General features: G+C 34.1%; 1 protein-coding gene across 4 annotated transcripts; it reads left to right on the top strand.

Annotated features, from left to right (window-relative positions):
• Positions 1 to 67,585: 67,585 nt before the first annotated feature.
• On the top strand, positions 67,586 to 237,881 carry LOC141501663 (carbonic anhydrase-related protein). Of its 4 annotated transcripts, XR_012472288.1 has the most exons (11): positions 67,586 to 68,067; positions 70,161 to 70,352; positions 86,190 to 86,314; positions 135,125 to 135,220; positions 139,694 to 139,756; positions 141,338 to 141,386; positions 142,607 to 142,719; positions 162,031 to 162,200; positions 211,292 to 221,206; positions 235,760 to 235,847; positions 236,407 to 237,880. XR_012472288.1 is itself a non-coding variant. In XM_074205857.1 (9 exons), exons 1-8 carry the CDS (start codon positions 67,962 to 67,964, stop codon positions 162,163 to 162,165), a joined length of 879 nt encoding a protein of 292 aa, XP_074061958.1. In that variant the 5' UTR covers positions 67,586 to 67,961; the 3' UTR covers positions 162,166 to 162,200; positions 211,292 to 229,108. The 4 variants fall into 4 exon arrangements, 2 of the variants coding, with proteins under 2 accessions (XP_074061958.1, XP_074061959.1); XR_012472287.1 differs by having other exon boundaries at positions 235,760 to 237,881; XM_074205857.1 differs by lacking the exons at positions 235,760 to 235,847; positions 236,407 to 237,880 and having other exon boundaries at positions 211,292 to 229,108.
• The last annotated feature ends 50,477 nt before the right edge of the window (positions 237,882 to 288,358 follow it).

Raw genomic sequence — 288,358 nt, forward strand, 5'->3', positions numbered from 1 at the left:
ACCTTGCTTCCCCACATAATTAAAAAAAATATTTCTTGACTAACGAGATTAACAATGCATCTCCCCTTTGCTATTTCCTTTTAAAGACTCTGATACATCTGGCTACACAAGAGCCATAGAAAGTCTATGGCATGATCTACTGTAAGGAAGTTTCATGTGCCCAAAAGAAGTCTCACAAGGATGGATGAGCCGATGTGCCTCTGAAAATTTACATGGTGCTTACTTTCACATGTGTGTTGTTGAAGCCTGTCCATATAACAAGGAATGGAGGGGGAGGTCTTATTACCAATTCAGCTAAAAATATATTTCTATCTCTATAACTCATAGGAGATGTCTCTCTGGAAAGGGAAGGGACAAATGGGATGTAGCTGGGAATGAAGGAGGTCTAAACACAAGTTATAAATAAGAAAATTTAAAGTTTAAAAAATTAGGGCACAATAGGGCTGGAATACATTGTGAGATAAAGACACTGTGTAGCTTTCTTTGCTTAATTGCTTTTCTGTGTTATGAGATGAGTTTGATGGTAGTTGGGGAGGGTTGCATACCAGGAAATGGCTATAATGTAAAAACAAAAAGGAATCAATAAAACATATTTATTTTTCATTTCTGACTTAGAAATCTTGATTGCATTTCAGATTCATCCAAATAAGAATTTAAATTAATCAATAAACATTTATTAAACTTCTATTATATGTCAGTCACTTAAATATATAATTTTAGTACTTACTAAGCATATAATATAGAAAATACATAAGCTACTTTTCCTATTTGAAATATTCAGTTTGCAACAGCAAAATTGTGAACATTGGTTCTATCACAGCTCTACCAAATAACAATCTGTATGACCTTGGGCAATTTGATTAACCTCTTTTTTAAAGAATTTAGTTTCCTCATTTAAAAATGAAGGCACTGAATATAGCTTTTTCAGATCTAAACATTCTATGATTCTACCACAGCCTCAATTTACAAAGAAATATGTCCTCCAAAGTCAGTTTCTGATAATGTGCTATTTTCCCCCATACGCTGCTGATATAGCATCTATTTTCAGTTTCTAATGAAAAGAACAATGTGACCCATTTAAAAAATGAATCACAAGAGAATATTATCCACTAGTAATCAGTTCTTCTATTTAATTTTCTTGATAAGAACCATATGATAGGACCATTTCTTTGCTCTAAAGTTAATAGCAGTATAGGCTGTATTTGATAACACTCTGCATGTACTCTGCAGTGGTACTGAAAAATGGATTTCATATTTGTTACCAATTCAATTTGGAAAGCAGGGATGGAAGAAAATGTATTTCTGCACTCATTGGTAGTAACAAACTGAACTGTTAAAAAGATATAATGCTACCTTGAATCATTACAAAAACAGCTGTGACTTTCAGTGTGGTTTGACCCAGTAATGACTGATATTCATAGAATAGAGAATGGTGTTTTTAATTTTTAGGAAAAATGCTCCATTTACATTATTGCTTGAGATAAATTTAAAATTATCAATAAAAAAAGATGTTTGGGAGTTAACTAAATAAATAGGAAATGTTGTTTTAATCATTCAAACTGCTTATAAGAATAATTGTCTCATATTGAAGGTTGATCTATCAAAAATAGTTTTGTTTTTACACCATGACTTCATTTCCAGGGTGCTCATGGTGGGGAACTTCTATAACTGCAAATTAGTACCTTCTCTGCAATTTAGAATCTTGGGGAGAGGGTAAATCAGTCCATCAGCTAGTCAAAAAGCATTTATTAAGTTCTTGCTAGATACAGTGTTGGGGATACAAATACAAACAGAAAGATAGTACCTAATTTCAAGGAGCTTATATCCTAATGTAGGAACATAAAACATGAAAGGCAGGTGAAAAGCATTGGTGAAGAGAGTGTAGGGGCAAGTCTGGATAGTCATGAGTGCAACCTGGAGAGGAATAAAAGCATATTGGTCCAAGACTCCTACTTAAAATTGAGATTCTGGGAGGAACTGGTCTCTCAGAGGAAGAAACTGCAGGGGTGGAAGTTATTTCTAATATGTCCAGGTTTCTATGACATGGCATAAAAAGTCCAAAGAATCAAAAGTGCATTCTAGTGAGGTTAAGTAAAAGGAAGACATATCTCTGAGTACCCAGAGCTTCCTTATTCTAAAGACTGTTTTCTATCCACTATGCTAGTATTAGACTGATCTAACCATCATCTGACTAATATCCATAAAAACCAGTCCAGTATTGGTTATGGTTTGTGCTTAAAGTTTTCTTCTAAATCTAATGGTTGATGCCTTATCCAACTTAGAGAGGAAAAGCAGAATGTGATTGAACAAGGTCCCCACCTGTTTCCCTTTCTCAGATTGGTCTTACATTGTTTTTCAAGATCTTAACCTTTCTATATGTTTCAGACCCTATTGCCTTCATCCCATGTTTCTTTTACCTTCTGTAGCACCTAGACCCTGACACATCCATTGTCTAAGATCATTGATGACTTTTCTTGGAAGATGATGTTTCTCTCCTTTTCTCCAGTCTTGACTTCTCCATATGGTCCAAATATTTTATTTAATATCTGCTTATAGTTACATGTCTTCTCTATCTAGAACATATACCTTCCTGCTACCCTGCAAAATACACAAGTCTAATGTGATCTAAGTTATCATTTTTGAATCTACCCTGCACTTCAGCCTATCACTTGCAGATGAGCTTTCCATAAAATAACAACCCTAAATTTTTCCCCTTTCTCTTTTTTTCTTTTTGACAAGGCAATGGGGTTAAGTGACTTGTCCAAGATCACACAGCTAAGTAATTATTAAATGTCTGAAGCCAGATTTACACTCAGGTCTTTCTGACTTCAGGGTCAGTGTTTTATCCACTGCATTACCTAGTTACCCCTTCACCTTTCTCAAGAGCAAAATTATGTTTATCAATAGGTTTGAGTCTGAAGATGAAAACTCTATTATAATCACTGGTATGAACAATATCACCTCTACAGTTTCCAGAAGAAAAACTTGAATGGGATTTAAAATGAAGTGGGATTTGGATTGAATCTTGAAGAAATTCAAGCAAACAAAGAAGTAGTGAGAGCATTTTATTCATGGAGGTCAACTAGTGGAAGTCAGACATAGAGATGGGAGATGGAGTGTAACACTTGTCAAACCCTGAAGATAAATGACCAAATTGCCTCAGAAGTTATGTATTGGCTTTTAGTTCTGAATATACCAAAGAGTTTAGAGATTAACATAATATTCAAAGAATGACCTATTGGAGTGTGTGGAGGGGAGTAAGATATGAGAAGTATGGAAAAGTAGGAAGGGCCCGGGTTATGAAGAGTTTTAAATGCCAAATTGAGAACTTTATGCTACATCTTGGAGGTAATAGGGAGACAATGGAGCTCACTGAGTAGGGGAAGTGACATAGTTAGACTGAAAGAGTGGTCATTAACTGATATTTATCTACTTAGGAGAATATCTATAGTGTAGAGCCTTAAGGCCTTGCACTTGATTCTGTCCTGTTTAACTTCTTTCATTTTTTCTCCCCCCCCCCCCCCCAGATACGGTCAGCTCTGTCTTTGGGATAGATATATAACTATAAATAGGTATCATAAGTCCGTCAGAGAAATTTTTTCAACATTTTTTCCCTACAGTTGTTCTTGCTAGCTGTATTTTCCTCAACCCCATTTCCCCATGTATTCCATTTTCTCTCTCTTTTTACCTGTCCCTCCTCACAAGTGTGTTGCATCTGACTTCCCTCTCCCACATTTTTCCCTCTCTTCCATCATCTACAGCCCCTTCCCTTTCCCTTTTCTCTCATCCCTTTCCTCTCCTATTCCTCTACAGTAAGATAGATTTCTATACCCAACTGAGTGTATGCTATTCACTCTCTGAGTCAGGATGAGAGTAAGGCTCACTCATTCCCCTTCACCTTATCCCTCCTCCACTCCACCACAAAATTTTTTCTTGCCTCTTTTATGTAAAATAAATTATCTCATTATTCCTTTCCTTTCCCTTTCTCCTAGTATATTCCTTTTTTTTTAGGTTTTTGCAAGGTAAATGGGGTTAAGTAGCTTGCCCAAGGCCACACAGCTAGGTAATTATTAAGTGTCTGAGACTGGATTTGAACCCAGGTACTCCTGACTCCAAGGCCGGTGCTTTATCCAATGCGCCACCTAGCCGTTCCTCCTAGTATATTCCTTTCTCCCCCCATTAATTCCATTTAAAAATATATTATACCTTCAAATTCAAATCCCTCCTGTGCTTTGATTATATATCTCCATATCTAATTGCCCTAATAAATGAAAAGGTTCATATGAGTTATCAATATTTCTCATGCGGGAATACAAGCAGTTCAATACCATTAAGTTCTACATGATTTGCTCTTCCCATCCGTTCTCTCTATATTTCCCTTTAGTCTTGCATTTAAAGATCAAACTTTTTATTCAGCTCTGGTCATTTCATCAGGAAAGTTTGAAAGCCCCCTTTTTCATTGAATATCCATCTTTTCCCCTGAAATAGTATGTTTGCTGGGTATTGATTCTTGGTTTTATTCCAAGCTCTTTTGCCTACTGGAATATTATATTCCAAGCTCTTTGAGCCCATAAAGTGGAAGCTATTAAATATTCAATTATCCTGACTGTAGTTCTACGATGTTTGAATTGTTTCTGCCTTCTACCAATATTTTCTTTTTGTCTTGGTATTTCTGAAACTTGGTTAAAATATTACTGAAAGTTTTCATTTTGGGATCTCTTTCAGAAGGTGGATTCTTTCAATTTCTATTTTAACCTCTGCTTCTAGGATATCAGGGCAATTTTCCTGGAGAATTTCTTTAAAAATGAAGTGTGGCCTCTTTCTTTCATCATGACTTTGTTATGTTTTGAATGTGCATTTTGATCCTCCAAAGTAATTGTCTATGGTTGGATTTTTTTCTTTTATTCTTTGCTCATTTCCCAGTCTATGACTTGATTTTAACTCTTTGTTAAGGTGGGGCTCTGCTTTCAGGGTGGAGGACTCATTGTCCCAAGTTTTTGAAGGTTTTTTGCAGCTGTTTTCAGGGAAACTCCACCAGGGACCTTCAAGTTCTCAATTCTTCCAAGGTCTTATGAGAGGTTCTGACTGCTCTCCTGGCTTGTGCTTTGGTCTGTGGATGACCAAAAGCATTTCTTTCTATCCTGCAACTGTGAGGAGAGTCCCTGCTTCTCTGCAGGCCATAAGCTTTGTTATGCTTTTTGTTCCTTCTCCTGAGACTGAGACCACAGACTCGTGACCTGGATCTGAGTATGGGCAAAGCCACAGAATCGTACCTCATAGATAGCAGAGACCTTTTCAATCTCCCCCAACCCCCTTACCATCCATGGGATGAGAGTTCTGGAAGCAGCTACAGGGTGACTCCCCATATCTGCTCCTGGTCCTCAGGGGGCTAGGTCTGTGCTGAGGCCTGTGCTGCACTGGACCCCGTTCTCCTTCTGGCACAGCATAGTTTTCCTGCAACCTTCCCAATTGTCCTTGGCAATCCCTGGGCTGCCACTACTTCTACAATTCCAGGCACCCCCAGGGACCCAAGTGCCCTATGGTTTGTTTCTGGATGTCTGGAGCTAGTTTGCTGCTGAATGACCCAGGCTGTGCTGCAGGCCCTTTCTAACCCAATGCAACAGACCCTTCCTGCGGATTGTCCAAGTTGTCTTGGACTGGAAAATTGTTTCACTCAGACTTTTTTGTGGGTTCTACTACCCTGGAATTTGGTTAGATGACATTATTTAAAGGTATTTTGAGGTGGAGGAGCTTGGACCTTTACTCTGCCATCTTGGCTCTGCCCTCCTGAAATTTTTTTTTTGACTTGGATAAAGACAGATGAAATAATGAACAAATCTGAAAATGATGCAAAGCTGGGAGGGATAGCTAACTGACTGGAAGATTCCAAAAAGAACTTGACAAATTACGTTATCGAATTGAAATTTAATATGGATAAATACAACTTTATCCTTGGATTAAAAAATCAGCTTCACAAATATAAGATACAATTCAAGATTTCAGTTTGTTAGAAGCATCTACAGGTTTTAGATAATTGCATGTTCAATATGAATAACAGTGTATACAATACGGTAGCCAAAAGAGGTCATGTGATTTGGGGTCTCATTAGTTCCCTGAAATGAGATGATTATCTTGCTGAGATTTGTGCTGATTTGACCACATCTAGAGGAAGGAGCTTAATTCTGTACACACTGTAGACAAATCACATTTTAGGCAAAACTTTTGCAAGCTTGGGCAGAGGAGAACAAATATAATGGTGAAGGGTGTAGAGTTCATACCAGTTAAGGACCATTTTGTAAGTGCTAGAAATATTGGGTATGAAGAAATTGATTCAAAGGAGATATGATATGTTTTAAAATGGACTATATTTCTATACCAAGGTGGGGAGGGGAAAATAGAGAGAAAAAAATTGACCAAAAAAAAGAGAATGGGGGGAGGGAAGAGAGGAGGGTGAGAGAGAGAGAGAGAGAGAGAGAGAGAGAGAGAGAGAGAGAGAGAGAGAGAGAGAGAGAGAATGAGCACTTTGGATGATAAATTCATGGATTACTGTAATTCTTTTCTACTGTGTAGTAGATTCATTTGTAACAAACATTAGCTCAGAATGCAATGAAAATCAATTTATCTTTATATGAAGAAAAACCTATTATAAAATTAATATAGCATATAAACAAAGTTTAAAGAGTGAAAGGAAACTGCCAAGGCTAAGCACTATAAGTTTCCCAGAAAACACTCAGGAAAGGGAGGGATAGGAAGTAGAGGACAAATTCACTGTTTCCCAATGCACCAGCAGTCAAGAAAAATGCAAAATTTTGTCCAAGACAGATCATTCCTTAAATAGAGCAGTGAGCCAAACTGGGTTTCAATTGCTCATGATTATGTTAGTTTCGGGGGAATCCACTTTTAATCTGCTGGCTGTGGTATTAATACTTGTCCACACTAGCTTGATCCCTTTGCTTTCTTTAGAATTCAAAATTTCCCTGGGCTTATCCAGCCTTCCAACTGGGGAAAATATACTTCTATTTGTCTTCTTGACAGTAAGAAGTGGTGCTGCTTGGTTTCACAGTGCAGAACCAGGAATAGTGGGTAGGAGACCAATTTGAAACCAATTTCAACTTTAGGTAAAGGAAGACTCCCTAAAAGTGGGAGCTATTCAAAATTGAAAGGTATTGCTTTGATACAGGGTGAATCTCCCTAATTTGGATGTCTTCAAGTCAAGAATGGATGACCGCTTATTGGTTGTATTTTAGAGAAGATTCTTTTTGGCAAAAGTTGAACAAAATGCATAAAAATTCTGAAATTCTGTCATTCTATGAACAAACTGTACTGTACTGTAGAGATTATTATCTCAGTTTTACATATTAGGAAACTGAGGTGTGAAAGGATTTAGTGATTTGCTGTGTTAGCTAGTTAGTAGATTTCAGAGGAAAGATTCAACCTATATTCCTGACTTTATATCCAATACACTATGTACTGCTATACAAATGGTCCTCCTCATAATAAAACTGTTCATACAATGTATCTTGCTTCAGTAGAATTTATTGTATGCACATTAGCAAGACTAGGGTATGATGAACTATCTGAACTCAGAGACAATAGGATTATATACAACTAAAAGGGATGGCAGAGACCATTTAGTTCAATGCTTTCATTTTATAGATAAGGAAACTGAAGCACAAGGAGGTTAATTGATTTATCCAAAGTCACACAGGTAATAAACAACAGAGTTCAAATTTTCACATCACTTTTCTAAATCTAAAGTCAGTATATTTTCCTCTGTATCATGCTGCTATATATTCTCTATCTCTCTCTCTCTCTGGAATTGGGCAAACTTTAAGAAACCATGTAAATGTTAGGTGCTATTATTATTATTAGTATGTGTATGTTTTTGCCTTCTTTCTAGTTATCAGACTTCCAATAATGTAATTTTCAGATAATTGTTTTCAATCAATCAGCAATTTAAAATATAAACCAGATATGAACAAGTTTGAAAAATTCAGATATATTTCTGTATCAATTTATAATACAACAAGCCAGTTCAAAATACAGCATTACAACAGGTCAATCTATAACAGCTGAATCATAAGTGAAGTATTCCTAATAAGGAATTGCACTTAGGTGGGGGAGAATGAATTTTATCTCTCTCTTTTTTACCCCCCCCCCCCCAATCTAGTGATATCTTTGTGAAAAATTAGGAGATCTGAAGTTCTCCTAGTGATTGATAACAATGACTATACCTGAAACTTCTTAGTTTAGGACAGATCACTGAGGACAAACTAGTCCCATTGAGGAAAGACAACTTGATGATTCGGTAAGGTCAGTGATCTTTCAGGCCTGGATGTGAGAAACAGATAAGGGTAACTTCATGAGGACTATATGCAGGAAAAAAAAGAATAGAGAGCTTATATATTAAAAAAGAATATATCCCTACATTTGGAGGGGGTAGTTCCACAACAAGTATTCTTGCTATGTATTTTCTAAAAGCTAGTTAATGGTGGTGGCTGATAATGAGAAATATATAATTGGGGGCTTGTAAGTACAGTACAAGAAAACTTCATCACTAAGGCTTACCCCTAGAATCTTGAGGGCAGTAGAATGTCACTAAATTTCTGGGGCACCAGCTTACCAATTCAAATGAAAGCTGGGAAAGTAGCACTAGAGGGAGTGACACACTGTTGTTATTGAAATTGTTATCTTGAACTAAACAATAAAGGATCCTACTTGCATACAGAAATTAGTGGCTTCTATTAACACCTTATCATGTACTTCCTCATCATACCAGGAGGTAGCAGGATTAATAACAATCAACTCTTTTCTAGTATAGCACTCTGTACATAGTAGGTACTCAATATCTGTTTGCTAATTTTATTTATGAGGTTCATTCTTAAATCTTTTCAGAAGATGATAGACCTGTGAGGTTACAGGATCTAATACAATTCCCTTCTGCTTTAAGTGAGGAAACATATCCAGAAAAGTTAAGTGAACTCCCTAAGAAGCCAGCTTGAACTTGCTTGTGAGAGCTGATTATTACATTATTACATTTTTGGTGTGAGCATTACAACTCAGAAATCTTCAAACACTACTACAAATAAGGGTTTGATTTATTGTTTTATTCATTATCTAGATTTAAAAAATGGAAAAAGTGTTAATAAATACAGGTTAAATTTTAAAGTGTGTCATACATACATTCCCCCCATCTGAAGAGCTAGTTGCTAATTATTTACCAGTATGAGATTTTAAGAGAACAAGTCTTTTTTTTTAATTTTTTTACTAGGCAATGGGGGTTAAGTGGCTTGCTCAAGGCCACACAGCTAGGTAATTATTAAATGTCTGAGGCTGGATTTGAACTCAGGTACTCCTGACTCCAGGGCCGGTGCTCTATTCACTGCGCCACCTAGCTGCCCCCCCTTTTTTATTATTATTTTTTATTTTTTGAGAACAAGTCTTAAAGGTGGGCAGATTGTACAATTTATAGACACATTTCCCTTTGATAATAGCTTGGAACATGACTGCCAGTAGAGTACCTCAAAGGCAAGTGCATGCCCTTTGAGATTGTATGTTTTTTCCAGTGGTTTAGATGAAGACACAGATGGTTTCATTACCTTCTAAAAAGACAAAGACATAGGGAGGGAAGGCTAGAACACAGAAGAAGTATATTACTGAAATTGATACATATGTGAGAATATAGACAGACTAATTCTCAAGGTATATGAAAAAAGGGAGGAATACAAAGGTATGCAAATTACACTGGACTTTATTATTATCAAAGAAAGGCAAATGAGAAAATAAAACTATCCACATGTCTACTTTTCCATATATACAAAACTTTAATGGATCTTATCTATAAAAGCACTGAGAACATTCTAGAGAAGCTTACTAGAAAGGACTTTTGCAAGTTTAGTAATTCCTTCCAAATCACAATTTTCTTCATTATATTTTAATATATTGTGAGTCAGTATAAAAAATTAAATAAGAATTTCTTGAGAGTTTTGCAGAAATCACAGATGATACACAAAGGCCGGTGGACAACATAAAGCCTATGACCAAATACTTAATCCAAAAAATAAAAAATTCAGACATCTTCTCTGGTACAAAGTGAGGGTCCAAAATTTTATGTAGATTTTCTAGGTAGCCAGGATGCCTCTAACCCCCATGATGCAGAAGTAATAACTACAATATTCCATAGTAGATCATATCTTTATTTTCATAAACTGATTCAAAATCTTCCGCTATTTTATGGTTTATTGATTACAGAATGAATTTGATTAGGCAGAGCAAATCACTTATCAGCAAAGTTTCTTTCCTGTACTCAAGGAATTGAGTTACTTATTGAAAGATGTAATAGAAATAACCCTCTACCACTATTAAGATAAGAAGATATACATACACTAGAGAGGTTTTTTTTTTGTCATTGATGCAGAAGAGGTCCAACTCTGAGATGAAAAAGGATTTCCTATAGAAGGTGAGGATTTCTAGATACTTCTGCTTGAGGATGATATCTTATTGATTTCATGAAGCCTAGAATTATTAGAGAACATCCTAAATTAAATCTATTTATTTGGCCTAAGTATTCATACAGAAAAGCCAAATGGATAAGCCATACAGTTAACATGGGAATATATAGAGCTTATCCATCAGTGAATATATAGCTCAGACTGACACTGCAAATGGAGATTAAGCCTGGCCCAGAATTGAAGAGAAGAGCAGGTTCAACTGCCTTTGGGAAATCAGTGTGAAACAAAGCAACTCTGTGAAACAAAGGCCTATCTTTTAATTCCAATATTCTCTTGGTAATGTTATATGGCTACAGGTCATGAAATATTACAATCTTCAAGGATTTTAAATTAAGGATTACCCAAAGGATAATGGAAAGGTTCATGATGAGAATGAACAGACTTTGACACATTATAAATGAAAAATTAATTATAGGAGATCATTTAAAGGAGGTCAATGGAGGAATTTAAAATCAGTAAAAAAGGTGTTGCTGATGTAATGAGAAGGAGGAATAACTAATGGATAACCTTCATGCACCATTGGTATATGAGCAATGTCAAAAGAACTTGATTGTACTCAGAAAGTTGGGAATCAATGTGATGAATTTATGAAGCACATGGATGAGAGTTGAATGATATGGGAAGCCATGAAAGAGTTGCCTTTGTCATTGTTAATGAGACTACATGATACTGTATGTATCTACATGTTAATAAGTCTAATGAAACTACTGGAATATTTGAGTTGAATTTTGTTTTTAAAATATATATTTTCTATTCAATCAGTTTAACCACATGTAAGATTCAATCAGTTGATCATATGTAAGATTCTAGGATGAGTTTAGAACATTTTATAAAAGCATCTTCAAACTTGAGATAAAAAAATCATACTAGACTAAGTTCCAATTAAAAGAAATGTCTCATTGTAGTTCAGCATAATTTCATTTGTAAGTTTATATATATATATATATATATATATATATATATACATATATATATATATTGGAAGTAGTTCATATCATAAGAACACATTTAAAACTTCTTTATGATTTCTTATATAAATATGAAATTTTTTATTAGTATATGAACTTTCTTATAATTTTTTTTGTAATTTAAAAGTATTTCCTGAATACAATCTCTGAGTTTCTTTTCTTTTTGCCAAATAACCCATGGTTCTTTTTTATGTGTTATTCATCTTATTTTCTTTTAAAAGTTTTATTGAGATGCTACGTTTTTCATTCTAGACATTTCTGTATTATTCCTATTTAATGAGAATTCTCTCATAAAAAAGTAAAACAGTAAAAACTAATAATGCAGCAATCTCATGTGAAAGTACATGTAACATTTATTGTATCTCACCTCAATCTTTATATTTTAAATTTATTTTTAAAGTGAGCAGAAATTGATTTTCTCTTTGTTACTTCTCCCATTAAAGAAAAAGAGAAAAGAAAGAAGAGAAAATCAAATTCCATGTAACAAATATGCAAAGTCAAGCAAAACAAATTTTCTCATTGTACACAAAAAAGTCTTTTTCTCTACTGCAAGTATATCAACTCTATTGGGGAGGGGTAGGCAGTATATTTTATCATTGATCTTGTGCAATCTGGGACAATCCTTGTATTGATCATTGATCTTACAGCTTTCATAGATGTTTATTTTATACTGTTATTGTCTAAATTGCTTTTCTGATTGTTCATTTCATTTTTATCAGTTTGCAAAAGTTCTCAAAATTATTGATTTTTAGAATATTAATGCTGTAGTGGAAATTATTTTCTAGTTCTGATCACTTTACTCTGAATTTATTCCTACAATCTTTCCATGTTTCTTTGGAATCATCTATTTCCTAATTTCTCATAGCACAAGTGTTTCATCAATTAAATATTAAAATTTATTCAGTCTATCTGTAATTGATGAGCATCTTTTTAGTTTCTAGTTGCTGCTGTTGTTTTTTTACTATCATATAAAGTTGCTGTAAATATTTTTTTACATATAGGACCTTTTACTATTTTTTAGTGGGGGGGATGACATAGGCCTAGTTATGGTACAGAGACTGTTTTTTAGAGTCAGGATATTTCTCAGTCTGTTTCCTGTGAAATACTCAGCACCACTGCCAGCTCCTACCATCAAGATAGAACCATTTTTCTTGGACTGGTTGACTTCCAAGGTTCCTAAAACTGATCTTAGTGTAACATTGCATGTTACTTCCCTATTGTCTGATGGGGAAGATGGTAAGGACCCAAGTTCATAGTAATACTTGGAAGTATAGTAATGAAACATGCATGGCTTGGAATTATGTTCTCAACTAAAGAATGAAAAGTGTGAGAAATTGGGATCTTGGCCATGTGCTAGGAAAAGTCAATCTCTCCTATGTGATACTCTAAACTCTCCACTGGCCTCATTTTGCTAACAGGGACATAAAGAAATGTGGAGCAGACTGTTTATGCTTAGATTTAAGATTAAGATATTAAGTTAAGATTGAATTATTATGTATTATTTAAATTAGTTTGGGTAGGAGAATTGCCATATTGATGTTAATACCATTGCTGAGTTGTCACATTGGAACTCCATTGGGAAGAGTCACCTCTCTTTTTCCTCTTTGCGTGTTTTCTCTTCTTTATTTTTTTCTTCCAAGTATTCCTTTTAGAGGTAATTCATTCATATTATTTCTTATTGAGAAGGCATTATATCAAACATGAAATATTTGATTGACCTAAATGATTTTTTCTGAGACTGAGGATTTGTAGGAGATTTACATACATGCTAAGGTATGTTGGATCAGTGGAATATCAATACCAGTGAAATAGCTGGCCCAAGGAAACTCTTAGCTATACATTTTTAAAAAGTTTTTGCAAGGCAATGGGGTTAAGTGGCTTGCTCAAGGCCACACAGCTAGGTAATTATTAAGTGTCTGAGGACAGATTTGAACTCAGGTACTCCTGACTCCAGGGCCAGTGCTCTATCCACTGTGCCACCTAGCTGCCCCTTAACTATACATTCTTATATTTGAAGAATGCTTATGCAGTGATGAGATAACTTTTTCTTTCTTTCTTTTCTTTTTTGGCAAGAGAATTAGGGTTAAGGGACTTGCCCCAGAGTCATATGGCTAGGAAGTCTGAAGTGTCTGAAGGTGGATTTGAACTCAAGTCCTCCTGATTCCAGAACCAGTACTCTCTATCCACTTTGCCACCTACCTACTCTACCTTTTGCTTCTTGTTAATATGTAAATATTTTCCCAGTTTCATACTCTGATACCATTTGGGACAGTTTTTATGTGGAAACCATTTCTAAAATCAAAATGCTCTTTTTTAAATATTATAAAGATTTTCCTTAGTAATAAATGTTCTAAATTTTCTCTTAGTTGTGAAGCAAGCTGGCCAAATTGAACTTGGGATCTGGGAGTAAATTAAGGACATATCATTCAAATTCCTTGGAGAAATTCAGAACTCAGCAGAGCATACAGGTCCTGTTTGTAATTCACATGATTGGAACAGAGCTTAAATTAGTTGAGAAAAAGAGAAGCTGTTAATTTTTTTAAGGCTTTTTTTTTTTTTGCAAGGCAAACGGGGTTAAGTGGCTTGCCCAAGGCCACACAGCTAGGTAATTATTAAGTGTCTAAGACAGGATTTGAACCCAGGTACTCCTGACTCCAAGGCCAGTGCTTTATCTACTACGCCACCTAGCTGCCCCAGAGAAGCTGTCAATTTAACAGCTGAGATGCTTGAGTTATCTAGTGAACTATAGAAAATAATAGTTTGTGAAATGAGAAAGGCAAGGGAAGAAGGACACTTAGAGATATCAGATAGGAATGTAACAACTTTCAGTATTCTACATATAGGAAGAGATAGGTATAAGGTAGTCTATTACACAGAGTGCCCACTGAGGATGCAAGAAGTCCATATAAGCTTCAAGGTTATCTCACCCTATATATAGGAAACTCCTTGACAGAAGATAGGAGTTAAATGCAGCCAACTTTCTTCCTGTTTCAGTAACACTGTGAAGTCTCAAGGAGACAGAGACCATCTATGACACCTATAAATCAAGAGACAGTTTGAATAATCCTCAAGTATCTTTGGGCCCAAAATTTAGACTGCTGGCAAATATGACCACAAATTGCCCATAAATAACAGAAAGGGAAAATCCAAAGAGTGAACAAGTCAAAACTATATTTTCTTCTGGTGACTACATTAGCTCCAAAGAGCTTAAGCTAGGCAGATGATTCCCAAAGCTCTATGTCTGATCTCATTTCTCTCCTGAGTAATCCTTCACCAAATAACTTTTGACCTTTTCCACCTGGATATGTTTAGTCATTTCAATCATGTCTGACTTTTTGTGACTCCATTTGGGGGTTTCTTGGCAAAGAAATATTTGCTATTTTCTTCTCCAATTTATTTTACAGATGAAGAAACTGAGGTAAAAAGATTAAGTGACTTGCCCAGGATCATCCAACTAGTATGCATCTGAGGCTGGATTTGAACTCAAGAAGATGAATCTTCCTGTTCTAGGCTTGATTCTCTATGCATCATATCATGTAGGCCCTGCCCCTGAAAGTCCCTTAATCAACTCAAATTCAATCTATCTAAAATGAATTTAATTTTTTCCTCCAAAATCTGTATCCCCTACGAAATTTCCTTATATCTGTTGATGGTCATGATCTTTCAATCAGGTGGAAGTCTATATAAACTTTTTACTCTCTGTCACCACTTATATCCAGCAAGTTGAATAATCACTTCAGATCTCCCTCCTTAACCCCTCTTGCATGATCCTTTCCTCTTACCAAAATGATTCTCTGAATCTAGTTCAAGGACTCATCATCTCTTGTCTGGATGAACACAATAATTTCTTGACTGCATTCTTCTTTTTAATATAGCTCTCTGTCTGACCCTTGCTCTCATCTTCCAGGTAGCTGTTAAATTAATATTCCTAAGACACAAGTTTGACCATGCCACTTCTCTGCTCAAAAAGCTTCAGTGGATTCATTTTTGTCTCTAGGACAGGATACAAATTCTTTTGTTTGGTATTTAGATGCCTTTATAACCTGACTCCAAAGTGCCACACAAGACTAATTGCTCTTTATTTCATCTCATTCCCCCTTTGTTCTAGCCATATTAATCCATTTGACACCTTCATTAATGACTTTCATCCCTCACTTTTGCCTTTAGAATCACCTAGCTCCATTCAAAGATTAGGTTGAGTGCTACCTTCTCTCTATATGGTCTTTCCTGATTGCTTCAGTAGCTGTCAAACCCCAACAGATATTATTTCATACCTAATTATAGAGCATATATGATACAGTATAAATGTGGCGTTTTTCCATGGTACTTTGTAAGTTCCTTGGGACCATGACCATTTCCACATTTTGTCTTTGTATACTCAGCACCCTGCAAAGTGCTTGGCACATGGCAAGTATTTAATGCAGTCTTCTTGAATTGAACTAAAGCATAATTGATTGGATTAGCCAATGACTAGGTTAATAGTGTTAGATATACTGAAGAGTTTGAGTAAAGATGTCATTCAAGTAGTCATAATGGCATGCTGGCATAGGGTAGCAAACTGCATTCTGTTTTTTTTTTTAATTTTATTTAAGGCAATGGGTTTAAGTGACTTGCCCAAGATCATACAGCTAGGTAATTATTATTATTTTTTATTTTTTGGTTTTTGCAAGGCAGTAGGATTAAGTGCTGCCCCATGTACTGCATTCTGGGAGGACAGGAAGCAAATGACAGAGTGTGCAGAGTTTACCAAATTTAATTCAATTCAGTTGAACTCATTTACGCAAAAAAATTATTAAATGTCTACTTTGTGTAAAGCACTAATCTGAGAGAAAATAGTATGAGTGTTCAAAAAAAATTTACATTCTACTAGGTGTGTGTGTGTGTGTGTGTGTGTGTGTGTGTTTATGTAACATATACTATACTGTAATCCAAAGTAAATTGAAGAGAGAAGAGTATTAAAAATAATATTCACAACAACAATAAAAACAGCTAATGGTGTTTTCTATTGGCTAGACACTGTGATAAGTATCTTACAATTACCTCATTGGATCCTCACAACCTGGGAGGTAGGTGCAATGATATTACACCCATTTTTATAGTAGGTGAAACGGAGATAAACAAGGTTAAGTAATGTGCCCAGAGTCACTTCTAGTAATTATCTGAGGTCAGATATGATCTTAGATCTTCCTTACTCAAGGCCCATTGTTCTATCCATTGTGGTGCCCCCAGAGAATCACAGAAACTAGGGAAATCAAAAAAATGTTTCATAGAGGAAATGGGTCCTCAGATGAATCTTGGATATTGATATAAGGTATTGCCTTTTTAAGAAGGGAGAAGTATTCATACATAAAGAAAAAAAATAGAAAAACAGTTTGATAGCTGAAATGTGGAGGTAAAGAATTTTTGATGTTTAATACCACCGAAATCCATGTGAAAAGAAAGTTTCATATATGATATGAGCAGTTTTGTTGCCCAAAAGGGTAGAAAAGGAAATTTTGCATAAATAGGATAGGACTACTCTATGATTTCATTGTATAGGTAGTGAGAAACTTCCACTATCAATTCAGTTTCTAGAGCACTATGAGATTGACCTGTTCAGAAGCAAATAACCATTGTATGTGTTTTTTTTGTTGTTGCTGTTTTTGCAAGGGCAATGGGTTTAAGTAACTTGCCCAAGGTCACACAACTAAGTAATTAGAAAGTATCTGAGGCTGGATTTAACTCAGGTCCTACTGACTCCAGGGCTGGTGCTCTATTCATTGTGCCACCTAGCTGCCGTAAACATTGTCAAAGGTAAGATTTTAAACCCAAGTTCATCTGTCTATCTATGATGCCACACTGCAAAAATAAAAAGACTTAAATCAAGTTTTAAGTAATGAACAGTGATGTCCTTTTCATAGGTGAACAGTGTGAAGACTGTCAGGGGCAACAAAATTAAAAACAAAATTTAAGTATGGAGAAATATAGTTTTCAGAAGCATAATGGTAGAATATTGGTTTAAGTATTTTGGTTTCTCTGTTCATTAAATGTAACTTTTAAGTTTAAAGAGCTTAGAAGTCACAAAAATGATAAGTCACTTAAATATTTGGATACTATGGGTTGATTTAATAAACATCATTTTATAACTTACAGAAAATATAGTTCTTAAATTTTTTTTGGTTTTGTTTTTGCTAGGCAATGGGGTTAAGTGACTTGGCCATACAGCTAGGTAATTATTAAGTGTCTGAGTCAAATTTGAACTCAAGTCCTCCAGGGCTGGTGCTCTATCCACTGCGCCACCTAGCTGCTCAGTTCATAAATATTTTAATTCAAAAAGGAAAGATGAGTCATTTAATACTGACTTGAACCATTGAAAAGGGGTAAAGAAACTGGTTGGAGTATTCAAAAACAGGCAGGAGAAAAATGAGATAGGAAGAATGTGGATTCAGTAGCTTCTGACCAGCTGTGTGAAGGAACCAGAAACTGGACAGCCAAATAATAAGACTTTTGTTAGTTTCTGGTTGACTGGATAAAGTCTAAATACCTATTGAAAGATTGTTGCTGTTGTTTGTCTTCTGTTTTTGAAGAGAACCAATGCTGTTGCAGTGTGATGTCTTTACTTTGCAGTAGAGTTGGTTTTGAATAAGGCACATAGGAGAAGAGTAGTGAAGTTAAGAAGGGGAGGTGCTGGAAGAGAAGTCTAGTGTGGCACAGATGCTATTATGAATGGACCAATGACCTCAAAGTCTATAGTCTAGATCTGTGAGTTACCTCAAACAAATGAATTTTATAGATTCATGTGCTTTTCTGAAGTTAATCTGTATTTTTCACCTATAAACACTTAGTACATTGGGGAGAGTGTTCCATCCATATTTATTATGATGTATTGATTATTCTTGAATTTTTTTTATATTAAATCTCTATTATATATTGATTTTGTTTGCCCTTTGTCTTCATAAATGTATGATTATGTTTAGGATCTGATATCTTTGTGAGTGGTTGTATAAATAGATGCAATTTGGTGAGGACTCAAGAGTTACATTGCTGAGTAGAGTGAAGTATATTCCTCCACAATAGTTACCCCTAGAACTCTGAGATAATTTGAATTATAATCATATAGTAATATTTCTCTGTGAACACTAAAATGTCAATGTGTGGGCTTGTTGAATAAGAGTTGTTTGTATAAGGAGCTAGCTGAGGGGGGGGAGAGGTTGGAATCTCATATTCCATGTGAGGGTTTTACAGTATGATGGCCTAAACTAGATAACCTACTTATCTATCACACTGACAATATTTTTTATTTTATTTTTCCAATTATGTTATGAAAATTTTTCAAAATTCATCCACTTGCATATTTATATTATACGTTTTCCATTTTTCTACTACCCTCCCTTCTAGTCTAGTAAAAATTGTATATATACATTTATGTTTAGCATGTTTATATATTTGTTATTTTGTTTATGAGGAATTATGACTAAGGGAAAAGAAAGAGAACCATGAAATAGGAAGGAAAAACAAGAGAAATTTTAAAAATATTTATTTAAAAATTTTTTCTTTAATCTATTTACACATTACTAAAATAAGAGTAAACATAATACCCCCTCCCACCTCAAAAATATAAAACCTCATGAGAAATAAAGTGAAAGAGAAAAAAAAATGTGTTTCAGTTTGTGTTCTGATACCATCAGCTCTGTCTCAGGTGAATCACATTCTTTATCATAAGCCTATCATAGAAGTTACTTCCATATTCTTCCACAGTTGCTGTTGCTGATTGTAATTCCTTCTATCCATTCTTCCCCACTACCATCTATTATATTTTCTCTCTCCTTTCACTCTGTCCCTCTTCTAAAATGTGCTGTGTGGCAGCTGAGTGGTGCTGTGGACAGAGCACTGGTCCTGTGACCATGAGGCCCCAAGCCTACATCCCATGTCAGAGACTGAGCAACCGCTCAGTGCCACGGTCCCAGACAGGCCACCTAATCCCACCACCTTGCAAAAAGTAAGAAAGAAAATGTTTTATATCTGACTATCCTCCTATGATCTATCTACCCTCTTATTTATCATTCGTATCCCTCCCCTCATCCTCCTTTTCTCCTTTTCCTTCTAGATTTCTATACCCTATTGAGTGTGTATGCTGTTTCCTCTCTGAGCCATTTCTGATGAGAATGAAGGTCTCCCTCATCCCCTCCCCCACACCACTGCAAAAGCTATTTATTGACTCTTTTACATGAAATACCTTAGCCTATTCTAACTCTCCTTTCTCTTACTCCCAGTACATTTCCCTTTCACCCACTGACACCATTTTTACAATATATACCTTCAAATGCTCCTTTTAACTCTTCTAATGAGTGAGACAGTTCATATGAGTATTATCCATATCATCTTCCCATGCAGGAATATATAGTTCATTATCATTAAGTCCCTCATAATTTATCCTTCTCATACACCCTTACTATGCTTCACCTGAGTCCTGTACTTGAAGATCAAACTTTCTGTTCAGCTCTGGTCCTTTCAACAGGAACATTTTGAAATCCCCCTTTTTCATTGAAAGTCCATCTTTTCCCTTGGAAGAGGATGTTCAATTTTGCTGGGTAGTTGATTCTTGGTTGCATTCCAAGGTTTTTTTTCTCTTCTACAGTATTATATTCCAAGACCTACAGGTTCTTAATGTAGTTGTTGCTAAGTCCTGTGTAATCCTGACTGTAGCTCCATAATATTTGAATTGTGTACTTCTGGCTGCTTGTAATATTTTCTTTTTGATTTAGGAGTTCTGGTACTTGGTTATAATATTCCTGGGGGTTATTTATTTATTTTTTGTTGATCTCTTTCAGTAGGAGATCAGCGGATTCTCTAAATTTCTATTTTGCCCTCTGTTTCTAGGATATCAGGGCAATTTCCTGTAGAAATTCTTTAAAAATGAAGTCAAGGCTCTTTTCCTGGTCATGATTTTCAATAATTTTTAAATTATCACTTCTAGATCTGTTTTTCCAGATCAGTTGTTTTTTCAATAAGATATTTCACATTTTCTTTTAGTTTTTCATTCTTTTGGTATTGTTTTATTGTCTCTTGATTCCTTGCAAAGGAATCAGCTTTTCATCAGCTTCCTTTATCTCCATTCTACATTTGAAGGATTTGGTTTCCTCAGAGAACTTTCTTATCTCATTTTCCATCTGGTCAATTCTGCTTTTTTTTTTAGTTTTTTTTTTTTGCAAGGCAATGGGGTTAAATGGCTTGCCCAAGGCCACACAGCTAAGTAATTATTAAATGTCTGAGGCCGGATTCGAACTCAGGTCCTCCTGACTCCAGGGCTGGTGCTCTATCCACTGTACCACCTAACTACCTCAAGTAGTTTTTTTTTTTTAAAGTGAACATAGTATTCATTCAGATTTGGTTGATTTTTTTATTTGTTTTATATTTACCTCTGGATGTTGTCCATAACAGGTCTCCCAGGATGGCTGACAATATTTTTAAGAGGTAGAGATGATTCTAGGTATGAGGATTCAGAATATGGAATAGTCTAATTTGACTAGAACAAAAAAATTTTGAGAGAAACATATAGAAAATAAGAATGGAAGAATAGGAATAAGTCAGATTATGCAGCACTTAATGTGATGACTTGAGATTCTTTTTAAACCTTAAAAGATTAAAAAATTGAAGTTGGGGGCAAAGTGGATATAATACCAGCCCTGGAATTAGGAGGATCTGAGTTCAAATCCAGCTTCTTATACTTACTGACTGTGGGATCCTGGGCAAGTCACTTAAAACCATCTTCCCCATGTAAAAAAAATTGGAGAGCCACTGAAGGTTTTTGATTAGGGAAGCGATATGATTGGACTTTGTATACATGGAATTATTGTGTATAACATTGCATAGTCTTGAATAATTCAGATTTATTTAATGTAAATATTAGTGTCTGGTTTGGCTTGAAGAAATTATGAATTTTTTTTACTGAGAAATGAGCAAGGTTGGGATTTTTTTTTCTTCTCTTAAATTTGAGAAGTTGGGGTGGCTAGGTGGTGCAGAGGATAAAGCACCGGCCCTGGAGTCTGGAGTACCTGGGTTCAAATCCAACCTCAGACACTTAACAATTACCTAGCCGTGTGGCCTTAGGCAAGCCACTTAACCCCATTGTCTGGCAAAAAAGGAAAAAAATCTAAAAAAAATTTGAGAAGTTTTTCTAACCTCAGAACCTATAGTTCTGACCATTTGAGAAATAAGCAAATAGTGTGTTTATTGTAAGGGGTATTAATGGTAAAAGGTAGAACTGATGAGATAAGGATGATAGAGAAAATGAAGGGCAATTGGAGGGAGGAGTAGTAACTTTAAGAGAAGTACACTCTAGAAATGTATTTTCTTTTCATCTTCCATCTAGGAGAGGGCTTTTAAAGACTTAAGGATTCTCTAGAAATTTGCTCTAGCTTGGCCTGAAAAATTGATAAAATCAAGAGGAATAGAAGAAAGAAGTGATAGAGATTGATACACATCATCCATCACTTCTTACCTCTTTCTTTAATTGCCAGGAAGTCATTGGGGAATTGATGGTCAAGAAAGGATCATAGGTAAGGAACTCTTTCACAAGAACCCTAATACTCAGTTCAAAATTTTTGTCTCCTCTCCTTCCCTCTTTTCCTTCCTTCCTTCCTTCCTTCCTTCCTTCCTTCCTTCCTTCCTTCCTTCCTTCCTTCCTTCCTTCCTTCCGTCCGTCTTTTCTTTCTGCAATGGTTTTCCATTTTATTTCCTTGCTTTAAATGAAATATTACTCCATAATAATATGGATTTCATGGTTCCAAGTGGAGAATTGGTCTCAATATGTTATGGATACCATAATACACTGTATAGATTTCCTGGTCAGGATTATGAAACAAGAGAGTGGAAAAACAATGTATATCTGGGTCTTTAAAAAACAATAGAGACAGATTCTGATATACTACACACAAATTCCTCTATCACAGTGTCTTTGAGTATCCCTATTTAGCAACATTTCCTTCTTTGATAATAACTGCTAGTCTGTCACTAACTTCCTGATTTTTCAATATTTTTCTTTCAATAGATTTTTATTGATATCCTTTGTTTTTATATTGCCTAGATTTTTTCTTTTTCTCTCCAATCCCTCCCTTATAGACCTCCTTTATAACAAATAGATTTTTACAAAATAAAAAGTGAGAGAGAAGAGGAAAAAAATTCATTAAACTGACTGATACATTGAAGAAATCTGACATTACAAGCAATGTTCTGTTATTAAGGATCTCTACTCTTCTCCTCTGCAAGGGATTTTAAAAAATGCTTATTTGTTTTCCAATTATATACAAAAGTAGTTTCTACCTTTTTGTAAGATTTTGAATTTTACAATTTCTCCCCACTCTCCCTTCCCTCCCCCCCCCACAGTTTGATAATATTTACATTGTTTCTATGCTATACATTGGTCAAAATTGAATATGTTGAGAGAGAAATCATATCCTTGAAGAATAAATAAAATATTAGAGATAGCAAAATTATGTAGTACATAAGACACTTTTTAAAAAAAAATTGAAGTTAACAGATTTTGGTCTTTGTTTAAACTCCACAGTTCTTTCTCTGGATAGAGGTGGTATATCTCTGTTCCAGGTACTTTAAAATCTTTCCTGATTATTGTATTGATGGAATGAGCAAAGTTGATCATTACCCCCATGTTGCTATTGGGGTGTACAATGTTCTTCTGGTTCTGCTCATCTCGCCAAACATCAATTCATGCAAGTCTTTCTAGACTTCTCTGAAATCCAAATCCTCTTGATTTCTAATAGAACAATAGTGTTCCATAACATACATATACTGTAATTTGTTCAGCCATTCCCCAATTGATGGGCATTCACCCGATTTCCATTTCTTTGCCACCACAAATAGGGCTGCTAGGAATATTTTTGTACAAGTGATGTTTTTACCCTTTTTTTATGATCTCTTCAGGGTATAGACCTAGTAGTGGTATTTCTGGATCAAAGGGTATGCACATTTTTATTGCCCTTTAGGCACAATTCCAGATCTTCAAAGGATTTTGATTAAAGATTTTATTTATTTTGAGTTTACAGTTCCCTCCCATCTTACTTCTCTCCCCCCACCCCCTCAAAGAAAGCAATTTATCAGTCTTTACATTGTTTCCATGGTATGCAAAGTATTTTGAATGGAATATCTTTTTATAATTCTTTCCTTTGGTGACAACCTTATAATTTGTAATTTTGCAATATTTATTTTTGATTGTTTTGAAATTTTTTTTCCATTTCCATTATAGTAGTTAAGAATATTGCTTTCTTAGTTCTGATTATTTCACATTGCCCCAATTTCTTTAAGCCTTTCTATACTTCTCTATAATCATATTTGACATTTCCTACAACACAATAATATACATTATGTTCATGAGCCAGAATTTGTATGGTCATTCGTCAATCAATAGGAATCTACTCTTCCTAATCTCTAAAAACTTCCTACCCTGGGCCTCTGATGGTCTATCTTGTTTTCAATTAACCTGCCAACTGCATTCTTATGCTTAACATAAAGATGTTCAAGGTCATAATAAATGTTTGGCTCCCCTTCAGTTGCTACCATAGCCACTGATAATATTCCTTGGCTAGTGGAAATAGTAGGAATGAATTTAAATCCCAATAATACAGAGTAGACATGAATGATATATAATCTTTTGGCTACAAGATATAACTTTGCTAGAGTCTCAAAGCTGACAGAAGGTTTTTAAAAAATTTAGTCTCCTTTTATTAGAAGTTTTGAAGCTCTTTTAAGAAAATCTGTGAATTTTTGAAATTATTTTTGTTTCATTTTTCTTGTATTTTATTATTATTAACTTGGTTTTCATGCTTAATTTTTCTAGGGATCAGGTACTTCAAAGGAAACTGATTTGTTTTTCTAGTGCATTTTTATCATTATTATTTCATGTCTTCATCATTAACAAACATTTCCTGTACACTTACTGTAGGTTTGGCAATTCTTTACTGAACTAATAGTTACCAAGGGTATGATTCATGCTGAGTATGGCAGATTTAGACTCCTGACACTGCTCAAACCAACATTTTCTGCAAGCTTATTTATTTATTCTAGAAGGATTTTTTGCTATAAGCAAACTTAGCTATGTCACTCTTCACTAACAATGGAATATGAACCCTGCAATTGAGCTCAATGAGGTTAAAACTCCTCTGTGCCCATATTTTATTTAATATCATCCAGGGAGTATGTCTACTGTGCCTTTAGCTATTCTGACCTAATTAGCTGAGACACACAAACATGTCTTTGAATCAAGGCTTCTGAGATGGTGGAAAATTATTACATTCTAGTAAAAACTGAGAAGATATTGTTACATGTGAGCCAGGAGCTAAGTGGTGAAGGGAGGGTCTTCTTTCTGTCTTCTACACCTTTGATTTGTGGGTGGAGACATTAATGTTTGAGTCTCCTAATTCTAACATCAATTAGCAATAAAGCCATGGTAAGATATTTCCTAGGGGAGTAGGTTTGCTTTGTTTTAGTTCTGTGAGTATCGATGAGCCCCAGTGACCTTTTTTTTCTGAAATCTGCCTTTTCTACCAAATATGAAAAAAAATGAAAAGAGAAAAGCAGGAAGAGAAAAAAATAAGAAAAATTAGACCTCCCTTTTTGTAAAGTGAACTATAAGAAATAGCTTTATTTGTATTTGTGGACTGATAGATCAAGATCAAACCAGATGATATATATATATATATATATATATATATATATATATATATATATATATATATATATATATATATGTAAAGTACTTTATAATACTTAAAATGTTTGAATAATATAAGTTTTTTTCTTATTTTCTTATTGAGTTCATGAATGGATTATATTCACTATATAGAGATGTATGCTATGTTACAAGCTCACCCAGTGATTTAAAATATAGTTGATGAGATCATTGGCTTAAGTCTTAGTTCCAGAAGTCAGTCAGCTTGATTCTGATTAATGACTATGGAGATCAGGGAGGCATTTTGTTGAAGGGTAGAAATTTGAATTAACCTATCACTACTTTTGAAGAAATAATTCAAAATTCATGCCCTACTTATATTGAGTTGGTGTTATCACATTCTTATATGGAGGACAATACATACCTTACAGGGGCACCCCTAGAGAGAAGGCAAACTGGGGCAATTGCCTGGGGCCTTGTATTTCTGGTTTCTGGACAGTCTCTTGGATAGAGACCAAAAATTGTAGAGACCAAAAATAGAGACCTGAATCTCACATATATACAATCAGGCTATAATCCCCTTTTCACCAAGACAAAGGAAAACCTGATTCTCCTACATTCCTATTTTCTTCCAGAGTCTTTTTCTCTTTCAAGACCCTTTCTGTTCTTTTAAATTAAAGTGATTCTTTACCTGGGGTACCAGAATTTATTTAAAAATATTTTTGACCCTATTTTTCAGAATAATTGCTTTCCTTTGTAATCCTATACACTTTGGATTACAAATGATTCCATTGGCTGAATTCACATCATTACCAAAGGAGGTGATGATACAGAAAGTTGTGTTTTAAAACTTAATTTTACACCTTAAAAAAGTTAGATTAGGGAATATTTGGGGAAGAAACTATGAGAACAGTACAGTTTGTTTTGCACTTTGCTCCTGACTAGAGAATGTTCATTCAGGAGAGGCTTTTATACTTGTACCTTCAAGAGGGCTTATGTCAGGAGTTTACTGGTAAATGTTTAATAACGAGCTCTCAGTGGGGTGGGGGTAGTGGACATAGCCATGACATATTTTTAGGCTTTATTTGCTTTATTAAAATTTTCTCTATCACATTTTTAGGATAGGGCAATCAAAAAAATAATAATTCAAGATTTAAATCTGTGGGGCTTGTATATTCCCAAGAGATAAATGCTCATACCACTCAATGTTTAACAATGTCTCTATCTGAATAAGTTCCAGCATATTCCTGTCTGAGGTCATGCCATGTCTAATTGTTCTTCAATGTAGGCCTAAGTTTCTGTATAGTTGCTTCTTTCAGAAGACATCTCTATTTTTGAAATAATAATGGTAATAATGAAAAATAATTATCAATTACATATTAGTTTAAGGGATATAGTAATGTCCTTACATATCCTTTACAAAACACTATACATTTGTTACTTTATTTGATTCTCACAATAATCCTATTTTTAATCTCAATTTTTTTCAGATGAGGAATAAGCAAAAATAGGCTAAGTGATTTACTGAGGATCAGAAAGCTAGAAAGTATCTGAGGCAAGATTACAATTTAGGTGTTCTGATTCCAGGTCATCATCCTATCCACTGTCCTACTTGCCTAATTTGAATAATCTGTAATTTGCCTCAATTCAAGAAGTATTTATTATGTACCTCCTATAAACAAAGCTCAGTGCTGTGTGATAAGATACAGAAATAAACATATCATTACTGTCTCTGCCTTCAGAGAGCTCAGAGTTTAATAGTCCAAGAAGATAAGGACTCATATTTGAAATGCTAGTAAGAATATAATTTAGAACCTAGAAGAGGGTCAAACAAGGTTACGAGAGAGTGTGGCTAGAGGGAAGGGATCCTTTCTAGCTGTAACACACCAGGAAGGGTTTCATGGAGGTAGTGGCAAACCGATCTAAGCCTTCAAGGAAAAGAAGGGGAGTCCACAAAAGATAGCATAGTGCAATGGGAAGTACACTGGCCCTGGAGTCAAAAGAAATTACCTGAGTTCAAATCCTACCTCTGAAATTTACTTAAAATAGCTAATATATATATATGTCTTTGAGATTTGAAAAGTGTTTTACATGTGATCTTATTTGATTCTCAAAATAATCTTATGATATTTTATTATCCTATCTTTATTAGATATAGATACTAGGGATAGAGATAAGGATTGGGGCTGTTATTACACAGGTGTTACTGTTTATCCTTCATTTTTGAAGAGGACCAATGATATCACTGTGTGATTTCTTGACTTGCCTGTGAATTGGATTTAAGTGAAGCAGAGTTGTACAGAGTTGTCAACCTCACTTTGTCATCTAGGATCATAGAAGTCCAGTGACAAGACAAAAGTCAAGATCACTGGAAATTGTCTGAGATACAGTGGATAACCTTGGCATTTTTGATGTTTGATCAAACTCTAAGCACTCCACAATTCCTGTTTCAGTCACCTTCATGACTGTTGAAACAAATTATTCTCATCTGCCCATTCCTCTGGGGGAAGTCTTCACATGTTTAGGGTTGACATCCATCTAAGTCTAAATCATCAATGGGTTTGGTTTAGTCCATCTGCTGAGTCATGGAGCCACAGGTGAGAATTGAGTGGCAGCAGGTGGACACCAAAGTTAGATGAAAGTCCCTGAAGAGGGCTTGGCAGCATTTACACTAGAGGTGCTAGTCTCTCCCTGAATACCCCATATACTTTATTTCACAGGCATAGGGAATTTCCAGCTGGAGAAAATCCTTTATCAAAGCAGCTAAGTTCCTTCTCTGTAATGAAAAGTTTAGAGAATTTCCTAGATTTCTAGAATACCAAAAACTTAAATGACTTGCTCAGGGTTAGACAAATAAGTTGGATTTCCCTCAGGTCATCCTGACCCCAAATCTGCCATTTTATCCATTCTCCCACCTATCTTCATACTATTTAGATGATATTGGGCAAGTCAAGGATCTCACTTTCCTCATCTTTAAAAGAAGGGTTAAACTAGGCGATTTCTGAGGGTTTTTGTAGCTCTTAATTTATTATCCAATCTGGATATTCTCTGGAGGTTGGAAATCAGGTTGAAATAGGTCAAAGTGGAGGAAACCTGAATGAACAATTAATCACTTGTCTCCTCCACCTAAGACTTCTTTTCTAGGTATCTACTTCTCTGGTTATTCTCTCTACATGCCTTGGTTTTTCTTGGAAAGAATTTAGAATTGCCTCAGAATTACCAGAATGTGAAACTTTTGTTGCCTGTCATTTAGTGGACTTCATTTTCTTTTTCAAAGGAATAGACCTTATAGCAAACAGTTAGGATTCTGTGTGTATCTATGATGAAACTGAGCAAACAGTTTGGAGAGAATTGAAATTATCATTGTCTTGTTTATACAGTATGGCCCATTAAAGGAGTTCAGTAATCAGACAATCTTTAAATGAGTACTTGCTGTTTGCAGAGGACTGCAGTAAAATTCTTAACTGATTTACCTACTGTACACAAATATTGTCATGAGGAAGGTAAATCTCAGATGTGAGCATATAGAGGTCATCCCAGGAAGCATGTGACCAGAGCTTGCTTTGAAGCTTCGGGGGACCACACTGTCATGCTTAGGGCTTCTGGGGATGATAAAATACCCACCTGACTCTTTCCCAGTACTGAAAGAACTTGATGTTTTGTCATGATACATAAAACTCTGAATTCCTTCCCTGACAATAGGAAGGGGACTTAGTATTGCATTCATTAATAGAAGAAACAGTTTACAGTTTTCAACTGAATCCTCTTTATTTGACCCCCACCCCACCCCAGGCAGTATCATGCAAATCTAAGACTTTTAATGAGGGTGGGGAGTTAGCTTGACCTTTCTACACTCTGTCATTATGGTGACCACCTTTAAGTGTTGGCTAGGGTAAGAAGATTCTAATGGTCAAGCTTGTACATCCCCCTCCCAACTCTGTTTACTTTTTTGCGTTTCCTAATTAGATGACAGAGTATTAACCTTGAAATAGACCTGTCTAGGTTTGAACACTCTTTGTAAGTCCAAGAGGTCCACAGGTCTTGGATTCATTGAACAGATAGGTGGAAAGTGGAGTTTTTCTACTGGAGAAGATAACTGCTTACAGGAGGAAGAACCCAAATAGAATGAATAGTTTTCCCAGGAGCTCAGGGCATAATTGTTCTTATGTAGCAGGAATCTGAGGATAGAGATTAGTCTTTTAATTAGTTCAGTTCCTACATAGCATTGATTTTATCAGGTTCACATTCTAAAACATTGATATTGCCACAGGTTAAATTTGTCATCTGGGCTAGGATCATTCCTGAATATCATTCCAATTCCAGATTCCTTGGGAGATCAATGTTACATGGGCTGTAAACTGGTCTTGGTGTCATCTCTTGAATTCCCAAGACTCATTCTCTTAATCACACAGCTGGTAAGTGTCAAGTGTCTGAGTCTGAATTTGAATTCAGGTCCTCCAGACTCTAGGGCTGATATTCTATCTACTCTGCTGCCTAATTGCCCCAGTACTCCACTTCTAACTCTTAGAAAGAAAAAAAATGAAGTCAGACTTTTTATTTAAAAACACTTATAGGCAGGTTTGTTCCGAGACACATCAATTGCTTTTCATTATATTTCTTCCACCCCTCAATACTCTGGTGGAAATGCCATTGTAACCAATCATCTCTTGTTTCAGTTATCTATGGCAGCTGGATGTGAATGATTTAGTATGGCAATTTCCCATGTAGAGTTCATCCATCCTTGTTTTTATTTTCAGTAGCACTCCATTCTTCTTCTACACCAGGGGTGGGATGCAAAATCATTTGGTCTGGTGCTGCCATGGCAAACACAGGTGAGACTTGAAATTCAATAAATCTAGGAGCTTTTCAGGGGTGAATTAATTAAATGTTTGACCAAATATAGCAGGTGAATGATGCTATAAATATCCAAATGGCCCTTGGCAGAATAATAGTTACCAACCCTTATTGTACAATGACAGCTGGTACAAATAAAGAACTTTGTATCTAACATAGCTAAATCACATTCTACATTGTAGTATGCTCGCTGTTTGTGTATGTGACATTCTCAACTATATCATAAACTCATTAAAGCAGAGATTGTGTTTTGCTCATTTTTTTGTGCAATGACCAATCTGGTTCTCTACCCCTTCAACACCAACTCATGTCTCTGTTTTGATAGGTTCTCTTAGTTCCTATCTGAAACTTGTTTCTAGTCATACCACAAGAAGGTTTAAAAACAGCCTTCTACTAGTTCTCAATGAAGATTAAATGGAATTATAGAATAATTGATGTTGGTAAATCAGGGAGCAGTTGGCTCTCTATAAAGGTTTGTTTTGGAATTAACAATGACAGATATTAATCAAAATAGCCACCTAAGAATGCAACCCCCCCCCCCCCCCCGTTATACATATAATTTCAAACACAAAACTTTGCCTTCATTGTACTATGTTTTCTTAAGTAGGGAAGACTATCTCAGATATCTTGTTTCAATATCAGATATTTATTCTTTTTCCTTGAATTTCATTCTTTGAGCATTTAAACTTCATTCAAACATACATTGCTTGTCACAAGAGTTACATTTGGTTTCTTTCTGCTTTCCTTAAACTCTTTACCTAGTTACCTCCTAGGAAACTTAAATTAGTATGTACCATACATTTCACTAAAAAAAAATTCTCTTTTTAGTTTGGGCTCATGAGAAACAACATTCTCATCCAAAAAAAATTTCATTCAGGATCTTGAAATAGCTATCAGTAAGTACAGAAGCTTCGAGAAACGGAAGTAAGCTAGCTGTGTTCTGGTCCCTATAACAAACAGGCCTGGAGTTCCACACAAATCAAGAGACAAATGGTTTGTGTCAGGGGGCCCAGACTACAGACTAGTCTTTGTTTGCAAGTAGCCAAGAAACAAAAAGTTCTCCTTAGGAAGACTAAGCATAGCCAAGCCTGTGTTCCCACAGTTACTAAAAGAGACAAAAGATTTCCATCAAGTAGTTCTCAAATGGGCTGAGAAGTCACAAACAAAAGGTTCTACTCAGGCACTTATTACAGAAGTAAAGACTTTTAAATGTAGCAATAATCCAAGGAGGAGGAGGAAATTAAGTATTCTTTTTTAATCCTATAAATGAAAAGTTTAGTAATTTAGATTGGATTCATTTTTGCTAACATGACTTTTTGCAATGAGAATGTACAGAGAAAGGCAACCAAGATGACAAACAGATTGGAGTTTATACCACATGAGGACTGGTAGAAGGATTTAGGGGTGGTTAGTCTTAGAGAAGACACAAAACAGATATGAGAACTCAGCATATGAAGGGTTTTTGTGGGGAAGAGGGATTAGATTTTTCTATCTGGTTAAAGGAGACAGTTTGATGTCTGAGAAGGAGCACTGGCTTTGTAGTCAGTGGCACTGGACTAAAATCTTCCCACTTATGAATGCTACTTTTGGGGCTTTCCTAGATGGGAGGGACTTCAGAGGCCATCTATTCATCTATTTTTGCATTTAAGTTAATGGAAACCCAGCGAGGTTGAGTTGTTTACTTCTTTCTAATAACCTTCAAAGAGTATAGAAAACAAGAAAACAGTATGAGTTGGGGGTAGTAAAGGGAATTATTCACCTCACAGTTGAGGAAATGGAACTCCAGGAGTAAAGGGTATTTATGAATAGGGTTTATTTGAGTCAATCAATCAACTCACTCCTTTCAACTTAAAGTAACTAACACTATAACCTGATACCTTTGTTAGATAAGAACTCATTTTAGTTAACTCAAGCAAATAAATATGAATGATTTAGATGAACTAGGCACTTCAACTAGATTTGATAGGAAATCTGTTCAGATTGCTTGAGGAAATTTGAGTATGCACTGTGGGATTTGTGTAAGTAACATCCGTTCCAAATTCAAGGATATGAAGTGATGAGCCAGGAAAGAGCTGTTAAGCCCTTGTGAAGGAGTTATATGGGGAGGAAAAAGAGATTTGTCGTCTTCAACCTTGGTTGGGCTTTCCTCTTCCACTGGTCTGAATAAGATCCTCTAGGTTTTGAAGGGGCCAGAGAATTTATTAACTTCATACTGGTAGCCCAGTCAAAGCTGATGATAGTATCTACAGTGGAAATAAAGGACAGAATAGATGGAAAGAGGAAGGGTAGATTCAAGGTATTCCAAGGTACCTAGCATAAAAACTATATTATATATAAGGGAAACATTTTGAAGGCTTTTGGGAGAATATTTTGTACCAACTATACTATCATAGTAAGTGCCTGATTCTATAAGCTAATTAAGTCTGACTAATTAATTGATACAAACTGATAAGAGAAAGCACCCAGATGGTTGTCCTTAGCTACAGAATTACCTTTAAGGCTACCCTTAGAATTCTAGGGTGGGGAACATAGTAGCTAAGATCTAGGAACCTTGTTTCTAATGCCAGAAGAAACTGGAAAAGTGAAGATACAAATTTTGCTTTGATTTTGGGAAGAACTTTCTAACAATGTAAATTATTCCCAAATGGCATAGCTTTCCTTGAGTGGATGAGTCTTCCATCTTTGGAGGTTTTCAAGCAGTCTCAATAATGGGATATTTTTAGGTATGGGTTAGAATAGAAGGCCACAGAACTCTCTTCCAATTTTATGACTCTTTAAAATAAAGTTCACTCAGATGCTTTATATCTCAAAGCTACTGTCAAATAGTTGGTATTATAACCGTTAACAATATAGTGCATGAGAAAATGTATTTCTATAATTTTCTTATAAGAACTTGGTAAACAGGTCCTAAACTAGGGATTCTAAATTAGGGACTCAAATGGATGATGTTTCCAAACTTTTTTTAAAATAGATTATTTAGAACAATTAAAATAAATCACTACCCAGTGGGAATGAGATATGCTAGATAGTCTAAGAATATCTCATTAAGTGGCAAATAAATGACCTGATTGAATTCCAGTACTGTCCTTTTTATCTCCCCAGCTAACATGCTTTTAAACTGCAGTACTTTTGTGAGTTCAAATTTGGGTTCAGAAACTTAGTAGCTATGTGACCCTGAGCAAATCACCAAACCTATTTGTCTCATGTTTCTCATCTATAAAATGCCCCAGAGAAGGAAATGGCAACCCACACTCATATCTTTGCTGAGAAAATCCCAAGGGGGGAGGGGTCACAGAGAATTGGACAGGACTGAAATGACTGAACAAAAATAATAATAATAATAGTATTTCTAATAATAATAGTAATAATATTTCTAATAATAATAGTATTTCTAGATTTAAAAAACAATAACTTTTCTGTTCATTTCATACCTTCAGCTTTCTCAGTGCCCTTAGTCCCTTAGTCAGTTCTGTACTTGATACCTATAGTGCCTTCCTTTACCCCTACAAGTCATCTCCACCTTTTCAGTGACTTTAGCCACAGTAATAATAAGGATGTATGCATTGTGGGCACATCAGCATTTCCTTCTTTTATATAGAAAAGGATATTTTTTCCCCAATAAAAATGTTAATTATCCATGCATATCCTTAAAAGTCTATTTAACCTTGGCCAAATTGCTTAACCCCATTGCCTTGCAAAAAACTAAAACAAAACAAAACAAAAGTCTAATTATCCAGGATCCTCTATTTTAGGTAACCAAAATACTTTATATTGGCAATGAAAATATAGCAGAAAACAATATTATTGCAGGAGGCACTACAACTACCTTAGGAGCTAAATGAGTAACAGTATACAAGTTATAGAATAGAAAAAAGAATTTTTGTTGGCATTTACATGAATCACTGATGTAAGGAAGGAATTTTGACAGACAGAAATATGGGGGAGGGGGAGAGTTCACTCCATGTGGGAGGGACCATGAAAAATGCAAGAAGATAGGAGTGGAAGGGGAGACTGTGGCATAGTACAATTTGGTTAGAATATAAGATTGTGTAAAGGGTAATGTTCCACTGGAAATTCAATTCAATTCAATGCTTTAATAAGCATTCAATAAATATCTGCTAATAGTAGACACTGCTATATACTAGGAACAAAAGGTAAAATGGTTCTTTACCTCAAGACTCTTTCATTTTTTTATATACATACACAATTAAATATGAAATATATCTAAAGTTATTTCCTAGGGGCCACTAGGTGTCAAAGTGGATAGAACACTGGCCCTGGAATCCAGAAGACCTGAGTTCAAATTCAGCCTCAGACATATAATTGCCTAGCTGTGTGACCTTGGGCAAGTAATTTAACCCCATTGGCTTAAATAAAAAAAAATTTTTAAAATTAAAAATTACTTCTTGGGGGAGGACATTAGTGAATGGGAGATGGACAGGATCAGGATTTGGATTCCTGAGGAGGTGGCATTTAAGATAAACCTTGACAGATACTGGGAATTCTATGAGGCCAAGTTGAGAAGAGAGTGAGGAAAAGTAAGAAAATAAACATTTATAAAGTCCCTACTCTGTGTCAGGTACTCTCCTAAGTCTTTTATAAATATCATTTCTAGTTATCTTTCTAACAGCCTTGAGAAGCTGTTTTATCTCCATTTTACATGTGAGAAAACTTGAGTCTGAAGGAGGTTAAATGACTTGCTCAGGGTCATACAATTTTTCAGTACCTAAGGCCAGATGTGACCTTAGATCTTGCTGACTCCAGTCTCAGCACTAATATCTAGCTACCTATGTCAATCCAAGCATAGGAATACAAACCCAATTCGCTATGTACAAGCTGCTAGGAAGTCCAATGGACAGAAATGTGAAACCATGTGAAAAAAATGCCCCAAATCACAAATAATTACAGAAATGCAAATTTAAGCAACTCTGAGGTTCTATTTCTACCCATCATATTTGTAAAGGTGACAAAAAGGGTAAATAACAAATGTTTGAGTGATTGCTAGAAAACATGCATAGTAATGTGTTATCGGTGGAGTTGTGAATTGTTTCAGTTATTCCAGAAAGCAATTTGTACTATACACCAAAAATTATTTAATTGTACATTCAATTTGACCCTATTTAATAGTAATATCATTGCTTAACCTATACCAGAAATAGATTAAAAAAAAAGGAATAAAGATGTACATGGTAAAAAAAAAATCTAGAGCATCACTTTTTGTAGTGGCAAAGAATTTCAAACTAAGGAGGTTCCCATCAATGCAGGAATAACTGTATCAATAATGGTACATGAATATAATGGGAAACAATTATACTTTTTTTTTAGTTTTTTTTTTGCAAGGCAATGGGGTTAAGTGGCTTGCCCAAGGCCACACAACTAGGTAATTATTAAGTGTCTGAGGCTGGATTTGAGCTCAGGTACTCCTGACTCCAGGGCTTGTGTACTATTCACTGCGCCACCTAGCTGCCCGAAACTATTATACTTTTAGGAAAAATAAAATGACAATTTCAGAGAAACTTTGAAAAGCTTGAACAAACTATAGCAAAGTAAAGTGGGAAGAATCAGTGAACAAGCATTTATTAAAAAATTACTGTGCCAGACACTCTGCTATTGGTAAGTGATCAACCATGGTTCCAGAGTTCTGATGATTAAAGCAAACTACCAGTCTTGGGACCCACAGGTGATACATTCAAGATAAGGAATGATTTATAAATAAGATATTCTTGTTTTGCTTGACTGCACATAGTTATTTTTTCATTTTCTTTTTATTGAGGTAAGTAGGAGAGTAAAAATAAATACTTCCTAATTAAAAAATATCACAAAAGAATTAAATGCTTTATCCATTGGGGAATGGTTGGTATCTTATATATTTGAATTAGTTCCATATATATATATATATATATATATATATATATATATATATACATATATATACACACACATATATATATATATATCTTATATATCAGATACATATCAGAGAAACTTCCTGCATAGGTTTTTTTCATAGTCACTTTTCCTTTCTCTTTTTTCTTTTTCTTTTCTTCTTTTTTTAGGTTTTTGCAAGGCAAACGGGGTTAAGTGGCTTGCCTAAGGCCACACAGCTAGGTAATTATTAAGTGTCTGAGACTGGATTTGAACCCAGGTACTCCTGACTCCAGGGCCGGTGCTTTATCCACTATGCCACCTAGCTGCCCCCACTTTTCCTCTCTTAATACTCTATAGCTGTTTTAACAGATATAATTGGTGTTTGGCATTTTCTTGGACCACTTAAAATGGAATCACCCATGTGGAAGATGCAAGGAGAATGGAGTACTGGAGCATATATGCACTTTCTGATGGAGGCGAGAAGTAGCTTTCTTCCATTGTTTTTATAACTGAGAAACTGTCACAGGTTTAAAATGGTCTAACTCAGCACCTTCAAAGAGACTTTTATTACATTTGCCTTCATTTGTAGCTGGTGAAAGCTATGAAAGAAGAGGGAGGGCCTAAGTGTTGTCTTTACCCTCTACCCCCATCTTGGCTATGTAGCCCTGAGAAACAGTGTCATTTTTTTTTCTATTCTAGAGGTAGAGAATGGAATCTTTTATTTGGCCTGGGAATACAATTTATGGGGATCTGGGAATCTAGGAATCCAAGTGAGATTTTGAGGCAGTTTAACAATAAAGTAAGATAGTAGTGATCTTAAGGCTCTAGCCTGACAGAAGTCTTTGAACATGAGCTTGGTAGGATCAATGATCTACCAGAAGATAGCTCTATCCCTAAGAGCTAAACATGAGCCTAATCTATCCCTCCTCTTAAAAGGAGGTAAGGGTAGGGGCGGCTAGGTGGTGCAGTGGATAGAGCACCAGTCCTGGAGTCAGGAGTACTTGAGTTCAAATCCAGCCTCAGACACTTAATAATTACCCAATGTGTGGCCTTGGGTAAGCCACTTAACCCCATTGCCTTGCAAAAACTAAAAAAAAAAAAAGGAGGCAAGGGTAGAGGGTTATACCCCTGAAGTAGTGGGGAAAATGTTTATATATTTATTCTTGTTTAATCTTTGAAATGAACTGTAAAAGTGAATTCAATAGAAAGTGGTTGAAGAGCATCAAAGTGCTAATCACTGGACTCCTAAAATGGGAAGAACAGTCTATTGACTCTCCAAACCCACCAGAGTACTGGAGAATCCTGTGGTGGATAAAATGTACTTAATGGTCTTGGCCCTGGGGGAGTGGGATCATACAATGCTCATTACACAAAGATGAAGTCAGTGACATAGAATAAATATAATTAACAACAGCGATTTATCACTGAAGCAATCTGTTTCTACTTGTTCCTCTCTTCTCCTCACCCAGACCACACTACGCATTTTTATTTTCCCCCTTCTCTTAATACCCTCTTCATAATCTATTTCTTCATCAAAGTTTGTTTTGCTTGCAACTCTTTACTATTCTCCCCTTTCTTAACAACCTCTCTCCCTATTTCCTTTTCTTTTTCTATGAGTTTCCAATTCTTTGCTTTTGGATCAATATAAGTATGTGCTTAGCTCTCCTTTATTTATTCTAGAAAATAGTGGAATTCATTTGATGTCTGCTCCCACTATTCTTTCTTCCATATTGATATATTTTTCCACTTATGAACCCCAATTATGATAAATAGTAACTTTCACTCCCTTATTCTCTCTTTCTGAACATACTGCTAGTCTCCCTTTTCCCAAAATCCTGAACATCAATTAATATGGAGATCAGAGATTTCTAAACTTTCTCAGTTCATATGTCTTAGTGTCTCAGTAATTTTTCCCAGTGTTCCTAGACCAAAAGAAATATCTAACATCAAATGCCTTTAAAAATTAATTTATTTTTAACCTTTGTATATATATATATATATATGAAATATTATGCATATATATATGTATGTATATATATATATTGATGAGGTAATCAAGGTTAAATGACTTGCTTAGGATCACACAGAAAGTATCAAGCATCAGATAGTAGAATTGAAACTCAGGTCTACCTGACTCCAGGGTCTCTGCTCTAGCCACTTCACCATCACCTAGCTTCCCTCTAACATTCATTAAAAAAAAATTCTAAATTCTTTTCTTTCCACTGCCCTCTCCACTACTCACTTGCCTTTTCAAGGCAAGTACTATGATACCCCTAAAATTTAAATATCCTAAGGCACCTTGCCAGTTCCCTGTGGTGCTCTGGGACCTTCCTCTGGTCCTTGATTTGTCTTGTTTAAGTATTAGAAACTCTTAAGTCATGACACATAGATGGATAATGGATATTTGGTTTTTTTGGTTAACTTGACTGTGGAAGTTTTAACCCCATTGACTACTGGGAAATCATTCAATAGTTTTGACTTCAGCATATATGATCAACAAATATATTGCAGCTTGGGCATAAGAAAAATAAAGGGGGAAAGATAAAGAAAATTGAGGGACTGGGCTAAAATTTTGACTCCATTCTTGCCTGATGATGCAAGAATGCACTCCCTCTACTATGCATTAGGAAGGAGGGACCTTTGTGCATGCCATTGGCTACAAACTAGCTTTCCTTTTATAACTCTTCATTTCTTGCTCCTGTATCCTGCATGCACTGAGACCTGACTCCTTTATGTGACAAGCTTCCCTGACCGTCCTTTCCCATAGTCATTATACTTTCACTCATATATCACTTTGCTCTGTATTGCCTCTTCTAAGTCCTTCCTCTATCAATATCATTTAGGAACTTTGAGGTTCATTCAATCTACATTTGTGACTCACTCAACATTTTGGTGACTGTTAACCACTGACCTCCAGAATAGCTTCCTCAATGAATTCATTCAGTGCCTGGCTCACAGTCTTTCTCTGCTCCCCAATTCCTGCCCTCATCCTAGGGAATATGTCAAAATACCTCCCAAGTCCTCAACTTTTTATTTCCTATGACCTACTCTTCCACCCCCAACTCAGATGGAAAAAGAATTGGTCATGTCCTGGATCTTGCTGTAATGTAACTCACAAATGAACTGCTTCCATTATCATGAACTTTAAAATTACTTTATCTGATCATTATCTATTATAATTCTGTATTTCCTTATTTCTTGCAATCCCAAACCTTGAGCTTCATCTTTACTGTAACCTCTAACCATTCCATCCTTCAATTCTTGCCTAGACCATTAACCCTCTTTTCCTTCCCTCTGTTGCCCTCTTGATGAAACCAATTCAACTTTACATGACTCTCTTAGCCCAAGTCCTTGGTCCTTTATTTTATAATCTATTTTTTACTTCGGCAAGCACTAACCTTGGGTTATTCCCACTATCTATAGCCTCTGTTCTACTCATGTATTGTTAAATGAAATGAGAAAAATAATGAAACCATGTTGACAAGGTGTAGTACAAATTTAAGTTACAACATCTCAGTATCTGAGTGAAGCAAGGTAATTCTTTTTGCCTCTCTAAAATTTTACTTTTTTATCCCTCTGCTAATTTTCCATTACTCTTCTCAGTTGAGAATCATGCTTCATATTTCACTGAAAAAAATTAATCCTATTTGAGCTCCCTCTACCCTCTACATTATCTCACTTGACTCAGATATCTTTCCCTACTATTTCTTCCTTAATTACTATCTTACATATAAAGATGATCCTTCTTGCTAAAACAATCTTTTCTATATGCACAATTGATCCCATTCTAGTCTGTCTTTTCTAACATATTGTCCCCTCTCTCATCCCAATTCTTTCATTTTCAATCCCTTTCTAATTTCTGCTTCCCTCATGCTTTCCCCATCCCCCCAAATCCTCACTTGATTTCTCTATTCCCATTAGTTCTCATCTTTTATTTCAATTCATTTATATGACCAAACCTCTTGAGAAAGATTTCTATAATCAATGCATTCACTTCCTTTCCCCCTGCCTCTCTTCTAAGCTATCTGAAGTCTGTCTTACAATGACATTTTCAACTGAAACTATTCTTTTCATTTACCAATGTTCTCTTAAATTTTACATTTAATGACCTTAATTGTCATTCTTCATGATCTATCTATGGTCTTTGATACTATCAAACATTCTCTTCTTCATATTCTCTTTTTCCTAGGTTTTAGTGACAATGTTGTCTCTTGGTTCTCCTCCCACCTGTATCACCACTGCTCTTCCATCTCCTTTGCTGGATGTTCATCCTGGTTTTGCCCACAAACCAAGGTTTTTCTCTTTATAACCCTACCCCTTTCTATCTTCCAGTCTTCTTACTCAATATTCCCTTCTAAGTACTCTATTATCTAATAATTTTGACCTCTTTGTTGTTCCCTCAATAAGACTATCACCTATTCTGAACATTTTCACCAGCTTTCTCTTAAGCTTAGAATTCTTTAAAAAATCATTTTAATTTTCACTGCTTGACTTCTTTAGTTTCCTTTAAGTCTAAGCCATTATCTTCCCCATTCTGATTATTTTTGCTTTTCTCTACAACCTTAGTGCCTAGCACAGCATCTGACACATACTAGTTACTTAGTAAATGCTTGTTGTTGCATTGTTGACTTTGGAGTTGGCCTTTAAAAGGAGTTGTAGAATTGAAATAGTAGGAGAGAAAGGAGTTTGAAGAAAGAGAAATCAGCTAGACACATACATAGACTTCATCCCTTGGAGTCTCTTGGTGGATCATAGATTGCAAGGAATGATACACACCAGGCTAGTATTGGATGGAAGTGGCATGTGAACAAGTAATTGTTGGGCCAAGCTGAAAGCTAGAAGTATTCAGACTAGGAATAGTTGGGAAACAAGTGGGCCAAGCAGAGAATCATGCATTTTGAGTAGGAAGGAACCTTAGAGATTATTTAATCCAAAAAATTTTGTACATAAAGCCTCAAAGATAGTGAGAAGCTTGTCCAAGGTCATACAAAATGGGAGAGACAAGATTTAAACCTAAATCCAGTGATTCCTAATCTAGTTTTCTCTGCACATATTGTTGAAGCATGTGGGAGAGTTGAGGGATGGTTAGAGACAGAAAGAACCACAACCCTAGGCTTTGCTTGTAATTCATCATTTGGATTGTGTGTAACTGTGTGATATTAGAGGAAGGGGTGGATTCTCTTCTAAAAAGGGAAGTTCTTAATGGGAAAGATCACTACCCCATCTGATTTCAGTATTCTTATCTGCAAAATTTTGTATTATATTTTTTATACTAATGCATGTGTTTGTGCATATATTTGCATCTTGTCTCTCCAAAAAATGTAAACTCCTTGAAGAAAAAGACTGCTTGACTTCTTTGTATGCTTAGCACAATATCTAGCATGTTTATAAGTGCTTAATACATGTTTTTATTAAAATTAATGTTTTAGACTAGATAATTTCAAAGATCATCTCTAATTTTCATGTTCTATGAAATTTTTTTCTCTTACATGAATTTTACTTTGCTTGGTTTTGATCCATGAAATAGACATTTCTTATGCTCAAGAGATATTTCATGAATGACTCCTGTCATTCATTTGACTTCTTGAGAAATGATTGAGAAATTGATTTCTTTCATTTACAACATAAGATATAACTGTGATGACAGTTAATAAAGCATTTTACTTTGATTTTGTGTTTTTTTCTGTTTGTTTTTGTTTGTTTTGTATTTCACTTCTCCCCCTCTTTTCTGATTCTTCTTTCACAGTATGGCTAATATGGAAATATATTCAATATGAAAGTATGTGTACAACCTACATCAGACTGCCAATTGTCATAAGCAGTGGAGGGAAGGAAGTAGGTAGAAAAAAAAATGGAGCTCAAACTCTTACAGAAAATGAATATTGAAAATTATCTTTACATGTAATTGGAAAAAAGAAAATTAACATAAAAAGAAAGCATTTTACACATTGATGCTGAAATCATTTGACAGTACTAATAGAAGCTTGCATTTTTATTAGATTATGAACATCCAGGGAATAGTTCATTATGGGTGAGTTTTTAATTGAACCTTATTATTATTATATGTAAGTATCAAAGAAAACTTTGTGGAGAAGAGGGATTTGCAAACCCTGAGAGTGCAACAGAAGAAAGAAGAAAACAGACCCTTCCCAGAATTTCCAGTTAGGAATTGTTAGCTCCATGATAGATGCTGTTAGACAATATTGTTACTTATCTGAACAAGAACTCAGATTTCTAGGGCTTAAATTATTTTTTGATTTTTTGATTGTACACATGGATGATATAATCTAAGTTAATGGATCAGTGATAAGATCAACCTACTTAAATGAAATTTAAGAAAAATTTTGATTTGATATTTTAAAACTGGTGACTATATCAATACTTTGGGAAAACAATGCCCGATATGCATTTAAACCTGGGAATATCTATGGTGGAAACAAATATTCTTTGTAGGCCTGGGTTAAAATTTGATAGTAAATTAACAAAAAAGCATTTCTTTGTCTATTTTCTTTGATATATATATATATATATATATATTCAGATTTATAAATCCTTTTCTTAAATTTGGTGAATTAAAAGTAGTTTTGCAGTCAAAGGACATAGGTTTAAATTCTGGCCTTGGGCACTTTAATGCTCTGGACTTAACTTCCCTCATTTAATATGAAGTATTTAGTCTAAATGACCTCATAGTTGCTGCTACAAATTGGATTCTGGCTCATAAGTTGAGAAAGGGCTAAGTTATGGCATATGAATATGATAGATTACTATTGTGATATAAGAAATAAATGATCTCAAAAAGACACAGAAAGACATGAACTGAGACAGAGTGAAGTAAACAGCATCAGCAGAAATGATTCTATAACATCTATCTTATAAAAATGAATGATTTTTAGGATTTTTATAAACCAATGAATGAAATGAGCAAATCAACAACATTATAAAAACAACAACTTTTACAGCTATAAGAACTATGGACAGTAAAATAATCTTCCATTATTCCAGAGGACCCCTGCTGAAATTATCCATAACAGAGTGGTGATTGATTTAGGTTGAAGAATGAGTCCTATATAAAACCATCAAGAGAATTTGTTTTGCTTGACTATGTATATTTGTTATAAGAATTTTAATTTCATTTTCCTTTCTTTTTCAATGGGGTGGGTGAGGTAGAGAGAAAACAGATTTCTCTTAATTTAAAAAAATGGAGAGATGGAGGTGCACTTCAGTTATAAAATGTGTGCATTTTAAAGTTAACTATGTTATTACTTTTGCTAGCTGTTTTACTTTGTTACAAGAGAGACTTCTCATGAGATGGGAGTAATCTATGAATGTTTGTAATATAAGAAACAAAACACATCAATAAAACTTAATGAATTGGATTAGGGGGCAGCTAGGTAGTAGGGGTGGCTAGGTGGCACAGTGGATAGAGCACTGGCCCTGGAGTCAGGAGTACCTGAGTTCAAATACGGGTTCAAATCCGACCTCAGACACTTAATAATTACCTAGCTGTGTGGCCTTGGGCAAGCCACTTAACCCCATTGCCTTGAAAAAAAACCTTAAACCCCCCCCCAAAAACAAAAATGAACTGGATTGTTAGAATTAGTAGTTCTTGAAAAAAAGATAACATTTGAAACTGTTAGAACTTTACAGCAAAAAGTCTTGCAAAAACATGTCTGTACCATAGATTTTATTATACTTTGATTTTATAGATACCCACTGTTGCAGATCCCAATTCCTATTCCATATTTTCTTTTTCTTTGCAGTTTTTGCTCATGTTTCATTATAATTTTTCCATCTGACAAAGTTCCTTTTACTTATTCTTTATATATATATATATATATATATATATATATATATATATATATATATATGTATATATGTATGTTCAGAGATGCCAATCTTATACTTGGAGCTTTAATCCATTCATTATTACCCATTCTGATTACATGACTGACCTACCTCCAATTTTTTTAATCTCAAGAAGTTTCTAATGTCCATTCATGGATATAGAAGATGCTTCCTTTTCTGTATTTTCTCTCAGTAATCTCATTAACTCCTATGACCCCACCTATCTTCTATGCAGATGATTCATACATCTCTCTCCTTTTATTTTAGTTCTTCCTTCTTATCTGAACTCCAGATTTACTTCAATTGCCTAAAGTATCTTTCCTTAATGTCTCACTAATATCTGAAAATCTGCAATGCACTGAGGTCCAGCTGTTTTTCCCAGTTTTATCTTAAGTATCTCTGCTATTTCCTCAAATAATTCTTAGGATAAAGCAATAGTACCGTCCCAATGTGACATTTCATAACTGTGGAAAACAATGAAGCATCATTAGACCAAACTGAGAAGACTACACAGAAGATGAAAATCATCCACAAAAAACCATTTTTACCTCAATTATGATTAGGGAGAAGGAAAGGAAATGGGGAGAGGGAAGAAAATGAGTGAGACTAGGACTGCATTAAAACTAATATCAAGGATAACAAATTCATTTAAACGAAGAGGGAGGAATAGAACCATATTTTAAAATTAAAAACTAGAGAAAAATGGAGAAAAATATAAAACTTTCCTAACTTTAAACATGAATGAATTAAACAATTCAATAAACAAGAGAGTGGTAGAATTTATAAGAAAAAGAATAACTCATGATGAATTGCTTATAAGGAATAAATCTAGAAAAACAAAATAATATAAAAGTAGAATTTAAAAGAGAGTAGAATAGAATTTATTAAATGTCATGTGAAGGAAAAGCAAGAGTAAGAATAAAAAATCATAATATCAATAAATTAGGAAATTATATTATGTTTAAAAGAACCCAAACCAATAAATCAATGTTAATATTAAATTTATAGGTTCCAAATGGCAATTCATAAAGGAGAAATTAACTAAATTGCATAAAGACATGGATGGTAATATCTAACATTGATGTAGTACTTTAAAGTTTCCAAAAAATTTTACATATATTATCTTCTTTGATCTTCACCATAACCCTGTGAAGTAGGTACTATTGTTACCTACATTTTATGGACAGGAAAATCAAGACTGAGAAAGATTATGAATTATTAGGCTCACAAATTTAGTAAGCATCTGAGGTAGGATTTAAACTTTGGTCTTTTTAAATATATTCTTTGTGAAATAAAACTCTATTTAGGGTAGGAAAGAGACCCAGACAGACAGAGACAGAGAAACAGGGAGAGAGAGGCAGACATATAGACATACAAAGACAGAGACAGAGGCAGAAAAAAGATACACACAGACATATATACAGAGAGAGAGAGAGAGAGAGAGAGAGAGAGAGAGAGAGAGAGAGAGAGAGAGAGAGAGAGAGAGATAGGGGCAGAGACAGAAAAATAGAGTGAAAGAGACACAGAGTTAGAGACAGGCAGATAGACAAAGGCAGAGAGAGGAAGAGACAGACAAAAGAAACAGAGAGAGACAGAGATAGATATACTCACATACATACTATATACATACATACATATAGACATATATATGTATGGAGAGACAGAGAGACAGGGACCAAGACAGAGGCAAAGAGACAGAAGGACAGACATAGAGACACAGAGACAAAGACAGTCAGACAAAGGCAGAGAAACGGAGAAAGACAAACTGAGAAATAAGAGTCAGGAAACTTTACCATGTCTAACATAAATTTCTAATGATATAATGTAAGCCCTCTGTATATTGGGAAGAATTTCTTGTTTCTATGTAAAGTGCCAAACACAACAATTTACATGTATTCCTGTGCATATGTCTATATGTTTATATATATGTCTTTCATATATATATACACATACACATACATGTATGCACCCAGGGCCATCATAAGCTTTCCCTCTTTATCACTGGTTATAACATTAAAAATAATTTTCAGCAAGGGCTCACCAGTAGAGCTTGAATCATAATATATTTATGCTGTGTATCATTAATAGTAGAATTATTGATGGTGGTGTAAATTTTATTCACTTTTCTTGTTCCTTCTCATTGCACAAAGTCTTGAATAAAATGGAAATATTTTATACAAAATATGCTGGAATTTTTCAATAATTGGGTTGATTATCAAACAAGCATTTTATAGTTCATAATGTTGGTTGCAAATGTGAATGACTGAATATTAGGTAAGTTGAATGGACTCACTTGGATAATAGAATGCTCAATGTCAGAACAGAAGAATCTCTAAATTCTACTCTAGATCACAGACCATGTTTTGATCATTTAGTTAGGTCAGATCCCTGAAACACATAGAATCCTAAGATTTAAAAGAAACCATAAGAGTAATTTAGTCAAATTTCTTCCCTCCAAAGGGTTTTCCCTGCCTATTGCATCTATGTTACTATATTACATTATATGTCTAGGTTCTACTTGAAAACTTCTAGGAACAGATAAGGTGACTAGATGGCTCTAATTTTCTGGAACAATTTTTATTTTAAGAAATGGATGTGTTTGTTTTTAAAAAAAGCAACTTCTGTATGTGTATGTATATTATATCCTTACAAGTCCTTCACATTTGCATATAATATTTCTTTCTCCAATATAAAGGGCAATAAAAAGAAGTTCAATAAAACTAATAATTTTATCAATGCTATCTGGCAGTATAAGTCCTGTTTTGTGTCTATTGTTCCCTACATCTTCATGGAAGGGAGGGAGATATTTTTCTCATTACTTCTTTGAGAACAAACCATCATTTTAATTTCACAATTCATTTTTTCTTTTCATTTGTATTGTTGTAAGCACTGTGTATATTATTTTCTCTATTCTGATTATTTTGCCTCATTTCATATGTCTTCTACAATTTCCCATATTTTTATATTTACCATTTCTTATGAAAGAGTAATATTTTACTATAGTCATGTACCATTATTTGTTTAGTTAGTTCCCAATCATAATGCATTTTGTTTCTAGTTCTTTGTTGCTAAAAAAGTGCTGCTATAAATATTTGGCAGTATGTAGATTTTTTAAAATATTTGGCCTCACTGAAATATATGCCCAGAAGCATTTATTTATTAAATCATTTTTATATTTTTAATTTTGTTAATTTCTTTTCAAATTTTGATGATTTTCTGGTAATTGCTTTTTGTCATTAATTTTAAAACATTTCTATTTTTTACATTTCAAATCTGACCCATTAGCCTTCTATTTCTTTTTTATTCTTTGTTAAACCAACATTTAGGCATATAAATTTGCTTCTAAGAATGTTTTTTAATCTCTATCACATAAATTTTCACTGTTCTATTATTATCTTTAATGAAATTCTATTTATTTATCTAATTTGGACTTTGAGGAAAGCATTATTTAGCAATTTACCTTTGTCTCCATCAACTCTTATAGCTATTCAACAGATTTTTTTTTGTTGTTATTGTTACATAATAATACTTCAAGGATATGTAATTTCATCAGTCTTGGAACTTTAACCACATAGATTGCAACCCATATATAATTGAGATTTTTAGAAAATTATTCAAATCTCACAGAGATAAAATTACTTTCCCCTGCTCATAAAACTAGTATATGTGAAAAGGCAGGATTTGAAACTAGGTACACTTCATTATACTGTCTATCTTTATTATATGCTGCTCAATAAAATTAGCGTTTAACATTTTTTATCTTTTTGATTTTCTTTATGTTACTTGTGCCAGAGAGCATGTTCTTTAGAAAAAAGTGCCATGTGTGCTTGGTTAAAAGGAAAACTTCTTGATCTCATTGTTTAGATATTTCCATAATCTATCAAGTCCAGTTTTTCAACATTCTTTAAAATCCTTATATTTTATTTGTTCTTTTTCATTGGTATGAAGTATCCATGCCTCCTACTATTTTAAAAATTAAATCCTTTGTAACTGTGTTAACTTTTTGGTATATTTTTATTGTCATTGGTAAACCTCTGGCAAAATGTCTAGTTCCTTCCAATCTCTTCAAAATTTCAAGAAATCGACTATAAAAAAGTATTAATGACAATGAAAAAAATAATAAGGGAAAAATCTGAGCAATAAAATAACTACAGAAAGGCTAATAAAGAAATAGAGGATATAATTATATAAATGCAGGGCACATACACCTACCTCACAGTGCAGGTCCGCTATTCAGACAGGTCCCCAGGTTTCAGTTATTTTGTGGGTCTTCACTTCTAAAATTGTGACTCATGAAGTTCCACCATTGCGTTCATTTTTAAAAACCAGTCAGAGCAGGTAAATAATTAAAAAATTAAAGGGGTATCCACCAAATGAGAAATAACTGAGCCAATTTTGGTATATGAATGTGCACAATACTATTGTAATAAATGAAGAGACAGTTTCAAAAAGAAATGGGAAGATTGGTATGAACTGGTACAGAATAAAGTGAGCATAACAAGAACAATTTATACAACATCAATATTGTAAAAATGAATAATTCCAAAAGACTTAAGAACTCTGATAAACTAAATGATCAACCATGTTTATATAATGAAGAATTCTGCCCCCCCCTCACCCCCAGGACTAGAAATAATGTACTAATATGCAGAATAAGAAATGAAATTTTGTTTTGTTTTTGTTTTTTAGGGTTTTTTTGCAAGGCAAATGGGGTTAAGTGGCTTGCCCAAGGCCACACAGCTAGGTAATTATTAAGTGTCTGAGGTGGGATTTGAACTCAGGCATTCCTGACTCCGGGGCCGGTGCTTTATCCACTGCACCACCTAGCTGCCCCAGGAAATGAAATTTTGGATGTGGCCAATATGGATTTTTTTAGAAGATTATCAATGGTTTTCCTTTCTCTGCCTTCCCTTTCCATCACCTGTTTTTAATCATTCAGTTGACTGTTACTGGTAAGAATTTAACTGATTAATTTATAATTTTTTTATGGGGGGACTACTGGATGACAGTTCATGAACAATTATAGTAAAATTTCAAATTTTTAGTGTTAGCCTTATAACTGTAAGGGGACGGGTATTCAGCTACTTCTGGAGACTTAGCCTGTCCTTTCAAGAGGAGTTTGGGAGAGTGTGCCTAGAGAAGGTGTTATATATATGGAGCACAAGTGGTCAAGAGATGCCCATGTTGGAACAACTTATGCTTACTACTAAATAGGTCACTGATATGTACCTCACTATAGGACCACTGTAGGGTCATCATGTTACTACTGCTGACACTGGTCTCATTACTGTGGGAAGGGTGGGGTAGGAGGCTCCAATCTATTGAGACGTTGTACATGATAGACATAATAGAAGCAATGAAAGTATAAAATAAAAGGTGTTACTTAGCTTATAAGGATACATCAATGTGAGATGAGATTTAATGAGTTGTGTCCAGCTGATGGACTCCCATGCCTCCCTCTACTCCCCCACAGTGAGTCTCATCTTAGGTCCCAATCATAGGAGACAGATAACTATTGTTTTTAAAGTCAAATGCCAGATTGTTTAGGAAATTTTCAGATGAGAATACATATTTGAAGCAGTTCTATTTTACACTTTACAACCTTATTTGTTATTTCTTCTTTTTTCCTTTCAGTCTTATTTACTTGCTCCCACCTAGTCTAATTCTTACTATGCCCCCCACCCTTAGAGTACTTAAAAGTTTTAGTTTGGGTGGTAGCAGGCCTGGTCAAGATCTACCATAATGAAGCTATTCCCTAGTAAGCCTAGTCTCTAGCAGTTGTTATACTAAGATTGTCTCCGTTAAAAGCTTCTTTGTTGGACTCATAGTTCCTGTTGGGTTCATGATCTTGAATAGATGCTGAAATAGATGGACTATGGGTAGTCACTATCTCCTCCAATTTCTGACTCAACTGAAATCCTTGGCTTAACCATTAAGCTTTCTTAACTTAAATTCTAGAGAAAGTCTCTTTTAGAAAAGGCAGAAAGAAACCCTTTGAACAGCAGAAAACACCCACCTTTTTTTATTCACAAAAACCTGAGGCATCCTGTTTTCTAAGCAGGAAAATCTTAGTTGCCAGCACCAAGTTCTTCAGGAAAGGGGATCAATTCGATGTAATAGATGTCTTTAGGTTTAGTCCTTTATATGGAGTCTTCTTCCTTAGACTTTCTTTGAACCCTTCATTCAGAGATTTCAATAGCTTATGGTAAATAATCAATAAATATACTTCCCAAATTTTAATCTCTTATATGTGTATATAGAAAGTATATCAGGAAATGGTTTAATAATTTATTTAATAATTGCCAAACAGCTTTGGAGTTTAGAGGTCTATTTTTCCATACTCCAGTTCCTTGTATAGGAGATATAGAGGTTTAGAAAAGATATAGAACCAGCATAAGCCCAGCAATCCTGGTCATTATTTCTGCTCCCTGTTTATGATCCTGATACCTTTATATTCAGATACAGATGATCTAAGAATAGAAGAGGCTTTGTCTCACATTTTACATTTATTCCTATGCACATACAAACATTTACTTTCTAATGTGAAGAAAAAAATAGTACTGGATTAAAAAAAACTCATGATAAATTTCAACAAGAATAGAATAATTCTGCAATAACCCAACTAGAATCTCATAAAGGAGAATGCATAGACACAAAAATATCAGGAATAATTTGAAAGCATTAAAATAAATTGTTGTGAAATCATAGTTCATATTAAAAAGTCAAAATTATATTTGATAGTTTAGAATATGGAAAATTAACACACGTATGAATTCCCTAAAATTAACTGGAGAACAAAAATAAAAAGAAATGAATCCCTGATACAAGAAACACTAGAACAGTGTCTAGAGATAAATTGAAAGAGTATTCAAGAGGCAGTTAGGTGGCACAGTGGATGAAGCACCGGCCCTGGAGTCAGGAGTACCTGGGTTCAAATCCGGTTTGACACTTAATAATTACCTAGCTGTGTGGCCTTGGGCAAGCTACTTAACACCATTTGCCTTGCAAAAACCTAAAAAAAAAGAAAGAAAGACTATTCAAGAAATCTACAAAGTAAACCAACTCACTTGGAAGATGGAGTTTAAAAAGATAGTCTAAATTAAATGAATTATTATCTAATTAAGGAATTATCCTTTCAGAAAATACAATAAAATTGTAAATATCATCAGTCATGAAAACATAAAACTTTTTTTTACAAGTTGTATTAGGGGAAAAGTACAGATGGATTAAATAATAGGACACCACCAGAAAAGAATGCTATCTTTTGCTTACCCAGAAACTAAAGTACTGAGCTCTAGACAAGTGAATGGCAAATTTTTTCAGTAGAGTCTAATGGTATTTTAGTCTTTGTGGGCCATAATACTGAGGATACACAACAAGAGGAAAAACAACTTTCCATGAATACTTTATTGATGACATTAAAATTTGAAAAATAACAATGGTGATAGTAGCAATAACAATAACAAAATACTGTTCTTAAAAGGTTCTACTAATGAGAAAAGTGAAATAATTTTTTTTTGCCATGGATATCATTTTGCCTAATTGGGGTTTAAAGTTGGTATTCTTAATTATCAAAATTGATTGCAAATGCGCATCTGTTAATGATGATCTGTAATGAGATTTTACATATCTTAGCTTTAAAAATAGCTTCCACATAATTAGATACTGTCAAATACTGATACCAATTCATGAGCATATTGTTTTGACTGAATATATTTATTGCTTAGAAGACACTGATAGTATTCATTAGACTCTTCTCTTGATGTTTACATTTTAGCATGATTGCAGATTTATCACTTCCAATTGAAGACTAAGGGGAAATTTCTCATAGCTAAATGGATTTAGAAAAATGGAAATTTCTTTTGCACTTGCATTAAAGTCTGGAAAATACTGTTATAACCATAGTTAGATCTTGGAAAATAGATCTACTGCATATTTATCTAGGAATGGAGATCTTACTTCTTGTTTTAACTTTTAATAGCACATGTAATGTATAAATTAGTTGAACATTACTTGTGATTTAAGCATTGTTAGTTGCCATTAAATTGGCTTACTGCAATATAACTTTTGTATATAAGAATGACTTTGCCTTATTATTTTATGTTGCCTTCATTAAAAAAATTACTAAATCTGTAGCAAAAGCTAATTTCCTAAGCCATCAGTGTTCATTAATGGTGGTTGAGGCAGTTCTCACTTAGAACAATTTCAATCTTTGGCACTGAGCTAAAGAAATCATAAAGCTTCCAAATTGTCTTTTCTTGATTTAATGATGGGCATGCCTTGATAATAAAACAACAAAAATGTTGTATTATGATTATAAGCATGGGACTCAAAAGGTTGATGAGTTATAACTGCATCACAATGATTTGTAGTGTATCAAGCAGGAGGGGGAAGTGATGAGAGTGTCACATGCTGTCTGTTGCAACTCCTCATTTCTGCCTTTATAGAATGGAAGCAGTTACAGACAATATGTAAAGGAATGAACATGGGTATTTTCCAATAAAACTTTATGGATAATAAAATTTGAATTTCATATTACTTTCACATCATGAAACATTATTTTTCTTTTCTCCCCTAAATCATTAAAAATAATAAAAATCATTCAAACATGCAGGCCTTATAACAGTTGGAAGACTCAATTTGACCCATTGGCCATAATTTGCCAACCCCCTGCTCTAGAATATCCAAGGCTTACAGAACATACTGCAAGTAGCAATGTATTCAGGAGCACTGACCAAAATTGCTTAGAACTATTTACAAATGATGAGAAGTCTGGACGATGTTAAATCAAGAAACGGGAAAAATTGCTGGATAAAAATACAAATTATTGTGTGAAGTTTGAGTATAATGTTGCAGAATGAATAAACTTTGGATAAACAATGATTTCCATACAATCCCTTTGTAAAATCCATTGAAATGTAGCATTCAGATGAAATAAGTCTAAATATTTTTATAGGTCTAGGCTCATGACTTACATATAGAAAGAGGGAGATAAGACTATTACCATTTAGAATTGGGAAAATTAGAAATGCTCTAGTCCTGGATCTGACAAATAAGAAACTAAGACTCTAAAAGCTTTATTGCCTATCTAAAGTCACAACAAAAATAAGGGGCCTAATCACAGAATTTGAATTCATTTCTTCTAACTCTAAATCATACTTTTTCCACTGTATCACTATTATGTATTGGAAATTTGATGTGGATTTCCAAGTGGGAAGGGAGTAAACATTTATTAAATGTCTATAATATGAAAAGTTCATTACAAATATTTTCTCATTAAAACCTCACAGCAATTTTGTGAAGTAGGTGCTATTATTATTGCCAATTTATAGCTAAAGCATAGAGAGTTTAAGAGATTTGTCTAGGGTCATACAGCAGTTTAAATAAAAGTCTGAGATTAAATTTGAAATAAAGTGTTACTGATTAATAGACAATAGGGGAATTAAAGAAGGTAGTCTCTGGATTTGTTTATTCCAAAGAGATTTTATTTTCTTCCTTGAGATGGAAGAAGGAAATGAAAATAATTATTAAGTAATTACAATGTGGTGGGCACATAGGGAGAAGAAAAGAAGGAACTTGCTATTTCTTAAACTTGGAACCTGAAGAGTGACATATTTAAATTTAGAAGTGGGGACATGGAAAAGCAAGAATTCATCAACTTATCTCAGTCAGGTTAGGGAAGATTAGAAACATGGTAAAGTAATAAACATGGAAGAAGGTGAACAATGGACTATGTCGAGTTATGGAAGGGGGAAGAGGAATATTTTAATTTGAGAGTAGAGTCAGAGAGCTTATAGTGTCATACTAAGGAGGCATGATCAGAAAGGAGGGGGAAGTAAGACCCAATGATCTGAATTTAACTAGAAAAGGCAGATAAGATTAAGGATACTGATGTTTGGGTATTTCTAAGTAAAATAAACTTCAAATATCTAGTAATGATTTAATGTCTTTTTAAATGGAGAATTTTTTTTTTGTATAGAAAAAACATTCACAATATAAAGATTTATAGAGTTAAAATGAAGATTTAGAAAAAAAATTGTTCTAAAATATTAAAAGCTGAACAGGTAAGAATGGTTTTAGAATAAGGCAATAGAAAATACATAGAAAAATAAACAGGGGAAATAGGGGTCAAATATAAATGTGAAGCTTATTTCCTGAAAAGCATAGTATCTAAGAATTTTTAAAATGCAAATGAAATTAAAAATAAGATCTAGATGGTAAAATTATAATTGTGGGTGTTATCAACATTCATCTTTGAGAATTAGATGTTTAATGAAAATAAAAAATGTTATAAAGGAAATGCTAATAAATCTAGATATAGTATATCATTGTAATTATTTATTACAAGTTAAAGTATATTCCCACTTTAAAAATCATATGACACCTTTAAAATTGATCTGATAAAAATGGAACTAATACTAAGATATGAAGCTAGAGGGAAATCTAAATGACCAAGATCTGACATTGAGGAGGGGAATTCACAATGAGTACAAAGAATCTTGAGAAAACTACCATTGAGCTCTATACCAAATTATGTGTTCCAAAATGAAAATTTAAATGAAACAAATGGTAATAATATATATAAATTAGTAACAAGAATTTGAGATTATAAAAAATCTAATGATCAAAGGAAAGATTGAAATGAATTAACATATTTATTAACAATTAAAAAATTAACACATAAAAAAATCCAACTCCAAACTTCAAACTCCTGAACTTGTATTTACTTACTAGGGAATTCAATCAAATATTTTAGAAAATAACTTTTCATTGTTGTCTTTTGTTTCTTTACATTATCATAATTTTCCCTACTTTCCTCTTCCCTTTACCTTTCTAGAAAGCTATTCTAAACTAATATATTAAAATCAAAAAAGGGTAAAGAATCAGCACAACTGTGATGTTGAAAAAGACTGAAAATATGAGCAATATTTAACACTTGTGCATTCTACAAAGTTAGGGACTTCTACCTCTGTAAAGCGATAAGATAGGAGTATCTTTTTTCATATCTCTTCTTTTGAGTTGTGATTGTTCATTATAATTTTTTTGACATTTACTGGATGTATGTATATATGCATGTGTATGTGCATATATGGGTGTTTATTTTTGTTGTTGTAAACACAGTGTACATTATTTTCTTGGCTCTTGATACTTTATTCTGCATTGTTTCATTTAGATCTTTCCATACTTTTCTGTATTAATTACATTCATTGGTTTTCATAGCACAACAATTTTCTATTATATTCATGTATCACAATTAATAGTCATTCTTGGTTCCCATTCTTTGTTGTAAAGCAAAAAAGTACTACTATAAATATTTTGTCAATATGAAGATTTTCTTCTTATCAAGAGTCTCCTTGGGATAGAATCTCAGTAATAGAATTTTTGAGTAAAAGGATATAGATATTTTAGTCGTTTTTTTTTGCTTAACTAACATACTACTCTATCAGTAAAGCAGCAGTGTGCATATCTTCCCAAATTCATTTTTTTTTGTTTTTTGTTTATTTTTACAAGGTGGGGTTAAGTGAGTTGCCCAAGGCCACACAGCTAGGTAATTATTAAGTGTCTGAGGTCTGATTTGAACCCGGATTTGAACTCAGGTACTCCTGACTGCAGGGCCGGTGCTCTATCCACTGCGCAACCTGGCCGACCCTGTTCCCTATATTTTAAAAATAAAATATGAAGCTGGAAAATACTTTCCATATCTAGGGAAAGAACTATGGAGTCTGAATGCAGATTAAAGCACATTATTTTCTTTTTCTAAAAACAATGCATCTCTTATTTAAAGCTGACAGAAGTATATGATTTGCATCTCCCCTCTTTTTTCATATTATGATCTTTAATCTTAATGTGGTATCAATGTATTGATCTAAGTCAAACTTCTGCTAAAGTTTTCAGTTTTTCCAGCACTTTTCTCTGGAAATAGGGAGTTATTTCCTAAATAATACATGTTTTCCAGTTTATTGATCTATGAGTTATTAATTTCCATTGTTTCTGATTCTAACTTTTCTAATTTGTTTCATTGATCTCAGTTGTTCTTAACCAATAATAGATGGTTTTAATCACTTTTTATCATATAATTTGAACTCTGGAAGTATAATTCCTTCTTTGTCCATAGCTTTTAAAATTATTTCCCGTAATATCATAAAAGTTTTGTTTTTCCAATGATTTTATTATTTTAAGTTCTATAATTAATAATTTAATTGACAGTATTAAAAGCATAAAATAATTTTCATAGTATTAATTTTTTTTTACATTGCAATAGCCCATTCTTAAACAATGAATATTTCTCCAACTATTTCCGTTCATTATGAAAATTTTCATAATTAAACTACGCAATACATCTTTTGTATGCTTTGGTTGATTGATTTCCAGGTACTTTATTCATTTTGTAATTAAATGGAATAACATTTCCCTTTCTTTTATTGGTTCAGATTTTTATTTTTACTCTATATAGAAATGCAGTTGATTTTTGCATATTTATTTTGTAATCTGCAACTGAATTTGTTGTCTCCATATTTTGACTGATTCTCTATGATTTTCCAAGTATATCATCATATCATCAGCAATTAGGAGCAATTTTTTTGTCCACCCTTCATTAATGCCTTTTTTAAAATCTTGTGTTGTTGCTTTCTCTAGCATATTGACAATTTATCAAATAATAGTGGTGAGAGTAGGCACCCTGACTGTAGTGCCATATTTATTGCAGACATTTATGGTGTATCCCCAATGCATATAGAACTTGCTTTTGATTTTAGATACTTTTTATTCTTATTTTTTTCACAATACTACAATAGTCTTATATGTAAACATATATGCCCCTTCCCCCCACAAAGAGAAATTTCAAGAAAAATAAAGCTCTCATATGTGTGATTTTATATGCTTTTTTATTTACATTTAAAAAGTACTCCTATTCCTACACTTTGGAGAATTCTTTTTAACAAAAATGAGTTTTTTTTTTTTTTTTTTGTCAAAGACATTTTGTGATTCTTTTGAGATAATCATGCAGTTTTGGATTCTTATTTTTTAATATGATTAATAATAGTGAGTATTTTACAACTGTTGAAATACCCTTCCATCACTAGTATAAATCCAATTTAGTGATCATGAATGGTATCTTGTATAAATTGCTGTATTTTGTTTGATAGGATTTTTTAAAGTTGTGAATCAATACTCATAAATCATATTGCACTATAGTTTTTCTGTCCTTTATCTTTGCTTTGTTTAGCTTTTAGGATTATATTTGTCATATAAATGGAATCTGATAGTGTATCTTTCCTTCACTAATTTGTGGATAATATGTGTAGTGTGGTTTGTTTGTTAAATTTTTGACACAATTTTTACTGTAATCTATCAGAACCATAAATTCCTTTCTTTCCCACTTAGGTATTTTTTCTTTTTTCTTTTTGCTCATGAGTTATGTAAAATTTCTGTTTGGTCTTATATAAGTTTTAACATTTTATATTTTTTGAAAGAAATCACCTATCTCTTCTGATTTCTCAGTTTTGTTATCAAGCAACTGTGTATAAGAGGTTGTAATTATTATTTTTTCTTCCTTCTGTCTTTGTTGTGATTTCACCTTGCTAATTTGCTATTTCTTTGATTTGTTTTTCTTCCTCATTCTTTTAAATCATATTATCTAAAGATTCATTGATTTTATTAGTCTCTTAAAAAACAACTTTTGACTTTGTCATTTCTATTAGTTTGTTTTCAATTTATCAATTTCTCTAATTTTAACATCTTATTAAACTTGTTTTAGATTTGTTAATTTGTAGACTTTCTTATTTTTAAATGCCTATCCAGTTTGCTAAATCTTACTTTTTTCTATTTTGTTAATGCATGTTTGTAGCGATATGATTTCACTCTGAGGACTGCTTTAACCACATCAGAAATTTAGTATGCTGTTTCTTCATTTATCATTTTCATTCACATAATTATTTTTGTTGTTGTCTTATGGTCTGTAAAGATTGTTTTATGATTTCTGCCTTTTTGCACTTGTTAGCAAATGTGACCCAATATATATGACCAATTTTGTAATAGTTGTAAGTGATGCTAAGAAAACAAAGATTCTTAAGCTATACCATTTAGAAGATGACAAGATTTTAATTCTAGGTTTTATAGCAATTTACTTCTTTATTCCCTCTTTTATTTATCCTTTGGTTTTACTTATGAGAGAGGGAAGGAAGGAGAGAGGGAGGAAGAAGGAAGGGAGGGAGAGAGAGAATGAGATAGATAGATAGATAGAGAGAGAGAGAGAGAGAGAGAGAGAGAGAGAGAGAGAGAGAGAGATCTTGTCATTCTTGTGTTGCTACCTTTCCTTCCTCAGTTAATGTTTCCTTGATGAATTTAGATGTTAGGACATTTGGACTATATATGTTTAATATTAGTTGACATTGGTGTATCATCTATGGTTCATTTCAGTATAATATAGTTTCAATGTATTCCTTTTCATGTTTTAAAAGTTTGATTTTATTTTGTCTGATAGAATGTTTACAATTCCTAAGTGTTTTGGATTTTTTAGATATATAGTAAAATATTTTCCAGGTACCCATTTTTATTTTTTGTGTATGTCTTTGTTTTTTTAAATATATTTTCTTTTCTTGTCTAATTTGGTACTTTTTACTTTTAGGTTTTTTAAATCTATTTACATTTAAAGTTATGTCATTTAAGTTTAGTAATTTAGTAATTAATTTAGGTAAAAGGCAACTAAATGCTCATTGGATAGAGAAATTGGTCTCTATTCAGGAAGATCTAAGTTCAAATGTGACCTCAGATACTTGCTAGTTGTGTGACCCTGGACAAGTCACAATCTTTACCTTAATCCATTCCAATATTTTTACAAAGAAAACCTCTTGTATAGTATTGGCATGTTATTGTACATAGGGTCATGAAGAGTCAGACACAACTAAACAACAAGTTTAGGTTTATTCATATTTTCTTCCATTTCTAGCATTTTTCTCATCAAATTAAGCTCTCATTCCTGTCTCCCCTCTCCCCCATACCCTGTAACCACAACACATATCTCTAGTTATTTTGGCTTAATCTTTTATAAGGCAATCCTGTTTCTACTATCTTTCTTTCCCTAACTCTCAAGCTTCTCATTTGTTATTTCTTTCCCTGGTTTGGGGTTTTACTTATTAGTTGTTTCTTTCTTCCTTTGATCAAATTATTTATTTTCCTCTTTTTTTTCCTACTCTCAGTTAAGTAAAATAGAATTTCCCTTTCCTTCCCTTCCATTTGTTTTAAAATTTTTGCTGTTTTTGGTCTTTTTCTCTCATTATCTTCACTGTTTAATCTCTCTTTTTTGTCTAGCCTAAATTTTTATACTTTTGTAAATGGTCTTTTTTCTTACCTCGTCCTTTATTGTCTATATTCCTCACAGAATTAAAACTTTTGAGATATCTATTTTGGGATTCTAGGTCAAAACAATTTATGTCATTGCTTTGCAAATCTTACCCCCAGGTACTCTCCTATTTGTTGTGCCTCTCTCATAGAAATGTCAATTCCTGCAGGTATAGAGAGGATATTTCCACATATTGGAATGTTCCCCTATCATTGATTTAACTTTTCATTATGGACTTTTGCCTTTTTTTCTTGTTCTTTTCTCTTATTGGTCTCAGTATCTCCTCTCTGGATCCCTGCCTTTCCACTCTTCTGGTTTACAACTGGGTGTCATTTTCACAAAATGCATGAAATATTTGGAAATTATTTCATTTATAAATCTTGGATGTATTTTTTGCTATACCATACAATTTAATATCACTAATTTTATCTACATTATTTTATTCACACTATTCCAAAGCCAATTATTAGAACAACTCTACCACACCTAGTACTTCCATGAACAGTATCTTGACTTAAGAGAAATGGAATAAAAGCTCTTGAGAACAAGTGGCATCCAGAAGGATAGCTGGGCATGGATCCAGAATAGAGATTGTATAGGAAGTGGAAAAGAAAACAATCATGAAGAGGGCAGCCAAAAAAAGTATTGAATCATATGACTGGTTCACAAGGAAATTTCTATCATGGGCTATCCTTATTATCTCTCTCAAGAATGAATACTTCTATCAGTACTAATGTTTTAAAAATCCACTTTTTTGTTGATCTTCATTTACTTTTTATGCTCATATATAAATTTAAATCTCAATAGTTCATTTAGGTAATGTTTATAATTATATAACAATAATTTATTTAGATAACCTTCTTAAGGGTTTAGAGAACCTCTGCTTTTACTCTCCCTAGGCAAGGGAGTCCATCACTGGGATACTTGTGATGATACTAATAGAAGTGTCTAGACTTTCTGTAACTGGTTCCAGTTTGCTAACGACAAAGTAAATGGTAGCTTTTTTGATTGACTGCATACTGAATTGAGAATGCCTTTAAAAGTCACCAACCAACTAGAAACTTGCTTATTTTCTTTTGGGTTATTCTCTCCTTCATTAACAGTGTCCAGTGAGAGACAATGTAGAGGTCTTATCATCTTTGAGGCTGATATATGGATATATGAAATGAGTTTTATTTTTCTTTGTCTTGATGATTTTTCTTTTATGTATTGGTTGAAATAAAACCTTTTAGTTTTGAAAGTTTAAGAGAGTGAGTTTATGGAAACATCATAGCAATCATCAAAGGTCCAGCTAAGATTCTGGGGATTTGAGATTATTCTGCCTTTTGTAGCCAGCCTGTCATAAATGCCCCAAGAAGTGAGAATGACCTTTGGGATCCAGCCTAGCACTACCTGAGACAAGGACTTATCTGGGAGCAATGCTGCATTTGGATGTGAACTCGGTGGGACTGATCCTATGTAAGAACTGTGCCAAGTTTGAACCTTCTCACCATAGAGATTGAGGTGGGTGGGGAGAGTGTGCTTCCAAGATGCTTGGGGCAAATGTCTGTACTATTAATATTCCTATATTTTAAAGTAAATATTCCTTTGTAAAAGTTAACTAATATTACATAACCAAATGGAACTGGGGGTGCTAGTCACTGGCATCTATCAGGGACACAACAGGTCATAGGTTGAGATGAGACCAATAGAGGAGTTACTTCAGGGTGCATCTTGGACCCTGTAAAGATGTAGCAGGCTTTGCTGTAGTATAGTGACACAATAGTATTCTTCAGAACAGTGGTATCAAACTCAAATCAATATGAACTAAGCAGTTCATAAGGATTCCTGCCTATTACATATTGACTTAGAAGATCACAGATTATTATTATTAATTATTATTATTAGTTTTATAATTTTTAAAATTTATTTTTCTTAATATTTCAATTACATTTTGAACTGATTTGGGATGCCCCCATGAGATCAGTGGTCATTTGTGACCCAGGAGGCTAAGTATTTGACACATCTGTTCCAGACTTAGAAGCCTCATTGGTAAGGAAAAGGACTGATATTAGGATAGTTAAGTCACTATTTAAGCAGAAACAGTGTAAACTCAATTAATACTGCTATCCATGACATCTTGCAACCCTTCCTTGAATTTGGCTGTAGGGATTGGCAGAATGTATCTTTCAGCTGGGAGTACTCAACAGTCATACTTCAAGTCTTCACTATCCATCTAAAATATGACTATTAATCATCTCTGGATCAACTCATGTCCTTCAGCAAATCTCACTAGAATATATATATATGTATATATATACATATATATATATATATGTATATATATACATATATATATATGTGTGTGTGTGTGTGTATACATATATATATATATATATATATGAATTCTGTGTTGGGTTTTGTTTTAAGCCTTTTGTTGCACAGGGCTGATGGTCACCGCAGACCTATTCATTTACTGAACTTCAGCCACTAAATGCCAGGGAATAGGCAGGAATCTTCATCACTTTTCTGACTTTTGGAGTTAGTCCCATGACTGTAGAACAGATGGACACCTAAAACACTTTAACAACACAAATTATCTCATTAAAGTGGATATTCCTTCAACTGGTGCACAATAACACACCTATTCCTTTGGTCATGTACAATTTTCGTCAAATTCTTTCTGTAAGACTTTGGTTCTTTTAATATTTCATTGATGCTTAGGATGCACACATTATCTATATTTTCTATTTGCTAATATTTTTCTGATCTTACATTTCCTCACTGACTTCTTAATGAAAATTATTCTTGACCATATACTAGGGACTCTATTTCTAACTACTGTGTATTTCTCATGATCCTTTGAATCACCTGCAATTTTGATTCTTCCACAGGTTGCTGCTGTACAATGATTTGGAGTCTTTTAGAATTAATGGAGAATATTATTATTGTTATTGTTTTCTTTGACATTTTTGGCAGGAACAACTCAGGATGATTCAAAACACAATGCAGTTTTTCCCCTTCAAATGCAATGCAGTCACATTTCCTCCTGTTAAAATCTGAGTCTAACTTGCTGTCCTTATATGATGTCTTTATAAGATGTAAATATTAATCTACTAGTTCAATGGATTTCTCATTCAAATTCAAATCATAAAATGAACAATATATATTTTTTATTCAGTTATATTTTCTGTTTATATTCCTGAACTGATCTTGAATAATCATGGATTTTTAATTGAGGAAACACCATAGTATTTGGATGCTTGATGCAATTGACCTAATATTATTAGGCAAGCAAAAGTATCTAGAGAACCTAAGAATTTATTAAAAAAATGTTCATCTATTTGGACTTTCCATAGGACACCACTAAAATGCTGGCAAATAACCTTGGTGATCCAAGTGTTCCTTTCATGCAATATTGATTTTAAAAATAGCTTCTAGACCTAGAGATCCTCATGTTTTAGATTCTAATGGACTTGATCTATTCTTGCTCATTGACGTTAAAAGATTAAATTTTCTTTAGCTTAGATGCCCCCACTGAGAACTTTTTCTTGGGAAATATCCAAACTGTGCTCATACTTATATTTCCAAGTAATGATGTTATCATGTTGTTGTTCCTTCACTGTCAAAGAGAAATATGACATCAGGAAGGTGAAAGTGAGGCCAGTTGATTTGCACAGCCATTTAAATCCAATTTACTTGCAAGTCATGATGGTATCATAGCCATATTAAGTAGGGTTCATTCTTTTTATTTCATCATAAAGAATGCAAGTGGTGCAAGAGGATTCACATGAATTCATTAACATATAGAAATACATAAAAACCCATCCTTAATAGTCTGTAATCTTTCCCTAGAAGGAAACAGAAGGGTTTGCCAGGAGGGCAATACCTTGACATTTCTGCAGAAACCCTTTCTTCCATAGTTTTCTATAGTTTCTTCCAGACTTGTAGGAACACCTTATGATTTGACTTCCTTCCTAGAAGGCAAAGCTCATGAAGCTGGTAGATAGGAAAAACTTTTTTCATCAGAACCACACTGCCTGAATAATTTATGGTAATAGCAGGGAACAAATCACATATCTACTTGTCTTCTTTGTGACTTTTATCCTTTAAAATTTTTTCTAGTTCTGGGGACCAAATGAGTAACCGTTTTATTCCTCCTTATTTCTCAGCAATTCTTTATTTCTTAAGTCTGAAAATCTCTGGACTTGTCAATTTGGGGCTATTGCTCATGAGACAACCACCAAGGCTGAGCTACTCATGAATTTTCCTTTCTCTTTTGGAATCAGGATTCCAGGATTATATTTCCTTTTACCATTAGGTAGGTGTTCTCATTCAATTTTGGATCTAGTCATTTCTGACTATACTATACGATTCTGTCTTGTTCAGACATTTCAGTAGTGTCTGAGTCTGTGATCCTATTTGAGGTTTTCTTAGCAAAACTACTGGAATGGTTTACCATTTCCTTCTTCAGCTCATTCTATAGATAAGGAAACTGAAGCAGAGTTAAGTGACTTGCCCAAGGTCATACATCTAGTAAATGACTAGGACCAGATTTGGACTGAGAAAGATGAGTCTTCCTGACTCCAGGCCTGGTGATCTTATCCATTTTGCCACCTAAGTGCCTCTTATAACTTCTAATTTGAGTAGCTAATAATAGTTACTAATGACTGCACAGAGGAGGTCAAGAGCCTCTTGCCATTTTTTGAGTCAGGTACATCCACTTTTGGTTCTCTCCCAGATCATATCTTCAGAAAGGGAAACAGAGGTAAACAATAGCCAGGTGCATGATGTCAGGAGCTCTTATATTGTATAACTGAGGCAAGTACATGCAACTCATCCAATATATGCTTCTGATAAAAATAATCAATCATTTAGTATTTTTAAATAGCTTCTATTTTTCAGGCATTATACTAGACACTGGGGAAACAAAAAGAGGCAAATAACAATCCTTAAAACTTCAAGGAGCTCACAATCTAATGGACAACTCCTAAAGATGGGGATGAGAGAAGCTCCCTTTCCCTCTAGTTCATCTTAGAGAAAAGGAGAAAACATTAAGAAGGAAGAGTAGAGCACAAAGTAGCTCCTCTGACAAATGTCTGCCCTTCTAAGACCCTTAGCCAAGGAATATACTGATAAAGATTTAACAACTGTTTCTTTGAAAGAACAAAGAAGAACCTGCACCATGACACTGTTTTAAGTATAATTTGCACTATTAACATTCCCCATTATTTTCTCATCTAGAAAATCAACAAAACAATACCCCAAACCCTTATTTGTACCCTTTTGCCAATTTCAGAGGCAGAAATACTCACACTGAAAATTTAACATTGGAATAGTAGAAAGAATCTTGGACCTGAAGTCAGGAACTCATCTTTCTGAGTTCAAATCTGACTTGTACAGTTACTAATTGTGTGACCCTGGGCAAGTCACTTAATCTTGTTTCCCTCAGTTTTCTCATCTGTAAAATGAGCTAGAGAAAAAAATGACAAATCATCCCAGTAATTTTACCAAGAAAAACAGAAGGGGTCATGAGGTGTTGAACATAGCTGAATTGAATCAACAACAAAAGCTAGTATGAGCTGACTCTTAGACAATTAAATTGTAGCCTCTGTAGTCACTGAAACTCATTCCTTATTGAAGTTCTAAGAAATTGTGGCAAAGTAACCAAGTCAATTATGGGACAATATTGATCACTGAGACCCAAGAGGGATCTAAGCCTCTTCCATGTTGTACTAAGAGTTGGAAATATGAAGAAAGGCAAAAACCATGCCCTGTACTCAAGGAGCTCACATTCTAAGAGAGAGAGTCAACATGTAAAAAACTATGCATGGATAAAATATCTATGGGGTAAGTTTTATATACATCTACTACATATGTATGCATATTATTAATCAGCAGAAAGAAGTCACTAGCATTTAAAGGGGATGGGAAAGACTTCTTGAAGAAAGGAGAATTTTAACTGGGAATTGAAGGAAGCTAGAGAAACTGGAATACAGACATTAATTTCAAGAGAGAATTATTGGGGACAGCCAGTGAAAATGAATAGTCAGTAGATGGAATGTTTTATTTGAGGAACAGCAAGGAAGGAGACCAGTGGACCAAAGAGGTAAGTGGATCAAAGTGTAAGATAATCAGAGAGGCAAGAAGAGGCCAGGTTATAAAGATCTTTAAAAGCCATCAGAGAGTTTTACAGCTGAACCTAGAAATAATGGGAAACCCCTTATGTTTTTGCCTTCTAAAATATCAGTGTGAATTTTCACATTTTCTATGGTGAGATGCTTATGGAATATTATAAATAAAGGCTTGCTGGACTTAGTGACCATAGGAAAGTCACTTAACTTCTCATTACCCTCTGCAATTCTCTAAAATTGTAAGATGCAGGATGGGGTTAATCTGACTTTGTAATTTTTCTATATCAGTTCTATAAAATTCAAAAAGAATCAGATCTCTGAAGGTCACATATGAACTTGGAAACCACAATCAACAATATCTATGTTCTATCTTAGTTTTTTAATTTTCTCAAACATTTCTCAATTATATTTTAATCTGTTTCTGCTAAGAGTTTTACTGTCTTTTTTTCCAACCTGCATCTGGCTGGGAGTTTGTACCATACTAAAAAATTACAGGTTAAGTTCCTAGTTCTAAAAAATTTAGCACAATGGGAATGAACAGTGAAGTTTTGCACCTTATTGAAATTTGAGGAAAATTATTAGTCTGAACTTTATATTTGCAAAATTCCTTATAGATATTTTATTAGTTACTTCTTTTTCTTTTTTTAGGTTTTTGCAAGGCAAATGGGATGAAGTGGCTTGCCCAAGGCCACACAGCTAGGTAATTATTAAATGTCTGGGACCGGATTTGAACCCAGGTACTCCTGACTCCAAGGCCAGTGCTTTATCCACTATGCCACCTAGCCACCCTATTAGTTACTTCTAACCACCTTTTGAAGTAGACTTGACTTGTTATTGCCAGATTTTAGGAAACTAAGGTTTAGAGAATGTACAAAGCTATTTAAAACCCATAGTAAGCACTTGGATTTTTCAGTTCCAGACATTTTTCTGTGGTTCAACATTTTGAGTTGTGTAGTTAACTTCTTTCAACTCTTTTTTTTAAGGTAAGAAAGGGTTGGCACTCATCACTGAAACCTAAAGTCAGTAAGGCCAATATTCATCTGTTTTATTAACACTTTGACTAGAACATCTAACAAGTGACACAATGAACTGGGTTGTTTCCTTTCCATCTTAGTCATTCAGTAAAGAATTTCCTAATAAACTAACTAAATGGCCCTAAAGTGGATAGTAGAAGATTGTATGGAGGCTGAAATCCCACAAACCAAATTCTGGATAATCAGAACTTAAGTGTTCATGAGACCACTAAAATTTGTATCAGTGGATATCTCAGATTGTTATTCCTGCCCACCCCCTTATGAAAATGTAACTATCTAGAATAAGTATTATTGAATAGGGCCCTTAAGAGGGAAAGAAGGACCTGAAGTCATTAATGCTGGCTTAAGAAGCAGATTTTAAGAGGTAATAAGGTGACCACTTTGGAACATGAAAGTTCCTGTTTGTTATGCAATGTGTACATTTCATTATTTACACGATTTCACTAGGTGATTGTGGAATTGTGTACATAGCAAGTCCTGACTGTAGCACCGTCACAACCTCTGAGAATAAAATGAAATATAATTATATTACTCATGTCTTTGCATTAGGGTTTTCCTTGAAGAACATTTTCCTAAATTATGACTTATTTTCCATTTTAATTTATTTTTAAAAGTCACTAAAATGTTTTTGACAATCCATAAAGTCCTTGGATAAACTTTTTCCAAAATTTCTACAGTGCATATAAAAATGAAGCACTAGGTAATAAAAATTCTGAAGTGGAAAACAATTCAGCAAATATTTTTAAAGTGCCCATTACATGGAAACTGCTTTTTATGCTGTTATAAGGCACACTTGCCTATCTCAGCCTTTCCTAAGATCATTGGAGGTTTTGGTGAGTGTCTAAGGGTAACTGTTCTTTTTTTTTTTTTTTGACATGCCCAAGAAAGGTTCAAAGCAATTTCTGATGTAAGTACTAAATTATTCTCTTATTCCCTCCTATCCTTCCTCTTCAGGAGTTATTTCTGAGGAGTAAGAGGCAGCATGATAGAGGGAAGAGTGATAGTTTGGCTTCAAAGTAAGAAGAACTAGGCTCAGATTCCAATTCTCTTAACTACCTGTTTTACCTTGGGCAAGTTATTTAAACTTGCAGAGCCTAGTGGTTCTTTAAACTAGGGTTAGTAGGTAACCCCTGAGGTCCCTTTTAGTTCAAGATCATGATTAATATTTCTCTATTGTTTAATAAACATTTATTAAGCACCTATTAATAAGTCATGAAAGTGTTACAACACCTGTTAGCTATTCTCAAGGTTGAATAGAAGTGTAATTGTTAAGAGAGGTGTGTATAGGGGTTGTACCAGGATCTTTTGGTGGGGGGGGGAAGAATTTCTAATAAAAAGAAGGAAAAAAAAACTCCAAGCGTTAGAATGTTCTATCGTTTCAGTCAGTACTGTACTATCACCCCCATGGGATGTTTCCTGATAATCTTTCCTCTCCCAGGGCAGAGACTTATTAAGCCTTACCTCTTTTGGAATACATGCTCCACCCCTAATGAATTCGTACTTTTCACTGTTTCTCTTGTCTAGCTTTATGGTTCTAAGTTATATAAAGTAGGACTTTAGATACACACTCTCACATTCTGCAAAACAAACCAAACCTCTGGGTCTTGCAGCTACACACAGACACACGAACACACAGACACATAGACACAGACACACACATACACACACTCACTCACTTACTGAGAGCTGGGAAGTTCGTATTGTCTCACTGGTTGTCAGAGAACAACAGGCTTTCTAGAAAGAGGAAAGTGCGGAGAAGCTGCCCATGGCTGATTTGAGCTTCATTGAAGATTCTGAACCCTACACGGGAAAGGAGGAAGATGATGAAGAGGAAGAGGAGGAGGAGGGTGTGGAATGGGGTTACGAGGAAGGTAACGAGAGCCCCTCACAGAACTGGATTATCTCGGCTGGGAACTAATGCTAGTCTATGGAGATCGGGGCAAGGGTTCACCCTCCGTGTGGGCTTGGGGTCACTCACGTAGGGGGCGGGTGGGGGTCGGTGGGGTTGGTGGCAGTGGCGAACAGAGCTGGCACTGGGCAGCCTCGCGGCGCCTAGCGGGGACTGAATCCAGGGTCCGGGAGAGGCGGCAGCTCCGCTCTGCGCCCCGTTCTCTTGTTTGCTTGGTCTGAGAGCTGAGGGCTGCCACCCTGCCGGTGGGCACTGGGGTGGGGGGAGCCCCGAGGGCGCCGGTCCGGCTGCGCGGCCGCTAGCCGCTCTCTGGAGTCCCTCTTCCATCCGCGGGAGGGACCCACCTCAAACCTGCGGCCTGATTTTCATTGTACTTGCCACTTAATATAATTTTTAAGGACTTGTAGGTTGAAAAGTTGCTCCACCTGTGAGCAGAACTTTTTATCTTTTCTTCAGATTTCCTGAATTCTCCCTCTCCTCCCCTTTGATTCCTTTTGTACCTCAAAAAAAACGGCATTTCATTATTTGGCTAGGCTTTCCTTCCCCTCACCCTCCCTCTCTTTATAACTGTATAATGAATGTGTATAACTATATCTATCTATCTATCTATCTATCTATCTATCTATCTATCTATCTATCTATCTATATTTGTGTATGTGTTTGTGTGTAACTGTGTATATATATATATATTATATATATACTGTATGTAAATCAAAACAGGGCAGCATGTGCATTATGGAGTTAGCCTAATTTGCCTCAACTGCTATTATTGTTTTTGAACTGAGTTCTTAAGATTCTGCTATAAGTAGAGGAAAGCATGACTTCTGAGGGATAGTAAATGATACATAATGTTGTTGGAGACCTGTTTTACTAATCTTTAATGACTGGAGAATCAGTGTGGCATCAATGGATTAAGAGTTAGGACTACCCCACATCAGAAAGAACTGTGTTCAAATTCTTCCTCAGACATATTTATTCAGGATGTGTGACCCAAGATTACTTAATCTTTCACTGCCTTAGATGAATCTATGTTACAAGTATGAGTTGCTGATTTACATTCCTTTAAAAGTTAGGATGAAAGGAAAACAAAACATTCTAAATGAGAGTAATGACTTCAGAGTTATTCCAAATAGCTTAGATCAACTTTTGATGGAAGTTTTTTTGAATATGAAATATCAATGAAATCTCACATTTCTTGTCTACTTATATTATTAAACCATGCATTATGAGTACAACTAGCTCTTTCTATTTGTCAGATTCAAACTGAACAAGTCAAAATGCAGGAAGGCTTTCTTAGGAAGTTAGTATCCTAATTTTCTCTCTATCTATTTAGGACTCCTGATATAATTTTGAATGAATAATGATATACATATATATATATATATATATATATATATAAAATGCTTATATTCAAACATTTATAAAATGTTTAATTATGTCAGTTTAAAAAAGTATGTAATGGATTTGTGTGATATATTTTCCACATCTGCACAAATATGAAAACTATATGTAATATATACATTATAAATAAGTTCACTAATATCAGTCATCATTTTCCATTTTTCTTCAAAAGTGTTTTTTTTAGCATCACAGTTGTTATTCTATTTGTCCCACATTGAACATTATTTCTATTACCAGCAGTTAGTGATATTTTAGTGCTTCTTGTCACTATGAGATAATTTTTCCTTCTTCAAGATGCAAATCACATAATTAGATCTGCTTGGTAAAAATAAAAATATTGTACTGTGCTATATAAGTCAATGAAATATTATGGATTTTTTGACTTAAAAAGTTAGTGATTTGGGCAACATGGATCCTTTGAACTGTAACTTTTTTCAGAAAGTTAAACTTTACTTCAAAATATAACCAAAAGCATTTCTTTTACTTTTGTAGAGTTTCATGGTCATGAAATTGCCCATATAGCTACTTGTATCTTATTGTCAGAGTCATAAACAGAAATCATAACTTTGATTTTTGTTTCACACTTTTTGATGTATATAATCGACAGAGAAAGACCTCTTTATTTCATCATATTATCATTTATTTTGTTCCTAGGAGTTGAGTGGGGCTTGGTGTTTCCTGATGCTAATGGAGAATATCAGTCTCCTATCAACTTAAATTCAAGAGAAGCCAGATATGACCCCTCACTGCTGGATATTCGTCTATCCCCAAATTATGTGGTGTGTCGTGATTGTGAAGTCACTAATGATGGCCATACAATTCAGATTGTTCTTAAATCAAAATCAGGTATTTTAAAAAATTAATTTCTTCTCGTCCTCTAGTAAATCAAATGGTTGTTATGAACTGTAAGATACTAATTGAAAAGCTTCTATGATAGTAGGGAGGAAGATAGAGTAACATTTTCTATATTTTCTGGAAATATGCTAATTTATCTTATACATTATATTTATTTTTCTGTCCCCCAAACCCAGTTGCAAAGCTTTGTTTAAAGGCTTACACAAACTTGAAGAAGTGTATGTGAATTTACACAAGCATATATATATATATATATATATATATATATATATATATGTACTTATATATGTTTTTTCCTGGAACCTTTTTTTTTTAAAGAGGGCCATAGGAATATAAGATTATCAGAAGACAGGTTTAGAACTGGGAAGGAACTTAGAGGCCATATAATTCAACTTCCTCCTTTCATAGATGAGGAAGGAACCTGAGGCCCAGAGAAGATTGAATAATTTGGCTAAAGCTTACACAGTAGGGCTTGAATTTGAATCTATCTCAGTCCAACAGCTTTCTACTATAACATACTCAGGATGATATGAGGTATGTTGTTCTGTGCTGTGTGATGAAATATTTCCATAGGTAATGGTACAACCTCATTTAATACATATGGCAAAGATGGTAGTTTGGAAAATTGTAGGACCTCAGGAAAGATTTACAAAATGCATACATTATCCTGAGTTATCTCACTAGGATAAATTGTTAGGAAATTGTCATACTATATCTTCAGTGTTGGGGTACTTAGGTGGCACAATGATAACCTGAAATCAGAAAGACTCATCTTTCTGAGTTCAAAACCAACTTCAGACACCTATTAGCTATGTGACTCAACTTAGTGACTTTAGTTCTTCTTCTATAAAATGAACTGGAGAAGGATATGGGAAAATACTCCAGCATCTTTGCCAAGAAAACAAATCGGGTCACAAAGGGTCGAACATGACTGAACCAACAATTACAAAATCAGCCGTGTTACATAGGAATGTTAAATGAACTGTTTTCATGTATAAAATGGACAGGATTGACTACCAAAATGATCCCCAAATTTCTTTGATAATGCCAATTTGAACCTTGATCTATCATATTTAAAATAAAGAAGTTACATTGTATTCTATAAAGTCCCTTCCATCTCTAAAAGCTATGTTCCTATGATATTGTAACTTGAAATTTGCTCAAAATATTCTTCATAGTTGATTAGAGTTTTTTTAGGGGAAGTGTTCAGACCTGTGGTTTCATGGGATAGAAAATTCTCAAGGAGGAAAATCCCTCTGCTAATTGCTGCTCTTCAATTTATGATTTCTTGAGAGCTGCTTTGGATTACTGAGAATGTTAAGTAATTTCCCCAGATTTCCATCGTTAATATTCTAAGCTTAAGACCATTTCCTAGTTTCATGGCTAGGTTAAATGACCTGTCCAAACAGGGGTCACATAATCAGCATGTCTCAGAAGTCACATCTTTCTGCTTTTGAGAATGGCTCTCTATTCAACATTCAATGCTGTTTCTCTTGCTTAGTATAGTAAGAAAAGTTGAACCACACACACACGCAGACACACACACAGATGCACACAGACACACAGACACAGACACAGACACAGACAGACACACAGACACACAGACACACAGACACACAGACACACACACACACACACACTCCAGCTCCAAAAATAAGCTGACCTTTCCTGGAAAACCCTTGGGGAAGGATGGAAAATTAGAATATATTTGAATTACATAAGGTACCTGACAAGTAGTGCCTAAATGTGCTTAAATTAATTCAGAATCAATACATGTGATATTTCAAACTAGGATTCCTTAGATTTATCATTACCCAGTTCAAGCATTGATTTTTAACTATAGATTAGTCATTAATTATGGATGGTTTTGAACCTTAATCTAGAATTAATATTCCATCAGGGAATTGTAGATTCATGTTTTCTTTCATGCTTGTCCAAGTTTAGTCAAGGTACATGCATTATACCTAATATAATATGGATTTTTGTGTTTGCTAAACAAAAGATCCTATCTGATTACCTTGCTCATATCTCAGATGTAATTTTGAACTCAATCTATAATCTAGGTTATTTTGTTGTGACATGAATAGGCAGTTCAAGTTTACTGGAAGGGGATAATTTTAGTTTTTCCCGAGTGGAAGATGTGTTTAAGAAATAAAAAAAGAACTTAAATATGTTTTGAATGCTGATATACTGCTTAAAATGCCTGGAATGAAGGTTGTGAGGTAAGATAGGGATCAACCAATTCTTCTGTTTACAAAATTATATCTTTTCATTGCTCAGTTGTTTCAGTTGTGTTTGACTCTGTGACCCCATTTGATGTTTTCTTGGCAAAGATATTCGCTTGGGGTTTGTCATTTTCTTTTCTAGTTCATTTACAGAAACTGAGGCAAACAGTGTTCAGTGATTTGAGCAGGTTCACACAGTATAAGATCTGATACCAGATTTACATTATGGAAGCTGACTTCCAGTACCATCACTATCCATTATGCCACCTAGCTGCCTCCTCAAATTTTGCCTTCGTTACCAATTTGATTCAGCATGTATTTGTTAAGTGCTATTTATCTATATTAAATACGAAAGTGATATTTTCTTCCCTTCAAAAAAACCCTTTTGAACTGTCACTGTCCTCAGGGAGGTTCTTGGTGGTGATGATAGTGTTGATGGAGGCTTAAAAGCAAGGATTTTACATGGAAAGGATTAGAAAATAAATGCAAAACAGTATAGAATAAAATAAGTTGAAGATCATAAAGGTCTTTCACTGCCAAAGAATTTTACTTTATGCTTGGGGGGTGGGGGGGTGGGGAGGAGGAGTAAGAGGGAAGGAGAAACTGAGGGTATATGCCTGAGGAAAAGATAGGGTAAGGATGGCTTAGGTCTTACTAGAGTCTAACTAGAGTCTTACTAGCAGTCTAACTAGAGTGACAATGTGAAGCACCCATCAATCTGGATTTGGGGGTGGGAGCAACTCTGGAACTGAAGGCAAAAATTCTCCAGAAGCTAGGTGGCACAGTGGATGACAGTGTACAGTGGCTGCAGTCAGAAGACCAGAGTTCAAATCCTAGTCTTAGACATTAACTAGTTGTGTGAACCTGGGCAAGTCATTTACACCTATTTGCCTCAGTTGGGGAAGGAAATGGCAAGCCATTCTAGAATTTTTCCCAAGAAAACCCCAAAGGTGTCACAAAATGTTGGACACAACTGAGTGACAGTCATAGCAAAATGCTCTCTGGTCCTATGGTACAGTATCAGAGTGGCTGAAGAAAGATGTCTAGTATAGAGGTGATACTCATAGGATTATAATATTATAGATTTGGAGCTAGACGGGACCTTAGAGGCCATCTAGTCACTCATATTTTACAAGAGAGGAAACATGCTCAGAGAGGGTTAAACAATTGATTACCCAAAAATAAAAAGAGAGTAAATGGAAGAAGTGGTATTTTGATCCAAATTCTTTGACTTCAGATCAGTTATTCTTCCCACTATACTGTACTACCTCTAAAACCCACTGTACTCTGCCCTGCTATACCAAATTGAAAGTATTAAGTATAATGCTCAACATCACATTTTAGGGAAAATATTGGTAAGCAGAGGTGAGCAATTAAAGTGACAAAGGATATAGAATTCATGTTCTTTGAGTTCTTTTTGAATGATTTGGGGGGGTATTTAACCTGGAGTAGAGAAGAATTAGGGGAAACTAGGTGACACAGTGGATGGACCATTGAATCTGGATTCAGGAAGATCTGAATTCAAATCCAACATCAGACAGTTACTAATCATGTGACCCTAGACAAGTTACTTAACCCCTATTTGTCTCAGTTCTTCATCTGTTGGATGGAGAATTATTAGAGAAGGAAATGACAAACCACTTCAGTATTTTTCAAGAAAATCCCAGGGACATTCAGGCATGATTCAACAATAACAAAAGGGAAATATCTAAGTTGGAAAACACTTGGAGGATAGCTTTCTTCAAGTATTTGAAGAGGTTATATGGTTGGTCATTGCATTGATTAAATTCTTTAGTCTTTCAGTTCTTTTTTCATGGGAGAGGAAATAAATGTTTATTGTTAGAAAAATTATTTTTACAAAAATTAATCTTTCATTTTTATAGTATTTTTTATAATTACATGTAGTGACATATTTCAACATTCATTTAAAAATTTAAGTTCCACATTTTTGCCTTCCCTCCTTCTCGCCCTTACTTTCCCCTCCCCTAAGATGGTAAGCAATTTGATATAGGTTATGAATGTGCAATCATGTACATATTTCCATATTAGATATGTTGTGAAAGACAAAACAGATCAAAAGGAAAAAAAATGAAAAAATGAAAGCAGTATGCTTCAATCTTTTTTCAGATGCCATCAGTTCTTTCTCTGTATCTGAATAATGGTTGGAAAAAATTATTTTTAAAAAACCTGTTATGTAGAAAAGGAATTAGATTTATTCTGTTTGATGAAATAAGTAGAAAAAAGAGGGGATTTAGACTTATTTAAAGAAAAACTTCTCATATGGGAAGTAATAGGTTTACCCTAACTAACAGAATTCAGTGGAGGCTGTGAGATTACTTGTTGGTGATGTAGGGGTCTTCCTGTTCATAAATGGATTGGATAAGATCATCTCTGAGCTACCTTTCAGACCTGAGATGCTATTTTTAGCCAGTGATTTCAACTGTGGACAGACTGAGTTGGAGGGAATAGTTATTCCAAATTATTCCAAGTACTAGTCTCTAAAAGCTTTTAGAGATATAGGAAAGAAAATTATTTTGTCCTCCAAATGAGAGGTTAGAAGTGAGAGCTGGAAGTCATTAAAGCTATGAGAATAGATGAACTCACAGGAGAGATCATAGGTCAAAGTAACAAGAGGGTTAAATACTAAACTTCATTGAATACCTAGAGGTAGGAGATTTAAGAAGGTAGAGCCTCTGGGAAATCATTGAAGACTGAGATGGATAAATAGATAGAAATTAGGATTCTGTATGTTATGGTAATTGAGAGTTAAAGATACTGCAAGAAGGTGGAAATAGTTAATATAAAATACAGTTGGAGGGCTCTTAACTTTTTTTTTAATTGTAATCTTCTTTGGAACATCCAGTGAAAAAGAAACATCTCAAAATAATGTTTTTAAAAACAAAAACTTAAACATAGCATCTTATTAAAAAAACAAATTCTATTGAAATATTAATATGAAAATATTTTTCACAGTCATCAGGTTAATAATCACGGGTCTAGAGAATGTAGAACTTGAAGGCCCTTGAACTAAGTAAGAACTAGTATGGATGGGGTGGCTAGGTGGCACAGTGGATAGAGCACCGACCGGCCTTGGAGTCAGGAGTACCTGGGTTCAAATCCGACCTCAGACACTTAATAATTACCTAGCTGTGTGGCCTTGGGCAAGCCACTTAACCCCATTTCCTTGCAAAATCTAAAAAAAAAAAGAACTAGTATGGAAGTAGAACTGATGGGAACTTTGATGGGTTAGTGACAGCTTATAGTTTTTGTTTATTTTATTTTATTTTGGTTTTTGCAAGGCAGTGGGGTTAAGTGACTTGCCCAAGGTCACGCAGCTAGGTAATTATTAAATATCTGAGGACAAATTTGAACTCAGGTCCTCTTGCCTCCAGGGCCAATGCTCTATCCACTGCGCCACCAGCTTAGAATTTTTTAAAGAGAAAAGGAATACCTGGTTTGAAATGATATAAATCTGAGAGGTCAGAAGAGAGAATAAAGCTAGATTAAGTAGATCTGGAAGTCAATTGCATAAAGATGATTATTTGAACTCATGAAATTTGATAAGATCACCAAGTGAGAATAGAAAGAGATTAGGGTTTGGGAATAGAATTTTTGGGTATAACCACTATTTGGGGCATGAACTGAAGGAGGAGTTGGACATCAAGGAGAACTAGGAGGACAATATTCTGAATTTGATAAGAAAAAATTAATTGGTCTAAATGATGGGAAATGTATCTACGTTTCAATTTATCTAAAAAATATCAGGCATTTTAGTATATTGCAATCTCAGTTAACAGTCAGTAGTGTAATCTAAGTCAAAAAAGGCCCTAATGTAACATTAAACTGCATTGAAAGCTGCAGTCTCCAAACCTGGGGAGGTGAAAGTTCTGCCATATTCTATCCTATTCAGACTGCAGCCAGATTAATATTTTCAGTTCTAGGACCACATTTGATGGAGAACATTGATTACATGAAGAACTTCTGCAGAGTATAACGCTAATGATGAAGGACCTTGAGATCAGTCCTAAGGAACTTGGGGATATTTAGATTTGAAGAGTAGATTTAAGAAGGGGCATAGAGATGTCTTCACAATAGCTCATGTGGAAAGATTGGTTATAATTATTTTGTTTTCCTCAAGAGGGCAAAATTAGGAGCAATGAGTTTAAGTAGCACAAAGAACTTTAGGTTTATATAAGGAAAAAATAATTGGAATTGCCCAAAGTGAAATGGACTACCTCAGAAGGTAATGGGAGCCACCTCATTGGAGGTCTCTAAACAAAAAGAGATTATTCCCTGTGAGGAATATTGTAAAAGGAATGATTTGTTCATGCTTGGGTCAGCTAACTCAGCCTCTGTGACTCCTGATTTTGTTAAGACAAATCACTGAAAGAACAATGTATTTCCAGAAGAGCGAATAGTCTCAAGAGACAGATTATCAAACTGATAATTTAGACATAGGCCTTTTTTCCCCAGACTTTTCCTTTTTTCCTTTTCTCTATTTTTCAAATAATTTTCCCTTCTAGTTTTTATGGTTAATAATACTTACCACATTTATAAAGCTGTTTGATATTTGTAAATGACTTCCCCCCCAAACAAACCTCTGAGGAGAGAAGTAGAAGATGGTTATCTCAGTTTATAAAAAGTAATTTTAAAGTACTTCTCTTTTCCCCTTCTTGCATTCTGTACCCTAGGCAGCTGTAGTGTTTCCTCAGCTTTGGGCTCTGCCCAGAGGTACTGATAGATCTTGAATGCCTTGTGAATCCTCAGAGAAAGATTCCATTATTTTCCATTATTAAGTATCCGAGTCTGGATTTGAACTCAGGTCCTCCTGCCTCCAGGACTGATTCTCTATCCACTGTGCCACTAGCTTAGAATTTTTTTCTAATTGTGGATCATGGATTTATCTGAGCTGAGTCTGAGGATCATGGATTTATCTCAGTTGAATCATCTCAAAATTAGAAATTCTCTAGTGCGTTGTATGATAATTCCCTATAACTAGAACAATTAACCAAAATTATTTGCTTCTAGATTGGGCTACATAAAACATAATTTATAGTGTCTATTTGGACATTTATAAATTTTGTGAGAGTTGGAGGTCACTCTTAAACTACCAGTGATTAATAAGATTTGTAGTCTTTCAAGGACATTTGACATCAAAACAGGATATTTAGAACATTTCAAAAGTTCAGAAAAGATATTTAAATACCAGTGTAGAAAAGAGCTTAAAGAATCTGTAAAGGAGCTCTGGATCTGGGCAAAGGAGGTGAGGAGATCTGGGATTTTACTTGTCCTCACTTTGCTGAAAGGTCAATGAAGTGTAATGTTTAACTGGGGCTCCTTTTTTTCAAAGCAAGATAATGAAATTGGCTTGTTTACAAATCTCATGCATTTTTGGATGTAATATTTAATGTTAGCTTTGAAAAATTATTTAATAGCTTTATTAATTATACATCTGTGGATTTTGTAGATTGATGCACTTTGGTTAAGAACTCCAGGATAAAAAAAGTAACTGCTATTATTGTCTAAATTTTTATGTTTATCATTAAGCTAGGTTGATTCTGAAGAACTGAACTCAAATTGTCTAATCAATAGCAAATTAATAATTCTTAATTGATGGGTGTCATCCTTATGGAAGATATATTCCCTCCACCCCAATAATACACTTAAAGAAGCTATAGCTTCCTCAAGGACTTAATCTGTAAAATAATAATAATATAATGGAGTTATTGCATTTGCCCAAATCAAATTATATCAATAAATATTGAATTCAAGGAAGTATAGAGACCCGGTCTCTGACTTCAAAGGGCTTACAATAAAGTTGGGGTAATAAAATTTCGGAATAAAAGAATAAATAGAAGACAATGAAATAAAAGTTCAAGACAATTAATGAACATTTATTAAGTGCCTACATGAGCCAGATTGTGCTAGGCACTTGAAATACAAAGACAAAAATGAAATTGTTTTTGCCCTCACAAAAATAGAAGACTTTGTATGTGATTAAATGAGGAATGAGGAATGAAGATAAGTACTCTAGGAGTTTTAAAGGACATAACTTCAAGATAGGGAGACCAGGAAAGCCATTAGGAAGAAATCAGTTCATCATCTGGATTTTGAAAGATGAACAGATGGAAAAAATAAGGAAAGGCCGAATAGGTGTTTGAAATAGTACAAGCAAAAGCAGGGATGTTGGAAAGCAGAAGCAAGTTTAGGGGACAATGAGCATTTCAATGTGAAGGAAAAGAATGGGAAAATATGAGATTAGGTAGGAAATGTAAATTGGGAACTGGTTTGGAAGTCCTTGAATGTCACACTAAATAATTCATTAAAAACAAATCTCACCAGTTTAGGGCAAGCCCATTGATCTTAGGATTCTTTGTTGAAGGTGTTCATGTTGAAATTTTAAGAAGGGAAGCTACCCCAAGGTTTAATTTATTCATATAGAGTATATGAAGATAATAGATTATATGAATAAGCAGTAGTTCCAAAAATACTTTTCTAGATTTGTTTTAGACTCCATCTAAGAACTAGAAATTTACTTTTGCCAGACTTTTATGATCTTGGAGAAATCAACACATTATGGAACTTCTCTGAGTGGTTACTTTCATTTTCTGATTTTCCTGAAGAACTCAAGAAGTGCAACCAGTTTGGGCTGCAACTTCTTTCTATGACTAGTGCAAATGTCTGGACAAGTTAATTTCTCAGTTGCACACACCAATCATTGTTCTCCAAGGATCTTAATTTTCTTCATATGCCACAGGATGTAATAGTGCATTTATAAATGTACATAAAATTGAAATTGATTTTATCACTGTAAAGTGATAAAAAGAGGAAGTTATAGGTAAAAATAAAAATATAGATTTTTTTTTAGGTTTGCATACTTTGATTATCAAGTTGCAAAATACAAAAATTCTCTCATGGTTATATATATTTCATCTATTAGACAAGCTTATTAAAGGATAATGAATTTTTTAAGTGTACAATTGTGCATAAAGAAGTGCTGATCAGTATTGGTCATTATGCTCTTTACTTACAACTTATTATAGAAACCTTAATTAGAAACTTTTACTTCTGGGCATTTTCTATTACTTTGCACAAGTTTTAGAGTCAGGATTTTTTCTTCCCATAAATATGACATATGGTATAGTGTTATTCAGCAATTTAGATTAAATTTAAAGGTAATGCCAGCAAATAAATTTTTATTTCTTTTCATAGAAGCTGAGTTTATGTCCTGTTAATTTACATAACATAGTAGGATTATATTCTTATTTAGTTTAAGGTAACATTTTTAAAAGGGTAGCTAGGTAGAGGAATAGATTGAATACGTGACCTGGAATCAAGTGGACTTAAATTCAAATCCAACTTCAGATACATACTATGCTACCCTGGGCAACTCATTTAGCTGCCTTAATTTTCTCATCTGAACAATGAACTGGAGAAAGAAATGGCAAACCACTTCAGTATCTTTGCCAAGAAAACCTCAAATAGAGTCATGAAGAGTTGGACATGACTGTAAAATGACTAAACGACCATAGTAACAGCAAACATTTAAAAAATGGGTATCATCACAATATTTTCTAATTTTTTTCTATAATGTAATCGCAAATATTTATTAGTGCTACTAAGAATTAAACAGGATATAAAGAACAGAAAAATATGGTTCCTACCCTTCTACAAGTCTCTTCCTTGTCCTCCTCCTCCTCTTCCTCCTCTTTTTCCTCCCCCTTTGGATTTCTCTTTTCCTCTTCTGGTTTCCTAGAGGTTTTCAGCTGACTTAAAGCACACTTCATTGCCATCTTTCATCTGCTTTTGGATTTTAAATCTTATACTTAATTACGGAATAAAAGATTACTTCCTGGTAAGAGAATCCAAAGTATTAGTGGCAATTGAAGGATTTATTTTTGGGGGGCAAAGGCCCCCTGAAATTTTACTATTAGACAACAGTCTTAGGCTAGTCATCATCTTTCAAATGGGGTTAAGTGGCTTGCCCAAGGCCACACAGCTAGGTATTATTAAGTGTCTGAGGTCGGATTTGAACTCAGGTACTCCTGACTCCAGGGCCGGTGCTCTATCCACTGCGCCACCTAGCTGCCCCCCTCCTCCTCCTCTTATTCCTGATTTTTTTTCTTAAACTATTTACATTGTTTAAAATATTGGAACTTTACAAATATCAAATAAAATCAGAATTTCCATATATATGGATTAGAACAGGAGAGAATTGTAATGAACTGAGAATTTCTATTGTGTAGAACTTGTTTTCCTTTGAAGGCATATAATAAATTCAACACATAACTTTCAAAGCTGTACTGTTTGTTTGTGATTCCTTTGGCTAACCTATTTTTCAGCCCTTTCCAGAGGGATCATGCTGAATTGATCTGCATCTAGATCATCAATATCCCTCTGAACATTTGTATAGTGGAGGATTGTAAAAAAATCCCATCTTTGATTCATTCCATTTTCTCCAGGTACAATATATGTATATGAATGTGACTATAGCCCTTATGTTTTTTTCTTACCTAACAACCATGCTGTGTTTATATAGGGAGAGTTTTATTGCCTTGCTTTAAAGATGTGCATATATGCTTTTTTGTTAGTAACCAGTCAGAATTCAACAAATGGTTGCCTTGGTAGCATCCCCCCAGCTCTTTAAGTATAAGACTAAAGAATAGAGGATTTTAAAAGGAACTGTTCCCCCTCACTTTTTCCAGACTTGGATGAAAGAATTGAGTTAAGTCTATAAATAATGTTTCTTGTTTTCTTTAAGGTCAAGTATTGAGGGTTATGTGATTAAAAAAGAGAATATGAAAAAGTATTTTTAAAAGGTAGAATATTTAAAAAATCTGAATAGCTAAGATCAAAAACTCTCCAAATCCACAGAAGTAGGATGAGTGCAAAGAATATATAGATTGATTCTATTCTAAGTTTTTGAATGCACAGAAGTTATCTTTGTATTTTAATTCATTAATACTTTTTCTGGTATTGATAGTATTAGAAATTGCCCTTATTGATAATAAGGACTAAGTGAATCCTAGTTCTCAAGTTCAAAGTTGAGAATTCATGAATTATTAAATCACTGACTGAATGACATTTCATTTTGCTAAATTTTGGATTTCCACACTATCATCTTTTAGAACCATATAATGATGTAAGGCCTTGACAATGAAATTGAGCACAAAGTCATCATTTCTTTCTGTCAGTTCTATTCTGAGCTGAATTGTAGTTAGACTAAGTCATTAGTGTGCATTTATCTCAAAGCTATGCAACCTACATTTTTAACTTCTCCAGGTAAAAAGGCTAATTAAAATTAATATTCCATTATTTATATTTACTCGAAAAGATTAAGGTCTTTTCACAACCATAGTAAAGGCCATTCTATAGGTATTTTAATTTTTCAAAATACTATATGCAACAAAAAATCTTCTTTTTGAGAGTTATAGTAAGAGCTACTCATTCCTACTTCCTGAGTAGCAAGGATTACTTTTATGCCAAAGCAGGTCTCTTACTTTTTCGATTTAAGGGTCAGCAAGGTGAATGTTTTTCATAATAAAAATGAGGACTGGAATTCTTTAAATTTTTCAAAGTGCTTTACATATTTTAACTCATATGATCCTCACAACAACCCAGTGAAGTAGGGATTATTCTTATTCTCAGATTATTAATGATGAAACTGAAGTTAGAGAGGTTGATTTGTCCAACAGGTAGTGGTACATGTCAGAAGCAGGATTCAAACTCAGATCTTCCCAACTCAAGTCCCATATTCTATGTGCAATCTAACTGATGTGTAATTCTCAAGAGATTCATCCTCAGAGAATAAGTTGTATAACATATTTATTATATGGCATGAATTTAGAATTGGGTTGATCTAGAAAAAAAGATTTTTAATTAATAAACACTTAGTTTGAGAAGTTAGATGGATAATTTTACTTTATTTAAAAATTTTTTTTGTCAAGGTAATGGGGTTAAGTGACTCACCCAAGGTCACACAGCTAAGTAGCTATTACATGTTTGAGGTCAAATTTGAACTCAGATCCTCTTGACTCCAAGGCTGATGCTCTATCCACTGCACCACCTAGCTGCTCCATTAGGAGGATAATTTATGAATTCAGAATTCTTCTATTGTATTTGACTAAATGAGGGACAACTAGGTGGATAAGAGGCTAGAACACTAGATTTCCCCATGTATAAGACATAATTTAATTTGGGGGGGCCTGAAATTTGAAAAAAAATATTCCATAAAGTTATTAGACTCAAGTTTTATTCATCATGAAATTCAAGGACCTTCTGCTCATAGCTTTCAGGCATCTTTTGGGCAAGTCTGATGTGTGGACATATGCTTAGTCCAATCCATTTCTTGAACCTGAAGCACCAACTGTGGCCTCCTTTGAAATCAGTCACTTCTTTTTCATTAGCAGTTCTTCTTGCCCCTTATAGGCACAGGAGTTCCACTTGCCCTTTGCTCTTCCATACATCTCCTCAATTATCTCTCTAGATCAGACCATTTGGCTGACTTGCTTCTCATGGCCTTCTTCTGCCTGGGTGTTTTTCAGTTGGGTTTCTTCTTCCTGTAGCCTGTCTTGGATTGTTTTCTCATTTGGAGGAAGACTAAGCTTAGCTGTTGCAAGCATTGTACGAAAATCTTCTCTGAGCCATTTCTGGGCAGCCCGAGACAAAACATAACCTAATATGCTGGGTAACAAATGTGAAACAATGAGTGCAGAGACACTAAGCACAAAAAAAAAAAAATGGGAAATGCAAGTAAAAAATATCTATAACCACTGAATAAGACACTCCCAGTTTTTAGACCCCAATTTTTTTTTGAAAAAGGGTGTCTTATACATGGGGACATACAGTAACTGTGTGGGCAAGTTCCTTAACCCTGCTTGTCTCAGTTTCCTCCTCTGTAAAATGAACTTGGGAACGAAATGACAAGCCACTCCAGTGTTTGCCAAGAAAACCCTCAAAATGTGATTATGAAGAGTCAAATATGACTGAAATGACTCAACAACAAATTAGACCAAATGAAGAAGCTGCATGAAATATACTGAATTCAGAGCCAGTTTCACCCCCAGAAAGATGTGGGTTCAAATCCTACCACTGACATGCTGGCTGAGTGGCCATCTCCAAGTTACTTTTTTTTTGCTCAAGGCCCTAAGAAACTGTCTCATGCCATAAATTGTAGAATAGTTCTAATCTGAGTATGGAGCTATGATCTTAATTTCAGTAAAAAATTAAAGGTATAAAAAGAACAGATGATAAATTATGTATGAATTTTTATTTAAATTAAAAAATGTCAAAAAGTCTTTCATTTAATATTTTATATGGAAAGCATTTTATATGGAAATTATACAGAAAAAATATGTTTTATATGGAAATTACATGGAAAATATTTATATGGAAATAATTATTTATCCTTTCATCTATCTCCTTCCAAATATGTGTTGCTATAGTGATAAAGGCTACATTTTGGAGCAGCCTATATTTAGGTTAGTAGGATTTTAAATTGTTTTCTTTTGAAGAAATTCACAGTGAGTATTTAGTTCAAAAGAATTACATTTTTCCTTTTAAAATTTTCATTTTTATTATGAAATTAAACACTAAAAGAAGAACACTTTTATATACACAGCAAAAGTAAAAAAGAAGACTGTATATAAAACTGGATCCTCATTTTAGCTAGTAATGGAACTCATATTTCAATGGAAATTGTTTTGCAGATTGACTTGACATGAAGAAAGGCAGCATAGAATAGTTTATATGGAATTGGCCATAAAACCAGGAAGACCTGGCCTTACATCCTGACTCTGTTACATGTCCCTGGGCAGTTCTTGGACTCTAGAGAATGTGCTAACTTGCATGGGCAGAGGGAGCTTCTTTATTGGGGATGTTCCTTACACCAGTGAATTCATAGGTCTGGCCTTGATCCCCTCTCGTGTGCTCCCTATCTCTTATCCTAGATCCCTTATGCTCTTTCTCCTAATCCCTATTCCTTAATGTCCTGTTATATCCCCCAGCCTTCCTTGGGTTAAATTCTGGTGGTAGAAATAATACCTCAGTGTTTTATATAGAATTAATTGTTTCAGGGGCAGCTAAGTGGCCCAGTGAATAGTGCACCAGCCTTGGAGTCAGGAGGACTTCAGTTCAAATCTGACCTCAGACACTTAGTAATTGCCTAGCTGTGTGACCTTGGGCGAGTTACTTAACCCCCCATTGTCTTTCAAAAAAACCTAAAAAAAAATAAATAGAGTGAATTGTTTCCCCTTCGACTAAATATTGTTAAAAAGAGTGACTTGTATTTATGCCCAACTGTGATTTCCATCTTTTTCCTTGGCTTTATAATGGTTAGTAGATGATGAAGTGGTGTTCACTTTGAAGTCACTTTTGCTAGAATACATCTAGCCAGTAAGCACACTTAAATATTTTATTTTGTCTAAAAATTATAAGTCTTGAGTTGAAATGTAGCTTAAAACACCTCATTTTATAGATATGGAATCTGAGGCCCAGAGAATTTAATATCTTATCCAAAGCCACACAAGTAGTTAGTGATAGGATTGGGTTTGGAACTCAGGACTTGAGACTTCAAGTTCAGTGTTCTTTCCTTTTTAGTCAGTCTTGACTCTTATTGTTAGATAGAGAAGTAGATAAATTATTTATTAATTATTCTCCATGTGGCAAACCCTATGCTAAGTGTTAGGGGATACAAATATAAGCAGATAGGTTGTTTTTGCCCTCAAGGAGTTTACATTCTACTCAAGGGAGACAATACATAAAAGGAAACTGTAAGAAAAGGGGGGGGGGATGCTTGGTATGGAGAAAAGAGAAGTAGTTGGAGACCTAAGACCTGAAAAGATAGGGCAAGAGATCACCTATTTGAGTTGAGGGTAGTACTGGTGGAAGAAGCTGGAGAAGGTTTATTTTAGAACAGGCTGAGAAATGGTATACATTCTTGACGCTGACAAAGTGAAAAAAAATTCTATTCACAAGAAATTTTAATTTTTAACCCACTGAATCTGAATACAAACCACTTAGACATAGCCAACATTTTTGTTGATCAGTTGTTTTGGTCATATCCAACTTTTTATGACTCCATTTGATTGTTTTTTTGCAAGGGTAAGTGACTTGCCCAAGGTCACAGAGGTAAGTAATTATTAAGTGTCTAAGACTGGATTTGAACTCAGGACCTCCTGACTCCAGGGTTGGTGCTCTATCCATCACACCATCTAGCTGCCCCCATTTGATGTTTTCTTGGCAAAGATACTGGACTGACTTGCCATTTCTTTTTTCAGTTCATTTTATAGATGAGGAACAGTGTCCAAGGTCACACATCTTTTAAGTATCTGAAGCCAGATTTGAACTCAGAAAAATGAATCTTCCTGACTTTAGGCCAGGTGCTGTGCCACCTAACTACATAAATAGCACATAATGTTGCCTATGTAGAATCATCATATAAAGTCTAACTGTTTTATACTGGTCATATAAATTTAATCTATTGAAGCACACCAGAACTGTTTTAGAGGGAAATATCTCAAGTTGATAGTATGTGTTATTGAGAAATATGCCTATTTGAGGAAGAAATAATAACTAATGAAAATATATGGTTCTTCCCCCCCAGTCCTCACAGGAGGACCGTTACCTCAAGGGCATGAATTTGAACTATATGAAGTCCGATTTCACTGGGGTAGAGAAAACCAGCGAGGCTCTGAACATACTGTGAACTTCAAAGCTTTCCCCATGGAGGTAAGAATGACATTCCATTCAACAAAGCACTTGTTACTACAAAATGTTAAGTAATTTATGTAAAGAGTTTACTTTAAAAAAGCTTCCCAATGGGTCTTACATTTTCTTCATTTATGTTAAAATAAAAAGTACCCTCATGAAATGGGAGCTTGGGAAAGAAAATGGCTCTTCACATTTATAGTAATGGGTTTTGAGTATGTTCAGTCTTCCATGAATAATTGGTCATAAAGTTAACCTGAAGCACTATTAACTTTTGTCTTAATATTATTAGTGTTCTAAAATTTCTGCTACTTCAGCAAATCCTGTGAGTCACTTTGTTCTAACAAATTCTGAGTAAATGATGAGCTAAAAACAAATAGCTCCTAGAAGACTCTCCATAGTCATTAAAAGTCTAGTTTAAAATCTGTTTAAAATTGGCAGTTTTGATTTTAATCACCTCAGGCCATTAAAAATGAGAGGATGTTGTATATTTAGTGATTTTCAGAGAGCTGTCTCATGAATGGAGACAAGACCTCATGGAAATGCCAGGAGTTCATTTACATCTTCCTTATGGATCTACAGTGGGTAGGAGTTTGAGATAGAAGGAATAAGAGTGTGTGTGTGTTTGTGTGTGTGTGTGTGTGTGTGTGTGTGTGTGTGTGTGTGTATTAAAAAGGATGAGTGCATTTAGAGGTAGGAGATCTGAGGTGCTTCCAATCATCTTCTCCAAATTATAAGCTTGTTCAATGATTAAATATTAAATTACTCATTGCTGGCCTGCTATGGAATTTATTACTACAAAGAAGTAAAATATACAATTTTATTAAAATAATATGTATTTTATCATTTAGAATAGAGTTAGGCAATTCAAAAGATCACATTCTTTTTTTCAGAAGCACTTTGGAAGCTTAAGATAGTTCTTCTACTTAAAAACACACTTTAAGTATGTCTAGCAATCATAGTATCAAACTGCTTAGGTCTCTGCTTATTAGGCCAAAATATACTCAAAATATGTTAAAATATGACCTTTTTCAAAAGATTATTGTGATGAATATATATTATATATATATATATATGCACTGAAAATGTTTTAAGTGGTATCTAGATAAACTCTCTGACACAGATCAGATTCCGAAGAGAAATTTGAAATAGGCCCCTAGTTTTCATGTTCAGTTTTAAAATTTTAATGTAATTATTTTTAATCTTAATGACAACATTAAAAAGAGACACGGACTTTAATTAGGTATTATACAATCTAAGCCCTGGCAGTTGAGTGTAGTAGATAATGTTGAATCCTGAGTCAGGAAGTCCAAAATTCCAATCCTGCCTCTGACACTTAAAAACTAGAGATTCTGGTTGAATCATTTAATTTCTCTGATGACTTTTGAGTTGACTTTTAGGTCTAAATCTATAATACTATTATTAGAAAGATAATGTCATACGAAGTCATCTGCCCCTCTGGGAAAGTATGTTAGTTTCCTGCTTTAATAGCCTCATATAATAGAGATGTCTTCATAGTTTCATTTTTCACAATTACCTGCTTTGTTCTGCACAGCAATCTAGAAAACTCTTGAAACAACTGGAAATTTATTTTCAGCTTTGTACTTTCACCTGCCATCACCTTTGGAGGCAGATCCTACTGGACTTAGCCTCATCATCTCCTATCCATGGATTTTAGGAGCTGATAAAGAAGGGAGAGAGGTGCAATCATTCTGCCCACAATTCTTGCAAATATTTTTTGGAAAGAATGTTGGATGACTAGGAGAAGAGTTTGTGAGAGTGAGAGGTGTGAAGTTGGAGATGAGGGGGTGGGATCCTTACTAAGTAAAGAGATGAGATGAGTAATATAGGGACCATAGCATGAACAAATTGAATAGCAGAAACTCTATAATGTGTCTTACATCAGAAGTGTTAAACATCCAACTCATAGACTACTGGCAATTTACAAGATAACCTGAATGTGGCTTGAACCAGATTAAAATGGATTTGGGTGTGTGTGTGTGTGTGTGTGTGTGTGTGTGTGTATTTCATAAAATAAGTAAAAATATAATAAAATATAGTATTAATATGTCATTTCTAAGTCAATATATGTCCCACAGGGATCATTATCTATGATTTAATGGTCCTTCTTTGTATTTGGGTTTGATATCACTGGTATATATTTGTTTTCTGGGGACATTTATCAATTGTGGATTTTCCTGTGTGCCTTCCCACTGAATAGAACAGAATAAGCATTATTAAGGACTAACTATGCCAGTCTTTGTGCTTTACAAAAATGATCTCATTTTATCTTCACACACCTTCTTATACAGATGCTATTATTCCCATATTACAGTTGTGGAAACTGAGATAGAAGTAAATTTATATGTCCAGTATGATATGTGTCTGAGGCCATATTTGAAATTAGTTTTTTTTTTTTAATTTTAGATTTTTGCAAGGCAAACGGGGTTAAGTGGCTTGCCCAAGGCCACACAGCTAGGTAATTATTAAGTGTCTGAGACTGGATTTGAACCCAGGTACTCCTGACTCCAAGGCCAGTGCTTTATCCACTATGCCACCTAGCAGCCTCAAGAAATTAGTTTTCTTGACAGCAATACACTAGCTGCCTTTAACACTAAAGACTGTTAACCTCTGTGTTCTAAGATATGGAGGAAAATTCAGAGGAATTGGGCTTGTGTCAGCTTCTGAATGGAACAAATCTCTGACTTTGCCTGTTACACGGAAAGCAACTTTTTATAACCTTGAAAAGGCTTAATTATATTATAAGATTCAACAGCCTTAGCTCATCAAAGAATAGAATTTTTGCTCCAGATATTAACATGTATTTAGTCCTTTGCTATTATTTTACATCTTTATTCTAATGAATATAGTAAATATGACCTATTTTCAGTGGAAATTAAAATCTGGAATTGAGATTATCTTTCTGTAGAAATGTTGATACTTTCAATAACAGAATTATTGATCACTTTTTTCCAAAACAGGTGATAAAGTGTTTTTTCTTTTATGCCTCCCTAGTACTCCCTTAAAGGAAATACTTTAATTAATTATCAAAATATATTCAGTACTCACTGTGTATTGATCATTTTATATTAAGCTCTCATATACTAAGGATATTTGAAACTGGGAAGAGAAATCTCCAAATCAGAAAAATTTTCCTGGTGATAGTTTCAAACTGGGATTTTAAGAAAGAGAAGGGCATTGGCATCTTGGAAAGGACCTATCACTTGGAAATGGCTATAGGTGTGGGAAAGACCACTGCTCACTGATCCTCTGGACTTCTAACTTCCTTTGGAAGTTAATCCAAGTTTGGCTTGAACCATCTAGTATCATTGTAGGTCTTTTCCAGATCTGATTGGTTTTCCAGGGACAGTCACATAGCCTCAGGTTGTTCCATAACATAACAGTGAAATAGTTCAGCTTTGGCATGATATGTTGATATTAAATTTATCATTAGATATTGTACAGCTTATGAAACTATATATTATTAAATGCAATTCTTAGGGATAGCCTAAATTTGTTTAAAATTGTTGGTGTTCAATAATGTTGTATATTAGATCTGACTTCCTTGTTCAGCTGTTTTAAAGGTAACTTCATGAGAAAGGCACAGTAATCTAGTTCCTTATCTATGTTTATACTGTACTCAGGAAGTAATTATTATTTTATGTTCTAATAGGGATTTATGTAGTATTCCAGCTGCTTGTAAAAAGTCAGGTGTATTTAGTAAACAGAAAAGCTAGAAATTATCAAAATTATGTAATGGTAAAGATCATCAAGGCCACCTGCTGTTTTTACAGATGAGGAAACTGAGGCCCTTTGTGTAGTTCCCCCCAATAGTGAGGTATCCTGTATTTTTTTGTTTGTTTTTTGCAAGGCAGTGGGATTAAGTGACTTACCCAAGTTCACAGTTAAGTAATTATTGAGTGTCTGAGGCTGGATTTGGACTCAGGTCTTCCTGACTCCAGGGCTGGTACTCTATATCCACTGTGCTATCTTGATGCCCCTGAAGTAGCCTGTTTTTACCAAAGGGCAGGGACCACATTGTGTTGTCATCTAATATGTCATTAAATGACTTCAGGACAATTGTGTTTGCCAAAATAATATATTAGTTGCTATATTCTAACTGTTTTCTTTAATCCCTTTACTAGAATAGTGATATGATTAAAATGGTGCTGTAAAAACAACTCTAACAATGATGATTCATTTTCTTTGACCTTCAACTCAAATATTAATCTGACAAAGAGGGTTATTTTTATTCACTTGCTTCAGTACTATGAGTAGATTCCTGGTAGAATTTGAGAAGGGTAGAATTACTATTTCAAGGGTGACCTGCTTAAGAATCTCTCCTGTGGTTCCACTTCCATGGAACTCTTCCAAACCCAGAGCCCCATAGATTTCTAAGTAACCATGAGAAAATGAATTTTGTGGAACAGAAAAATTAGATTTAGGTCACAAATACATCAATGACTATTTATAAATTTTTTTATAGTGGAAAGTTTTTATAGGGTTTTTATAATGGAAAATAAGTACAAAGCATTGTGATAGTTAGTGAACACTTAAAAAGGTAAAAGTCACCTTCTAGGAAGCTACATTCTGCTGGGGGAATTATGATAACATAATGGTTTGAATATGGGGAGAGCTCTTATGGCAGGGTATTTTAGACAAGGTTTCATGTGAACAAGTAGTACTTTGAGCAATCAATACACAAATAAGAATTTTTTAAGTGTTTACTATGTGTTAAGTTCTATAGCCACAAAGACAAAGGTGAAATGCTTTCTACCCTTTAAGAATTTTCATTCTAATAGTGAAGAAAAATCTGTGAATAAATGGAGGGGGAGATGAAAGACGATATATAAAATTAATGCAAGATAGTTTTGGGAGAGCATTGGCTCCTGGAAAGAGTAGTAGAAGTTTCATATAGAAGGTGGTTTTTGAGTCATCTTAAAGGGAATCTAGTTCACAAAAAATGGGGATGAAGAAAGAATAAATTCAGAAAATAAGGGGCAGATAATACAAGGATACAGATCTGGGAGATTGAATATTGAATATCTTGTATATGGAATATGAATAAGACAATATGGTGGTATCTCAGAATAAATGGAGACAAAGTAGGAGAAGACTGGAATAGTAGGAAGGGGTCAGATTATGACATCAATTGATAGTGAAGTTTTATATTTACTCTTAGAGGTAATAGGGACCCATTGGTGTTTACTGAGTAGGGTGGTGATGTGGTCATAGCCTGTGCTTTAGGAAAATAATATCAAATAGTGTGATAAAAATATATGACTATTGCAGTAGTTCAAATGAGAAGTTATGCAGCCATGGCAGTGGCTGGGTGAGTGGAGAAACAGATGTCTGAGAGATATGGAGATAAAAATAATATGATTGTCAACTGATTTTATATTTTAAGTCAATAAATGAGGAACTGAAGATGAAATCAATGTTGTGAACCTGGGAATTGGATGATAATACCTTTGATAATAATAAAAAGTGGATTTAGGTACATGTTGAGTTTATGATTTATATGAGTTATCCAATTTAACATGTCTAATAGGTAGTTATGATGTGGGATTGGTAGTTAGGAGAGAAATTAGGACTAAATACAGAGCTCAGTTATCTACCTGAAGACAAAATTGAACCTGTGTACACTTATGAGGTTGCTAAGTGAGAGAATATATAGAAAGAACAGGATTTAGGACTGAGCCTTGGGGGTTTTCTCAGAGGAAGTCAGCTTAATATAGATGATGCATAGGAGACAGAGGAGTGGCAGATTGGGAGGAGAAGAGCCAGAGAAGACTAGCATCAAAAAACTCAGATAAGAGAGAGTATTCAGGAGGATAGGGTGATCAGCTATGTCAAATTCTTCTGAGAGGTGAAGTATAAGAACTGAAGAAAGGCCACTGGATCTGTCAAATAAGAGATTAATTTAGCTAATTAGTTAAAAGGTAATTTAGAAGAAAGCTTTTTTAGTTTGGTGATGATGATGACAGAAGCCAAAAACTACAGGAGTTCAAGAAGTGAGAAGAGAGGAAATGTAGATGACTTTTTCAAAAGCCTGGACTTGAAGTGATTACAATAGTTAGCAGGAATGGTGGAATAGAGAGAGGATTCTTTGAAGGATGGGTAAGCCTTTGCATCACTGTAGGCAGTGGGAAAGGAATCAATGTATGGAAAGATTATAGAGGAGCTTTGGCAAGAGAAGGGCTAATTATCAGAAACTGGAGTAAAGGAAGAAGATATACATCAGTAGATAACATCAAGGTGAAATGGGAGGAGGGGGGAAGAGGAAACTTTCATGAATATCATTATTTTGTTTTTGCTTTTTTAATTATTTTTATTTTTTTAGGTTTTTATGAGGCAAATGGGGTTAAGTGGCTTGCCCAAGGTCATACAGCTAGGTAATTATTAAGTGTCTGAGGTGGGATTTGAACTCAGGTACTCCTGACTTCAGGGTCTGTGCTCTATCCACTACAACACCTAGCTGGCCCCTGTTTTTGCTTTTGGTAAAACAAGAGGCAAGAATCTTAGTAGATAGAAGAGAGAACAGGAAAAAGATTAAGTAGGGAGGAGAAGCTGATGTGGAGGGTGGGGTAGAGAATCCATTAAAAAGGAGTAAAACAATTTCCTTGTTTCAGTGATAGAGCAGTTGAAACTAAATATCACAAATATGTAGTAGACCTTATGACTTTATCCAGTTCTGTTCAGCAGCCTGTAATTCAAAATTTAGGAGGTCTGGTAAAGTTTGAGGGTGGTAGTGGAGAGAAGACAATCACGATTATGACTAAAATTAATTTTGGGAGGAGTAAAGCATACAGAGAGAGGGAATTATAGCAGATTATGATAGGATAAAGTAATTTCAGAATTCTTGGTTTTAAAAGTAGAACCCTTGATGATACAAGATCAAGGGTGTAACCATCTGCTATTGAATTAGAGTGGAAGAGGAAGTCATTAGATCTGAATAGATGTAGGAGTTGAGAGAATTGAGTGAACATCAATAGTTATGTTGAAGTCCCCAAGTAAGAGGACAGGATTTGAGGTGGAGGAATCAAAGTCATTGAGAAAGAAGGAAGAATGCCCTCGGGTTTGGTATATAATAGGACAACTAGGATCTGGGTTAGAGAATAAATTTTCATAGAATAATAAGAGAACATGTCTATAGTACTTTAAAGTTTACAAAGTGCTTTACATATATTATTTTAGTGATCACCATAACTTTGTGAGATAGGTTTTATTTTACAAATTCAAGGAACACAGGATTAATGTACTTCTGTGTCTAAGTAGCAATGGGGATCAAATAGGATTTTGATTCCATTTTTGGATGAATGAAACAGGGAAGGGAACTTCCTTTGATGATCTGTGTGTATTTCTGTACATAGGTACACACATTTATTTATTTTAAAGCACATTGTTTTTTGATAATCATTTAACATGAAATTATATAAATGAAATTTTATAAAATCATTTCCACATGTTATAACCTGATCATAAAGAATAATGTACAAGGAAACTAAATTAGATACTTTAGATTGGACAGAGTTGTGTCTTGTACCCTTGAAATCCTTTATGAAATAGTCATTTCAGATCAGGAAAAGATGATTTTACATTCAATGAAGTTATTCTGTAAAATAAGTTGCTATAGAGTCTGCACCTGCTTTTTCCTAGTCTTCCTTTAGTAAGACTGGTTGATAATTGTCTTGCTGATTACTGCTCCTTTGGGATGCTTTTTCATAAATGCTTTGCTGACCTTGCCCTCACCCCTTCTATCATATGGTCCACCAGCTGCAGTACCTCTTCCTCCTTTATGTTGTTGCTTGCATACTTCTTTGGGCTGTGCAATTTTGATTTCACACTTCCCATAAGCAATTTGACAACATCTGTTTTCAAATAATTTCATTACTGGTTCTTCATCTGTATATGTAATAAAATAGAATCTTTTTTCATTTGGTGTTGTGTGTATATAGAAAATTCAATATTCTCAGTTTTGTCAAATGTTCCAAAATATTCTTTGATTCATTGTTCAGGTATATCAAATATTTTTTGGGGGGAGGATCCTTTCCTTATAAAACTTTGGCCATTTTGGGATATATTCACTTGCTATTCTGTATGTGTTCTTTAAATTCCTGGACCTTATCATCATTGTCAGCAAATCTGAAAGGCACAAATCAAAATTCCTTTGATCTTTCCATTTTAATTATGCAAGCTACAACCTTGCTAGAACAAAACAGGTAATCAACTCTTTCTTGCTTTTATCCCAGCTTAACCCTCCAAAAACATCTAACTAAGGTTCTACTCATTCTTGGTCATGGTGATTTTGGACCCTTTGGATGAACTCCATTTTGCTAAACTCATTCATGTCTTCTCTGGTGTCAGACCTGTCAGTTGTGGGCAGGTGGCAAAGAAACAGAGTCACAGTGGTGGCAGCTTATATGAAACTAGATTTAAAATGACAGGAAGAACTATCATTATACATTCAACAGATTGCAAGAAATACCCAGCAGGAGCAATTTCAGGAATTTTAGGGGCTATATTAAAGCTATTTGAGTAAATAATCACTTTGGGTTATCTAGTGATTTTAAGAGTTATTTATCTCTGAAAGTGGCAACATTTCTGGAAAGAATCTGATTATCCTATATTAAAATAATTTTGATGTGCTCAATATATAAAAGTAATGCTATTGAACTACTATCAGCAGGCTGCCTGCTATAAAGTGGTTTTTCTATTACTTGTGACAGATTGGCATTGAACCATCCTTACATTCTCACCTGAGTCCCTAAACCTAGAGACACCCATCTGTGAGATGACTGGCAGGAATAAATGGGTGAAGTTTTTCATGGAATATAGCAAAAATAATTAACACATTCAGGGAAGAAACCAGTGATCTTTCTTTGCAATGCAATCTTGATCTAGCTCTGCTACTCACTAGTTGCCTTATCCTTGGTAATTTCACCTAATTGTTTTGACCTTAGTTTCCTCTTTATGGAATAGGAATCATATTTCTTACACTGGTTAGTTGATGTGACATGGAAAATATTTTCAAAATATTAATGTTTTTCTAAAATTTTACCTATTTTATTCTGAACTTAAGAAATAAAACAAGCATTTCAAGACAGAATAGAAACCAAGATGACAGCACATGAACCTACAAATCTATCTTGTACAACTTGCTAATCCACATATATATCTATATATATATATATATATATATATATATACACATATACATGTATATATGTATATAGATCTATAATATTAGTATAAAGGAAAAAATAAGCATTCCTAGTATTCCTATTTGTTGAACACTGGGCTAAGTATTTTGCAAATATTCTATTTGTTTTTTTGTAACCTGAGAGGAAGGTGCTATTATTATCCTCATTTTACAGTTGAGAAAACCAAGGGAAATAATCAACTTGCTCAGGGTCACACAGCTAAACAGAATTTGAACTTCAGTCTTCCTGACTCCAGGTTCAGTTTTATATATTATGCCACCTAGCTATGAAATCATTTCATAGTTTAAATCAAAGTTTTCAATACTTCTTTAGAATAAAAGTTTCATTTTTTTTCTGGGAAGGGTAAACTGCTATTAGTGAATCAGCATTTTTTAAGCTCCTATTTTGTTCTAGCAACTCTGCTAGGTGTAATTGTTTATTTTGGATTTGCTTATCAGAATCACTTTAGTCACCTTGAACCTGAGGCACAAGAGAAATACATTTTGATAGAAGGAAAGGAGTAAGGAAGGGTACAGAATAAGGAGTGATGCCTTGTGAGTTTAAGATATAATTAAAAGAAAAGTTCTTTCCTTTTTGGTGATCAACAAAAAAAAATCAAAGCAGTAGAATCTCATATTCTACACCTATCTAAATTTGTGCAGCTTTAGTTATGTAGTAAAAATAGATAAATGAAGAGTCATTGGCTCTTGTTTGTGTGTGTGTTGTATATGCATGATATTATTAGATACAACAATTTGTTAGGAGTTGTAATATCTATTTGTTTTATTGTAATAAGATCAGAGATATCTGATTTTTTTAAAAAAGGGAAGTATCACATAGTATTCTAATTTCTATTTAATAAAATGTTACAAAATTATTAAAATGATGACAGTCTATATGTACATATAATACATATGTACATACATGCATGTATGCATATAAAATTTTATAATTTTAGTCTTAAGAAAAAGTCCTTATTAAAGAACAAAAAGGCATAGTGACATTAGAAACATAATTGTAATTCTTGCTGCTCCATCTCTGTATTTGAATCCCTAGGGTGGCTCACAACAGAGTCATTATGTAACTATATGAATGAAAGTAAATTGGATATAAAAATTGAAATGAATCAATGGGAAGTTTAATTTTTAGTGTTCACATTTTCCTGAGGAAGCAACTTGGTCTGGTAGGTAGAGATTATCAGTGAAGAGCCACATTATAATCCCAGTTCAACATGGGCTTTGCTATTTGACTTCCATTCAATTGTTTAACCTCAACTTCTTCATCTGTACCTATTGTATAATAATACTAAACTCCTCCCAGTCAGCCTTAGAGGAAATGCTGTTAGGACTTGTGACAATTTAAGAAGTATGTTGAGCTCAGAGGATGATAAAGGAAATTATCATTATTAAACAAAACACAGTATAATACCAATTTATGTTCTTTCACATATTTCATTCAAATGATTCCCCTAAGCACTTTAAAGGCATAATTGGATATTCTAAGTATAAATATTGTAGCATAGAGGAAATAATTTTATGCAGTATTTTGTAATTTGCTATGAATAAAGTTAAGATTCTATAGATAATCAGCTATAAACATATTGAATATGAAAATAGTTTGCATGAAGTCATTGTTTCAGTGATCTGAAAACTAAAAGACAGTTAACAGTGGACCTGAATTCATGGAATAGATTGCTCACATTTAGAAAGTTCATTGACTATTTTGAATTGATTAAATCTGGAGAGATACATGGAGAGAAAATTAGTATAGAATGTTCAAAGATGGTAGTTTAGGATTGTTGTTATTCAGTTGTTTCAGTCTTCTACTTCTGATTCAGTTTCCTGATTCTTTATGACCCCATTTGGGGTTTTCTTGGCAAAGATACTGGAGTGGTTTGCTGTTTTCCTCTCTAACTCATTTTGCGGATGAAGAACTGAGGCAAACAGGATTAAGTGACTTATTCAAGATCACACAGCTAGTACCATAAGTGACTGAGGCCAGATTTGAACTTATGAAAAATGAGTCTTGCTAATTTCAGGCCCAGGACTCCATCCACTGCCCCAAGTTCAGCTTTACACAAGTAATAAGAAGGAAAATTAGAATTAGAGCTCCAGTCTTCATACATAAAATTCAATATGCTTTCTATGATTGCATTATGCATTAAAGTGCTTTTTATACTCCCTGTCTCTCTGGAGTATACTTTGCAAGGGTAGAGTTGTGGCATGGAACACATTTTATATCATTTTATATCTTATTTATACCAAAAAAGTGACTGAGAGAATATCAACAACATATATCTTCACTTGCCCTTGTAGATATAAATTTATGAAAATAATATATCCATACTTGAAGGACATCCTTGAATAGTGTTAGTAGGGGGTATGTAGTTTTTTGCAAATAATGGCAAATCACATCTTTATCTCAATACACAACTGCCTACAAGTTGTACAGAACACAAACTCTCAGTGTGTTTATTGTTTCTGACCATTATAAAAGCGTTTGATTTGGTAACCATTTACCTTAAAGGTTCTCAGACAATATAGTGTTTCCCATACATAAATCAAAGCCATGTGAGATTCTGTGAAAGATAGAACAGAGATAACTTTGTTTCATGGCCCCTGATTGTTAATTATTGGGTGAAATATAAAATAGGGAAGCTTTGTCTTACTAAATGGTATTTATCATTATTGTGGAAGTGATCTAATGTTGGGTCCAACTTGATGAAGATTTTCCTTCAAGTTAGAGAGATTCTTCAGATGCTCTTGATTGGTAGATGACATAATGTTCTGTTCTCATGAAGCCCAGAACATTGTATTGGGTTGCCCAAAACAGCAAATCAGGTGGATTTTTATATTTTTTTTTATCTGGGTCAAACAGGATCAAGCATTGAGTAGATAGGGAACCAGCAGCCCAGTCCCTGAGACTGGTATTGAATCATGTTGTAGTGAGGAGGGGATGCCTTAGAAATTGGTATCTAGTTGATATTCAGATTCTCTGCAGGTGGAAAAGGGACTTTTGGTTGTTGCAATAGGCCATTCTTTGACTACCTAATTAGAGTTTACCTGGCTTCTTATTATAGAAGGTGGGAAGGTTGCAAAAGGAAAAAACCTTATAGAGCCAGTTTATTCTACTATTCTCCAAACAATAACAGGAGAAATTGAGGAAGACCTCCAATGCATCAGGTGAACCCTTTTTAGCAAACTTTTTGTTTTAGGGGTTTTTTTGTGCAAGGCAAATGGGGTTAAGTGGCTTGCCCAAGGCCACACAGCTAGGTAATTATTAAGTGTCTGTGAGCGGATTTGAACCCAGATACTCCTGACTCCAGGGCCAGTGAGTGCTCTATCCAGTACACCACCTAGCTACCCCTTTTAGCAAACTTATGAAAGGATGTGAATAAGAATTGTAATAGTATGCGCAGGCAAGAATGAATTTCAAACCATCCATGTTGACTTGTTGAAGGGAATATCACTGTAATGAGATTGCAGATCTATAGGAATATTTGGATATTGCCTGTGCTATACATATTTGTCTAATTCTCCTTACAGATAGAAGCTATAACTAGAAATTCTTGTGCCCTGGGAAAATTCTGTTGAGAAAGGTAGAGACTGGAACAGAGAACAGTGCATTCTAGAAGCAATTATGCTGAAAGATGGGGCAGCCTATTCCCCAGAAAACCTGATCCATACCTCTGCAACGGGCTACTATTTCTCATCCCTGCAACTCTCAGAAAAATGAGTGAGAAGGGCAGGCAGTGGGTAAGGTGGGCCTCAGAAGTTTGGCCCTTGAAGGTGCAGAACCATAAAGATAGTTTAGATTGCCTACTCTACAGTTCTGAATTTAGAAATCCCGATCCTTCTTTATTGTTAGTCCCAACTGATATACAATGGGAAACATTTTATAATTTTCCAAATAAGTGCCACTTCACTTACCTTGTAATTTACAACAACTATCACCGATTTTTGTCAGCTTCCATTGTTCTTCATATCAACTTATCAATACTTGGCTTACATTTCATTTAGCTACATTCCCAAACTGTGGGTTTTCTGACTGATTTGGAATTGAATGGGTTATTTTTATTTGGAGAGAACAAATGAAAAGCTAAAAGGCTCATATTAATTAGTAGGAGCCTCTTTGCCTGCTCAGATGAACTGGGTCTTGTTTGCTTCTTTTCGCTTAGAAAAGCTTATCTTCTCTTTGATTGAATGAGACTTATCAGTCTTGCATTACTTACCTCATAGTACTTCTTTGAGGTACTTTACAAGATAAACTACTATATAAATCATGATAATCATTATATGAACCTGAGCCATTTACTGTAGCTAATATTTATATAGCAGTTTTAAAATTTGCAAAAGTTTTTTTATACGTGATCTCATTTGAACCTAACAACAATCCTATAAGATAGGAGAGAAATGATTATTAATAACCAAGGATTTGGGAAGATCCAGAGTTCCCCTCTTTTTTTAAAGTGCTAATTTTAAAAAGTTCAGTCTTTTGAAGGACATTACTGATAATGAGATTGGACTAGGCTGGGAGGTAGTCTGGGCATAGAAATAGACTCTCTCTTCATGATTTCACTCTCAGCCCCTCACTGTAATATTCTTTCATTAATTGTTAACCAATTGAGAGTTGATTGTCATTTCTCTTCCAAAAGAACACATACTTCCTGAGTCCACTGACATAATTATCTTTGTTCTAAGAGATATGGCCTGATGACATTCTTTTTATTAATACCTATGATGACCTTATTAATAAAATGGTTAAATTACTCAGAAATCATGTTTTTTTTAAAATGTTTTTAGTACCACTGATAGCACAAAGGGGTCTTTGAGACATAGAGAAATTAAGGAATTTACCCAAGAGCACAGAGTTAGTAAGTGTCAGAGGCAAGATTAAAATTTCCTGACTCCAGTTTAGTATTCTGGCTATCATAATAGCCAGTTGATGATGCATTTATTATTATTATTTAAGAGATGGAGAACTTAAATAAAGGCTAGTCGTTTTTTAATTTTTTTTGTTTTTTTTGCAAGACCATAAGTTAAATGACTTGCTCAAGGTCACACAGCTGAGTGTCAAATTTGAACTCTGGTCCTCCTGATTCTAGGGCCTGTGCTCTATCCACTGAACCACATAGCTGCCCCTAGAAATTTATTTTTATCACTTCATGAAGGTTAAAAAATATCCAATTTTAAAAACTTAACTCTTTGAGTTTTCTGCCAAATCTAGAAAAGAATATTTTAAGTAAATACTATCCAATTAAGAGATATTTTAAAAATTCATTCATTGCTAAGTGATTAAAAGCTATACCATAAAAGTATTCCTTTTTATGTTGAGAAAAAGAATCTGTTTATGGTATGAGAATGGGTCTAACATTATGCATATTTAGCAAATATGCCAAGTAGCAAAATATAAATACAATATCTACTAGAGAATCATTCTTTTTCTTTTTCTTTTGGTAGAAGGGATGTGTTTTCTTGGATAGTTCAGAACTTTTGAAAGTATTTTTGTTTTCCATATTGTACATTATTCATGTAAAGTAAATATAATTAAACCCTAATGTTTCTGTGTCACAATGAGTATTTTAAAGGAGTATAAATTTGTTACTGCTTAATATACATATTATTTGGGACATTTAAAGTATTTATTTTAAGGAAATCTGATAATATCAGAAGTTTATAGATGTCATTTTACTTTGCCAATATGCCACAAGCAGCATTTAGTGTTAGAGAATATTTAATCCTTTTGAGTGATCCTAATCATGCAATACTTTACTACAGGGAAAATTTATTCTCCAGCCTAGTTAATGACTATTTCATGTCCTTTAAGCATAATTTTTGGCCACAGAAATGGCATATGTTATCCTTATACCTATAAATAATTAATCCATTTTTGAAAATTATTAAACCACTGCCCTCAACATTAATTCATGATGGTAAATTTTTTTCTTTTAATTATTGTTGAAAAGACTAGCCTGGATGAAGAGAAAAAGATTTGTTTAGAGCTTTATACTGCTGGGGCCCACTTTTTCTATTGAAAGATTGTGTGATCTTTGGAAAACTAGAGTTTCAGTTTTTTCCCTCTGTTAGTTGAAACTGACCACTAAGGTCTTTTTACTTGTCTTGGGAAGGCTACTCAGACCTGGTAAGCTTTCAGGTAATAGGTAGAACATGTTAGTCACCTGGTGTAATGATTAGTTCTCTGGATTTTGAATCCAGTGATCTGAGTTTTAATCTTGGTGTGACTTTGAATCTAAGGAACTAGGTGGTATAACAATACCATGTTGGACTTGGAGTCAGGAAGATTTTAGTTCAAATCCTGCCTCATACTTATTTAACTGTGGGACTCTTGCCAAATTACTCAACCTTTCTCAGCCTCAATTTCCTCATCTGTAAAATGGGAATAGCATCTACCTCACTTATTTGAGAATCAAATGAGATTAAATGTAGAGTTCTTTGTAAACATTAAAGTGCTATATAAATAGTAGTTATCATCATCACCATCCTCATCATTGTCTCCATCATCTCCACCATCATCATGATCATGATCATTCTTATTACCACCACCACCACCATCACCACCACCACCACCACCACCACTACCACCACCATCATCATCAATCATCTCTCTGGGGAGCCAACTTTTGGGACATTGTGTGGTGCCTCCTACTTGACAATATTTTGAAAATGTTTGGTATTAACCTGTCTGTGATAGAAAAACCTTTCTAAGATAGCTGTGGAGTATTTTGCTAATTCAACAAAGACTAATCCATTACCATCTTAGACCTGAGGAATTCTGAACATAACTGTGTGAGATAGAGAAGTAAATATCCTCTCTTGCCAACACCATCCTTTGGGTTGATGTAGCTGAGAATGCTCATCCAGACTAAAGAGATTGACTCCTGAACTTTGTATTTCTTTATCAGAGTTATTAGGAGATTAAAAAGTCCTTGTGATGATGCTGAGAGGAGGGTTTGCATGGTATGAAATCATTCTTTTAATGGCAGGGAAGAAGTGACATGGGAATAATTGCCTTAATTGCAAATGAGATAATTGATTATCTGTGTTTGAAGCTTTACATTCCTAGCTTTGAAGAGGTTCATGCCATTCTAGTTTTACAAAGCACAAACAACCCAAATATATTCAAGAATAGCAGTGATGAGGTATTTTAGCTATTTTCATTCAGTCATTTCCAGTCATGTTGGATGCTTCATGACCCCATTTGAGTTTGATTTTTTTTAGACAACCATACTAGAGTGATTTGCCATTTCCTTCTCAAGATGAAGAAACTGAGGCAAACAAATTAAGGGCTTACCCAGGGTCATATAGAGGCCATATTTGAACTCTGGAGGATGAGTGTTCCTGACTTCAGACCCCACAAGTCCATCTAGTGTGCCATCTAGATATACTTTAACTGTGTTAACCTCTGTTAATAAGATCAAGAATTTCTCTCAACATAACAAGAATTGTAATGAACCTATGCTCAGGAAAAAGCAGATCCTTTCTCTGCATGTTGTGGTTGTTTGTCCCATAAGTTGTTTTCATTCATAGTTTATCCCTTTGTTCCAATGTGATTGACATATTAAGGAACAATTTGAGTATATTGTTAATTTTTTTGAATTGCTTATTCAATTCAATTTCAGAGAAAAAAATGAGAGAATACAGAAAACTGCATAATTCGCAAATTTAACATTTCCAACAACCACTTCAATAAATTAACTTCAGATCTATTTCAAGGTAAAGTGCTACATTTGTTATATATCTTCTGGTATAATAGGAACTATGGAAAGAGATGAGCTGTTCTGACCCTCCTCACTATCTCACCTTCCACCAAGACTGAGGCTCCCACAGTTCTAGAGTTTTTGCTCACCAAAAGCCCAACAATTCAACTTTGCCATCCTGACCCTGTGGGAACCTAGGTACAGGCTGTGCAGTAGCACAGGTCAGGGGACACCACAGCTATTTATTGTAGTATTTATTTTTTGGCCATTCAGCTGCATGATAGCATACTGCTATTTTGATTTGGTTCCTGTCTTTTTTATGTCTGATGAATTTGAGTCTTTAACTCCATTTTTCCCCATAAGCCCTGTGGTTTTAATTTTGAGATTCTGTATAATATAGTGAATTTTAGTAAATCATATTTTGAATTGTGACAGAGCTGGCTTCACCTGTTCATGCTCTTTGGATAGCCAATGTATTTTCAACTTTCCAGTAATAATCAGTGAGGTTCTTGCAGACCTTCTTGCCCAATAGGTTGTGTCTTATTTATATAATACCCCAGTTGTTTCTCAGAATGAATAGGGACATGTCATAGTTTCAAGAAGTATTCAGCTATTTCCTTGGTCACAACTTATGTTGCAAGGTTGAGGAGTATATTTTTCACTTGGATCAGGTAATCTTGTTGGATTTTGTGTTTGAATTGGAATGGTTACAAATGGGAACAAATCACTCATACACAACTGTTGGCAAGAATCAAAGAGTTGGAGTTATTCCTAGTAACAGAAAGAGAATTTAGTGAATAGTTCAAATTAGAAAGAATAGTTTAAATTCTGTCTGATAATTGCTGTTTGATAATGGATGAGTCATTTAATTTTATTTATCCTCAGTTTCCCCATCTGTAAATTGGGATAATGGGATCACTTTGAAAACTTTAAAAATGTGATGTAATTGTAAATTATTACTATTGCTATAGGCAGTTCATTCCAAGATTCCTGAAGCTGATGGAACGTTACCTGTTTAACAAGGAAGAGAGCTTTGTATAAGTGAATTGTTGAAATGAAGGGGGACTTTTTTTTTATCTTAAAGAAGATTTTTATGGCTTTGTCCTTGTGTCATTTGAGACCAAGTTGCCCTTTCTTTGAGGAAGTAGAGGCCCCTGAAAGGGCGTGAGTATGTTGTAGAAGGAGGTAGGTTATAACCCAAGGCTGTACATTTCTTAGCAGCAGAAAGCCTTTGCCAGTTAACTTGACTGGAAAGGAAGTATTCTATAATGGCTAATAGCCATTAGAAACTTAATAATTAGCTATTAAGTCTGCCCTGGATACCTGGCATAATAATAATAAATAATAATAATATCATTAATATAGTCCTTTAAAGTTTGAAAAGCTCTTTGCATACATTATCTGGATTAGGTACCATAGTTAATATTATTCTCATTTTACTGATGAATTAATTGAGGCTTAGACAGATGAAATGATGGTTTATGGTCATTATGTGGAATGAATGAGATAGTCAATTAGACTCTTAAATGACCACAAAATTTTAGTCTATTTTAAGTAAGATTAGATTTTTATATGGATACCTTGTCTTTTAAGTATTGTTCTATTTGTTATGCCCTTTTGATGGTTATAATGTTTGTCCTTCATTTTCGAAGAAGACCCCATCAGAAGAGCGATGTCATGACAAACACATGAATTGGATTTGAGTCATCTGGATCCAGGGGTCAAATATGAATCAGGATGACTGTAGATGACCCTGCATGTGAGACAGTCAGGGTTAAGTGACTTGCCCAAGGTCACACAACTTGTATATGGCAAGTGAATGAGGACAGATTTGAATTCCCATCCTCCTGAATCCAAAACAAGGGCTCTATTCACTGCAACACAGAGCTACCAAGAGGGGCAACTAGTTGGCACAATGAATAGAGCATTGGCCTTGGAGTCAGGAGGACCTAAGTTCAAATCCAGCCTCAGACACTTAATATTCACTTAGCTGTGTGATCTTGGGCAAGTCACTTAACCCCATAACCCTGCCAAAGGGGAAAAAAGTGTACCAGGACTGAAAAATGTTCTATTGTACTCTGATTGAGGATGGCCTGATTGAAGCTATATTGAAGCATTTGTATATACAGAGCAATAATTAAATTGAATAAATACTATGTGTAAATCATTATACCATGTGATAGGATGATCTTGCAGAAGGTAAAAGGAATCTTCCATGATCCTTCAAGAAGTAAGTTACTCTACTCCCACACTATCACTCAGGTAAATATTCAGGGAAGGGGAAAATCAAGAACTTAATCCACCAATTTTATTAATGGACAAATTGGACATAGGATTGCCATTACCATGTTCAAGTATGTGACTGGGGCTACCACTGCAATGAGACATCAATGAAGAATAAATGGAATTTCTTTTAAGCCTTTGGCAAAACCTATGGAAATATGACATCCAGTGGTCTATAAAAATGATATCAACTCAAGAGAAAATGTCATACTTGTGGTAAATCATCTTTTTAGACTTTGCTCCTTGATTCCAAGTTACAGAATAACATTTCCTTCACAGGCAGCACATTTTCTAGGGAAAATATTTCATCTACATGGCTTTAAGTACAGGTTGTTTCAGATGGGGACAGTAGTTTATAGTCAAATTTTGAAAAGGAATCAAACATGTTTAGATTTCAGCTATTGCTCTACAGTACCTATAACCCAAAAGCATCTAGTACCTATAACCCATAATCCTTGCCCAAGGTCACACAACTAGTATATGGCAAGTAAATGAGGTTAGATTTGAATTCCCATCCTCCTGAATCCAAGGCCAGGGCTGTATCCACTGCACCACAGAGCTGTAAGGAGGGGCAACTAGGTGGCATAGTGGATAGAGCACTGGCCTTGGAGTCATGAGGACCTGAGTTCAAATCCAGGCTCAGACACTTAATATTCACTTAGCTGTGTGACCTTGGGCAAGTCACTTAACCCCATAACCTTACCAAAGGAAAAAAGTGTACCAGAACTGAAAACAATATATAAATCAAGATATCAAACAGTTTCTGTGTTACAATTCATAATATCTATGGTGAGATTGGGTTTGGGTCTTTTTGTTGGCAATTTTTACTAAAAATACTGCTATATACTCTGACTCTAGATGGTCACCTTTCCATGATTCTCTCTTCCAATTTGCTTAAGGTTTAAACCCAAGATTCAACAAATGATAAGAGTTGAAAAATTTGGGGAAAAAATCTGAAGATACAATCAAATTATAATGGAAATGGGATTGGGAATTGACAAAACAATGGTGAGGGAGGAATAGGAAAGAATAAAATTTCCTTTATTAGAACTAGAAAATCAACTCTGATTAGATCATACATACTTCCCCGTATATTTTCACTCTCTGGTCTTAGATAATGTTGGAGGCAATTCATGATGGTGATTGAAATTTGTGACTTCCAAGTTAAAAGAATTTCAAATCAGGAAGATTCTTTACATCTCATACACCAATGAAGAATATTTTCTCAAATTTCCATAACAGCAATAATAATATCTATATTTATATAATCCTTTAGGATTTGAAGAACACTTTTGTCATCTCATTTGATTTCCTCAACAGCCCTGTAAAGTAGGTGCTTTTCTTTTTTTCCCTAGGAAATAAACTGAGATAGGTTAAATGACTTGCCTATAACTTACAGGATTTAAACTTGAGTCTTTCTGATGCCAAGTTGAACACTTAATCCACTATGTTTAGTTGTCTCCCAAATACAAGAAGGAATTTCTCTATTGAAGATAGGATCCTGAGAGGAATATGAATTTCTGTATATTTTGGATTGGAGATAAAAATGAGGATATTGATACTTCCTGAGAGGTGGCAAATAGCATGCATTATTCAGCTCAACTCTTCAAAAAACTCTATACCAAGGGGTAGTTAGGTAGAGCAGTTGATAGCACTCTGGTCCTGGACTCAGAAGAACCCTTCAAATCTTTCCTCAGACACTTATTAATTTCCTAGTTGTGTGACCTTGGGCAAGTCACTTAACTCCATTACCTAGGGAAAAACTAAAAGAAAAAAAAGAAAACCTCTATACCCTCCTTTTTTTCCCACTAGAAATGTTACCAGCATCTTGTAGATATTTTTCATAAAATCTCTTAAATGTGGGTTCTCTCTTTTCTTCAAGATATTTTCAGCAGGAGGACAGTAGGGAGGGAAAGAGAAGAAAGGAGAATTATTTAATATGGAGAAGTAAATACACAGACTTTTAGAGAAATTCCTAGCTTAGTAACAAATGTAAAAATCTTATGAGAAAGCAAATTGAGACTATGATCTTTAACTGTACCTCTGAAGATATGGTAAACCAGATAGTCAAACATTCCTATGGATAGGAAAGAATCATATTACCATTTTTGAGTCCTCTCTGAAGACATGAAGATTTTTTTTCTTTTTTGAGAAAGAAAGAGGTTCAAACCCACAGAATTTTATATATATATATATAAAATAAGCATACATGTTCACACTGTTACACACATGTTCATGCACAACCACATGTTCACACATAAGCACATATACCTATGTTACATGACATTCATATAATCATGTATAGGTAATTATATTCATGTAACAAAATATGGACAATATAACAATATATGAAATTATATATGTATATGCATGTATGTATATGTATCTATCACTGAATCTATGAGGACCATAATTCAGGTCCAGTCTAATGAAAGCAAGTTGAGTTCCCACTTCGTCCCTACTGGAATGTGTTTGAGAGGCTGAGGATAGAGTCATAGAATTGTAGATTTAGAATTGGAAATAATTTTGGAGTATATCTAGTCCAATCTTCTTATTTTCCAAATAAGGAAATTGAAGCCTATATTTTAGTAGTTACATTCATTTTCTGATATGGAAAAAAAGTATTGGAACAAGAAATAACCAGTTTTGCTACAATTTTACTTATCTTATGTAAATCTCATTTCCTTTCCTTGCAAATATTTTAGATTCCTTTTGCTCCTATTTATTGTTCCTCATTCATGTTTTTGGTTTCGTAAAATCAAAGGGATAAAATCTTAGCAATAATTTACATAAAACTTTATAGCCCTTAATATTATATTTCATAATCAATCAACCAAAACCCGTGTTTATTTTAAATGAATACTGTGTTTAATACATTGTGGGTAGGTACCCGAGATACAAATACAATGAATGAAATAATAGTTAGTGATTTCTTTTGATTGTATTTTTATGATAGTAAAAAAAAAGTAAAAAAAAGAAAATGTAAATGTAATTAAAATTCCATCCTCCCTATTGTGACCCTCAAACTTTACAAAACTTTCTAAATTATTTTGCAGTTGCACTTAAAGTTTGTCATAAGATCATAATGCACACAAGAATACTCACTGGCTAGTTCATTAAAAAAAATCTTTATTCTTACTTTCACTATAGTTCTACACTAATGCACCAATGTGTAGAGAGGATGCTGGTCTCATGAAAGATATTTCAGTGGAAGATAAACTCTGTCAAGTCTCATTAAAGGGGCATATTATAATGGGATTTTCATATCTTTGTCTGCTCTTTAGAGACAGCTGTTTCTTGAGTGTGAAGCTGCTATGGGTAACAACTAATTTTGAGTTAACTAAATCAATAGAATTGAATTTCAGTTAATTGTAAGTTCTTGAAGGCAGGGTATGTCATTTGTCTTTGTATCTCTACTACCTAGTGCCAAAAGTTACTTAATATATTAATCAAAATTGAGTTGAATTCAGTATTAATCATTAAATCACAAATTGTGCAAATTGTGTGGGCTCTGTGCTTTACTTGAAGCTCCCTTTTTTAAAAATCCAGCTTATCTTTGTGTACATATCTCTACTAATATCTAACATTTCTATAGAGCTTACTATATGTCAGATGCTATGCTAAGCACTTTATAATTTTTATCTTATCCTTGCAATTGCCATGGGATATTGGTGCCATTTTAAAGATGAAGAAAATCGGGAAGGCTAGGTGGCATAGTGGTTAGAGCACCGGCCCTGGAGTCAGGAGTACCTGAGTTCAAATCCGGCCTCAGACACTTAATAATTACCTAGCTGTATGACCTTGGGCAAGTCACTTAACCCCATTGCCTTGCCAAAAAAAAAAGATGAAGAAAATGGGCGAAGAGAAGATGAGTGACTTGCTTATAGTCACATAGCTAGCAAGTTTCTGAAACTGAATTTGAATTCAGGTTTACTGACTTCAGGTAAATGGTCTTATCTATTACACTTTCTAGCTTTTCTCTTTGGATAATGTTTGGTCCTCATACCAATCCTAGCTTCTGATCTAGACCCCTTCATAGAAATTAATACAAATGAAACCAGGGATTCTGGTTCTTATTTCAAAATTTGGTCTTTATGATAAAAGTCTGATAAAGTAGAGTATAAATGTATTATCCATATACTTATAAAAAGGAGGACCATTGCTTTGAAGAGTATTCTTAGCACCTAAACCAATAATGACCAGTACCTTAGTAGATACTCTTGAGTTAATGTGACCAAAAGATTCTTCACTCTATGACTAATCTTCTCATGAACTTTTCCAACTAACTTAAGTTTGTTCTTAAATAAAAATGTAGTACCAAATTCATACGGGATTGCTTCCTAGTTTGAAATGACCTGCCTTTCAAAACTTACAGTGATCTATAACTTGAGAACCTAGGATCATATTTATATTATCATGAAGTTTCAGAAGAAAAATTCATTTTTTTTTAGTTTTTGAAAGGCAGTGGGGTTAAGTGTCTTACCCAAGATCACATAGCTAGGTAATTATTATGTGTCTGAGACCACATTTGAACTTAGGTCTTCTTTACTCCAGGGCCAGTGTTCTATCCACTGTGCCACTTAACTGCCCACAAGAAAAATTCATTTTAAGAAAATGTATATTTTTTGTCAAACACACAATCTACCGTAATCTCTAATATATTTGACCTAAAACTATTCTAGCTATAAAAATTACTTAAAGGTATTTGCCTTATTACAGTTTAGAAGGAACAAATATTTCATTAAAGCATGTTTTAAGAAACATTTTTATTGGTATTTTCTGCTGTTATATTATCTTTATTTCTGAAATTTTCCTCCCCCCCTTCCTTCTCAGTGAACAATCCCTTGTAATTATAAAAAACTTTTTTTAAGAAAGAAAAACACATTTCAACAAAAATCTACTAAATTTGATGACACTTCTATGAATCTATTAAATTTGATATTATAGTTCATAACACATTCCCATAATCCACATCTACAAAGGTATGTTTATACATTCTCTTATTTCTAGGACCAAGCTTATATCCTGTATTTTTTCAAGAAACTTTCCATTAAAGTTTGCCCTTAAGCTTCCTTTTTTCCAGCAAATTTCTCTGTAGCAAAAGGCATCTAGTATCATTCCCTTAATCTTTTTTTAATAATTGTTCCAATACTTAAATATGTAAAGGCATCATTAAAACTTTTAGTTGTAGAGTTCTAAGGAAGAGTCTTTTAACTTGTTCACTTCCTCTGTTTTGGTCTTTCCATTCCCATCCTTTCTGCCTAACAATATCAGGAACAACATTAAAGGGAAAATATTGTCACAAAAGGTCAGTGTGAGAGGGGTTTTGGAAAAGGTGAGAGAGATAATCACTGATTATCAAGGGAGCATGTTGATAAGGATGTTGTTTATGGATTATATTCATAGTAGTCTCAGGGTTTATTTGTTTTTGGTTTAAATTAGCATTATAATTGTCATCTAATTTTCTTCATTTCAACTCCCCTTCATGCTTAGTCTAATACAGAAATTGAGAAGGTAAAATATTTAGAAAAATAAAGTATAGGCATAGAACCATATTTTCTGAACCAAAAATTTGACAAAAATGCTTGTTAAACAATCTCTTTATTATATTTCCCATGTGATATGATTTCAAAGAAAAATTTTTCTAGTAATGAAGACATTCTCCATTTCCTGAAATAATTAAAAAATGAGTTATCTGAAGGAAGCAAGAATAATCTGAATAATAACACTTTATAAAGGAATAATTTCAAATTTTAAAGATTATCTACAGTACAACATTCTTCTGCTTGTTAGTTTAAGTTAAAAAAAGTGTTCTTTTTCAGTTTTCCCATTCTTAAGTTTAAATTCATTTTGCCTTAAAACTTTGGGGCCAATTTCAATATAAAACTTTGATATTGAACATTTTTTTTGTTTGAGGAATCTTTTGACATATTTTGCACAGAATAATTTAAATATGATGCTCTTATTTAAAAAAATGAGATTACTGGGGAAGACTTAGAAAGGGTTTTTAATTTCTCCTTGGTACTTTCTTTCTGGGGCAACTATGCAGTACAGTGGTTAGAATGCTACACCTGGAGGGAGAGTTCACATTCAGGCTCAGATATTGCTGTGTGATACTGGACAAGTCGCTTAATATTGTTTGCCTTAGTGTCCTCATCTATAAAGTGAGCTGGAGAAGGAAGTGGAAAACCACTTTGATATCCTTGCCAAGAAAAACCCATATGAGTTCACAAACAGCTAAAACCAACTGAAAATAACAAAACAAATATTGTTTTTATCCCTGGTAGTTGCCTTCAAATGACTAGGTGCAGCTCATTAGTATATAGTTAGACATATAGTATATATTTAGACCAAGTTTAGTCTTAAATAACCACTTCACCCTATCCTAAGCCCCCCATACCATCTCACTTAATACACTCATTAATACACTTAATACACTTTCAAATTAAATTATCAAAAATTATTTAATCCTCTTGAATTAGCTTCCCAATTGCAGGGGCTATTTTTCTTTTTGTATTTGTACTCCTAGCAACTAAAAGAGTATATAGTAAATATTTAATAAGTGCTTTTAAAATTCATTTCATGAGATGATGAAAAAGGGTAAAAACATAACTTGTACAAAAATATTTATAGCAGCCCTGTTTGTGGTGGCAAAGAATTGGAAATCAAGTAAATGTCCTTCAATTGGGGAATGGCTTAGCAAACTGTGGTATATGTATGTCATGGAACACTATTGTTCTATTAGAAACCAGGAGGGCCGGGATTTCAGGGAAGCCTGGAGGGATTTGCATGAACTGATGCTGAGTGAGATGAGCAGAACCAGGAAAACACTGTACACCCTAACAGCAACATGGGGGTGATGATCAACCTCGATGGACTTGCTCATTCCATCAGTGCAACAATCGGGAACAATTTTGGGCTGTCTGCAAAGGAGAATGCCATCTGTATCCAGATAAGGAGATGTGGAGTTTGATCAAAGTACAAGGACTATTCCCTTTAATTTGGAAAAAAAACCAGTTGTCTTATTGTTTGATCTGGTTACCTCTGAGAATTCTGTTCTCTTTAAGGATATGATTTCTCTCTCATCACACCCAATTTGAATCAAGGTACAACATAGAAACAAACTAAAGACTGACAGATCGCTTTCCGTGGGGGTTGGGGGGAGGGAAGTAAGATTGGGGGGGAAATTGTAAAACACAAATAATATCTTTAATAAAAATAAATTTAAAAAATTCATTTCATTCATCTAGAAAGGATTGGTAGAACAGGAAAACATAAGCAGAAAAGAAATCCTTAGATAACTCAGCCTATGTAACTGCCAGACTATTACATCATACAAGATACTTTCCAAACTTTAAATCCATATAAATGTCAGTTTTTATTATTCTTTTAAATAATTTCCTTGTTCTGATCCTTTTACTTCTTATATATAATCACTCAACAAATAGTAATTTAGTATTTTTTCTTGGACTTAAATGCCATGACTGAATTTAGTTGACTGGTTGGAAACCATTGTAAAAATCTATTTACTCCAATTTTAATTCTGTAGACAAACAGCTTTTCTTTTCCGGTTATGCAAAGGCCATCTATAGGGGAAGGAAAAGCATTTCCTTACTTAGGGTCCACAGATAGATATTGGGGGGGTGCTGGTGGAGATAGCTGTAAAATTGGATAGGAAAAAATGCATCTTTATTTTAACATAAATGCCTTCTTTGGTAATCCTATGTACATATACATACATACATACATATATGTATATATATGTTAAAAGTATTATTTGAGAAAGGATTCATAAATTTCACTAGATTCTTAAAGAATTCCACAGAATACACACACACACGCACACATACACACACAGATACACACATGGCCAAGAACTTCTTATCTTTAGTAAGCACGAGAAGAAAGAAAAATCTTCTAAGTATATATAGTTTTATTGAATGACCTATTTCTTCATATACCTAGCTTCAAGATTATTAGCGTTAAATAATTCACTAGTACCCTTTGGAAGTTACTCTAAAAATTAAAATGCTCAAATAACTCTCAGGTTCTTGCAGTATAGACAACATTTCTGATCTTAGGTTAAAGTTTTTGCATCTGACTTTAGCTTTCTACTGCCATCTGGCTTTGAGCCTCTGTTCTCAGTGCATGTACTCAAATATCCTGTGGGTCTCTGTTCATCTCCTTTGTCCCTCTGCTTTTTGAAGGGGAGGCATGTAGCCATTACTATATCTGCTTCATCTGTACCAATTTTCCTCTTCTTTGAAGGGGCAACAACCTTCTTTCAATGCCCAATTTAAAGCGAACAAAATTACCAATGTAGTATGCATGTTAAAATGATTTCTTCAAAGAGATTTTTGGTATTAGAATAAATACAAATACATCTCTGAATCCTGTTTCAGAAATGTATTATTTTCATTTTAGTTGCAAAGTACTTTGGTCTAATCCAAGTTTCTGCCATACTAGCTTCCAATTTTCCCAACAGTTTTTTTTTATCGAAGAGAGAGTTTTTATCCCAATAGCTGAACACTTTAGATTTATCAAACAGCAGATCACTATAATCATTTTCTACTATTGCACCTAGTCTATTCCAGTGATCCACTACTCTATTTCTTAGCCAATACCAGACAGTTTTGATGACTGATGCTTTATAATATAATTTTAGATCTGGTAGGGCTAAGCTGAGTTGTAAAGTGCTTTGAAGAATCTGGGCTTAGAATATAAGGAAGTATGATTTTCTAATTATGATCTTGCTGCACCATTCCCGTTGAACTCCCTGTTCTCGACTCATTTATATTTTGGCTACTGAAATAAATCATGCCCAATGGTAATTAAAAGTTAGGTTTTACCTAAATACTGGAAAATAGAAACATGGACAATTTTCTATATATGTATATCATTATAGCCTAAACTCTACTTTTTTATATTGCACTTTATTTTTTTCCAATTTTATTTATTTAAGGCAATGCCAAAGTAACACATAGGCAATTATTAAGTGTCTGAGGTCGGATTTGAATTCAGGTCCTCCTGACTCCAGGGCCAGTGCTCTAGGCACTGTGCCATCTAACTGCCCCAATACTGCCTTTAAAATGTTTTCATTGATAAAATATACTTGACTGGATCAGTCTTGATAGCACTGATGCTTGTGGTCTTGGACCAAAGTCAATAGGAGACTCTCCCTTAGTTCAGGCATAGAGAAAAGCAGGGGAAGTTGAGAGCTTGGTTCCTCTTCATTGAAACAAGTGATGAGGTCTGTAGTGGATTTGTGAAAGAATGGTTCTTTGTACACCTCTTTGGCTACTTGATTAGACAGCTTTGTTTTAAATCACAGAACTCACATAAATAATGGAGAACTTTCATGGGGAAAGAACAGATGGAATTTTTCAGTTTGGTTTTATCTCCTTTGTGAGGAAGTTTTTTTCCTTCTTCAATTTCATCTAGCAGTGTTTAAAAAAGAATACTTTCAGAATTGAATTTTCTACAACCTTGAAATTGTTTTTGACTCAAATCAGTTAGTTTCATACAATTCCTTAAAGGAATCATATGCTTTTCTTGTCACTACATTTTTCTATCCATAATTATAATTCTGCCAGTTCTTAGAAGTTTGATTTTAAGCCTTATTTTCACTGTAGACAGTTATAATTCATAAAGTGAAGACTATTGCCTAAATTATAATATAAAAATCTTTCCCCACAAATGGTTAGAATATTATTACATTTTCATAGAAATATTTTTGGCATAATATAAGAATCTTCAAAAGTTCTTGAATTAGAAACTTGCATCAAGTAGTCCTTTTTATTAAATAGACACAATTTACTGTGGCTATTAATTTGAATGTGAAAACTGTAATAAAATTTCATATAAAAAGGTTTTTAAAATCAGCAAAAGAAATTTAGGTTAAAAATCTTGTTATGATTTTCAGTTCTGCTTTTGGGACCAAATGAACTAGATTGCTTGAATCTCAATTTGGGCAAATTCTGTTGACAACTCCTCTGGGCTTCAGTTTCCTCATCTGAAAAATGAGGGTAATAGACTTGGTCTTTAAGGTCACTACCAGTGATTCCATATTTCTGAAAAAATGACATATGATCTAGATCTGATAGAGGTGTTAATCCATTGCTTTTCCTGTTATACTACACTAAATAACCTACAGAGGCCTAGAAAACTTAGTCAGAAACTGGTTTAAACAACTGTAGAGAAAAAAGTCAACTACATGGAAAACACAATTTTTTTTGATTAAGGAATTCTTCAAGTATTGGTGAACATATATATGTGTGTGTATGTATATATATATATATGTATATATACACACACATATATATACATATATATGTATGTATATACATACATATGCATATATATACATACATATCTGCTATCAGAATTATAGACATAATGAAGCTAAATGGCTGCATTACATCTTGGCCTTAATTTTTTTAAGGGGAAATATATCTGCTTAATGTATTGCATGTGGATACATACATAAACATGTACACATATATGCATATACACAGATACTTACACACATATAGATATAGATGTATAGATATTTATCTATAGAGATGAGGAGAGAGGTACATAGCAGTACATATCTATATATATTCTCGACTCTAGAACTCTACTTCCATTTATCTATTGCACATCTACCCCCACAGTTCTCAGACCCTTTGACAACTTTATCATTCCATTATCTTCATTTATTTTAGGAATCCTCTGACATGGCTCACTATACTTCTATCCAAAGTCGAACTTCTTAAGTCAACTTAAGTTATGTTCAGTTACTACTGTGCTAATGGAAACCAAGTTAACAATAGTTTAGAGGTAGTAAAAGTATTTAATTGGAATAGAAATGGAAACAAAAAAATAGAACTTTTTTGGTATTCATTCTTTAAAATGGTTATCTTTTCATTCCTATCTTCTCCAGATAGGAATAGAAAGGAAACTTCTTTGCAGGCTTCTCCTATAAATTATAGAAAACAGTGTAAATTCTCTATAGTCTAGAGAACTACATGTAACCTGGGGATATTATCTTGTGAATCACATAATTTCTTCTTCTCACACTCAGTCACCCATTGCTCATAGATTGTAGTCATCATTTTAACCTTGACTGAAGTTGTAATAGCACAGAATGTAGCAATTTCTACATCTCTGCTGGCTCATATCTTCTTCTCAGTTGTTCAGCCTATTCATCCAAACTATTGTGAGTTTTGTACTAGGACCTAGACCTCGCTTGTCTGGCACAGCTTCTATATCCTATTTTCCCTATATTTTAACAAGGACAAAATTTCTATCACTCTAGCTCAGAACCTTATAGGTATTCAACAATTTCCTTCTTTTCTTCTCTTTCTTCTCCAACAATCAGTCTCAATTCTTGGGGACTGTGAGTTCATGGGAAATGTAGTTCTTAATTGGATGGACTAAGGCTTTATTTATATCAAATAAGGAAGTATAGGTTGCCCTTATCTGACTCCTGCTAAATGAGGATAAAATCAATTTGATGGCAGAATTAGCATAGTTTGAATTGTTAATGTGGTAGTCTCTGATGTTTTCTGATAAATGCAAAAATTAATTAAAAATTAATGAATATGGACTGACATTGGTTTCCCATTAAATACAGAAATGTTTTGAAATAATAAACTTATCTTCAATTTTTTATGTGATTTCTTCCCATAAATCTCTCCTAATTTATTAGGGCAGAAACTTCCAAAGGATCACCTTTTATTGAGTTATTTAGTTCAAGGTATATCAATATATTTCATGCCCTGATCCTAAAGAGGTTAGCACATAATAACAAAAGGAAAGAGCAAGTTATGATCTTCTTTGAGTTATCTTTTTGTGGAGAGGAAGCATGCCCAGTGTCTTTTCTTTTCTGAGAGTCATAGAGGTTTAAAACTCTATAAACATGACCTTAGAATTAGTATTTTAATTATCTAAAAGATTTAAATTCTTCTAATGGAAAGCATTACTGTCTTTCATTTTCCTGTAAGAAAATGCACAGAAAAGGTTAATGCCTGCTCAAGGCAATATAGTGAGTAGGTGATGGGGCTAGAAATAGAATTCTTGATTCTTGATTATCCATTCCATTCTTAGACTATGAGAAAATGTGTTTTATAACATTGTTGCTATTATATCTATCTATCTGCTCCTTGAATGTCCTTCTCTAAGTTATAGCTATGTCATTTACTAAAAAAGTCATTTAAAAATTTAGCACCACTATAAATTCAGATTCATTATTACTTCAGTTTATCTGCATGTAGATGGACCAATTACTGAATGTAATTAGGTCCATATCTATTGAGAGACTGATGACTTCTCTATGTCTGTTTAATTCTTGAAACCCCTAATCTGCTTACTTAAACAATTAATTTAAACAATTTAAACAATCTGCTTACTTTAATTCATTCTCTTGAATATTTTTAATTTTTTGAGGTTTACTTTTATCCTTTCCCTCATTTACTAAATTATAAAAATAACTATTTTTTCATAATTCCCCCTTTTTAAAAGAATTAATGTTTCTTCCAGAGAACATTATGAGGGCCCAATAACAATTTACATCTATAAAAAGATACATTTTATAAAATGTATTTACATGAATTGTCTTATTGGATATATATGTAAAATGGGTAGAACAAATATTGCTATCTCTAATTGTATAGACAATTAGACAAGGAGCCTGAAATTTAGCAGAGTTAAATGATTTACTCAGTTGTTTCAGAGTTGATAAATAGAGAAAGTAGATGTTGACCTAAGTTTAGGTTCCAAGCTCCATAATCTGCTACCTTTCATAGGACATGGATAGGACTTGATGTTTTTCTCCTGAAACTGAAAATCAAGTTTTGGAATTGAAGCAATTATCTATATTCGAATTCCTTCTGGTTAGTATAAAAGGAAATTTTTTAAAAACACTACTAAACCAATTTGAAACAATGCCCAAAGGACTGTAAACTATTCATACTCCTTGATCCAACAATATCACTATTAGGTTTCTATCCTCAAAGAGATTTTTTTTAAAAAAGAGGTAAAGGACTTATTTGTACAAAAATAGCAACACTTTTTGTGGTAGCAAAGAGCTGGAATTTGAAGGGACACCCATTAATAAGGGAATGATTGAACAAGTTAAGATATATGATTGATGTGGAATATTATTGTGCTAAAAGAAATAACAAGAAGAATGATTTCAGAAAAACCAGGTAAGAAACATAAACTGATGAAAAGTGTGATGAGCAGAACCAGGAGAATACTGTTCACGGTAATAGCAATACTGTACAATGAACAACTGTGAATGATTTGGCTATTCAGAGCATTATGATTATCTAAGACAATTTTAAAGGACTCATTAGGAAAAATGTTATCCAGATCCAGAGAAAGAACTGGTGGAATCTGAATGCAGTTTGAAGCAAATTATTTTTAACTTTCTTTGGGGGCTATTTTTTGGTCTGTATCTTCTTTCACAACATGATTAATATAGAAATAAGTTTTACATGATTACACATGTGTACCATATAAAATTGCATGCCATCTTGGGAAGCATGCAATGAAGAAGGAAGTGAGAAAATTTGGAACTTAAAATTTAAAAAAAGAATGTTAAAATTGTTTTTACATGTAATTAGAAAAATTAAAACCTTATTTATAGAAATGGGCAACATGGAAATTATGAGTTCTTGATGTAATACATTTTCCTGTGAAATCATTCTATATAAACTCCCAACCCAGAGGAAAGTTCTTAAGGATTGTAGTTTGTATGGGACACTAAGTTCTCAGAGCTACATGGAATATTGTTGGATTTGTTTTACTTTTAAATCAACTCATGAGTTTTTCAAATTATAATTTCTGTCTTCAAATAGAAAGAGACCTTTTAAAATATTTTGCAAAGGGAAAGGCAAATAACCTTAGGAAAGAATGCAAATTTTTTATAGCTCTTAAAAATTACAAAGCACTTCCAATTACAGTAAAACTGAAATACTTTGTACAAGTATTTCCCATTTTACAGATAAAGAAACTGAGAATAAGAGGATTGAGGGGATTTGCTAAAAGTTATCTAACTAAAAAATAGAAGTTGTAGGTCTTAGTTTTGCATTATACCATACTACTTTTCATTTATTCAAATCCAGATATGCACTAGTTTTCTAAATAAAAAAAAACCCTTCAGTTGATGTTGTTTCTTCTCCTAGTCCTCATCTTTTTTTCCTCTTCTTTTACCTCAGGTTAAAAACTCTAGAATTAACAGTATACTTTCTTTATTTCTTTTTTTTATTTCTTTTTTTTTTTGCAAGGCAAATGGGATTAAGTGGCTTGCCTAAGGCCACACAACTAGGTAGTTATTAAGTGTCTGAGGCCGCATTTGAACTCGGGTATTCCTGACTCCAGGGCCAGTGCTCTGTCCACTGTGCCACCTAGCTGCCAATAGTATACTTTCAATGTCTTGTTTTGCTCATTATATCTCATTATGTTTCTTTCCTCTCCTTACAGATTTCTATCCCTTTTCTCAGCTGAAAAGACACTTTTGAAGTTCACAAATTACTTCCTTTATATTCAATCTAGTAGCCTTTATTTATTGCTCATTTTCTTTCATTTCTCTACAGTATTTGACACTATTTATCAGTATTCTCTAACCTCTCACTACTTTTGTATCCCACAGTGGCACTGAAATTTCTGATGAATTTTCTATTTGTAATTATTTTTCTTTCTCCTTTGTGGTGATTTCTTTCCATATTTTATAATTGTGTGCATTCCTCAAAGCTCAAACTATGACCCTTTCCTAGAGGCTTAGGGTCAGACCTTGAATTAATTCTTTTTCCTAAATTTAGTTTTTGTATTTAAGTTGATTATTTTAAATCATTTTTTATAACATGGACCATTCTCCCCATTCTCTAGTCCCCTAGCTCCAGATACCTAAAGGACAGCTCCACTTAGATTCTTATTTTCACCTCAATTCTAATTGCACAAGTCTGAATTAATCATTTTATCCCTCAAACTAGCAACAAACTTTCAACTTAAATATTGTTGCCAAAGGAATATGTATTTTTCTTGGAACTCAAATGTAATAAAAAACCCCAAACAAATCCAATTTCATTTTTTTCTGTTTTCAAAGAATTATTTTAGACACATAGAGTGCCACAAAATAACTAAGATGTGACCCTTATATTCTACAAAAGGGCATCAGGCACAAATGCAATAGAATTCACAAATAATTAAAATACAAAATAGGACAAGAATGCAAAGCATAAGTTCTACTAAGGTTCTATAATAGGAGAGAGATTTCTTTTGACTGGAGTAATCAACAAAGACTTTGATAAAGGAGGTGGCAATTAAAAGAATCAAGTCTCAGAGTTGGAAAGGACCTCAGAGTTGATTTTATCTAAACCATACTTGAACAAGATTTTCTTCTGTGACAACCTTAACAAGTTATCAAGTCTTTGTTTGAAGGAGAAAATTTGAGACAATTCTTGAAGGATGGATAGAATTTTAATAAATAGAGATCTGGAGGTGGGTGAAAGGAAAAGGAAGAAGGAATTTTTAGCAATTCCTTAGCAAAGGCAGAGAGACAGAAGATTGAGTAATGTTTTTGGAGAGTATGGTTTATTATATACTACAGCATGTAATATTGTGGTATTCTAGTATATAATAAAGAAGTAGAATTGTGAGATAAGACTGAAAAGAAAAGTTTTTCAATTATGGAAACTATTGAAATCAAGTTTAGAAGTTAAGACTTCATCCAGTAGGAAATCATTGAAGCAATGTGATCAGATTCATGAATCAGGAATGTCAATTTGGAACAGAGTGAATTTTCATAGAAGTCAAGGTAAAATAGACTATAGGGAATGAGGGTAAACCTGGTGTGCTGATGATCAACAGTTGCTAAAAATACCTTAAGGAAGATTAGGATGGAGAAAAAAGATGATAGTTTTGGCAGTTAGGAGGATGTTGGTAATGTTTTGATGGAGTTTCAGTAGGGTTCTGGGAACATAAGGCAATTTGAAAGGATTGAGGAATTAGTGGTGAAGTAAGAGTCAGTGAATAAAGACAATGTTTTCAAGAAATTTCATAGTGAATATTTTGAGAGCAAAAGAAAACTTTGTAGTTCAGGGGAGCAGGATCAAGAGGTCTTTTTTTTTTTGCTGGAGATGAAGGGAAAGGAAACATACAAGACAGAGAGGGAAATTCCCTCCCATAGAAGACAGGAAGAATTAGAATTAAATGCATAAGTGGAAGGATTAGTTAACTTTGCTAAGGAGGCTATTTCCTTTTCTGAGACAGAAGTAAAAGAGAAAAGGAAAAATAAAGCGAGAAATAAAATTGGAGACTTTGAGAAAGAGGACATCTCAGTCTTTTCAGTTAGTAAATGTCAAGGTCACTTGCTAAAAATATAAGGAAATTGGGGGTGATTGGGAGCTTTGGAAGTATTGAAAATATTTGGAATTGAATAATAACCAAATGAAAGGAGTGTTAATCAGAAGAGTGAGTTTAGCTGAGACTCTATGGAATGCATAATGGGGTTTTGGTGCATCCCCAGGTTACCAAAAATGAATTTGCAATGTGGTAGCTCTAAGGAGTTGCTTCTAGGAGACAGAAGAATGGGCAAATACCTGTACATTCAGTATTAGTTTGCTGTATTGTTGGGAGCCGCCTTTTCCCACTGACTGTTTAGATGAAGCTACATCTTTCATGTAACCTGATTGAGTATATTGTCACTCTCTTTTCTGGTATTCAGGACTAATAAGAATAATAATGTTATGGTGTGATGGTGTTATGAAGGAAAGGTTCAGTGGTTTGAGGGCATACAAAAGTTAGCAGGAAGACTGGAGGTTGTGATCAAAGATGGAAATTTCAGTTTTGAACTATGTTTTAACTTGAAATGATAGAGCATGTCAAAATTAAAACATCTGAAATATTGTTGAAAGTAGAGAACTGAGACTTAAGAAAGAAAATGGTTGGAAGCAAAGATTTGAAGTCATTGTTATATTTGTTTTCAATTTCCAATGTTCTTTGGGGTGTTTTACTATCATATTATTCATTTTAAAGAAGAAAACATCTCATTAATCTTCAAGATGACTTACTGGAAGGCAGACATGAAATCCTCAGACATTTTTTCTTTAGTGACAAACAAATGATTATTAGTCTAGAGGTATAGTTCCAGTTTTATAACTTTATGAAATTTGTTCATTGTTCTGAGTTAAGCATATTAGGATTAATGTCTGTCAGGTATTAATGATATGTCTTCCTAATGAGCTGCAAGAAATCACAATTTGTGAATTTCTGCAGCAATATTTCAGTCAAAAAAGTCTTTCTTCAAAAGATTTATGTGGAAATTTTAATGATGTTATAAGATTGTTTAATTTAAAAGAATGGCAGCTATATTAAGAAAAATTAATGGTGAATGTCAATTCAAGCCATGGAAGTAATTTCATTGTTATTTTTTATTAAGTGTATGGTTCATGATGAGGATTGAATTGAGGATGAAGTTTGATTGTGGGCCTTAGTATCCTAGAGTGGATGGCAGCAAGCCAAAACTTTTATTATAAGATAGGTAAGCAGACCTATCTCAGGGTGATAGTGACTGCCAACTTTTAAATGGAATGAATGCCTCCCTTCTTCCCATCGATTCCCCCTACCAGGAGCTACATTGGGAGACTTAAGAAAAATGCAAATTTGAACAGATTATAATCTATTATAAATGAACATTTGATATGAATATTTTTCCATTTATTTAATTGGAATAATAGATAATTAGCCCTTTTCTACTATAGTGTAGAGTTGTAGAGATAAATCAGTCATTTCCAGTCATGTCTGAATTTTTGTGACCCCATATGGGGTTTTCTTGACAGAGATACTAGAGTGATTTGCCATTTCTTCCCCAAATCATTTTACAGATGAGGAAACAGATGAGGACAACAGAGTTAAGTGACTTTTCCAGAGTCACACATCTAGTATATGTCAGAGGCCAGATTTGAATTCCAAGATCAGTCATTCTGACTCCTGGCCAGATACTCTATCCACTCATTATACTAACTAGCTATTATCAAATAATATATTTTAAAGTACTCTGTCAAGTTTCAGAGTCTGGATTCAAATCTTGCTCATCTAACTCCAAATATATTACCTTACTTGTTACGTCTTGAAAAACAATTAGCAAATATTTTGAATCAGGGTTCTACATTAACTTTTGTGAAAGATTTGTTAACTTAATTAAGACCTTATGCCATATTTGCTTAGTATTGATAGGCACAGGAAAATGTTCATTGAAGCTCTCTACTATAAAATAAATTATGTGTGAGTTGACAAAATATTTGCAACCATCTAGTCAGTATGCAAGTGAATGATAGAGTGTATGTTTTGTGTTTCTATTTATCATGCACTGGTGAACAAAAGTAGATTTAAAGAAAGGAAGGCATAAATCAAGTAAATAAATCATTGATCTTGACGGTATCTCTGGTTTACAATTCAAACCCTGATTAACTAATTTTCTAATTATTTCCCGTTATGGATTTGAGTCTATTGATGAGGTATGTATACAAGTTGTTAATTAATTAATTAAAAATATGACTATTCCCTTCAAAGGGAAGGGAATGCTAATCAAAGATTATAAAATATAACTGCTTAAAGGTAGGCATACAAGCTAAATAAAAATGAAAAAGATTACTGAGTCCAGTCTGTTATTTCATCTGTGCTATACAGAGGCAAAACTGAGGTTCATTGGACAGCCATTTAGAGACCCTTTAATGGTTTTTTAAAAACCAATTTAATGTTAAATGAATGTTAAATTGTTGTAGAGACAGTATAGAATCAAGATCTCCTTAATTTTTTTCCAGCTAAGTTGTTTTTGCTATGCAATGCCTTCAACTTTCTTCTATTTTTTTTTCAGATTTTTGACTTTGTTTCAACATGTCTTATTCTTTGGGGCAGCTAGTGGCACAGTGAATAGAGCACTGGCCCTGGAGTCAGGAGTACCTGAGTTCAAATATGGCCTCAGACACTTAATAATTACTTAGCTGTGTGGCCTTGGGCAAGCCACTTAACCCCATTGCCTTGCTAAAAACATTTCTTATTCTTTGGCTTCTCAATCCATTTTGATTTTCAATGAGTTTGATGCTGAGGCAATGTTACATACCCCTTATGTCAAGTTGCTAATTCCTTTTTCAATTCTATCTCTCATGGCTAACATTTCTTTTCCATTTTTTCCCTCTAGTACTCTCATTTCATTGAAAAAATAATTTTAAAATAATTTTTATATTATATATTTATTTTATTATATATGACACATTATTATTTATTATATTTATATTTATTATATATTTATAGATCATTTATTTATATTTATATATTATTTATATTATTTTCAATTCTTGCTATATCTCTTCCAGAAATTTTAGTTGAATTTGTACCTAAGCTGTGGCTTTGTTTGTTTGTTTGTTTATTTGTTTTTAAGACTTTGTAGATGTTTTGGAGTCATTCTTTTCTTTTGGGTTTGTGTTTTGAACATACCTATATACCCTATCAACTTTTTATGGTGGGATTCTTTTTGTGTTTGTTTGTTTGCCCATCTCTCCAGCCTAATTCTAGAATTGATATCAGAACCAGGTTCTGTGCACTTCTGAAGGGAAGGTCTGGGTTGGTCTTGTTACTACTTTCTTGGGGTGTTGGGTATTATGTTGTTCCCGGATCACAGGGATAGCTAAGACTCAGGACCTCCAAGCTTTCAGTGCTCCTTAACGGTCTGTTTGTTGCCCTTCTAGTTGAAGCCTGCAAATTTCTTTTTAGCTTTTCCAGTCTTCTTGCACTACACTTTTCACTCTTTCATTATGTGTGTACTCATTTACAAATTGTGTTTTCCCTGTTAGAATATGAGGTCTTTGAGGGCAGAGACTATTTTTATCATCCTTTTGATGATCAACATTTATTTTTTGTCGTCCTCTTTTGGTATCCAAAAGGTCTGAGATTCTCTCCCATGTTTTTGACATTTTGCCTTCCTTCAGAAACCTTGAGTAGCAATCCTGTAGTACTCTCACAGTTGTTTTTCCTCTAGCATGCAAACCCTAGATTTGCACGTGTGTATATGACTGTGCAATGCAAACAAGGAAAGAATTGCTTCTCCAAAGTGACACTGCAACATAGGGACAGTTAAAGGAGGGAAACAGAATCCAAAAGGAAGTAGTAGGAGTGTGAACTCCCTTGCCCAAAGACCCAGTGCCATTCAGGTCTCAATCTTCTATAGAGATTTTCGAAAAAACCGGACAAGACACTAAGAGGTGATAGCTGGCTCACCAATGGGGGCTGTGTGAATCCCTAGGGAAAGGGATTCTTTCAAGTGCCCACTAATGAATGAAGAATGAGAGGTAGGCAACCAGGAAACTTAACTCAAATTGTACCACTGAATAAAAACAGCTGACTGGATGAGTTCTGTATTTAGTTAAGTCTTTGCATACATGTAATCTTGGGAGCTAAGAGCTTAACCAGTCAAATGGGGTTTCAATGGTTCAAAATTCTGAAATGTATAAAATCAAAAATTTCCATGCAATTATCTCTCAGTTTTCACTAACTGTTTAATATATTCATAACTATAAATCTGTTCATCTATCTATCTCCATCAATGAGATTATATATACAGGTATACACAGGTGTATCTATCTATCTATCTATCTATCTATCTAATAAACATCTATATTTGGATGATTAATCTGATAATACCTACAAAGCTCATCCAAGTCCATTGTCAAAACCTTGTCATTTTAGTAGGATTTGACAGAGCTAGTGATTCATTGTTATACACAAATTACCCACAGTCAGTTCCATATCATGGTTTCTTACCACTACAGAATTTTAGTGGAGTTCCCTTGTTATGTTTAACATTTTAGCTGGCAAATATGAAGTATTGTTAAAATGTTTCAGGTCAGAAAAGAATATCATTCCTGTAAGTGATCACAACTTTAATTTGGTAGATATTGAGGCTGAGATTATGCTTTAGAAGAATATGTTTACATAAATATAACATATTATATATTTCAATATAATTTAAGTTGATTTAATATAGTATAAATCTTATATTTTATAATTTAATATAATACTATAAATGTAAAAAAGTTATGTTTTGTTTTTAAAATAACATTTCATTTCCTTGCTATTAGAATTAAGGAAGAAATACCTAGCTGAAATTTACATTCTACTGTCTGAAAACATTTCAGTCTCTAGAAATATTGACTTGTTGATTTAAAGCAATCAATTCTAATTCTTTGCTTACATGATTCTTACACTATTATATTCACAGGAATAAAAGATGAGATTTGTCATTGCTTGGAGTATGAATTGATAGATTATGGGCTATTGTCTTCTTGAGGACATTGTCATGATGACTGTATTCATTCAAAATTACATTCATTGGAACTTATACTCATTTGGCACAGTCTGCAGCCTGACTTAATAGAGGTAGTTTATTCTAATCAGATTCTATGAAGATAAGAGGCCTGCAAGAACTCCCTCTAGTGTTGAATTTAATACTTTGGAATTGCCATTTAAAAAGTAAATCTTTGATAATCATTATTTTCTTTGACGTTCATTTTAATCTCCAGAATTGCTATGATAATTGAATTTGTAATTATGATTTTGGAATTTAAATTGAATTTTGAAATGCTCAGCATTCTCAAGTTGTTAAAAACTATAGTTGTAGACTGGTCATGAAAATAGCATGCCAGATAAAAAAAAATTGGACTATACCTACTCTTAAAATAAGAATTTTTCAAAGCAATGGCTATAACTTAATTATGCAACAGTGAAATTGTTTTAATTATTTTCAGATGTTTTATCAGTGTAGAGTGAGTAAATGCAGCTCCTAGATAAACTTGAAAGCAGTCATACTTATAGGAGAAAAAAAAATCCTCTTTTGTTTCTATCACCACTTCAAAGATTACATTTTTTTCATCAATGCTAGAAATATACTATTTTCTGAGGTTTACAATAGAATTCATTATCTCATGGTGTTATTAAAAAATCTTTAAATCTTCCAGTGACAGCTTAACAATATTTTATTACCTCCATGCCTAGCACAGGTTACTCTTTCAAATCTAATTCTAGAGCTATTCTATCAAAATACTCATACAGACAGACACAAAGTTGCCTCAGATGAGAAAGTTTGTCCTTTGTTCTTGAAGAAGACTATGACATCAGAGAAGTGATGCCATGACAAGCACATGAATTGGATTTGAGGGGGACTGTATTAAGATACTAGCCTCATTTTCTCCTCTAGAGTCATCTGGGTCCCATGGCCAGATATGAATTAGGATGACTGGAGATGACTGGAGATGTGTGTGGAGGTCAAGGTTAAGTGACTTGGCCAAGGTCACAGAGTTAGTAAATGTCAAATGTCTGAGATTGGCTTTGAACTTAGGTCTTTCTGATTCCAGGGACAGTGCTCTATCTGCTGCACCATCCAACTGCCCTTATGATGAGGAGATGTTAGCAAAAGGAAAGGACTCTTGTAGAAAATGATATTTAAGCTAATTCTTGAAGAGATCTAGGGATTCCAAGAGGTGTAGGGTAGTAAGGATAACATGGGAGATGACTGGTCAAAGGAACAGAGCCAGGATATTTTCAGTTCATTTCAATCCTATATTTTCAGTATTATTACACACTGCATTCTTTTCTGTTCTTTTAAATTGTAATCAAACTGACTTAGCTGTTTCCAATAAACACCTATCCTCTTTTCACCTCTGTGCCTTTGTATATATGGCTCATGGTTGTAATTTTCTTCTTCATCTCTTCTTGTAACTTTAGCTCCCTTTAGAGTCCAGTTCCAAGGGCTCCTCCCTTCTTGAAGAGATCTAATTTGATTTCCATTGTTAGTTACCCCTCATTATGAACTATTTTTATATTGATTTGTGAATGTAATATTTTTATGTATCTGTGACTGTTTTATCCCTTCAGTAAAATGTAAGCTAGTTGCAGCCAAGACCTTTTCTCAGGATTTTATTGGTGTTCTTATCTCTTAACATTGTGTCTGGCATATATAATAGGTACTTAATAAATTTGCTGATTAATTAAGCATCACATGTAAACCACTGAAAAGGAGGAAATTAAGTCATCTAGCTAGAGCAAAGTCTGCCTTTGCTTTTTTTTTTTTTTGGTATCTTCAGAACCTGGCACAATACAGGCATTTTGTAAATATTAATTGGTTAATTAAGTTGCTTGTCCTTAGAGAATGTGGATTCAAAGATATTATCAGGTAAGAAATCATTCACTAAAGTTTAGAGAAAAAAAAGGGAGGAATAGAATCTCTCCCAAGAGCTTTTTAAATCTACATCATAAAAAAGATCAGGGGTAGCAAGTTAGCCCAATGGAAGGAACACTGGGCTTGGAATCAAGAAGACCTATTTTCATGAGTTCAGTTCTCCCCTTGGTCACTTATGAATTGTGTAAAGCATGGGCAAGTCACTTAACTGTTTGCCTCAGTTTCCTCTTCTGTAAAAGGAACTAGAGAAGAAAATAACAAACCATGCTAATATCTTTGTCCAGAAAGCCCCAAAAATGGAGTTCCAAAGAGTCATACATGTCTGAAATGAATCAAGAACAACAACAAAAGGTATTCTGGTATACAAGATGTGACAGCGAACGTCTTGATATCTTTTATCATATGATGGAAATCTTCCCCAAAAGGAAGGAAGTTAGGAACAAAATAAGCATTTATTGAGTACCTGCTGTGTATCAGCACTCTGTTAAATGCTTTAAACATATCTCATTTTGTCCACACAACAGCCCTGGGTGGTACATGCTATTCATGACCTTTATTTTATAATTGTGGAAATTGAGATAAACAGGGTCACATAGCTGAAATGTGTGAGATTAAATATGAAATCAGGTCTTTCTGACTCCAGGACCAATGCTATATTCACTCTGTCAGTTATTTGTTTAGAGTATAATGACTACTAGTCAACAATGCTTTTATGACTATAAGTGATATCTCTTAAGGAATCAAGAAAGACTTGACAAGGGTTATAGATTTATGACCAAGAAACTAAAATTTTTGGGGTAAAGGTGGTATATTTAATAGTAGGGCAAACTGAAGCATTAGAAGAGACAGGTAGACTTGGGAAATGAAAGTGTTTGAGAATGGGAGTAAATGACAGTCGTAATAGGCTAGGATGGAATATATCTGACCAAGTGCTGTCAGCAGTGTTTTTTTCTTGGTGTTTTACAAATAATCAAAAGGGTTTCAAACAGAAAAAGAAGTACATGGACTATAGTGGAGCAAAGTACTATCAGTATAACAAAATATATACCATATATCAATATAGCATCATATATATCATATATCATATAGAATTATATTGATATAGATGTGATATAGAGTTATGTGAGGTGATTCAGGAACAAGAAGAGCAATATTATTATAAACTTTTTCATAATGATCAATATAGGCAGAAATGATATTTCATTCAGAATATTCTATAGATCACCTGGGCAGAAGGAAGTAGATGGAGAGTTCAAAAATAAATTACAAATCTGACATAGAAGAATGCTATAGTAATGATAAAAGACTTCATTCTTGTGGGCATCTGCTAGAACTCTTTATCTCTCTGTCAAATGCAAAGCAGTTAATGCTTTATTAGCTCATCTTAATAATAATTCCTTTCTTCCAATGGCAGTGGAAACAATAAGAGGAAATTCTATTATGAATCTGAGTCTCACCAATGAGAAGGAACTATTGCTGGGTATAGAAATAATGGGGAAGGGGCTATCCATCAGAATTTGTGATAGAGAAGGAAAAGAATGTGATACCTAGTTTGAAATGCATCCTTGCTTTCAGGAGAGAAAGGAAAGTTAGGAAAACATTGACTGAAATTTTATAGGAAATTCTGCCCAGGAGGGATGAAAAGTAATGAAGTTCTGATGACACACACATACACACAGAAAGGATTCAAATAAGGAGGAAAAGGAATTGACTCAAGAGACTGCAGAGAATACACAGGGAATTCTGCAACCAAAGTAGATTTTTAAAAGACTGGTATAGAAGATGGAAACAAAGACAGGTAATGGGGCATAAATATAAAATGTGGCACAATACTTCTAATGACAGTACCAGGAATACTAACATTCAGAATGAAATGAAGTTGGGGGGAAAAAAAGCTAATGAGAACTGAGATGGTTTTTAAAGTTTTATAAAGGGGAAAAAAGAATAGGGCCATTGCTCAGAGTGGATAGGATGATGCTTAATGATGAAAGGGAGATGGCAAAGCTACTCAACTCTCATTTTATTTTCATTTTCCTCTGCCAAGTACAATGGTCTCTAGTCTAGAAAGGAAACAACAAACACAGCTAATAGGGAACTGGTATCTATTTAAGGTCTTGATAATGAGGTGATAGGAAGAGAACACAAATTTGCCCTTCATGAATTGAGGTCATCAGACTCAGATCAATTACATTTTGGGGGCACTGAAATAATGGAAATAATTATTGCTAAGTCATTTAAATAATATTTGACAAATCATAGAGAATAGAAGTACCATAGAACTACAAAAGAGCAAATGTCTTCATTTTAAAAAAAGCAGTGTAGGGGAAGTAAAGAATGGGTTTGCAAAGCATGTCAGTAAACTTGGTTTCAATTCATTGTAAATTTCTAGAATATGCTATTAATAGAATGGTTAGCATCTAGAAAAGAAAAAAAAGAACCAACAGGTATGCTTCATAAAGAATAGGTTATGTCACGCTAATGTATTCTTTTTGCTGACTGGGTTACTGGATAGAAGATAAGGGGAATGCTATAAGTATAGTTGCCTTAGCTTTTTAGGAAAGTATGTGACTAAGAATCCCATGCTATTATTATGAAAAAGATGGAGATGTGATTTAAATAATTTGGTTGAGCAGCTAGGAGGTACAATGGATGGAGTCAGGTAGATATGAGTTCATATTTGGCCTCAGTACTTAATAGCTGTATGATCCTACATACATCAATTATCCCTGTTTGTCTCAGTTCTCTTAATTAAATGAGCTGGAGAAGGAAATGGAAAACTTCTCCAATACCTTTGTCTAGAAAAATCACAAATGGGGGTCACCAAGCATTAGATACAACTGAAATGATTGAAAAACAAAAGCAAAAAAAAATAATTGGATCAGTTCAAAGATTATTAAATGGATGGACTAGACTGGTCATTAATGTCAGTATCAATTGTAAATGAAGTAACTAATGCTTCAGAGATCTGTACTTGATTCTATGATGTTTAAAAATTTCACCCATGAGTTAAATAAATATTTAAGTGGTATTCTTATCTGATGAAAGACATAGAGCTCGAAGAGATATCTAGATGACAATTAGGATTCACAAAGATCTTAATGAGTCAGAATTCTATGTGGAATCTAACAAGTTAAAATGTCATAGTTCAAATCATCAACTTAGATTGGTCAATTAAACAGCTAGGGGATGTTTTTTTTAAAAATTATACAAAATCACCTTAGTTCTTTCCCACCAGGATAGGAAAACTGCAACAATAAATTTTGACTTGGTTGTCATTATTGAATTTATAGCAGAGCTAATTGTACTTAGTTAAAAATTTATTACTATATAAATTTTTTCAAAATTATTAATAATTTGCTAATACCTTTCTTTTACAAATAACTCAAAGATTTATCTCAATGTTTGAATGAAAAGTGTCCCAAAATGGACACTCCTTTTTAGGACTGTGCAATTAGGTTAGAATGGAATGATAGATATCTTAGATATCCACACCTTAAAAATTTGGTACACTTCCATTTAATTTTAAAAGAATATCAATATTTAATACTATCATGGATTTTTTAATCTTGATTTGGGCAAGTTCTTCATATTTAATCTACCTACTTAAAAATTATTCCCTTTTATAACCAATCAAGAAGGATTTTTTAAGTACAAGTTAGGAAAAATATTGTAGTTTATGTGAAAACTGTTGGGGATTTTAGTGGACTATAAGGTCAGATTGTGAAATGGCAGCTGAAAAAGCTAAATGCAATCTTTAAAAAAAATTTTTTTTAAATGCAATCTTAAACTATGTCATATTTCACCAAAAAAGGTTTTCCTTCCTCTAGTATATTATTTTCCCTAAGTAATTCTTCACAAAACAACCAAATTGATATTACTAAAGAACAAGTTTAATCATGTCTCTGAGATGCTCAAGAAGTTTCTGTAGTTTCCTAGTTTAATCAGGAAAACATAGAGGCTCCTCTCTTTGACAATCAGTTTTTTTTATAATCCTATGCTAAACTAACAAATTAACTTCATTTTTACTGCCCTTTATGAACTCTACATTCTGACTTAATTAGCCCTCTTTTTATTCCTCACTTATGTCAAAATTTCTTCCACCTTTGTGAATTTTATATAGGCTTCATTCTATATATTGAATGTCTCCCTTCTTGTGCTTCTCCCTTCTTGTGTTTCTTGGAATTCTGCAAAGATCAACTCAAGTCTCATCTCCTCCATAATGCCTTTCAAAACCTCTCCAGTTGCTAATGATACCACTTAGTTTACTTTGATATATTTTAAATTTATTTATCCATGGCTTTTTTATTTCCTTTTCCATCTAACCCAGGAGACTGTAACCTCCATGATTCTTGAGAGTAAGAACTTTAATTTTTGCCTTCATGTTTTCAGTACAGTGTGTTTCACATAGTTGCATTCAAATAATGCTTAATGAGTTCACTGCTGGTAAGTCTTTCAATTTGAAAAGGCTATAAGCCAAGACCAAAGTGAAGGGAGGGTTGGGGTATGATCTTCTGTGTGCAGACAATTGAACACTCGTTGCAACCTCTGAAGATGTGATGCAACAAAGCATGGATCAATTCTCTGCTGATTGTGCTAATTTTGGTTTAATAACACCAGGGGATTCCATCAGCCAGCATCAATACCTTCCATGTGGAACCATTGGTTACAGCAAATGGAGAAGTTTTAAATACTGGGGATGAGTTCACTTACCTTGGCAGGGTACCTTCCAGGAAGGTACACATGGACAATTAGTTGGACACCTACATTGCCAGACCTAGCTCAGTATTTGGGAGGCTCTGAAAGAAGGCGTGGGAGAGAAAAGGTATTATACTGACTAACAACATGAGTTAACAGAGCTATTGTGATGATTTCTTGTAGTTTGCTATGAAATAAGGACAGGCTACCAGTGCCATGCCAGGAAATTGAATCACTTCCATTTAAATTATTTTAGGAAGATTCTGAAGATCACCCAACAGAATAAAATACCAGTCACAGGTGCTTTCTCCAGCTAAATTGTCATCAAACATTACTATAGAAAGCATAACTCAGATGGGCTAGTCATGTTTTTCAAATGCCAGATATATGCTTGTACAAAAGACTAATTTATTGAGAACTCATACAGGACAAGCACTCATAGGGGGATTAGAAGAAGTAATTCAAGGACACTCTGAAGGGTTCTCTTAAGAACTTTGGAATTAATTGTTGCTGCATGCATGACATTAGCACAGGATTGGGATTGGAATTTGCTTGGAATTAGATGAGGTATGCCCTCATTAGAGAGGGTGCTATGTTCTATGAGCATAGTTCACAGGAAACATGAGATGCATAAGTTTAGAAGACCCTTCCCAGCTGTTCACATGAACTACTATAGAGCTTTCCAAGTATTGGTCTGATCAAGTATTGGTCAGACCCACTCTAATTTGCCTCTAACTTAATGATGTCATTTTGACCTTCTTCAATACCACAAGGACAAGAACCAATCAACCAACCAACCAATTAATTGAATTGAATTGAGTGGCATAATATCTATGACTATGGAGAAGAAAGCCTCAGGTCACATATAGACCAGAAGTAGTATGTTTGGATCTCAGAATCATGTTTTTGGAAGGACATTGACAACCTGAAGAGCATCCAGAGTAGGGCGAGCAAGATAGAGCAGAATCTCTAGATCTTGGCATATGAAAACTGGATGAAGGAATTGGAAATAGCTTGGGGTTGAGAAGTATTGGGAAGATATAACAGTTGTCTGCAAGAATCTGAAGATACTTGGAAGAAATCATAGATGTAATTCTTCTAGGTCCCAGGGAGCAGAATTAGGAGAACAGGCAGAAATTACAGTATGTCAAATTTATGTTTGATATAAAAAAAGAACATCCTAATAATTTGAACTATTAAAAAATAGAATGAACTACTTTAGGAGGTGACAGATTTTCTCTCCTTGGAAATCTTTAAGGAGAATCTGAACAAACATTTATTGGGCATGTTATAGTGGAGAATCTTTTAATTCATTCATTCATTCATTTATCTATCTATCTATTTATTTATCTATCCATCTATCTATTTGTTTGTTTGTTTATTTATTTGTTTTTGCAAGGCAATGGGGTTAAGTGACTTGCCCAAGGTCACATAGTTAGGTAACTATTTAATGTCTGAGGCTGGATTTGAACTCAGGTTCTCCTGACTCCAGGGCCAGTGCTCTATCCACTGCACCACCTAGCTGCCCCTGGAGAATCTTTTGTATATAGTTCAGATTTATATGGAACACCACAATCCCTTTCAACTCTCAAATTCTCTGATTCTTCTAATTTATAAAATGTTTTGTAAAAGGTTTTCCAAAGATTCCTTTCCCATTTCTAAATTACAATGAATTATATTTGCCACTAACCTCTTCTACATCATTTATTTTCCAGCTTCATCTTATCCATTGGAATTCTACCCTTTATAGCAGTATTGATGAGGCTGTGGGGAAAACACATGGAATAGCTATTATTGCTTTGTTTGTTCAGGTAAATGTTTTATTATTAAGAGTATACATTTTGATCTAGAGATGCTAAATGGTATTTTTTAATTTGCTTGGAATTAAATGTTCATTTTGTAGTTTTATTAATGAAGCAGATAAACCCCTTGATACCTGAAAAAGCAGTACTTATCTTTGGAAATCAAGATTCACAAAGCTGTATTACTTAGCAGAAAAGACTTAACCTCTTTTAGATAGATAAATAATTCCTTCACAGTATTTTCTTGAGATTATTATTCCAGAAGTACAAATATCTCAGAAGAGAGAATTTAAAATCTTCATAAGACAGTATTCATTTGTTTAATGAGAAAGAGTACTTTAGAATGTTCTTAGACTCAGACTAACCATAGAATCTATAAAGTATCAATCCTATTGCTTCTTATCTATTTATCTGTTTGTTTATTTTAATCCTATTGCTTTTTAATTAATTAGATTAAGCTAGAGAAAAGCAACAGAGTATAAAGCCTACTCTTAAAACTAAAGACATTGAACCAGTTAAATAGTTTATAATGTGAACAGTTGCAACTTCAGTCCATTTGTTTAGAGTCTTAGAATGTATAGAAATTAAAGAGAGACAAAAATTAGTCTATTCGGTTTTTGTAGGTGACCCAACTAAGGACCAGAATGTTCACTTGCATTGGTCAATTAAACAGCTAAGTTTTGTAAATATATCTACATCCATATCTATCTCCATCTCCATCTCCATCTCCATCTCCATCTCCATCTCCATCTCCATCTCCATCTCCATCTCCATCTCCATCTCCATCTCCATCTCCATCATCTCCAGCTCCATCATCTCCATCTCCATCATCTCCAGCTCCATCATCTCCATCTCCATCTCCGTCTCCATCTCCATCTCCATCTCCACCTCCATCTCCATCTCCATTTCCATCTCTATCCTCTAATATCTCTCTCTTTCTATATCTCTATCTCCACCTCCATCTCCACCTCCATCTCCATCTCCATCTCCATCTCCATCTCCATCTCCATCTCCATCTCCATCTCCATCTCCATCTCCATCTCCATCTCCATCTCCATCATCTCCATCTCCATCTCCACCTCCACCTCCATCTCCACCTCCACCTCCACGTCCATCTCCATCTCCATCTCCATATATCTCCATCTCCATATATCTCCATCTCCATCTCCATCTCCATCTCCATCTCCATCTCCATCTCTTTCTCTATCTCCGTCTCTATCCTCTAATCTATCTCTATCTCTATCTCTATCTCTGTCTCTGTCTCTGTCTGTCTCTGTCTCTATCTATCTCTATTTCTATCTCTATCTCTAATCCCTATCTCCCTCTCCATCTCTATCTCATTTCCCTCTCCATCTCCCTCTCCCTCTCCATCTCCATCTCATCTCTATCTCCATCTCCATCTCCATCATCTCCATCTCCATCATCTCCATCTCCATCATCTCCATCTCCATCTCCATCTCCATCTCCATCATCTCCATCTCCATCTCCATCATCTCCATCTCCATCTCCATCATCTCCATCTCCATCTCCATCTCCATCTCCATCTCCATCTCCATCTCCATCTCCATCTCCATCTCCATCTCCATCTCCATCTCCATCTCCATCTCCATCTCCATCTCCATCTCCATCTCCATCTCTTTCTCTATCTCTATCTCTATCTCTGTCTCTATCTCTGTCTCTGTCTCCATCTCTGTCTCCATCTCTGTCTCCGTCTCTGTCTCTGTCTCTGTCTCCTCTAATCTATCTATACACACACACACACACACACACACACACACATATTTATTGTTCTTTGTAATTAGTTCTCCTAATTTCAAATAGACTGGGAAATTTGCTGTGACAATAATTTTGACTTGGTCGTCATTTCTGAATTTATAGCAGAACTAATTATACTTAGCTAAAATTATTACTATAGCAATGTTTTCAAAAGTTTTAATAATCTACCCTTTCTTTTCTTTTTATAAATAACCCAGTGGTGTGTCTTTGGTTGAAAATGGCACTCCTTTTTATGAAATGATAGCTATCATATATCCATGCCTTAAAAATTTGGTACATTTCCATTTAATTTTAGAAGAATATCTATCTGCAATACTTTGGTAGATTGGTGATCTCACTGATTTGAGCAAGTTCTTCATATATAATGTATCTACTTAAGATTGATTCCCTTTTACAAGTAGTCAAGAAGAATTAAGTAAACATGTTAAGGCACAGTGTTTGATGCTATGGTCTATAAATAAAGTATGAAATATGGGCCTTGCTCTCAAGAAGTTTACAATCTTATTGGGGAATAAGACATACATATTTAAAACAATTTTGAAACCAAGATATGACATTATATAATGGCATATAAATAATGTGATTTAGATTCCTAAATGCAAAAGAAGACCAGGAATATGTTAGCTGGAATAAAAAGGAAAGTGTTTATTCATGAGTTCTCTGCTCTTACAAATGTACTTATATCTTTCATATTTGTTGATTAAAATTGAATTAGTTCCATGTTAAGAAAAATATTATTTAAAGAATGGTAAGGACCTGACAATTTATCAAAGTCAGTTGATTATTTAGGGACTAATGATTCCATTTGTAGACTACAGAAATTTATTGTTTCTCCTACCTCTTTTTTTCTTGCTTGTCTTACTAACATTTTACTGGTAAGATTTCAGAGGAAAAGGAAAATTGCTAATGAAATCAATCAGTTTTGTTTCTAATAGGTAGCTATTATAGGATAGAGAATGAACTAATAGCTAAAATGCCTTTTTAGGTAATAATAATGTCACTTAATTTCTATTCCGACTCAATTTCCTCATCTGTAAAATGGGGATAATGATAGCACCTGCCTCCCAGTGGTATTGTGGAGAGCAAATGTGATAATAATTGTCAAGGCGCTTAGTACAATGCCTGTAACATAGTAAGTACTACATAAATGTTACTTATAATTGTTATTATAACTGACTTTTATGTGGTAACAAGGTTTTTAAACTATCTTAAATATTCTGTCGTTTTATCTCCGAACTTTAATGACTCTGTCTTCACTATGTTAATAGACTAATTGTGAAAAAAGGAGAAACAAATAAAGTTAATTAGTGTGGTTCTTTCTAACCTTAGAAATTATTTACAAATAGACTAAATACTGATGCTGCCCCCCTCCCTCATCTATGATTTTATTAGTATAGAATAACTTCCTTTATTGATACAGATCAGTAACGTTTCTTCACTTCTAAAAACTGACTGGGAAATTCTGACTTTGTCCAGTCTCAAACAGGCAACAGTTCAATCTAGAACTTTGTGCCTCTTTTTCATCAGGCTGACAAATATTAAGATTCCTAAAAAATAAAACAAAGTAAAACAAGAGAACAACAATCTTTCTCACTTATTCCCATCTCTGAATAATAAGACATTTATTAAATTAAAAAGAAATTGACTTTAATATAATTTGAACAGCATGTTCTTATGACTATTACCTTAAAATAAAAATCTTATACTTAAGATAATAGTCATAATAAGTGCTAGTGTTATCCTTATTTCAGTTAATATCTGGTTATTGTTGAGTCATTTTTGTTTCTGACTCTTCAAAACTCCATTTGGGGGTTTTCTTTGCAGATATTAGAGAAGTTCATTTTACAAATGAGGAACTGATACAAACAGAATTAAGTGACTTTCTCAGAGTCACAGAGCTTGTAAGTCTCTGAGGCCAGATTTGAACCCAGGAAGACAATTTTTCCTGAGTCCAGTCCAGCACTTTATTCATTGTGCAACCTAGCTGCCCCATATATCTGAATTTGTTGTTGTGCTTTTATGATAATAATGAATTTGGGTAAAATTCCTCAGTTTTGCCATTTTGCAAATCTGGGGATGGAATAGGATGTAAAAACAGAATGGTTTGGTCATGCCTTTTGTGTATTAAGCTTTTTTATTGAATTTTTTTCAAATAAAATGTTACATGTCTTTGATATTTTTATATTATGATTTGATGTGTCACAAAGGACATTGTTTCCCTGCTACACAATAAGATGAAATTAGAATAAATTGTCAAATTTGGATATCCAGTTATTTTGTTGTGCCAGTTTTGGTTACAAAACCAAAAGTACAAAAGTATTGTTGTTATTGTTCAATAATTTTTCAGTCATGTCCTATTCTCTGTGATCCCATTTGAAATATTCTTGGCAGAGATACTGGAATGGTTGCCATTTCCTTCTCCAGTTCATTTTTACAAATGAGAAAATTGAGGCTAATATGATTAAGTGACTTGCACATAGTAAGTGTCTGAGGTCAGATTTGAACTCAAGAAAATGAGTTTTTTTTTTAGACTTCAACCACTTTATCTTGCTTTATGGTATTCTATCATGGCATAATTGTTAGTGTGGAAGTAATTGAATTATTCCCAACAAAGAGATGCCACTTACATCAGGTCATTAACATACTGTTTTGTATAGTAATATTGTGCTGAAAGAAATTTTTTTTTGTTTATTCCTTATGTTTTAGATAGGAAAAGAGCACATTGGCTTGAAGGCTGTAACTGATGTTCTCCAGGATATTCAGTACAAGGTAAGTCATTATTTAGAAGGGGGGGACCAAACAAAAACCTGTTGCAAAAGAGTTATGTAAATCAACAAAAGTTGTGAGGCGAATATCAAAAAATATGCTTTAAAAGTATAAGATAATACAAAATTACTGTGATCATACAAGAAAAAAGCAATATGACTTGAAAGATGCTTTTCATGTGAATTAGAGAATTGATCTTAAGATGTATCATGGAATCAGATTTTGAACAGGTCATTTTAACTTCCAGGCCTATATTGAATCCATTTTGAAATTTATATTGAGCTTAAGCAGACCTAGAGAGTTTAGTTCAGCCTTGTATTCTGCCATAGATATGGTATTGGGGCAATATACCCTAAAGGATATCAGGTTCATTTCACAACTAATTTGAAGATAAAGATCTTTCAGTTCTACTCTGGATTAACTTTATAGGAGTTTGGATTAGTTTAGAACTTTTCAAAGATAGGGCAGTTCTAACATGCAGCTATGGAGAACATCTCAAGAGGCACCTTTGAATAGCCTGGGGTCACTTTAAAAGTAAATTGTAGGTGGCACATCTAGGGAAAATTAAATTCTTAGGACCAGATCAGGCTAGATGCATATATATCTATAGTTGGGAAGAGGCACCTGCTTTATGATAAATTGAAATAACTGGGAATGTAGAAGATGCTCATTTTTATGCTTCAGGTATTATGGTATTAATATTGAAAAATAAACATCTGAGACTGTATATATAGATGTTTAAATATATTCATTTAATTTCTTAGAAGTATAGATGAGGGGCGGCTAGGTGGCATAGTGGATAAAAAGCACCGGCCTTGGAGTCAGGAGTACCTGGGTTCAAATCAGGGTCTCAGACACTTAATAATTACCTAGCTGTGTGGCTTTGGGCAAGCCACTTAACCCTATTTGCCTTGCAAAAACCTAAAAAAAAAGAAGTATAGATGAGATCTAAATGCCCACAGATGGTGGACAAATTCAATTTGTTACATTAAAGTGAGCACTCTTGCCTTGAGTAAAAGGTTAAAGGTTATTTTTTTTTTTGCTATAGAAAAGGACATTTCAGTTTTACCTTGATGTTCCATGAGATTAGGTTAAGTGTTTTGAGTCAATGAGAACATTTGAAAGTTCAAAGTTGAAGGAGGGGGAAATATTTTAATGTTCAGTTTGAGATACACAAAGGACTAATTTTAATCTCAATTAGAAACAGAAGAAGAGATCATTTGAAAATCTCAAATGTGAAACTTCGAATGACAAGATAGATCTTTGCCTTAAATTCAAATCTGGCATCAGGAGAAAGCCACTAACCCCCATATGTTTTTATGCTTTGAGAAAATTTGTCTCTTGGTAATTAAGAAAAAAATAACACATTATTAGAACTAGAAATAAGCATAGATGTATGGTAGAATTAATTTGATCAAAACTGAAATTTATCTCTGACCAGACAACAGAAAACAACCCATAGTTGCAAATATTGTAGACTCATTTAATATCATTCAAAGTTTTTAGCCATTTTGTTTTCTATTTTTTCATGCTTCACATTTGAAAATAGCATGAGGTAAATCAGTACTATTTTTTTTCCCCCAGGGGAAGACTAAAATAATACCCTGCTTTAATCCAAATACTTTGTTACCAGGTAAGTGGTCTTAACTCATGGAAGTTTGTAAACTGAATTGTAACTAAAAGTATAAATAAGTAGACATTTTGATTTTTCCTGAATTTATATCTTTGTATTTTCAAAGACTTTTGTTGTAAGTTCTCACCAAAGAGCATCTATGAATATAAAGGCTTGCATCAAATTTTGGTGTCTGAAAATATGAGAGTAACACTTTGCCAATGGGATAAAGAATTTGTCAGCTCCATTAACAATGGGAAAAATCATAAGTCAACAGAAAGACATGAGACATTAGTTGGCAAATACTGTTTTATTTTCACAAGACAATGTTAACTAACTAGCGTAAGTGGACATACCCCAGTAAAGGTTACTGCTGCTAACAAGAATGTCACTTTTACACTACTGAATCCTGGGCATAAATTCGGAGATTTTTCTGTAATGTCCTTTTGCCAGTCACCAGAGTTCATTTCATACCAGGTAATGATTAGACATTATAGAAAGATGTCTTTGACAAACAGTTCTTTGAAAGGGGGATGAAATCTCTATAGACACCATGTGAATTGATCCATTTATCTTTCTCAGAAATATAAAGGAATATAAATTAGAGGGAAAAAATCTATTTAAATACTTCCAGTCTTTTGGATATTCCAAGAGACTATCCATAGATAAGGGAAATTTGACATATTTCAGGTATTTCAGCTTACCCATTTCTTCTATGTCCTGAAATGGTGTTTAGAACTTTATTCTCTCTTCTCTCCTCTATTTATCACAGGTTTTTGCTAGGGGTTTCCCCCATGAAATTTTAGAACGAAAAAGGCTCTCAGCTCTAGTAAGCTGAAAGAATTAGTTTGGAAATTACTGCTTTGAAAATCTCAAGTATATTTTAAAAATAGTTGTTTTGTAAAAACCTGAATTATTGTAATAGCCTTTTATTTGATCTCCTTACTAATTAGGTAGTATAATAGCCATTGGAGTGCTGGTCTTGGAGGCAGAAAGACTTGAATTCAAATCTTGCCTCAGACATTAACTGTGCATACCTAGGTAAATCATTAAGCCTCTATTTCAGTTTTCTCATCAATAAAGTGGAGATTATAGAGAAAGGCTTTTATGAGAATTAAATAAGGTGATATTTGTAAAGCACTCCACAAATCTTAAAGCACTATATAAATACTAGCTATAATTATTCTTGTTTAACACATTACTGTAATTTCTATTTTTCTTTCTTTCTCTTAAAAAAACAGATCCTCTTCTACGTGATTATTGGGTATATGAAGGCTCCCTTACTATCCCACCTTGCAGTGAAGGTGTTACTTGGATCTTATTCCGATACCCTTTAACTATATCCCAGATACAGGTAATAGTTGTTCTTTAACTGTTAATAAAATATAATTGTGGTTAAAGATCATTTTTTTTTTGCTATTGAAAAGGACATATCGGTTTTACCTTGAGGCTCCATGAGATTAGTGCTTGTCTCTTTCAAATAAAGGTTAAGTGTTTTAAGTCAATGAGAACAATTGAAAGTTCAAAGTTGAGGGAGGAGGAAGGACGAATTTATTTATTGATCATTTGTATTTAAAATGCCCCTCCTCCCACTCTCCCAAGAAAACGCCAATAAAAAGTCTTTGAAAAATAAATATACCCTTAAGTTTAAATTATTGATTGGTTAATAACCATCAAGCTTTTTAAAGTTCTTTTTATATGACAGGCACTTTGTGAAGTGCTGGAAATAGATGAAACTAAAACAATCTCTTCCCTCAAGGAACTTAAATTATAATAGGGGAAACAAAATGTGCATATATAATTATGTAGATAATATATGAAAAAATAAATCCAATGTAGTTTTAGGAGGGAGAATATTAGCTTCTGGGGTAGTGTGTGTGTGTGTGTGTGTGTGTGTGTGTGTGTGTGTGTGTGTGTGTGTTTATGGTATAAAAGAAGGCTATTGAGCTGAGTTCTAAAGGAAACCAGAGATTCCAAGAGGCAAAGATGATTTAATTTAGGGTGGCATCTCTTATGGATAAGGCCAAGTCCTCATGAAGAAATGCTGGAAGGAAAGACTAAATTTAAAAGTATTTGGAGTTTAAGAGATAAGTAACTTCAGACATGAACTTCTGAAGATACAAATTAGAAGAAGCTTTTTGCTGGTCCAAGGATAAGGGTTTTATTGTCTTTTTTTTGAAAGAGTTTGCTAAAGAATATGACTCCACTTTGAATGAGGTTTTCAACTGAATTGGAAGCTGAAGGGGAGACTACAGACTGATAGTTTCTAAATATATATGCCTAACAGAATGTTTTTCTGCTGAGACCAGCAGAGTATTTTAAGAGACTGTTTAGTAGATCAGTACCCTGTAGAGACCAATCATAGGATCTAGTGAAGGATTATGAAAACAAGTAGAGAGTAGACTCATGAAAAAGACCATGAGACCCATGTCAATAGGAAGAGTGTGATGACATCACTAGAAGATACCAGTGCTCCTCTATTATTAGAGGCATAAATTTCTTCTCTAAGAATGTGTCCTGGCTAAATTTACTATCTGTGTATGACTCCATATTTTAGTATCCTTTGTGTATCTTCTTTTCCTTTTGAAAGGCTGACTTACAGAATAATGAGAGAAATGTTTTACTACTACTTTTCATAATATACCATCTCATTTAATGCTCTTCCTTTGAACTATGTGTCCCTTTGATAATATCTAAGAGATCTAGAGATGTAAAGTTGATTTCTAAGTCAATGATGACAAATAGAAACAAGAGCCACTAAACCATATGTAAGGTTCCCTATAAGCCTCGCTCATGTTGACTTAAAAAAACACACACATATGTATAAAGGCATATATATATATATATATATATATATATATATATACACAACACCACATCAAAATCAGATTTTTTTGCCATTCAAAAATTTTTAGTCATATCTGACTCTTTGTGACAACATTTGGGTTTTTTTTTTTAAATTTTTTTGGCAAAAACACCAGAGAGATTTGTCATTTTTTTCTCCATTTGATTTTACAGATGAGAAAACTGAGGCAGACAGGATTAAGTGACTTGCCTAGTTAGTATCTGAGCTCAGATTTGAACTCAGAAAGATGAGTTTTCCTGGCTCTATGCCTTGTACCCTATCTATTATACAACCTAGCTCTCTCCTCAAAAAATCAGAGAAGAACATACAACCCACAGGATGTGAATTTGGCATGTCTTATAATGTGAACTACTGTTTTAGGGGATAAAGAACAGCAGAGTAATTTGACACCAATGGATCCATATGCTGAGAAAATGGCCCTATGAGTTCAGAGGTACCCTGAAGCATTACCTAATACCTCAGTCTTTCATTCTATCAATAATCAATGATAAAGGTCACAATCTCTTCATAATCCTCATTTTGGGTAAATTTTATCCATGGACTTCAATAAATTCTCAATATATTGTCTATCCAACATGTTTGGATTGTTCCTCTAGTTCTCTTAACATTGTATAAATACTAATAAAGTATATAGGGTATCTGCATCAACTTACACACATGCAAAATGATTAGCTTTCTCCTCATACAGCATTTTGATCCTATCTTTTATACCATTTCATTTGCAAAAATTTTAAGTTAAGTAGGTTGCAGCCTACTCATATTCATTGCATACCTATCAATTGTACTTTGAGTGAGTCACAATTTTAAATTCCTTGGAGGCTATGGAAATCTATTTTCAAGAGGTTAAAAAAAGTTATTCTTGACTTTGAATTTTCAGATTCCCTTTTTTTTTGTATCATCCTATTTCTAATAAGTAATTTGACCAGCTATGATTTCTCTTTTTCTCTTCTGATTAGTCTTTCCATATCTGAAAAAGTTCCTTTTCTTCTATTTCTGTCCTTTTCATTTTTAATGACTTTCTTTCCTTTGCTAGGAGCCATGTAGTATTTCCATTGTTCATATTATATTTTTAGGTCTTTACTTTTGTTGGAATTTCCAGGAAGTTGTCTTTGAAACAGTTTATAGATTTCCTGTGGGCTATTCAGTGTTTTAGAAATTACTTTCAATTCTTTCTTCACTATTGCCAAAAGTTGGTTATAATTTTTTCACAATGCTATTTGTCTTTTATAATGAATCCTATACATTTGCATTTATGCTAGTAATGAATTATATTGTGAAGAAAATGAATTTTTCCATGTGTAATTTTACATGTGCTGAATTAATCTGGTTGTTCTTTAAATGATTTAAAATATTTACCCTGTAAAAAGGCAAAGTGAGAGACTGGAAAGATGAATCTTTTATAATTAGTAGGATTAGAATAATTTTTACTTTCATTACTTACATTTACTTACATTGAAATATAACCAAGGAACCTTGATGGAAAGATTACCTTGTCTAACTCCCTGCTTCCAATATTTCAACATTTCAATATTGCAGGAAGATAACTAACTGCACAAATGTCTAAATTGAGTCTTAATCTAATTTTAGGGCCTCCTTTTTATCTTGTCTTCAGTGGAAAAAGAACATTCAGACTTATTAATATAATAATATCAATTCCTTCACATTCAATTTACAACAAACATTTCTTAAGTTTCTATTCTGTGCAAGGCATTCTTGTTGTTCTTCAGTTGTTTTTCAGTCATGTTCAACTGTTCATGACCCTACTTGGTGTTTTCTTGGAGTTATTTGCCATTTTCTTCTTCAGTTCATTTTAGGAATGAGGAAACTGAGTTAGGAAAGGTTAAGTGATTTGCTCAGGGTCACAGAGCAGGTAAATATCTATGATCAGATTTGAACTCAGGAGAACTTAACTCCAGGTACACTATACTATCCACTGTGCCATCTGGCTGCCACAAATTCAAAAAAAATTTCTATTAGTAAATATATTTATAGGCTCATTATTTATAAAATTTTATAATCTATTTGTAATTTTTTTATCACATTTTCTACAGATACTAAATTGTATCACATGCCAATTCATTTGTAGATAATTTCTTTACTTGATTGATTACTATTGTGGTAATATAGTTCCATGTTATATCAATATTATATATAGTGAGACATGTCTAACCTGAGTCTTAATAGAATTTAAATGTAACCTTTTTTTTGCCTTGTCTTCAGAGGAAAAAGATCACAACTTTCAGACTAATATAGTAATATCAATTCCTTCATAATTCATTTTACAACAAATATTTCTTAAGTGTAATGTTCAAGTCACTCTTAGATACTAAAAATGCAAAGATAAGGATGGCACAATTCATCAAGGGTCTTACAATCTAAGGGAATGGAGAATTATTAATTAAATATTCAAGCAGATAAATATAATACCATTTTATAATGATATTTATTTTTGTCATGCCCATATCACTACTGAAATTTCAGATGATGCTACTGTCCATTTATGGGCACTGTATTAACCAGAGAGAAGATTGAAGCTAAAATAATTTCCCTAAAATATTATATGTAAACATCTGTCATTACAATGATAATTAACATAAGGCATAGATTTTTCATTGATAATTTTTGCCTGAAGTTATTCAATTTTTCTTACAATATTCATCATTATCACTCTCAGTTCATATATAAATTATCTCTCTGTTTTATTATCATTTTTAACTTTTTAAATTTAATGATTCATAATGAATATCATCCACAGAATTGCAAATTTCTAGATTCTTTTAGTTAAAACGTCAGTATTTATCTGTACTCTTAATGTTTTAATTCAGTGGCAGAACAGTGCTGAGGTGGAATTCTCTAGTTTCCATAGAACTTTTGGGGTACTATAACCACTATTACTTTAAAATTCACAGAATGACTTTTTCTTAAACCTTTTGTTATATTATCTCTATATTTATTTCCATTAGACATCATTTTATTAATCACTTATAAGACTCAAATTCCCATAAAACCATCCAAAATAGCAATTTAATTCTCTAATTACAAGTAAAAGAAAAGTAATATTTATTCACAAAATATTATCAATTTTATGTTCGCTGTAAAGGTTCATAAGCCTGCAGTGGCCAAGCTTTGTCACTAGATGGTACTTGTGCACAAATTTAAGATATCACGAAATTTTGAAAATTTAACTAAGGAGTATGGTTGGAACTCTTTTCTTCCTTTTGGGTCAATGCATATGTGGATGAAAAGATTTGTATGTTCAAAGGAAAATAACCACAATGTAACATCTTGGCAAATGTGCTACATTTTTATAAGGCCCTGTTTAATTTGGAGCATTAGGGATATGCAGAGAAACTTTGTAGAATTATTGCTTATTTATTAAAAAAAGGTTGCATTACTGTGATGGTTATTGTAATAACAGTTACAGATGCTCTTTGGTATTATTATAAATATATATAGTTTGATATTGTTTTGCATAATCCTAAAAGTGCTACTTCCCTTCCTTCCTCCCTCCCTCCATTTGTCCTTTCTTCCTCCTTTTTTTCCTTCCTCCTTCCTTTCCTTCCTTCTCTCCCTCCTTTGTGTCTTCCTTCCTTTCTCCCTTCCTCATTCTTTTTCTTCTTTTCTCTCTCTTCCTTTTTGCTCCCCTTTCTTTCTGTCTTTCCTTTCTTCCTGCTTTCCTGCCTTCCTACCTTCCTTTGTCTTTCCTTCCTTCTCCTACCTTCTCTTCTTTTCCTGCTCCCTCCTTCCCTCTTCCCTTTCCATCCTTCAGCTAATTTATGCCTTAATTTTTTTCTATGTTCTGTGACATTACAGTTTTTATAGGTTTTCATGATACTTATTAGAATTAAAGCTATTGTAAATAGTTCCATTACCTCAGTCATCTCCTCATCTAATGGTGCCTTGAGACTGAGAATGAAGAACAACTTTAATATTCCAGATGGTCAATCTTTGAATGAATGAATGGAAAAGCATTTATTAAACTCCACAGGTATATATGACATACAGACCTGCCCTTAAGGGATTTACCTTTTAATAGGGGAAGACAATTACCAAGCAGAGGTAGAGTTTGAAATCAAGAAGTGGAGAAAAGGGCCATATATTTTAGAAATAATTGGACATTATTGCTTTGATAATGGGTAAGATAAGGCAAAAGCTCATCTTTCAGTGTCTGGGGGATGCTGAAATCATTTAGGGGACGGGGCAGAATTTTAGTCAGCTCTGATTTCAAGTTATTGCTTCTGACACTCCCTGGACAAACCACAAACAATGCTTCACTTCTTTTGGTTTTGTTTTGTTTTGTTTTAGCATGGTTCCTTGAACATAGTAGGAACCACAAGTTGGTTTGCAGATTATTTGCCCATTGGAATTGTCTTAAAGGAAATTTCCATGCTTTAATTCACATGCCAGTGAAATCTCAGATTTTGAACAAATGATGTCTTGATAGAATTATGAGTGTCTATATGGACAATTAATTGAGCTCAGCAAATTCCATTGCATATTATCATTATTGTAAAATTAGTGTTCATAACTGAGCATCTTAATTATTATGGACATTGGTTTTAGCTGAGTTGCTTATATTATTATTTGTTCATAGTGTATCAAATAACAATTTTTGCTTCACTTTACTTCAAAAAAGAATCAATACTAGAATCATTATTTTATCAGGATAGGCTTTTTCTTCAATGAGGAAAATTCTAACCTCTCTGTTCAGTCAACCAACTAACCAAGCAAACATTTATTTAGTGCTAGATGCAACCATTGTATTAGCATTAGAGGTGCAAAAAAGGAAGCAAAAGCAGTTCCTACCTTAACAAAACATATGTGAGCTATTATATTGATATAAGTTTCAATATCCTCATCTACAAAAATGGGAACAACAATAAAACATAATACAAGATTATTGTAAGGATCAAATGAGATAAGATTTATAAGCTGTTGCCATAGTGGTTCATACTGAGATGTAATCTCCTTGAAATCAGAGACTGTTTCCTTTATGTAATTGTATAACAAGAATTTAGCATAATGCTTTACAGTCTTTGACAGAGCAAGTTCTATCATTCTTGAAACTAGGCAGTGAATGGAGTCAGGTCTTATGAGTGGAGTCAGGAATTATTTGGGTAGAAGAAAGGGCTGATAGTCTTAGAAGCATACTCAGAAAAAACTGTACTTAGTCTGGGGTCAATTTATGTTCAGTAATTGTCAATCTCAGTCATTAAAGTAGTTTATTCAATTCCTGCTGTATTTGGATGGATAAAAACCACTAGAAGGAGATACATACTACCTGAAGTAGAGGTTCCTTGATTTTTAGGAACAAAAAGACAGGTTTCATAGTCAGTCCAAATGGATAGATCTCAAAGTACATACGCAAACACAATACAAAGAACTGCACACCTAAGGTAGAGCTTTCTTAAGTCCATATCATTCTCCATGAATATTATTTCTGCAAAAGTTTACGTAATTTCACCTTGAAATTATACATGACAGCAAACAAATGGTCAGATCAGGTGCCTCTAATACTGCTTTTTTTTGTATAAAGCTAATTTCCTACCACCAGCCTCAACTAGGATGGTGGTTAATGAGAAGATATCTAAATATTTTTTTTTGCCTAAAATAATTAACTGCCATATTATTTTTATTCCATTACACTTACTGTTTCTCTTTATGTTTACTGGTTAGGTCTTTCTTTTCATGATTGCATGATGGACTTGGTTTTCCCTGATTTTACATTAGTCATTTATTTCCTATCCAATATCTGTGTCCTTGCTATATTAAATTTGATATGTAGAAATCTGCCTTGAACTAACTGACCAATGCTTGCTGCCATCTCCACTAGGACACAGAAAGTCACATAGTAGTATAAGAAGGGTTCCATACAAAATGAATGGAAAGGAAAACTTAGTCAAGAAGGAAAGACACTATCTACTAGAAGAGAGACAATTTATGATTATGATCATGGTAACCTCCACCACCATCATCAATAAAAATTTATTTAGAACCTTTTAGGAGAAGAAATAATCCATTGAAAAAATTTCTGATATTGGGAATAGTTGAAAACAAAAGAAGGGGATGGCAGAGAAAAAGATAGATACTATCATGGAAACAACAAACATGAGCTTGGAAAGACACTGAGAAAGAGTGGAAGATGAAAGGACCAGACTTGGTGTCTGGCCCATGAAGTCACAAAGAGTTGGACATGTTTGTATGGATGTACAACAATGTATGAGGAGCTAGGCTAAGTATTGAAGATGCAAAGGAAGGTTAAAACATATTTCCTATCCTCAAAGAGCTTATATTCTTATGGGAATGGGAAAAACTATGTATATACAAGATATGTACCATGCAATTGGAAGAACATTTTAGAACTGGGGTATATGTGAGTATATGTTTATGTGTGTGTGTACTTGTTTGTGCATGCATGTGTGTTTGTGCACATTGTATGCACAATAGAAAAGGTCTCACAAAGAAAGTAGGTTTTTATCTGTGTCATGAAAGCAACCAAGAAAACCAGGAGGTAGAAGTGAAGTTGGAAAGTATTCATTCTAAATAGGGGGAAATAACTAGAAAAAAGACATAGAGTCAGGGGATAGAGTATTGTTTTCAAAGAATAACAAGGAGGCCTTTGTGGTTTGATTATGGATTACATGGAAGTGAATAAAGTCTAAGAAAACTGGGAAGGTAAGAAGGAGACAGATTGTGAAAGGTTGTAAAAACCACAGGACTTTAGATTTGATCTAGGAGGTAAAAGGGAGATGTTGGAGTTCATTGAATAGGGGGTTGACATGGTTAGACCTGCACTTTGGGAGGATCACTTTGATAACTGACTGGAAGATGGACTAGAGTGAGGGGATACTTGTATCAAGGAGACTAAGCAAAAGGCAATAATTCGGGCATGAAGTCATGATGGTTTATTCCAAAGTGGTGGTTATTTGAGTATAGAGAAGGGGTCATATATGATGAATGTTGTGAAGGTAGAAGCAACAAGACTTGGTGATGGGTTGGGTGTGTGAAGTGAATGCAAGTCACACTAGTACTGTGCACAGAGAGGCAAAGCAGCTGATTAAGGGATAGGGCAACAGTTTGATGGGATAGACAATAGCTAGTATGGAAGAAAACTGCCATTTAATAACAATGTTAGGTAGGAGCAATGATACATCAGGTAGTAGCTTTCACCTTGATCTTCCCAGATGATTGGCCATATTTTGTGGCGTAGGTGGATTGCTGTCTGGGAGGCCCATGTTAGTAAACATTGGATGAAAAGTGTTGCCAAGTGTTAATTTTTAACTTTATGCTTCTGTTCCTACTGTTTATTTGTTCTATTTACTCCCTCTCTAGCCCAATAGAAGTATTATTTACTTCCAATTTAGAACCATAAATTTAAGGTTAGAAGATCTTAAAGATTTTTCCTTTGCTTAGTAGAAATGATAATGTTTTCAAAGCACATCTCATTTTATTCTCATGACAACCTTGTGAAATAGGCCCTTTTATTATCCTTATTTTTACAAATGAAGAAAAGAAGGCAGAGAAATATCAAATGACTAGTCTTGAATCCTTATGCTACTGTCTGTGGTAGGATTTGAAATGGAGTTTTCCTTATTCCAGCCTCAGTGAATTTATTCTTTGTCTTACTAACTGCATCTAGTAGAGGGACTGCACTGGTGTGAAAAATGAAAAAAAAATGACAATGCAGGTCAGCACTTTTCCTATAATTTTCAGTCTAAAGGATGCCTAGGGCACCTAGTTGACCAAGTGGATAGAATGCCAGTCCTGGATTTAGGAAGACATCTTCTTGAGTACAAATCTGACCTCAAACATTTAATAGCTATGTGACCTTGGACAAGTCACTTATCCCTGTTTGCCTCAGTTCTTCATCTGTAAAATGAACTGGAGAAGGAAATAGCAAGCCATTCCACCTATCTCCACCAAGAAAACCTCAAATGAGGTCATGACTGAACAATAACAGCAAGAGGGTCGCCCAGAACAGTGTTGTCAAATTCTTAGAAACTGAGGTGCACAAAACCATGCATGAAGATCTTTCTGGGTCACATATTGATTTATAAATACCACATAGTAACATTATCTATGTTCTATTGCATTTTATTTATTTTTGTTAAATATTTCCCAATTACATTTTAATCATTGAGTCTAAAAACCTGAGTTGTGAGTTAACTTCCTTAAGGCCAAGTTTTCTTATGTGTAAAAGAGAGATAATCATGCCTATGCTGTACCCACCTAATTGATAAGGTTATTGTGAAATTACATGTAGTCATGGATTGATTAGCATTTTAAAATCCATAAAATTTTCTATTTTAGAGAAAATTGACTTTTATTTTTGCATCATAATCATTTCCTGATATACTAAATCTCACTATTGATGGTCTCTGGTAACAAAAAAGATAATAAAACAAAACCAATCTATGTTTATCATATCTGACAATGCATATTGTATTCTATGCCCATTGAGCTTCATTCCTCTACCTCACTATTGACGGTTTCTTCATCTGCTCTTTGGAACTGAGATTAGTCTTTATAAACAAAAATTTGTCTTTTGATAACAAGTTTCAAAAAACCTGAATGATATAGTTAAATAAGTACTATATTTCAAATGAGATGATGTATTTTTTAATTTATTCATTTAACAAACTCATTTAGGGACTCACTTTTTTGTTAGGTGCTGGGAATATAAAATCTCTTCAAAATTTAAATAATAATGCATATTCTATTTATCTCAAAGGGTTATTGAGAGAAAAGAACTTTGTGAAATTTAAAACTTTATGGAAATGTGAGTTGTTTTTATGTGTTATAGACATCAAATTGGGCAGCTAGATGGCACATGGATAGAGCACTGGCATTGAAGTGAGGAGGATGGGAATTCAAATCCAACTTGAGACACTTGATTCTTACTAACTGTGTGACTTTGAGCAAGTCACTTAACCCTGTTTGCCTCACATCCAGGACCATCTCTAGTCAAACTAATTCATATCTGATCACTGAATTTAGATGCCTCTAGAGGAGAAAGTAAGGTTGGTGACTTAGCCTAGCATCCTCCTCACTCAAATTCAATTCACATTTGTCACAGCATCACTTCTCTGATGTCATGATCTTCTTCATGAAAGAAGACAAACATCAAAATCAAATCCAGACATATCAAGAGAATTGGTGTGATTAAATTCTTCTATTTGATCACCTGATCATAACTTGTTTATAACTTTATCTTTTAAAGTCATATCAAAATAAAATCCTGATTTGGTAATATCATCCATATCATACTCTAATTTTTCTTTTCCTCTTTAAGGTCACCATAGACATAAAGTTATCTTTATGAGTAGATACAAGTCAATATATATCTGCTAATATATTTTAGATAGGAAGAGAAACCTAGCACTTGCTTAGCATTGTTCCATAGGCAGAGAACTCTCTTTGTGAAGCCAAATGTCTTGATTCTGTAGCCACAATGGATTTCAATTCATGATAAGCCACTATGATTTAATTTGCTGAACTATAGAAGAGAAAATTCCCCATCTCATTTAGAATCTCATTAAAGGACTACTTGATATTATGAATTTTCAATATTAATGTGAAATTATATATAAGATATTATATATACATGAGATATTGTATTTACCATCATGCTATTCAGTGATATAATAAAATAACTAAGTACTAGATTTATGTCATTATAGATTTGGCTTTCACTGACTTCAGAGAAATGAGATTATTGGCAAAATATATCTCTAAAGAACCAAGTAATGCTTTCCCATTGTCAGAGATAAACTCTCTCTTTGTAGAGGAGAGCCAAATCCAAGGAATGTATATATTAGAAATACTAATTTCTGCTACTCGTGCACATGAATAGATGATTTCTAGGTTAGTTATAACCTCTCAGAATAAAGATTTAAGTGCTGTTAACACACAGCTTCATGAAAACATCTATTAAAGGTGTAGTAATGTTTTTTTTAAAAGCAAATAAGATGTTCAGCTATATTAAGAAGGGTATTTAGAATAATCTGGAAAATATTATAATAGCAGTAGATAAATCAGCACATCCTTGACTTGAATTCTTCATTCAGTGCTTCTTATATAACTTCAGTGGAGGCAGGATAAAAATAGAAAGGTCCAGAGAGGACAATAAAATGATAGGAGATATAGACAGAAGATGAGATTCTATACAAGAAAAAAAATTGAAAAGACTAGTATTATTTGGTTTGGAGGGGAAAGAAAGGATGAGCAGAAAGAGAATTGATTGATATATAAAATAACAAAAGGAATCCAGAATGGCAGACAATGTCCCCAAGGTATCTGATGCATATGATAGATTAAAAATTTGAATTGAGTAAAAGAAAATATTTTTCTTCATACATCATAGGGTTAACTTATGTAACTACTGCTGCAGGGTATTATTATGGTAAACAGTCAGCATCTTCAGTTGCATTGTCTGCTGCAGGATATCATTAAGGGAAAGAGTCAGCATCTGTATTACCAAGGTAAAAAAAAAGAAGTTATTCATCATAATGCTTCACTGTGGAAACTGCAAAACAGCTTGATTTAAGAAGCAATTTTCTACTGTGCTGTACTATTGACAATTAAGTACATTACAGAGCATTTACATCTGGAGAATCAAGAATTGATAGAATATGGAACTGGAAATTCCTATTTAGTTAAATTTTTTATATTAATATTGGTTAAAAAGCCATATAAAAGGGAAAAAAAGGTTGGAAGGATTATTTCTTCTATATAGAATTTAAATGAAAATATAATTCTTTCTTTCCATGTCATTTATGGTCATAAAGATTAAATAACTAAGATGAAAGAGTGGCCTAAACATTAGAAAGCTAAGATTAAAAACTGTTTTTCAGCAAGAATGTTGTCTGATTGGCAAATGAGATTCCAAGTCCAGAATATATTTTTCATCAGATCTCTATCCATAAATTATTTAGACAGGGCTTATCATTATTCCTTAGTCTTTTTTTCTTTTTTTTTTTTGCCTCCTCTTTCCTCTCCCCTCCTTTCCTCATATTTTTTTCTGCTCATTCCACATTTCAACTTCAATCATTTTGCTAGTTTTTCCCCTCTTCTTTCACCTCTCCCTACTTTCCATTCCATTTCATTAATGAAGCAAGAGAATCGTATGGGGAGAAAAAGCAGATTCTAACATTTTCATGTTCATGTATATGTTTCTATTAAAGTCTTTAAAACAGACATTTGAGTTTTCACTCCTCTTAATGTCACCTTCTCCCTGGCTCTTCTTTCGACCTAAATCTAAACATTTAATCTAAACCTAGAAAGGTTGGAGGTGGGGAGGGGTGGGAGAAGTGATAATATGCCAAACATCTGACACCACAGTGGATTATAGGCATTGATGGGTTTTCTGAGGGTTTGGCTATAGCTTACCTGCAAAGTCCAGATGTAATGTATAACCTCAGAAGTTTAGCTGCCACTGTTTTCCTGCTTCATAGTTATAAAGTTATGTGCTCCAAACAGATGACAAATGGCATGTCTTTTTGCAGAGGCTCAGCCACAGGATGACTGTGGTATGAATTTTTTTCCTATTAGAATAACTCTTGAAGACCATAATAAGTAATATGGGGCCTTTGATACATATGGATGAAGGGGATAAATAATACCAAATATAATCATGGGTTTTAAAAAAATTTATTATTTAAGACAATGGGGTTAAGTGACTTGCCTAAGTTCAGATAGCTAGGCAATTATTAAATGTCTGAGGCCACATTTGAACTCAGGTCCTCCTACTCCAGGACTGGTGCTCTATCTGCTGTGCCACCTAGGTGCCCCAATCATGGATGTTTAAAGAAGAATTGAGGTATAACATTTGTGGAATTGGGAACAGTTGTCCAAGGTAAATGTGTATATATGGTTGGACAATGTCTGAACCATTGTAGCCTTAATATGCATTAAAATCATGTATATCTTAGATAAGCACATTTGCTTCCAAGAGCTGTTTTAGAAGTCATAGAGTTACTATTCTATCCTCTGGATCCAGGTTAGTTGGAAGAGTCCTGTCTTCTTTCCCCAAGATTCAAAGTCTATCTCTCAGACTTTTTAACCTTTGTTACCTTGACCAAGTAACATCATTCCTCCTAGGATCAGTCTGTTAACATTTAAAACCAAGGTTTCTGGTTTAGGTGATCTTTCCAACTTTAAATTTTTAATCTTATGATTTATCCATCCACTCACCTGGGAACTGATTTAATTACTTTTTTAAACAAAACTTCAGAAAACAATGACTGCATGATTCAGCATTGTGTGTAGATCTTTCCCATGATGTCCATTAAAGATGCTGCTGCTTCCCTTATGGGTTTGGGCCATATCATTTTTCACGACATGATGTTGCACATCAAAATATGTCACTACAGCTACTTCAGGAAGGAGGATGAAATGAGAAGAAAGATGCTTCCTTATTGACTTTTACATTTAGGAGGGTCCTGGGCATTTTAAATTTTCTGTCTCTATTAAGAAATATTTTGTGTACTAGGTGACTGGGATAGAGAAATTCTAGAAAGTGGGAGTATGTGGGGTTAGGTAGAAAATTTACAGATACACACATTCATACATATGTGTGTGTGTGTCTAAGTCTGTAATAGATAACATGCACAGATATGGAAGATTTACAGACATTCTCTCTGCTTTAGCATTTAGACCCTTGAATTATATTAAAAAGTACATACAAGGAACAATAGAAGAGTCTACTGAAGGAGCATTTTGATTTTTATTATTGTTACAGCTTTTTAAAGATAAGAAAGATGAAACAAAAGTATTTTTAAAGATTTCTCTTTTTTTTTCAAATTTTAGTATGCCAAATATAAATGAGAACCATTCTTTAACTACTAGATGGTATATGTATGGATAAAAAGCAAAACCCTGAAGCCAATTAGAACCAAATAGTCTCTTGCAAACTAGTTCTTCTATGCCTGTATTATAGAGACAATTTTTAAAAGGCACTTTTATGAATTATCTTTTTTTTTGGGTCAGTGAAGCATGGAACAAATATTTTAGACCAATTAGAATGCGATTTTTCATCTCTGCTGCAGTGAGCTGCTGCCAGTCTATGTACTACCTGTCAGAGTATGAGCCTTTCTAATAGAAGGGTTGAATTTCTATTCCATTTTTGAATTTTAGTTAAAAAGTTTTTTTTGGCAGAGTAGAAAAGTCATACATACAAAGGCATGTGACAATGATGGTCTCCTGCATTACCTTGACATTTATATTTTGGTGAAGACTTTTATCCTGACATATTGTTCTGTTCAATTATCATTATATCTTTTTTAAGTTCGGTAACATTCAGGAAACTAGAACTAGGATAACTCAGCATGCACTTGAAATCATTTGAAGTTGCTAAAGGATTTTGAGGGGTGGATATTTCAGAGAAAAGCTCCCCCTCCCCCCCACTCCCTGTTGATGTTTGAAAGCCTTCAAAGTGTTGCTATGATCAGAGAGAAGGGTTTCTTGTGAAATAGTTCCTCCCAGACTACAGTGACTTGGTACTGTCAGGTTGTCGATTTAGTTCCTCTCTGGTAGAAGAGACATGTTTCATGAAAACTGTCTGAGGTTGAGTCTTGAAACTTGAAGATTTATTTTGAATTTAGATTAAGAAAATATTAAATTAACCTGTTTCCAAAAGAAGCCTCAAAACAAACTTTAAAACAGGTACTCCAATTGGAATATCTCTTGGAAAAAAAACCAAGATCCGACTGTTCTACATTTCATGTATTTTTATAGCTATTTCCAAGTCATAGCTATGAGAACTCTAGATTTCCTCCTCCAACTCTCCTGAATACTACTTATTAGTCTGCTTTGCTAGGTTATTATGCATCTTCTGTGTCTTATGTTTGGGTATCCCCCAAGGCTTTGTCCTGTGCTCTTTTCTCTTTATATTATTTTCCCTCTATGATCTCATTCCTTGAACCTACCACTGGTCCAGTTATTGTCTTTACCCAGATAACTTCCAGAGTTATTCATGCATTCTTGATCATTTTACTGAATTCCACTCCACTACTCTATGTACTGGCCATAGTTGCCTGGATGTCCCAAAGTCACCCAAAAGCAACATGATCATTTTTCTTCCCAAACTCCCCTTGCCTCTAAGCCTTTCTATTTATATTGAGTGAATCAGCATTTTCCTAGTCTCTCAGTGTTGTTCTTTGGAATCATTTTTAAATACGTCCCTTTCCTTCATCCAATAATTGCTTTCCATACATATGCCATTTAGTAGTGAATTTTACTTCTACAATATCTATTAAATTAATCTCATTCACTTTATTCACACAATGCATTGAATAAAGTATTGGGAATAGTCAGGAAGACTTGAGTTCAAATCTTACCTTTGATACTTATCAACTGTAGGACCTTGGACAAGTCACTAAATCCTTCCAAGTCTCAATTTCATCATAATAATAACTCTTACCTTCCATGGTTGTGAGGCTGAAATAATATTTTCAAAATCTTTTGCAAACCTTAAAGCACTATCTAAATATTATGATTATGGTTTATCATTGTTGTTACCCAAGTTGAAGTCCTCATCATTAGTCATTTGGACACCTGTGAAAGTTTGCTGATTAGTTTCTTTGCTTCAAGTCTCAAGATCACTTTAATCTAATATCCTCACAGATGCCATAATCATGTTCATAAATCATGGGTCTGAGCAAATCATTCCCCTGCTCAAAAATATTTAATGACCTTCATTTTCCTTCGGGATCAAATGCATATTCCTTAGCCTGGCATTCAAAGCTCTCCACAATCTGGTCCTATCTACTTTTTCTCATTTAACATCACTCTCCATTATTCCAGGAAGACTGAACAACTATGTTTCTCTAAACTTGACATTCTTTCTTTTGGTACATTTCTTCAACCTGCATTTTATGACTAGAATATGGTCTGTTCTCATCTCTGTCTTTCAGATTTCTTTGAGAATATCCTGGATCCAGCTCATGCTAGTTTGTCAGAGTGGATTGTTAAATGTTCAGTTTGTGCATTTGTACTCTGAAAATCAGAAAATGCTATAAATCAGAATTTTCCTGCCCCAAGTGACTTTTTCACTAGTAACTTCTTTTCATTGCCTCTGAGGAAGAATGATTTTCCTCTAGGAAGCTAAGGTAGTAGATTCCAAATGTGGTGGTTCAACGCTCATATATTAATGTAGAAATGATGACAAATTTGTTCAATTTCACATCCATTGAATCCTTCCAGTTTCAACTATAAAGATTCTGGGGAGACTAGGTTAGTTTTATCTTATCTCTATTTTTCTGTAGCTCTCATTTTCCTTCAATTTCTTGCTCTCTGTGTGGGCAAGGTAGGTGATATTTTTGTAATTGTTAGCAAATTTCCTCTGTAACACTTTACGGCTAAACTTTTATTTTGTTTGTGTTCATTTATCTTGGCAATAATTAAAAATAAATAATAACTTTACATTAGTACAATAAATCAAAGTTTAAAAAATATTGTGCTCACAGCAACCCTATGACAAATGTAGTGCATATTTTGTCATCCTCATTTTATAAGGAAGAGACCAAGGCTCCTACAGTTCAATTGGTTGGTTCTTGTCCTTTGTTATCAAAGAAGACCAAAATGACATCACTATATTTCAGACAAATTACAGTGGGTCTGACTGTGACTGATCAGACCAATATGAGTCAGAATGCTCTACCACAGGTTGGGCACAAATAGTCCACACGAACTCCTGGGGTGGGTACTCTAAACTTATGTATGCCATGTTTCCTTTGAGCTGCTTCAATTCTACCTTTCTCATAGAGTGCAGCATCCTTATTGATGAGGGCATGCCATGTTGGGTGGTCCTGTGCCAGTGTCTCCCAAGCTGTACAATATAGGTTCTTCAATGAGACCTTCAGGGAGTCCCAGTATAGCTTCTTCTGACACCTTTGTGAGCACTTGTCCTGTGTGAGTTCTTCATAAAATAGGTTTTTTTAGCAAGCATGTGTCTGATGTTCTAACAACATGTTCTGTCCATCCTACTTGCACTCTCTGTAGTAATGTTGGAATGCTAGGAAGTTTAGCTCAAGAAAGGACCTCAGTTTCTGGTATCTTCTTCTGCCAGGTGATCTTCAGAATCTTCCCAAGACAATTTAAATGGATGTGATTCAGTTTCCTGATATGATGCTGGTAGACTGTTGAGGTTTCACATGCATATAGCAATGAAGTCAACACAATGACTCTGGAGACCTTCAGTTGGTTAAATTCCTCATGATCAAATGTTGAAGATAAGGTTGAAACTGGCCTCCTCACTTATATTCAGTTTTTCATCTGCTATACCATGCTACCTTACAAAAAAGTTTAAAATGTGCTTTAAGGTTTGCAAAGCACTTTACATCTTTTATTTCATTTAATCCCCATTACCACCCTATGGGATACATGCCCCTCTATTTGGTAAATGCTCAAGTGCTAAGAACCCAGGTGCTTTCTTGCTCTTCAATGTGGTAAATTCTATTTTCATTAACTATTCTAAGAAATTATGATAATCAAATTCAATATCTTTAGTTTTATCTATTTTTAATTTAAGTATCAAATTAATAATTATAATTATTATAATTGTAATTGCATAATTTTTCTCATCTTTGTCCTTTCTTCTGATTTCATCTAGACTTTTAAACTTTTGTTTTAATCAGTGTCAATCAATTAACTGATAGCTCTGAAATGTCTTGGGCAAAGTTTTTATTTATTAGTTTATAGTTTCTATCTCTGTCTCTCCCATCTACCTATGTATCCACCCATCTCTCTTTTATGTAGTGGTTTTGTTTGCTGCTTGTGATGTATACCAGTATATTGGTTACTATGTGATGAATTCTTTAGTCAAATTGCCCTTATTCTGTGTTTGGAGAAAATATTAGAATTAGGCACTTCTACAAATCAAGACATAAGATTCTCATAATATCAATTTACTAGACTGAGTATCCAGGAGAAGTAGGCTACTAGTTTCTTCCTATATTTCCACTGACTGTACTCTCAAAACTGCAAAATGCAATGAGGGAAAAATAAGATTAGTTTTTGACACCATGAAAACAAAATAATTGATTTTCAGATATTTCCCCTTAAAAGGCATATTTTAACCTCTGAAGTATAACTTACTGAACAAAATTAATTAGTTTTAAAATAGATTTATATCACATAGATAGGCTTGAAATATTAAGAATATTTTTGATGTAAGACTTCTGAGGACTATAGAAGCAATGTAAAAATCCTAGATTTCTTTTGATAAAAGCTTTTCTCTTATGCAAAATATTTTTATTATTAAATATTAAAGTAACTACTTTAACAGTTTTTTCCATTAATTAAAGTTTTTCTATTAGTTTAAAACATATAGATGTTAAATTTAAAATTTCTTAACGATTATGAAATGGATACAATCTTACCCTTTTTACAATAGTCATTAAACTTATCTAATGAGTTGTGGAAATAGAAAAAATCTTGCCTTCTAAATAATATAGAGGGTGTCATTAAGCATTTATTGAGTGAGGTCCAGAGAATTTCCTATGTACAACTTTAGCAATAAAAGAAGCTAGGAATGTTTAAAGATTGATGAACAGACTAAGGCATTTGTTATCTGTATTTACATTGTCTTTGATCAACTGATAGGCACGTGCTTTGTCTTCTTTTAAGCATCCGTAGATGGGAAGCAATTGACTAATTTGAGGCCACTAAGGCATGAACAGGATTTTTTCTTATTTTGACCATTGAAAATAATGTATCTTTTAAAACCTTTACAAATTCTGGATTTATTTCACCTTATATGAAATATGAACCTATTTTGAACTTATTTGGTTTTATTTTTAGATAGAGGAATTTCGAAGACTGAGGACCCATGTTAAAGGTGCAGAACTCTTAGAGGGCTGTGATGGAATTTTAGGAGACAACTTCAGACCCACTCAACCACTTAGTGACAGAGTAATCCGAGCTGCTTTCCAATAACTAAAGAGATCAAGATTGAATTAATCTTCATCCAGGTATGTGATCATTAAAGAAAATGAAGCATGTAATGATGTAAGTTATTCATGGCAATAAATATAACTTAGTAGTTAAATAAGTGCTTTTCATTTGAACAAAACTTGTGACATTTAAAGCCTTGTTAATTACAAAAGTCTAGCATTTATTCTAATATTTTCTAAATTGGAAAAAAATAAGTCTTTATCTTTTACTTTTTTTTTTTTAGTTTTTTTTTTTGCAAGGCAGATGGGGTTAAGTGGCTTGCCCAAGGCCACACAGCTAGGTAGTGTCTGAGACCGGATTTGAACCCAGGTACTCCTGACTCCAAGGCCAGTGCTTTATCCACTTTGCCACCTAGCCGCCCCTATCTTTTACTTTCTTTAAATTATTTATATATACTTCTTGCCATGATAGTCAGTGGTACTAGTGATGGCATATATAATAAGCATGTTTCAGTAAGGGAAATGACTTCTTGCTAGCTTATTACAATTTACACTGAAGTTACAGTATTTAACACCCAGAGGATAAAATGTATAAATAAAAGGGAACAAAGAAAGTATTGTTAATGGATAATAGTAAATAAGTTCAGTTTGAAATTTTAAGTTTTGACTCTAATTCTCTAAGTAAGTGATGGTTAGAGTGCTATGGTGGGGTCTAGATGGTGAGGGTCAAGTATAATGCTGGGGGTCAATGTAATTCCCCTAATTATCACTCAAAATTTGGGAAAAATAGAAATATAAATTAGAAAAGTGTTTCTTACTATATACAACAATGCATTCAGAAGCATTTTATTATATGAATGACTGGGTTCTTCACTACTTATGATAGAGAATGAGTTAGATGGATAACTTCTTTCTTCTTCCCATCCAAAATGCTCATGCCATTTTAAAATCTTCATTAGACCCTACTATCACCTCAAGATTTCATGCTATAATCTCCTCTCAGTTTCTAAGCCTTAAAAGATCTAGATTGGCCAATTCCACTTTCTTTCTTTTCACTCATTCTTTAACACTGCAATCTGGATTCAAACATCATCAAAGAAGTTGTACACTTCAAAGATATTGGGTGGAGGCTATTAGGTAGCATAGTGGATATAGTGATGAATTATAAAAGCTTTTGTGACCCAGGCCAGATCTTTTAACCTTTGCCTGCCTCAATTTCCTCATCTGTAAAATGAGAATAATAATAATTTCCACCTCCACAAGATTGTTGTAAGGATTGAATGAGATTCACATATCTTAAATCAATTTGTGAATGTTAACTTAGTATTATATAAATTGTCAATTTAATTTTCCAATCTGATGGGTCTTTTCTAGTCCTAATCTTTCTTGATTTATATGCTGATTTTGATTCTGGAAATGCTCTCCTGTCAATATTTTCATGATAGTAAGTCTCCTGCTTAAGAGTCTTAGATGGTGAAGTAGAGAAAATTCTGAACTTGGAATCATGAAAATCTGAGTTCAAATAGGACCTCAGAAACTTGCTAGCTATCTGATCTTGGGCAAGTAATTTAACTTCTATTTGCCCCAGTTTCCTCATCAGTAGAATGAGGATAATATTAGCACCTATCTCCCAGGGCTATTGTGAGGATCAAATAAGAAAATAATTGAAAAGCACTTAGCACAATGCCTCATGCATAGTAAGTGCTAAGTAAATATTATGTTTATTATTTGTCTGACCTCTCCTTTTCAGTCTCTTTTCCTAACACATCAACCACATCAACATTCACTCTAATCATGGGTATTTTCCTCTTCTATGTTTCCTCTATACTTTCTTTCTTGATAACCTCAAAAACTCCATGGGTTTAGTTATCATTTTTATTTAGATGACTGCCAGATCTATATATGTAGCCCCAGTCTCTCTCTGGAGCTTCAGTATCATACCACCAATTGCAACTTGGCATGACATTTAAACTCAAAAAGAATAAAACTGAACTTACTATCTTCCCCCACCCCAAATCCTTTACTCTTCCTAGCTTGCCTATGAAGCTACCACCATTCTTCCAGTCTCCCAGTCTTATAATCTCAAATATCCTTTTTATAACTATTCTCCATTTTGCTTCAACCAATATATCAAATCATTATCAAGTTTTTTATCTTGATTATATCCCCTCATGGCTGATCTCTTCTCTGCCCTCACAGAACTTTCATCTTAATCCAGTCTCTCATTACTTCTTACCTAGATTATTGCAACTCCTTCCTACTTGATCTTTGACTCAAATATTTCCCCAATTTAGTCCTTCTATTCTCTACCACCAAAGTAATTCTCTTAAAGCATAAATCTAACCATGTGACCAAGTGATTTTTCTACTTAATCAGCTCTCTAGCAGCTTCCTCTTTCCTCTTCTAGGATAAAATGTAAACTTCTCTGCTTAACTTTTAAAACCCTATACAATTTGAACCCCACAGACCCCTCCCCCAAGGCAATTTAGTTTTCTCTCCATACTTGATATTCAAATCTAGTCAGAAGAGACCACTTCTTAGAAAACTGACCATACAAACTTTCTTGAAAACTCTTCCTGACATGCCCAGAGGGTGAAGATTACATTTATCCTCACTGTTTTGCTTTACTCTCAGAAATGCAAAATAAGTCTGAAGAAGGAAATGACAAGCCACTCCCATATCTTTGCCAAGAACACCTCTAATGAGGTCAGGAAGATTTGGGTATCACTGAAACAACTGAACAACTGCATAAAGTCATGTAAAATTTGCTATATAAATTTTTATACCTTGTCTGTATCTTCCATTTGAATATAAATTCCTTGTGAGAAGAAATTGTTTCATTCTTTGAACTCATAGCCCTAACATCTCTGGCCCACAGAATAGCATATATATATATGTATGTATATAATATATATGTGTGTGTAGGTATATTAGAGTTTTTTAAGTATAAGCCATCTAACCTTATACTTTAAAAACTCTCATATATAGCACATATGAAAAAGACACCTAGAAAATAATCAATAAAAATGAAAATTTAACCAGAAAATTGCCTCTATGTAGGTGGTTAGGTTTTTTAATCATGTATAATAATTCACATTAGCAAAGAACTTTAAGGTATGCAAAGCACTTTTCTTAATACATCTATGATGTATGTAGTACAGACTTTTTTCTTTTTCACAGATGAGGAAACAGGCTCACAGAGAGATGACTTACTCATGGTCACACAACTAGCGAATGTTAGATATGTTTCACAGATCCAACTTTCCTGCCTCTGCAAATTACAAGCTTTCTCTTTCTTCTATTTGAGAAACATAGATTGTGAACATTTTGCTTCACTGAACATGATTCTAGAAGCTTCCCTTCATTATAACCAAAGACAGTCTATTCATAGATGGTAGACCTAGTGAGAGGGTTGTTCTTAGTTGCCTCCCTGGCATTCCTGTGCAGCTGTAAAAGCTCTGCAGGGTTCACTTGAACTTCTTTGCTCCCTCTCTTGTCTAACAGGGAAGTGGGAAAGATGAAATGGTTACAAGGTGATATGATCACTTCACTATAATCAGACTTGTATGTGAAGCTCTTTTAAGAGTATTTTCCTCTATCTCATCAGTTTTCCTGCCAGTTAAAATTTCATCTTTTTTAATCTTTTCTTTCTATTTGAGAAACCTGTCTTCCTTTCTCTTTCAGAGGCATTATGACATAGTGGGTCCTGGTCCCATGTCCTTCTATCTCTCATGCTTAGTGGCATAGTTAAATTTTAGGCAAATCACTTGATGTCTCTTGTTCCTCATTTGTAAAATGAAGAAATTGGTTTAGATGACCTCCAAGGATAAAAAAATTTTTTAAAGGAAGGTATCTCATATCTAGTTACACACTACAAGATTACTGATAAGACCACTGCTTTTCACAAGTAAAAAAATCTATAACAGTTTTTTAGATAATAAAGGCAAAAATCAACTTAGAAACCTATTTCTTACTTATTTACTTCAATCTCTTTTAACTCCTACGCTGGCTAAAAAACTTTACTCTTCATTTCATTTAATGGTAAGAATGAGGAAAATAAAGAAGATGCTTCTATGTTGAAGCATCTCAGAAATCAGAGATTTCACCTAAGAAAGGGAGTATATAGGAAGTTTATAAGGATTAAAGGATTACATGAGAATTTTTAAGGATTGGAAAGATTTGGGCATTTTTGTAGATAGTAAGGAAAGAACCTATAGATTGGGAAGAATGAAAATTAGAGATGGGCAGGTTATTGGGAGCAATCTTCTGAAAATGATGGTAGAGATTTGGATCAAAGTTACATGACTGGAGTCAGCCATGTAACAGAGAATGTTTACCTTCTTTTCAGAGAAGAGGAAAAAAGGGAGTTTGAAGAGAATGATCTTATTTTTGTTTTTGTAGTTGAAGTGTGGAAATAGGTCATCATTTGAGTGGGGGGAAGAATGGTATTGGAGGTTCATTTGGACTATGATGAGTGGGATAAGAAGTTCACTAGATAGTGGTAGAATTACTGTAGTCATGATTGTGATTAGATAATATAAATTTGTAGAAGATTCTTTCAGCTCTGTTTCATGTCATCTTTTATTTCCAATTAAGAACATGTGAATAGGAGTGAAAGAGTGACTTTTGGGAGTAATGTGGTACCATTTTATCCATAAATATATAGTAGAATCAATTCATTGAAGGCTTTCTTTGGCTTTTTAAAAACTATTTTTGGATGCCAATATAATACTCAAGCTGAGAAGTTGTAGTATTGGATAATTTTGTACTCATTGATCCTGAGGAACTGATTCATTGACCTAATAAGAATAAAAGAGAGGTTTAATGTCTTCCCAGTGCATATATCTATGTCAAAACAAAAAAAAACTCATTAAGACATCAAAATGAATAACATCTACTCACTTTTAGTGATCAAGAAAATACATATGATGATACTGGAAGGAACCTCAAAAGTATTGAAAATTATTTTAACATTTTGGGCAGGAAACAAAGTTAGAAACAGGTTGAGTTTTCTTCCCTGTTACTTAGACAAGGTTACAGAAGAGAAAATTAATTTGAAAAGTAGGCATCTCACTAAGAATGTAATATCTGAAAATAGGATTAGTATTTCTGGAACATGGGCTTTTAAAATTTTTATTTATTTATGGCAATGGGGTTAAATGACTTGCCCAAGGTCACACAGCTAGGCAATTATTAAGTGTCTAAGGTTGGATTTGAACTCAGGTACCCCTGACTCCAGAGCCAATGCTCTATCCACTGTGCCACCTAGCTGCCTCTTGGATCATGGATTTAATAAAGAATTGATAGATTATTAGTAAGTGATGGGGTATACCTAATGACTGGTTAGTAAGTATTTTCTGTGTATTTTAAATTTAATTTAGTTTAATTTTAAAAACAATAAGGAAGAAGACTTCTTTTGTATACCCCTTACAGTAAATAATAGAGCATAAAACTTTAAAGGAGACAAACTCAAGAAAAGAATCAATAATAAAATTCAGGGCCTAAAGTACTTAAGCAGAAATGCCGAAAATTTAGGTAATAAACAAAGGGAACTCTTAGAAGTTCTAATACATTAAAACAAATTTGACCTCATAAGTGTCACTGAGGCTTGGTGAGATGAAACTGATGACTAGACTATGGCATGGGTGGATAGTATCTTATTAAAAAGAAACAGGATAGGCAAAAAGAGGATTTGGGTAGCATTATATGTACTCCCATGAGGAAACTTAAGATGTAGAAGGAGGAAATATGATGGACAATATTTGGGAGAAAAGATGGAGGGAGAGATTAGAAATGATTTTGTCAATGGAAAATGAAATTGGTGATATACTCACTCCATTCTAGATTTTGTGATAAAGGAGAGGAAAACTGGATAGAGACTGACAAGATTCTTAGATTTTTATGAAAGCAGATGTCAAAGGAATGACTAAAATGTTCAGGGAGATACTCAAGAATCGAAATTCTGAGTTCATAAAGGGAAACAAGATCAATGAGAATAATACAAAATGATATTGTCTGAAGATATCAAGGTGAATGCACAGGGAACTCACCAACTAACAGATTTTTAAAAAGAAATGTATAGATGACAGATGCCAATCTAAGTTACAGAAGATGGATATGAACCTATAAAAACTAGTATCAAATGCTAAAGTTGGAAAAAGAAAGCACAACAAGAAAGGTTTTTGTGTTTTTTTTAAAGGGGGGAGGATAGGGTGTGATATGGTTTTCCTTTCAATCTTGGATAAGACCATGAGTATCAGGGAGGTAGCAATGACAAACCAAAAATTGAATTTCAGCAAGGGAAGGCTCTCCTAAGTTGCCAGCTTCACTCTCTTCTCCAGAATCATCTCAGTCCAGCAGATAAATATGAATCAGGATGACTGGACATGTCCCTGGATGCAAGATAATCAGGACTAAGTGACTTGCTCAAGGTTACACACCTAGTTAGTATCAGGGGTTTGAAGCTGAATTTGAACTCCTGACTCTAGGGCCACTGCTCTGTCTGCTATGCTACCTATGATAAAAACTGACACCATAGTAGAAGGAGTACCACTCACTTTCCATTTCATTTTGGTTTTCAATGCTACTGGAAATGACAGAACAAAAATGACTAATAGATATTCAAGGTAAGAAAGGTAATATTTAAGAAAAATTAGCTGTAATAGATAAATTTCAATCATTTGATCAATGAACTATATTGTTGGGTCCTAAAATTACTGGTGTTTGTGATTGCTGAACCACAAGCTATTTGCAAAATCTTGGAAAATGTAGAGGTCCCATAAGATTGGATGTTAAGCATTGTCCCAAAGAGGAAGAAACCAGAGTTTAAAAAAAAACCAAAGAATGGGGAATTAGAATGGGAAGGATCTTGAGTTTTTGACATAGGATGATTGAGATTTGTTGAGGGAGCTTGAAGAAAAGAAGATTCAGACTTTATAACTGTGTTTCTGGGGTTTGTCATGGGGATAAGGACTATCATGGGGGAAGAGGTTAAATGTGTTATGTCTGATCCCAGTAAGGAGAACCAGGAAGTTACACAGATACATATTTAGGGTTGATGTCAGGAGAAAAATAAACAAACAAAACAATTTACAACCATGTATAACCGTCCAAAAGTGGAATTAATTGCCTCATATGGGTTCTCCCCAAGTTGAATATATTCCAGAAAAATCTTGATTACTATGTTACTGTGTTATGGCTTGCCCAAGGCCACACAGCTAGGCAACCACTAAGTGTCTGAGGCCAGACCTGAACTGAGGCACTCCTGACTCCAGGGCCGGTGCTCCATCCATTGAGCCACCCAGCCACCCTCAATCCTTAACTTGTAAATTCTAGAATATGAGCTTTTGTAAAAGTGATTACCATGCATGGGGTTTCATGATTTTCTAAATGTAGTACAGCCTGATCTTTTAATTCAGTTCAGGACTTGGTGAGGCAAATGGTCCTTCTTTAGATCCTATCTTGGATATATACACAACAGAAAATCTCAATGCATTATTTGTTTAACTATATATCATAACAACTACCTCATTTTTCTGATGAGGATGGCTAGGCTGATCTCTTTTGGGTGACCATGGATTTCATTGTGGAGCCTCTGTAGTTTTCTAAGATTTTATGTAATCAATACAATATCATTTATGAGAGCATATATATGAAATCCCCCTTTATGGGAATTTTGAACAAAACTTGTTCCATGAAACTACTGAATACTATTGGCAAGCATATATACCCCTACTTTTTTGCCCTTTTCCACATTATTATTCAACACATTACTGAACAAAGTTATTTCTGTGATTGTTCTGTTCATAGATATATCCTTATATTATTAGAATTGAGAGAGGGCAAATGATCAGCTCTTTTGTATGGGGTATAACTATCAGTGGTCATAAAGGATATTTTTAATACCAAAATCTTGCCTGAGGGTTTGACTGCTATATATTCCTAGAGCAGTGTCTGCTTCTTCCTAGACAGTATTAGCTATTCTATCAATTCTTATTAAAAACAAAGATCACAGTAGTATAATTAAGTGGAAACATTTATTTATTAATGTGTTTCATATATTTTAAAGCATATTAGATTCTAAGAATGATATAATTTTTCAAAAATTTATATTATGTACAATTTAGATTTATTCTTTGTATAGGGAGCATAGTTTCCTTCCACTCTGCTGGTAGGGATTATTGAGAGAAGTTTTCCCCTGGAATCTTTCAGAATAGTATGAATAAATCTCTATTATATATATATATATACATATATATAAAATTTTAGGAGTCCTTTCTGAAGTGACTCAAAGTCTCATTTCATAGGCTTTTGTGATTACATACTTTGTTCCTTTAATCTTTCAATGTGTAATACAAATCTAGTCTTAGTTCTACATAAAAATTACTTTGGGAAATCAGACTCATGAATGTGTACTTTTTTATTTGATATTAAATAATGCCCTAAGGCAGGTAATTCAAATTTTTATTAAAGTGAAATGATTTGACAGCCTGACTTTGAATTTAAAGCATGAATGTTTCATTTAAGAATCTGGAACTAAAAAGGCAAAAAAAAAAAAAAATCATGCTAGTACTTTTAAAAATGTTTTAAATAATCAGACCTATTTTAACCATGCTTTACCCAAGGTAGCTTACTGGCTTGTCTCTAAGATGACAATTGTACATGAAACATTTTGGACATCATAGGGCTCTGATAAGTAAGATTTTGATTATCTTATAAAGAATTTGTGGCTTTCCCCCCCCCTTTAAGCTATGCAAATTCTGACTTGTCCTTATCTGACAGATTAGCTCTTAACTTACCCAGGTGTTATAAATCCTCTAGTTCATGTCTACTAGTATAGATTTTAGTGACTGAATTGAAAATGAATTTATTTCTTTAATGTCAAGAAATTTTACTTAGACTTGTCATCCCTGAGATCCTGAAGTTGCTAACTGAGCTTATCAGATGCAGTTTTGATAATTTATTTACTTGAGATTGGTCTATTTTTCTTATCTTAATTCTATATTAAAGATATTCTTTGGTATGAATTGTTACCTTATAACTTGTATTTTACTGATTGTAATTTTGAATGCTTTAAAATTAGAGTAGATGGACAACTAAAATTCCTAAATTCTACAGTTGTCTATACCTCTTCTTGTAGGTATATATAAGAAAAGATATTCTGTCTCTCTAAAGTGGATTGCTATTATTGTTATTATTGTTGTTAATATCATCATCATTATTATTAGCTTCAACTTTATTATTTTTGTGATGAGTTTCTCTTCCTTAGAAGTTTTTGTCCAGAACAAAGCAAACTCAATATAGTTAGATATTATGGAAACCTAGTTTTTCTGGGAATAGTTTATATTACTGAGTTTTGCGTTTTTCTGGTACTTCTAGTCTTGTTAAAATGCACAGATAGGGAGAGGCTAGGTGGCATTGGGGCGGCTAGGTGGCATTGGGGCGGCTAGGTGGCATAGTGGATAAAGCACCGGCCTTGGAGTCAGGAGTATCTGGGTTCAAATCCGGTCTCAGACACTTAATAATTACCTAGCTGTGTGGCCTTGGGCAAACCACTTAACCTCATTTGCCTTGCAAAAAAAAAAAAAATCCTAAAACGCACAGATAGACTTGTTAATTTACTCTTTCTTTTTTTAAAGATTGTCATGATAGGCCTTTAAGCATCTTTTCTTTTTTTTTATGAGAAAAGCGTATCTCAATTGAGAGGTGAAAGAGTAATCAAACTATAAAGAAATGAGGACATCCAAAATTTATATCCCTGAATGATCACCTGTGTTAGATCTGTCTTCATTTCTCTTTCTTGATCCTTGAAGACTTCCTTGACTGTGCTGAACTCTTTTCCACACACATGCTTTTGTAATTAACAATGTTGTCTTCTTTTGCTTTACTAAAGCTATAGTCAGTATCAATTTCATATCAATTTTCTTTCATAGCCTGGGAGGTTATAAGATAGAAAGTGATAAAATATTTCAGAAAAGTGGAGGCCATGGGAAAAAAAAAAGGGGAAAAGGTCAAACCCTGAATGACCAAGTAGGTAAAAGCTATTATCCTTCCAGTATAAATGGAAATGGTTATGCCTATAATTCCAATCAGGGGCACTTGAACTCACCATACTTTAATAATTTAATATGATAACACAGCATTAGAATGAAAATGGAAAATTATATGGGTCTGTCTATCTGTCCTGTATTTATTATATATTTTAGAGTATTATTAAAAATGGAATCAACTTGCTTATTATGGATATCTGAAAAGATCTTTAGAAATATGATATAATTTAAAAGATCTTCATAATATCCCTATTAAATTGAAATGATGGGTCTTTTCATTATTACTCACTAATGATTGATCAAGATCATCAGATTTGCTAGAAAAAAATTTTCTGATTGAAAAACTATACTTTTCCTCTATGTGCACACCATTTATTTTCTAAATATAGTGCTAGATTGTTCACAGAAGTGAATAATAGCTGATCATACTAAAGTAAAGTGAACTTAAATTATAGCAAGAAGAAGCTATATTAGCTTTTTTTAAACAGAGAGATATTAAATATTGATATGACAAGGTATGATATTTCCTCCTTTGGAGAATTTTAAAAATATAATTTTCAGGTTTAGGAGTAAAACTTACTAGAGATGAACTCTTGGACTAGATGACCTCTGAAGGTCTGTTTGAATTCAGTGCTTCTACAGTTCTATGACTCTATGATGAATATGCTTTCCTAAACCTTTATTAACAATATATATCACAGAAAAGGGAGACTAGGGAGAAATAGGCCAGCTGGTAAATGAGAAGGAACATGAAACAAATGCTTCTTTATGGATGAGGTTTTGAGCATTTAACTTAAGCCAATATCTATCAAGAAAAATAATGCTGAGAAATTTTGCATTTGAAAATGAGATAAAGAATAAAAAGAAATGAGATAAAAAAATTTTATAATTGCAAAGACTTGATTTTAGGAACCTAAAGTGACATTTACTTTAGGACATTAGATTAATTTTTTTCAATCTCCTCAAAGAAAATAGGTAACAAAGGTAATTTTTTAAGTTTAGGGGAAAATGCTGACAGCTTATTATTTTATAAATCTATTCTTAATTTCTGGAATACTGAAAAAATTGTGATGAGAAAGTAAAAAACTAAAAATGAAGTCCATGAGCACTAGAATCAGAATCAGATTGTTGATTATTTGCATTTTTAATCTAATTTTTCAAAATTACAAAAATATATCTGATTTTTGTTGGAATACAGTTAAGAAATAAGTTGATTTCAGAGATAAAAGGTGAATACTAACTTTTGACTTATAATTCTACTTAAATGGAATAATGGAATAATGGTGCTTCAAAATCACTTGAGAATATTTGGGGAAAATGTGATAAGGAAAAAGAGGAGAAGAAGAAAGGAGAGCAGTAGAAGAAGAAGGAAGAACCATGACTTTCTCCATAGTCCCTATTACTGGGAGAGATAAAGGCTGGTAGATTGCTTAAACTTGAGTTCTGAACTGCAATTGGCAAAAATCAATAAAAATAACAAAAAGAGCAACAAAGATAAATCAAACACCCTCTCTACCAAATTTTAGTGAAATTGTATCTGGAATTGGGTATTTTTCATTACTGAGTTTTATTTTTGGTCAAAATAAGGATTGTGGAAAATGGGATTTTTCTAGAATTGAATCTTATGGATAATTCAGCACAGTAAACTGTTCTCTCTTAAACATAGCTTTTCTAGGTATAGAAATGAGTCTGTTGACCTGTTTCTTTCTTCTACTTTGCAGTTTAGACTATCTTAATTAAAGGGCTAATTAGCCAGGGTCATCTATATTCACTCATAGTGGGTAATGTGAGACTTGGTATCTTTTTTTTTAGAAATATTTTATTTATTTTGAATTTTACAATTTTCCCCCTAATCTTCCTTTCCTCACCCCACCCCCCACAGAAGACAGTCTGTTAGTCTTTACATTGTTTCCATGGTATGTATTGATCTAAGTTGAATGTGGTGAGCGAGAAATTATATCCTTAAGGAAGAAACATAAAGTATGAGATATAGCAAAATTACGTAATAAGATAACATTTATTTTTTTAAATTAAAGGTAATAGTCTTTGTTCTTTGTTCAAACTCAACAGTTCTTTCTCAGGATACAGATGGCACATCTCTGTTGCAGATACCCCAAAATTATGCCTGATTGTTGCCCTGTTGGAATGAGCAAGTCCATCAAGGTTGATCATCACTCCCTCGTTGCTGTTAGGGTGTACAATATTCTTCTGGTTCTGCTCATCTCACTCAGCATCAGTTCATGCAAATCCTTCCAGGCTTCCCTGAATTCCCAACCCTCCTGGTTTCTAATAGAACAATAGTATTCCATCACATACATATACCACAGTTTATTAAGACATTCCTCAATTTATGGACCTTCCCTCAATTTTCAGTTCTTTACCACCACAAACAGAGCTTCTATGAATATTTTTGTACAAGTGATGTTTTTACCCTTTTTTCATAATCTCTTCAGGGTATAGACCCAGTAATGGTATTACTGGATCAAAGGGTATGCACATTTTTGTTGCTTTTTGGGCATAATTCCAAATTGCTCTCCAGAAAGGTTGGATGAGTTCACAGCTCCACCAACAATGTATTAGTGTTTCAGATTCCCACATCTCTTCCAACATTGATCGTTGTCCTTTCTGATCATATTGGCCAGTCTGAGAGGTGTGAGGTGGTACCTCAGAGATGTTTTAATTTGCATTTCTCTAATAATTAGTGATTTAGAGCACTTTTTCATATGACTATGGATCACTTTGGTTTCCTCATCTGTTAATTGCTTTGGCATATCCTTTGACCATTTGTAAATTGAGGAATGGCTTGTCTTATTTTTTAAATTTGACTCATTTCTCTGTATATTTTAAAAATGAGTCCTTTGTCAGAAATACTAGTAAACATTGTTTCCCAATTTACTACATTTACTACATTTCTTTTGATCTTGGTTTTTGTGCAAAAACTTTTTAACTTAATGTAATCAAAATTGTCTAGTTTATTTTCAATGATGTTCTCCATCTCTTCCTTGGTCATAAACTGCTTCCCTTACCACTATTCCTTGATCTCCTAGTTTGCTTATAATATTGTTTTTTTCCCTAGATCTGTATCCATTTTGATCTTATCTTGGTATAGGGTGTTAGGTGTTGGTCTAATCCAAGTTTCTGCCATACTAACTTTCAATTTTCCCAACAGTTTTTATTGAAGAGAGAATTTTTATCCCAATAGCTGGACTCTTTGGATGAGACCTAGTATTTTTATCAACTTGGGCTCATGACAATGAGATTGTTGCTTTCAGGAAAATTCCATGCCACCATCATCAGTGCTTATGCTCCCACCATGCTAAACACTGATGAAGTTAAAGAAAAAATTTATGAAGACCTGGAGACCCTTATATCAAAAGAAGACAAGTTTATAATTCTGGGTGACTTTAATACTTAAGTGGGCTCAGGTAGTCCTTAGGAGAAATAAAGTTGGAAATAGCAATAGCAACAGTCAGCTTCTACTGAAGACCTGAGCATCTCATGACCTTCTCATCACAAACACTGTCTTCCATTTACCTAAATGCAATAAAATTTCCTGGATATACTCTTGTAGCAAACATTGGCATCTAATAGAATATGTGATTGTAAGGAGAAGAGACAGATAAGATGTGAGAGTGACAAAGGCAGTGTGTAATGCAGAGCTCTGGACTAATCACAGACTCATCCTTTCTAAGCTAAATATTCACATTCAACCAAATCAGTGGCCCCAAGGCAAAATGAATACTAGAAGAATCAATGTCAAGAGATTAGAATCTTTCTGAGTGGGAATAGTTTGTTGCTAACTTGGAGGGAAAACTTAACCAACAGTGGAGCAGAAAAGGAGTGGGTAGCTTTTAGAGATCTGGTGTAAAGCACTGCATTTGCTCATCTGAGCCAGAACACCTGCAAACACCAAAACTAGTTTGATGAAAATGATGGGGAAATACAAAAACTGCTAACTGAAAAATGAGAATACCACAGGGTTTACCAGCAGGATAGTTCATCCATTTCTAAGAAGACAGCATTTAATTCCATCAGAAGTGAAATCCAAGAGAAGTTTAAAGAGATGCAGGACTCTTGGCTCAGTAAGAAGGCAGATGATAGTCAATTTTATGCAGACAGTAATAAACTAAAATGCTTTCATGATACCTTGAAGGCTATTTATGGGTCAAAGATATATGGTGCATCTTAACTACTCAATGCTGATGTGTCCACATTGATTAATGATAGGGACATGATCCTAGAGAGATGGACTGAACATTTCCACAGTGTTCTTAATAGACCATCATCTATCAAGGCAGAAACCTGTGACCTTTTACTTCAAGTTGAAGTCGATCATTCACTAGCTGAAGTTCCAACTGAAGAAACAATTTTGAATGCCATTAGGTTCCTTCCAAGTGGCAAAGCACCTGGTGCTGATTCTATTCTAGCTGAGATCTGCAAGGTAGGGGGTCCATTGCTCATCCAAAAACTGAAATTTTCTAGGTTATATGGCATGAAGAGGTTATCCCCAAGAATTCAAGGATGCCTCCATCATCTATCTCTCTCTAAAGGTAAAGGGAATAGATTGTCCTGTGACAATAACAGGGTTATTTCTCTTTTAGTCATTGCTGGTAAGATTCTTGCCAGAGTCCTTATCAATAGGCTAATCCATCATCTGGAAGATGGTCACCTCCCTGAGATCCAGTCTGGATTCAGAAAAGGTTGAAGAACAGTCAAAATGGTGTTTGCTTCCCTACAACTCCAGGAAAAATATCAGGAACAGAACAGAGGTCTGTATACAACATTTGTAGAACTGACAAAGGCCTTTGATATTGTCAGTCATTAGGGTTTATGGAAAACTATGTCAACATTTGGTTGCCTGGAAAAGTACATCAGTATTGTACATTGATCTTATGACAGCATGCTTGTCTAGGTTCTGGATAGGACAATGCTGTCTTGATTCCTCAATCACCAATGGAGTGAAACAAGGATATGTCCTTGCTCCCATATTTATAGCATGATGATTTTAGCCATGTTATCAAATACCCTCACTGAGGATGAACATGGACTAAGGTTAACTACTGCACTAATGGCAAATTCTTAAATTTGGAAAAGGCTACAAGCCAAGACCAAAGCAGAGGGAATGTTGGTGCATGATCTTCTATCTGCAGATGATTATGCACCCAATGTAGCCTCTGAAATTGAGAAGCAACAAAATATGCATTGTTTCTTTGCTGCTTATGCTAATTTGGTCTAACAATTAACACTAAGGAAAACAGGTGCTCCATCAGCCAGCAGCATACCATCCATAGGTGAAACCATCAATTACAGCAAATGGAGAAGTTTTGAGCATTGTGGACAAGTTCACTTACAGCTTGGCAGTGTCCTTCCAGGGAGGTACATTGACAATAAGGTTGACACTTGCATTGCCAGAGCTAGCTCAGTATTTGGGAGTCTCTGGAAGAAAGTATGGGAGAGAAGAGATATTGGACTACCAAACTGAGGGTCTATAGAGTTGTTGTACTGATCTCATTGCTATGTGCCTGTGAAACCTGGACAGCTTACCAGTGCCATGTTAGGAAACTGAATCACCTCCATTTAAATTATCTTGGCGGGGGGGGGGGGGGGGGTGGAACCAAGATGGTGGTGTGAGGGCAGGAATTCCCAGAAACTTGTTCCCCAGAAACTCCTAAAGTTGTAAAATTATGACTCTAGCCAAAATTTAGAGGAGGTAGATCCCACAGTGATATAATTTCCCAGTCCAAGACAACTTGGAAGATCTGCAGGAAAGGTCTGTTTCGCCAGGTGCTGCAGTGTAGCCAGGCCACAGCCAAGCTGAAGCAAACCAGCTCCAGTTTCCAGGAACAGCCCATGGGGCACCAGGGTCTGGGAGGATACCTGGGTCTATAGCAGTTTCTAAACCTCTTAGCACAGGGATCATGGAATCAGCTTGAAGGGCTTGGGAGAGAACTCTGTTGCACCAGAGTGAGTAAGGAGCCCAGGCCAGCACTGGCCTAGGAGCAGTCCTGTGGGGGAACCTGAGGAACCACCTAGCAGCTGCTTCCAGAGTACTCAGCCCACAGATGGTAAGAGTGTGGGGAAAGACTGCAATGTTCTCTCTGTTATCTCTGGGGCAGGATTCTTCTGCTTTACCCCTACTCAGATCCAGGTTACAGTTCTGGGCCACCATACTACCACAGAACAGCAGGGGCAGAGGGCAGTGCTTGTGATCATCCACAGACTAGAGCACAACTTAGGAGAGTAGTCAGAGCTCTCATAAGACCTTGAAGGAATTGGGATGGGGGGTAATCCCCCAAACCCCTCAGACTTTAGAAGTATGTTAAATCAGTCAGACTTCGGAAATGAACAAAAAACAAAAAAGAAAAACCTGTCCATAGAAAATAACTCTGGTCCCACAGAGGATCAAATTATACACTTAGATGACAAAGTTGAATCTTCTGTATCAAAAGCCTCCAAGAGAAGTAGGAAATGGGCTCAGGCTATGGAAGAGCTCAAAAAAAAAACTTTGAAAAGCAAGTAAGAAAGGTAGAAAAAAATTGGGAAGAGAAATGTGAGCAATGTAGGAAAATCATGAAAATGCAGTCAACAGCTTGGTGAACATGATTCAAAAAACAATGAAGAAATAACATGTTAAAAACCAGTTTAGGTTAAATGGGAAAAAGCAGTCCAAAAGGCAAATGAGGAGAAGAATGCCTTAAAAAGCAGAATTGACCAGTTGGAAAAGGAGATAAAAAAATCTCTCTGAAGTAATTGTACAGTATGGGAGACACTGGCACAGGATCACCCAGCATGGCATGCCCTCATCACTGAGGGTGCTGTACTCTATGAGGAAAGCAGAATTGAAGCAACATAAAGAAAACATGGCATCCATAAATTTAGAGTATCCACCCCAGGGGCTCACATGAACTATTTGTGCCTAACCTGTGGTAGAATATTCCAAGCTCATTTTGGTCTGATCAGTCATAGTTGGACAGGCTATAATTTGTCACAAACATAGTAATGTCGTTTTGGGCTTCTTTAATAATGACAGACAAGAACCATCAACTTGAGAATAAATTATTTGGCATCAGAACCATTGGATGGATATAGTTCCTTCCAGAACTCAACACTTTTAGAGTTAAAAGTTCTATACAGTAAGAACTAGATGGGGCAGCCCTGGAGTCAAGAGAACCTGTGTTCAAATATGACTTCTAACACTTAATACTCAATAGCTGTGTGACCTTGGGCTAGTCACTTAACTCTGATTGCTTCACATCCAGGGCCATCTCCATTCATCTTGATTCATGTCTGACCACTGGACCTAGATGACTCTGGAGGAGAACGTGAGACTGGTAACTTAGCACAGACCCCTCTCTAATCCAATTCACCTACTTGTCATGGCATCATCTCTCTGATGATGGTCTCCTTTGAGAATGAAGGACAAGTATTATCAGTGAGACCTGGTTGGGTAATAACTAGGCCTTCCTGAATTTGTATTTTTATATTTACATAACTATATTTCATTGTATTTGATTTCTTTTCTAATCCTATTTTTTATGCATTTAAAAAAACAGTATTGTAATAATGACTTTGCCATATTGCCAACATGGTCCTTGACAGAAACAAAGTGAAGAACCTCTGCTCTCTGTGAAAAGGAGCAATTCTAAATTTTGAGCTTATTTATAAGAAAGCAAAAGAAAAATTGAATATTTACAAAAATTTGTGAAGAGCAAATAAAAAAGCAGGAATTATCTATGAAAAATAGAAAACAATCTTTTAAAATATCAATATTCTCCTGATGATGATATGTACCTGGTAATCATGGAATATCAGAATTTCCCAAGAATGCAAGGAGAAAAAGAGTGAATAGAAGGAGGCCAGGATGTATAAAGGGAAGAGGCTTGCATTCCAGGAATGGGGCGCTCAATGGAAATGTAGTTAAGAGATGGAATTTCTTGTAAAGGAATAGCAAAGAGGCCACTGCCACTGTGCCGATGGACGTTGGATAAAAGATGGGGAGAGTAAGGTGTAAAATGTTTGACAAGGTTGGGGTGGCAGTTTATAAAGAGCACTGACCATCAGAGAATTTCATAATTGATCCTGAAGGAAATAAGGAGCCACTGAAGTATATTAAATCCCACAGCAGGTGACAAAGAGAAGCAAGCAATAATTTAAAAGGGGATTATTAAGTCCAGACACTATGCTGGGTTCTGGGAAGACAATAAAAAAGTGAAACAACTCATGCTCTTAATAAATTTACATTTTATAAGACAGAGATAATAGTAACATATATAAATATATCCTAATATATACATAAAGAAAGTATAAGATAAATTTGTTAGGGTTGTAGCTTGTGTGAGAGGGAAAAATCAGGATAATCCTTCAGTAGAAGTAGGGCTTGAATTGAACTTTAAAGGAAAGTGGGCATTCTAAAAGGCAATGAATGGTCAGGGGGACAGAGTCTAGGCATGGTGGGGAGACCTGTGCAAGGATAGGCGATGGAATGTCTTCTCAATGTCCAGTTTGGCTAACATACATATTGCATGAAGGAGAGTGATTATATAGTGGACATAAGAAAATGATAGGCTATTATCAATGTTGTACAAGAGGTGTAATTTATTATATGTCTAAAAACTAAACTCATTACCTTTCCCTCCAAATCTCTCCCCACCTCCCAAACTTCCCTATGTCTGCTAAGGGCACCATCCTCCTCCCAGTAAAACATGCTCACAACTTCGGTGACTTTCTTGACTCCTCCCTCTTTTTCATCTTCCATATCTGATGGATTGTTAAAATCTGTTGATTTTTACCTTTGAAATATCTGTCACATATGCTCCTTCTCTCCTCTGATATTGCCACCAGCCTGGTGCCATCCTCATTCCTTGACACCTGGGCTATTAGAATAGCTTGTTAGTCTTTCTGCTATAAGTCTCCCCCCTCCCCCCAATCCATCCTCCACTCATCTGTCAAACTTTTGACCGTGACTGATCTTTGTCACCCACTCTGGGACTTAAGATACTTAAAAGGCTCCTTATTACCTATGGAATCAACCATCAAATCCTCTGATGGTCAATGTTCTTTATGACCCCCCCCATCTTTCCAATCATTTTATACCTTATTCTCCCCATCTTTTATCTAACCTCCATCCTCACAATGACACTGGCCTCTGCTATTCCTTAAACAAGAAACACCTTCTCCTAACTAAATTTCTATTGACTACCCCTTCCTGGAATGCAAGCCTCTTTCAGGTCCCAGCTAAAATTTCACTGTAGGGACCCTTTCCCTATTCTACTTCATTCAAATGCTTTCCTTCTACAATTATTTCCAATTATTTCCTTCTATAATTATTTCCAATTATTTATCCTGTATATATATATATATATATATATATATATATAGTTTTAAGACAGTTTGCAGTTTTCTACCCTATATTAGAATGATTGCTCTAAGAAGAGACTTTTTTACCTTTCTTTATTTTCTCAGTGCTTGCCACAGTGCCTGGGACATATGAAGGTACTTAACAAATGTCTATTGACTGACTGACTGAATTCTATCATTCAGTAAATACATGATCAGAAAAGAGGCACATTAATTAAGTATATATACTTTGCTAGGCACCAGGTAAAAAGACAAAAATGAAACAACTTTATTCTCAAAAAATTTTATTATCTAGTCAGGGGAGACAACATGTGCAGATATTACTATATGCAAAATAAATGCAAGTTAATTTTTTGGAAGGCCATTTAAAGAGAGCAAGGAACAATCAAAATATACTCAGGATGCTTTATTGAAACATGTATAATATTAAAAGATTTGGATAATATAAAAGTAAAATGGAGCAACAAGACAGAAAACCCTGTCCCTCTATTTTTTTAATTTTGTATTTCAATTGCTTTTTGCTTAGCAATTATGGAGAACCACACTATAGTATCCATCAAAACTATTATGTTTTAATTTGAAATGCCTTTGTATTACACATAGCCTGTAAGTCTCCCTAGTCACATCAGTGCCAATAAGTAAGCTTACCTGTGCTCAAGATTCTGATAAATATTGATTAAAAAGTTATTTTAAGTTAATATGTATTTTTTCTCCTCATTTCATCTCCTCTCACCTTATGCCCCTCAATGACAGAAAAGGAAAATATAACAAACAATTGCAATGAATATCCATAATCAAGAAAAAACCAAATTTACATATTGTCCATGTCCAAAAATGTATGTATTTTGTATTTTGCATCTTGAGTCTCTCAACTTTGTAAGGGGATTTATTTGTATGTACCATCATTCTTCTAGAATCATGTTTAGTCATTGCATTGATCAGAGTATATTATCTTTCAAAGTAATTTTTTTTTCTTGAAAGTTGTTATGATTACTATGGATTATTTTTTATATCTTCTGAGATTTTTCTTAATATGTGGCATTTTTCGTATCTCCTCTGGGCAGCTAGGTGGCACAGTGTATAGAGTACTGGTCTTGGAGTCTGGAGGGCAGGAATTTGAATCTAGCCTCTAGACACTTGATGCTTACTAGCTTTGTGAGCTTGGGCAAGTCACTTAACACTTGCCTTATATCTAGGACTATCTCTAGTTATCCTGATTCATATCTGGCCACTAGACCCAGATGACTCTAGAGGGAAAAGTGAGGCTGGTGACTTAACACAGAACCTCCCCTCACTCAACTCCAATTCATATGCTTGTAATGGCATCACCTCCCTGATTTCATGGTCTTCTTTGAGAATGAAGGACAAACCGATGAAAAAAATGTTGTCATATTGGACATTCCCTTAGTGGCCAATGAAACTAAAGAAAGAACTAGTAAAATATATATTTCATATGTACATTATTTTCCTCTTTCTTTGGTCAGGTTGTGGGTAGGTTAATTTTAATTTTTGAGGAGTCTAAGGTAAGGTTTTGTTCCTCTTTTGTCCTAAAACTACTACAACTTAGCATAAATAAGAGATTCACTGAAATGATCATATGCATTCAGATTCTCACTATTTGAAATTATAATTATTTAAAATATAGTAATTAATTTCAGTCCTGTGAAATTATGCAGGATGAATTCAAATAATGCTATAAAGGAATTCATATATCCACATTAATTAGATTATTGATATAATTCTTTTTTTCATCATTCAAGAAAAGATTTTATTTATTTTGATTTTTACAATTTCCCCCCTAATTTTTGCTTCCCTCCTCCCACCCCCACAGAAGGCAGTCTGTTAGTCTTTACATTGTTTTCATGGTGTACATTGATCTAAATTGAATGTGATGAGAGAGAAGTCATATCCTTAAGGAAGAAAAATAAAGTGTAAGAGATAACAAAAAAAAAAATAGCAGTTTTTTCTAAGTTAAAGGTAATAGTCTTTGGAGTTTATTTGAGCTTCACAATTCTTTCTCTGGATACAGATGGTATTCTCTATTGCAGATGGCCCAAAATTGTCCCTGATTGTTGCACTGATGGAATGAGCAAGTTCATCAAGTTTGATCATTACCCCCATGTTGCTGTTAGGGTGTACAGTGTTTTTCTGCTTCTGCTCATCTCGCTCAGCATCAGTTCATGCAAATCCTTCCCTGAATTCCCATCCCCTCTTGGTTTCTAATAGAATAACAGTGTTCTATGACATACGTATACCATAGTTTAAGTCATTTCCCCAATTGAAGGACATTTACTTAATTTCCAATCTTGATGTAATTCTTTGCCAATTCTGTCCTCCAGTGCTCTCATTTCCTTTTCTAGTTCTTTTGCTTAGCAATCTCAATATATAATATAATTTAAAAACTCTTGTATCATTTATTTTTTAATAGCAATTGAATTATTTATTTATTTTTCCAATTATATAGAAAAGTCATTTTCAACATTTATCCTTTTTTTTAGACTTTTGAGTTTCATATTTTTCTACCTTCTACTCTCTTTCCTCCCCATGGCAGCAATCTGATATAGGTTGTGTATATACAATCATGTTTAATATTTCCATATTGGTCATGTTGTGAAAGATAAATTAGAACTATGGGGGGGGGAAACCATGAGAAAGAAAGAAAAACAAAAGAAAATTTAAAAAGTGAACATAGTATATTCTTGCATTATTTCTTGTAGGAATTCTATTGTGGTTAACCTTTGTTTTTCTTTTATGATTTGGTTGTAGATACAAAGTACCCACAATTGGAATTTATTCTTTCTCTTTTCCTCTCCCTTCTGTAGCACCAAAATATAGTTTTGATCATGAGAGTTTTTCCATATTTATTCATTTTTCTAGATTTTCTTTCTGAACTGGGATTTTATATTAGGGTAGGACTGTGTATTTCTAAAAATAATACAGAAACTCATTTGCATAATGTTTGTATACTGCTGCTTTCTCTGGTCAATGACTGCTTTATTACTCAAGGATCTCAGAGGTGACTAATGTAGGAGATCTACAAAATTTCAGTGTTCCATAAGTTTTCTAATGTAGGACAAAGTTTGATCTTCATCTGAGTTTTGTAAACTCCTAACCTTGGTTTGTGTCTGAACAATATAACTGTATACATTTTACTGGTTGAAGCTCTAGTGGAATGTTGCTGGTCTCAATTCTTGTCTATTGATTTTTCAGGTTCAGAGTGATGGAATTTTTAAGCTCCCCCTGGGGCTAATTTTATTTTTTGGTTATTCAGCCATAAGTCAGTATCCACATTTGTGTGTGTTGACTCTATGACTCAATTCCAGGTCCAGTGCCATATATCTACTCCTTCCTTCTATTTCTGTTTTTTCTCTGTATGAAGCCTCATGTCATGTATAACCTTAATCTAAGCTCATTAAATTACCCTAGTCCATAAAGACAGGTTCCCTCTCTACCCTTCGACTCTCCTTCACTGCAGGTTCCCTCCATAGTTTACACTGGATCTGTGACCCCAGCTCTGGGTCTTCTCTGTTTTGTTTTTCTGATAAACGTTTTGAAGAATAAAGTAAAAGATATAATTTCTACTTCCCCAAGAGAGGAAACAAGACTAGTAAGTGTAATAATTATTTCATGATGCAAGGTAGTAAAATATTTTATGATGTTGTATATTACAGACTATAAAATTATAGGTGTTCAGAAAAGAAAGAGTTCAGTTGGGACTCTAATAGTCACAAAAGATATTAACCTTCAGAAGGGCCTCAGAGAAATTCTAGGAAGGTATTTGACATGAGTGAATATATTAAAAGATGAAAAAGTATGGTATATTCATAAAATCAGTTTGACCATTATGGAAGCTACACCTAGGAGATAAATAGGAATTATTTATATTCATGGGGGATGGTTAATTCATAAGAAATCTTGAAAATTGAAGCAGTAGAATTTTGACTTAATACACAACTAATGAAGGTTTTGAAGAGACAAATGGCATAATCAAGGCAATGTATTAAGATCTGGTATGTAGGATATTTTGGAATGAAGATAGCTTAGAATCAAGGAGCCAGTTAGGAAACAAATTATTCATTCATTCATTTATCATTTATTAAGCACAGAGACATGGAACTGGTTGTTATTAATGGGAAAGGAAAAACAAGAAACAGCTCATACAATCCAGTGCTAGAATATTTCAATAGATCTGTGATTTCAGTAATGTGGTTACTTTGTTCAATAGTGTAGATTACAATCCATTTATGCCTTCTTTTCTTTTGTGGTCTTCACAGAAATCTTTCTTAAGTGTCCATTCAATGTGCTGAAGGATTTCTAGGTCTTTTAACCGTTACTCAAATTGCCCATCAGATAGATGATCAGTCTATCTTCTTTTCTAATCATATATTTCCTGGATGATATCCTTTACTCCATTTTTTTGTTCAGTATGGTTATTACTTTCAATATATTACAGCATAGTTACATGCATTATACATTTTTTCTATTGCCCTTTGAGTCACAGAATATGAAAACTGAAAAGTTCCTCAGAGTTCCTCTTGATTAAAATATTGAACTGATTTACCTTGACTGAACAATGACATTATATGACAAATTGTTATTTAGGCTTTATTAAAATCCAGTGAGCTGCTAATTTGTTAGAAAATTCTTCATTATCTTATTGGTTCTCTTTTTGTGTGTGACATCTATCAATTGCTCATACCTCTTTTCCTAAGAAATAAGGTCTAGTTTTTCTTTTGTACTATAGTACTCTAATGTATTTGAAGACAGCTATAATCTCCCTCTTTCAAGTCTTCTCTTCACTAGGATATAATTCTCTTAAACCATGATCTCAAGGTTCTACATCATCCTATTTGCTTTCTTCTGCATTCTTTCTAGCTTAACAATTTCCTTCTTAAACCATGGAACCTAGAAATGAATGTAAAGTTCCAGATGTAATCTGGTAAAGGCAAACACATATCCATTGGAAGATGTGTTGTTTTTAATATCTTTAGCTTCCTTGACTGCCATATCACATAATTGCCTCATATTGAGCTTGAAATTCACTAAAACTACTCCCTAGATCTTTCTTAGAAAATTTACTGCATAGCCATGTCTTTCCCATCTTATACTTATAAAGTTGATCTTTGAATCCAAGTGCCTGTTGGACACAGCAGTTTTTTAGACCTTTGAATCAAAAAAAAGATATGTTTATCTTTATTGTATTTAACCAGTTATATTTATCATTATTAGATTTGTTCAACAGTCCAGCTTTTAAAGATACTTTTTTAGGAACTAATCCTTTCATTCAGCATATTAGTTATTCCTCTGAGAATCTGATTAGCATGTCACCTGACTATATTCAAGTCATTTATAAAAATGTTAAAGAGGAAAGGACTAAAGACATAGGCAACTAGATGGTGTAGTGTAAGGAACATAAGACTTGAGAGGGAAAAGAACTGACTCTGCTTTGAACTTTAGTCATCTATATGACCCTGAGCAAATCTTTTAGCCTCTTTGAATCTCAATTTTCTTACCTGTAAAATCAGCAATTTCCAATTAGTGTTTAAAATCCAAATCTTTGATTCTTTAGTACTATGTTCCTACTTCCAAGTTGACATGTAAACTCCTTAAAGGCAGGGATGATGTTTGTCCCCTATTTTTTATGTCAGATACTTAGCACAATGTTTGTTGGCTTACTGTCAATGAATACCTTTTGAATCCAGCCGCTTTTCAAATCTGAGTCCATCTCACTGTATTATTATTATTATTTAATACATTTCTTCATCTTTTCATAAGAGTAGGGTAAAAGAATCTATAGTATGCTCTGCTAAAATCAATTAATTAGTCAATTAGCAAGTATTTATTAAATTCTTACTTTGATCCAGAAACTGTTCCAAGTGCTGCAAATGGCTAGAAATGCAGAGGGGAATCATTCTAGGCATGACAAACCACTATAAAGGCATAAAGATAGGAGATACAGAATAGCAAGTAGGCCCCCAAGGTGAGGGGACTAAAGTGTGGAAAGATTGTAAAGATAACAAGGGCCAAGTTATGAAGACCTTTAAATTCAATTAAAGGATTTTATTTTGGAGGTAATAGGAAGCTACTGAAGTCTGATGAGTAAGGATTGAAATGGTCAGACATATATTTTAGGAAAATCACTTTAGGTGGGTTGGAGTGGGGAGTAGATTGAGGCAGGGAGATTAGTTAGAAAATTATATAATAGTCCAATTAATAAGGACCTGAACAAAATGACTTTGTAAGAAGGGAACATATATTCAGGATATTGTAAAAATAGAAATTACTGGATTTAGTGACTGATTGTCAGTCACTGATGAATTTCGGAATTAATGCCAGATGAATATGAATAACAATTCTAGGATGGAGTCAAGGTTGCAAACCTGGAAGACTGAGTGGAAAGTGTACCCTCTAGATTAATAGAGAACTGGAAAGTTAGGGAAGGACTTAAGGGAAAGATAGTGGGTTTTATTTTGGCATGTTGAGTTTGAGATACCATGAGATATCTAGTCCAAAATTTCTAGTAGGAAGGAAATTAACTTATCTTAGAAGTTTCCAAACTTTTTTTGATTCATCATGGCTCTAGCAATTTTTTCGTGGTACTTAGATCAAAATAAATATGTAATTATTGAATTTATTAAGTGTTAGGTCCAAATAACTTCATATTTTTAATCTTAACTTAGTAAATGATTGAAAAACATTGCATCCATAATTTGGTAGAAAAATATTGTTTCATTATTTACCATAATTTCATAATTTTTTCTTTTTAATTAAATATTTATTTATTTTTCAACTACATGCAATGGTAGTTTTCAACAATAATTATTTTTGCAAGATTTTCGAGTTTTATCTTTTCTTCCTTCCTCTTCCTCTCTCCTCTCTTCCTGTCAGAAAACAGTCTAATATAAGCTATATATGTATAATCATGATAAATAGAGAATTTTCATAATTTCTTACTAATGGAATATGTATGCCTCTTGGGCACTGCACAATTTCTTAGATCATTGAATCAAATTGGACACTGCTACCTTAATTTAATTTTCCACATTGATTTTTCAGCCTTGTTGAAAATCTTGGTTTTTATCACAGCAACTGTCAAAAATGCATCTTCTTTAAGATGTGACATTACATGCAAGAAAGTTTCAAATGTTACTGGAATAGTTGAAAGTACAAATAAACAAAAACATATCTCAAGCATCAAAAGACAGATAGAGTTGAATGTCTCCAAGTTTTTGTGCACCCTGAGTATACAGTTTGGAAACTGTGGCCATATCTATACTAGTCTCCTGTTCTGTTAGGGGTAACCTGGAATGATCTATTTTTCCATAAAATAAAATATTTTTATTGGCTTTTTTGATTGATAATTCCTTATTTTGAAGTATATTTACTATCTTGTAAGAATATATTAGAGGACTTTATTATATTCATTTTATGTAATATCTATATCTATATATCTATATATATATATCTATATAAATATAGGTTTATTGCAATCAAAGTTAGCCAATTCAATGGGCCATAGTTTGCAGAATCTCAGATCTTGTGATATCATAATTGCTCTGTATACTTGTTAAAAAATCACTGGCAGTTCAGTAGACATGCCTGCCAGTTCTTTTAGCACTCAGGGAGCTTCTTTATAATATAATCCAACCATGCCAGGTAATTGGAACTCAACAGAAAGTAGATGCTCTTTAATAATCTCCCCACTTTTTGTATACATTAATTTACTATTAATTTTTGTTTTGTCCTTTGAGTACAAAGGTCATTCTCCTTGAATATTAAGCAGAAATAAAATAAAAATGAAATAACTCTATCTTTTATTCAGATTATTCCTTGTCACATCTCAATAACCTTCTTGCCCCACCCAATATTCCTTTTAAAAAATTTCAAACATTCTTGATTTTTGTCTTTAGATTTCCTCACCAGTCTTAGATCATTTCAAGGAATTCTGATGCTCTTCTTATAATGTGATAGAAAGTCTTTGTATTCAGACTCTATTACCTCTCTTGGTTTCCATCTTCTGACATATCTTTTATACTCAGAATTTTTTGATGAACTCCATAAGCAGCCACATTAGTCTCTTCAGCTATATTCCTTTGATAGTTGCCCATTTCTCCTGGGTTCACTTCTATAAAATTTGAAACCATAGATATCTATCTATCTTTCCCTTAAATTCTTTGGTATCTGTTCTCTATGAATCTAGAGTAGATAGTATATTATGGATATCCTTTTAACTGTTACAAATTTTAACACATCTCACCCCTGAAATAGATACCATTATTTCCACCTCAGTAGCCAATTTTGTTATGTATTGATGGATCAACTCAACAATTTTCTCAATTGACTATAAATGCCATCATCTGGACAGTGAACTTGAACCCTCTTGAAGGTACAATGCAATGTTGAGGGTCACTAGATTTTCCTGGAGTTTAGAAGCAAAAAAATTAGACAAAATCTCAAGTATGATAAGAGTAAGTTAGAATATCTCATTTTTAAAAAATTCATTGTCCTTCAAAATTGACAAATGTAGAAAAATGTCAATATGTTGACTACTAAAATCATTTTCTAATATTATTCATATTACTTTTGAACTAGTAAACACAACTTTTGAACACATAAAAAAAAACTAGTGGATACTAATGACTTTTTAAAAAAATCATTGACATTAGGGCTTAATGAGGTTTTTCTTATCCCCAGTGTACTTTAGAACCTAAAGAAAGCTTCTTAATTTTCCTTGGGATATTAAACACTTATCACCACTATTCTTCGGCAAAGAATAGAAGGTCTCCTCTGAATTCCACACAATGCTTGCTAGATTCAATGCTTTATATATCTTATTGAACTTGTTACATTCTCTTGTTGAGAACCATATTCATAATAGCAAGTGGGCTCTGTAATGTAGTCAACATAATTCAATGGATCTCACTTTACTGCATGAAGTCAAGATGCAATGAATCCCTCTGCCATCTGCTCCCCTTAATCCTAAATAACCAGATATTGGCTGTTAACTCAAAATATTATCAAAGATGATCAAGCAGAAATCTTCCAAATAGCAAAAGAGGCAATTTTGCCATTATTGAGCATTATAATTAATCACTGTTCTTGTTTTAGTCAGAGATTACTTAAGTCTAGAGTTTTCACTGTCATGTGACTTCATCAGATTTTGTAGGGAATCACACTAAAGTCAATGCATACTCCTTGATTAAATTTCTCGTAACTCTTTGAAAGATAATTCTTCTTTATTGTGAACTGCTTTGTGGATATACTATAAGAGACATTCCAAATAATATTTAATTGAGTTATAATATTTATATTTATTATTGTTCCACACCTATTCCTTTTGATTTATCTTCTTATAAATTCAATTTGTGAAGTGAAACTTATAAATTATTATTTATTTTCATTTCTGCCTTTCAAATTCATGTCAAAATTGTAGTTTTTTCATTACTGAGATTGTAAACAAAATGTCATATTTTACATTATTACATATTCTCATCAAACTATAGATTTTACTAATTTTTTTCTCTCTCTTATGCATATCCAAACTTTGGTCTTTTTTCTTCACTTCTATATCTAAAATACTATGTGCTGCCTTTGGAAATAGTTTAAAACATGATGTGTCAACAAGAATTATATTTGCTTAGATCTAATTGAACTTATAATCAGTAATGTATTGGAAACTGCTCCTACTCAGGATAATCAATTATTAAATATATTATGTTACCATTTACATCTAAGAAACAGGCTAAGTCTATAAATTTAGGGCTTGATTTATTGTTTCCTCGATTGTTTAAGTGCTAGATTGTTTAAGTGCTAGAGAAAATGGTTATAAGGCAGATTAAACTTAAATGTGTGATAGTTCTACTTTAGAGAAATGTTAGCCATTTCCTCTATTCTTCCATCTACATTTAACAGTTGTGCCTAACCTCACAACTTTGTCCTTTCCTCATGCTCTTCAGGTTACTCTAATAAAAATAATCAAGTGCTTGCATGTGTCAAGAACACATTTCTTCACAGTCATAGATTTAAAGAAATTCAACAAAAAGTGTTCAGAATAAATGATAATTTAATTTGGTAATTTAAAATGATTATTTTCTAGTAGATATGTGTACTACTTTCATTTTCTCCTGCTTTCTTTTGAAAGCTGAGCCCTTCACTTTATATTTTCACATATGTTTTAAAGCAGAAGAATCAAACTCAAATAGAAGCAGATATTTATTGGAGTTCATAATGACTTTAATGACTTTAAAAAAACAAAATAACATTACCTATATTGCATTTTATTTGTATTTATTTTATCAAACATTTCTCAATTATATATATTCTGCTTTGACACACACCTCTTTACTATGTTCTTGCAACTATCATTTTAAAAAATATAAAAACTGAAGATGTGATTTTCAGGAAGTATGCTATGATTGTATCACTTTGCATGCTTCCTTCAGGGATTGTGTTATATTTGTGTTTCTTCTAGAGGAAATCAATCTGAGATTTTTTTTTTCTTGTTAGTAATACAGTGAAAGGGCTGGTAGAAAACCTTTTCCTTCTGACTTATTATTGGGGGAGGAAGAGAACCTAGACAGGATGGAATAAAATATCTAAGAGAGAAACAAAGAAAAAAAAGAGTCCAGAGAGTCAACAGTGAATCTAAATTAATATTGAGAAATGGGAATATATAAGATGAGGGAGAGAGGGAGAATTAAATGAATAATTAGCAATATCTAATAAATAATTAGCAATATTTATCTAAACACAAACTGCCTTTAAATAGTTTGTTCTCTAAAATATCTGTAACCCAATATATACAATATGGATTATAAAATGAATTTGAGATCTTAACACAGAGAAATAAATGCAATTTCATAGACATCCCTGACACTTGATTCAGTGATACTCATGAATGAGTATATATAACTTGATCAAAAACAAAATTTTAGCTAGTAGGGTCAGTAGATTAGCAGTGTATGCCAATAAGATATGAACCCAAGGTCAAGCAAGTAAACATTTATTGCCTACTAACAATGCTTCAGGCACTTTCCCAAATATAATCATAAAGACGGTTCCTGCCTTCAAGGATCTTTTAAAGGGGAAGGATCTTCTAAAGGGAAATACAAAGGGGGAGAATTAAGGGTTACCCTCATAGGTGCATAGTAGCAGAATCCATAGAACTAGAAGCCCAGTGTGTAGAGAATGAAGAATGACTGGTATGGGTCTATCCCCAAAATAGAGACTCTAAAAGGAACTTACCAGTGTTTTAAGGGGACTAAAATGAGGGTATCTGAATCAGAAGCACAGTCAGAATTCAAAAACAGAAAAGAAGACCCCACATACACAGAACATTTTTACAGCAACATGTTTGTGTGTATGTGTGTGTGTGTGTGTGTGTGTGTGTGTGTGTGTATGTGAAAGCAAATACTCTTCAACTGGAAAGTGACTGAAGAAAATGTGATTTATGAATATAATAGAATGTTACTAGGCTATAAAAAATGGCTAATCTGAAGAACCTAGAGAACCTTGGGAAGACTTCTATGAGTTGATCAGACTGAAGTAAACATAAACAGCAGAATAATTACAAAATAGTCATAATAATTAAAGTAAATTCTGCAAAGGAGATTTCTGTTGGAGTGGGGGAAGGAGTTTCTGAGAGTTGAGAGCAATGTTTTTGAAAGCAGCATCTATAAAAATATTTTTAAAATAAAATAAGGTAGTTGAATTAGATGACTATTTCAAAAAAATTATATATCTTTGTGTAAATTCATGAGTCTGAGGAAAGATATGCACAAAGGGGAGTGCTTGAGTTTGAATAAAGAAGGGTCCAACCAAGCTGAAATCACCATGGATACTAGTATACTACAGACCATCCAACCAGATGTAGAGAATAGATGATGAGATTTTTGACAGATTGCCAACCTGACACAGAGACAGGGTAGAGTTGTCTTGGGGACTTTAGCTTGCTAGTAGTCTCTGTTGGTGAGTTGGTAGAAGTAAGAATATCTAGTAAAATTTTGAATTGTCTTGCTGATAATTTAATTTTTCATAGGAAGAAAATGTGTTGAGTAATATCATTTTGGATTTGAATAGAACTACAAAAGAAACATTGTTCCAGTCTAACATTCCCTAACTATATAACTATAGGCAAGTAATTTAATCCTCTGAATTTCAGTCTCCTCCTCATCAAAAAGGAAGTAATAATATTTACATTACACATATCACAGAATTTCTGTGAAGGAACTGTAAATTATAAAATGCTCTATAAAAATGAGCTATTTTTATTTTAAAGGATATCTGTAAAAGATGGAAGCCAAGACATGCAACTAAGAACTAATCCAAGCTCAGCATAGAACCAAAAGAATAGTGTCAGGAAGGTTAACACTCAGCATGAAATTGAAGCTTGTGAAAAATGTTAAAGAAAACAGATAGGACATTTTGAAGGGTTACTGTGTTAGAGGAAAAAAGATAAATGAATGATTGCCCCACTGCTTGGGATAGTGTGAGTGATGCTAAGCAGAAGCAATTTCTTTTTTCCTATTGTGGTTATTTAAATGATGGAAAAGCAGACCTGCATGAACTCAGGTATAGCCATAGCCCCTTGTAATTGTCTGTGTGTGTGTGTGTGTGTGTGTGTGTGTGTGTGTGATATTCAAAATACAGTGATGAAGAGAGAAACATAAAAATTTGTACTGAGCGTGGAGAAACAGCTGTAATTATGAAGCAGGGTATTTATTCTGACTTTAAGACTTTTTGAATTTTAATTCTATAATACAACATACTAGCTCTCAATTCCAGCTTTGTGTCATCTTTAAATTTGATAAGCATGTCTACTATACACTAATTCAGGTTGATAAACATGGCAGTATTAAATGTCTCTAAGCCATGTTGACCCATTAGCTGACACTCTGGTTCTTATGTTTCAGTTAACCATGTCCATCTAATTGCACTATCACACAGTCAATAGTTCTACATCTTGTCTACAAAATTGTCAAGAAAGACTTCATCAAATGTCCAATTTTATATTAACTCTAGGGCATATTAAAGGTAAATCTTCTTCTAAATTTGGTATTTATTTTAGACTATCATTAGACCTAAAATATCTCTATAAAATGTTTGTCAAAATGTCTTGGGGTCATGTATTTTTATATATGTATTCATTCATTTTAATTTTGAAAATACTTGTATGAATGAAAATATCCATACAATTATGCTGTATCTCTTCAATCAGACTATAGTATTCTTGACATCAGGGACCATGTTTTTATTATGTTTGTGTTCTTTACTGTACCTAACAAGCTGTTGTTGAATAGTTTTTGATCAATAAATTCTTAACTATTAAATTTTCATATCTCTAGGGCATAAAGTGTGGAGCTTTGGAGCAAGTGACTTGAACTTCTACTGAAATTTAGGAAAAATATTTTATTTATATAATTGGACTGTTATATTGAAATTTAGGGATTTAAAATCAAGAGTTATGATTTATTCTTTGATTCATTCATTATTCAGTACATAATTATAACTCTCCACTTAGGTCTGAATTTTTTTGAGATCACCATATTAATTATCATATTTATCTTATTATGATCTATAACTCAGTTATTCAATTGATCTTCCTTAAGCATAAGTCTGATGATATTGATTTCAATCAGCATCACTGAAGGCAATAGGATAAAATATAATAGACTCAATTTGACTTATAAAACTTTTCATAAACTGGCTCCTTCTTGCCTTTCCAGGTCTTTTACATCTTACCCTTCTTTTATCCTTTTTTTTTTCATGCCCTCCCCCCTGTGATCCAGTGATACTGGTCTTCTTGCTCTTTGTGCACTAGACACTCTGTCTCCTGACTTACCAGTTTTATCGGCTGTCTGTCTCTCATGCTTGAAGCTCTTCCCTTCCTTATCCCTCTATTTCTTGGCTTCTTTAAAATCTCAGTCTCACCTCCATCAAGGATCCTTTCCCAATTCTCTTTAATGTAGGTGTCTTTACTCTGTTGATCATGTCCTATTTATTCTGTATATTTCAATAGACTGAGCTCCTAAGGAACAGAGCCTATAACTTAATTTTCTTTATACTCCCAATGCTCAGCCCAAGGCCTGGCACAGAGTAGGTACTTTATAAATACTAGTTGGTTAAGAAAGAAATTATTGAGCTGCTCTAGGTCACATTCCTATCAATATGATAGTTTGATTGAAGAGATACAACATAATTGTGTGAATATGTTTTCATTCATACAAGTTATTTTCAAAATTTAAATGAATGAATACATATATAAAAATACATGACCCCAAGACATTTTGACAGACATTTTATAGAGACATTTTAGATCTAATTATAGGCTAAAATAAATACCTAATTCAGTATTGATGAAGAATAACAGATGGACTTTCTGATAGACTACATTCTACAACATGTTAAAAGACCTGGAGGAGATGGGATGGGAGATTTATGGGAAGATATTTATAGTATCCATATAAATTGATGAGAGGGCATTCATTAAAGTCTGTACTGTATCCCTATTGCTGAAGTTACAAATCTGAAGGATTATAGAAGTGTTGAAACATAAATAATAAGAGATAGCTCTTTTACTCCTTCCAACATATCAAAACTTTAAATTGGCCTCTCAACATGGGAACAAAATGGCGTTGGAATATTGAAAGAACCATATGAGTTGGTGTGGTGGTATAGCGTAATGGAAACAAGTTTTTTGATATAGAACAAAACAATTGAAAATGAGAAGATAACAATGAATGAATTGAAAACCAACACAGAAAGCAAATAAATCCTAAGTAGTTGCAGAGAAAGGGTATAATATCAAAAGCAGACAGTGCTAATAAATAATAACAGCAATAGATAGCATTTATATAACACTTATAAGCTTTCACAATACTTTACAAATATTACCCCATTTTATCATCACAATAACCCAGGGAGATAGGCACTATTATTATCTTCATTTTACAGAGAAATAGTAAGTAACTTGCCTGAAGTCACACAACTAGCAACTGTCTGAAACTGGTTTTGGACTTAGGTCTTTTGACTTCAGATTCAACATTCTATTTGCTTTGCCATCTAACTATTTCTAATAAATGCTTGTTGATGGGGAAAATATGTCTTGAATCCGTATCTATAAATCACTTCATTTATCTTGGAATACAGTCTGTGTTGAAAATTTTAAAGGAATCATAGGTTCATAGATTTAGAGTTGGAAAGGACCTTAGATATCATTTAATTCAAATTCCTAGGTTTGAATTACAGAAAGGAAACTGATCCTCAGAGATATCTTTCTCCCCAATTCCATCAAGCAGAATTTAAACTATCTACTAAATGAAATACTATGTGGAATACAAAAATGAAAAAATAAAACAAAATGATCTATCCTTAAAGTACTTCCAATTCACTAAGTGATTTTATAAACTAACTTTAAAATAAAAACTAGGAAAACAGGTAAACATACTTGTTACATTACATATATCACAGAATTTCTGTGATAAACATACCAGAAAAGTTTCTATTTTCTTCCAAAAATTCTTATAGCTAGAAAAACTTTCACAGAATATCAGTAATTCTCAAGTTTTAATATAATGATTACATTAATTAATCAGACATATGATTCAATAAATTTATTTATCATTAATATTTGGTTTTTATTAATTGTTGTAAATAAGAAAAAAATCCCCCTGGTTATGATTCCTTTTAAATTTATCTAGGCTATTCCATAATCACAATCTTGAGGTTTTTAAGGTCAACATACAGCTGTTGCAGGGATCCCTATTTTATGGCTTAGTGGCCCTCATTTCTATTGGAGTTTGATCTTGCTATTCAATAGGAATCCTCTCAATTTTTTTTGCAAGGTAATGGGATTAAGTGATTTGCTTAAGATCACACAGCTAGGTAATTATTAAATATCTGAGGTTGGATTTGAACTCAGGTCCTTCAGACTCCAGGGTCGCTGCTCTAGCCACCTAGCTGCCTCTCTCTCAATTTTTTTTCAATATTTTTTCCTTAAAACTTTACTGACTTTCAGGATGAAACTATTCCAATATTTAAGAGTTTTGTGAAAGATTAAAGCAATACTTCTCATAAGATACTCATTTGAAAAGTGTATGCCTGCATAGAATTTTAGAGAATGAGCAGCAGTTAAATTGACCTCTAGCAAATAAATAGATTTTTATGAAGTAATTGATTATAACCTCAAATTTAAACTTTTCTTGACTTAATGCCATCTCCATTTTGATCTTATTTTACTATCATCTTAGATTTCTTACAGTGGCATGCTAAAACAGGAAACATGATTTTTGGCAGATGTAAATGTCAATTCAGGCTTCATTGGTGGTACACACACCATAGTATTATAATTGATTCAACTCTATAATATAGAAAAAAGTTGTAAACATGACTAATAATATCATTAATAATCTAAATTTGTTCTTTATGTCATATTTCTATATTTTAAATATTTTCTTAGGAAACAATATTGAAAACTCACATTTACTTATAATTAGGCTTAATGCAAACCTTTTCTCATTACAGTAGCTGCCCAAATCCCATTTCAACTTAATTTCATTGACTTTGATTTCTAGACCAAAAGCATTAAGCTTGAACTAGTGAAAAATGTATAATATGTGCATTCAATTAAGAAGTAATTAGATACTCAATCACCCTTACAACACACAAGGGATTAGGCAAGGAAGAAGAAAAATGTGATTCATTGTAGTGTATAAAACAGTTTTGTTAATTAGTTTAGTGCTAATTGAGATTGAGAAAGTGTCAAAGCTTCATAACACAGGTTTACCTCAAATGAACCTTAAAAGCACAATTTTAAGTTTCATGATACTTTTGTGCAGAATAAATTGGACTTTGCTAACTAATTTCCATAACAATGATTTCTATAACTTTTTCTCTTTTCTCTTTCTTCTTTCCCCTCATTTTCTCCTTCCCTCCCTTTATCTCTTCTATACTTATTATAATATAATAGGGCAGAGTTTCTAAGCCTTGACCCCTGGGTATCTATAGCTTGGATGTTTCCTCCCTTTGGAATAGTCCCATTATTCACTATCCCTACACTCAATAATCTTGTATCTGTAGTTCCAAACTGTAACAATTCCAGCCCAAAGATTGAATTATTATTTTGGTCACCCCTAAGGTTCTTCATTATAAGATCTACCTTCCTCACCACCCCCTTCCTTCCTCCTGCTGATCTCTGGTTTGATGATAAGGCATGTCATACAACTCCCTCTCTGTTACTGCCAATTTTGTTTCCTTTATATTCACTTCTGTCACTCATCTGATTTTTTGGGGGTACCACAATTTCTAGTTAAGACTCTGCCCTCTTTCTCCTTTCCTCCAAATATTAAACATCCACTACATACAACTATTATGCTGACATTCAAATAAAGGAATATAGAATTCTCTTGGGGTAATAAGACTTAATATACTTTAGAATATTTTTAATGCATAAAAGGAGGATCAAGTACTATTTTAGCATAATAGATGCAAAATGGCAAAGGAGATGAATATTTAAATAAAATATATTTCTTAATAATATCTCAAAGGTCTTGTCTGCTAAAGCAACAGTGGCAGAAATGAGAAAATATTCAGCATTTTTTCCATATTATGAGCAGAGTATCATTTTAAATCAGTAGTGCAAAAAACTGCGTTATATCCATATGTATCCCCAATTCAAATAAGATGATAGTAATAAATGACATATACAGTAGCCTGGTATTTGTGAAAGGTGTTGTAATTTTTCTCTTATTTAAACCTTACAAAAGCTCTGTTGGGTACAGGTATTATTATCCTTATTCCACATCCATCAGTCAATAAACATTTATTAATATATTTTAATTTTATTTATTTTCTTCTGAACATAAGGAAAAGAAACCCAAGCATTTCCTTAATATAGTAGAATAGAAAAAAGATGATTACCCTAGAATTTGTTACCAGTAGACATAAATATATATGGCTATGTATATATGAGTGTGTGTCTAACAAACTATTGTCTACATAATAAGTATTCATATGTCATTTTTAGTTAATTTGGGTATTTATAACAATCAAAATTACCTAGATAATCAAAATTGTTCTGAAAAAAGTATTGCTTATGCTATACAATGTTCTTTTGGTTCTGCTCATTTGCCTTTAATTATTTTGTGTAAGTCTATCCATGCTTTTCTAAGATCATTTTTTTCTGCTCATCATTTCTTTTTTCTTTTTTTTTGCAAGGCAATGGCGTTAAGTGACTTGTCCAAGGTCACACAGCTAAATAAGTGTTAAATGAGGCTGGATTTGAACTCAGGTCCTCCTGACTCCAGGGCCAGTGCTCTATCTACTGTGCCACTGAGCTGCCCTGCTCACCATTTCTTATTGCACAGTTGATCATATATGACACACATGATCACACATAATCATATATCACAGATTTTTCAGTCATTCCTTAATTGATAGGCATCCTCAAAATTTATAGTTCTTTGCCACCACTAAGAGAGCTAAGCATTTATTAATTAAAAAAAGCACATTTAAAGGGTTTCTGTGCATGGGGATACAAAGCAAAGCAAAGCAAGATGAACAAAAAAAGGTCCCTGCTCTAAAGGAACTCACAATCTCCTGAGAGTGATAATCTGGAATCTAGTGTGGAGAACAAATCATACACAGACTAAATAAACAGAGGCAAGGCACTAGCATTAAAGGGAAAGGCTTCTTGTGGAAGGTAAGATTTTTAAGTGTCCCTTGAAGGAAGCCAGGCAGGGTAGGAGGTAGAGATGAGGAGGAGAGAATTCCAGGCATTGATGACAAACAGTAAAAATACCCCAAATTGGAACATTTGAAGGTCTAGTTCAAGAGGCAGCATGGAGGCTAGTGTCACTGTATCACAGAGAATGTATGTTGGGGAAATATTAAAGAATAAGAAAATAGAAAGGTAGAAAGGAGTCAGGTTAGGAAGGGCTTTGAAGGTCAAATGAAGGATTTCATATTTGAGCTCAGGGTCAATAGGTAGCTATCAGTGAAGTTTAATGAATGGTAGAGGAGGAGTAGTGACACTTCTGAGTTTGCAGGAAGATCAGCTTGATGTCTGAGTGGTGAGAGATGGATTGAAATGAAGAGAAATTTGAGTTGGGGAGAGCAGTGAACAACAGACTTCCTCAATAATCCACATATAAATTGATGGCAGTGCATGGCAGTGTCAGATAAGAGTAGGGATAGTGGGGGAAGATGAGCAATATTACAGAGGTAGAACCAACAGGACTTGGCAACAGATTGAATATGGACAGTGAAAGAGAAATGAGGTGTCATGGATGATCCAGGTTGCAAACCCGGGTGATTGGGACAATGACAATACCCTCAACAAATAATAGAGAAGTTAGGTAGAAGGGAGGGTTTAAGGGGAAACATAATGAGTTCCATTTTGAACATTTGAACATCTAGTTGAACATCCAGTTCAAGATGTCTAATAGGCAGTCGGAGGGAAGGTTGAAGGAGAAGTTAGAGTTGGATAAGTAGTCCTGGGAATCATCAGCATTAGAGATGATATTTGAATCTGATGAGATCACCAAGTGAAATAGTATATAGTGAAAAGAGAGAAGACCCAAGACAGAGCCCTGTGGGACACTCTTGGTTAGTTCATTCACTGACTGCCTAAACAGTAGCCTCACACTTACATATAATGAAGACTTTCTGCTAAGAGAATCTGGAAGGAGCTGGATATGGTGAATGCCAAAAAACATGATTAAAGAATAAAATTGATTCTAGCTGTTCTCCCATCCATTGAGAAGGAAAGCAAAATAAGATGTGATATACATGTCTCATCAAGAGCATCAGGGCAGTTAGGTGGTACAATGGATAGAGAGCACAGGGTCTAGAATCAGGAAGTCCTGAATTCTATTTGATCTCAGATACTAACTAGCTGTGTGACCCTGGCAAGACATCTGTCGCACTCAGTTTTCTCATCTGTAAGATGAACTGGAGAGGAAATGGCAAATCACTTTTAGAGCTTTGCTAAGGAAACCCCAAATGGGCTCATGAAAAGTTGGATATGACTGAAAAACAATTAAGAATTAAACAACAAAAATCAAAATTTAACCAATATAAATCAATTGGCAAAAGAAGAAAAAGACAAAATCTTAAAAACCACAGTGTTCAGTAAATATCTTGGTCTACTTGAGAAGTAGAATGTTATGAGAAGTACTAGTTGAGAATATACATTCATTTGCAAAATTTTATGGAGAAGAAAGGTGGAAGATAATGAACAGTATCACCTCAGAATATGATAAGGAATAGTGAGAAGAAAGTCAAGCTTAAAGAAAGCTTAGGGAGATACCCATATTAGCAAAACATTTATAAATGAATTGTAAGAATGAAAGCAAAGAAGAGAAGTTGAAATGACTTGTAAAGACTTTTACCATAGTTTCACCATAATGGATAATAGCTCTGTCTGGACTCTAATATGATCCTGCTGGATGTGTTTTTTGAGGAAATGGAAGTGATTTGGTAGAAAAGCCACTGAATTTTATCAGATATGTTCTTGAAGATGTCTGAGCTGTATATTACATAGCTATATATGGTTGTATATGTGTGCATGTATACACACACACACACACATTTTAGATTACAAATGACATGAGCACTCTGAATTAAATAGAATAAAGTAAAGAGATAAAGCTAGGTTACTTTTGGGAGATCATATTATTCTTTAAATGACCCCTCCCTTCTCCCTGAGATCAAAGCCTATTTTTTTAAATGAATATATCTGTCAAGTGATATCATGTCATCACAAGTCATAGAATATTGCAGTCTCTGAAGAATAGAAACTGAGGACAATAGAGAGGTGCAACATGAGTGTGAGCAGGCTTCAACAAACAACCAAGCAAGGAAGGAGGGAGGTGAAGCAGGATAAAAGATATTGTTCAAAATATATGCTCTAAAAAAAAGAAGATGCTTGATCATACAGCAGTAATGAGGGATAGCCAAGGGCCACGGTTAAACAAGTATCCTCCCACTGTCAAGAGGATTTAATGAAGGAGTCCTGGATAGTGGTTGGACACCAGCTAGGATGTATATGGTGCAGGACCTGAACCCAGGTCTTTTTTGACTTTCAGATCAGAATCTAAATTCAACTTGCCCAAAACATTACTCATTCCTCCCCCAACCCAGCCCTTTTTATGATTTCCTTTTACTATCAAGGGCATCATCATCCATTCCAATAATTTATGTTTATAATCTTGATGTCATCCTCCTCACTCTCACTCCCTCATAACCTGCCAAATCTGATTTCTCCCTCCACAACATCTTCCATACTTTTTTAGGTTTTTGCAAGGCAAATGGGATTAATTGGCTTGCCCAAGGACACACAGCTAGGTAATTATTAAGTGTCTGAGACCAGATTTGAACCCAGGTACTCCTGACTCCAGGGCCAGTGCTTTATCCACTGCGCCACCTAGTCACCCCTATCTTTCATACTTCTTTCAGATTCCTCTAACCCAACCTTTCAAGCCTTTGTCACATCTCACTTTGCCTACTGAAATTTAATCCCTCCACCCCAAGTATCTTCCCCATTTCAATCTATCCTCCACTGAGTTAGAAAATGCTTTTCTTAAAGTACAGACCTGATAACTCTCAACCTAGTTCAATTAATTGTACTTCAGTGGCCCTCTATTGCCCCTAGTATCAAATATAAGTGCCTGTGTTTAGAATTTAGAATTCTTTATAACCTGATTCTTTCCTTCCTCTCTAGCCTTTCCAAATATTATTTCTTTCTGTGTTCCTCATTTGTGTTTAATAAATTCATTTTTGATTGGTATGTTATATTGCTTCATAATTTTATATATATATATATATAATGTGGTATATAGTATATTCCAATAAAATCTATTTATATATGCATATATATATATATATAAGCATATGTATAAATATATGTATATACATATATGGGAATAACAATTTATTCAGAGTGCTAGTCATCCCAGAATTTTTAGGAAGAAATAGTAAAGGTACTGATATTTTTAAATTTGATGATAAAGATGAGCATTTTACTAAAAAGTGGCAATGTAATCCACATTGGAGAGAGAAAGGGATACAAAGTAAGGGATGAGATCTTTTTCATATGACTTTGTTTTTGGACTCTTGCCTTTCAGCTTTTTTACAGAAACATTGGACTTATATTTTTCTTTTTTTGAAAAATGCAATTTTCCTTCCTTAATCTACAAAAGTCTGGAACTGATCCAAATATTTCTTGAAGTTGGGTCAGTTCTGTGACATGTAGAGACAATAGAGAAGTTGGACCAGAGTGTGTACATGTGCTTTTATTTTACTTGGCTACCTCTGACTGTAGCATTTGAGGAAATCCTCCTGTGGAGATTTCATTCACACCCTGCCCCAAGGGACTTGTCTCTAAAGATAATTTGAAGCTCAAAACTACTGAAATAAGCATAACTTTCTTGGATGGTTTAAAAGGCATTTCAGAAACCTGTAGTGACTCAAGATCAGAACCATGAATCCATGATCAGTGTATAATACTAATAATACCATTTTTGGCTATTTAATTTTTTGATTAGATAATGTATTTTTGTATTTAGGAAAAGCCAGATGAATCCATTCACTTCTGAATTCTTAAATTACTGATTAGATGGGTTTACTCTCCATGTAGGATTTTTTTTTGACTGGGAGAAATCTGACAAGAAATGCTACAAATTTACTTAATTTATTCAACAAATATATATTGAATACTTTTCATATATAAGCCACTGTGCCATGTGATAATAGCAAAAATAACTAGCATTTATATAGCTATTTGTTTGCTATATAAAGCTTTGAAAAATATCTTATAAATATTATCTTCACAATAATCCTAGGGGTTGGATGATTTTATTATATTTTTTAGATAAAGAAATTGAGGAAGAGAGAGGGTAAATCATTTGCCCAAGGGTCACACAATTAGAAAGTGAGACTAGATTTGAACTCAGGACTTTGTGACTTTAGACCTAGCATTACATGCACCATCTAACTGCTTGAATATGGGGGGTATAAGCAAATTAAACATATAATGCCATTATTGAAAAACCAATTAAATACACATATCTGTCAACCATGGGTAAGGTGTTATGTTAGGTGTCAGAAACTTGGGTCAACATAACTGTTACACATTGCTGAGAAATTACATTCCAAGTTTGGCTAATGATGGAATGATGATCCAGTCATCTAGTTATCTATCATCTGCAATGAACACAAGTCATATCAGATAATTCAAAGAACCATAACAAACATAATCAGATGGTCCAGAATATGAAGATGGCATCTTTTTTTTTAGTATAGGAGAATTTCTTCCTAGATGAAAGTGCTAACAATATAACCAAATTACCCTACTGAGTATTCTATACTCATATTAATTTGAATTTATTTTGTTATTCAGCACATACTTACTGAGTCTTCAGTATATATATATATATATATATATTCTATATAGAGGGTATTTGTTAAATGTTAAATAGTAACCTTTTTGTTGTTGTTAAGTCATTTTTAGTTTGGTCCTTTTCTTTGCAAACCCATTTGGACTTTTCTTAGCAGAGATACTGGAGTGGTTTGCCATTTCCTTCTTCATCTCATTTTACAAATGAGGAACCTCAGACAAACAGGGTTAAGTGACTTTTCCATAGTCACACTACTAATTGTCTGAGGTCAGATTTCAAATCATTAAGATGAGTCTTTCTGGTCCCAAGTCCAGTTTTTAAAGGTAATGACCCTTAGACCTTACCTAGCTTAGTAACCTTCAGTAGATCAATTACCTAAATATTTCCTCTCTGTTTTTTGTTGTTGTTTGAGTTTTCAGGTTCTATAATTTATCATAGATTTGTTTGACAAATCATTATCTTAAAAGGAAGACTTTATTCCCTCAACAATTTAGAATATTATGTCTTTTTGATCCTTTACAATTTAATGGTGAATATTAAATATCCAACATATCATGCCATTGGAGCACACACATATACACTATATCTGTCAAATATATAGATAGAAAATATACTCTTTTTTGAACCTTAAAGTACCATATGATTAGAAATGAAATCTCAATAATATTTGAACTATGAGATGTTTGTCTTTTATGCGATTTAAACAGATCAAAATTTATCACAGATGCACATGACTAAGGTTTCTCACTGTATGCTAATTATCTTAGCTTTTTCATCTTGTCCATTGAACTTCATTAATGTTTAAAAACTGCAAAAATAGTGAAAAAATTATCCAATTGTTCCTGAATGAAAGATGAATCTCCACCCAAAACTTTATTCTTTCAGAGGTGTATTTAGGCTTTATCTGAATTCAACAAAGTAAATGTTTGAAGTTATCATCTTTCATTCTGAGAACTAATTTAAATTTTCTTAAAGTCAAATTTGATGGGAAAATTATCCTTCACTTATGGTAAAGGACACGAAATTGATGTTTGGAGGCTTCATTTTAAATTCTAACTCCAATTTTTATTAACTGCAATTGTGGATAAATCACTGAATCAGTCTGAACCTCAGTTTCATTATCTTTAAAATGCCAATAACTGTTGTGCTACATATTCCATATATATGTAGTAGTATTAGTTATTCTTACATGATTACCTAGAAATGTATAGAATGATTGAATATTTATCAAGTTCATGGTATATTTATATATGTAGTATTATGCTAGGTACAGGGAAAGATACAAACTCTAGGTAACACAGAATCCTTTCCCACATGGAGGTTACAGTTTAGAGTGGGAATATGACATATGTAAATGGCTATTAGTACAAAATAATACATGAAAAATACATGAGAGCTAAAAGAATTGATGTCTGGTGGGAGGCATATAATAGTTATATGTTTTATATGTTTTGTATATATTGTTCCCACATTATAAATGATGTTATGTACATTTATCTTATATGAGATAGTCTACATAATTAAATTATATGGATAATTGAGGTTTTCCCCTTATAAACATTCAGATTGGAAAAACCTTTTAAAATATGCTGCAGTCACTTACTTTTTAAAACCAACTGTGGCTATTAATTTACATTTTCTAATAAATTTTTATATTTTCAGTTCATTATTATAAATTCAATTACAATTTTCAAAATTATAGTAAAAACCCCAAGGGGCTTTGGAGTGTGGAGGGCCCATGATGCCGATGTCCTCTTTGATACTCTGGATTTCTTTTTGATAATTTTCAGTTTTTTCCCTATCAGACTGATATATGTCACTTCTTTTTTGCTGCCACTGGACTCAACCTTGTGTGGCAATAACTCTCTTTGATCTTCTAGCCCAAAATTAAGTGTTGTGGACTGGGAAACCAGAAAATCAAAATAGTTTGATTCATTCTTTTTTCTAAAATAGAATACCCAGGCTGTGAATAAAGTTTCCAGGGGCTCTTCTGGGACTCATATGCATGCATTTAATGCCAAATAAAGCATAGTAGGAGCTTAATTAATTAATAATGACAAATTAAGCATAATGGAACTTCATTAATGATGATTGATTGACATTTTGGTCATTTGATGAAGACATATATGGCTAAAATCTGTCTATGAGTAAATTCAGTTGTAGGTGGAATAGAATGCTAGATGTTTCAGAGGATGGTTCCAATCACAGTTTGGGGTGGGGTAGTGTAGACCTCAGAACAGCATCTTAATTACTGAATACTGGAGCAGTATTTGTGCTATATGGAAAACGAGGAATGTGAGGATGAAGGAGCAGATATGGTAGCTGTTAGGGAGAGGAAATATACCATCTTCCGAATGCAGAATATATTAGACTTCAGTTAGTTATTTTGTTGATGACTCCCAGACCTATGCATTCACTCTTAGTGTCTTTTCTGGAATTAGGAACTTAAACATCCCTTCCTTCAAACTTGTTTCTTTTCTGAATTTCCCCATTTCTGATGAAGATGCCACCATTTTTATAGTCAATTAGGTTGGCAAAAATCAATATTCTCTTCAACTTATCTTTTACATCACTTTGCATTATTTTCAACCATTTGCTAGCTTCTGTAAATTTTGCCTCTTTTAAAATAATAGCTTTATAAGGACTCCATTTTTTTTTTAGTTTTTGCAAGGCTTTGGGGTTAAGTGACTTGCCCAAGGCCACACAGCTAGGTAATTATTAAGTATCTGAGGCTGGAGTTGAACTCAGGTACTCCTGACTCCAGGGCTGGTGCTCTATCCTCTGTGTCATCTAGCTGCCCCAGGACTCCATTTTCAAGCAACTATTTTCAAATTAGAAGTTTCCATTCCAAACAATACATAATATTCCCCTCTGCACACTCTCTAGTCCTTGCAAAATGTTCTCTTCACTGCTTCTCCCATATATCATTACATCTCCTGTTTCCATGATTTTACAAAGGGTTTTCCCTGTCTACCTTGCCTGGAATGCACTTTCTTTTTTATTTTGACTCTTTAAAATTCCTAGGTTCCTTTAAAACTCATACATTAATTCTGTTCCCATCCTTCTTCTCAGTTGCTAGTGCCTTCTACCTGAAACTCTTTTACTTGAAACTACTTAGCATTTACTATATATCTATATCTATATCTCTCTCTATAAAATATATATTCTATATCTGTAAATTCATAAATGTGATTTCCTACAGTTTAATGTAAATTCTTTGAAGCCAGGGATTTTTCTTTTTTGTCCTTTCCCAAGCATGGATCATCCCAGTGACCTGCATATAATAGATAATTAACAAATGCTTGTTGATTAATTGATGGGTTGATTTTGTCATTGTTAATCTGGAGCCCTTTTGTTCAATTCTCAGTTTCATCAACAGTTTAATCACATCAACAGATAGATGACTTCTGAATAAATGTTCTATGAAAACAAACCAATAAACAATATTACATCTGATTAGTTAGAATAGACTATAGTTAATTTAGTTATATTAATCTATGCACAGAAATCTGAGGTTAGAGATCCTCTTATCTAATTTCCATATTTTCAGGTGAATAAAATAAGGTTAAGAGAATTTAAAGATTTACTGAAGGTCTCATATATAGGATGGAGGTGGTTTGAATCAAGTTCATTTACTCTCAAATCCAATATTCTTTCTACTATAATACATAATTTAATTTTTCTTCAGATTATATTTTATTTTTTTAAAAATGACTATATGGTCCCTTTGAGGGACAATGAAATACATTAATTTAACTCAAAGACTTTTATTTTCTAATCTGAAATGTTTAATCCTTGTATTTTGAGAAAACTTTAATAAGTAGATGTGAAATAGTAAGGCTTTATAATTTTTACTTTTAGTAATGGAATAATGCATTTTAATCAATAATTCATACTGTTATATCTCACACCAACTACAATATATTGTTATTTTCCAGACAACTTTCTCTCAAAAACCAGTAATTGGTTAACTCAAGGCATATATTTATTTCTTATGTTGGCTAGTCAACTTAGGGCCCCAAATACATTCAAATCAGGATAAATGTAAAGTTATCCCAGTAAAGAGTGATTAATCAGGTATTCTAAGACAAGCATAATTCAGAATAATTCCTTTACTCCCCAGTTTGGGTGTTGGTTGATGAGGGTTTCAAGTGCAGAAGTTCTTGAAAACCATCTTTTAAGTCACAGGGAGGTTGTGATTAACAGTAACGAAGTGTAAACATGGATCATTGAAGTGTTAAATGAAATAACAAACGTGAAGTCTTAGGTTTAAATACATAGACAAAGATACAAAATTACCCACACAACCACATACACACATTTATTCAAGTGCAAGATGAAGGAAATGTAACAAAGGAACTGAGGTTTTTTTGGTCAGTAGTATTGATGTATCAGCCAAAAACACCATAACTTTTCAAGGTGGTTGGAGAAATGTACTATCTATAATTATAGAGTTGAAAGACTTGATATTCTGATCTGCTGAAACCACCTGCAATATCATTTTTTAATTTGGGGTATACTATTTAAGAAAGTTTATTTATAGAAAAACTGGGTAAGAATGAACAGGATGGTAAGGGACTTTGAATGTTTTCCATAGGATGATCATTTGAATGAATTCCACTTTATATATACCTGATTTTAAATCCAATGAGAAAATGCCTTCCCCTTAAAGCTTCCCAGGATATGTTCATTATTTCTAATCTCATCACTCAAGCCTTGATTGATGTATCACCACCCTCAGCTTCTTCTCCCTGCTGATTGAATAGCCAGAAGAAGGCAGAAACTAGTTTTTAAGCTTACTCCATTTTGCATCAGCATTTCTGCCTAGTTTCAACTCCATGAAACAAGATACGCTCTTGTGGAAACCCCTGGTATCCCCTACCTTTTTCTTTTCTACATATCTTCTAGACTTTAAGCTTCTTAAGGACAGGAACTATCTTTTTTTCTTTTTTTTAAATTACTAGAGCTTAGCACAATTTTCCACATAAAAATGTTTGCTGGAATGGAACTAGAAATATTGCATCTCTCTCTATATCTTTGAGTATTTGAAACACTATCTGTAAAAGAGAAATTTTTTTTTCTTGGACAAAGAATTAGAAAAATAGGGGAAAACTATAGAGGTAGATTTTTAGCTTTATATAAAGAACAAAGAATAATGGTGAGAACTGTTAGGAAGTAGAATTAACTGGCTTGGGAGGCAGTAAATTACACATCATTGCAAGACTTCAAGTAGAGACTAAATGATCATTTGTTAGTGATGTTGCATGGAGAATTCTATTCAAATCTGGATGGAAATAGATGTTATTGAAATTCCTCCTTATTTAGAGATTCTATGATATAATATTTTTAAACATGTCAGATATGTAAACATAGTATAGATCAATATATGAAAAGATTTTTGTAAGATAGTTTTCATAATGTTGGAGGCAGGACCAAGACCAAAAGATTTGGGTAGCTGTTTTGTATAATGCTGAGAGTTTTAGGAAAAGAATTGGAGCATGTAAAAGAGGAAGGAGAAGCATCTTCCTGCTTACATGGCCAGTAGAGATGAGAGCTGGCAACAGCAGAGCCAGAGGGTGGAAAATGAAGTCCAAGAAGATCCCAGGTTGACTTTGGACCTATGTGATTACTATGAAACTATCCTGAGAGATGGAGATGTTAGCTAGGAGCTGATCTAATAGTAGCAGACGTGAAAGTAAAGGAAAGAGCAGATTCCTGAAGGAAGCATCTGAGTGTTGGGGTATGTACATTGCTCTTAATCAAATTCTTTGTGGTTATCCTTGCTACTGGGCCTGTATCTGTCAAAACTGTGAGTTTTTTGAGAAATATGACTGAACACCTTAGATAGAATGGGGGGAAGGAAAAAGTGGTACTTGGAAAGAAGGATTATAATTTGTGGGTTTGGATGAGTGTTTCTTTTTTGCATACCCTATAATAAATCTACTTTATATTTAAATGCTTATTATTAATCTAATGCTTTTAGAGGAATTGAAGTCGAAAAAAGTTAAGTTCAAATACTTTCAGGGACTTTGCCCTTGGTGGGGATTGAACCCTTCCTGAGATATTATTGAAGAGTCTTTTGTATTAAATAAGGTCCATATGAGTCCAGAGATGCAGATCTGAGCCATGGTTGACAGACATAAAAATTCCAATAAATCATCTTACATGTAAATACATTTCTGTTGGATTGTGTAGGGAAATTAAACCAGTATTAAGGTCTATGCATCAAGTATTTTTTTGAAATTTGTTTCATTTGCTGTCATGAAACTTCTGCTTTTCATTTTTACTGTCTTACTGTTTGGACATAAACAGACTTTCAATCTTACTGTGGAGAAATTTCTGTAATATAATTGTCCTATTCTTTTTGCAGGGAAGTGGAGACAATGATCCCACAGTGCCCTCAGATGAGAAATGGAAACTGTGGAGGCGCTGCTTCAGTTTATTTACAAAGCCTGCATTGTCTGCTTTCATCTAAATCCTCCTTGATAGACAGCTGTGACAGTTGCCCTGTTCACACAGTTCAGTGAAATTCTAGAAAAGGCTATATGTTGAAAAGAACCAAGTTATTCTTATTCTCTCAAGTCACTACTGCTAATGTTCTCTAAGTATTTCTATTTTTTGCATCACAGTGTTTTATAGTTGTGTGCAACATGAATGATACTAGTTTTTCTGGTTTGTTGTTAATGTGAATGTGTAGCATGTATCTACATTTTTTAGATGGTTGGGCAAAATTGACCCAAATATTAGCAATTCTTCATTTCCTGACTGCGACTAAAAATTCTACCCACTTAGTGAACAGTGTAATCATGATAATAAATGTTTCCACAAAGAAGAGCATAAAACTCCAAAATGTTGCATAAAAGCATAGTATAAAAAAAGATAATACCTAGTTTTTTTCCTCCATTTTTATACCAAAAGTATATCTAAATGTATTTCACATAGAGTGTGAATACATGGAATCTTAGCTTTTTACATCTGGAATATGGAAAATATTTTGGTAATTATCAGTCCAACAAAATATACAAATGTGTATATTTCTCATGTTTTAAGAAGACCAAATCTACTTGATATACTAGAAGCTATATAATTTTCTAGGGATGATCAGATAAATTGGACAGAAGACACAGGCCCAAAAGGATGTGAAAGAGAATGATTTTAAAAAAAGGATACTCAAATTCTAGGAGTATTTTATAGATACTAGGCATACTATTTAGAAATGTATTCAATGAATTAAAGAAGAAATTTAACATAGGAACTTATGATATTATTATAGCTCTTTCTAGGACTTTAAAGTTCTTTCAGTGTGTTTCACTTTTAAAATAAGCATACTCACATTTCAGTTTGTAATACTGTACTAAAGCCCTCAAATAGAAAGGCACAACAATAAATTTACAATTGTATTAAACATCAGTTAAAATTAGTATAACAAAACAAGATCATAATAGCATCATTTGAGGTGAAGTTATGGTACAAAATGACACTGGACTTTCTTTTAGTTTATGCTTTGAGTGATATGGATTAATAAGTGGAATACATTCCAAAAATTCATCTTTGTTCTAAATATCAAAATTTAAAATAGAAATTCTAATAGAGTTGTAAAAATGCTTTTTGATGGTCATCTTGGTGTATCAAATAGTTTACTTTAAGTAAGGAAAACCAGTTCAATTCATTTTTCTGATACATATTCACTTTGTGACCTTGCACAAATCATTGACACTTCAAAATCTGACCCATTCCTATCTTTCCAATATTATTATACATTTCTCACCTTTATGAACTCTATTTTCCAATGACACTTGCCTCTATCTCCTGGTTGAGTTGGTCTCTGCTAAATTCGCACCTTCAGCAGAAAGCCTTTCTCAGTACTCCTGAGTATTCTCTACCAATAAAATCACAGATTTAGTTTTTAGTTTTTAAAACATTCTAAGATATAATATGAGGTAGATTATGATCCAAACAAGAAAATTGAGATGATGGTAAGTATTCCAGAAGTAATAAAATATGTATCTGAAAACCTTACAGCAGAGGATTGGGTTGAGTTAGGGGAGTGACTCTGTCTTTGTGTCTGTGTGTGTGTGTGTGTGTGTGTGTGTGTTTGGAAAGTAAGGTGATTCAGCTGTCACCAATCAGGAGAAGGGATATAGGAAAAAAGGTCTGGAGAGAGGGAGCTCGCCAGCAAACTAGGATCAAGGAGCCAAACAACTTTCATTTTCTGGAAAAAGATAATGATAAAAGAAAATAAACTAATTTAACTCAGCAAACCTTGTTAATCATCTTTACTGTGCAAAAGATTGTGCTATGCTCTAAGGATACAAAGGTAAAATGAAAGTTGCTTTCAAAAGAGTTTACATTCAACTAAGATGAATTTGCAGGGGTAGGGAGAGCAGGTTTTAGATTATACCTTTTAACAATCCTTCACACACATTTCATTTGCTTCCACTTCAAAAGATTTACACTTCTTAAAAGATTTAATAAAGATTTACTTTCATGACAGTCAAATAAACCTAGTAGGAGTTCAGGTATGCTCTCTTTCCTCTGCCATTTTCTCCCTTCTTTCTTGATAATGCCAGAAACTAATAAAGAAAGCAAATATCCTGTCAAAGTTATTTTCTAGTATAAAGTTTCACTTTTAGTGTAAGTCAGCCAAAAAAATTTAAATATAAAATCCTTTTTGGTTTTCATGCAATGTGAGGGTAAAGTAAGCATTAGATGCCTGACGTTATGGAAGGGGCCAGTTCAGGGTAAAATATTTGCGGGAGACATTCTAAAAGAGAAACCAATATTGAAAAGTTTATAATTTTACCTAAGATATGCCATATTTATTTTCAAATGGATATGACAATTGCTTTGCATGCACTGAGGTATTTTTGTCAGTATATATACAATAAAGACAGTTTAGACTTTGCGTGATTGATAAAGATTTTTATCTTAAAAATGTGTCTAACATTCATTATAATAGAGCTTTCCCAAATTCATTTGTTAATTAAGGTATTACTACATTTAACGGTGAAACATCTGATCTTGAGTTTTTCCTGTATTAGTGAGATTTTTTAAAAATTGAAATTAAAGGGGCAGCCAAGTGGTGCAGTAGATAAAGCACCGGCCCTGGAGTCAGGAGTACCTGGGTTCAAATCCGGTCTCAGACACTTAGTAATTACCTAGCTGTGTGGCCTTGGGCAAGCCACTTAACCCTATTTGCCTTGGGAAAAAAAAACCCTAAAAAAATTGAAATTAAATATCAGATGTGATTTTTTTGGTCTGCTTATTAGGTCCTAGGCTTGTACTCTGAATTGATAAAATAAGTATTTCATAAAATGAAAACATATAGGAGACAGTATTTATTTTAACAGTAGTTTTCTTTATAATATCTGTAATTATAGTTCTCTTCTAGGAAAAAGGTAGTGATGATTTAGCTAATGATTAATATGGACTGATTTATTACTCAGTGAGCAGATGGCTTCTAAGTTATTCCTGAGAACCTTATCTTTTATTTCATGGCACATTCATTTTGCTCTAACAGTACAAAAATAATTTGACTTTATTGAACAAGTCATAAAAATGATATTCTGTGAACTATACGCTTCTCAGATCATGCATGATTAAAGAGCCTTATAATGTATTTTGGAAATGAATAAAATTACTGAGTTATTAGCTAGAGCTTGTACTCAAACTATTATTGTTTATATTGTAAATATTTCTTACTCCCACAAATTGCCATATGTATCTATAAAAATGTGTATTTCTCTCTCTTCTCCCCATCTTACACTTCTTTATGGGCAATTGTAATATTAGGAAGGCAAATATTAACCTTATGATGGAATGTAAATGCTATTTATTCTATATAAGCATATAAATAAAATACATCTCTTGAATTATACCATATTGTGAAAAATATGAGGTGTGACAGGGGAAAGTGATGCAAAGTCACCCATAAAAATACACCCATAGAGAGCGTTATTTCCTTTTCCCATGTTCTCTTCCTGTTCATAGTAGTTTCCTGTGTTATTTTGTTCATGCAATTAGAATTGACTACACTGAGGAAGGTAGTAAGGTTATCAGATGTGACCCCTCAAACATTGTTTGAGGGCCAAGCTTTTTAAGAAAAAATAAATTACTCTTTAAATTGGAGCTCTCCTGATCTAGGCCTAAACTTACATTGTAAGGATTTTTAAAAATCTGCTTTAACTCTCTTAATTTATATGTGATTGTTCCTTTGGAAGTGAGGTGATTATGTTTCTATGGGATGAATTTCTTCAAGCTGAGTTCTTTCAACACACAGGTCCCCCACTGGAACCCTGTAGAGCTTTAGCTATTGCACAATACTCAAGGATAAAATTCCTAGAGATACTATGAAGGTCTTGATCTGTCTGCATTAGTTCCATTGGGCCTGGTTCATTCCCAGAATAACTCTATAGGATAATTCCTTTGATAAGCTTTAATTGCTTCAGAGTTAGACTGGAATCCCTTTGGCCTCAATGGGAATTTTTTGGTGGAATTACATTAGAATCTGGTCCAATGGGATTTTTTTAACATGCAGAACAAAATCAATACATTAAAAAGAAGAGCTTTTCTCATAGTCACATAAAATTTTATAAAATGCAGGAGACTTCCAGTCTTATAATGTCAGGAAACTGGTACCAAATGTGACTCCTTGAAAATGTAGTCATGTCTAATAATTTTCCTTTAAGATACTTTGTAAGCAAGAAAATGTTTCTGAAATGAATCATCAGCCATATTGGCTTGCACAATGTCCCTTTCCTTCTTCCTCATCTATTATAGAAAATATATTCATTTATAAAAATGTATAGCACCTGAAATGAATGCATTTGGACATTATTTTCTTCACCTTAAAAATTTATTGATAGTATGAGCTTGTACTTAATATGAGCTTATACTTAATCTCTCTGAACTCCAGATTATTTTTAAGAGTATTGGACTAGATCACCTCTAATGCTATTTCAATAATTCTATGCATCTCAGAAAACATTGTACATTTAATGGAAATTTTCTTATGTTACTTTTTAGATTAGGAGCCAGTTCACTAATAAATTTCACTTGATGTCACAATCAAAATCAATGTGATATTTTATGGGCATTTCCATGAACTCAAGCAGAATACAAAGACAAAAACTAAACAAATGAGAGAATCATATTAATTTGTGTATAAAAAATGGGGTGATTATAATAATAGTATCACATCATTATTATCAGCAAGGTTGTTTTAAAGATGCCTTACTTAATGAGTAATGCAAATTATTCAAAGATATGGTAAACTGTGCTCCACATAGATGTAAGTTTCAAAAAATTTAGCATTTATCAAATGTCTAGGGAAACAAAATTTGATACAGATAGTCAGAAGGAAGCATCAGGAACTCGTTATATTTAACAAACTAAGGATGACATCCCTATACAACAAATGCAGGTCTTACTATAGCATTGAGAGTTCAGACAACAATCTAACACATTAGAGTATCATCACACAAAACTTGCCCACAGTCATCTGGCCTTGATATTGATGAATATTAAATATTCAAGAACAATACTTTTAATGGACAATAACCATATCACAGAGTAGCAATTATCCAAACTGTTTTAGAACAATAGAGATCTATTTGAGGAAATTTAAAAAAAATGTTGAGCATGATAATTACATCAAGTCAAGAAACATTTAGTAAGAGTTAAGCAAATTTACGAGCTAAGCACTGGAAATACAAATATAAGCAAAAAGAAAGACAAGTTCTAATTTCAAGGAGCTTATAGTCTAAAGGGGAGAAGACAACATATAAATAAAGTTGAAAAGGGCAGGGAAAGGAAGAAGTATTTATGTGGAGATATGATAGAGATACAAGTCTAGATAATTAGAAATAGGGTTTGGAAAGGGATGAAGTAGTGAACATCACTTTACCTAAGCAACTTACTTAAAATAGAAGTGAAGCTCATTAATTATAGGAAGATGCCACAAGAATGGAATGACCTTTCAAAATGAAAACATCCCTGGGGAAGATTGAAGTTCTAGGGTGAGAAAATTCATGCGACAGAGTTTGTTGCGTTTGCTTCCTCTGGAATTCTTCTGCAGATATTTTTCAATGAATCTATAGAAGATGAATATTCATCTGAATACTTTTATTAAATTGTTAAAGGTAGTTATTTTATCCACCTACTCAATAATCCATAGATGATGATGATGATGATTATTATGATGTTTGTCCTTTGTTCTGGAAGAACACTATGACATCAGGAATGTAATGCCAGGACAAGCAAATGAATTGGATTTGAATGAGGCGCTGCTGTGCTAAGTCACCAAACTCACTTTCTTCTCCAGGACCATCTGGATCCTGTGGCCATATATGAATCAGGATGACTGGAGATGACCCTGGATGCAAGGTGACCAGGGATAAATGACTTGCCCAAGGTCACATAACTAGCAGGTGTCAAGTATTGAAACCAAGCTTGAACTCAGGTCCTCCTGATTCCAGGACAGGTTCTCTGTCCATTGTACAATGTCACCATCATCATAATTTTTAGAACATTAAATGTGAAAAAATAATAACAGTATAGCAGCTTGTCCCAAGACTTTTCTCTCTGAACCATATTAAAAATATTTAGAAGTATGAGATGAATCATAATAACAATATTATAAAATATGATGTTGATGATTTTTTCAAGGAGACCATGGCATCAGGAACATCATGCCATCAACAGGAATTGGATTTGAATGAGGGAGTACTGTGCTTAAGTCATCAGCCTCATTTTCTCCTTTGGAATCATCTAAGTCCAATGGAAGGATAGTAATTATAATGAGTAGAGATGACCCTATTTGCGAGACAATTTAGGTTTAAATGACTTGCCCAAGGTCACCCAGCTAGTATCAAGTCCTTGAGGCCAGATGTAATACTTTTTTTGTTGTTTTTCTTAGAAAAGAAAGATTACTTTTTAAATCTGGAAGGAGAAAGATCAATTCCCTTCTCTAAGAAAGTAACTAGCTTACCTCATGGAGTTAAATTAATAATTCCAATGTTGCAGAGGAATTCATCTTCAGTAAATGGAAGAAAGTGCTCTAAGTGATGTTCAGCTTTAGGAAGAGGAGTATAGGTGTGAAGGGGTGGTGGTAGAAAGGAACAGGATAAGTAACTGTCTCCAAAAAAACCATGATATGTCGCTTGCAATGGATCAGGACTATTATCATTATGTATCCTTGAATGAAACATTACCTTTGCAAAGCATTTTTATGGATTTGTTTTTAGTTTCTAAATGATAAAAACAAGTTTCTTAATATTTTACTCTGAGATTCTCAGAAATTGATCTTAGCATTCTTGCTATGCTACTGGTTATTTCTTTGTTAAAATTATGTTTTATTTTTTCAATTAAAAATCTATTCTCCTATAACTGCCAATGCCATATTTCCTCTCTTCAATGGTGGTGGTGGGGGAAATGTATATAACAAGTGTGTTTCCTTAATTTTCATTTCTTTGCCACAACAAAAATTTGCTGTAAATACATTTGCATATATGGATATTTTCTTCTTTTCATGAATCTCTTTTGGTATCTGTCTGGTACTACTATTATTAGATCAAACTCTATGCACAGTTTAATAAAATTTAGGGTATTGTTTCAAAAAAACTTTCTGAAATGACTGGATCAAATCACAACTTCCTATAGTGCATTAATATTTCTGTTTTCACATAGCCCTGCGAAATTAAAATTTTTCTTTCTTATCATCTTTGCCAATCCGATCAGTGTGATGTAGATGATCGGAGATGTTTTAATTTGCATTACTCTAATAGTTAATAATTTGAGGTTATCTGTAAGAGAATAGTAGAGTTTTTTCTTCATTTAAATAACTTTTCCAATATTACCAACAACTATTTCATCACTCATCCTTGGAGTTTGATTCTACTTCTGAATTTCTAAGAATTGATATTCTACCTTTGACTCATGTTGTCTACTCCTATCGAAAATCATTTATTTCTTCAGCCACTAAATATGTGATGGTTTAGAAGACAGACATATTTTGCACTAAAAGAAACTTCTTTTGACTGGTTAAACCCTTTGGGAAATAGGTAAGTTTTCATAAGTTGATTCTTGGATTTTTCCTTTTTCATCATAGGCAGCCAAGGAGAAAATATCATGTCCTCTTTTGACCTGAGAAGGCAATTTTTTTGGTTTCATCATAATTTCAATTTCTCATAGTGTTTTTCTTCCCAGTAGCACAAGACTCTTAAAATATAATTGTAACAACATCTACAATCCTTACAACCACCTTATGAGGTAAGTCAAAATAAATAGAGGGTGGCCCTCTCTGTCTCTATGGTAATTGCATTGTTAAATGGTATGCTACATAAGTCATTTGGCTAGGAGAGCTATTCAATTTCTGAGTAGGAAATGGGCACAAATATATGCTTGGGTGACCATCTTCACTTAAATGATTATATGACAGGCAGTAAGTAGTTTTTCATTCTGTAGGACACTGAAAATGGCTTTAGTTGGCCCAAGCTTCCTCCCAGCTATTAGGTGACCCCCTAATTTGGAATTTTTGTTGAATTTTTGGGGGATGCTGCAGAATTTTTCTATTAAATTTGTGGATGTAGCAGAGCAATGCGAGCAGTGTATTTTGAGACAAGAAAATCTGAGTTGAAATGCTCCATAAGACTCATACCAATTGAGTGACATTAGCTCACTTCATCTTTTTGAACCTGTTTCCTCATCTATAGCTTATCTCACATATCATTGTGAGAATCAAATGAGATCATGAATCTATCATATTTTGCATACTGCAAATGTCTGTTATTAAAGTTCAGTATTTATTGTCCGTCCAAGGTTCTCTAATGACTCCAAAGTACAGTGAAATATAGATGAAGAAAATCGATATTCTAAATATATTTTGCTTAAAAATGAGGGGAAATGAGATCTTTTTGGAAAACAAAATTCTTGCTCTTAAGAGCTCACAAAACTCTTTGACAAATGGAATGAAACCTGGTCCAATAGTATAGTTGTTAGCTGAACTGTCCCACTAGCCAGTGGATGCTGAGCAAGCTTTAAACAGAAAGAGGTACAAAATGGAAAGACTGATTCTAGTAGAAGGGCAGACATGAAAGCAGCTATAAAAAATTCATGTAAGGAATAAAAGGAGAATATAAGGACTGATGTGCAAGTGGAAAAGGGCAATGGAATCATATAGGTAAATTCTCTTAGGTGAATCTAAGTTTTGCACATCTACTTGAAAATTTTCAGCTTTTTCATCTTTAAAATATTAGGAAGAAAGACTTTGCTAAGTCTTCCCCCATCCCTGGGTGAGGAAAACAATACTGAAAGATAAATTGAATTATTAAAATTTGAAGGATTCTATTCAGTCATTCCCAAATTCACTCAAGACAATATTTCCTTACATTGAATCCATTTAACGAAAGCATTTGGATCATATTTGAAATCTGTTCATCCCCCACACTAATGAGGCATCCCTTATGACCAGATGAGTGATGAAAGCAGACTTCTAAATTGTCCATCTTACATTTACCAATGAGACAGTTTTATAATGTCACAGCAGTGAATGCAGCAGAACTCAGTGTTTGAATTCATTTCCTTCATCTTGGTGTGTGGTAGAGACAAAAACCATTTAATCTTTCACAGAAGTAAACTCATAGATTCCCTAAAGCTGCTAAATAAATATATAACCCTAACAGAGCTGTCCAAAATACATCTCATGGATACATCCAAGGGAGGAATCTAAAACAGATGAAATACATTAGATCTGCACTCCTGTGAATAGGTTTTGGGGATAGCTGTAGCAGGCCACAGAATCTGATATGGTACATTAAAGTTGGTTTTGTGGTTGTGCTGTAAACTGAATATAAATAGGGCTCTTTCAATCATAGTCAAAGTCTACTGGTATTGGGTTGCATAATTAGGAAATGGGTGTGCCTCTTTCTGAAGAGCAAATTTAGTACAGAGATAATTCAAGAGTAGACTAGTAAATCACTAGGGATTTAAAATCTTCATGAACTTACATTATGAGCCCCTTCCTTCTTGGAAAGGATGTTGGTATATGAGAAGGGATTCAGTATTTGGGTGGGTGTTAACCATAATACTTTGAATCCTAGCCAAAAGTCCCTAATGTTCCCTGATTAGCCCCACCTTATCCTGACCTCTCCCTTATTTTTACATGTCTTTTGTATTAATTTTTATAATTCTTATTAAAATTAATATCTAGTTTTCTTTATCACAATTTACATTCTCTCTGTATCAACTTCCTGAGGTACTACTATCAACAGATGAAGCCATATTGAAGGTTTGATACCTTTATTATATTTCTTTCAATATACACTCAAAACTCAGAAATTTTTGGTAAATATTCCCTTCCCTATTTCAATGCTGTGAAACTAATCATTTATAAGATGAAAGTAAATTCTAAGAACAGTATGATAATTCCCTTGTAAAGTGACTCTAGAAACAGAGGCCTATATAAAAAGTTGTTATTGTTCAGTTGTGTCCAATTCTTCAAGGCCCCTTGGACTATAGTGTCCATGGGATTTTCTTGATAAAAATACTAGAATGGTTTATCATTTCCTTCTCCAGTGGATTAAGACAAATAGAGATTATGTGATTTGCCCAGTTCACACAGCTAGTAAGAGATTGAGGCCAGATTTGATATCAGGTATTTCTAAATCTAAGATCAGTGTTCTACTCATTGAGTTGATTAACTGCCTCCAGACAAAGTATTCAGAATTGTTAAATATTTTTTAAAAAGTACCTCTTGGACTGATAGTCAAATTCACAGTTACAATAAGACTGTCATCAAATTCTGCCTTGAGAGGGTCTGTTGGTTCAATAGTATGAGGAAAGTTGACAATCACTCAATTCTTACAGTATGCTTTTTATGGTCAGCTACTCAATCAATAAAAAGCATTTATTAATTATATACCATGTCCCAGTCATATATTATTAATACCATGATTCAGTACTATGAGGAAATTTTATGTTTTTTCTCTCTTGGCTGTGAATATGTCATTGTTTTCCTTAATAGGAAAAGTGTTAGATGGTAGGAAGGAGTGATGCTGAGGGAAGAATTGTGAGTTCAGAGATTCACCTTGGTAGCTCTTCCTTTACTTTTTGTTATTATTCAGTAATTTTCAGTCATGTTTGCCTCTTTGTGACTCCATTTTGAGTTTTCTTGGCAAAGATACTGGAGTACTTTGTCATTTCCTTCTCCAGTTCATTTTACTGAAGAGTAAACTGAGACAAAAAGGGTTAAGTGACTTGCCCAGACTCATAAAGTTATTAAGTATCAGAGGTCAGATTTGAACTCTTGATGATGAGCCTTTCTGACTCCAGACCCAGCACTGTATCCGCTGCTCCATCTAGTTGCTGTTACCTTAGCTGCTATGACCTAAATATCACTGTTGCCTCTATAATCTCTTTTTCAGTTCTGATTCTTGGTGGAGGTGAATCTCTAGGGCTATATTTTACCATTGGTAAGTTGTTTGAGGGGAAGTATGACATAGTGATTTAGAGACTGCGTATTGGAGTCAGGGAGACTTAGATTCAATATCTATTCCTGATATATACTGATATTATATACTGACACTGGGCAAGTCACTAACCCTCTTAATGTCTTATATAATTTTCCAAGACTATGAGTTTCTGACCAGAAGCTTGTCTCCACTAATAAAAGGGAGTTACCTCATTGACATTTTCCTATATGATGATGAAATCACATCTGCATGAAAACAACAAAAATTCATTCATTTAACAAATAATGAATTAGCTCTTCCTATGTACAAGGCACCATGATAGGTATTGTAGGAGATATAAAAATGTATTAGACATCGTTTTTGCCTTAAAACTTTTGAAACTATTAAGGAAGACAAGAGAACATGACAATATATAAGTGTCATATTGATGGGGTGGACAATAACTTAAGAGAAAGGAAACCTTACTTCTGTAGGAGATGGATAAAATGGCTTGATATAGGCAAAAATCTGGGTTTTGAAGGATGGGTGAAATTTTGATCAGCAAAGGTAAGTGAAGGGAATTTCAAGTGGAGGGAGTAACATTAACATTAGCCTTGGAATTTTGGGGGATGTGAATGGACCAGATAGGTATGAGCAATCACTCTCAAAGTATAGTTCAAGGATCCCTAAAATTTAATAATATGTTAAGATGAAACTTGATTTTTAAATTATTGTTCCCTTTTCCAACTACAAATCTTTCTAAGGAAAGATTTTTTTTCTTGTACTTAACACAAACAAAAAGTCACAAGAGATTGAATACAGCAGCAGGTAGGAGAATTCAGTTATCTTCTCTTAAGCAAGATATTATATAGACTTTTTGTCTTGAAACTATTTTTCTGAAAACATTTATACTAACATATAGTAAGTTTATTTTTGATATTTTAAAATCAGTCAATAATGTTTTTTACAAATTTCCATTTTAATTTCTAATGCTATAAGTATTGGTAGATATAACCCACAAAAGCAAAACTCTTTGTCCCTCAATAATTTTTAAGAATGAAAAGAATTCATCAGGACAAAAAGTTTGAGGATTAATGTTGTGAGATATTAGTGACAAATAAGGGTGGAGAGATAAATAGTTAAGAGATTGAGAAGGTTAAGGTCAGTAAGAAACAGGGACTTAAGGCATGAGGCAGTTTTGGATGTTTTTGAACAAGCTGTCAGAAGCTTGGGAGTTTGTATGCAGTAGTGTACAAATTACTTGAACAAGCAAAATTTTTAATATGGCTAACTTTTTAGGCAATATTTAGTTATGTATGTGTTGGCACAAGTGACGCAGAATGTCTGATTATAACCAATTCTCTAAAATTTAATTTTTTTTTTCTGTCAATACTGGATTTCAAGGTATACGTAATTCATTGCTCCTTTTTGTTGTGTTTTTAATTCTATGATTATTCAGAATGGATATTCTCTCAACAAATTTTTAACTTTTTAAAGACCACATTTCAATACCTGTTAAGAGACATCAAAGTGGTTCTTGATGTAGACAATTCAAATATTTCAGGGAATTCAAGCCTAGGGTAAAACAGTATCAAAAATTAGGGCTATCAAAAATAGCACTAAGAACTGACAAACTAATGCTTTAAAACAGTTTAATTAATCCTCAGGAAATATATTATGACCTTTCATAAGGAACTGGCAGTTATGACTACCAGAATCATTATTCAGCTGAAATTTCTCTCTCTCAAAAGTTATTAACCAGTCTCTCAGTTACCCAGGCTGAAAGTCTAGGTTTCTTCCCTGATTTCTAATTCTCTCTCATTTCCCCCCACCCTCCCCATATCCAATCTGTTACAAGGTCCTTTTGCTTTCATCTTTGTAGTATTTCTTGCCTATGTTCCTAGTTCAAATTTTCATCTCTTCATTCCTGGAATATTGCCATTGCCTTCTGATTGGTCTCCATCATAAGTCTCTCCCCATTCCACTCCATCATCCATACAGCTGTCAAAGTCATCTTTCTAATGTACAGGTCTCCAAGACTATGGGTATCTGACCAGAAGCTTGTCTCCACTAATAAAGGGAGTTACCTCATCCTCTTTCTCTCCCTCCACTTATTAAATTCTTATGGCTCCTTATTGACACCAAGGTCAATTATGTACCTCTTTGGTATCCAAAATTCTACCCACTCTTTAGTCTTCTTAAATCTTATCTCATCTTTCCTTCTTCTGTTCCCCCAATTTCCCTCCTTACCATTTTTGTGATCCAGTGATACTGACTTTCTTGAACTGGGGGTTTCAATCCAGACTCTGGAATCTAGTAGGTCCTTAATAAATGTTTAGTGGCTGAGTGACTGACTAGAAGCATTGTTAATAATTGCTCTGTAATTTAGAATAGGTTTCTTAAAGCTAGAGGAGTAAAAGATCATTTTTATAAAAAATCATTAGCTATTACAAAAATAAAAAAGCTGGTCATAAGCATGACAAGAGTACTAGAAATTGAAAAGGGATATTATTTTACTTACCATTCCGAAAATATGAATGTTTTCATTCTGTAAAACATTCATTCAAAAATGTTCAGGGAATTTCTCCTTTAAGTAGGTCTGTATTATTCCCATGAAAGGAAAATGAATTCTGGTAAATATGTTGATATATAAAGAAAAAGTGTTCTAGAATTAAAAAATTCCCAAATGGAGATGGTACACTGCAGCAATATTGCATATATGTCATGAAAGACTAAGAGAAAGATGTGAATACACTTATATGATATTGGAACTCATTTGGTTTAAATTATACTGGCTATAATCTAGATTGGACTTGGAAAAATAGAGTGTCTGACATCCAATTTGATAAAAGTGTGGGTTCAAAGCAAAGAATTAGTTAAACTGGAAAAATCTCATGAACCCCATGTCAAATTTTGTAAAATAAGTGATTGTTATGAAAGAAGAAAGGTCTTTTAAAAGGGCTTTAAACATGTAAAAATTTGTAAGGTTTATTGTTTGAATCAGTACATTGAATAAATTTAGCTTGTCCCAGCTAATTAGGATATCACCTTAGCTTATATTAGGAGCAGTTTTGTTATAAAGAATATAGCGTCATAGATTTACAGAAATCTGGGGCAAAAAACTTAAGAGGAAATCACTGCAATTTACAGGTAAGTAAAAGCAGGTTCAGAATGTCCAAAAGACTTGCCCAGGGTAATGTTGCTTGTAAATGGTGGAGGCAAAATATGAACTTGGGGTCTTTCTCCAAGTTCAGGGCTCTAGTTACTCCTCTTAGATGCTCTGGGGCTCAAGGTCATAGGGATAGGGAAGAATGTAAACACTCTTGGTTTGGTTTAAGCCATAAACACTGGTCAACAACTATCAGTGTCTAATTTTTTCAGTTGGCCTGCTCTTGGGACCCATCACAAAAGGGAAACATAAATCTTTATTCATGATTAGTCAGTTTGCCACAGAAAATGGAATGAGGCTCATTGGAACCACTGAGGCCAGGTCAATATTAAGTAGTATCAAAATTAGATCTAAGGTTGGTGACGTGAACAAGACTGCACTCCTAAAGATGGTGGTGTAAGAACAAGGCTTCCCAGGAGCTCTCTTCCAAAATATTCCAAAACCCTTAAAATTATTTAACTAAATTTTTGAGAGACAGAACCAGCAAGGTAATTCTCTAGCTCAAGGTAACCTGGATGATCATAGGAAAGCTCTGTTCCATGGGTTTGAAGGGGATGGTGGTGAGCCAGGATCACCCTGCAGAATGAAAGGTTCTAGCCTTCCAGAAACAGCCCGGGGGGCACCTGGGTCCCTGGGGGTGCCAGCTCATGGCAACAAAAGCTGTTTTCAGACCTCCCAACCCAGGGAAAACCCAGCACAACTTGGAAGATCAGCAGGGAAACCTCTGCCAGAATGAGAACAGAACCTAGGCCATCATTCCCCTTGGTGCAGCCCAGATCCAGGAAACAGAACCAAGTCCACAGAGCCACCAAGCAGGAGCAGCCCAGTAGGGAGCTGCCCAACAGCTGCTTCCAGAGTGCTGAGTCCATGGATGGTAAGGGGATAGGGGGAGGCTGTCGAGGTCACTTCTCTATCTCTGGGACATGTCTATATTCAGACCCTGGTTGCAGTCTGGGGTCCCCCATTGCCATAGAACAGGGACCTTCCTCACAGCTCCAGGGCAGAGGGGAGTGCTTGTGGTCATCCACACACCAGAATACAGGCCAGAAAAGTAGTAAGAGATCTCATAAGACTTTGAAGGAACTGAAGTCCTTGCAAGGGTGTCTCAATAACATTCAAAAGCTATTAAGGGGTCTTAGGGCTGGGAATATGATATTCTGGAAGACAAAAGAGCTTGGAATGCAACTGAGAATTAACTATCCAGCAAAACTGAGCATCCTCTTCCAGGGGAAAGATGGACTTTCAATGAAAAAGGTGAATTTCAAACACCTCTGTTGAAATGGCCAGAGCTGAACAGAAAGCTTGATCTTCAAATACAGGACTCAGGTGAAGCATGTAGAAGTTGGACAAGAAAGGCAAATTATGAAGGATTTAATGATGTTGAGCTATGTGTATGCATTTCTGTATGGGAAGAAGATACTGATAATACTTATATGAACCTTCTCATTACATAGAATAGTTAGAAGGAGCATATTTACAAGACACAGGAGGGAGCTGAATATAAAGGTATAATATAAAGATGGAGCCTAGGTGAAAAGGGAATGTACTGAGAGAAAGGAAAAAGAGAGGTAGAATGGGCTAAGATATGTCACAGAAAAAAAGTAAAGAAAAAGCTTTTGCAATAGAGTGGAAGGGAAAGTAAGAGAGAATGAGTGAGCCTTCATTCTCATTGGAACTGGTTCAGAGAGGAAACAACATGTATACTTAATAGGGTATAGAAATCTTTTACCCTAGAGGAAAAAGGAGAGGAAAGGGATGGGAGAAAGGGGGTATGGTTGATAGAGGAGAGGGAAGATCATGGGAGAAGGTAGTCAGATGTAACACATTTTTGGGTTTTTTTTTGCAAGGTGGGGTGGGTTTGGGTAGCTGATCTGGGACCATATGGCTGGGTGGTTGCTGGGTGTCTGTGGTGAGATGTGGGCTCAGGGCCTTCTGGCCCCAGGGCCAATGTTCTGTCCCACTTGACTGCCCCATAGCACACTTTTGAAGGGGGACAAAGTGAAAGGAGAGAGGAGAAAATAGAATAAATGGGAGTAGGAAGGAATGGATGGAGGGAATTACAATCAACAATAGTACCTGTGGAAAAAATATGGAAATAACCTCTCTGATGGACTCATGATAAAGAATGTGATCCATCCCAGAAACAGAGCTGATACACATACTGAAAAACATTTTTTTTCTCTTTCACTTTATTTCTTGTGAGATTTTTTATTTTTGTGGGGGGGATTATGTGTACTCTTACAACAAAACTATTTTAGTAATGTATAAATAAATAAAAATATAAAAGAAAAGGAAAAAATCCTTAGATTTTTATAGAGGGAAAAGAATTAATAGGAAGTCAGAAAGATCTGAGTTCAAGTCCAGCTCCACAATTACTAGTTATGTTAACTTGAGTGTGTCAATTAACCTCTCTGCCTCAATTTCCTTATCTGTAAAATAAATGATAAAACTTACACAGACAAAACTTACACTGACAAAGCCTATATCCCAGGAGATAGGTAAGGTAGACTGTAAGCAAGAGAGCGGCTATCAAGAAATACAAAGAATACTTTAAAGTTGCTTTGTAGAAATATAAACATTTCACAGTCAAAGAAATCCATTTTATATGGCATATATTTTTGTGGTAAGTCATGACTCAATTCAGGAAAGCACAAAGCCTTCATTAAACAGAGGGCAAAATTTTCAGACCCTGTCTAGGGTTGTAATGATGGAATGAGTTAATCTGTGCCAATTTCTTTGTCATATATACTTTGCTATAGGAATAATAACTATTATCATTATTTTAAAATTTTATTATTCTTTTTATACAACATATTTAATTTCCTGCTTCTTGAGGTCAGGGACTGTTTTTGCCTTTTTTGTACCCCCATCCTATTCCCATTTATTCTATTTTCTCTCTCTTTTTTGTGAAGGGCCTGGACCATAATAGGTGCTTAAAAATATTAACTTATTTATTAACATAACTTATTAACTTTACTTGATCCCTCCTTTCCAGTACATACATTTCTAGTAAGAAAAAAAATGGATAAACAATTTATTCCTAATTACCAAGAACCATTCTCTTTGAAGACCTAAAACTGTATATCTTTAGCTTTATAAGATACTATCAGAATCTCCCCAAAAGGTTCATCTTTCTACAAGTTCATTAAATTGATCAAGAAAATTCCTTCATTGGTCTCCTACCTTAATTAAAAGGAGATAGATGTAGGCTATGAGACCTTTCTATGGCATAGATTTCCAGAGTTCCCCTACACATTCCTATGGACTTTGGATTCATAGTGTTTTAATTCTTATACTTTTGGAGTTGACAAAGTTAGTGGTTGCCTCTGATTACACAGTGACTCAGTGCTGAAAGTTCATATTGCTTTTTCATGATATAGAAAACCCTTAGTGATACTTTAGTCTTTTCTCATCCAATGACAATGAGAGGAGGCTAGAATGATGTATCAGTTAAAATAACATCCTGTAGGAAACTCTGTTTTTTCTACCTCTAGTGGCATCATGTAGCTCTTAAGATATACTTTAAAAAAATTTTAATTATATTTATTTGATTTTTGTACAAATGATGTTTTTTATACATTACTAAAATATTCTTCTTTAAGAGTAAACATAATACCCCTCCCCCCAAAATACAGACCCTCATGAGCAATAAAGTAAAGGAAAGAGGAAAAAAATTAAAATAAAAAAATAATAAAAGGGGCAGCCAGGTAGCACAGTGGACAGAGCACTGGCCCCGGAGTCAGGAGCACCCAGCTCCAAATCTGGCCTCAGACACCTAACAATCACCCAGCTGTGTGCCCCTGGGCAAGCCACCCAACCCCATCTGCCTCACAACCCAATAATAATAATAATAATAATAATAATAATAATAATAATAATAATAATAATGATGATGATGATGATGATGATGATGATGATGATGATAAATGTGCTTCAGTCTGTGTTCCAACACCACCAGCTCTGACATGGGTGGATCACTTTCTTTAGGATAAAGTCCATCATAAAAACTACTTCCATATTTTTCCACTGTTGCTATTGCTGATCACAACTCCCTCCATTCTTACTTCCCCACTACCATACACAATATTTTTCTCTCTCCTTTCACTCTGTCCCTCTTCTTAAATGTGCTGTAGAGTAGCTGAGTGGCACAGCAACTGATAACAGGCCCTGGGGTCAAGAGGCCATGAGCTCACATACCACCCCTTAAGGCCCAGAAACCACCCAGCCCTGTGGTTCTGGACAGGCCATCCAATCCCAGCCCCTTGCAAGAAGTAAAGAAGAAAATGTGTTATATATGACCATTCCCCCACCGTACATCCTCTACTCCATCACTCACATCCCCCCTTCCCCTGTCCCCTTTCTCTCCTTCTTATGCTAGATGTCTATATCCCATTGAGTATATATGTTGTTTCCTCTCCAAGCCACCTCTGATGAGAGTGAAGGTTCCTTCATTCCCCCTCACCTTCCCCCTTTCATATCATTGCAATAGCTCATTGAAATAAAAAAATCTTATTATATGAAATATCTTGGCCTATTCCACCTCCTTTCTCTTGCTTCCATTACATTTCCCTTTTAACAATTGACTCCATTTTTACAATATATTATATCTTCAAATTCAGTTCTTTCCCCTGTGCTTCATCTATAAAAGCTCCTTCTTCCTGCTCTATTAAATGAGAAGTTTCTTGTGAGTATTATCAGTATCATTTTTCTATGCAGGAATACATGTAGTTCATCACCATTAAGTCCCTCATATTTTACCCTTCTCCTCCACTCTCTATGCTTCATCTGAGTCCTGTATTTGAAGATCAAACTTTCTGTTCAGCTCTGGCTATTTTAAGAGGAATATTTGAAATTCCACTGGTTCATTCAAAGTCCATCTTTTTCCCTGGAAGAGAATGTTCATTTTTGCTGGGTAGTTGATTCTCGGTTGCATTCCAAGCTCTTTTGTCTTCTGGAATATTATATTCCAAGCCCTACGAGCCTTTAATGTAGGTGCTGCTAAGTCCTGTGTGATCCTGACTGCAGCTCCACAATATTTGAATTGTGTCCTTCTGGCTGCTTGTAATATTTTCTCTTTGACTTGGGAGTTCTGGAACTTGGCTATAATATTCCTGGGGGGTTGTTTTTTTTTTTTTTGGATCTTTTTCCGGGGAAGATCAGTGGATTCTCTCAATTTCTATTTTGCCCTCTGCTTCTAGGATATCTGGACAATTTTCCTATAGGAATTCTTTAAAAATGATGTCAAGGCTCTTTTCCTGATCATGACTTTCAGGTATTCCAATAATTTTTAAATTAACTTTCCTGAATCTGTTTTCCATATCAGTTGTTTTTTCAATGAGATGTTTCACATTTTCTAATTTTTCATTCTTTTGGTTTTGAAGTATTGTGTCAGCATCTTCCTTCAGCTCCATTCTAGATATGAAGGATTTGTTTTCCTGGCCAATTCTGCTTTTTAAAGCATTCTTCTCCTCAATAACTTTTTGAACTGTATTATCCATTTGACCTATGCTGGCTTTTAACATGCTATTTTCTTTTGAAGTATTGTGTCCTGACTTCTCATAAAGTCAGCAGCTTCCTTCAGCTCCATTCTAGATATGAAGGATTTGTTTTCCTAGCCAATTCTGCTTTTTAAAGCATTCTTCTCCTCAATAACTTTTTTGAACTGTATTATCCATTTGACCTATGCTGGCTTTTAACATGCTATTTTCTTCAGTATTTTTTGGATCTCCTTGACTAAGCTGCTTTTTCATGTTTTTCCTTCATCTCTCTCATTTCTTTTCACATTTTTTCTTCTATCTCCCTCACTTGATTTTCAAAATAGTTTTTGAGCTCTGTCATAGCCTGAATCCAATTTCCATTTTTTTTTCTTGCAGTCTTTAGATGCAGGAGCTTGTACTTCCTTATCTTCAGATTGAATATTTTGATCCTTCTTGGGATCATATACAAAGTATTTCTCAATGGTGTTCTTTTTTCTCTGTTCACTCATTTCTCCAGCATGTGCCTGGTCTTGGGGTGCTTACTGAGCTTTTGAGTATTATTGGGACATCCCCCTCCCACAAGGGTCTCAGTGTGTGAATCTCTGTCTTCCCTCCTGGTCTGTGTATGACCACAAGTGCACCCCTCTGCCACGGGGCTGAGGTGGGGGAGCCCTGCTGTTCTATGGGGGGGGCCTAGACTGTGATCAGGACCTGAATGTGGTCAGAGCCCCAGAGTCCTGTTCCAGGGACAGAGGACAGAACTTGGAAGTCTTTTTCCACTCCCCTACCTAGGCTGAGCACTCAAGCCTAGGGTCTCCTGCTTACCAGCTCTTCCTGCTTCTGGTTCCTGGATCTGGGCTGCCTTGGTCATGCTGCTTGCTGAGTGCCCTGAGGGCTGGCTTCACATGCTCCCTCTGGCTGAGGTTCCCCAGCTGATCTTCCAAGTTGTGCCCGGTTCTCCCTGGGGTGTAGGCCAGGACACTGCCCCCACTGTCATGAGCCATGGCTCCCTGGAACCCTGGGTCTGCCTCTGGGAGGCTGAAGTTCCTTCACTCTGGCAGGCTGCCCCTCCAATCCCCACATGGAGCCAAGCCTTTTCATTATTTTCCAGGTTACCTTGGGCTGGAGAATTGCCTCACTGGATCACTCTGTGGGTTCTGTCTCTCGAAAATTTAGAGTCCTTATTTTATAAGTTTTGAGAGAGAGAGAGCACCTAAGAGAGGCTCTTCTCCTGTCACCATCTTGGCTCTACCTCAGCTTAACTCTGTTTCATTTTCCTCATTTGTAAAATGAACTGGAGAAAGAAATGGCAAATCACCAAAATCTTTGCTAAGAAAACTCCTATGAGGTGATGAAGAATTGGTCATGACTGAAAACTCAACAACAACAAAATTTTCTTTACTTGAATAGGTTATTAAGCATCATCTTCTAAGTATGTATATATATATGCCTGGAGACAAACTAAAGAGTTCTAGAGGTTTAGAATTCTAGGGTCCACTGAATAAAGATGACTGTGGGTAGGGGATTGTCTCTATTGGAGAAGATGACAACCAACAAGAAAAGGAAACTGAACTCTTGTCCTGGCTTTAGAAGTCATAAAATTTGAGTAGCATGGTGCAGACCACAAGTGCAATGAAAACTACTTAATCGCAGTCCTGATATAAGTCTAGAGTTCCCCTACAAATTCCAATGTCTTTAGGTTCATAGTGTTTTAATTCGTGTACCTTTTGGAGTTGACAAACTTAGTGGTTGCCTCTGATTACATAGTGGTTCAGTGCTGAAAGTTCATATTGCTTTGTTATGATATAGAAAACTTTTAGTGATCTTTTATTCTTTTCTTATCCTATGACAATGGGATGGGGTTAGAATGATGTATCAGCTAAAAGAACATGCGGAGTTGAGGTTTAATAATCAGCTTCTCAATAGATTGTGGGTAGTATAAATTAAGCTACTGCTTCCTGTTTTAAATCATTCTAGTAACACACTTAGAATTGTGTTTTCATATTATTTTTATGTAACAAATAAATACCTATTCCAAAGTTGAGTGATATTGTACATTGAATACCTTTTAGCCTCTCTTCCCACTCTACTTTAGGGAAAACTTGTTATGAGTCTCAGATTTACATTTTAAATAATTTTTTCTCCCAGGACACATAGGTTTAATGTGCTGTTTTAGGGCAGAAGAGCTTCCTAGTCTCTCCCTCATCAGAAGCCAGGATCTCAAGGATTTAAATATTTTGGATCATATATGACTGAATTCAGAGTAATAAGATCACTTTGTGGAGAAAGGAGTGGATATTAGTTATCCAGTCCCTTTTAAATTCATCTCTATTTCATTCAGGTTAGATTAGCAAAGTTGTCAAAATGAATGTACATTGAGCCAAAAGTCCGAAATTTGCAACTAATATTTAACTCAATATCTGAGCTGAATGATTATGAACCAATTAAGTGTTCATACATATGTGAGACACATACACACACATTATTATATCTAGTTCAATGAAAGATGATGGGGATTGGGAAAAATGAAGACTCTATTTCCCTATTCTGGAAGATGTGTTAATTATTAATATTTTGTGGCATATTATTCTCTTCATTTGTTTTAATCTTCTTTATGTTTTTGGAGTATTGTTAGTAATGATAATCTTTTTAAAAGCCTAAAGAAGGATTGTCTATTAACTTCAGAGACAGTCTGGAAGAGGAAAAGTTAAAATCTACTTTTCCATGGATAGAAAGCTGAGAATGAAAAATTCAGTCCTAGAAAGGGAAGGGAGTTAGTGACTTAAGATTCATTGGTAGTAGATTAGTAGGGATATTACACCCTTAGAACAGTGTTCTCAGTATACACTTGTTGAAAAATTTCCTGGAAGATAAATATAGAAAATATAAAAAATATAGAAAAGTCCATTAATAGAAACAAATATGGGGAAAATATAGCAATTCTTATTTATAAATTTCCTACCACAAAAAATTGACAAATTTCCCAGCCAGATCTTTTCTAGGCAATCATTGCCTTCAACACTTGATTTTATTACCAAAATAAAAATAAAAGTGTGTTCTGGGAAAGAAATTAAGTGACTCTGATGATCTTCATTGTTATTCTGGCTGAGTTAATGAATAACTAGATATAGTATTTGCATGTATTTGGGGCATGTGACAAGTCTTGGAGATACAAATACATTTAAGAAAGAAAGTCAGCCTTCAAGAATCTCACATTCTAATTGAGGAATTCAGTTCAATAAACATAAGAACCTACTTTGAGCCAGGTACATTAAAGAGGCAAAAGACAGTCTCTGACCTCAAAAAGCTTATAATCTAATGAAGAAACCAATACTATAGGCATACTGGAAGGGTGGAGGTGATGGGAGAAAGAGTACCTGATGCCTCGATGGTCTGAAAACAGTTGGGATGTAGTAGAGAGATTTAATTCAGGGTAAAGATAAGGTGAAAGCTCAAATATTATAAATTCAACAAAGAGCTCTTTGAGTTTTTGACTTGCTGAAATCTTGGTTGTTTAGTTGTACACACAGGATGGGAGTGGAGCAGATGTCTTATCAGCTTATAACATTTCTATTTCGAAAAGCTTCCTCAAGTCAGAGTCAGAGGTCATTCCTGAGACATTGTGAATAACAATTTTACTGACCTTTTTAGATCCTGTAGCCATTTATAACCCATTAACTCAATAGAGCCCTTATTTAGCTTTCATAATAATAATAATTATGACAATAATTATATAGACTTTATATTTATTTTTTAACACATCATATATTTATTTATATTTATATAACACTTTAACATTTACAGTGTGTTTATATATATATATATATATATATATATATATAAAATTTCATTTTAGCCTCACAATAGCTATGTGAGTTAGATATTGTTTATATCTCTATTTTACAGATGAGGAAACTGAGGTTGAGGTTGAATTGACTTGTCCAGGGTTCTATTGTCTGAGACTGGATTTGAACTCAGCCCATTAGCTTAGTTAGCAATCACTTAGCTGTTAAGTAAGTGTGATTCCATTCCCAAGAAAATTCTTATAATCTAATGAGGAAGCCAATTTGAAAAATGGGATTGAAAATGAGAATAGGTAACATCAGATCCCTGACAGATTGGTTTGAGGAGTGTCACATTGTTGTCCCATTTTCAGGGTAGTAGTGGTGATGACAAAAGGGTTAATTACTTTTCCATCCAGGATTAGAATTGGAGCTAAGGTCAAGGGGAATTTGAACTTTGGGGAAAATAGAAAAATAATAATTTATATCTTCCCAGCACTGTCTCACTAGAATCCCTACTCTTTAGCAAAATAGTTCTGTCTAAGGGTCAGGAAGTTTTTGGATTTGTAGCAAATCTAAGAAAGATATCAAGTTTACACTAAGGACTAAATCCATAATTTTAGCATTGAAGTTCTCTACAGAATTAGTCTTACTCTCTTTTAGATACACATTATTGAATGCAACTAATTTTCCATTTTAGTTTATTAAGGCAATCTTTTTACTTGGTGAGGGTTTGTTTCCTGAATTCATTTCTATCCTTTTGTTTGTTTTCTGATCCTCAGAATATCACATAAACATTGTTAATAGACTCCAGAATACCTTTATTGTGCCTTTTTTTTAAAGTCATCATAAAATCTTGGGTTTTCCAAGTATGAAATTCTTTACTTAGCACACTGGGAAGATTTATTTTTTTCTCATTTAGGAGTAAATACACACAAAAAATTTTATCTCTCTTTTTTTCAGGTCTGACATACAGTTCAAGTCTCCCCGATTTTGTTGTTGTTGGCACATGGTTCAGGAAGCACCCTTTAGCCTTTAGAAAGAAGATCTGGTACTATTACTTTTCTCTCACTTCAAATCCACCAGAGAAAGGAGAAAAAACCCCAGTGTTTCAATTAGTTTAGCTTTCCTTTCCATAATTATCTCTCTTTCTGATAGGCAGGGTGCCTGCCCACTACATCTGCAGTAGCAGTTTTTTTAATGGCCTCAGTGTTTAAATGACTTCTCCTTTTATGTCAGTGATCAGCAAGCCTGATGTGTAGAGCTTGACTTTTCCATGATGTCTTTTCCTTCCCACAGAAAAAATCCTAAAATTACTGTGGATAGGATAAATTCTTAAAAGGACAAACTATACATGTGACTGGTGATTCTATCATTTCAACAGTTCAACACACTAGATGAAAAATAACAACGACTATAATTAAAGTTTTTTATTCCCTCCCCAGTTTTGTATGTCTTCCACTTAAGCTATTAGAAACAAAGGGATTGTTTTCTCTTTGGGGGGGAAAAAAAGGCCCATAATTTTAGTGAAAGAATTGCTCTCTCCAGACTTAGAGACACTAGGACTCGGTTGTCTTTCCCTTCTAATCCTGCATCCCCTTCTTTTCTAGTTGGTGATTTCTTCTTGGAACCTCCATTCTCAGGAAAGACCCAGACCAACCATCCTTCATTGTCTGACTTCATGGCACTAAACAGTTATCTCTGTCCCCTGGTTTTCCTTATTAGAATGTAAGCACAAAATAATGAAGACTAAAATTTTCAGAACTAAGAGGATATTATACACAGTAATAGCAATATTATTTTAAGAATAACTTTGAGTGAATACGTCATTTTGACTATTATAGTCACTCAAATGAACTACAAAGTACGTATAAAGGAAGATACTATCTGTATCCAGAGAAGAATTCATATGCATCTACTATACATATACAATACATGTATTTTTGTCTAATGAAAGCTGTCTCTAGGGAGGGAGAAAGGAAAGGTGAAAAAGAAAAAAAGAATTCTACATGATAATATTGTATGTTTTAAAGTAATACAAAGCTATATATGATAGATTTTGTTTCATGTGCAATCATCTTTTTAAAAAATTATGCTATAATATGGAAATGCTTGTTTTATTCCATAAATTAAGATAAACATAAATAAATATAAAAAAAGATTACAGGCTTTGTGGAAGAAAGTGGGCAAAATTCTCTCTCCTCACCCCACTTGGATGAACCAGAGATTGACCATTTTTTTTCCTGAAGTTGACAGCTTCTGGTGAGGCTCCTCACCTTTATTTTTGCGTTAATATCTTTTAACAATCCCCTAATACTGCATCATGAATTTCCTTATCATGCTTGTGTGACATGTGGACCCTTCCCCTTCTCCTTATGAAAAGCTCTGCTTTTAAGGCATATTGAGTTGTTCTATATCAACCTTTTTGCTGTAAATGCCTTCTAGTGAACTTAATGCCAGCTGCTGCACCTAGTTTCCTTCAGTGTTTCCCTTTTGCCTCTTTTTGGTGAAAAAAGAAAAGAAAAGAAAAAGAAAAGGAATGAATAGAAAAGAAGAGAATTAAAGACAAAAAAGAAGAAAGAAAAGGAAATGAAAGAAGAGAAGAGAAAAGGGGGGAAAAAAGATAGATATCTACTACAGCTCCTTGAGGGCAGAAACTTTCTTTTTTGCTTGTATTTGTAGCCCCAGAATTTAGCACATGACTTGAAGTATAGTATGTGATAATAAAGATTTATTGACTTGATTTATTTGTTGTCTCTAAAAGGGAACTGAGATGTCTTAGTTTTTCCTATGTTTCCTGGATCATAAAGTGATGTCTATTCTGTTCTTTCTTTTTGGAATGGTAGGGATTACCATAATGAAGTTTAAGAGGATCATGGTATTTGCAGATGTTTGGAAAATATTTTGATTTTAAAGGTTTGAAATAAAAGATGCAAACTTTGAAATGCCTTGAATGGGTAGGTGAATGTGAATATATTCTCCTGTTTTCCATATTTTATGAAAGTTTACATATTTTAAAAATTTTGCCAGGCAAATTAAGATTTGCTATGTCTGTACCCCCTTTCCCCAAAATTTTATATCTACTGGCTACTCATGAGACTTTATAGGATGAAAGTTTGAAATAAGTATGAAAAATACATAGTAGATGAATTGCACTGAAAGGAATAGGCCATTAATGGCATTACATAATTTTTGTAAGAGAAGATTCTACATTCCATATTGATGTGAATTATAACAATCTCTAGGAATGAGATATATCTAATGATTGACTAAACAGAAAGTTTAAAATTTTAAATATAGATCTGTGAAGAATAATTAATAAAATTTTATAGTTAATGACCTACAAACCTCATATGCATGATAATAGTCTAGTGACAAGAATCCTGAAGTGAGAATTAAAGGAATTGCTCTCAGAGATGTTATTAAAAACTGCCTTGAAGTTTCCCATCTGATTAGGTGGATGGAGAAGCAACGATTAGTAAAGTTTTCTCAAGTTCTACCCAATAGAAAGTCAATAAATATATAAATAATATCTGCTATATACTGAATACTTTGCCAAGAACTTTTCAAACATATCCTCATTTGATTCATAATGACCTTGCAAGGTATAAATGGTAATTATCCCTGTTTTACAGTTGAGAAAAATGAGACAAACAGAAGTTAAGTGACTTGCCTTGGCTTCAAGTGTGCTTGACTCTATCCAGCTGCCTAGTTGGTCTTCAAACTGATACTTTTGAATTTTACTTAAAAGCAATATAGTATAATAGCTATAGGATATTGGTCTTAGAGTCCAGAAGACCTGAGGTCAAACTCAGTTTCTATCATTTACTATCATGAATAAAATACTGAACCTCAGTTTCCTCATCTCTAAACAGTGTTAAAGCAAAAAATAATATTTACTTTATAGAGGTGATATGAAGATCAAATTAGATCCTATAAGTTAAATGCTTTGAAAATCTTAAAGTGCTATATCATATCAGCTATAATTAATATTTTTCTCTAAGATATTTTTAGACGTTAGTCAATGGCACTCAGTATTTGAATTAATGGGAAGGAAAAAATAGCAGTCTATAATAAAAAGCCTCCAAAAGAATCCTGCATTTAAACATTCTTTGAGAATCTATATTTAGATTCTAAATCTCTGACTGAAAAATCAAATCACTATCCTCAATTGGCCCAATTTTCTGGAAAAATGAAGATAATGAGGAATTTTTTATTCTCCTACTACAATGCAGTTCTAAAAGCATTTATCATTTACCTCACAGAATTGTTTTGAGGATCAAATGAGATAATATCAATAAAGTGCTTAGCATGGTACAAAGTAGAAGCTTAATAAATATTTATTGATTGATAGTAGTAGTAGCTATAAATGTTTATTTTCTTCCTTTTCCTTTCCTGTTATGTTTTAAGTCTTTCTCAAGAATATTGACACTAGACCTAGATGACTCCATCTGGTGACTTTGCAGTCTTCTCTCAATTTAATCCATTCCATTTATAAATCATAGCATCACCTTCCTGATGCCAGGGTCCTTTTTTGAGAATGAAGGTCAAGCAACAACAGCAATAACATCATCAATAATGTTATCAAGTCATTGTACTCTATGTTGGGATATAGAGACAAAGGTAAATTCACTCCCTGCTAGAATTGAGACCTTGTATCTACTAGGCTCTAATTTGAACTGAATCTTTTTATTCTTATTTTAAAAATGATATTTCATTAATGATTTCAAACAAACAAAAACCAATGGGACATTCTTTCCAGCTATTTAGTTTTTTAAATGAATTTTAAGGTATGCAACAACTTAGTCATTCCTATTGTCCTTGTTAATATTTTTGTCTATTTATTAGCATACATTTATGCATTCATTTTTCCTTTTAAATAGTCATGATAATGGATTAGTGTATTGCTGAAATTGTCCCAATCATAAACTATATGACACATGTGATATAGTATAAAGGATGCCAGAATCAGAGAGATAATATGATTGGAAAAGGAGTTAAATGAGGAATTGAGTGAGAGATGGGTATACTATACCTAACAGATAGTATTTGAATTCTGCTGGTATCTAGGCAATGGAATAAGAATTCAAGGACTTATCAAAGCAAGTTGGGTAGACCTTTGGCTAAGGACTTATTGGAAGACACAGACAAGAGTAAAATAAAATGAGAAATCAACCTGCAATGTTACAGGGATTACCACACCAATGAGAGTCAATTCTTTATATTTCTTGTATTCATCAATCTTTATTGTGTTACTTCATTACATTAGTATACAATTATCTAATTTTTATACTTCTTTTTAGTTTTTAAAAAAATTATCATAGATACAAATGTGTCTTTCTTCCTGGCCCTTTGTCTGTGCATTATTTAATCTGTCTCTGCCCTCTCTGTCTCTCACATGTTTAGCAAAGATTTGAGAGAATAGATATAAATAACCTTCATCTCTTGGGAGTACATTGCAGTCCGAGTCAGATGTCAGTTGGACACTTTCACCTCCTTGCTAATCAAATAAAACTAATTCGTAGAATTATTTCCATCTTGATATGACTGTAGAGGCCAGCTAGCATCCCTTTCACTATACTCCATTTATTTATTTATTTATTTAGTTGTTTGTTTGTTTGTTTGTTTGTTTATTTATTCATCCATCTATTTATTCATTCATTTATTTACAAGCCATTGGGGTGAAGTGACTTACTCGAGGTCACGCAGCTAGGTAATTATTAAGTATCTGAGGCCACATTTGAACTCAAGTCCTCCTGACTCCAGGGCTGGTGCTCTAGCTACTGTCACACCTAGCTGCCCCTTCTATTTATTTTTTTATTTAAGTTTTAATATTTTATGAATATACTTTCCTTTTATAATACTGTTACTTCTCAGTAACTTTCCCACCTCATCCCCATTAGAATATATTTCAAAACAAAGAGCTTGAAGAGTTCATTAGTAAGTAAACCAGCCTTCTCCAAGCAACATGCCACATGTCTCCCTATTATTAGCTAGGTGGTGCAGAGGATAGGCTACTAGGCTGGAGGACAGAAGATCTGAGCTCAAATTCAGTTGTACACACTTACTAGTAATGTGATCTTGATCAAGTTACTTAAATTCTGTTTGCCTCAGTTTCCTCATTAATAAATTAGGAATAATAATAGCACCTACCTTCCAGGGTTGTCATGAGATTGAAATAAAATATTTTGTAAAGCACTTAACAGTGACTAGTACATAGTAGCTGTTATAGAAATGCTAGTTTATTATTGCTTTTATTTATTTTTACCATCAATTCTACTTTTTTCTGTTGCATTCCAATATTAACATACAAGCTCCTTCATAGTAGACTATGTTTTGATTTTGTCTTTGTGTTTCTGTTGCCTACATCAGTTCCTGACAACTTGCAGAGCATTAATAAATGTTGTTAAATTGAAATAAAGGAAGTCAAAATAAGGCCCCAAACCCAGAGATATTAAAATTAGAAGATCACAAATAGTTTAATACAAAATAGTATGTGTTAAGAGTCTAAGAGAAGTGAAGAAAACTCTAGGACTTCTGAAGAGTCTGAATTAAGGTATAATATAAATCCTTCCAATTCACTCAAATTTAAAGTGTTCCCAAAGTTTTAATGCAATACCTTGTACATAGCATTAGGTTTTGCAAAGAGACCTTGCACCAATACATGAACTAAGCATTTGTTAACCCCATTTTATAAATGAGGAAATAATATCAGAGATTAAGGGGTTACTGAAGGCTAAACTAAGATTAAATGAGTCAGAGGCAGAAATCATATTCAAGTCCCTACTGACTCTAAATCCAGATCCTTTACCACTTCAGTATAATGTCTTGCTGTAAAATAAGGGGAAGATTATATTAAAAGATCATTACCGTATACCTTTGATTCAGCCATACCACAGCACAGTTAAATGGAAGTGAACTCTTTGAAAAGGGAGATATCAGTGAGGAGAAAGAAGTATTACTCTGAGCAAGAGTGGGGCTGGGTCTGTCTCATCATGATGCTCATTGTAATAACAACTGACAATTTGTATAGTATTTTGGAGTTTACTAAGTTCTTTGCATACAGGATCTCATTTTAATTTCAGAACAATTATGAAAGAAAGTAAAACAGATTTTAATCTCCATATTACTGGTGGGAAAAATAAGGTTAAAATAGCTGCTAGTAACAAAGTTAGAAGTACTGAAGGGAGAGTTTGAACCCAGATCTTCCTGATTCCTAGGTTAGTACTCTTTGTTATGCTGTCTTTAGGAAATAAAGTATTCAATATTCTGTTACCAAAACTGACATAAATTTTTGACCTTGTTACTCCTCCCCCCCCCCCCCATGAAGATCTATGGCATCTATAGTACTAAGGTGTCTTTGTTGATAGGTTTTCTATTTATCATCAACATAAATTCCAAAGTCAGAATTTTCTTTGATTCATTTCCTCCATTTCTCCTTTTTAATATGTTTGTTTTTATTTTTCATTAAATACTTCCCAATTATATGTATATTTTTTAACATCCATTTTTTAAAAAATTGAGTTCCCCTACCCTTGAGAAGAAAAATAATATGATACTGATTATACATAAGAAGTCATGTGAAATATTTCTGTATTAGTCATAATGCAAAATAAAGCAAAAAAGGCAAGGAAAATATAGAATTTTTTGAAAAAAGTATGCTTCAATCTACTTTTAGAGTTCATCAGTTTTCTCTCTGGAGGTTCATAGCATTTTTTTTTATCAAAGGTTCTTTAGAAATTGCTTGGCTCATTGTCTTGATCAGAGTAGTTAATCTTTCATAGTTAATTATTTTTAAAATATTGTTGTTACTGTGTTCAATATTGTTCTGATTCAGTTCACTTAATTTTGTATCAGTTTTTATAAGTCTTCTCAGGATTTTCTGAAACCATCCTGCTCATCATTTCTTCTTTTTTTTAATCAATCTTTTCTTTCTAAATTTTAAAATTCTTTTTAAATTTTGAATTTCAAATTTTCTCCCTCCCTCCTATCCATTGAATACCCACTGAGAAGACAAGAAAAAGGATATCAATTATACATGTGAACTCATGCAAAACATCTTTTCATGCTAGTTGTATTGGGGGAGAGAGAGAGAGAGAGAGAGAGAGAGAGAGAGAGAGAGTAGAGAGACAGACAGACAGACACAGTCAGAGAGACAGAGACAGAGACAGACAGAGACAGAGAGAAAGAGAGAGAGAGAGAGAGAGAGAGAGAGAGAGAGAGAGAGAGAGAGAGAGAGAGAGGAGAGGAAGAGAGAAATTACAGATCAATGTGCAAAGTTTATCAGCCCTCCTCTCTGGAGGGAATAGCATTTTTCATTATGACTCCTTTGGACTTGTCTTGGAGGCTTGTCATTCCTTTAGTACAATGGTATTTCATCATAATCATATACCATAATTTGTTTAGCCATTTTCCAATTGGTGGGAGTACCCCCAATTTTCCCTGTATTACCACCACAAAAATACTAATACAAATATGTTTTGTAATAGTAGGGATTTTTCTCCTTTCTTTGATATCTTTAGGATATTGACCTAGTCCAGATATTGCTGAGTCAAAGGATATGCATAATTTTACAGCTTTGGATTGTTTCCCAACTGTTTCTTCCATCAATTACTTTTATCTCTCTTTCATCACTCTCTTTTTTGCTCTCAGCATATCCTGTCCTTTTGCCACAATATGTAGTCTTATAACTCTCTAAACCTTTGACAATGATTATAATATTTCTTGGACTGTTCTTTCTTAATTGGGATTCCTCTCCAATGTTCATGTTTAGGGAAAACTACAAAGGGGTGGAAAAAAACCACTAAAGTGAAAAATAATCCATGTTTCTTCTTATAGTAACATTTTTTGCATTTATAGGGATGCATTAGACATAATTTTTTCCCCTTATCTATACTGCATAATCACATTCATTGTTAGAGTGTTCTTAACGAAGGGCTTAAAAATATCAAAGGAAAAGTCACCATCATCTTAATTAAAATTAAATGAACGGTTTAAGTTATTTCTAATTTCTTTTTATTTTTTTCTTGCTTGGGGTAATCAAAATAACTTAGTTATATAACAATATTTTTTTCTTACCTTATACATCCATTGCATTAAAATATATTTATAAAGTCATTATTAGAGTATCATTTTTTGAAATTTATAAGTTACACATTTTTTCTATCAGTCTCCCTTCCTTCCCCCTCCCCTTGGCAATAAACAGTTTGGTAAAAGTTCTACATTTGTATTTAGCATATTTGCATATTAATAATTTTGTGTAAAAGGAATTAGGACTAAGGGGAAAGAAAAAAAAACATGAGATAGGAAAGAAAAACATAAGAGAAGTTACTTAAAAAAGTGAACACAGTATACATTCCAATTCTGTTGTGTTTTTTCCTCTGGATGTGGATGGCATTTTCCATAACAGGTCTCTCACGATTGCTCTTGATCTCTGAACTGCTGAGAGGAGATGCATCCATCATAATTAATCAATTCACAGTGTTGTTGTTAATGTGTACAATGTTCTCCTGTTCTGTTTAGGGTATCCTTTATGTATTAATGATAAATTAGGCATATTTAGTGCAAAATCTTCTCATCTTTTTTACATCAAAAGAAAGAAACAAAGAAAGAAACCTGAGTGCTTTATGCAACAATAATTATCTCCAAAAGATTGTCACATGAATGCATACTGTTATGAAAGTCTAACACTAGGGACAACCTCTAAGCAAACTTAAATGTGGGTGCCCCCAAAAAGCTTGTCCCAGGTTTAAAATATTCTTTGAACCCACATTTATGAAAAACTTAGATTATAAGCTCTTCCTTTTGCATTTATCGACCTATCTACATATCAGTCAGTCAGTCTGCCTGCCTGTCTGTCTGTCTATCTATCTATCTATCTATCTATCTATCTACCTATCTATCAGTTATCTAGAGGACATAGTGGGAAGAGTTGTTGGCAAAACATTTCTCCCCATATACTCCAGAGCCACAAATGTCATCAATAGGAAAACTAGACACATATAGGTAATATGTGCTTAGGACACTGAAGTAGAAACCAAATATATGGTCCAGGTACATAACTAGAGAAGCAAATCATGCCTCCAGTGCCATCCTAGTCCATGATTCTTCCCAGTGATGGTTGTACCTGTTAAACCTCTTCCATCTGGTCTGCTATGGTTATTCAACGTGGCATTTAATCCCTACTAAGTCTTATTCATTATTGGTTTTAGATGGTCATTATATGGAATTATCTTCTGGTCTGTGCTTGCTGCCAATCGCAGGTCAGCTGAGCAGAAGTTTAGGGAGTTTTTCTATACTTCTAGCTTCTGGTAGAGCTAAAGTCTTCAGCTGAATTGCTATTCTGTCCCCAGAAGAAGATGGACAAAAGCATCATTCAATTTAAGGGACAGAGGTTTTTAAAAAAATACTAATTTTAATTTCTTTCACTTAAAAATCTATTTTCTCTTAAGCCCTCCTCCCTTTCCTTATTTTTGCAAAAAACCAAAAGCAAAACAAAACTCTTAACAAATGTGCATGGTCAAAACAAATTTCCATATAGGTCATGTCTAAAATATGACTCTTTTAAGTCTGAGTCTGACCCTTCCAGGAGATAGGTAGCATGCTTCAGTATCAGCCCTTAGAATAATTTCATTTTTTAGAGTTCTTAAATTTTTCACAGTTTGTCTAAATAAGGCTATTATTGTATAAATTATTCTCTTGGTTCTTCTGCTCACTTCACTCTGTATCAGTTCATATAAGTCCTCATATTTTTTCAATTAGAAACATTTTAATATAACTTTTTGAAAAGCAAAATATTGGAAAAGGAAAAAACCAAATAGACCCTTTTATTGGATTGGGGAGGAGGAAATCAATTATTAGTAACCTTTCTTCTCATGAGGAAGTCCCTTTCTCAGAGTTTTGGGATAGAGTTGGCTTTTTCTCTCCAGAAGGAAGTTCCTCAGCCAAGGTCCAGACTTTTCAAAACAAATGCCAACCCAGCTAATTTTTAATTTTAGGCTTAATTATATTTTTAGTTCTTGTATTTCCTGGTTAGTGAGAGCCTCTGATTCTTACTACTATTTGAAGAAACTTTAGAGATCATGTAGTCCAATTTTCTCATTTTAGCATTTGAAAACTAAGTTCCATTCCTCCCCTGCCACCTCCCCTCCATCCCCTTTCCCCTATCTGGAGTTAACTGTTCTTTTCATTAAATAATATGGGACTAAATCTTAAATAATTTTCCATAGACAAAACTTATTTGTTTCCAGAGGATTGATAGTGGGATTTTTCTTTTTGTTTTCCCCAATTTTATTATTCTGTGCCTATCTTTCACCTCTATGCTCATCTGTCTACTCTTAGACCAAACTTTTCTATTAACATTTATTTGTCTGGTTACTGAAAGGATGAACTCATTGCCTCCTTGTGACAGTTTCCTCAGACATAGCAAAATAAATCTGATGGAAAAAATCATAAAGAATCTATTTTGAAAAATGTCAGCTATCAGACTTATATGAATGATTCAGATCCAGGAAATGACAAGCAATATATTGTCATTTTAGTAACAGAAATTGCCAATCTTTAACTCAGTCCATCTAGACTAACACAGATAAGATTTTAAAATTATTTCTTAAATGTAGGCAGTAGGCTGCATGTTATATGCAATATACTTTCTTAAATCCACATGACAAAAGTTATTGCTGAATATTTTATATCAGTTAGGTATTTTTATTTAGCATTTTATTTTCTCTAATTACATGTAAAAACAATTTTAAAATTCTTTCATTTTTCACATTTTGATTTCCAAATTCTCTCCCTGACCCCTTTCCTCCCAATTGAGAAGGCAAGAAATTTGACATAGGTTGCACATGTGTAGTCATGTAAAACACGTTCCACATTGGTCATCTATGAAAGAAAACATAAAAACACAAAGAAAAATAAAGAAAAAGTATCTTCAATCTCTATTCAGGTTCCACCAGTTCTTTCTCTGGAGATGGACAGTATCTTTCATCAAAAGACCTATAGAAATGTAATAGTCCATTGTATTGCTGAGAATAACTAAGTTATTCATAATAGATCATCATACAATTTTGCAGTTCCTGTGTACAATGTTCTCCTGGTTCTACTCATTTCACTTTATATCAGTTCATGGAAGATTTTCCAGATTTTTCTGATATCATCCTACTCAGCCTTTATTAAAACACAATAGTATTCTATAATAATAATAATAATAATAATAATAATAATAATAATCTTTTGATTCAAAGACCACATCAATGAAATTAATGGTGACTTGATTTGCACATTGTATTTATTATAGTGAGGGGTGTGTTGTGCAGTTATCCTTCTCACTTGCCTTTACCAGAACCATTTCATCCCATGCCCTGACTTTAAAAAAAAAATTTATTTAAGGCAATGGGGTTAAGTGACTTGTCCAAGGTTATGCACCTGGGTAATTATTAAGTGTTTGAGGTCGAATTTAAACTCAGGTCCTCCTGACTCCAGGACCAGTGCTCTATCCACTGCCCCCCATGTCCTAATTTGATAAGAAATAAGACTTGGTGATGGTCCAGATGCTGTGAGTTCTTAAAAAATAACAATACAGGGGGCAGCTAGGTGGCGCAGTGGATAGAGCACCGGCCCTGGAGTCAGGAGTACCTGAGTTCAAATCCGGTCTCAGACACTTATTAATTACCTAGTCATGTGGCCTTGGGCAAGCCAATTGACCTCATTGCCTTGCAAAAACTAAAAAAAAAATAACAATACAGGATTCTTTCTAGGTTCTGTAATCAGAATGAGTGCACTTTAAAACCTCCAATAAAGGATTTATTGGAGGGCAAGTTTGGTACTAGCAACTACAGTAATTCTAGCTCCAACAGCTTATATTAAAATTGCTGCAGTTAAAAAGTTCATAATTAGATCTTGGGATCAAGCTGGGGGGGGTCCATTCACTGTGAAGAGAACCACTGCCTATCCCAGCCTCTGCCTCTGTACCCCCTCAATCTTCTTAGCTGAGGGTCCAGTGGGGCCTAAAATATTTACTCTGAAAAAAATTAATGATCATAATTATATATAACAACTTGTCAAGTCATTCCCCATTTGATAGACTTCCACTCCATTTCTTACTATAAATATTTTTGTACTCATAGGTCCTTTTCCTTTTATCTTTTTAGGATACAGATCTAATAGAAGTATTTCATGGTTTTATAGCCTTTTAGGCATAGTTCCAAATCGCCCTCCAGAATGGTTGAATCAGTATACAACTTCGTCAACACTGCATTAATTTTCCTATATCCCCCTTCAACACTTGTCATTTTCTTTTTTAGACATATTACTGGAATCCAATAGGTGGGATATAGTAATTCAGAGGTTTTTTCTATTTGCAATCCTGTAATCAATAGTGGTTTAGAGCATTTTTACGTGACTATAGTTAGCTTTGATTACTTTGAAAACTGCCTGTTAATTTCTATCATCAATTAAGGAATGCCTCTTATTTCCATAAACTTGACTCAGTTTTCTATATGTTTGAGAAATGAAGTCTTTATCAAAGAAATTCATTGTAAAAAACTTTTTTTCACAGTCTTACCTAATCTGTATTTCCTGCATTCTATTTCCCTCCTTTTTTATCCTACTCTTTCTACTTTTACCCTGTCCCTTCTCAAAATTTGTCTCTGCCTTTTACCTCCCCCAAACTGTCCTTCTATTAGTCCTGCCCCTCTTCCCTTCTCTTATCCCCTCCCTCTCCTACTTTTCTGTATAAAATAGATTTCTAAATCTGAATGTGTTTATTATCCACTCTGAGCCAATTCTGATGAGAGTAAGGTTCAAGTGCTCCATTGCTCCTTTATTTCCCCCTCCTCTATAATATCTTTCAGAATGGACAGGGTAAAAGGAGAAAGAGTAGGATAAAAAAGGAGGGAAATAGAATGCAGGAAATACAGATTAGGTAAGACTGTGAAAAAAAGTTTTTTACAATGAATTTCTTTGATAAAGACTTCATTTCTCAAACATATAGAAAACTGAGTCAAGTTTATGGAAATAAGAGGCATTCCTTAATTGATGATAGAAATTAACAGGCAGTTTTCAAAGTAATCAAAGCTAACTATAGTCACGTAAAAATGCTCTAAACCACTATTGATTACAGGATTGCAAATAGAAAAAACCTCTGAATTACTATATCCCACCTATTGGATTCCAGTAATATGTCTAAAAAAGAAAATGACAAGTGTTGAAGGGGGATATAGGAAAATTAATGCAGTGTTGACGAAGTTGTATACTGATTCAACCATTCTGGAGGGCGATTTGGAACTATACCTAAAAGGCTCTTTTCTGACTGATAATTTGTCTCATTCTACCTCTCCCTTTCCCCAGTGCATTCTTCATTCTCATCCTTTAATTTTATTTTTTTTAGATAATTACACCTTCACATTCAATTCACACCACATTTCTATCTAAGAATAATCCTTCTAACTACCCTAATAATGAGAAAGATTTTAGGAATTATAAATATTACTTTTTCATATAGGAATAACATTATTTTTATACCTCTGCATTTGAAAGTCAAATTTTCTATTCAGTTCTGGTCATTCATCACTGAATGTTTATCCCCCCCCCCCAATTATATTCAGTTTTTCTGGATAGGTAATTCTTGCTAGTAATCCTAACTTTGTTTTCCCTCTGAAATATCATACCCCAAACCCTCTGATCCTTTAATGTAGAAATTACTAAATCTTGACATCCTGACTTTGGATTCATGATTTTGAATTTTTCTTTTTGACTGTTTGGTAGTATTTTCTCCTTGATCTAAAAGCTCTGGAATTTGGTTATAATAAGTTGATCATGTGACATGATCTCACAGTTCCTTACCTCTTTGTCCCTTTTATCTAGTTGTTCAATTTATCAATGTCCTTCCTAAAATATAGTACCCAGAATTGAACATAATACTCCAGATGAGGTTTTAATGGAAGAATATGCAAAAAGATTATCACTTTCCTATTCAAAAACATTAATAATAGCATTTAAAAAGAATTTTATAGTTTGCATTGTATTTTACATATTATCTTACAAAGACCCTTAAAAACAACCTTATAAGAGAGTTTCTATTATTTCCATTTTAATAGGTAGGAAATTAAATGACTTGACCAAGGTAAAAAAGTTAATGTCTGAAGCAGAATTTGAACTGACCATCTCAATGTGCTCCCCTCTCTTCCCTCCCCCAATCCCAATTCCTTCTCTAATCAATAAATTACAGTGCCTCTATATCACTTCCAGGTTTAAATATAACATCTTTATTTTGACACTCAAGGCTGTTCATAGCCTGCCACCCTCCTCTAACTCTCTAATCTTCTTACACTATACATTTCCTTACACACTCTTCTGTGAAATGACACTGGTCTCTTTGCTTATTATCTGAAGATGACACTGCATCTCTTGACTCTGGGCATTTTCTCTGACTGTCCTTCATTTTCAGAATATTCTCTCTCCTCATGGAAATCCTCTTGGATTTCCTGTCTTCCTTCAAGTGTCAACTAAAATTTCACCTTCTACGTGAATATTTTCTCAATCTGTCTTAATCATAGCATTTTCATCTGTTTATTATATAGAAGTTATTTGTATATATTCATTGCATATTCTCCCCCCATTATATCATGAGATCCTTAATGGTAGACTTTTGCCTTTGTCTAAGCATAGTGCCTAAGCATAGTACCATGTCCAACACTCTATACACTGTGCCATGCTGGTTATTATTCTTCTCAATTATGAATTCTAAAAGAAATTAGCTGTTGTGGCTGCCAACTTGCATCATAGAAACAAAATGACCTAAAATCCACTGAAATTTTCTGGATGAAATAGTTTAACTATGTACTCTCAAACTCTGTATTATGTTTCTGAAATTTATTTTTAAAATACAAATATAAAACTTTACATTATCATATTAAATTTTAGTTTACTACATTTTGGTCCAGTGTTCTAGTCAATTGAATAAGTTATTCAAATCCTGACTTAGTCATTGTGTGTGCTATCCCTTCTACATTAGAGTGCAACTATGATGGACTGGTCATGTTGCTAGAATGCCACAAGTATGCGTGCCAAAAAAGATCACTCTATGGAGAACTCACACAGAGTAAGCACTCACAAGGGGCTCAGAAAAAGAGATACAGGGACATCCTGAAGGTCTCTCTTAAGAACGTTGGAATGGATTGTGCAACATGGGAAACACTGGCACAGGACCATTCAGCTTGGTGTGCCCTCATCAGTGAAGGTGCCATACTCCATGAGAAAGGCAGCTCAAAGGAAACGTGACATACATATATAAGTTTAGAGAACATACCCCAGGTGTTCACAAGGACTATTTGTGACCGACCTATGGTAGAACATTCCAAGTTCATATTGGGTTGATCCACTACAGTCAGATACTCTGTAACTTGGATCAAATAGAGTGACATCATTTTGATCTTCTTTGATAATGAAGCATAAGAACTAATTAACTATCCTGTCTAGCATTTGTCAGATGCAGGTTTGATAATAATTATGCCATCTATAGTTTTATACAAGTTACTGACAAAAAAATGTTATATGGCACAATGATACCCACCTGGAATTTTTTGACTAAAACCTTCTTTCCATGTTGACATTCGATTAATAACTATTCTCTGGTTCAACAATTTAATCAATTTCCCAACCTATTTGTAGAGCAGAAACTTTATCAGTTTTAAGGAAGCTGTGATGATTTCAAGTATGACCAGGGGATAGATTATATTTTGATTGTCAGAGAATTAAACTACTTAAGTTCAGAGACATCAGGCTTTAACAAGTTATCTAGGAGACTTGGTAGAATTTGTGATCCACATCTATGGAGGAAAGACCATTTTAATGTAATCACTAATTTTTTGAATAATTGAAATCTCTTTACTTCTGTGGTAAAAATAAGTGCTCTTCAGGATATTATGTAATAGGTTCAACTCTTATAAGGAAAAATATATTTTCCAAACAAATAATCTATTTGTTTTGAATATTTTTGAGTATTGAGAACTCTAAAATATTCATGTCAAAGAGAATAAAATATAAAAATTAATATCAGATCTTTTCTAAATCCCACTGTATAAACTTTTGCCAATACTTTTGAGTTCTTCCCTTTTTCCTTCCTTTCTGCTTTCTTTCACTCTTTCCTTTACTCCTCTCTCACCTTTCCCCTTCTGCTCCTTTCTTCTTTTTCTATCCTTTCACTTCCCTTTCTTCTTTTCTCATACTAGAACTCTTAACAAATAATGTGATGTTAATTTGAGTTTTATTTTTTTTAATTTATTTTCACATTTCCACCACCCCTGCCAAAGATAGAGGACCTCAAGAAAAATAAAGAGAAATAGAAAAAAAAATGTACTTCAGTCTGTGTTCATTTACTATCAACTATATCTCTGGGATGGATCATATTCTTTATCATAAGTTCATCAGAGAAGTAGCTTCAATATTTTTTCCCTACAATTGCTATTGCTAATTGTGTTTCTCTCCTTTCTATTCCTTCCCACTCCCATTTATTTTATTCTCATTCTCCTTTCACTCTGTCTCTCCTTAAAAGTGTGTTGTATTCTATCTAACTACCCTCTCCCACTATTCTATCACCCACAGCCCTCCCCTCCCCTGTCCCCTTTCTCCCATTCTTTTTCTCTCTTTTTTCCTCTAAGATAGATTTCTATACTCTGTTGAGAGTGTATGTTATTTCCTAAGTCACTTCTGATGAGACTGAAGGTTCACTCATTCCCCCTCACCTTCCCCCGCTTTACATGTCATTGCAAAAGCTTTTTTCCTGACTCTTTACATGAAATACCTTAACCCATTCTTCCTTTTCTTTTTTCACAGTACATTCCTTTTTTCACCCATCTTTATATTATACTTTCATATTCAGCTCCTTCCTGAACCTTGTTCATATATATATATATATGTATATATATATATATATACATATATATATATGTTCCTTCTAATTGTAAAGGTTCATATGAGTTATCAGCTTCTTCTTCCCATACAGAAATACAAGCAGTTCAATATCATTAAATCCCTCATAATTTGCCCTTCCTGTCTACCTTTTCTGTGCTTCACCTGAGTCCTGTTCTTTTTTATTTTTTAGGTTTTTGCAAGGCAAATGGGGTTCAGTGGCTTGCCCAAGGCCACACAGCTAGGTAATTATTAAGTGTCTGAGACTGGATTTGAATCCAGGTACTCCTGACTCCAAGGCCGGTGCTTTATCCACTACACCACCTAGCCATTCCCCGAGTCTTGTTCTTGAAGATCAGACTTTTTGCTCAGCTCTGGTTGTTTCAACAGGAAAGTTTGCAAGTTGCCTACTTCATTGAATATCTATCTTTTCCCCTGAAGGAGAATGTTCAATTTTGCTGGGTAGTTGATTCTCAATTATAATCCAAGTTCTTTTGCATTCTGGAATGACATATTTCAAGACCTACAAGCCCTGAATTTAGACACTGCTAAATCCTGTGTGATCCTGAATGTAATATCACAATATTTGAATTGTTTCTTTCTGGTTGCTTATAATTATTTTCTCCTTGACTTGGAATTTTACTATAATATTCCTGAGAGATTTTTTGGGGGGAGAATCTCTTTCAGGAAGTAATCAGTGGATTCCCTCAATTTGTTTTTTACCCTCTGCTTCTAGGATATCAGGACAATTTTCCTAGAGAGAAATTCTTTAAAAATTGAAGTCCAGGCTCTATTCCTGGTCATGCCTTTCAGAAAGCCCAGTAATTTTAAAATTATCTCTTCTGGATCTGTTTTCTAGGTCAGTTGTCTTTCCAATGAGATATTCCACAATTTCTTCTAGGATTTTCATTCTTTTGCTTTTGTTTTATTATTTCTTGTTTCCTCACAAAGTAATCAGCTTCCCTTAGATTTGGAGAAGTTGTTTTCTTCAGAGAGCTTTCTTATCTCCTTTTCCATGTGGCCAATTCTGCATTTTAAGGCATTCTTCTCATAGACCTTATGGACTGCTTTTTTCTATTTGACTTAAACTGGTTTTTAACATGTTGCTTTTTTCAGTATTTTTTTTTTGTATCTCCTCCACCAAACTGCTGACTTGATTTTCATGATTTTCCCACATCACTTTCACTTCTCTTCCCAAGTTTTTCTTTACCTCCCATACTTGATTTCCAAAATCTTTTTTTGAGCTCTTTCATAGTCTGAGATCAATTTGTATTTTTCATGAAGGCCTTGACTTTGTCATCTTCTTAGTGTGAATTTTGATCCTCCATGTGACTAAAGTAATTATCTATGGTCAGATCCTTTTTCTTCTGTTCTTTACTTGTTTCCCCAAACTATGACCTGATTTTAACACACTTCTCAATTTTTTGAATCACCTCCTCTTGTACCTTAATTACTTCAAAGTCTTATGAGAGACAGTTCTCTTGGCCTGTGCTCTGGTCTGTGGATGATTACAACCACTCCCATCTACCCTGGAGCTATGGGGAGGGTCCCTGCTCTTCTATGGCAGTATGGGGCCCAGACTGCAACCTGGATCTGAGCTTGGGCAGAGCAACAAAGTCTTGTCCCAGGGATAGTGGAGAGACCTCAAGCGTCTTCTCCAACCCTCTTACCATCTGTGGGGTACATGCTCTGAGTGGCTCTGCAGGTTCCTGGGTGGGGCTGCTGAGGTGCACTAGGCTCTGCACTCACTCTAGTGTTGTAGAGTTTTCTGTTGACTTTCTGAGTTGTCCTTGGCAATTCCTGGGCTGAGAGGTCTGGGAACAGCTCCTGCTGCCACAAATCCAGGCACCTTGGCTATTCCTGAAAGGTGGGAGCTTTTTAAGTCTAGATTTTTGGAACTGAACTGCAGGTTATACAGAATTTGTCAAAATATTCTTTAATTCTTAGAAACATATTTTTTTCTCTGTATGTTTTTGTCTCTTTTATGGTTACACAAATAATGCCACTATGACTTTTTTTGTATACACATGTCTTTTATTTCTGTCAATAACTCATTTAGGCTGCTATTTCCATAGTAGAATATCTGAATTAAAGTGCATGAACAATGCACTGGGAGGGAAGCACCTGCAAGGGATGATCTGGTATGGTGTGGCTGCTGCCCAGGCTGCCCTGCAGTCCTTTCCAACTGTGCTCCTGGTGGAATAAACCATTCCCATGGATCTTCCATGTTGTCTTGGGAAAGAAAATTGTTTCACTCAGACTTTCTGTGGATTTTGCCTCTCTAGATTTTGGTTAGTGTCATAATTTTAAGGCATTTGGAGTAATCTAGGGAAGGACTTCTGGGAATTCCTGCTTTCATTCCGCCATCTTGGCTCCTTCCCTCCTAATTTGAATTTTATTGAGGAATTTTGCAATGATTTGGGGAATCTAACACATGGATCTCCTCCTCTATAATTAACAAGAATTAATCATACCATGTAGTTCTGATGGTAAGGGTTTTGCCTGTCCACAAAACTCAAATATATTTTCCTTCACAGTGACACTGTGAATACACTCTTTCTAGCATTGTATTATAAAGTTGGAGGTCCTTGGGTATCCTTGATATGAAAATGAGACAGTAGAATGTCAGGATTCTCTCTCTCTCTCTCTCTCTCTCTCTCTCTCTCTCTCTCATTCTCTGTTTCTGTGCATGTATATAGCAGCCTCAAAATGCTTTATCTTCCTGGAGGTTATTTATGAGTATGGGTGAGTGTTTAAGGCATTGGGGGAAGTATGAGATGGATCATAGAGTATGGAGAATCATATCAGTTGATTATGGGTTATTGTAAATTTTTTAAATTTTTGCTTTATTTTGGGGGAAGGAGTGAGGATTTCCAGAGGGAACTTAGGTTAGAGGCAAAGCAAGTGTAAAGTAATTATGTTAGTGGCTAGACACAAGATTAGTATCTAAGTCTAGTTTTTGGAAACTAAACCACAGGTAATATGGAATTTGTCAAAATATTCTCTAACTCTTGGAAACATATTTTTCTCTGTGTTTTTTCCTTTTGTGCTAAAACAAAAAATACCACTATGAATTTTTTTGTATGAACTTGTGTTCTATTTCTGTCAATAACCTATGTAGGCTGCCATTTCCATAGTAGAATATCTGAGTCAAAGTGCATGAAAAATTTAGTTACTCTTCTTTCATTATTCCAGATTGTTTTCCAGAACAGTTGAACCAATTCACGCTTCTACTAGCAGTAAATTAGCATTCTGCCTATTCTCTACCATCTGTTATCATCCTAACCCAATGAGGGCTCCTAGCTCATCTTTGATCCTCTTTTTGCCCCTAGCATCACTAAAGAAGTCAGTTTTGTATTTTGTTTTTGTTTCTTTTTCATTGACAGTTAACTTCAGCAACTCAAAATAATTTTGTATTACTCCGTATATATTTTGCATTTACTTATTGTTTATGTTATATTCTCATTCCCTCTCATCATCTCCCTACCCACACCATAAACTCTTGAAGTCAAGGATTGTTTAATTTATTTTTGTCATATATTCAGTTCTCAGAGCAAAAAGTCAATAAGTATTTATTAAGTATCAACTATGTGCCAGACACTGGGTTAAGAAAAGACAAAAGACAACACTTACTCCTTAATGGAGGAAACAATATGTGAACAACTATAGTCAAACAGGATGATTACTGGTAAGATAGAGATAATCAATTGAGCATAGTGCCTTGTGTTTTTGGAATCAAATTTTATATTTGGTTTATTTACAATTTATTTATTTACAATAGCTAGTATTTCAAAGTTTCTAAATGTTCATTCAAAATGTTCATTCACAAATCTCTTTCCAAATCCCAAAGTCCCAGATATAGACTGCATAAAAACAATAACTCATACAAGATTCTCTTACATTGTGGATTTTTCACAGCATCTTTTTGAGGTATAAAACTAGCACACTATTTTACATTTTATAAATGAGGAAACAGGATCAGGGAATTTATAAAATTCTTTTTTTGGCTTTCAAAGTCCATTATCTGAGCCATCCTACTTTTCAGTTTTCTTATGTCTTATTCATCTCATGATCTAAGACACCAGCCTCCTTGCTATTCTTTCCTTGATATACTTTATCTCATGCCTCTGGTCTTTTTTTCACTGGCTGCTCCCTATGCCTGGAATTCTCTCTCTTCTCTTCTCTTCTCTTCTCTTCTCTTCTCTTCTCTTCTCTTCTCTTCTCTTCTCTTCTCTTCTCTTCTCTTCTCTTCTCTTCTCTTCTCTTCTCTCTCTCTCTCTCTCTCTCTCTCTCTCTCTCTCTCTCTCTCTCTCTCTCTCTTTCTCTCTCTCCCTCTCCCTCTATCTCATGATTTCCTTCAGTTTCAGTTAAAATCTCACCTTTATGACTTGTGATGGAAAAATACCATCCATATCCAGAGAAGGAACCATGGAGTTTAAATAAAGACCAAAGCTTGACTTCAATTTTTAAAAGTTGTCTTATGTGTTATGTAATTTTGTAATCTTTAATGTTTTTTTCTTCCTTTTGGATCTGATTCTTCTCTCACAACACATTCAATTTTGATTTATGTTCAGCATGGCTACAAATGTAAAGTCTGTATCAGATTGTTTTTTGTTGAAGGCAGGGGGGAGGGAAGGGAGAGAGAAAAAATTGTTAAGCTCAAAGTCTTGCAAAAAAAATTGGTAAAAACTACCATTATATGTAGTTGGAAAAATAAATAAAATATTTATTAAATGAATATAAAAAGAATAATGAAAAATCTTACCTTTGTGAGGAACTTTTTCCAGTTTTCCTTAACATTAACACTTTCCCTCTGGGACACTCTAGTTTATCATTTACATATGTTATCTTTCCCCCTATTATGACCTTTTGGAGGTAGGGACTGTTTTTCATCTTTCTTTATATCTTCAACTCTTAGCATAATACCTCTCACTTAATGGTCATTGACTTGACTTTCCTATGGTGGCATGGTAAAGGATAGAGCTAGGAGCTGCATCTATAAGCCTCATGAACTTTTGTATGCTTCCACCAAGTCAGGGTGTAATTTTGTCACATTCAAGTAGTACATAGAACAGAATATTATCAGTAATGTTTTAATGATTAAATAGAAATTATTTTTGATTTGTATCTAGTAAGATGCTGTGTATACAATAAGTATTCAATTAAAACTGCAATTAGATTGAAAAATTGTCATATAAGCAAAGGAATGTGATTGAAATAGTGTTGAGGGGGCAGCTAGGTGGCACAGTGGATAGAGCACTGACCATGGAGTCAGGAGTACCTGGGTTCAAATCTGGCCTCAGACACTTAATAATTACCTAGCCATGTGGCCTTGGGCAAGCCACTTAACCCCATTGCCTTGAAAAAAAATTAAAAAAAAAGAAATAGTGTTGAATAGTTTGTTGATGTCTGAAACTGATTAAATTTCTCTTCTGTATCCACATTTATATGTGTTATTTGCTTAACAGAATCTTTTTTAAAAAAGTAGTTGGCAAAAATATTCTTTGGCAAGCTTAAATGTGAATTATTACAAATGTTAAATCCTGGGTTGACAAACTCTCTAGGTCTTACTTTATTTTAAAGAGAATAATATGTTTGGAGTTAAGTCCAAAGCTGAAATGAGAAACATGCAATAGAGACTGTGCCTTGGATTTGTTTCTCCTTCCTGACCCAAACCAGTTATTCAACCAGGAAGACCTCAGTTCAAATACACATAGTAGCTGTGTGACCTATGGCAAGTCGTTTCACCTCTGTCTGCTTCAATTTTCTCAATTGTTAAATAGGGATAATATAAAAAACTTCTATTGACTCAAAGTTGTGAGGATCCAGTGAAATAGATTTTGCTTAGCAAAGTGTCCAGAAATAGTAGGGGCTAAATAAATGCTTAATCCCTTCCCATTTCCTTTCTAATTTTTACATTATAGCTTTTTGCAAAAACTTTAAAGTGCTATATAATCAAAATCATCCATCTCATCTTGTGAACCTCTCTATCACGTAGTCATGAACTAAATAACTCTTATCTATAAATATTAGTGGTAATTTCATCCTTGGTGTTTATCTTGCTGTATGGTATGAGATGCTACTCTAATCCTAAATTCTGTCCAATTGCTATCCAGTCTTCCCAGTTGTTTTTGTCAAATAGTGAGCTCTTATCAGTAACTGGGGTTTGTTACTGGGTTTTGTCTCTGTATGTTGCATAATTAATCTGTTCTGCTGATCAAAAAGTCTCTAATCAGCACCAAATCCTTTCAATTATTATGGAACACTGATGTTGATGGTTCTCTTCTTTCCTACTTCTTTGATTATTGAAATAGATTCTTGACATTACATTACTCTATATGATTTAAATTTTTATCTTTTCTGACTCTGAATTATTCATTAGAAAGTTTGTTTGGTATAGTATCCTTGCTTTGGAGGGAGGTCCCTTGGGATAAAGTATAAAGAGCATAACATTTAAGTATTGAGGGTGTACCCAGGGGACTTCTGGTCAAGGGCAACTCCTGAGCAATCAGGTTATCAGGAGAAAAGAATAAAGCCCTCATTCTGACAGGGAAGATGTCTCCCTATGCATAGGTAAGATTCTCATTAATGCCATTTTTAGGGCCTTTAGTAGGCATTAAAGATATCTCCTTGGTGGTGCATAGGCACCATTAATATGAATATTCATGGGTACCTTGACCTTATATTAAGTAAGATTAGTTCATGACTCATTTCAGAGTATCTGAACTATACTCTTGAATTAGGCATTTTTTTAGGTTTTTTTTGCAAGGCAAATGGGGTTAAGTGGCTTGCCCAAGGCCACACTGCTAGGTAATTATTATGTGTCTGAGACTGGATTTGAACCCAGGTACTTCTGACTTCAGGGCTGGTGCTTTATCCACTGCGCCACCTAGCTTCCCCTTGAATTAGGCTTTTAAAGAGCAGAGGTATCATACCTGACAGAGACAGATATGTAAGAATCACAGAGGTGAATGGCTGTAGACACTCATGCTATACCCCAGAGGAACATTATTATAATATAATTGTAATAGTTGAGAAATGGAAATGTTCCTGATTAAATGGAGGAAGTTTTGGACAAGGTTTAGGGAAAAGAAGGAGTTGTCAGAGCACTTGATCTTAAACCAAATAAATGGGTTTCTGAGCCAAACAGGAATTAGTTAAGGACAGAGTCACAATGTGAAGGAACAAACTCAGACTTCCACTGTTATTGTGTATAATGTGAAATATGAGTAAATGAGTAGGACTTCTACTATTCCCTAGTGTGTTCTCTATTTGGTAAAACCACAACTTTGTGTTAATTCCTGAAGATAATAGAGGACTATCTTAGAGGGAAGAAAAATTGTTTTGAGTATTAGTGAACTTTTATGTGAGTCTTTTGTATTTTATGGCTTTTCTTAGGCCTGTTTTGTATTCAATATATTATTTCCCTGAATGCTTGCATGGAAACTGATGACCCTTTTATCTTTCTTGGTTGAGACTCATAAATTTTTTTTAATCCAATGTTATCAGGAAGACTTTAGGGAAGAATATAAACTAACTAATGATTTAGATAATATCTTCAAGGTTTATACTTAGTCTGTGTAAAATTGAAGAGCTTCAGTTTGTCAACTGAGAGCTACAGAATAATTAAACCAACAGAGTTGAAAAAGGTCTTGGAGAATATCTACCCAAACTATTTCATTTTAGTGGCTAGGAAAATGAGGTTCAAAGATTTTAAGTGACTTGACAAGGACCATATAACTAATAATTTGCAGTTAAAATTGGAGCATAGATCAATATTTTTTTTTTACAGAAGACTTCCTTGCACATTTAGTAACTCAGTGTCATTAATCAAATCACATCACCTTTCTGAGCTTTAGTTTTTTCTTCTTTAAAAGAGAGGTAATAATACTTAAATGACTTCAGGGATATTGTCAGGAAAATTCTTTGCAAATTGTAAATCTATATAAATGTGACCTTGAGTAACACTAATCTTTTTTGATTAATGCTATTTTTAGAATCAGCAACTCCATGGCACTGTATATAGAATACTGGACTTGGAAGACATCTTTATGAATTCAAATCTGGCCTCAGATACTTACTAGGTGTGTGACTCTGGGCAAGCCACTTAGCCCTCTTTACCCCAGTTCTTCATTTGTAAAATAAGCCAGAGAAGGAAATGATAAAAAACTCCAGTATCTTTGCCAAGAAAAACCCAAATGGGCTCACAAAGAATTAGACTCAACTGAAATAACTCAATAACAAAGATTTAGCATGATAAATCCAAATGACTATTTTGGGGAGACTAATCTGAACAAGTTTGCCATACCACTCCACATAAGTTTCCAACTAGATTAGAAAGAAAAATGAAATATTTTCACAGAAAAATAACATGTTTTATAATTAATACTATGAAAATCTCATAATGAAGTTTTCCCACAAGTCACTTCTCATCATTCAGCAGAGTTTCAGTCTGTGATGTTTCTAATACAGAGATGGAGGTCCATGAACTGCACTTAAATGCTGCATTTCTGGAGCTCATAAGAACCCACAGATAAAATAAATGTATTGACAAGTTACTTTGAAGGTATTTGTATCTGCTAATCATAGCTACCAGGGATCATCAGGCTTATAATCTCACTTCTATTCAAAAAAACTCACATAATTGAACTTCCTTGAATTTAATCTTCATTCTAACAAACGTTTGTGAAGCAACTGCTCAAAAGATGCCCCTGCACCTTGTTGTCAAGTCTTATTTAGTTACTCAGGGACATACCTCTTCTCCATTTATAATGTTGTCTTCAAGGGAAATTTGAATTATCTGGATTTAAAAGAGAACCTAAAAATAAGAGAATGGAAATAATTTTAAAATCCCTGTTATCTCTCTGTTCTAATCCTCTTTCTCTCTATTTTTGCATTTTCATGGCCTCCATGACAAGCACATAAAAAAATTCCAAGCCACAACATTCATCCATTTGAAAAAGATCAATCAAATTCCTACTGTGTTCATGGCTCTGTGCTACTGATGGAGGAGATTTGAAGTTTAGTTAACAAATCTCTTATAAGGTTAAGACACAAATATAGATTATACATTAGACAATTATTCAAAAGTGATGGCAACTGTGTCCTTCTCTATTATACAAGCTCATCTTTGTTTCTGATCCAATTTTGATTTGTAAGTCCTTTAGTTTTTCTGAAACTATGTGTATTGAATTGAAATTGTTATACCCCACTTCATTGTTTTCTAGGTTTTTCTTAAGGACTCAGAAAATTTTATATTTCTATAAAACTAGCATCCTATGAGAACTGGAAGAAGGGAAAACCACAAAGAGAGGTCATTTATTTAGTTCCTTGTGGTTAAAACTCTATTAGCTTTGTGTTACTAGAGACACTGAAAATCCAGTGGACGATAATAACCTCTTAAACTCAGTTGTTATCAAATTTTCATAGTAAATTTTTAAGGAGGAATGAAAACTTTTTTGCTGAAATGAATGTAGGGGTTTTGGTTCAATCTAGCAATCATAGTGATTGTGGGAGCAAATTATCCAGAACTGGGGAAGATGTGTGTGTGTGTGTGTGTGTGTGTGTGTGTGTGTGTGTGTATACACAAATACATGAATACATACATATACGTATGTATGTACTTTTATTTATTGAAATGAGTTGAATAGCATAGTCTTCTTATTTGCAAATGTGGCAACTGAGACTCAATAATTGGATCACTCAAAGTTTGCTAGACAAAGGAAGAACTCAGTGTTGAAGTTACTTAATTTACTTAAAATCTGTATGTTTTTGGCTATTACCAAAGACTTCTCTATTAAGCCATAAATGAATTGATGAATAGTATTTCCATATCACAAAAATCTCAATTTTTTAAAAATATATTCTAGTTAACCACATAAAGAATGAATGGCAGAGCTGAGAACCCTGATCTCAAATAGAAATGAAGTTACCCTGACCATGATCTGTTATTGATGACTGAAGAAACAAGTAAACAAAGCCTATGCACTTTAGATCTATGAATCTTCTGAGGATAAATAAAATAAAAATCCTTATGACCCTAAGTTTACCTTTTTACTTGTTTAAGAAGTAAATGAGAGTTTTTAAAAGAAGATGAATCTAGTGATGTATATGCTAATCAACTAAAATACAAAATATCTTTAATTTTTTTTTAAATTTATGGACTGGTACAAGCATATCTTTGACATAGCACAATAGAAAAAAGTGATTGCATATGAAATCTTTTAAAAATCTTTACTTCTTTATTTGGATAATGTTAATAGCATTTCCTTAATTCTTTTTTAAAATTTATTCCAGGTTGTACAATTCAATGTATATTCAACATAAATAAGTCCCCAAACACCTTGCCACCTTCTAATATATCCTGTGGCTTTAACCTCTTTTCCCCTCATTTAATTTCTTAAAGCTAATTCTTTTCACTTTTTATATACTTTATTCTTAATGTAATTTTAATGCTTTGAAGCCTCTATTTATACCTCATGGTCTGGGCAAAGATTTTGTTGTAAATATAGTGATTCATATTCACCTAAGTTGTTGCAAATGATCAAAATTTTATTAGAACATAAACTATAATTAAATAATCAAAGAAGATAACATTATGGAATTCACAAACTACTTGTTGGTTGATCAGTCAAAAAGCATTTATTAAAAACTTAATGTGTGTTGGGACCTCTATGAACTAATGAATTTGCATGAAAAATTAAAATTGGTCCCTGCTCTATAAGATTTTATTGAGTGGAAAAGGTATATGTGAGAGGGTAAGACCTATTTTTTGGCCCAAAAATTACTTTGGAAGATGAGTAGATTAGAATAGTGAGAGAGAATCAAGGCAGGAAAACATGTTAAAAACATTAGTCCAGGCAAGAAGGAGATGAGAGACAGAGCTTGGATGGCAGCTGGGTGAGTGAAGACAAGTGGATCTATACAAGATGTGTTGTAATGGTAGAAGTGACAAGAGATTAGATATGTGGAATAAGTGAGAATTAGAAGTGAGAATGACATTAAGATTGTAAACCTAGTTGATTGTAAAGATAGTTCTGCCCTTAACAGTAATAGGGATGTTCAAGGGAAGAGAGAGGCAGAGTAGGAAAAGATAAGCAGTTCTATTTTAGACATGTTGAGGTTCAGATGCCTTTGATATATTCAAGTTGAGATGTCCAAAATGTAGTTGGTGACATTAAACTAGAACTTTAAAAAGTGCCCTGTGTTAGAGATATAGATCTGAGAGGTATTTGTGGAGACAATAATTGAATTTATGGGAGCTGAGAAGATCAGATGAGAAAGTAAATAGAACAAGGATTCTTAACTAGATGTGCACTGGTCCCCAAGGAGTCTGTGGAAAATTTCAGGGGGCCATGACCTTGAATGGGAAAAGTAATATATAATCATTTTCACTATCTCTAATTTGAAATTTAGAATTTTCTTCAATAATTTAAAAAAATACTATGATGAGGAAGGAATAAATAGGCTACACTAGACAGGCAAAGGAATCTTTGATTCAATAAAGCTCAAGAAAGGATAGAGTTAGGGGAAAATAGGGACCAGATTAGAATTTTAGGGGATGCCTGTAGTTAATGGACTTGAACTGAATAAAGCAGTAGCAAAAAAATGGAAAAAAGCAATTAAATAGGTAAGAAGGAAAATCATATGAAAGTAGGTTCATTAAAAACTCAGAAAGAAGAGTGTCTAGCAGAAGTGGGTCCAATACTTCTGTATGATCCTTCTAGGACTTTTTCTACATAAGATAGACCAAATATTTTGGTCTTCCTTAGCAGTACAATTTCTTATCACTACTACTAGTCCTTTGGTATTGAAGAGGACTACACCAACCAATCAATGATTGGAGGCAAAAGTTGCAAACATGTTTATTATGGTGAGGGGGATGCTATGTAAGACAATCTTCTCACTTGCCTTTAGTAGAATGGTTCCATCTCAGGACAATTTGTAGGAAACAGGATTGTTGGAGATTGTCTGGTCTTTGTAAGAGTTTCTTGGTCTTAAATTGGTTTCATTTCTTCCTTTTTAAGTGAGAAAGCATGGTGTTTCATCAGCACCAGGCAAGCTCTAGCATGTGCTATCTGGCAACAGAATGCTAAGCATTCTAGGCACTAGGTACATCCTAACCTTTCTCTCAATGAATTAATCTTTCTTCACTGACATCTTTAAGTTGTGAGCTACTCATTAGGATGATACAATTGGCAATAGCTTTAACACCAGGACAATGTCAATTTGCCATTTGAAGGGCTATGCTACTATGCTGTTATACTCCCTAGAGCTTGTTCTTATCAAGATTTTTGTCCTGATTTTTTTTCATCTTTTTACTTGAAGAAGACCATGGCATCAGACTGGTCATGCCATTGACAAGCACATTAATTAGCTGTGAGTGAGGGGCTGCTGTGCTAAGTCACCAGCCTCACTTTCTCCTCCAGAACCATCTGAGTCTAGTGACCAGATATGAATCAGGATGACTAGAGATGGCCCTGGATGTGAGGCAATTAGGGATAAGTGACTTGCCAAGATCAGATAGCTAGTAAGTATCTGAGGTCAAATTTCAGGGTCAACACTTTACTCACTGCACTATCTAGCTGCCCCTAAACATCATCATTATCATCTTCATCATCAGCATCATCCAACATCATCATCACGACTATCAGTATTGTTGTCATCATCATCGTCATCATCATCATCATACTATACTCCTTAAAGATGTTGTGGAGAAGGTTTCCTTGTGAGCAACAGTTGAACCTTGGTCAGTCAGTCCTGAGAAATAGGCCAGCCCCAATCTGAAGGGATGGCCTCCTTTGCCCTCAGTCAATTAAAAGGGAGTAGGGGTGGAGGAAATGGGCACCCCTGGGCATCCAGTGCAGTAACACTACCAATCTAGGAGAAGCCAGCAGGGGCCCTGGGGAGAATTCTCTTTTCTTTGCAAAGGGCAGCATCACCCTGAAATGAGTTTGCTACAAGAGAATTACAATGAGTGAGTATATGAACATATTTCTTTTTGTAGTATTTGTAACATATATTTCTCAATAGGTCCAGAACTAACCTTCTAGTCAATTACTAATCAGCACTTTCAGGGAGATCAGAATATTATGAATTGAGTTCTTACACTATTGAGAGTTGTTAGCTGGCAAACATTTATTTAACCCTTATTATATACAGATCAATGTGCTTGATTCTGTCTGGTGAAAGAGAAGGCTTTGGTGAATACCCTAGGAATAGATAAGATTCTCATCCCTGAGGACCTTACAATTGAGTTGTAGATAAGTAAATTTTGGATTAGAGATTTGAGTAAGATATATATAATCTACTGCTTTTGGAGAAACTAATCTCCTCTCACACTATATTCATTAATATTACCACATAATAAGCAACACAGAAAACAAACAAGAAAAAATGTTGCACATATTGCAATTATAATAGTATAATTTTGCAATCACATCTAATGACCAACATTAAGTACAGTGTATTAAATTATTCAAATTGCTCTCCTCTCCAAATGATGTCATTGATTAGATTTATGGAGTTAGCTATGAGATGTAAACCAAATATTGTGACACCCGTTAATTGAAATAAATGCTTGTATTTCAATTAATGGTAATTTTTTAGTTCATTAACTCTAGAAATTTGTTCTTATGGTCTATTCAAAATACTGCAAGTCAGATTTACTGAGCTATAAACAGAACGAGTTTATTAAGAAGAAATCAATGTCAGTTGAACCTGATAACTTTCTTTTTCTGAAAGGATAAGTTAATAGTCAAAGGAAAATGTAATATTAGAATGGAAAGTAGTCTATTCAGAATTGATCATAGGTAGGGGAATTTGTTTCATAGTGGATAGAGTATGGGACTCTGACTCAGGAAAAATTGAGCTCAGACCTTGAACATTTCCTACCTGAGTGATGATGGATGCTATAACCTTGAGTATTATTTTCCTCATCTGTAACAGATGAGAACAGATATAACATATGGTATAGTGGAGAAAGAGTTGTCCTTGAATCCAAGAAGATTTGAGTTTAAGCTCCTTCTCTGACATATATTGCCTGTGTTACCCTACCTAGATAACTCACTTTATCTCTCAGCACTCTATGAAAATCTATAAGAATCTAAATTGCTCAGAAGTTTGGTAAGAGGGAGTTGCTTTACCTGAAGGTTCTTCATACCAATGAAGTCATCAATCCATTTCATTTCCCCATGACTAAGATGGATATAGTAATACCCTCAATACTTGTGTCACAGGATTGTGATGAGACCAAAAGAAGTCAGGTGTTATTATTGTCACTATTCCCAACCCTTAGCCTAATATTTAACATATGATGAGTGCTTCATTGGCTTGTAAGTCAAATTGAATTAAGAGATTTCTGGTACTAAACTGAGATCCAAAAATACTGGAAATGATTTGTTCATATGCTATAACTAGCTGGTCATCTCATATATGATCTATGATTTTAAATTGGATACCTCTTACCTGGCACTAAAAATTACTAAACCTAAAAATTGGGGTGAAATTGAGCCAAATAATGCAGACTGTTTTTTTAAATTTATGTTGACTTTGATTGTAATGGTTAAGAATTCTCAGGTGAAATGAGAGCATCAAATTATTTTTCTGGTGTTTATTGTTGATAATTAAGGTGACAACAATAAATGTAGAACCCTGGAAGTGCTGAGGATGAAAAGAGAATTAATGAAGCATGGGGTAATACTGAGAGTATGTGGCATGACTGGAGAGAACTGGAGTGAGAAAGAAGGGCTTCCAAGTGCTTACCTTCAGAATGCTTCATTGGGATTTTAAGGAGAGTAGTTCCTAGATCAGTCTGGGGCAGAGAGAAATCCATGGATTGGAATAGAAAGGAGGCTATTTGAAATTTGTAATAAAGTTGGAACAGTGGCAGACATTTTGGCATATATGGTACTCTAAATTAGGAAGATAAGGTTAATTAAATGCTTTTTCAGATACATTTTAGCCATGAGTCCCTTCATAAACTGAGTTGAATTATTGATAAACAAGAATTTTTGTATTGTATTTTTTGTATTGTGTGTGTGTGCATAATATGTGTGTGTGCACTACAAGTGTATGTAAGAGTGTCCAAAATATTGGAAAAAGCCCAGAATCTCAAGTAACTCAAGCTTATTGCTTGAAAGAAGTAGACAAAAAAGCCAAATTGAACACTGATAAATCAGAAATCAAAAATCAAGGCTAAAGTTAAATGTAAAGCAATACCAACTATTAGGATCAAGGTGGTTGATCAGAAGTATAGTGGTTTTAATCCCATGTTTCATAATGACATACAAATTCATTGTAATTGACTTTGAGTTGAACTATATTTTGTTGAATTTTCACTAAGTTTATACTCCTCCATCCCATCACGGTTTGATGGTGACTGGATTATTAAAGGCTGTGGCAGTAGATTATAAACCTTAGCAGATGCAATCAAGCTGGAAAGATTTTTTAATATGTTTTCTGTTGACATTATCTTTTTGTTTCTCTCTCTCTCTGTCTCTCTCTGTCTCTCTCTGTCTCTCTCTGTCTCTCTCTGTCTCTCTCTCTCTCTGTATCTCTCTCTCCCTCTCTCTCTCTCTCTCCCCCTCTCTTTTTCCTTCTCCAGACTTGCTGTGTTTGGAGTGGATCATCACTGTTAAAAACTGCCCACTAAATAATAACAATGTTGGGATTTGCACGAGTGAAGAAAGCTCCCACCTCATCAAAATCATAGACCTTGAAGTTGTGGACTGCAGCATGAGGACTGAATAATGATGAAACGCAATGAATAAAGGTAAAAAGTACATCTTCTTCCATGGAATGTTCAAAGGGTATAGCTTAATGGTTTCATTACTGATTTTTAAGAGGGAATAAAATTGATAACAGTTCTCAGTGAATCTAATATACTACTATACATATTGTCAATGATCTAAGCATAAGGATTATGAAATGCTATCTTATACTTTTAGAGGAGTATATGAAATTCCATAAATTAAAAAATTGATATATTTCATTTTTTAACATCATAGTCATTTTCAGCTATACTCTTCTTTCACTTCCACTACCCAGTGATCATTCCCTTGTAAGAATAGAATTTTTAATTTTAAGGAAAACTGTCTGACATAGGAACCCCAGTTGAAAATGTATGTCATATTCTAAACCTACAGAATCCCATCTTTTCAGTGAAAGGAGGAAGCATTTTCATACTTCTATGAGAGAAAGACTGATCATAACAATCAAATAGTTTAGTTACATGCTAATAGTGTTTCATGTGTATAGTTGTATAGTGTATGGTTCCTAGTTCAGCTTACTTCACTCTATATCTTTCCATATAGGACATCCATTGTTTCTCTGAATTAATCATATTCATAGTTTTTTAGGGGCATAATAATATTCCATTAAAACCATTTACCACAACTTATTAAACCATTTCCTATTATATTGAGCACCAACTTTGTATCTAGTTTTTATGTTACTACAAAAAAAGTGATGCTATGGATATTCTAGCATATATCATATTTTTCCCACTTTTTATCTGCTTGAGACATATGCTCAGTAATGGGATCTGTATAGATAGTTTAAGAATAAAAGAACTTTTTATGAGATGAGAAGGAAGGACATTATTAAAAAAAATCACCTGACAATGCATATTATAAAACTATATGCATGCCTTCTAGATGCTTACATGTACATTATGATTTGTGACAATTATCTGTGTCCACCTCAGTTTCCATTATCCAACACATGGACCATCTCCCATAATTCTTCCACTGTGTACTTAAGACCATAAATGCATTTCATGTACATGTGCATATGTGAAAAGCACTGGACTAGGTGTTGAGTCATGAAGATAAAAATGAAAACAATTCTTGTAGTCATGGAAAGTATACTCTATTGGGGAAAGAATACATAAAAAAGAAAAATAAATAGCATAAGTTGAAGAGGTTGTTTATAACTAATGAGAATAGGTGTGAAGCTTTGAATAAGAGACAGTCCCTAAAGTAAGCACTGAAGGAAACCAATCAAATACCTTTCTCACATGATAACCCTTCCAGTACATGAAGATGTACCATATCCTCCTCTTTTTTTATCCCTTGGTTATATCTCTAGTTCTTTCAATCAATTTTTATTGTAGAATGAAACACTAGTCCTTTATAAATTATTGTGCCCCCCCAAAAGATATATGAAATGAAATGAGATATAGATATCAAGATTATCAACTCCACACATATTTCTTAATTCAGCCTAAATTAGCTTTTTTTAGCTGTCATACCACACTGACTCATATTGAGCTTGTGGTCCACTCAATCTTATCCCTTTATATTTTTAGGATGATTTGCTATATCTTTCCCATTATGTACATGTGAAGCTAATGTTTTGGAGTGTAAGACTTATCCCTTTTAAATTTCATCTTATTTTATTTGTTCTAACGTTCTAGTCTTTGAGAATTGTTTTGGGACCTGTCTTTGACAGCACAAATGTTATCTATCAGTCAGTCCTAAATGGTTATCATTTACAAATTTGTTAAATATGCTATCTTTGAATGCTTTTATCTAAATAAACCCAGAATGGTTCTTACTTTAGTGTAAAGATACAAATCAATCAAAAATGACATCTTTGTAAAAGCATGCTTAACAATAATTTTATATCATATCAAAGAAATATTTCTGAAAAGTAGCTGGCAATGGATTATCAATTGATGCCTTTCCTAGGCTTATAGAACCTGTCATGCTGTCACCTGAAAAGGTGACTGAAATGGAAAAAGGCAAAAAATACTCCTCCTTAGTCTTGAAAAAAGGGAAGATTGTGTATGTGTGTGTTTGTGTGTGTGTGTGTGTGTGTGTGTGTATGTATGTGTGGGAGTGAGAGAGATGGGAGATGAGAGAATTTGGAAAATTTGAGGAGTAGAAAAAAAGAGAGACAGAAAAAAAAGGCAGTCAGAGACACAGAGAAACAGACAAAGTCTTTTCTCTCCACCATCAAGCAGAATTCAAGAGTCTTTTTACTTTGAAATTAGACCACCACTTGACTGGCTCACTTTCTGTTTTTATTTATTGTCCAAAACTGTTGGAGTCTTTTACCCAATAATGAGGTTTCTATCCCAGTGGAAATCCTGGACCTAGAGTCAGGAAGACTGAAGTTCAAATCTATCCTTACACATTTACAAACTGTATGAGGCTGGACAAGTCACTTAACTTCTACCTTCCTCAATTTCCCCAACTGTAAAATGAAATAATAATAATAATAATAATAATAATAATAATAATAATAATAATAATAATACCTATTTACCAGAATTGTTGTGAGGAGAATGGAGTAAAAAATCTTTAGTTCTGACCACCTAGTCAAAAAACAGAGGCAAGAGGCTACTATTTTCATGGTTAACTAGGTGGAACATAAACAAGCTCAAGGTAGAGAGATTATGGTAGCAAAACTTAATTTTTGTTGCCTGGTTCAAATAGAGGAGGAGAAGAGAGGTTGGGGTCAAGAAAGAAACCCGAGAAGATCCTGTTACTTGCTTACTACTTCTACATCAAGTCAGGTCAAGTGCTATGATATAGGCCTTTTTATTTTTACCTCTTCTACTGATAGTGAAATATTGTAAACTCTTGTAGTTCTAAAGACCAATGAATTTGGTTTCCCTTTTCCAAGGAATGAGTCAGTTTTAAATTGGGAAGTCTTCAAGCTGTAGAATTTAAAAATTTCAAAAAACCAAATAAATTTTTCATCAATTGATCTCTAAGACTAGACTTCTATTCTTATTAGAAAACAAACCCAAGTACTCAATCTGGGTCAAATGAGACATTGAAGAAAACAATTTTGAATAGAGATATCCCTTATTTATAATAGAAAGCCATTTTCTCAATCTATAACCCACAGGGAGCCACTCTTTCCATAAGCCTATTGTGCTATTTTGAGCTAGTGAAGGAAGGGTGATATATTCCTATTCCTGCCTCACCTGTTCCACATGGCTAGAGAGTATTTTGAGGGAGTCAAATGTGAGTTTAGATATAGCAAAATATGACTAAGTATGAAGGCTTATAATAAGTCAATGTATTGATGACTGAAGAGATATGTAGTCCCTGGAGAAACTGTTAGTGATTCAGGAGACACAATTTGTACCTAGTCATTGCTAGAATGAGTAATTCCAGAAAAGTATAACTCTATTTCCTTCCGACCATCATTACTATATTTCTGTTATTTTTGTTTCAGCCAATGTTGACATAAGAATTACCACATTTTCATATACACCTGATTTTAAATGTTCTGAAGATTTTGAAAAAAAGGATCATTTTTAAAGGGAGGAGAGGCAATAACGAAGGTAGATATAAGTACATTGGCAAAATATTTTATTATTTCAGAACAATCTATAAGAATGTTACAGACTTTATGTTGTAAAAACTTATGAATAGTAGCTATTTAGTTTCAGTAACTAATGGACATATGGGACAGTGTGTATATTATAAGCAAGTAATTCACGCAAAACACAAGTAAATTCACTTTACTTATTGAGTTTCCTATTATAATTTCTCTTGGGTGGGATGAAAACTGTTGCCGCCAAGTGATCTATAAAATGTTGGTGTTACCTTGACATTCCCTAGATAGTTATACAACCCATCTTCTAAGCCCTACATTAATCAAAATCATCAAAGAAATCAGTACCATAAGTCAGCCTCATTAGTATTAATTCATTCTACGATGCATAACAAGATACAATGAACAGGTACCCTATTTCTGGAGGCAGATTATTTCTAATAACGTAGCAGAGACATTCAGTAAGTGCCAATTTAAAATGAATGCCGCTTCGCACCTAATTCACAGTTTTTGATTTCCACATAAGCTTAATTAATTCATAATTGCCACCTTAGCCCTCCCATTCCCCATAATACTGTTACTGTTGCTGACTGATTTCTAGCGCTGACTCTGGAAAGCTACCCATGTTGTGGACTGGCAGCTTCGAGGAATGCCTTGAACATCCCAAGAAGCAGGTTGAGGGACTGTTGCTTTTCCAGACACAAATACCCAAACTGTCCTAATCAGGCAGATCTTGTGAAAACTCCTGGTCTCCTTAAAAAAAAACCAACAACAAAAGAAGACAAAAACATCCATAAAAGACCCGGCCTTCCTCAGAAGAAATATATCCAGAATCCTTCTTAGAGAATGTGTATTCACAAAAATCTCCCCAGATCTGAGTCTTTATTTTCTTGAGACGCATGAGTATTTCCAAGTGGGGCCGGGCGGGCTAACCCCAGTGTCAGAGGGTTGTCACACTTGCGGTGTGACAGTGCCATCAACTGTCCTGAGCCTTTATAGCAAAATCACTTTATAAAGGCCCGTGGCGAGGCATTGTGGCTCTTCTCTCTCAGACATTCTTAGGGAAATGTCGGCCATAGAGAGCTCGGAGCCTGCAAACAGGAGGGGGTGGTGTCTTTCCTGCAGGCGCAGACCGGCTTATGGGCTGCTCCAGGGAGCTCGGCTCGGACTGTCATTGTAGGCGATGGCCACCAGAGGACGGGCTCGGCCCACTCTTAGCCGTGCCGCGGAGTCCTGAAGATGTGGCAACACTCCGGGACAGCTACAGTAGCGGCTTGTGTTTCAAGGAGTCCCGGGCAAGTTGGCCTAGCGGGTCCGGACTCAAGACCGGGCCCCGAGGCCCGGACCTCCCGGAGGCTCTGGGAGCCCGAGGCCACCGCGTCCACTTGGAGAGCGCGGAGACCGGCCTCCCCAAGAGGAGCGTTCCCCGCCCGATGCTGCCAAGGGAAGCAGCCATTTTGGCGGCTGGGCTGTCATTGCTGCGATTTTATGGCAAAAAATGGCAAGAGGAAGACGAACAGGGAGGGGGAAAGGAGATTCTAACGGTCACCTGAGTACTACCCCCTTACCTGGCCTGGGAACAAGGGGAAAGGGGAGGGAATCCTAGGGAAATGAGCTATAGCATATCATGAGAAGAGAAGGAAGAACATCTGCCATAGATGAGAGCTTTTTAAGATTGAGATCTTGGAGCAAGTCCTGCTGCTATCAAGTAGATGTCAGATATGTCTTAATGATCAAATCCTGTGTTAGCTAAGATGATATATAGGCATTATATTATTATATATGTATTAGATTTTAAATATGTAATTATATATTATATGTATGCAATATAATACATATATGTGTTATATATATATTAACAGAAAAGACACCTATTTGCCTAATTTTTCTACATTAAATAGATTATACCCGTTTTAGGTCATTACAAAAGTGCTTGAGACTATGCCCTGTGAAATAAAATGTATAAGTGTAATGTGTTATACTAATAGCTAGAATATAATCTCAAGGACCCATCTCCTATTCTCAACGTAGATTCCAATTTTCTTCTCCTGTTTTAATTCAGATTGGGATATATGTACTAAGTGTAAATTTTTTCTAAGTTTAAATCAGCAAAATGGGACTACATCTTGAAATAATACTTAAGTAGGAATTGGTCTTCTGTTTTCAGAGGTAGAATTGGCTATTTCTTCATTTGGAGCCATGGCAACAGAAATGAATAGTTTTTAGAGAAACTGTCATAATATGAAAAAAATACAATTTCCACAGTAGAAGTAGTTTATTGATGCATAGGAAGACCACAGATCCTAACCAACAGTACTGTACAAATATGTAGAATAGATGACTTTATACTATGTCGATTATAATTTAGTGGTCTCAAACATAGTGATGGCATTTTGGTCTTCTTTGATGAGGGAGGACTAGAATCAACCAATTTAGTGATGGTGTGGTTCAGAGAAAAAATCAGATGACCTGGGTTCAAATCATGTCTCTAATGCTTTTTCTTTTTTAAAAAATTTAAATATTTTATTTGTTTTCAACTACATGCAATGATAATTTTTGCCAATTTTTTTTTCAAGGCTTTGCATTTTACATTTTTTCTCCTTCCCTCACTTTCTTTCCCAACTCCCTTTGACAGATTGCAATCCAATATAAGCTCTTCTAAGCATAGATTTGTATTGATCATGTTGTGAAAGAAGATTCTGATGCTTTTTCTAGCTGTTTCACTTTAAATAAGTGACTTAACCTCCCTTCACTTTCATGAGGTTGGAATACATGGGCTCTGGCTTCCTTCTGAACTCTATATTCATGCTCAACCAACAAGCATTTATTGATGTACCCAGGAATTGTGTTAAGTACTCAGAATCCCCCCAATCTCCCCAAAGGGCAAAAAAGTTTCAGCCTTCATAGAATTTTCATTCTACTAGGATAGGCAATATATATTATTGTATGTATATATATATATATATATATATAATATTAATAAAACATTGTGGAAAGATAAGAGGGTAAAGGAGGTATTAGGAAAGGACCACTATAGAAGGTGATGTTTAAGATGAGCCTTGAGCAAATTCGAGAATCATAGAATCAGAGCAGAACCTAAAAATGATTCAGGCAACATTTTTTTCATTTTATGAATGAAGGAACTGAGATACAGGGAAATGAAATGACTTGTCTCACTTATTATCATGCCGCAGAGTATAAATCCCATTCTGCTTAACAATTTTATCCCATCAGTCTACTCTAAGGATGCTCCTCTCTTTTCCTCTCTCTTTTCAGGCAATACCTGAGTCAAAATGGCCTCATTCAGAGTCATTCTGAGTCAACAACAAAAGCAGGTGATTGCAGCCAGAGGGTCTTGATCCAAGTACAAATTTACTTGCTTCATGATCAGAAGACTTGGAGTTATGCTGGGTAAGAAAAGGGAGGGAGCATGAATTTCCTTATATCTTTCTCTCCATTCATATATTATCATAGATTCATTTTCCTAATAAGTATAGGTATGGATAGATAACCTGATCCTGAGAACAGCACAGCATCTTACAATAAAGCATGTTAAGTCACTGTCTGAATTCTGCCTCCTTATCTGAAAAAATGAGAATAATAGTATTGTTGTGACCTATTGTTTTTGGGTTAATGTAAAGAAATTATTTTGTAAGCCTTAAAGTGTTATGTGAACATGAATCATAATAATTTAGTTATAGTTGTAATAGTTATCATTATTCTAAGTTCTACTCTGATGCCTCATTGTGATAGGGAGTTGACTCAGGGCTCTTGAAGACTCTACCAGTAAAGTTCAGACTGCCGAGCTGCCTTACAAGCTGGAAAGACTCTGAGTCTGAACCCAATGATATAACATGACTCTTCTCAGTAGTCTACTAATGCTAGGTTTGGGGAGCCCTATAACCAAGTTGGCTAGTGGGTAATTTTTCAGATCCAAAAAAAATTAAATACTCTCTCAAAGACAGGTTATTTTCTGTGATGATAGAGTCCCAATACTGATGAATTCAAATGTCTGTATAATACTAAATATTATTATATAATAACATTAAAGAATTACTATTATTATTATTATATTTTGTAGTAAAAATAACACTAGGTTCTTGGGAGAATCATTTGGGAGTGCAAGAAGATAATGGACCTTGGCAAGACAGGGTAAAGCATGATATTGGAGAGGTCCCAAGAAGTAGAGTACACAATGAGGTAGAATCAAAGTGAAGGGGATGCTAAATGAAAGTTGAGAACAACCTCTATGTTTATTTCTATGATTAGCCCTGGACTTAGTTCCACAACAAGATTGTGTTGCCAATATTTTCTTCCATTAAGAAGTCCTCTTTTCCACAAGGTTTCCTTTTAATATTTCCCTCATTCCTCCCCCTCTCTCCACCCCTTTCTTTCAATAGAACAGTCTGGGCAAAAATCCCAGAACTTTTCACTATTTAGCCGATATGGATAAATTTTGCAGGTCTTTATCTTTAATTTAATCCACAAAAATATCATAGAACTAGAAATATCCTCAATGATAGCCAAGACTCAGCAGAACTATATATAGCTAAAGGAATTGTTTTTCTCTGTGAATGGTTACATAAAATTTGAATCCTAAATTGGGCACAATTAAAAGAAGAATCTGGCCTATCAAGTTGTGTTCTGGGAACAACATAAACTTAAAACATTATTCTGAATGTAAACAAATACAAATATGGAGGCAAATTGGTACTTAGCAGATGGAAAGTGTCTCGAATAGTAAGGTATCTCCAGCTAGCTAGAAGTAATTGGTACTATGGGACCGGAATATTTACCTAAGCACCTATGTAAATATGACTATTTAAAGAACTTATTACCTGCTATGTCTATAGAATAATAAATCAATTTTAATTTCATTTATAAAGACAATATTTTCTAATAACTTTTGGATTGGGCAAAAATATTGGGCATATGTAATCATGCACCTTTCTCTACAGTAAATGTAATGTATCACTATCTTTATCACTGTTCTTAATGACAGATACTTCCTTCCAAGTAAAAGGAAAATTCCTAGACTTCAATCTGGTCCACATATGTTTTAATATAGCCATATTGTAATCTATTTTTTTTATTCACTAATGTCAATTAGCTGTCCATTCTGATGTTGACAAGACCAGTCAGGCAAAACTGTGAAATAGAGAAAATTTTTCTTTGGCATGCTTCTGGTGCTTTGTTACCATAATCTCAAGGTCTTTAATCTCTACTTCCTCTATATACTAGGCGCCTAGGGTCTTCTTGGGACATCCAAGAAGTTCATGGAATTGCATCATCTGGGTCTGCTCTCAAAAGGCAACTTCCCCTCTTCTTCTGCATCAAAATTTAATTGCTTTGGGAGTTACTCTATCAGGGCTCTATCCTCACAAAGTGATGGTGAGTTCATCTGATAATAATAATGATCATCATCTTTAAGTTTTTTTTAGCTGTTTCCTTCAGAAAAACCTTGCAAAAACAATACTAAAAAAGGCAACTGAATGCAGATGACTTGCAACTGTCTGTGTTTATTGCAGAGGAGATACTTGAGTTGGGGAACTGTGGGTGAAGAAGATTGAATATAAAATCAGATAAGATCAATTTTGGATTGATTTTACTTAACTTTTTCTTTGTTAGAAGGTTCACTGAGGGGTGAGGTGTGTAAAAGAAATCAAGTGGGAGTAGTTCTCTATCACAGAAATACCAATAAAAACTTTGTTTTTGTTGTTGAGGCAGTCAAAATGAAGAGACTTGTCCAGGGTCATACAACTAGTAAATGGCCGAGGCCAAGTTTAAATTCAGGTTCCCCTTATTCCAGGGCCATGTTTTTTATCCATTGTACCATTCAGCTGTCCCCCACAACTTTATCTTTAAATTCACTAAGTTGGTGTAATATAGCTTCTTGGAATAAGTTTATACTCCTATAGAGACCACAAAAAGTATTTCCAATATGAATCATCATATTTCTTACTAGATAATATCATTTTAACACAATAACTTACATTTACATAATACATTAAGACTTACAAAACAATTTCCTAGAAATAACCTTGAGACATAGAAAAGTGTTATATCCATTCTTTATTTTTTTATTTTAGTTTTTAGTTTTTGCAAGGCAATGGGGTTAAGTGGCTTGCCCAAGGCCACACGGCTAGGTAATTATTAAATGTTTGAGGCTGGATTTGAACTCAGGTACTCCTGACTCCAGGGCCGGTGCTCTATTCACTGCACCACCTAGCCACCCCATGTCCCATTCTTTAAATGAGCAAACAGTGATTTATAGGATTTAAATGATTTTTTCAGGTTCACACAAATAAGTGCTTGAGCATGGATTCAAAACTAGATCTTTTGACTACTGGTCGAGCACTCTTTCCTCATGATTTAATAGTTCTATTTAAAAATACATCATCTGATATATTAGGAATAATGAGGATTTATAAGTTTTGGTATGAATGAATTAGTTCATATGGCTTCTTTCTTTTTGCTCCTGGAGCAGATCTACAATCAAAGAAAAAGCGAGTAATTTATACAAATCCATCACCTCAGGTCAGAGGGTTCACTCTTTACTTTTGAAAACTAACAACTCTATCAAATCCTAGATTAGTTTAATTGCTCTTTGTCTTTTTATTTGGTTTCACTGACTTTCACATTGTTGTTAGTTACTAGATAAAAGATTTAAACTCCGAGTTATCGGAGATGTTGATTTCTATAGCTCCCAGGTTGGGGATGTGCTAGATTAGGTACCTTTTCTGCCTTCAATTTTATTGCATTCTCTTTGCTCATTGCCAAACCCTTTCCCCTCTCCCTACTGATTCTGAAGTAAAGATGAGTAAAAATTATTTCAAGGGGAAATGGGTAGGGATGTTTCTGCCTATGTTGGGAGTAAAGGGTTAGTGTAGATAGGGTGAATATAAGAGATTTCTCCAAACAATTGTAGTCATCATAAACACATTTATGTAATGCTATTTTTCACAAGCGTGCTTACATAACTTTCTCAAATGAGTGATACAACTCTCTTGGCTGTTCCATGAACAAAACACTCCACCTCTTTTTTCGGGGCATTTTCTTTGACTCTCCCCCTAGATTGGAATGCTCTACTCCTTAATCTTTGCTTCCTGACTTCCTTGAATTACTAGTTTCAACTAAAATGCCATCTTCTAGGATGCCTTTATCAATTCCCCTTAATTCTAGTACCTCTGTTCTGTTAATTATTTCCTATTTGTTCTTCATATAGATTGCTTGTAATGTGTTTGTTGTCTCCCACATTAAATTATGAACTCTTTAGGGGCAGACCCTGTCTTTTGCCTCTTTTTTATATCCTCAGCAATTAGCACAGCGTCTGTGACATCATTAAATAAATGTTGATAGATTTTAGGACAATGATAGATGATTAGGTCTAAAGGACATGTTAGTAGCAGACAGAATCATAGATTAGCTTTTTCAAAACTATGATTTTATGTTCAAATTCATAACTCAGATAGTAATGAGTAAATCAGTGCAACATTGCATAGAGTACCAGCCCTGGAGTCAGGAAGATTTGAGTTCAAATCCTGTTTCTGTTAACATAGTAATTATGTGACCATGGGTAAATCACTTCTTCATGTGACATTGAAAATTTCCCAAAGAATATCTTTTCTTAATGAGTTGCTGAGTGAGTTCCCAAATCTGCAGTTTCCAACAATGATGTAATTATGGGGACAGACTGAAATTTAAAAATGACTGAGGAACAGGGTATTCTGGATATGCTTATTGATACTTATTAATGGAGGATGGTTGCCATATATGGTCAAACATGATTGATTTTCAAAAAATTGGAGTAAAATACATTTAATGCTCAAACATGATATGCAAGTCTTCCTTTTTATCCTTACTTTCCAGGATCATATCCATTCTTTAAGGCTCATCTCAAATGTCACTTTTATTTATGAAGTTGACTTTTGGAACCCAAGTAGAGAAATATGTTCTCATAAAATTTCATTTTATGTTTCCCCAGTTCTTTGTTCTAGACTGTTAAGATCTTCTTAAATATAGACATTTATATCCAAAGTATTAATTGCCTCCTCTAATGCTTTGCATAGCTGCATATTTGGCAAGCATTACATAATCAAAGTCATAAATATTGAACAACTCACCAAGGACAAATCCCTTGGACACTCCACTGGAAACTTCTCTCCAGTTAGCAATAATATGTAAGTTCTTTTATGATAGAAACTGTTTTGGTTTTGTCTTTGCATAACTATGATTCCTATTAGCACAATGCCATATATATATATATAGTGGATGCATAAATAAAGTTTATTGAATTTGAAATTGAATTTGATAAATTAATTGATTGCTCTTTTTGGTGTGGTTAAACAATCATTTGCAAATCAATTGAATTCAATCATATATCTCATATTTCTATGTTGCATCCATAAATACAGCATGAAAATCATTAAATGCTTTACTGAAAAATAAATATACCACGCTAGTAGCACTCACTTGGTATATACATCTAGGTATCCTAATCATAATGGAAATATTTTTGACTTTGATCTGTTCTTGATAAACTATGTTTGCTTTCAGTGATTATTGCTCCCATTTTTATTATTATGTAAATATTTTACTTTTTTCCAATTACATACAATGGCAATTTCAACCTATCATCTTTTTTTTGCTGTGGTTTTGAGTTTTACATTTTTTCCCTCCCCCTTCCCCGCAACAGAAGGCAATCTAATATAGGCTTTACATTAGCATCCATTATAGGCATAGATCAAAGTTGAGTGTGTTGTGAGAGAAGAATCAGATCCAAAAGGAAGAAAGAAAACATTAGAGATAGCAAATTACATAATATATAAGACAACTTTTGAAAATTGAAGATAATAAGCTTTGATGTTCATTTAAATTACATGGTTTTTTTTTCTCTGTATATAGATCATATTCTCCATCACAATTGTCTTTATTGTCTCTGATTACTGCACTGATGGAATGAGCAAGTCCACCATGGTTGATCATCATCCCATGTTGTTGTCATTGTGTATATTGTTATTCTGGTTCTACTCATTTCATTCAGCATCAATTTATGCAAGTCTTTCCAGGCTTTTCTGAAATCTTATCCCTCTATAGAACAAAAGTGTTCCATCACATACATACACCACATTTTTTCTAGCCATTCCCCAATTGATGTGCACCCCCTCAGTTTCCAGTTCTTTGACACTACAGAGCTGTTGCAAATTTTTTTGTACATGTAGGATTTTTACCCTTTTTCATAATCTCTTCAGGATACAGATGCAATAGTGTTATTGTTGGATCAAAGGGTATGCACATTTTTATTGCCTTTGGGCATAATTCCAAATTGCTCTCCAGAAAGGTTGGATCAGGTTACAATTTCATCAACAATGCATTAGTATCCCAGATTTCCCACATTCCCTCCAACATTGATCATTATCCTTTCTGGTCATATTGATCAATTTGAAAGGTGTGAAGTGATACCTCAGAGATTCTTTAATTTTCATTTCCTCTAATCAATAGAATTTAGAGCGATTTTTCATATGACTATATATAGCTTTGATTTCTTTTTCCAAGAATTGCCTTTGCATATCCTTTGACCATTTGTCAATTGGGGAATGACTTGATTTTTTTTTTATAAATTTGACTCAGTTCTCTATATACTTTAGAAATGAGTTCTTTGTCAAGAAACAATAATTATAAAAATTGTTTCCCAATTTACTACATTCCTTTTGATCTTGGTTATAATGGTTTTGTTTGCCAATACTCCCATTTCTAAGGAATCATAAACAATTCCCTTAAAACTGTTCCAGAATTTTTTTAGGAATCAATAAAATTCACTGATTAATAGTTTGAAGGGTTTACCCTTTTCCTTTTATGAAAAATTGTAATATTTGTCCTAAGGTACAGTCTCTGTTTTTCAAGATATTTTAAAAATTATGGAACATTTTTTAGTTCTTTCCATATTCTGTGATGTGGTTCATTTAGGGAATTGAACTCACTTATCTTGGATTTCTACTCCCTGATAAGAATTTGTGTTCTATTGTTCTCATATAAAGATTATTTTTCTTTGAGTAGAAAACAAGAGAAATTCAGTTTTAACAGTTAATACTCCAGACTTGTAAAATATCGTCTGATATTATCATCCCATTCACCCTTTGTAATAGTTCTGTTCTTCCAGATTGTAATACCTGAACCCTAGTCATAATCTTCATTTTACATCTCAACTTTGGACTCTGCCTGTGGACCCACTTGGGCTCTGATAAATGAGTTTATTTCTTATCGTTTTCAAAACACAAAACTTTCCAGATACTATTTCTTAATCTTGCTTCATATACCTCCCATCTATTTATTTCCTCCTTATGTGTTATCTTCTTCCAATAGGATGTAAATTCCTTGAGGTAGGATGGTTGTCTTACTTTCTGTCACTTCAGTCTTAATACTTAGCATGGTAACTAGGACACAGACATTTAATAAAGTTCTATCCACAATAATATTAATAGTTAGCATTTATATAGTATTTACTATGGGTTAGGCACTGTGCTAAGCACTTTACAATTATATCATTTGATCCTCACAACAAACCTGTTAGTTAGATACTATTAATATTCCATTTTTCAGTTGAAGAAACTAAAGTTATCAAGTTAAATAACTTGCCCAATAACTCACAGCTATTGTGTCTGAGGTCAGATTTAAACTCAGTCTTCCATGACCAGTTATTTCTTTTTTAAATTATTTATTTATTTATTTTAGGCAATGGGGTTAAGTAACTTGCCCAAGATCACACAGCTAGGTGATTATTAAGTGTCTGAGGTCAAATTTGAACTCAGGTACTCCTGAATTCAGGGCAGGTGCTCTATCCACTGCACCACCTAGCTGCCCCCATGACCAGTTCTTTATCCACTACACCATCTTTCTCTTTTCCTCACTCCCTCCCTCCCTCCCTTCCTTCCTTCCTTCCTTCCTTCCTTCCTTCCTTCCTTCCTTCCTTCCTTCATTCTTTCCTATCTTTTTCTTTCTATTTCTTTTTCTTCCCATTATCCTTAATATAGGTTAAAGTTGTTGTTTTTGTTATTTATTCATCATCACAAGTTTTAATGTGTTGTAGATTTCAGCATTCCTGGCATGCTAAAATAGATGATCAACTCTTTGTACTTATGTCCACTCACTAGTCCTTGATTCCATCTATGTGTGTGTGTGTGTGTGTGTGTGTGTGTGTATATATATATAATATATATACATATATATGTATATATATATTCAAAATTCGAGGGTTTTTTAAAAAAATGAATTTCTTTTATGTAAGCATCAGATTTTTTTAGGATATTTTCCTTTTTTAATCTTGATCAGACTCAGTTTTATTTATGTCCTTAGAATTTAATCCCGAGTCTTTCTTAGATCTTAATAACTTTTCTTTCAAATGATTAGGCCAGATATTATTCTACTTACCTTTTTCCTGAACTCTTCAAAATTCAATTTCCTAAATTTTAGGTGGATATATATATATATATATATATCCTGATGGTAGCTATCATCATGTTCACCACATTACCAAGAATGACAGGTGATAGACAAGGACAATATTTGCAGAATGAAGACACATACTATAGAATAGGATAATAAAGAAAACTCAATATTTAAAATTAAGTAAGAGGCATGAATGTTTTTCTGTTAGAGGAAGAGTTGAATCTTTTCCAGAGGATATAGTTTCTAGTGCTTCAAGGGATAACTATGTGTTGCCAGGCACAGTCTCTTGAGATAAAGATATGTTATATATAAGATGAATAAAAGTAGAGACCAATGATTGTCCAAGCTAAGGGAAACTAAAATAATTATTTGAGACTCATATAAATATGAAGGCTTGCTGTCTTCCTAGAAAACTCAAGACTTATATGTATATATATTTGTCTGGATTTCCGCCCCCCGTCTCTTTTTCTCCCTTTCTCAAGATAAACTCTATAAAGGAATGGTCATTTACCTTCAAGATTGTCACCATTGGGCAGTTAGGTGGTGCAGTGGATAGAGTCAGGAAGACCCAAGTTCAAATCCAACCTCAGACAGTTAATAATTACCTAGCTGTGTGACCTTGGGCAAGTCGCTTAACCTCATTGCCTTACCAAAACCAAAAACAAAAGATTCTTACTATTTCTAGGTTCAGAAGATCATTTCTCCTTTATAATACTATTTTTGAAGGTTGAAATTATCATGAAAGTTAGTAACATATTCTTCAGTAACAATGATATCTTGGAAATACTACTTCAATAAAATATTTTGCTTATATGCCCATTTTATGTTCTGGACCTCAAACTCTTCACCTAATTCTCTTTTTTCCCCTATAATACCCTTAGAACTGTATTGTTTCTATTTTTACCTTCATTCATTCTCATTAAAATTCTCAGTGAATTTTTTTACTCAAATATAGATTCTTATTATTACTCCTTTTGTTTATTTTGTTCATCTTGAATCAGGTAGATCCCTCAAAAATAAATTTCTAGTCACAAAACTCATTCCAGTAAGTCTTAGTGGTGCTAAGATTTATTTCTTTGTAACAATATCTCTATTTTATCCTTCTTATTATATCTATCTATCTACCTCTCTATCTATCACACACATACATATATATATATATATATTTTATTCTGGTTATGGCTCTTTATCAGGTACAATGAATATGACACATTCAGGATATAAGGATGCATCAGGATATGAGGAAGGAAGGATACTTGAAGTCACAAGTTTTATTTTAGGATCTTTTTTTCAAGGCTTATTAGGCAACTTATTTTCTCATCTTCCCTTTTCAGGTTAAAACCATCAAGATTAGATTAAGGTTTCAAACAAGTTATTCTCATTTGTCCTTGATATGTTTTTATCCCATTCCTGGCTAAGATCCCATTGTTAAACCATAGTCCAGAAATTCCTAACCTATTCTTAGAAATCATTTTCTCAGCCAATTATTAAACTACAAAATCTCCCTTTTTCTTCCATCTTTCCTACCTTGATTAATAATAGTAACAAAAATGCCAATGATACCTCCAGTCATGAGTTTATTTCATAAATTCACAATCCTTAACAATGACTAGTAGATCCTTTATGATAATATTATCTCTCCACATTTATCTACAAGTGAGTGGTAATTATCAGATTTGATAAGTCTTGAGTTTTCTAGGAAGACAGCAAGCCTTCATATTTATATGAGTCTCAAATAATTATTTTAGTTTCCCTTAGCTTGGACAATCATTGGTCTCTACTTTTATTCATCTTATATATAACATATCTTTATCTCAAGAGACTGTACCTGGCAACACATAGTTATCCCTTGAAGCACTAGAAACTACATCCTCTGGAAAAGATTCAACTCTTCCTCTAACAGAAAAACATTCATGCCTCTTACTTAATTTTAAATATTGAGTTTTCTTTATTATCCTATTCTATAGTATGTGTCTCCATTCTGCAAATATTGTCCTTGTCTATCACCTGTCATTCTTGGTAATGTGGTGAACATGATGATAGCTACCATCAGAATACCAATGGAGGGGAGTGTTATTGGGTGTTCCTAGTCTACTTTCTTTGGTAATTTTATAATTTACTTTATACCTAACAGTTATAATGCTTAACTTTCTACATTCATGGGGCTGCTTTGATTGATCTCTGGCATCTTCTGTTTAGTTCAATGGGAACTGAAGCTGTAGATTGGAGATTAGCCATCTTCCTCACTTAGGATAAGGCAGATGAGAAATGATTCTTAATGGGTCATAAGATTGAAAAAGAGATTTCATAAAATGGAAATGGGCAGTACCGTATTGATTCAATACTGTGGCACCTGAGGAAGGTGATGAAACCCTATTCATTAATGGAGATCAGACTATAACTCCTTCAAATTTACTTCTTCCTAGCAAAATTTTAAATAGAAATGGCATCAACTAAAATTGAAGGGGATCTTGGTTTCTCATATAAATTTTGCTGGAAAAGGAAGAAGTATATTAATAGGAAAATAATAGTCATTATTATGAAGATAGTTTTAACTTCAGGGACTCCCTGAAAAGATCTTGGGAAGGACCAGGGATGAGTGGATTATACTTTGAGAACTGCTAATTAAGAGAGATCTAAACTTTGCTGCTATTCCCAAGGTATTCCCTTTTATTTCCCTGGACTCGTAGAGGCTTCATGTAATAATTTCAGTGTATTTCAGGAAAATGGCAACAATCATTCTTCAGAGTGAAGAATAGCACTATTGCACAACAACTATCTATAAATATGGAGATGACATTGCAAGACTGGAGAAAATTCTGAAAGCAAACCCACAAACGAATGGCATTGGGTATATACCTTCTTTGGGAAAATTATTGCTTCCTCAGGAAAAATGTGCAACTGATGTTGGTCTTGCAATCATACAATCACTTATTGAAAATTTTCAAGCTTACTAAGAGACATTAGTGATTATCTGATGACCCTTTGCTGATCTCTAAGCCAAAGCAACAATCATTACTATGTACAACTCCATTAAATGATAAGCTTCTTAAGGGCAGAGTCCATTAGTACATTTTTGTATCTCTCACAAAGCCCAGCATATTAGAGTACTGTAGGGGAAATTTTTAGGGACCCAAGAGGGTCATCACTCACTAATCTGAGTTCTTGAGGTCAGGTTTGCATATTAGCACTAAGGAGTCAATTAAGAGTAAAGTAAGTAGCCATTTATTCTAGTATGTAGAGGCAGATTGCAAAATGGACAGTAATCTATCCTGAGCATGACATGAGTCTCCTTAAATATAGATTTTTGCAACATCCATAAGACAAACATTATTGAGACTAACATTGTGTGAAATAAAGAAAAGAAAAGCAGTTATTTAAAAAACAAGTGTTAATATAAAAAGAATAGTATATTTCTTGGAGAATATGTATATTCTTAGCTATAGGAGATAAAGGAGTTACTGTTTGAGAACAGCTGGTCCTAGTTAAATCAAAAAAATCTGTCTATTGAAACAGACAGGAAGAAGAATTTCTCCAGGATTCTGGAGAAGAGAATGGGACACTGAAAGATAGGAGCTGCTGTAGCTTTTTCTACTTCATCCACTGTATTCAATAAATATTTGTTGATGAAAGAATATAGTCACAATCAAAAACACAGCAACAACTTATATGTATGTGCAGTCTGATAATTTATAACATATTTTATGTATATTTCTCATCTTATCTTTGCAATAACCCCATAAAGAAAGAAGGCTTAGTTTTACTTCTATTTTATAGATGAGGAAACAGTTCTGTGATTTGCTCAAGGACACCTGACAGTTTGAAATCAAGACATTAATGGAATTGAGGAAAGGTGAGTTAATCTCCACTTTCCCACACAACCAATTGAGATGTTATGAGCCAATAAATTGTAAAGTGATCCGAATCATTTTGAGTTTACTTTGCCCCAGGTGGATTGATCTAAGACCTAAGTGTGGGCCCTTCAGAAAAAGTGCACATAAAGGTTCTGGTGAGGAGTTCCCAAGACCACAAAGAACTTACTCATAGACTGATTTTATTTGTTTTTACCAATTTTTTTAGTATCCTGGATGTTTCATATTCATTGTACCTGATAAAGAACTATAACCAGACTAGCAATTGAACAAGGAAGTCAGTACTCAAGTCTAGGTCTTTATTGATTATAAAGTCTAGTGCTTTCCCTCTATGCAAAAACAAAGAAAAGAATTCAAATATGACCTGAAATACTCAGTGCCACCACACTGGGAACCATAACCAGAATAACAATTAGAAGAAAATCAGTACTCAAGATCAGGACTTTTGATTATAAAGTCCAATGTTTTCTGCCCCACCCAAAACCAAAGAGATATATTCAAATATGAGCTGAAATATTCAGTGCCACCATATTGAATCCTGACAAGCAAATCATCATGGAAGATATAAATATAAGTATTATCATTGATGCTGCTGCTGAAATGAAAGAGAATTGTGTGGAAGACCTATGAAAGCATAGTACTGCTGAAAATTCACTTAAAATACACTGGTTCCCTCTTCTACTAATCAAACAAGAGAAAGGTGTCATGAATGCTTCAATATTATTCTTGGCCAACAAATTCTGAAAAATAATTATTTTTTATGTCTATGCATGCTAGACAGTCAACTGATTCAATACAAACATTGTTTAACAGTATAATTAATGTTATGAGGTTACTTAAATGCCTAAATATCAAGCTTCTGGAGAAGGACAGTCTCAATCAGGAGTTAGGCAGTAATTCAATACTTAGATCAGAGTAATTGACAACCACAAAACAACAAAAAAATATAATTTTACAATTTTGTTGACAAGAGCTAACTTGTCAATCCCAAAGACCTACCAGATGATGTCACCTAAGACTGGTTCCATGAGAATGAAATATT

Source organism: Macrotis lagotis, chromosome X (assembly GCF_037893015.1).
Source record: "Macrotis lagotis isolate mMagLag1 chromosome X, bilby.v1.9.chrom.fasta, whole genome shotgun sequence".
In the NCBI taxonomy this organism is placed as follows: domain Eukaryota; kingdom Metazoa; phylum Chordata; class Mammalia; order Peramelemorphia; family Peramelidae; genus Macrotis; species Macrotis lagotis.

Bases quoted from the DNA above. Each gene is read 5' to 3' on its own strand.
- LOC141501663 (XM_074205857.1), top strand. From the start codon at position 67,962: ATGGCTGATTTGAGCTTCATTGAAGATTCTGAACCCTACACGGGAAAG. The intron at 70,353-86,189 runs GTATTTTAAAAA...CTTCCCCCCCAG, and splicing joins TGTTCTTAAATCAAAATCAG to TCCTCACAGGAGGACCGTTA. The intron at 86,315-135,124 runs GTAAGAATGACA...TTTATTTTCCAG, and splicing joins TCAAAGCTTTCCCCATGGAG to CTTCATCTTATCCATTGGAA.